The 288,358-nt window shown below is 45.1% G+C and overlaps 2 protein-coding genes across 2 annotated transcripts; one reads left to right on the top strand and one right to left on the bottom strand.

The window, feature by feature from the left end:
• Positions 1-60,972: 60,972 nt before the first annotated feature.
• Positions 60,973-63,937, bottom strand: LOC144790808 (uncharacterized; the record flags this gene model as incomplete). The annotated part of the gene is given in 2 exon segments (XM_078665488.1): positions 60,973-63,442; positions 63,444-63,937. Coding segments are annotated over 2 exon segments (2,904 nt in total), but the record flags the coding sequence as incomplete, so codon positions are not given.
• Positions 63,938-72,476: 8,539 nt separating this feature from the next.
• On the top strand, positions 72,477-248,544 carry A4GNT (alpha-1,4-N-acetylglucosaminyltransferase). Its single transcript, XM_078667803.1, has 2 exons — positions 72,477-72,887; positions 244,766-248,544. The coding sequence occupies exons 1-2, from the start codon at positions 72,477-72,479 to the stop codon at positions 245,339-245,341; spliced, it is 987 nt and encodes a 328-aa protein (XP_078523929.1). The 3' UTR covers positions 245,342-248,544.
• Positions 248,545-288,358: the final 39,814 nt, after the last annotated feature.

Genomic DNA, 288,358 nt, shown 5'->3' with positions numbered 1-288,358 from the left:
ATGCCAGGTCTAACATGTGTCCCACCAGGTGAAAGTGGGAAGAATTACCCACCCTCATTAGAGCTTACATCGCTAAGGCGGAAAAGCTTGGAAGGACCATCAGCATTGATGTGGTCATAGTTTGAAGATGACTTTTCACTGTAAAGACCATACCCTGAAGGGAGCTGGACAACCTGCACGGTTTTGGATTCACACCCTTCATCTGCATTAGGCATTTGATGGATCTGTGATCTGCCTTGATCCCGATGTGAGTCCCAAACAAGTTTTATCTCAACTTTTTCAGTGCCCAGACCGCTGCAAAGGGTTTCCCTTCAATGTGCTTCCACCTGTGTTCCCTGGGAACTAACCTTCAGCTAATGAAGGCTACGGGTTGGTCTGGACCCTCTTCATTTAGCTGTGAGAGTACAGCTCCTATGCCATGCTCTGAGACATCTGTTTGGACAATGAATAGTTAGAGAAGTCAGTGTTCATGAGTACTAGTGCTGTACACATGGCCTTCTTCAAGGTGTCAAAAGCATTTGCATCTCCCTCAATACAACCAAGACCCTGTTGACCAACCTCTGGAAGGTGGCAGGAGCACCTTTAATCCAAAAGGCATCACCCTGAACTGGAAGTGGCCTTCTAGGGTGGAGAATGCTGAACTCCACTTAGTCCCCTCGCGTAAGGCATTTTGACATTAGGTGAAATGTGCGTGCGAACATGGCAGCTCCTAACTGACCAATGAGCTAGTCAGTTCAGGGGATGGGGTGTGCATCAGTCTTCGTGACGGAGTTGTGCTATCAATAATCCACACAGAACCGGAGTTCTGGTGTGGCGCTCAGGCGGGTGACCTTGGGTACCAAACCATTGGACTGGACAAAGGGCTGTTGGAGTGCTCAATTATCCATAGGTCAAGTATCTTGAACTCCTCTTCCTTGATGTTGTCCCCCACCATGCCACACAGCTTGAAGGTCCTATTCTTAACATGCAAGCCCACTCCAGTATCAATGTCATGGGTATACAGATGGGTGAGTACAGGGGCCAGTGAGCCCCATAAAGTGGTGACAGTACCTCTGTTGTTCTAGTAACAGAGTAGAAGATAGGTTGACTCCCACTACTGACCCATCCTGCTCCTTGGAAGGTAAGAGGTTGGGGAGAGGTTCACTCTCCTCCTCTACTCCATCATCTGTCACCAGCAGCATGGTGACTTTGGACCTCTCATTTTGGTGCTTAAGGCCATTGTCATGCAGGACCCTTAAGGGTTTCCTGGGAGCCTTGAGGTCTATAAGGTAGGTCACCTCCCCCTTGTGCTCCTTTACCTCATAAGACATGGACCACTGGTCCTACAAAGTCCCGGTTTCCACTGGCAACATCCCCCACACTTTGTGACTAGGCTGAAACTCAACCTGAGTACCCTTCTGGTTATGCCAGACTTTCATAAACTACTGACTGGCTTCCAGGTTCTCTGTATTCTTCTCCCAGAAGTGTTTAATCTGAGTCTGGAGAGCTAACATGTAGCTGACTAAATCATAGGAGGCGGTTCATAGAATCTTGTCCCACCTCTCCTTAACATGGCTGAGAGGCCCTCTGACAGAGTGACCATACAGAAGCTTCGAAGGGACTGAACCCTCTCTCTTCTATAGTACCTATCTGTAAGCAAACAATAGGGATGGTAAGAGGACATCCTACTTCTGCCTCAATGGCATCGACTGGCCCATGACATGCCTTTGAGGATCTTATTGAATCTAGGCCTGGGAGGAAAATGTTAGTCTGTTCACGGAATTGGCAGAATTTGGTGACTCCGCATTACTCTTGTAACATGGAGTTCTGGTCAAATTCCGCCAATCGCCTTATGGTGGAATATTTTCTCCTGTGAGGCTCCAGAAATGTGATCTGATGAGCACGAGTATCATTTTGCATCCCCTAGCATGATATCCGTTCACTAGTGAGATTTACTAACGTGGGCGGTCACAAGCAGTTGTGAGCGGATATGGGCATGGTCAGAGGGCTGCTTCTCAAGTAGATTTTCTACTCGAGTGGCAGCAAAATCAGCTCGAATGGCCATGCGCTCTTGTGCTTCCTGTGGTGCCATATGCATTGATTTTGAAATGCGGAACGCGCTACCAGCACTAAAGTGAAGTGCGAGCAGCGCGGTGTGGATATTTTTGCCTGTTGATGCAACTCCACAGAATTTGGCAGAGTTTTTTTAAACTCTGCAGAATTCTGCTGAGTGAAATTCCACAAGTTCCACCCACCTCTAATTGAATCTCTCAACAAGCCCTTTGGTCTAGGGATGATACGGCGTGGGGACTTTGTAGGTCACTCTCCACTTGTCCCACATTGACTTCATATTTGTAGACATGAAGTTGGGGACCCTGTCAGATACTACCTCTTTGGGGAAATCCACTTGGATAAAGATACTCATATGTGCCCTGGCAACTCCAGGCGCAGTCACTGTCATCAGGGGTATGGCCTCTGGGTAGCAGATGGTATGGTCCACCAAGAAAACGACTTAAAACCCACCTGTTCCCTTAAACTCTAACCACCCCGACCTAATCAACTATTCGTTTTGCTTCTGTTATAACTACTTCCCCCCCCTTTTCCACCCCCAGCCCCCACTGGTGTAGGGTTCTTCAGCGCTGGGATACCTCAGGGTGACTACGCGCTCTATAAATTTTAATAATAATAATAATAATAATAAGACCAGGATGAACCTGTTGCCTAAGGAAGTCTTGGGGCCCAGGGGCCCAACAATCTCAATGCCCACCCTCTCAAAGGGGGTGCATTCAACATAAAGGTGTACCAGGAAACCCTTATGATTTGCTCCTGACTTCCCACTGGCCTGGCAGATACGGGATGATTTATAGAATGCATCTGAGGACACTCTCATCCAAGGTCAGTAAAAGTGGGTGACATCCTGACAAATGTCTTATCTTGCCCCGCATGTCCTGCCCGGGTCATATTATGGGCCAGACACAGTAGGAAGGACTGATAGCAGTGGGGGACTAAGAACACAAGGGTTGTGCCAGGCTTAGGAACTTTAGATTCACTATATAGGAGATCATTCTCCCAGTAAACCAGGTGATCACCAGAGGTGTCACCAGCTACCTGGGCCTGAGGCTGCCATAATAGCCCTCAAAAGTAGGGTCATCTTTCTGGGCTTTGCAGAACTCCTCCCTGGATGGCCCTGCTTCAGCTTGATAATCAAACCAGCTTAGGTGGGTCTCTAGAGCATGAACCTCCTTCTTTCTAGATTCCTGAGCATTTCCCTCAAGCTCATAGGGAATGTCTGACAAAATATCGAGATTCACAATATCGACGTACAAAAATATCGGAGCAAAAATATCGAAATCAAAAATATCGGGTTCCTATACTTAACTAGATATATACACAAATATCGATTTTTTAATATCGATATACAAAAACATTGTTTACTTTTATATCGACTACATTAACATCGGAAAACAAAAATATCGCTATCTACAAAAAATAATGACATTAACTATAATATCGACATCAAAAATATCGTGCACTTCAATATCGGATTATCAGCTATATCGACTTTTTATATGCATCTGTTTGCATAATTAATTAACGTTTTATATGTTTTCACATCTAAATAAACACACAATACTTAAATTAATACTATAGACACACTATTAATTTGTCAAAAATATCCTATTGGTATAATTATATCACCTACACATATAAAAATATTCTATACTACTTTGTATAATTTTATAATTTGTTTTTGTTTTTCACTTCTATTACAAAGTAATCACAACTGAAATTCAAATATACTAACTAACCAATCACAAACCTAATTTTTTTATGAACCAATAGCAAAGTAATTACTACTGACACTCCCCTATATAAACAATTAAAATCTAAGCACAAACTACTTGCCAAAAGTCACTGAAGGAGATTCATCTCTATCCGAATTGCTGCACAACAACTAGAAGAACCAGACTATCAACCTACTATCACATCTTCTAAGTAAGTAAATAAAATAGAAAGTGCATTATTTGCTAATACTACTTACTTACCTGCTAAATACCCAGTGCCCCTTTGCTATTCATACTACTTAACATGCTAAATAATTATATGAAACTATTTTTTTTAGATACAACGAGTACTGAATATTCTATTCAAAATAACTGTGAACAAACCCTAGGAATACAGATTCTAATAACTATGTAAGTAATTTCACATTGATTCATTATGTGCACATAAATCTAAACACACAGAAATAATGACTTTTTCCCCACATATTTCTTTTTTTCTGTAGATTCTACTACTGAAAACTGCACTACTAATGAACTAAGGACATCAGTACTATTTCTCCAATACATTTTACTACGTAAGTATTATGCAACTGAAATAAATGTGGAAAAACAATACAAACATTTAGAACTGTTCTAATTATGTTCTATTATATATTGTTTATTTACAGAGCAAACACAACGAATAGATATACAGACATAATACAGAACTCCACATTCTGAATAATACAGATAATAATCACAAAGTAAGCATATTAAAGAACATAATTACCAGATAATCTATTAAAAAACATACCAACATGGTGATTATTCTAATACATATGTTCCTTTTTTATTTAAGATAACACTACAAACTACTCTCCAGAAGCTGAAGAAACAACTATACTGGCAAAGACCAACCTAAAAAAATATGTAAGTATCTTCACAATGTGAATCATGAAGATACACTTTTGTAGTAGAAATGAGCTCTAACATTGCAAATGTACCGAAACATTAATTAATAATATACTACTTTCATGTTTTTCATAACAGCTACAACAACATCACAAACAATTATCCCCAACTAAAGAAGCAAGCAGCTCCTAATTTTGCTGTAAATTCAAAAACACGTAAGTATAAACATTCCTACTTATCACTAACATACATTATTTATCACATTTAATTTGACATTAACTATTATATATACATTTTATAGATATACAAAGTACAAAATGACCGAAGGAGCCGAATTTGTGACCAGCCAGAAAGGAAAACTATTACTATGCTACATGGGTTACACTTATACACAAGAAAAGCAATATGGCATGCAAGTTAATTGGAAATGTTGTAAATATTATTCTAACAAGTGCTATGGCAGAGCAACAACTAAAGAAGCTACAGTACTGTATACTAGGGAACACAATCATCCACCTAATGTTACTGAAATAGAAGTTAGAACAGCTTTGGAAAATATAAAAGAAGCTAGTACAGGTTCCCAAAAGCAAACAAATGTCATTTTAAAAGAAGCCATTCCTAAAATCCCCAAAACTGCCACAACTCAAATGCCAAATATCCTCTCCTTAAAAAGAACTGTAGCACGAACTAAAAAAGCTACTACTTCTACTACACCATCTCCCAGAACATATCAGGATATAAATTTAACTGCTAACCAAATAATAACTTTAAATAAACAACCATTTATAGTTTACGACAACGAAAACAATGACAAAAGGCTAATAATTTTTGGTACCAGTATGAATTTAGTTAAACTGCAGCAAAGCCAATATTGGATGATGGATGGAACATTTAACATCTGTCCCAAACCATTTTTCCAATTATACACAATACATGGCCTCTACCACAACTGCAACATACCTTTGCTATATGCACTATTACCAAACAAAAATAATTCCACATATATGGAGTTAATAAATATAATTAAACAAAAAACTAATGATTTTTCTCCTGAAAGTATCATTCTTGATTTTGAGCAAGCAATGCTCTCAACTATCATAAAAATCCACCCCCATACCTGCATTCAAGGCTGCTATTATCATTTAAACCAGTGTTTATGGAGACACCTTCAAAAACCTACCCTAAGTGTCGAATATGCTACAAACTCATCTTTTGCTTTCCAAATTAAAAAACTCATTGCACTTGCTTATGTACCTGAAACAGACGTAGCTGAACACTACAACATTCTTATAGACAGCCCCTTCTACAAACAAAATGAAGCTAAATTAAGTCCATTTCTGGACTACTTTGAAGACACCTGGGTAGGCAGACTCCACAGATCTGGCCACAGACGAAATCCCAAATTCCTCATACCCTGGTGGAACGTTTACAGAAGTACCCTTAACGGAGATTCAAAAACTAACAATGCAGTGGAAGGTTGGCACAATGCATTTGTACAATCAACTGGCAGAACCAAACCTACTCTAGAACATTTCATTAAATGCCTACAGAAAGAACAGAGCTACCAGGAATTTAGAATGGACCAATCTGTAACTGAACTTGTCCCTAAAACATCAAAGCAAAATAAACAAATGCACAAGTACCTGGAAGAACAAGTTAAACTTTACCCTAGTACAAAAGGCATAGAATACCTAAATATCATTGCCAAAACACTACTCTAATTAATTCCCAAAATGTTATAAAACACTAAAAGTATCACCTAAGTATGGAAAAATATGTAACGTGAGCTTCTAAAGTATTTAATGTATGCAATATATAGAGATATTATTATAATATATGCACACATTAAAACTAAATAACAAGTAAAAAACTATTCCATAATAAAAATAACATTACCCACCCACACAAAATAAGAAAGCAAGGACTTACCAATCATGTTGTCAATCCAATAACCTCCTTGTCCACCAAAGTAATCCAGGTAGTGCCAAATTAACCCAAAAAAAATGTAAAAATACAACTGTTCCAAAATTAAGACATCCACGTTATCCAGAGCCATCGAATAAGCATAAAAAACCCGAAAAATTTGAAAAATATAAAGAATCGCTCCAGCAAAACCGAAAAATGTAAAGAAGTGTTTGTAAAGCAGTGTTGAATTAAACAAACAAACACTTCCTTTAAAAAAAAAACGGAACTTCCGATGTAGCGTACACCTATGACAAAAACATAGAAAACAGACATTCCCACCCACATTAATTAGCTAGTAATTAGGTACAAACATATTAAAATAGATGATTTCACTTGTAGATATACCGTAAAAGACTCAAATTCACTCTATATATAATGCGTTAACTAACTAACACTACGTGTATATACCATAAGTAATTATCTGTTTTCGAAATCTAAAACATACCTCCCTCACATTCAACAACACAAAATATAAGGTCACTAATCTCAAAACATCATTAAAATACACATAAAACATATAAAATAAACCTTACCTGAAGCGACGTGAAGTGTCTCCCAACCGCGATCAGCCCTTCTTCCAAATAACCCAAAACGACCTAACCCGGTTACAAAATAAAGCACCCAAATGCAATAAAATAGTCCCAAGTATAAAATATAATATATATACTTCACTAAATATGCAAAAATGAACATTAAGTTTCTATTATTGTAAAGAAATATTTACTTTAATCCTACAATGATTTGATTAACAAATATGTAAATGAATGTAATAAATACATATTATGAAAAGAATAATATTTATATTAACAATGTCTAGAAATATAACTACATTGTCAAAAATTATAATAATAGAAAAATGTGTTAAAAATATGTGACTTACATAATAAATATTTTATGTATTGAAATAAAGTGTAAAAAATACTTTTGTTATTTCTACATTTCTTTATGAAATTACAATATGTAAAAGAGATAATAAATAATATTCATTTTTGTACAAAAAGTATGAAAATAATAATGCTTCTGTATAGTTGCTTATCATTGTGTTTATAAAATATGTTTATAAAACCAAATGTAATAAAAAGAATTTTGTAATGAAATAACATTTTATTTGTGAAACATAAATAAAAATAATGTTTCTACAATCATGTTGAACTATTTGTATCATTATCTTACTATAATGTAACAATCTTATCAGAAATTTTGCACTGTATATTAAATGTGAGTATATGTTGGTCTCTAATAATTTAATTATTACTATACCAAATCCAGCGTACATTAAATTAAAACTGACCCTGAACCCAAAAAATACCCCTTTACCCAAAAACCCCAAACTGACCCTGAACCCTAAAAATACCCCTTTACCCAAAAACTGAAAACTGACCCTGAACCCTAAAAATACCCCTTTACCCAAAAACCCAAAACTGACCCTGAACCCTAAAAATACCCCTTTACCCAAAAACTGAAAACTGACACTGAACCCTAAAAATACCCCTTTACCCAAAAACCCAAAACTGACCCTGAACCCTAAAAATACCCCTTTACCCAAAAACTGAAAACTGACCCTGAACCCTAAAAATACCCCTTTACCCAAAAACCCAAAACTGACCCTGAACCCTAAAAATACCCCTTAACCCAAAAACCCAAAACTGACCCTGAACCCAAAAAATACCCCTTTACCCAAAAACTGAAAACGGACCCTGACCCCTAAAAATACCCCTTTACCCAAAAACTAAAAACTGACCCTGAACCCAAAAAATACCCCTTTACCCAAAAACTGAAAACTGACCCTGAACCCTAAAAATACCCCTTTACCCAAAAACTGAAAACTGACCCTGAACCCAAGAAATACCCCTTTACCCAAAAACTGAAAACTGACCCTGAACCCTAAAAATACCCCTTTACCCAAAAACTGAAAACTGACCCTGAACCCAAGAAATACCCCTTTACCCAAAAACTGAAAACTGACCATGAACCCTAAAAATACCCCTTTACCCAAAAACTGAAAACTGACCCTGAACCCAAGAAATACCCCTTTACCCAAAAACTGAAAACTGACCCTGAACCCAAAAACTACACCTTTACCCAAAAACTGTAAACTAACCCTGAACCCAAGAAATACCCCTTTACCCAACAACTGAAAACTGACCATGAACCCTAAAAATACCCCTTTAACCAAGAACTGAAAACTGACCCTGAACTCTAACAATACTCCTTTACCCAAAAATAATTATTATTATGTAATTACAAATTAATTATTAATTAACAATAACAATAAAGTTAATATATTAGCACATTAGCTGTAAAGAAATAAATTTAATTATTAATATTATTTTTTCCAAATTAATTTACAATAAGTAAAAAATATATATTAAACTAAATGAAGCTAATTAATATAATTAACTAATTTATATTAATTACCAATTAATTATTATTTAAAAATATATACAAAATTATATTAATTAATTAACTAGTTAATATTAATTAATTACCAATTAATTATTATTATTTAATTACCAATCATTTATTATTTAAAATTATGTCCAAAATTATATTAATTAATTAACTAATTATTAATAATTAATTACCAATTATTAATTTTGTACTATTATGTAAGATATTATATTAATTAATTAACTAATTAATCTTCATTAATTGCCAATTAATTATTATATAAAATAATGTACTAAATTATATTAATTAATTAACTAATTAATATTAATTATTTACCAATTAATTATTAATAAAAAGTTTTTTACAAATATATATTAATTTATTAATTATTTTTAAATTACTTCCCACCCTTATCCCCTATAAACCCAACAACCCGCTCCTAAAACTATATATGTTTTTTAAAAATATTTTTATATTAAATATATTGTACTTTTTTAATATAGACCTTTTTATCAAATTTTTATTTACAATTATTATATTTTTTCCTACACTATTTATTTTTTCCATTACTACACGATATTTTGTATTGTCGATATTTTGTCATATGATATTATTTTTTTCGATATTTCTACTTACTTACCTATTACGATATTTTTGTATCCGATATATTTGCTTCCCAATATTTTTTACCTTCGATATTTTAACTTTGATATTTTGTCTTTCCGATATTTTATTTTCGATATTTTGTCTGTGTACCGCTCAGAGGAGCAGGTTTTCCATGCCCCTGCCATTCTTCTCATTGGCAGACACCTGGGCCATTTTTACAGGCTCTAGGTCCTCTTGACATCCCTCTTGTGTACATACACTTAGGAAACCTTAACATCTCCTGGTGGGTTGGAGCTCCACTTCCTTCAGGATTGTGCACTGCATGTAATATCTGATTAGGTGATCCACAGGTATGTCTTTACTCTCAGCCACCTTTAAGGAACATAAGACCCCCTCTCCCATTCAAAGGGAACCAACGCCAAAAGACAGTGACACGGTTATCTGCTACTGCACCCTGGTGGAATACTTAGGAATTACTTGCTCTTAGGACACCAGATGACTCCTAACAGTAGTCATACTGGCTCCTGTGCCCCTCAGAGCCTTCACCCGCTGCCCATTGATGGTGATCCACTTATTTATGTTTAGGCATATGGGCCTTTGGCATCATCTCCTTGTCAGCAAGGAACACTAGTGTAACCCTAGCATAGCTTCCTATGATAACTGGGGCTACCTCCTCCCCAAGAGCTAAGCTAGCCATCCCCCATGTCTGCCCATCAGTGGAGGGCTGCGGGCTATTAAGCCATTTGGCATCCCTCTTGATGTGCCCGTATTCGCAGCACTCATAGCATTTGGGGGAGAACTTCGCTGAGGATTTCTCTTCAGGAAAACCACTTTCCTTTCATCAGGTTGGGACTGCAAATCCTCCCTCTGAGAACTGTTTTGGGGGCCTTTGGAGAACTCTATGTTTTTACTTTTGTCTCCCCCCTCTTTCTTCTGATGGGGATCCTATCCACCCTTCTGGTGATCCACCCCTCTCCAGATACCTTCTTGGCCACTCTGGTACTGACCCAAAGGTCTGCCTCCTTGGTAGGCTCTCTGAGTGCAGTGAACTTGCTATTGTTCATATGGAGGTGCAACTCTGTAAAGCAAGTACTGAGAATGTGCATTCTCAAACTCAGATCATATAGCCAATTAAAATCACTCAAGTTACTGCCCCTCAAAAAACACTCAGTGCCTTACTGAGGTATTCAAGGAAATCCACCCAAGACTGGTTTGACAGTTTCTGGCTGTCCCTAATTCTTATGTTGTACTTCTTTGGGGTGAACCCAAATTTGGTGATAAGAATGGCTTTCATGGAAGCATACCTCATCTGTACAAACTAATGCCAGTATGGTATTTCTACCCACTGTAGCCATCTGCTTCCATATATGTGCCACCCAGTCCTCCGACTGGGATACTGTGCATCTTCAGGACTTCCTCATAGGCTGGAAATCATTTATCAATGTCTTTCGCCAAAACATAATTAGACACCAGGTCCTGGGGAATGTAGACCCTCCTTTCTTCACTGGGCACTGTGTGGCTACCATCATTTTTGCTGGACCCTGTGTGTTGCTTGTCTTTCAGCTTCAGCTCTTTCAGACACTACATGAGGCAGTAGTCGTTTATTTTCCTCCAAAGTCTTGTATGCAGCAGCCTCCTCTACAGCACTTTTGGCAGCCACCTCTTCCTTGGCAGCTTTCATTTTTAGCTTAGGTAGCTGCATTTGAAACTCCTTCTCAGCTCTACTGTACTCCATATCCTCATGGGTTAGGTTGTTTGAAGAGATGCTGCTGCCTGCTCTGGATCTGGCAGGGGACCTCACTCTTGTGGGCCCACCTCTCTCCTCTGGGCGATGGCCAAGGAATTTTCCTTTTCCTCCCCATTACTTCTTCGTCCTGCTCCTCCATATCCTCATTCTGTTATTGCTCCTGTGATGTAGTGAGAAGCTGGTGCACCTCCTCCCAGTCCCTAAGGACTTTCTGGAGCTCTTGCTTCTTGGCGCCCTTTGTTGGTGGAAGCTCTCTCTCCCTGCAGAATCCATTGAGCTCAGCCACAGTGTAGCTTTCCAAGTTGTTGAGCTCAAACTCCATGCTCGCAGCAGAGTTATAGGTGCACAAGGTTGGGTGGAATGAAAGTGAACTTGTAAAAAGCAGAAGAGGCCAGTGATGGAGATTTTTGAAGAATATTAATCATTACCAGGTTATTTATATGGGATTAAAGTGTTGCACAAAATCATTGAAAACCAATGGAAGAAAATGGGTTATTGGTTGAGGCGGTGGTAACCCGACTCAGGCAACAACCAAATTCCTTAAGAGGGTGAACCACAAAAGCCACTAAATTAACCTGTTCTTAACCCTATGGTAGATTGACACAAAAGCAGTTATGCTTAATTTGAGGCAACGAGTAAGGTATTTATGCAGTACACAAACAGTAATAAAGCGAAAACAAAACAATAGAAAAATCCCAAATCAAATAAAAAAATGGAATATATTTTAATAAATAAAATGAGACCAGCACAACAAAAAAACAATAAGTAGAAGCACAGATCTGCAATTTAAAAGCACAAAGCACCACTGAGGTCATCTGTTCGTGCTAGGCCGGGGAAGGTCAATAATTCAGGCAAATTGCGGTGTATCAGTCCAGCTGAAAAAGTTACCTTCTCAAAGTCTGGTGTGAAGAGTTCCGTTCGCCGTGGAGGAGGTTGCGAGGAGCGGGGAAAGTGGCGTGGAGGGTCTTCACTCTAGTGCGAAGTGCAGATCTCAAGTTATAGATCATTGCTGGTTTTGTTGTAGCACAAAGAGTTGGGTTCACAGGAGCTTTACATTGGCGGTCATCACAGGTGAGAGAGTCTCAACGCTAACAGGCCTGTTTGTCATCGCGAAGAGCCCAAAGCTTCAGGATTTTTTATTAGGGGGAGCCCTACTGATGCTAGCCAGCACCCAAAACCTCGGAGGCACCTCTTGGGAATCAGGAACTCACTCCACCAGAGGCAAGTAATGTTCAGGCAGGTCATGTGCAGGTCCAGTGCAATGGATCAGCTGGACAGCTGCAAGAAGGTCTCTGGAGCTTGTTGTGTAGCTCGGATATGAGGTCAGCCACTTAAGCTTTGGGGTCACTCAGGTTAGCCTGGAATGAAGTGAGCAGGTCTAGTCTTCCTTATCAGAGAGCAAGGCAGTCATCAAGCAGCACAGCAGTACTTTTGTAGCAGCAGAGTAGGTCAGTAGACTCAGGGAGTTCAGTAGACTCCTGGGCCTGTCCACAGGAGTCTACTGGTGAGTGACTCTGGAGCCCCAATATTTATACCTGATTTCGGCCTTTATGTGTGTGAGTACACCCTGTCCTACCTCAAAATCTGGTTCTGGAAAGTTCTTTCCTTCTTCTGTCAGGACTCCTAGATGTCTGGTGTAAGGGTTCATTGTGTGTGTCAGAGGCAAGCCCTTTGAAATGTAAGAGAGACTGGGTACAGCTCCTCCCTCAACCAGGCTGTCAAGATGACCCATACTATCACTAGTCCCAAATGTGTCACCGTATGAGAGAAATACACATACCCCAACTGCTGAGTCATTCACAGTCCTGTGACCCAGGAAACTGAAAAAAGGCACTATGTATCTACTAAGGTGTGCATTAAATAGGCATGCAGCGCTCAATTGACAGTCACCTGCAAGTCTTTGGTGCAAGGGTTTTACCCCACGGTGCTCTCAAAAAGAAGGGAGAAATGGCCCACTCCCCCCAAAAATACATCCTATGATTGACAATCAATGTTTCAACAGTAGCACATGTAAATATATCAGAACTTGGTATACAATACAGTGTGTAAAACAGAGAAAAGAACGTTTCTTGATGATATCAATTTATTTTTTGGGACTTCAACCTCTTCTTTAGGCAATCTTGTAAGCATTAGCTAATACGTGTTTCGTCTCCCCATGACTTTCTCAAGGCTAAAAAAATAAGAATAGCTAACATTGCATTTTTGTTTACAGAACTTAAACCAAAATGTAAACTTAAAATCTTCAGATAATCACCTCAACCCCTTGCTTGCTTCTGTCCGCCAACGGCCGTCACGCGCACTACCTTCGTAGTGCTGCGCATGTCCGTTGGCCGACGCGGCCACACCCACTCCACTACACCGCCGCACCGCTGCGGAATTGCCGCTGCGGTTAAACGGTTAATGTGAGCATTCACTTTCCAGTATAAAAACATTTAGATTCTGTTTTGTGGAAAGCCATGCATATAACACAATTTTCTGTATGTACAAATACAATATTGTTCTGTATTTTGATGACCATCAAACCTGTATTGAGCACCTCTTTGTACCTGAGAAATCAGGACTCAGGATGTCCGTGCTCACGGTAAAATACATTTGTGATTAGCTGTTCATTAATGTATTATGCAGGACGGAACTGGGGAGAGAATATTTTTGTTACTACATGAACCTTATACCTAGGCTTTCCTGTTTTTAGTTTCTATTTTTGGTAAATTCTGGTCGGGTGTTTTTCAATACATAAAAAAAACAGTGGTTATCAGTGGTTACACATTTTTGCACAATTAAAAACAATAGAAACTGTGTTTTTCCGGTGTTAACAGAATGATTTGCTTTTAATTATTGCTTGCTTTCTGCACTGATAGAGCATATTTATAGATAGAGTGTGTACAGGGTATATGAGGTCCAAATACATTTTTAAAAATCTATTTTTTTGTAGTATACCATACCATACAATACTTCTTTAGTGAATCTTTGGTCATGCATGCTTGCTCTTTCCTTCCTATGTGAACGTTTATCTGTGAAAAGGCCCTCATTGGCATTTGAGAAGTGCAATGGTAAAACAGCAAGTACACAATTTGCTAACTCTGGCCAATTACATAGCGTTCCATGCCAATACTGGTGTACCTGAAGAGTGTGATTCTTTAGGACATGTTCTGCAGCATATGCGTTGAATTGGGCACATATGCCCTAAGTTATTGAAGCAGTCAAAAATGAATCAGTACTTTTCAAAGTCTGGAGAAAAAAAAGAAGAGATTTAGAATTTAAGCAGAGTACCTTAGTGAAGCTGAACACTTGGTAGACGAAGGTATTTTCAGACTCTAGTATTTTGATTATGTACACTACATCTGTCATGTTTTCCTGTAAAAACCTAAGCATGCAGTAGACTGTACTTTTTTCACATCACTATCAATATGTGACAAAAGATCATCACATTTCTTGCTCATCACTAATTCTGTAAACGGTTGCCACATGGATAATATGACATTCACAGCCTCTAGGACTGAGAACCACCGGGTAAATGACACAGTTAGGACAACTCTTTCTTTGATGCCACAAAATGAGAAATATTTGCATTTTAGTTTCCGGGCATAACGAAACAGTGCACCAGAATGGACTACAAAGTCAATAGCATTCTTCATTTACTCTGAAGTTTGTATACATGCTTTTAACAGAGGGTCTAGAAAAGTGGCAAGGATCTCTTACAGGGAAGCACTTCAGCTCAGGTAATGACCTTGACTGGACTTGCAACTTTTACAAAGACCTAGCTGAATTACTGCAAATACATACAATATCACTCCAATCTTTATTGAACTTTGTAGAAACTTTTTTCAGCAGCATTCCAAGTGAGACTGTGTTCCATGTTTACCAACGTCTGGTGCCATGTTTTCACCACTATCTTAGATGCTTGGAGACAACATTCTTTTCACATATACCTTTCACTACACCTTGCATTGAATGGTTAAAGCCTGGTGGGGTTGGCAATTCAGCTACAATCAACACTGGCACTCTAGAAAAGGGGCTGATAAATCAAAGGATTCCACCCATTCTCTGTCTGTGGGTAAAAGTGATGGTACATATTGGGAAAGATTCTTATGAAGCCAGCCATTTTACCTACCAGTGAAATCAAATTTTGCCAAAATGTCAAATATGATTTTGATATTTCCTTATTCTCTACAGATTATACAATAACTAAATAAGACCTAAAACATGCTTCTAAACACTGCATCTTTAGACCAAAGACCACAAAACTAAAAAAGCAGAAGGAAGAAGAGACAATATTTTGGTGACTTCCCTAAACAACAAAACTCAAACAGAATAATGTTAGCCCAGTCTTTCTTGCTGCTGCCTTGTAGAACAAAGTTATATTGTATTGGCCCTTTCAGGGAGAAATAAAAATGACTCTTTTACTTATCTTTTCCTTCCTTTGAATGGCACTTAGTTTGTGATTGCGAAGGTGTTTCTTCAGTGTTTATATGTTTACACCGGTGGCTAGTTTCCTTTTGGTGGGGTTTTATTAGTTATTATAGGTTTAAACCTAAAACCAGATAGCCTACTTATATCCTACTTATAACTCAATGGGAACCTGTGATATGACAAGTTTTCTATGCACTTTTGTCCAGTATTACTGATAACTAGGCTGTCCGGATTTCGGTTTAAACCGAGTCTGCCCGAGAATACCCTACCGGATGAAAATCAGCTGACCCGGTTTAAACCGAGTGTCGCTGATTTTCATAGTTGTTGTTAGCTGTTGCACTGTAGTTGCACCATTTGGCCACTACATGGAGCCATATCCTTATAATGTGAATGTGAGCTTCACAGCGTGTGAACTGACAGGCCCTTCGGAGCTGGGTCAGGTGGAAAGGGGGAGACCCGTGACCTCGAGCAGAGCAGGGCAGGCGTCGGGCCATTGTTAACGCAGGACAAGTGGCAGAATAACTGCTGCACCCAGAGGAACAATGGAGTGGGGCACACACGAGCTGCACGCCGAGACCCCATCTCCCCTCGGAGCAAGGTTGAGGTGAACACCATGCAGCCAGCACACAACCCGCTGCGCTGCCTGTGTGGGACCACATACGGACTCAGTGGTGACGGGCGGCCTGAGTCCTTAAGCATGGGCCCCTCACAGTCCGCTTCTGTCCCCCAGAACCAGAGCCTGGTGTGCTGCAGCCCCGCTCCGCCCTCCGGGGCAATAATAAAAAAAAAAAAAGAATCTTACTTTGGCATTGCTTTGTGTCAGCGAAAGAAGCTGTTGAATTTCCTGACTGCACGTTTAAATAGCAGTTGCGCAACACATTTCCTGCCCCTCGGAAACCAACTTTCTTTTGGAAACTGGACAAATGTCATCTGTTTTGTCCGGGCTGAAACGGCAGAGAATCCACAAATACCCTTAGATCCCATCATGAATTGGACACGATGGAGTGAGTCACTTTGCATGACTGAATTTTTAGAGGTTTCTTTTGCCCCAGCTGGCATTATTGTTAGTAAATAGGGCCTGCAGTGTATTCTGGGAGGAGAGGGGCGAGCCTGTCAGCAGGCTGTAGTATCTTCACATCGGGACGGGTCAGTGTGCAACCTGGGGTGGTGGGGTGCCTGCTGAGAGGAGGAGGCAGGGCGTTTTAGGCTCTCTCTAATAGCGAAGCAGCCAAACAGCCTGCAGGGACGGATGCCGCAGAGGTACATTCTTGGTGAAAGGGTTGCCGCTGCGACCTGGTTGCTGCTCAGAATCCCTTCATTAGCATGTCTATTAAAACACACAGTTCCCCATTCCTGCTCCCAGCATGAGGCAAGGCAGCGGGGGGTGGGGGGGGGCTCTCCTCGTGCTCCATCAGTGAGGGGAATCTGCGGGCTGACCTCGAAGATGAGTTGTGGTGATCCGTTTCTGCGCCGGGGATCGGGTTCCCTGTGTAAGCAGAGGAGAGGGTGTTCCCCGATTCAAACCCTCATTGTGTTTGGAGCTCGCCTCTCTGTGCCTCTGAGTCTTTAGGAGAAAGTGGGTGTGTGGTGGTGGGAGGGGGAGGGGGCTCACTGCAGACATTGAGGGAAACGGGGAGGGTGGGGGTCATCTCCAAAAGTGCATCTCTTTGGACAGCAGAATTCGAAGGTGCGCGAGCGGCGTCAATCACAGCACTGCATGACAAGAAAAGTAAATGGATGCTGCAATTATTGAAGTACGTACCTAGCTTCAATTAGTTAGTATCAATTAACGTTCAGAGTCCAATGTGGGACTTTAAACCCTTCCTTTTCCCGACCAAGCCCTTCACCGGTATTCTCTACCACTTATCACAATAAATTGTCTCCTTTCTCATTCCCGTTGTATCATTTTGTTCTTCAGCCACCTCTCCCCAACCAACCTCTCTTTCTCTCTTGCTTTCATGGTTCTTGCTTTCTAACTCCATTCCTTCTCCCCGCGCTCCATTCTCTGCTTTCTTTCTGCAGTTTTCTCTGTTCTATCCCTGCTCTCACCATGGTTTCTCCTTTATTTTTTACCCGCCCGTATCGCTCCCTCGCCAGTTTTTCTCTTGCTATCCCTGAAGTCTTCTGTTTTTCTTAATGCTTATCTGAAGGTGTGAAGGGTGGCTGTCGCGAGTCTGTAGGACGCTTCAACCATCAACCTACACTGACCCTGGTGCACACTGCAGAGTGTAATAAGATGGTTTGTGTTTGCGTTGGGGGTAGTGGGGTTCCATGATTGCTTTCTCTCACCAGCAACAGCAGCCCGATCTGCATCCAGACATCCCCATACCAACGCTCCGGCGGCCCCTTCCCCACCCACCAGTTTCAAATGTCACCAGCCGCCCCTGAAGGCAGAGGGATGAGTCCCGGGGGTCCCCTTATCATTCACACTCAGGCAAATCCCCAAACCACCCAAAGGTGACATTGCAATGCAAAGTACCTGGCTAAACACTGGCTGGGCTCTCCCGCCCTTGCTAAACACCTCACTGTTTGCCCTATTATTAGACAAAACCTCTCAGAGGAGAATGCGCTTCTCTGAGATTTACTGTTTAGATTTACTGTTGGTTGTGCTTTTAAAACACGTAATCCCGCAGTAATTGCTTTTCTGAATCAAGAGGTAAATGGATTTGCACTAAGAAAGTGTGCCTCGGAACAGGCACATCTTTAAATTATTACTTTGCTCCCATTGAAATAATGGCCTGTACCCTCATCGCCTGGTTGACTTCTTAGTTAAGGGCTGTTACTTGATTCCGCACCTGTGTTTTTCTTTTTTCTGGGGTCATTTTACATTGAGGTGTCACTGAATGCCGTGTTTTAACTGAATTCAATGAATTTTAGTAATTTAAAACGCAAAAACAACACTATCAAGCTATTTCTTTCACTCAAAATCGGGATTATTTGAGATTATTGCCGAAGTCTCCCAAAAAAAGTGATCATCATAAAAGTACCACCGAATTCTTGATTTAAATGGACTGATCTAGCAAATACATTTAGTAATTGCTTTAAATAGTGTGTGTTCTTTGCCCCTTTTCAACTATGTATGTTGTAATATTAACACATCTTTCTTATATAAATATGCACACACATATAGACATATATTTATATATGTGGTATAGTCCCCATTAGAAGTTGCTTTTTTATTCTGAACAGTAATGTGTTTAGAATGTTACCACAGTGAAGATTAATTATGTTTTGTTAAAATCCATTTTGTTAATATAACCCTGCAACCTAGAAAGCAATAATTCTTCTTGCTTTCTTTTTTTAGAGTGTTATCAGTAGTTTGAATAATACATTTTCTCGCTGCAAGGGATTCACAGATGTGATTTTATAGCATGATCCCTCACTGCCTGTAAAGAAGCTTCTGCAGTTTGCAAACATATTCAAAAGGCAAGAGCAAAAATGGAAGTAAGAGTAAAAAGAAAGGACAAATAGTAAAAAGTAACAAAATTAAGGGAAAGGAAAGTAAGAAAAGGGTGAAAAGAAGGCTAAAAAATAAAAAGAATACTGAAATGCGAGATTTTGCCTGCGCTCTAGAATGTGAAGAAAGAGCTCGGCTCTTGGCACAGTCCACAGATATCATGTAAGTGGAGACACTAACCTTCCAACCTTTGCACCTAACCCTTGAAGAGCCTCTGAGGAGACGGAGCCCTGGGAGGGGTACACTGGCCTGTTGTTGGTATTTGTCACCCAAGAACATTCCTGCACGGGGCAGCAGTACACATTCATACCATGCCAAGAATATTTGCTAAAACATTTTTTTTAAGAAAAAGACCCCCAAGAATGTTTTCCCCTCAAAATATATCCAACAGCAACATCCTTTTTTTTGTTTTAATTAGATAAGATTAATCAACCGCATATGTTTTATGAAATTAGACCTTACTCACTTAAAATCTCTCGGATGTAGACTCTGGGCATGAGGACGAGTGCACTGATGTGGATGTCCACTGCGAATAATTAATTTAAGAATACCATGGGAAAGTGCTGAGGACCAATTCAGGAAATTTTACTTTACAATGCATGAGAAATGGCTAGCAATTATGCATAGAAATGTCCCTTCACCAACCATGGGGTTCACTGTGGTACTCTGCACAAGTATTAGATCCCTGCCGTAAAGGAACATTTTTTCCAGACTTTGCAAAGTACAGCTTCATTTTTGACCGCTTTAATACCTCTGAGGGCATGTGCACCCAGTTCAACGCATATGTTGCAGAACCTGTCCCAGAGAATGTCAACCTTGAGGGGCACCAGTAATGGCATGGAAAGCTACGTCAGTGGCCAGAGTTGGCAAATTGTGTAGTGGCTGTTTTGACGTTGCCAGTCTCAAGTGCCAATGTAGAGAGGGCGTTTTCACAAATAAAAGTGTACATAGGAAGAAAAGAGAGAGCGCGAATGACTAAAGAATCACTGAAGAAATATTGTATGGTGTACTACAATAAATTTGACTTGTAAAAATGTATTTGGACTTCATATACACGTACGTACACTGTCTATATGCCATGCATCAATGAAGAACGCCAGGAATAATAAAAGCAAAGCGTTCCATAAACACCGGAAAAACACTGTTTCAGTTGTTTTTTATGGCGCGAAAATTAGTAATCACTGAAAAACACTGTTTTTTTCAGGTATTGAAATCACTGGAAAACACTGACAAAACACCACCAGAATTTACCCAAAATAGAAACTGAAAACAGGAAAGCCTACTGATAACGCTCATTCTAGTGTGTTTCACCCATAACAAGTGTAAATGTACCTCTTAGATTTCTGACATCTTATCAAAGGTCCTATGGTGTATGTTCAATCAATCAATCATTCTCATTTGTAAAGCGCGCTACATACCCATGAGGGTCTCAAGGCACTGGGGGGGGGGGGGAGGGGGGCAGCTACTGATCGAAAAGCCAGGTCTTGAGAAGTCCTTTGAAGGCCAGCAGGTCCTGGGTCTGACGTAGGTCGGTAGGGAGAGTGTTCCAGGTCTTGGCGGCGAGGTAGGAGAAGGATCTGCCGCCGCCGGTGGTTTTCCGGACGCGTGGAACTGTGACGAGGGCGAGGTTGGCAGAGCGGAGGCTGCGGGTAGGGGTGTGGAAGCTGAGTCGGTTGTTGAGGTTTGATGGTCTGGCGTTGTGTAGGGCTTTGTGTGCGTGGATGAGGAGTTTGAAGGTGATCCTGTTGTTGACGGTGAGCCAATGCAGGCCTCTCAGGTGGGTTGTGATGTCTGCATCAGGGGACGTCGAGGATCAGTTGTGTCGAGGCGTTCTGGATGCGTTGCAGCCATCTCAGTGAGCTTGGTTGTTGTCCTGCTTAGAGGGCGTTCCCGTAGTCCAGTCTGCTGGTGACCAGGGCCTGGGTGACGGTTTTGCTCATGTCGGGGGGATCCATTTGAAGATCCTGCGGAGCATTCATAGGGTGTTGAAGCAGGAAGCGGAGACGGCGTTGACCTGCTTGGTCATTGAGAGGGCGGAGTCGAGGATGGCCCCCAGGTTAAGTGCGTGGTCGGTGGGTTCTGGGGCCGTTCCTAGTGATGTTGGCCACCAGGAGTCATCCCAGGCTGAGGGGGTGGGGTCGAGGATGAGGACCTCCGTCTTGTCTGAATTCAGCTTCAGCCTGCTCTCCTTCATCCATTCGGCGACAGCCTTCATTCCTCTGTGGAGGTTGTCTTTGGCGGTGTGAGGGTCTTCGGTGAGGGATATGATCAACTGGGTGTCGTCGGCGTAGGAGATGATGTTGAGGCTATGTTGTCGTGCGACGTGGGCGAATGGTGCCATGTAGATATTGAACAGCGTTGGGCTGAGTGATGATCCCTGTGGAACGCCGCAGATGATCTCGGTGGTCTTGGAGCGGAAGGGTGGGAGGCGGACACTCTGGGTTCTGCCGGAGAGGAAGGACGTGGTCCAGGCCAGGGCCTTCTCTTGGATTCCCGCGTCATGGAGGCTTGCTGTTAGGGTGCCGTGGCAGACCGTGTCGAAGGCTGCTGATAGGTCCAGAAGGATGAGGGCGGTTGTTTCTCCTTCGTCAATAAGGATCCTGATGGTGGCGGCGATGAGGGCGGTCTCGGTGCTGTGGTTGCTGCGGAATCCGGACTGGGATGGGTCCAGGATGTTGTTGTCTTCGCGGTAGCGGGTCAGCTGTCTGTTGACGATCTTCTCCGTGACTTTGGCCGGGAAGGGGAGCAGGGAGATGGGCCGGAAGTTCTTGTGGTAGTTGGGGTCTGCCTTGGGTTACTTCAGTAGGGCGTTGATCTTGGCGTGCTTCCAGCTCTTTGGGAAGGTTGCTGTCTCGAAGGAGATGTTGATTGTTTTCCGGAGATGGGGTGTGATGGCTGTGCTGGCTTTGTTGAAAACGTGGTGAGGGCATGGGTCAGATGGAGATCCGGAGTGGATGGAGTTCATGATCTTGATGGTGTCTTCGCCGCTGACGTTGGACCAGGCGATCAGGCAACTGGGGCGGGTGGTGATCGCGGGGGTGGTGATCTCGGTGGTGGATGTGGGGGTGGCGGTGTTGAAGCTGTCGTGGATGTCAGTGATCTTGTGGTGAAAAAAGGTGGCCAGTGAGTTGCACAGGTCTTGTGATGGTGGAATGTCATTGGTGTTGGAGCTGGGGTTGGAGAGTTATTTCACGATGTTGAAGAGCTCTTTGCTGTTGTGTGCGTTGCGTTCTAGGTGGTCTTTGAAGGCGGTCCTCTTGGTGGTCCTGATGAGTTGGTGGTGTCTGCGGGTGGCGTTCTTGTGGGCTGTGTAGCTGTCTGGTGTTCGGTCGTGGAGCCAGCTCTTCTCCAGCTTCCGACAGTTGCGCTTGGAGGTCCGGAGGTCTTTGGTGAACCATGCGGCTTTCTTGTTTGTATGATTGGTGGCGGAGGTCTTGAGAGGGGCGAGGGTGTCGGCGCAGTCGTTGATGCACTGTTTGAGGTTGATGGTGGCGGTTTTGGGGTCAGTGGGGTCGGTGGGTGTTCCCAAGTCAAGGGCGGTGGTCAGTTTGTCCTCGGTGACCTTGCCCCAGCAGCGGCGTGGCATCTGTTGGGTGCGGTGGTGTGTGGTGGGTTTCCTGAAGGAGAAGTGGACGCATCGGTGGTCTGTCCAGTGGGGTTCGGTGGTGTGGTTGAAGGAGACGTGGGGACTTGCGGAAAAGATGGGGTCCAGTGTGTGTCCAGCGGCGTGGGTGGGTGTCGTCACGAGCTGTTTGAGTCAGAGGTTGGCGAGGTTGTCGATCAGGGGGTTGGAGTTGGCGTCGTTGTTGTTCTCGAGGTGGAAGTTCAAGTCCCCGAGAAGGATGTAGTCCTTGGAGGCGAGGGCATGGGTGCTGATGAGGTCGGTGATGGAGTCGCTGAACTGTGGTCGGGGTCCGGGTGGTCTGTAGACGAGTGTTCCTCTGAGGGTGGTGTTGGGGTCGGTGTGGATCTGGAAGTGCATGTGCTCGGCGGTGGTGAGGGTGTCGTTGGTCGAGACTCTGAGGGTGTCCTTGTGGATGATGGCGATTCCCCCTCCCACTCCATTGGTGTGGTCCTTGTGGGTGATCTTGTAGCCTTCTGGGATGGCTATGGCGATGTCTGGTGCCGAGGTGGCGTTCAGCCAGGTCTCCGTCAGGAAGGCGACGTTGGGGTGGTTGAGTCTAGGAGTTCCCAGAGTTTGATGGCGTGCTTGCGAGCGGACCGGGTGTTGAGGAGGATGCAGCGGGGTGGCTGGGTTCTCTGGTTGATGGTTTGGCGGGCCGGATGCCGGTGAAGCTGCAGTTCCAGTAGGTGTAGGGTCCTTGGGTGCGCTTCGTGGTGGCCCGGTAGCAGGAGTGATCTTGTCCGGGGTTGAGTGCGTGGAGGGTGCTGGAGTCGTAGTGTGGTCTGGGTTTGTGGTGGCTTCGGGGTCCAGGGGTTCTGGCACTGGGTGCAGTCCAGGTGCGGACGGGCGCAGACGGGCTTGCCTCTGGTGCGCCTCCGGTGCGCCAGTGGCACGCCCGCTGCGCGCGTCCGCTGCCGAGACGCCATAAAAAGGGGAGGTGGGAGGGAGGAGCAGCTGGGAGGGGGAACGGAGCCAATGGGGGCGGGGCCGCAGGGACGCAGAGGCGGGAGCGGGCGGGAGGAGAAAAACAAGCCTAAGGCAAGACAGCAGGCGAACGGAAAGCAGAAAAACAGAGGCAATACGGTCACAAATGCAAGCGGTCACTGGGGCACAATACAGGTGGTCACAGAAGGATACTGGGGGCACAAAACAAGTGGCAGCAAAAAACAACAGCAAACCTAAGGCCCACTGGCCACCAGAGATAAGGCGCAGGTGGAAGCCTGCGGGTGGAGGCAGGCCTCGAACACCCACAGGACGAGTCAGCAGCGGGGGCAGAGGAACACAGGCGCAGTCAGATGGAGCTGCGTGGCGTGGGGAGCGACCTGCCTTAAGACAGGGTCAATGGTCGCTCTCACTGCCGCGGCCACCATAAGAAGGGGAGGTGGGAGGGAGGAGCAGCTGGGAGGGGGGAGGGAGGCAATGGGGGCGGGGCTGGCTCTCCAACGAATAGTAACGCTTACATTTCTTCTTGGACATAATGAGGGCGAAAACTGTATAATAGGGGTTGCAGTCACAACTGGAATTAAGGTAGGCATATTATGGATCATCATTCTTTCAACCTATTACTAAGAGCTATATGACTATTGGCTGAAACCCCATTATATACCATAAGACCTTCTATAAGATGGCAGAAATCCATGAGGTACGTATGCAATTGTTATGACTGAAACACACTAGAATGAGCTAAATGAGCTAAAAATCTAAACTTGTAAAGGAACTGACTATCCTTACGCAATGGAATTGAAAAGAATGCTTGAGAAGTCAATTACGAATGATCCTTTTACACCTCACCTGAAGAACCCAGATAATCAGCCTCCCACCATTCACCTCAGAACCCAAGGAGATCATCTGCTGCACCCCACAAGGATCGTCCCTCATTACCACCCTCTTCAACACATACCTGAACCCCCTGGCTAACACCGTCAGATTGCATGGATTCAATATCTCCTATGTCAACGACACCCAGCTCATCCTCTCGCCGTCTGAAGACCCCTCCGCCACCAGAAACAACTTCCACAGATATATAATGAATGTCGCAGACTGGATAAAGGACAACTGCCTTAAGCTTAACACAGACAACACAGAAGTCCTCATCTTTGGGAACAACACCTCATTATGGAATGATACTCGGTGGACCTGCTGAACTCGGCCCTTCCTCCACCCTGCCAGATCACGCCTGCAAAATCGGCACCATCTTGGACAGCACGATTTCTATACAGAAAAAGGTAAATGCAGTCTCTTACACCTGCTTTCACACTCTATGCCTGCTCAGTAAGATTTTCAGGTGTCTCCCAGTCAACACCTGAAGGACCGTCTCTCAGACCCTCATAACCAGCAGGATAAAGTATGGGAACACTCTCTATGTAGGATTCACTGCATGCCTCCTGACTACAGACAATAGAAAACTCAGCTGGAGTACACCTCCTCGACCTCCCCAGATGGACTCACATTACCCTCCACCTCAAGAAGCTACACTGCCTCCGATCCAGGAGAGATGCTAGTTCAAGACCCTGACCCAACCATACAAAGCCCTGCACAATGAAGGACCAACATACTTCACAAACGAATGACCTTCACTAACCAAGCAGACACCTGCAATCCACCTCCCTCTTCCTTGCAGACACCCCTGGATCCACCAAGCTAACAGTGGAGGATGCTCCTTTCTATATTCTGGTGGCCAAAGCCTGGAATGACCTTCCCCTGTGCCCTAGGAATGCTGCATCACTCCAGGAATTCAGGAAAGGACTCAAGACCGGGCTGTTTGACCAGGGCACCGCAAATCAGCTAGCAACTCCTGCTCCTTGAGACCCTCATGGGTGATTTACCATGCTGTATAAATCCTGTGATTGATTGATTGAATGATAGAGAACCATTCAGCATCACATAGAGTTTGGAAAAGTATCACAACAGGATTCTTTATCAAGAGACAACAAGGGATTATAATTTGGTTCACCTTTCTCAGGTGTTGAACTATCCTCCATCTCATGTTTGGTTTCTGCCAACTCATCACTGGTGAGTTGAAAAACTCCCTATCACTTCTTTTAAGATGCCCTGCTCTAGCCTGGATTTAATGACAGGTGTAATTTCTGCTACCGCTTCAGCTAAGAGGTTCTATTGAGGCAATCAGGAACTCTATGCCTCAGGCTGCAAAATGATTCTCACTGGTTCGATATTCTTAATCAACCTGATGTCTTTGCCTGTAAAATCCCAGACTTCCTCTTTCACCACACATCTCAAGTTGGGAGGTAAGTCACCTTTTTTTAGAACTGGGAACAACCAACTGCTGCTTCCTATGATTTTAATTTAAAGTCTACATCATCATTGGCTGTCTGAAGTTCCACACAGTCCAGTGGGCAATAGGTCGCACAGTTTAACTTGCAGAGTAAATCCCTGCCCAACAAATTGATGGTCCTCTTCGAGAAGCCCTATGTTTACACAGAGACCTTAGCTGAAACAAATTTTTGATGAGAAACGTAGTATGGAGAGTCACATGAATAAAACCGCAGGCACATCCTTTGCGCTTCTGAGAACTTTGCTGAAGATTCTGCCAGTGTTACCTTATTCCGCCAGAGCCTTGGTAGTTCGTAGTGTTATTCTTAGTCACCTGGACTACCGTGATGCTCTTTTCTTGGGTGCACCAGAGTATTTATTACATCTCCTGTCGAGGGTATAGGTTGCAGCAGCCAAACTTGCCTTGAACAGACCTAGGAGAGACTCTGCCTCCTTGGCTTTAAAGGACTGGCATTGGCTACAGTTAAATCAAAGAATTCAGTTTAAATGACTGCACTAGGACGCAGAAGCTGCGCTCACGCTATTTTCAGGCATTTAAAAATATTTTCCATTAACTTTGTACTTATGCAATTAGTTAGTGCTAGGCTGCTTTAAATTTGGTCCGAGCTTGAACAGGCGCCAAAGAAATGACAGGAATTCCAATGTGCATCATATACGGGAGTCTCTCATGTAGGGCATACCTCTATTCAGAAGTTGTATGAATAAGGCACGCATGGCTAAACCATGCTTGCCTCTACAACGCAGGCTGAATCACAAATGCGTCTAAACCAAGGGGATCAGCAAATCCTTCAAATCCTTAAACAACACTACTGTCAGTCTATCTGCTCCTGGGGCTTGAAGACTGCCATACTGCGCAGTGCTTCTCTGATTTCATCTGTTTCCAGAGGGGCCACCAAGTGTTCCCTATGTTTTCTCACTAGCAATGGCATTTTAATGTATGATAAATAATCATCTAGCGCGCTTTGATCAGTCGGTATCTGTGATGTATATAACATCTGGTAATAAGTTCGGAAATGATCGTCTATTGCTTCTGTAATGTGTCTAGTGACCCCTTCGTCGTTTGTCAGATCCATCAGTTTATATAAGTCTCTCGGAGGTCGCAGGATCCTTGCTAGTGTTGTAGCTCCTGGTCTCACCTGCTCACCATATCAGCGGGCAGTGCCATACTTGCCCATGTGCTTAGTTTCGTCATTTGCCATGTCTTGGAATTCAGCTAGAGATACGTCTGAGCCCTCATGCCGCAGTGCACCCAACTCTTGTGCTCTCCTGAGGGCGGCATTGCGATCTCTATAATTTACCACTCTTGCTATTATGGGCCGCAGGGGTACTCTCTGGACTGGCCGAGGCACCAAGAAGGGGTTTGCAAGCTCCACCAGGTCCCTCAGGCGTTAATACACAGATAGTCTGTTCAGGGATAAACAGACGTCTCACCTCTTGAAGTTGCAGTGTAAACTCTGGAAAAAGAGATATGTCTGAGCCCTTATGCCGCTGTGTACCCAACTCTCATGCTCTCCTGAGGGCCGCATTGCGATGGCTATAATTTAACACTCTTGCTATTATGGGCCGCGGGGGTGCGCCCGGGACCAGCCGAGGCACCAAGGAGCGATGTGCTGCCTCCACCAGGTTCCTCAGGCGTTAATACACCGATAGTCTGTTCAGGGGGAGAAGATGGTATGCAGTGAATCTGGATTTTGACGGATTTTTGGTGGCGAATGGCGGAGCTCCCTTAGCTCATGGCCATCTTAAAGCTAGGCAAGCTCCGCCCCCCATTTAGTGTGTTAGCAATTTCATAAAATAATAGAATCCCGGAACGTTCATTGATTTTATGATAAGAGGGAACTAGAACATTCTGCAGAGGCACCAGAGCATGGTATTGTTGATGCTAAAAAACTTTAACTGAATTGGATCAAGCTAGAGAAACTGATCACCCCCCATAGAGCAAAGAATGAGAAGAAGAGGCCAAAACTGATAATAAAGAAATTGAATGGTTACAAGAGGCTTCAGGTCCAAAGTTGTTTTGTGTTCACAAATCTTGCAATTCACAAAAACACAAGGTTTGTAACTATGAACACCCTTTACCAATTTATCAAAGCCCTTTAGCTTTCAGAAAAGTGTTCCTTACTCAAAAAAGGGCATTTGTGATCCATGATTACTCATAAAGAGAAGCAGGTTTGAAAGGGCTGTCCTACTCTGATTGAAGAGTTGCAATGAAATGCCTCAATACTTTGAAACCACAATTGTAGTTGCAAACCATTGATCCGCTGTTGTCCCATGCGTTGGGGGTAATTGATTTGCAAAGGCAAATCTGCCACTTTGGGAGTTGTGCGATAGGCCTCGGAGGCAGAAGGAAGTGGACAAGAGGACCGCTGCTTGCACTCCCTCATTTGTTCCTTTAAAGGGGAAAAGTATTTTTAAATCAGCGACACTCTGCAAAAGTAAAATTTGCAATGTAACGTAATGTTTTTTTTAATTAATAGTGTTCAAAGAATAATTTAGAAATAATTATGCTTCCCCACATCCAGACAATGCAAGAGGCGAACTAAGAGGCAAGTCAGTTGTTATGTGCACTCTTTGGGTGGCCCGGGTTGCTATTATTAATGAACAACATCATAGTTTATTAACTCTAACACACAAGATCTTATACAGCGCACATTCTGAAGTCATGTATTTTGAGGTCCTCTTATATGTTATAATGAAGAAAAAGAAGGGAAAGTGAAATAAAATAATTGCCTAGAATCACACAGTTTGGTCAAGTGGGGAAGCCGGGATTGATCCCAGGTTTTCTGGTTTCACTTTATGTAATTTACATCATGCTCTAGATGTATATGCTTCACTTTCCCTACATCCTCCTTGTACCCCTACCTTCCCCTGACCTCCACCCTGATGGATTTAGTGCAGCCCTCACTCATGCCACTGATCAAACTTTCTGGCCTCTGGAAAAATGTTTGTGAGTACCCATGATCTAACGCAACACCCGGATTTCAGGAGTAGTGCCTGTCTGGATGTTCTATGTGTTAGAAAAAGCAAATAGAAGGAACTATCTCATAACAGATTCAACGGGAATCAATTACATTTACACATTTTTTCTCAATGATGTATATTAAACAATATTGGAGTGTAGATGGAGTAGACATAGTGATGTGAAAAGTGTATGTTCAGATACTGTACTTAACACTATATCTACATCTATTCTGAATCAAAATAATCCGGAGCATCATGAATTGATACAGTCCACGGGGCTCTCAATAAGTTCAGGACTCAGTCTTAGTATTAAAATTGTTGATGATTTTTTGACCCAATCTATGGGCTCCATCAGGACAACACCTAACCCTCTGGCCACACCATGAATGAGCAGCTTACAGGTTCACAGTATCAAATGTGGAATACAAAATCCACTCAACACCGGAAAGAACATAGTCCATTGTTACTTATAGTCTAAGTTCAGCTATTTAATGCAAATTGTGCGGCGGCAGTAAGTCTATTCATCATCCAATGTCGAAAACAGAGCAAATGTCCACTTGATATTTTTTTTCAAAATGTATGTATATTTAAAAATACAATGGATTTTCTGGAAATATCAACATTTTGTCTTATCAAAAAAGTGCCACCACCAATATTCCAGGCTATGCACCTAATGAACAATCTTGGGAAGGAGCATCTACAGTCAAAGCACAACTGTTAATTTGTCAACTTTAGAGGCAATTTACAAATAAACCTGGAGCCTCAGAAGGAGAGTGCACACTAAGGTGCAACAGTGTGGACTGAAACCAACTTGGGCTCAAGTGGTACCAGGTGGTAGGATGCCTGCTTCTCAGCTACTGCTGAATTACGTCATGTTACGTTATGTCTTCAATGTTTGCTCCTTGCTTTTCGCTTGTGACGGTGCAAGTTCATGTTGGACTGCATAGCAGGAAGTCAGCAGTGTCACTATTTCCTTCTCCCCATTCAAGATGGAAGGTTAATATTCTCTCCTTATCAGGCCTTTCAAACCATGATGGAGGAGTCTGGAAAAGTTTGCAATGCATAATTTCTTGTGTACTCCATTATAAAAAGAGATGTTGAGTTAATATTCCATGCAACTCAAAGCATTTTGGAAAGTATTTTCGATTGTGTACATCACTTATAGTCTTAATTTTTGTTACAGTGAATTTTTGTTTGATAGTTTTACTTCTTTCAAAAATTCTGTGATTTTTTTCTAGGTTGCAGCTCCACTGAGTTTTCTGCTGAACATATTGCTTCTACTGACCATCTCTAAAACATTATGTTCAAATATTTATCCAGTTATTTTGATCATTCTGGAAACCTTTTATACCCAATGGCTTTTTCCTTCTGTTTGGGCTATTTTTCAGGAGCACCTCAATTGAAATAGGTGTCAACAGCATTGATGCTGATGAAAGGAGTTGCTTTTAATTCTGGCAATCTCGGCTACAGAATAAGGGGCTACCTCTTTGCCCAGACTATGAAAATTATTTGACTTGGGAGAACACATAGTTTTGGGGGTCTGTCTAGCATTAAACTCTATATGTGTACTTTGCAATAAACCTCAGTTCTGATGTAAGCAGCACACCTACCTTGTACCAGATGGTCATAAATAATATTGGAAATTACTTTTGCGCAGCATTGGAGGGATTTGAGTTTGTGCAATAAAAGGGACAGACATGTAGGTGAAAGTAATAGAAAACATGAAGAAAAAAACGAACAAACATTTAAAAAGGAAATAGGTCTTGTTAGAGGGGTAAATCCAATACATTTTGTTGCAAGTGGTTTCTGGCATTGAGAATGCCTTGATTTTGAGCTTTTTGGATCATCTGGTGTTGGACTTTTGACTGTGGGTGTGTTAGAAACAGGGTAGCGTGGTGCAGAGCGAGTAAGCCAAACCAGGAGCATTGTGTAAAGCATCTGAGCAGCACACACTCACAGGCGACACACCAGGCACACTACAAAAGAGACTACACACCAGGTTGTGTGAAAACAGCATATGTATTAACCTCATCCATGCTCGTGACGAGCTGAGCTCGTCATGAGCCATGGCGCTCCGGTGCTCATGACGAGCTCAGCTCGTCATGAGCCGTGGAACGCTCACACGCTCCCCTGCTGTGCTGAGCGTTCCACGGCAGGTAATGCACCTGTGTCGTCATGAGCACCGGAGCGCCGTAGCTCATGACGAGCTCAGCTGTGCGCGCCCCCCCTGCCCCCCAGCACAGCGGGGGATTAACCCCCACAGCGAAGGGGTTAAGCAAAACACATTAGACTATCATCCCATTTATGAACACGGTGCCCACTGACACCCAGCAATCATTTACGGGGGGGATTATTTACAAGGGAGGACCAGTCGGGCCGCTGCCAGAAGCAACACAAGTCCAAGAATAAATTAAAGTCCATAAGCAATAAAGGTATGACGGCCATTAGTTCGGGCAAAATCCTGAACTTAGAAACATCCCATTAGCATAAGAGCATTAGGCCTAACATGTGAGCATAACATCAGCTTAAGTAGATTAGGTATGAAATCGACAATGCACACCTCAGGAAAAAGCATTAGGCCTAAACATGTTAGCATTGGGCATAAACATGCAAGTGTAAAGGCATCATCAGTAGCATGAAGCATTAAGCAGGAACATATAAGATCAGGTATAACCTGAAACATCCTATTAGGCATCTAATTAGCATAGCCAATATTACCGGTGGGCATAACCCTAAAACATCATGGTAATAATGTAAGGCAACATCACATTAGGCGCCATTAGGGTCATCAGACACATGTTGCCTGACATTAGGCATTATCACATGCATAAATCCCATCATGAAGTACATTGGGCCTAATCATATTAGCATGGGGCATATTCACCTGCAATGTAAGCATTAGGGGAGAAGCATTGTGTAGGATCACAGCGTCCCCTGGGGCGTGAGACACATTGTGCAACCCATCAGCAAGCAGGCATAATCATAAGGGCATGTAGGCATCCTCGTGAGTAGGCAGAAAAAACATTAGCACAAGTGCACTTTACGCAAACACTACTTAGGTACAGTATCAGCAACGCAACCCTTTGGGAAAAAGACATTATGTATCTTCATTAGCCTAAATGCACTCCACTTAAAATCAGTAGGGCAAACATAGTGAACCCCAACAATGCGGATTAACCTGTGGCGCCACTGCGCCTGGGGAGTCCCCCTATCAGGGACTCTAATTGAAAAGTTGCCCAATCATTGCAACTGGCCACTGTCCCGCGGGGCAGCTGTGTAAAGCACAGTCCGTCCACTCCTGGGGACGTGTTAACCCCCAGAACAATGCAGCTGCCACTACCTGCGGTGCAGCTGGGTAGTCCACAATGGTCCCGGGCACCGACGGTACCTCTGGAGCCCCATACCGGGACTCTGGAATACAGAGATGCCCCCTCGGTGTAGTTAGTCGAACACGGGCCCTTAGAATGATAGAGGGGAGGCGGGCACCGGCAATGTGCCCCAAAACCATCAAGCTGGGACTGAACCCCACTCACTGGGCTCTCTGGCGTCCACCGGCGCTGGACACCGATAGGTCCCTTCCTGTTGGCAGGCGGATGGGGCAGCCGGATTGGAGCACGCACTGCTCCAGCTTTTTTTGTGGTTGCAGGGTTCCCTCACTACGTGGAGCCCTGTGCGCATCGCGCTGCCTCTTCCCGGGGCCTCAGGAGCTTCCTCTAACTCCACAGCAGGCCGCAGACACAGGGCTCTCCTCCTCTCCTGGGAACCCCGACCACCGCATCACCTCTCCTGGCTTCACTCGGGCCCCCTCCTGGGACTTTGATGCAGAGCCCGCGAGGCTCCAGACGGCATCCCCCAGGCAGGGAGAGGCAGAGATGGCCTCCCCGAGGCTCCGCCCCCAACCGGGCAAGTTGCCTGGCTTCCTTTCCTCGGCGCTCGACCCACAGCTGTGATTTCACTGCAGTTTTAAAGTGCGGGGTGGCCTCCCGCTTTTTTTGGCATAAAGACCGTGGGGTAGGCTCCAGCCAGCAAAAATAAGCATGGAAAGTGCTGCAAAAACACGGGGTGATAAAAATAAGCACAAATGCAGCACAAACGCGGTGTGGTCACCCGCTTAACTCAAATCAGTACCAGTGCGCATAAATGTGGGGGAGGCACCCGCCGTACACGATGCAGACATACGGGGTGGGCTCCTGCTCTTCAGGAAATAGCGCAGGGGGAATCCCCCAAGGCACGTCACAGCCTCAGTGCTGCAGGATCCACGCTCCTTCTTCACTGGCCACTGGAATACAGCGCTCACAAGGCGCTAGGTCCCAACAGGAGCTTCAGGGACACAAGGCAGCACTCCTCTTCTCTTTGGAAAGGGCCATATAGCACTTCTTTTCTCCTTAAAGTACAGGCCAGCAAATTATAGCGCTCCTCTCTTCTGGCACCTCAAATATAACGCTCATGAGGCGCTAGGGTGCAGGCAGGCGAGTATAGTCACTTAAAATATAGCGCTCACGGGACGCTAGGGGCCAGGAGACAGTTAATGCAGGGCAAGATCAGCAGGCAGTAGGGCAGATCACCAGACATGAAGCAGCAGTTCCTCGGAACAGACATCCTCCATTACAATGGCAATCCTGCTAGCGCAGCAGTCCCCACTCCAGCAGAGTCTCTCAATAGCCATGTCGACAGTAGAGGGGTACAGATGGACACAGGGGCCAGCACACAGGCCCTTGCGGCGGTAACTCCTAGCAGGGTGTCCCCTCTCAAGCAAAGTCCACGCACAGTCTGAGTACATGGAGGCACAGCTCCCCTATATATACCCCCTTCACCCCACCTATCAGAAAGGGCTAGAACCTTCTAGGAGGCTCCTGGAAGTTCCAGTCCCAACTGTCACTGTGGGGGAGGTGTAGGCTTCCTTCCAAAAGCTGGGGGTGCTGGGAGACTGACAAATAGACCGCCAACCCACCTCAGACGGGCAGGCACAAAACACACCAGACAGGGTGACATTTTAAAAGTGACATTTTTAAACAGCGTAAATAAACCTCTGCACATCATTGCGCAGCATTCCACCACATACATACAGCAAAAAGGCTAGGGGGAAAGGCGAAAAAGTTCAGGATGACCGTGCAAGCATGGCCAAGTCCAACAGGGTGACTCTCACTACATATGTTTCACCTACAGTAACCACATGGCAAATGGAATGTGTGTGTTTACTGACAGTGTATACCTTTGAAGATAAGGCTGCTGCGACGCAGCAAGGGAAACGGGCACTTGGCTGGTTACTTGTGCACATGTGTGAGGGCTGAGCGTGTGAGGCTACTGTTGTAGGCAACCAGTTAACTGCACACAGGTAGCCTGGCACAGAGGGGACTCTGCTGGATTAGATATTGACCTGACTAGGTCTTATATTGCGAGTGTACAATCATAGGGAAAGTCAGTGCAATTTACTATTTTGTCTGGAGTGACACTTTATTATACACTTAGGGGAAAACTGCCTTAGAGTACAGTTTCACTTCCCTTTGGCCTACAAAGTCCAGTAACATATCGAACTGGGGTGGAACATGTGCATGAAAACCATATATTTGAGTTTCAAGAGGATTTCTCTGGCTCACCTCAGGGTCAGACACACAGGCCTTTGTCACCCTGCTGTGCCAAGTTAATTACATTTCTCTCCAGCAGTAGGAACAAATGCTGCCCCACACAAAAGCAGTGATTAACAATGCTTCTCCTAGCTCCTGAAGAGGAAAGGTGGAGATAAAAAAATCTGTTTCTGTTAATTACTTGCCACACTGAATCAGGACTGGGGACAGCCCAGTCCCACTTTACAAAGGAGATAGCCCAGACAACTGGAGCCAACACAGGAGGGCCACCTCTTTGAACTTTTGGTGGGAAAGGCCCTGGCGGTAAGGGTCAGTGAGGGATGGAGCTGAGACCCCAGGAGCAGATGTGACCAGTGTCTCCTGGATGACGACATCTTGAACTGTCCCTGAATGCTGCACAGGAGGCTTGGGACAAGGGTGGAGAGGTAATGTGGCACCACAGGATTGGCCAGGAGTTCCTGGCTTCCACCCTCTTTTAAAGTGTCATGCACAAAGGGGACACACTTTCTTTGTTGGTGATTATGTGCCCAGGATAGGGACTCCCCAAGGGCCAGTGAGACTGGCCCCCTAATACCTCCTGAGGACCAGTTGGGGGAAAGACCTGGACTTCTGTGGCCCGAGACAAACACTAGGAGGAAGGCTGGCACAGTGGACCATGAGAACCAGCTCCCTTTAGATTACAGCACTAAAGAGGTGAGGAAGCCTGCTAAAACTGCTCCTGGTGGCTACAACTTGCCAATAGGAGTAAAAGGATCCGAAGATAGTTCAAATCTGCTCAATGGGGCACAAGTTATGGCATTTTGAAGACTGGCAACCTTAGGCCCTTTCTTTCTGCCGCTGGGTCACTAATTATCACTGGAGTGGGCCAGGGCCTGAGGGTCAGGACGCGACTGATTATTTGATTGCTTTGGATGGTGTGCATGGGGCCCCCTCCCCAGACTTTATATTCGCTCAGGCCACAATGTCATTGACTGTATATACTGAAAAGGGAGCCAGGACCCCATCCCCCTCCCCAAAGCAAGAAAGGAGGGGGTGCCCTCCTCCAGTGGCAGTGGCCTTGTCCTGCTTCCCATGCCTGTGTCTGGGGAAAGGAGTGGCCACCACAGAATGCTGCACCTTGCCTGCATGGAGTGGCCAGGGAAAGCAAGACAGCTGACTCCCGTGCTGGTCATGCACTGACCCGGCTGGGCCGCACTGTGGTGGGCCCCCCACATGTCCCCAACCCGAGGAGCATTTGTGTGGCCAAGTGGGACCTGCACCCCCTAAAAAACATAACAACAAAAATGAAAAGAAAGGGGAAAAAAGCTTTGTGGCTCTTCCCGGCACAGGGGGGGAGAGCTGCTGATAAAATATTCACTGCTCCTCGCAGGAGAGCCCTATAATGCCCTGCAGAGCTGGCTAATTTGCACGTTTTTCTTTTCTTGTTTCCCCGGTAGGATGGAAGCACCAATAACAAACCTATGAAGTGTTGTGGGGGTGGGGGTGTAGGAGTCATAGCAGCCCCCGGAAGTAATGTTTGCTAACTAACTTTGTGTATGCGGGGTCAAGAAATCCATGACCCTATGGGATTTTTATTTCTTTTTTCAAACCACCTTCATTGTAGAAGTTTCTTTCAGTGCAGTACCCCCGGGGGTTTATTTTATAGTTGCATTTTATGTGATCAGAAAGCAATGGTCCCTTGGGGATGTTTTTAGGATTGTGTCTATATAGCCTGAAAGTATACAAAAAGCACACAGCCTACTGTTTGTTCATTTTAAAATGCTTTATTGACATAATAATGTTGACAGTGATTACTGATCAAGGTGAAAATGCTATATTAATATTAATAACGTGGTTATTATTGATGATTGCATTTACAAGCAAAATGATGGTGATTTTAACATGTGATTTGTTGATCGTTAATCTTTGAGCAACCCAATAGTTACCTCATATGTTTTTAAGACCCTTTAAGGGGTCAAATGTGATGATGCAATGCCATCTACATTATTTCCCATTAGCCTAATGTATATATTTGTAAGTTAATGTGTAGCCTTGAGGAGTGTGTGTAATAAATTTACGTATTATTTTTCTAAAGAAAAAGTATGGGCTGGACGATCATTTATTGAGTTTTATTATTGTATGCCAGTGAATAGTGATTACTAGCCTACACCACCTCCCCTGAGAAGGCCTTCAATCAATCAATCATAGCATTTGTAAAGCGCACTTCTTACCCGTGAGGTTCTCAGGGCGCAGGGGGAATGCTGCTACTGCTCAAAGAGCCAGGTCTTGAGGAGTTTTCAGAAGGTCAACAGGTCTTGGGTCTGCCGTAGGTAGATGGGGAGGGTGTTCCAGGTCTTGGCGGCGAGGTGGGAGAATGATCTGCCGCCAGAGGTCACTCTTTGGATGTGGGGGACTGTGGCAAGGGTTGTTGAAGCTTAGTCGTCTGTTTTTTTTTTGTTTAAATCTTTTTATTGGGATGTTACAGGTCAAGGCCCCGGAGATGGTTTGTACATCAATCATGCATCCATTATGTCACACATTGAGGGGTTACATAAGATTCACAATTGAGATCATCTGCAACTTGTAGATGTCCCCCTGCCCAGCGAAATCACACTCAATTGTCCGCGGAACTGCAGGCTCGGGATCCAATTGTATCGCTGTATGGCATTTTACGGCTCCTCTCTGGAGCTGCGTGCTGGCGGGGTTAGGTGTGGGTGTCGTTCCCGTGTGTGTTTGTGTGACCCTTTATCAAAGTGGCAGTTACTGTAAGTGAAGTGTGCATCGGTGTCCAACTACCGACTGAAAACTAGGCATGAAACTGCGGGGGAAACTTTTCCTAGATCCATGGGCGGTGGGGAAACGCGTGGCGGGCTGGCTAGGGCCGATGGGCATGGCGGGTAGAGGGTGCTAGGGCCTGTGATACAGGGGGCTGGGATCACGAGGGCTCTCGGGACCGAAGGGGGTTTTCAACCGTGGGTGGTAGGCTGTGGCTCTAGGAGGGAGTAATGCTCACCCCGTCTCGTCTGGAAGGCGTGGAGCGCAGGCATCGGGCAATTGACTAGGAGGGTTGTGGTGGTGTGGGGAAGCGTGGGCATGAGGTGGGGCGGTCCCTGGCGCGTCGTCCTGGGTTGTCTCTTGTCTAAACTGTATGAGCAGCTGTGCCAGTTCCAGGGAAATGGGATGCTTGCGCGTTCCTTTCACTTCCTCTTCTCGTAAGATGTCCTCTTCTGCTGCCCCCCACTTGCCTACCGCTCCTACCCAGGCTGCTTCCGGGGGGCCCGATTGGGCTCTCCAGTGCATAGCAATAGCACGCTTCGCCAGGAGCAGGGCGAGGGATGCAAATCGCAATTGTAATTTTTCGGACTTTTTCTTTCTGTATGTCCCTAGTGCGCAGACTTCCCAGGAGTCAATGTGCGGCAAGCTGATCAGTGCACGGAGTGTTTGGTGCACTGTGGCCCAGTATCGTTGCAGGGAGGGGCAGTCCCAAAACATGTGCCGGAAGTTCGCCTCCGGCAATGCACAACGTGGGCAGTTAAATTGTGTGTCCGGGTAGTACCGGTGTAGCTTGTCCGGTGTGAGGTAGGCTCTGTGGAGGACGTTAAATTGTATGTTTTTGAATTGTGCGTTGCTGGATACCTTCTTTGTGTATTCCAGAGCGCGTGTCCATTCCGTGTCATGGAACACCCTACCGACGTCGTCTTAACAGGATTGGCGCAAATGATCTAGAAGAGCATTAGTTAATTCCCTAATGGCCTGATAGTGCCACATAAGTAGGTGCATGCCAGCCCCCATGCGGAGTATCGTGTGGATCACCGGGTGTGTGGGCGGTTCTCTATTTCGTAGATTCCAGAACGGGCTGAGTCGTCTGTTGAGGTACGCTGGCCCGTGTTGGGGAGTGCCTTGTGTCCGTGGGTGAGGAGCTTGAAGGTTATTCTCTTGTTGACAGGGAGCCAGTGCACATCTCTCAGGTGGGGTGTGATGTGGCTGCGGCGAGGGATGTCGAGGATCAGGCATGCAGAGGCGTTCTAAATGCATTGAAGTTGTTTCAGGAGTTTGGCCGGGGCTCCCGCGTAGAGGGGCTTTCCATAGTCCAACCAGCTGCTGACGAGGGCCTGGGTGACCATTCTTCTCGTTTCGGTGGGGATCCATTTGTATATCTTGAGGAGCATGCAGAGGGTGTTGAAGCAGGAGGAGGAGATGGCGTTGAACTGCTTTGTCATGGAGACGGTGGAGTCGAGGATGATCCCAAGGTTGCGTGAATGGTCGGTGGGTGTTGGAGCTATTCCCAGTGCAGTCGGCCACCAGGAGTCGTCCCAGGCCGAGGGGGTGGATCAGAGGATGAGAACTTCCATCTGGTCTGAGTTCAGCTTCAGTCTGCTGTACTTCATCCACTCGGCGACGGCTTTCATTCCTTCGTGGAGGTTGCTTTTGGCTGTGTGGGGGTTCTTGATGAGAGAGAGGTTCAGCTGGGTGTCATCGGCATAAGAGATGATGTTGGGGTCATGCAGTAGGGCAACGTGGATGAGCGGTGCCATGTAGATGTTAAATAGCGTTGGGCTGAGGGATGAGCCTTGGGGTACGCGGCAGATGTTCTTGGTGGCTTCGGAGCAGAAGGGGGTGAAGCGGACACTCTGTGTTCTGCCGGAGAGGAAGGAGGTGGTCCAGTCCAGGGCCTTCTCTTGGATCCCGGCGTCATGGAGGCTTGTGCGTAGTGTGTGGTGGCAGACTGTGTCGAAGGCGGCTGACAGGTCCAGGAGGATGAGGGCCTCGGTTTCTCCATTGTCCAGCAGGGCCCTGATGTCATCGGTGGCGGCGATGAGGGCAGTTTTGGTGCTGTGGTTGCTGCGGAACCCGGACTGGGACGCATCCAGAATGCTGTTCTCCTCGAGGTAGCTAGTCAGTTGTTTGTTGGCGGTCTTCTCGATGACCTTCGCTGGGAACGGGGGCAGGGAGATGGCCGGAAGTTCTTGAGGTCTGCCTTGGGTTTCTTGAGTAAGGCGTTGATCTCGGCGTGCTTCCAGCTCTTCGGGAAGGTTGCTGTCTCAAAGGAAATGTTGATGGCTTTCCGATGATGTGGTGCGATGGTGGTGCTGGCTTTGTTGAAGATGTGGTGTGGGCATGGGTCTGACGGGGATCCTAATTGGATGGGGTTCATGATTTTGATGGTTTTGTCGTCATTTATGTTGGTCCAGGAGAGCAGGTGGTCGGTGCGGATGGAGGTCGTTGGGACAGAGGTCTCAGTGGTTGTCGGGCGCTCATGGCGTTGAAGCTGTTGTGGATGTCAGCGATCTTGCGATGGAAGAAGGTGGCAAGCGAGTCGCACAGGTCTTGCAAAGGTGGGATGCCGTCGGTGTTGGAGCTGGGGTTGGAGAGTTCCTTCACGATGTTGAAGAGCTCTTTGCTGTTGTGTGCGTTGTTGTCTAGGCAGTCTTTGAAGGAGGCCCTTTTGGCGGATCTGATGAGGTGATGGTGTCTGCGGGTGGCGTCTCTTGTGGGCTGCGTAGCTGTCCACTGATCATTCATGGTGCCAGATCTTCTCTAGCTTTCCGCAGGTTTTGGACTGCTCTGCTTTGCTACCCTGAGAGAGTCAAGCACTACAATGGGATGCTAGGTTCCCAGTAAGGAGAAATTGTGGACCTATTACTTATGCTGGCCATACAACTAATAACCAAATTTCCTAAATAATGAAGCAACATCTTGGGCTACAACAATATGGCAGGTGAGAAATATAGACTGAACAGACTGCATTAGTAGAACTAATATGTAATCTCAAATGTTAGTGTTATGAAAAGGAGTTAGACGAGGAAGTGTGTGTTGCAAGTGTCAAACTTAAAAGAGAGACACTGAAAAATATGGTGCAATAGATACTTTAGATAAACGTCTAGGAGATTAATTGTATCTATGTTGCCTGAAAAAAAATCACAGAGTTACAGACAATGGCAAGCTGAATGCATAAAGTCTGACTAGGAAGAATAACACAATAACATAGGAGAAAAAGTTGAAAGGTACCAGGAGCTGGATGAAATTGTGCATGAGCCTTTACAATCTTTGGAATAATTACAACTTCGGTTTTTTTACCACCGAAAGGTATAGTGTATTGTACATCCAAATTGTATATATAATCATATTTGGATAGTTATATTGGTTGTTAGTTTCTTCATTTTTTTCCTTTTCACTGTTTGTATGCCAGATATCCAGTGGTGTTGCAAGGGTAGGAATGGCCCTATATGTCCCTGCCCTCTGCTTCGGTGGTAAAAGACAGTTATAATTGGGATGAGGTGGACTGCATCCCACTTATGCAGATCCACTGCATATACTACAATCTTACAGGTACACCCTTGGACAGTCTCATGAACCTGTCGTCTAAACAGGAGTGCCTGGTGTAGCAGCAGGCGTAGATAAGAGTAGACCAGAGGGATCCTTCTGCTAATGATGTAAATCAGGAGTGAACCAGAGTTCAATGTGAGGCTCATGCCATAGCATTAATCCCCTCCCTTCTTTTATTTTCTCAACTGTCCCATCATTCTCTACTTCTCTCTGTTTTTTCTGTTCTGTCTTCTTTGTTTTCTTTTTCGCTCCTTTTTTCTCTCTATTCTTTTCATTCCCATTTTCTCCCTCAAATAAACACATAAGTAAACAGCTAAAGAGAGACCGCTCAGAGGGACGTTCTCATTGGACGGGAGTAAAGAAAATACACAGAAGATGTAAGACCAGAATGAGATATCCCAACCTGAAATACCCAGCTCTCCTAACCTAATTCCCCATTCTAGGGAGTACAGAAGGGGTTTTAAGTTTACCATGTCAAGAATGAATAGTTCACACTATAATAAATGGCTGTGCTGCTGAAGCACGTAACTTGCCCCTAAAAGATAAACATTTGTTCATGCTCTACAGACAAATGACCCCCTAGCACATGAGGTGCCTTGATTACTCAAGCAGGGTTACTCTTACTGTCCCTCATGATCTCAAATATGAATGCTGTCATGATTTGGAGGTCAAATGACTGATGGTTTCAACATGCATGGCTGTTAGTAGTTAGCGGGCATCTGATGGTGAATATTTATTTTTGAAAAATCATTTTTATTAGCATTTGATTTTAAAATACAGTACACATTTATAAGCTATCACAGTAATGGTGGATACTTATAATTGTACATTGTAAATACATAACCAGACACTGACCGTTTTGTGTATGTTACAATATCAGAATGGCCGAGATGTCTGGTTCACACCGTCTATGATCTGTGTTCGACAGGATAGAATTAGACATAGATGCAGGTGTTCTGCGGATATTTTAATATAAAGTCACTCGATCACTATGGAAATTTGGTAAAATAATATTGGCGATCTGAACATTCTTTCCTTCAAATGATTCATCCAGCCCATGTTCCTATGTGGCAAAATGTGATACAATGCCCTTTCATTGATTTATTTTAGGAGAAACCTAAACATTAGTTATATTGTCATGCTCACCACTATACTTTGTAGAAGAAAATATGTGTTACTGATAGCATGGGCATATTAAAGTGCATTATACATGGGCCATGACTCTACAATACTGAAAATCCACATATAAAAAAACAACATTTTTATATGTTTAGAAGTACCACCTTGATGTTACTCTTGAGCTTCCAGCTGATTGTGGATAGTCAGCCATGGTGCTATAAGGACCCTTCCTGTACAGTGGTAAGGATTCTCCTGTGCAGTGGGGGGAGCACGGGGTACTGAGGCATAACAGTGGCCCATGCAGTCCACGTTGCTGTAGTGGGCCCCCTCAGCAACAGTAATCTGGCCGGGAGCTCATGATTAAATCTGGAGCAGGGCCCCTCCAATTACCTTGCAAGAGGGCCCCCTGTAGTTTTGCTACACCACTAATGGGGTACCACAAATGGGTCTGGGAAGTTACCCCACCACATCCTTTGCCTTGATCATGTCCAGTGCTGGAGGTTTACTTCAAGTGCTTGTGGCACTCCCTGACTCTATGTATGTGAACACTCATGGCACTGCAGCACCTGGTGGTCTTATCAAATTTGCATTAGCGCTGCATTGCTCAGCAGGTATTTGATCCCCCCCCAGAACTGGGGACATTTTTTAGAACCCCCTCGCTAAATCCTTCTGGGAGATGTGGAGAGTCATCTCTTCTTCCTCCTTAAGTAATTTGAAGGTATCCTGATCTAAAGTAGCAGCAGGAAGGAGGAGGATTAAGTTGTGGTTTTAAGAGTGGTCAGGAATGTACTACTTCCTCCAAGTAACTTCCTGTTTGTCGAGGTTGGTGAAAACTCCCCCTCTGCCACCTTGTTGTATGCCTTCGCTATGTAGTTCTCGGCCTACATAGCAGGATCAGAGAATTGGGTGGGAGGGGGCAAGCCAACACCGAGACCCATTTTTGTGTGTGAAAAAGGACGCTTTATTGAAGAAAGGTGCATATAACAAAGTCCAAACTAGGCCAATGCCTTACGAACTAAAACCTCACTGTACATAAAATAACTGATCCTCCATTTCCCCCACCCCCACCCCTACGATCCCCACATAAAATCACCCACCCTGCCGATAACATACCATTACATAACATTCCATAACAATCCCAATCCACAATATTGCAGTTCCAAACTCCTGCCATCTACTAAAAACCTACCACCCTATCTGTCCTTCTGCAAATGTAACTACCTAACCTCTATTCTAAACTTATCCTACCTGCCTAAGCTTTCCCTGGCCATGCCCACAAAACTTCCAACATTTAACAAAAAACTTCTGCCAATGTGGCCAACTTTTTAACAACCCTCCTGCACCTGCTTCAAGCGACAGCATATACAAAATCACCAGAACCCTAAGCACCCTTCCCCAACAAAAACGCTCAAACCCTAAAGCATCCTCTCCGAAACACACCTACTAAAACCCCTAAGTAAAGGGTGGGCGGGAGGAAAAAACCTAAATCCTACTACACTCCCAGCCACCAGGTCACCAAAACCTAAAATGGTGGCTGGGAGAGGGAGAACCATCCCCTAATAGCCATTGGACTATCAAATGAGTTGGGCTATGTTTGGGCTATTCCCCACGTAGCCCAAACAACTTTATAAAAATGGCCGCTGTAGGCCCGCACCTCCCCCTCCCAAACTACCCGGGGGCAGACCTCCAGGGGCTCGGCTGCCCCCCAAACCCCTTGGGAGGGAGAGGGGCAAGCCAACACCGAGACCCATTTTTGTGTGTGAAAAAGGCCGCTTTATTGAAGACAGGTGCATATCACAAAGTCTAAACTAAGCTAATGCCTTCCAAACTAAAACCTCACTGTACATAAAATACCTGATCCTCCATTTCCCCCAACCCTACGATCCCCACATAAAATCCCCCACCCTGCCAATAACATAACATTACATAACATTCTATACCAATCCCATTCCACAATATTGCAGTTCCAAACTCCTGCCAACTAATAAAAACCTACCACCCAATCTGTCCTTCTGCAACTGTCACTACCTAACCTCTATTCTAAACTCATCCTATCTGCCTAACTTTCCCTGGCCCTGCCCACAAAACTTTCAACATTTAACTAAAATCTTCTGCCAATCTGGCCAACTTTTTAACAACCCCGCCACCCAGGAAAAAGCGGGAGCATAGGCGGTGACGCCGCTCTGAGGTTCCGTGACGATTTTTACTCGTGTTTATAACACTGTCGTAAATACACAATTTTAGTATCAGTGAACCGCAAATGATCCATTTAGTATATCCTGGTGTTTTCGCTATGCTACGAGCAAGAGCACTCCTGTTACCAACACATTTGTGAATTACCCATGGCATCCATCTTAGATCACGGAAGCCATTTTGTATTCCTTGCCCTCACATAGTCAATGGACACGCAATGACCTCCTTTTCATTTAAGGACACGTAGGCTTAAACCGGCAATTCACCTTGCTAGTGACACGTGCACCTTAGGCCAGCAACGCTGTAGCAGCATGACTCGGCAAGAACTGCCTCCCCAGCCTGAGGCCAGTCCTGCTATACTGGTTCTTGTGTTCGTTGGCCTGATCATGATTAGGCGGCCGAAGCTGGTAACCGTGCCCATTTACGACCCACAAACATTTCTTATCCTGTCTTTCTATCTTCTACACCTGGCTCTGCTCCTTTCCTTCTGGGCCTTTATTAGGGGGAGGTAACGAAATTTACGATGAGGCGGTCCGGGTCTTGAATAAAGAATTGACATGGGATTATGATGGACTAGTGGGAACCCCTCGTTTGTAATGTTTTGACATCAGATACTGTTGACGATTCCTGTGCAACGCCAAATATTTACTGTATAAAACACGAATGTTTAGAACTGTGGTAACATGTAAAGAATTTGCCTGAAGCCCAATATTTAGTATATAAGGATCAATCCTCTTTGTACAAATCGAACAGGCTCCTAGATACTGCCCATGTGTAGTTTCTGTGACTTCTGTGTCCCTGCAGTAATAAACCTTTGGTCTTTGACGCCACCATCGAGAAGCCCGTGTTTCTGTTTGTTTGTGTACCAAGACAGGTTGAACTCCGGGGTCTTCGGGTGTTGTCCCTGACACCTCTGGACGGAACAAAAAAGTCCAGAACTCCATTTGGCGCCCAACGTGGGGCGACGTCATTCGGTACCGGTCCAAAAGCCTGAAGAATTCGAGGAGCTTCGTGTGAAGATTTCAGAGGGAGGCGCCCCACTTCATCGATCCCGGCATATCGCAAAAGTGGCCCCGACGTCCTCTTCCACGAGGGTTCCCGTTCAGACGGCTGCAGTGCTCCGTTGCCTTGACCGTCGCCCTGTCTTGGACCCGAGGTACAGTCCTCAGTACGGCGAAACGTGACGGGTTTCTCCTTGGTGACGTCTTCAGTGCCTCAGTTAAGTATTCAGTGGTTGCTAGTTAAATATTTTGTGAGGATTGCTCCCGTTTGGATAATCCTTTTAGTTCTCAGTTCAGTTCAGTTCTGTAAGATTATCACTGGTTATTCTGGTTACGATAATCATTCTGTTCAGTTCAGGTATCGATACATTTGTCAGTTCTGGTAGGCCTAAGTTCGTGGTTCGAGTGCGCATCTTTTCTGTTTGTGTCTTGTTTGTCTTGTGTTCCGGATTATAAAATGGTAAGTCAGAAAAATTGTATGTTGTCTTGTTTTAGTTGCAACAGTGATTCCCGGTTGGAGGACTCGTGTTTGGTTCCTCCGATTGGAACTCCCCTTTATGATCTATATTGCAAATTTGGTGTGGGCCCTATCTCTTATAATGAGGTATGGATCCGCTACACAGAGAAAGACGGTGTCCTTAGTTGGCCACTACATGGTAGTTTCGAACCTGAAGTTCTCGATAATCTAGAAAGAAGGTTGTTTAAGAAGAAAGCCCGGCCGGCAATGTTTGATTCTTTCCGTTATTGGCGAAAAGAATCTAAACAGAGAGAAATTAAAAAGCTGAAGAAAGAACAGAAAGAGCAAGAGTTGACTTTAGAACAGTCTGCTAGGCAGCTGCAACTCAACGAGTCTGAGAAAGCGATGGAGGTGGCCGATAGAGAGCGTAATTTAGCGATAGACAAATGCTATCCTGCTTTGCCATCGAGTACGGCTAAGATAGTAGAGGACCCTGAAAAGGATCCCCTGTTGTCTTACTTGTTACGATCACCCCCACCGTATGCACAGGGTGCTACGGCTCCGCCTATACCGAATGTTCAATTACCGGTTGCTGGACAACCTGGTGTCCCTGTTCCCGCTCCCCTGAATCAAGTTCCTGTACCTCCTGTGGTCAATATTAATGTTCCTTTGACAACCCCTCTTCCAGGGTTGCCGACCTCTTTACCTATGGCTGTATCGCTCACACCTGCTAGTTCACAAGCTATCTTGCCTGCTACTCCTACTGTTCCTAATCTATCTGTTCCAACTGCTACTCTATTTTCTGCCTCTGCTAATATTATGACTCCGCTTTCTGTTCGTCGAAGAATCACTGATTCTGTCTCTAATATTCTATCTCCCTTCTATAAAACTCTGATTAAGACTCCTACCTCTGACTCTGTGCAGAGACGTAGTCAGCTTCCCAGTACTGAAGAAAGAGGAATACTAGATTCCACTGCTCTTAGATGGGTTTCGAAAGTTGGAAGATATAATGTACAAAATGTATTAGATACATTTATGCAATGGAACGAACCGACACAACGATATGTATTCGATGAAATGTGTTTCCTTCTACGTGAGGAATTGGAAGAGGATGACCCTGAATCAAATTTAGGAGAATTAATTAATGTTCAGAAAGAGTTTGCTACAGGTATGATAGTTGGACAAAATATAAAAGAAGCGATGGAACTGGTTCTAAGTTATAGATCCGACTCATCCCTTCTTTCACCGAGAGAGTTAGAGAAACGTAGTACGAAACGAAATCGTCAATATCCAATGAGAGAGGTTCCACCAATTTGGCGTGAAGCTGTGCAAGCTAATGCACCGCTTGGTATTGCAGCCGCTCCGGCCCAATTCCAGAGAGTATGGATACATATTCCATGGAAGCGAGCTGAAGTATTAGCAGTAAAACAGGCTTTGCCAGATCCGCGTAAAAATCCTGCAGGATACTACAAAGAGTTGGCTCAAACAGTTGACGCTTGTGTATTGAATCTTGCTGACATAGATCTGCTATTTGGTAACGTAGTACCGCAACCAATTTGGGCCAAAATTCGTAAAGAGAATCATCCAGTTGCCCTAGGTGGTGATTGGGCAGCTATAATTGCAGCAGATGGTCAACAAATAGGTGGTTCCAAACCTGAACCTTTAATTGCTAATTTGCCTGGTAGAATAATAGATTTAATGAAAACCTTAATGCCTGCATTACGCGTTAACTGGGACAAATTATCCGCGTGCAAACAAAAGAAAGACGAAAGCGTCTCCGACTTTTTCACAAGATTCGAGGAGACTTTCGTGGATCATAGTGGTCAGGATATGAGCACAGAAGGGGGCCAGAGATTATTTGTCGATAAATTTGTGCACAATCTGTTGCCAGAACTTAGTAGTAAATTAAAGAATTCTGAAAGTGCGTGGGCTGTCTCTACGACTGCGCAAATACTTGCGACTGCTCAATACTACGAAAATAGGGATAAAGAAGAGAAGGAAAAATCAGATAAAAAGACGAAAGATTTAAAAACTAAAGTACTTTTACAACAAGCTTATCCGCCTCGCACGAATCAAACTAATATGCAGCAAGGGTCATATCAAAGAACGGATTATAATTTTCAAAGGCCACAATATCAATGGAATCAATGTGCTTATTGCAAAAAGGAAGGTCATTACAAAAGTGAGTGTCCAGTTCGGGCGCAAAATAATGATGCGGCCGCTCAGAGAGGTCGTGGTAGTTCTATGCAAAACTCTAGAGGTCGAGGACGAGGTGCTATGCCTCCACAGACAAGTGATCGCCCCTCTAATTATTTCGACCAGCGAAATGGACAATCTGCCCAACAGAATAGGTCTCCACAGTATCATGTTGAAGACTATTATGAAGCTAGTGAGGAAGGTCAGCAAAGTGAATACTAGGACAGCCATGGACAAAGAGAGGGAGTAGTATCAGTACCAGTAGATCAGAGTGGGCCTTATGTCGCAGTAGCAACATCAGGTATAGTCGAACCGTTTCTGTTGGATACTGGTGCAGCAAAAAGTTCTATCATACATGCAAAACTCCCTGGCGCACCTTTGTCTGGCTCAACAAACGTTTCAGTAGGTTTTTCGGGCGCCCCTGTTCACAACCCTGTTTCTGGTCCTTTGTCTATTTCTGTTGGACCCCGTCAATTGAAAGCACCCCTGATTTTGACGACAGGTTGTAACGAAAATCTGCTTGGTTTAGACTTGTTAAAACGCCTGTACGCGACATTGTACTGTTCTCCAGCAGGTGTACAGCTTACGTTGGGTAAAAGAATCATCTCCCCGATGTACTTGTCGATGGATGCGCTCCCACCAGAGCTGCGTTCACTCCCTGATACTCTTTGGGCGACTGGTCCTAATGATGTAGGTCTCTTGGAAATTCCACCCTATGTAGTAACTTTGAAAGCAAATGTCAAACTTCCACGAATTCCACAATACAGAATCTCTAGTGAAGGTGAGCGTGCGCTCCTACTGATAGTACAAGACCTGATCAAGAAAGGTGTTGTAGAAGAGACTAGAGGTAATGTCTGTAATAGTCCTGTACTGCCTATTTTGAAACGAACTGACCCTACAAAGCCTCCAGTATATAGGTTCGTAATTGATCTTAGAGAGGTTAATAAAATTGTGATCCCACAGTTTCCTGTGGTTCCAGACATTACTGCATTGTTAACGTTGATTCCTGCTACAGCAGCATGGTTTTCGGTTGTCGACTTGAAAAATGCCTTTTTCAGCATTCCGATAGCCGAGGAAAGCAGAGATATCTTCGGTTTCTCTCTAGGAGGACGAAGTTTTAGATTTAAACGCGCTCCACAAGGTTATTGTGAAAGCCCATCCATTTACAGTCAAGCATTAAAAAGCCAGTTAGATTCCTTCGTACTTCCTAGTGGTTCTGCTTTAGTACAGTATGTCGATGATCTTCTAGTGGCTGCCGATGACAAGGAAACTTGCAAAACAGCTACGATTTCTTTATTGCATCACTTGTCAGATTTGAATCATAAGGTGTCACCTTCAAAAATGCAATACTGCTGCCAAGAAGTGACCTACCTAGGTCATCTCTTGTCAAAGGAGGGAAGGAAGTTGACCCCAGAGAGAATAAAAGCAATTACACAGATGAATGTTCCTAGCACGCAGAGAGAAGTGCGTGCCTTTTTGGGTATTACCTCCTATTGTAGGCAATGGATCCCAAATTTTTCTCTTTTAGCAAAACCATTAGTAGCCTTGACTAAGAAAGGTGTTCCAAGTCCGGTACCATGGTCTGTTGAATGTCAGCAGAGTTTCTCTGAGTTACGAAATGCACTATGTTCAGCACCTGTATTGGGTACACCCGACTACAGTAAGCCATTCACGCTCTATGTCCACGAGAGAGAAGGTTGTGCATTGAGTGTTTTGACGCAGAAATTTGGTGATAAACAACGCCCTTGTGCGTATTTTTCATCAACATTAGATCCAGTAGCTAGAGCATTGCCTAGTTGCTTGAGAGCTACAGCCGCAGCTGCAGCTTCCATTCGACAATCTGCTGGTTTAGTAATGAACAACATGCTAGTAGTCATGGTTCCTCATGCTGTGGATACACTCATGAACCGAACCAAGACGCAACACCTTACCAGTGCTAGATTATCAGGCTATGAACTGACACTATTAGCTAGTCATATTCAGATCAAAAGATGCAATGTATTGAATCCAGCAACATTGTTGCCGACTAGCCAAGAGTCGAGTGATTCCGAACCACACGACTGTTGTTTCAGAACTGAGGAAGAAACAAAAGGACGAATCGATCTAAAAAATACTCCGTTGTCAGATCCAGATGGCACGTTGTATGTTGATGGGTCTTGCTTCAAATTGGAGAATGGTGATGTGACTGCTGCTTATGCAGTAACGACTTTGAGTACGATTGTGGAGACTGCAAGAGTGAGTCAGAATTCTGCCCAGGCTGCAGAATTGATCGCGCTAACAAGAGCGTGCGTTTTAGCTAAGGGAAAGAGAGTGAATGTGTTCACAGATAGTCAGTACGCGTTCGGCGTGGCCCATAGTTTTGGCCGTTTGTGGAAAGAAAGAGGTTTCATTACGTCCCATGGGACTAAGATTCAACATGGTCAGCTAGTTGATGACTTGTTGGAATCCCTAACCTTACCGACTGAAGTTGCGATTGTGAAATGCAGTGCTCATAAAGCAATCACGGATGATGTTGGTCGTGGGAATGCTTTTGCTGATGAGACTGCAAAACAGACAGCTAGAAATATGATGAGTAGGATGTATGTTGCAACGTCTACAAGATGGATTTCTGAGTCTGGAATGTGTGAAGACACAGTGGAAAGCGTGAAAGAAATTCAGAAAGAGGCGACTGAGGAGGAAAAACGTGCATGGAGAGAGAGCACGGGTAAATTGGACTCGAGTGGGTGTTGGATTGACTTGTCGGAACAGCAGCGTTGGATGTTGCCTGATGCGTATGTGCTTGCAGTAGTGACGATGGCACATGGAACAGCGCACATCAGTTCAAAAGGGATTTGTAAGATGTTGGCTCCGGTCTGGAAGAATGACGGGATTAGTAGGTGTGCAGAGAGAGTGGTGAGGAATTGTATGGTATGCTTGATGCATAATCCTGGCAAGGGAATCCCCACACCTGCAGGCCACTTCGCTCCTCCTTCCTGCCCCTTTGAAGTGATCCAGCTAGACTTCATTCACATGGACCGTTGTAATAACCTGAAATACGTCCTAGTGGTAGTTTGTGCTTTTTCCAGATGGATCGAAGCATACCCACTAAAGGACAATACTGCCTTATCCACTGCCAAAATTCTTCTCAAAGAATACTTCCCCCGATACGGAATGCCACGGATTGTATGGTCAGATAACGGAAGTGAGTTCGTAGGGAAAGTTATGCAGAGTGTGTGTGCCGGCCTAGGGATTAGGCAAAAATTTCATAGTGCGAATCATCCCCAGTCCGCGGGTTTAGTCGAGGGTTACAATGGCACCCTTAAACTGAAACTCGCTAAGATACAAGCATCCACGGGTTTGTCCTGGCCAGACGCATTGCCTTTGGCTTTGCTATCAACAAGAGCAACTGTACATTCTAGAGTAGGGCTTAGTCCCTACGAAATAGTTTTCGGTCGTCCTGCAAATGTTTGGGGGGTACCTAGACCGAAAGAATTTAAGCAGCTGGAATACCCAATGTTAATTGATTACCTTTTCGACTTGACTGCTAAATTGAGTCTTATTCACCAACAGGTTTTCGACGCATTGCCAAAGCCATCGGAGAGTCCAGGCCATCAGCTGAAACCGGGTGATCAGGTGGTCATCCGAAATTTTGCAAGAACGAAAAACCTTCAGCCCAGATTTATTGGCCCTTTCCAGGTCCTGCTAGCAACGAGAACTGCTATTCGTGTGGCCGGAAGAAGGAATTGGATCCATACGACTCATGCTAAACGTGTGCCTCTGCCACTTCCTTACGACAACTGGGTAAAGAAAGGAATCGGTGCCTCTGAAACGGAACAAGTCCCCAGGTTCATACCTTTCAGCGATGCAGAACTAATCACGGATTCACCAAATTCTGACTCTCCTCCTGAAACGGCTCTTTTGAACCCTGAACATTTGTCATCTGCACCAAAAGAACATTTGTCATCTGCGAACGTGAACATTGCCACGTCAGCTGAAAATACATTGTTTCCAGATCAGACAGCTCCTGCAAGACTGAGATACAACTTACGTTCTCGCAATATGGACAAATAAAGCAGGAAACTGCCTATTTTCAGATTTGAATTTGCTATACATTACCTCCAGCCAGGAAGTTTGCTAATACTGTGTAATCGTTTCTTTTTGTTTTAAAATTGCCTTGCCGTCTGGGTAGCCGTAGGGTCGTGGCTGTGTGCCTAGTTGAATCTGCAGGGGTCTGACACAAGGTCGATCTTTCTGTTAGTTCTGGGAACTCCCAGGGCTGATAGAGGCATTTTCATCTACGTACACATCATCAGTGGTCGCGAACGGTCGTAGAAGATGGAGCTTCCTGAGCTACAACGAGAAAATGTAATTTATGTTCGCAGAAATAGACTGTACAGAATACTACACAGCAAATGCTTTCTAATGCAATGTGCGGTTACATTTTTAATTGTTTTGATGACGCTGGTGGGTGGAATCGTCTTTGGCGTACATTTGATTTTTGTGCCAATAGCTACAGTACCTCCCCTTGATCCTACTACTTCTACGGTTTCTTCTATGCATTCTTTTCACTCATTTCCTGAACACGAACAAGCTCGACGCTCAGAATTTATTAATAATACATTTGTACAGCTCTTGCATCAACACCAACTGATAGTTAATACTACAAACTGCTGGGTGTGTGGCTTGATACCTCACACTATGGATAAAGGCATTCCCTATCTAGTCTTGCCTTTCAGCTATAATGGATCATTTCAGGCTTTTCAGACCATTTTTTCATATGCCCTTGAGACCTATCCTCCGCGTCCACCACGGTCCACTAAATACAACTCAGCCAACAAAGCTCTAGTCCAGGGAATTATTGATATGATTAAAGACGTCAATAATACCCCATCTTATCCTAGAGATGAATTACTGGTGTATCTGAGTTGGAACTCTACAGAGTATCGCCTTAGTTTGGGAGAAAGCAAGCGTAAAAGCTCCACTTCAGTTTGGGTCGTGCCTCACCGAGGTCAGGTCTGTTTGCAAGGAAATGGGAGAAATCCGAGAGCTCAGCTAGGGAAGAGTGAGTGCGTTGAGACTTACGTATTTCCGTCTGACTCCTCCCCTGCCTTTCTGACTGCTAGGGGTACCTACTTCATTTGTCAGGACAGAGCATATACATGGCTGCCTGCTGACTTTTCAGGTTCATGTTATATTGCTCGATTGTTACCTCCGACATACACTGCTTCTTCAGATTATCACAAAACCAGAGTAGCAAGAGGTGTCTTCAGCAAGGAAGATACCGCTGGTCAAGAAGCTGGAGATTTCTTCAAGGGTTTCCTTCCGTTTTGGGGGCCTATGGCCAATAGTAGAAACATTCGTCAACTAACACGGGTAGTTGAATCTACTATTACAGAAACTGCTGGTGCCCTTAGTAACTTAACAGCTGAGCTTCAGGCGGATCGTCTCATGACGTTGCAGAACCGTATGGTTCTAGATGTAATACTTGCAGATCGAGGTGGGGTATGCAGAATGATCCAATCGAGCTGCTGTGTCTTTATTCCAAATAATGCTCCAACAGTCTATGAAGCGATCTCTAAGCTACATAAGATTTCCGACTCTATACACGTAGATAAGGGAAACTGGTCCTTCATGGAGTGGTTTTGGACTCTGGTATCAGCGTGGGGATGGAAGGTTCTGATGGTTATTGGTGTCATCCTAGTATTTCTGTTCTCGTGCTGTCTTATTATCCAGTGTGGTCCCGCTCTGTGTAGTCTCTGCGCTGCAACCTGTTTCAGGAAACCACCTGCATTAGGAGAAAAGGCACGAGGCAGGATGATGATACAACGACATGTCGCTGACCTAATGAGCATAGAAATGGACTCTGACTCTGATATAGACTAATAATTGCCTATGTAAGGGCAAAAGGAGGGTCTGAGGTTCCGTGACGATTTTTACTCGTGTTTATAACACTGTCGTAAATACACAATTTTAGTATCAGTGAACCGCAAATGATCCATTTAGTATATCCTGGTGTTTTCGCTATGCTACGAGCAAGAGCACTCCTGTTACCAACACATTTGTGAATTACCCATGGCATCCATCTTAGATCACGGAAGCCATTTTGTATTCCTTGCCCTCACATAGTCAATGGACACGCAATGACCTCCTTTTCATTTAAGGACACGTAGGCTTTAACCGGCAATTCACCTTGCTAGTGACACGTGCACCTTAGGCCAGCAACGCTGTAGCAGCATGACTCGGCAAGAACTGCCTCCCCAGCCTGAGGCCAGTCCTGCTATACTGGTTCTTGTGTTCGTTGGCCTGATCATGATTAGGCGGCCGAAGCTGGTAACCGTGCCCATTTACGACCCACAAACATTTCTTATCCTGTCTTTCTATCTTCTACACCTGGCTCTGCTCCTTTCCTTCTGGGCCTTTATTAGGGGGAGGTAACGAAATTTACGATGAGGCGGTCCGGGTCTTGAATAAAGAATTGACATGGGATTATGATGGACTAGTGGGAACCCCTCGTTTGTAATGTTTTGACATCAGATACTGTTGACGATTCCTGTGCAACGCCAAATATTTACTGTATAAAACACGAATGTTTAGAACTGTGGTAACATGTAAAGAATTTGCCTGAAGCCCAATATTTAGTATATAAGGATCAATCCTCTTTGTACAAATCGAACAGGCTCCTAGATACTGCCCATGTGTAGTTTCTGTGACTTCTGTGTCCCTGCAGTAATAAACCTTTGGTCTTTGACGCCACCATCGAGAAGCCCGTGTTTCTGTTTGTTTGTGTACCAAGACAGGTTGAACTCCGGGGTCTTCGGGTGTTGTCCCTGACACCTCTGGACGGAACAAAAAAGTCCAGAACTCCAGCCTCCCCTTTTTCCTGCACTACCGCCCTAGTAGGAATGCTCTCCTGCTGACTCTAGGCATTCAATCTCCTATCCCGCACTACATTAATACTCTTAATACACTACCTTAATACTCTTAATGCACCACTCTTAATACACTACCTTAATCTACAGCAGATACAAGTCCATACCCCAATCAGACCAATGTACTTCCTTACCACTGAAAATTCCTCTGTTTCCAACTTGATCTCATTATGTGCAAACCTGGAAAAAACCCAACTCTCTGCAATACACCTCAACTCTGTATTCAGTTTTCTCCTGGCCCTGCCCTCCCCCCAAGAATGAGAACCCCTCTTCACCCTATGCGGGATAAGCTCTGTTCAAATGATAGAGCCGGACCACTGCTGCTTCAACAGGGCCAGGTCTCACTTCCCTCTTCATGTAAGGACAAAAACGCTTCTCTCTAACCATATAATTTTCCTCCAGGTGAATCAGAAAAATTTCGGGGCACCTACCAGCCACCAACATACCACTCCTTAAGCGTCAAAGTTCTTTCCACAGCATGCCCCCTCCCTTTCCACAAAACCTTGAATAAATCTTTATTAACATCCAACTTTTCTCAAAAATACTTGGCCTGCGCCTGGACCTGGGCCCACTTCATGAAAGAATGTCCCACTATCCATATGGTCATCTCCCTGGTGAGGGGGCCCCCGAACCGAACCTGAAATAGAAAACTGCATGAACAGAAGAAAACAAATAACCTTTTACAATCCTTCCTGGAGCACCGCGAACACATCCCTGGTAACAGTCCAAAGCCCATTACTTCAACACCCCATACTTGTCCCCCCACTCCCTGTTCCCGGCATCCAGACGCTGCCCCAATTCTAAAGCCATGAGTCCCAAAGCCCTTGCTGTCCGAAAGATAAATCCCTCAGCAGCTTCAATACCTGCTCATCCCTAGCGGACTGTCGGTTGACCATTTCCTCCACTGCCCGACTGGCAATCCTGAAAAATACTCTTGTGGACCAGTTGTGCCCCCCCACCACCCGTCAAACATGGTGATATAAAAGCCTGTCCTGTCAGTGCCCTACCCAGTCGTCTGCAAAAAGTCCTCCCTATTCCTACCCCCGCAAGCAAAGTTAAGGTGTCCCAATGACACCTGCATCTCATGAACAGTGCCTTTGTCTCTGGCCATCCTTGTCTCGAGCAGCCCCAGCACCTGCTGTTGTTTAACCATCCGCCACCGAGCCTCTCTCAAGTGGGCATCCAGCTCCATGCCCCAAAAAAGAAAAGAGACGTACTGGTCCCCATCATTGTATCCCGCGTCAAGGCGTTCCAAGTTCCCTCATGATCTTTTTGAAGCTGTCCAGTGCTGCCTGGCACTCCGTGGAGTCTGAGGTGCCGTCAAGGAAAAAAGTCATCCAGATAGTGCTTGCCAACTGGGGACCCATTGAGGAACGTACTGAAACCTTTGAATGCGCCAAACAGAGCAGCCCATTGGTAATGCTTTGCCCACATACTATTCCATTGAAATGGATGCACAAGAAGTCCCAAACCTCCGGGTGGACTAGCAGCACTCAGAAAGCTGACGATGTGACATTATGCTCTTTCCGCTGTTGCGCCCATGGTCACTTACCAGTGACATGGCCACGTCAACCGACTTATGCTCATTCCGCTGTTGCGCCCATGGTATAGTGGTGTGGCTCACTGGTTAGAGGCGGCAGACCGGGAGCAGAGGACGGCTCGGGACCAGGGTTCAATCCCCGATGCGGCAGGGTCTTGGACCAGGGTCAACGGACTCGATAATTCTCGCCTCTGTGCCTACTCTAACTAGGGATCACACTCGGCAACTCTGGGCATTAGCTTGCCTCATCTCCACAACGGCCCCCCACATACGCCGGGGATGCCTGGTTTCACCTTGGAGATACCCAGTAGGGACCATCTCACAGGGAAAGCCAGGACGGGTTCCCCAGCGGTCTACAGCGCAGAGATACTCCTTTGGGTGTCGATTCTAGCGCTTTAGAAACCCAAATCAATCAATTAATCATGGTCACTTACCAGTGACATGACCACGTCAACTGATTAATAAGACACAGTATCCTCCGTGTCCTCCATAAAATCATGAACCGCATTTCCGTCCGGCCATAAAATGCTGAATTAACCTGAATTCTCCTTGTTCTGTCGCATGAACCGCCAACTATAGAGGCCACCAAATTATCCCACGGCCCCCTGCAAGTGGGCCCGAAATGCGAGCTTCACACACTTCTTTATCCCATTTGCCTTGCACCACTTCCGGGTGCTCCCTTGCTGATTGTACATTCTCCTTCCCTCACCTACCCATGGGGCCCTTGTAACCTAAACAAAAATCATCTGTAAACCCGCCCCATTGCGTATTCGCAGCCTTCTTGTTGCTCTAACCTAGCAAGGCTGCCACTAATCTGTCCCCCTAACTGGTGTACACGCCCTTTGGCCAAGCCCCTCTAGCCTCAACCCCCATGAAAGGCTGCTGCTGCTGTCCCCCCCTTGGTGCCCCTGCTGGCCCCCGACTGCAGACCCCTCAAAGCAAATAACTAAAGCGTGGCTGCCTCTGCATTTTGAGCAGTCGTGCCTGAATCTACAAAATTCCCTGGAACATGCTCCCTTATGAAAATCCCTGCAAGCCCCTCCAGAGCCCATCTGCCCCTGGCCTGTACCACCCACCCCTCCCCAGCTGGGATGCCCCTGAAAGGGGAGATAAACGAGCGGTAGCCCGCTGGCTGTAAAAATCTTCTTCCCTGCCCTGGAGGACCCCACCGTGTGCTGCCACAGATCCGTATCTAACTATCCCCATTTAGCATCTGTGTCCCATGCCATACAAGCCCAAAACTCCTCGTCATATTGGGCCCAAGCGTATCCCTCCCCATGATTTGTGCCTTCCTAATGACATTCATATACTTAAAGAGGGCCACACACCGCTCTGGGTATTTTTCGCAATACACACTGGCATATATGAAAAAAGCTGCCGTCCAGTTTTCAACAGTGAGGGACACCCTGGGCCGCTTTGCCAACTCATATTCCTCCTCCTTTGACCCTTCCTTTGCGTGCACCTCCCTGTGCAGTAACTTGAGCATTTCCACATACTCCCCTTTCCATATGCGCTCCTTCATGGCCAACATCGAATGGCTTCGTGGCTTCGTGACCCCATATATGGCAACTTCTTGATTTTCAATTCCTTGCTCTCTAGTTTCACGTCCGACTCTACCGTCCCTGATGCCCCTGCGACGCCCTCCACTTTTGACTTAGCATCGTCCCCCACACTTACCCGCATCTTGCCTGTGTCGACCGTGCCCACACCCACATCCGACACATAACTGACACATATCTACCTCTGCTTAACCTCCCTCCCTCCTCCCCACTCCTTCCCCCCTTTATTCCCAACTGACACCATCACAGGTTTCACCCTTCCGTCCCTTGTTTCACTTTGGTCCAAGGAGGGTGCCCGTCTTACTGCAGTCCGCCTTGCCACAGGAACCGTTGCGTCCTCTAAGCCAGCTGTCCAAGCTGCGGGCTACGTCAGGCATCGGGACCTCTGCAATGTACGAGAAAAGACGTTATTCGCCCCCCACACCGCTTTCCTTGCTATTCTCTCAATTCACCCTCCTCCAGACTATCCTCCTCATTGCCCAAATCAAAGGACTCCAACTGCCCCCAACTCTTGTCTAGCAGAGACGCCGACTGCACCCTCCTTTGACCCACAATAGTATCACCATATGTGTTCCTGCGTGCACGATGTCCTGTGTCCTGTTAAGGGCCATCGGGTGTTGGGGCCAACAAGACCATCCTGGGCCAACTTGCGCAGGCAGTGATGGGCTCCCATGCTGCTATTGGGCATGCAGCGCAGGGCTCCACCCTCCCTTCATCTCGGCGCCTATGAGCCGTGCCCAGCTCTGCCAAGTCTGGCTCCCGCTGCTGTTCCACCGCAAGCAACAAAAAGGTATGGTCCGGTGTGCTGGGCCTAATCTCCCTATCCGCCCCTTCCAACTTCCTCTCCCTACCTACTCCCAAAGAAACAGCTGCCCAAAGGCACCCTACTCTGCTAAGATCAATGGCGAGACCCCAACCCTGTCCCCTTTCTCGTCGTTGCTCCATTCCAGTCTCCCCAGCCTCCCCAACTTGCCCAGCCACCCAGCTGAAGCCCAAACCCCCACCAGATCCCCCCACACATGACCCTTCGCCTGCCTGCTCCCCCTGCCTAGCCCCCAGACCTAGGAAGCCACTATGCACCATGTAGGCATCAATCTGCTCCCTGCTTGATAAGCCCCGTACATCCTCATGCCATGAGGTAAAGATGTCCAGGCCCACCCAGTGCCGACCCCCCCTCCAACCTCAGCTCCTCCGAGATACAATCCTTCTCCACCTCCAGAAACCAGTCTCCCTCGCCCCTCAGCTGCACCAGCGAAATCCCTGCCTCTCCCCAATCCACCCCTTCCTCCTGTGCAGCCTGCTTCAACTCGACCAGAGCCAGCCTCGTGCTCAGCTGCCAAACCTCCCCATCCCCCCTGCATGCGGCCCCAAGAGGCTCCCCTGCTCTCCTCCACTCGGCAGGCTCTAATACAGAGGGGTAGCCCTGCCGGTTGGCCCCCACATCTGCTTCCCCCCCTCCCCGAGTGCCACAACTGGCCTTTACCCTGTGCCCCATTGTCACCCTCCCTTCTCTGTGCAAAGCTGCCCCGGTTCACAGCCTGGGAACTACGTGGCCCGCTCCTCCGGCAGCCCCCGCCCCCATTTCCTCCCGCCGGAGCCTCCAAGGAGACTAGAGGCTCCGGCGCATCCGTCACAAGCGGGCCGCTCTCCTGGTGTATGAGCAGCCCCAAACCTTCTCTGCACCCACCGGGGAGGCGCGCAACTTGCTCCGCTGGTGAGCCCCACCCACAGACTCTTCTACCTCAGCCTCAACACACACTAGAGACTGCAGCTCCTTGACAACACCCCGGACTGCATGCACACCATTTATGCGGCATGGGTCACTCACCTGTCCACGCTTCACCCTCTTGGGGAATGAGCAGGCCGCGACGGCAGCTGCCACCCCAGTGGACGCGCACCTCGCTGGGCGCACGGTTTCCGGCCCAAGCAGCTCAAGCCGTCCGGCCTCATGGAGCAGCTGTACCACCTCAACAACTCTGTGATCGTCCCTCGCCATCATGTTCAACGTACGCCTGATAATAATAATCCTAACCACTCTGACTAAATCCCATTCGAAAAGCTAACTCCTCACAAAAAAAGGCTAAATACTACTAAAAAGCTAAATTCTATTACACTCCCAGCCACCAGGTCACCAACGCCTAAAATGGTGGCTTGGAGAGGTAGTACCAGCCCTCTATAGCCATTGGGCTATCAAATGAGTTGGGTTACGTTAGGGCTATTCCCCATGTAGCCCAAACAACTTTACAAAAATGGCCGCTGTCGGCCCGCCCCTCCACCTCCCAAACTGTCTGGGTCAGACCTCCCGGGCTCGGCTGCCCCCCAAGCCCCCTTCCTGAAATTAGACATCTGATTAGTTAAAGAGAGAGAGAGTGAAGGTAACACTCTGTCCAAGGTTAGGAATGGCACCCTAGTAGTATGAAGACAATATTTAGCATTCCTTTAATCATTTAAAATGTTAACAAGCATTAGCAAAGCACTCCCTCCTTTCTTCCCTTCCCGATCTGTTTTTTGATTGAAAGCTGATCAGCGGCAGGTGAGCATTTGTCCCTGTGTTGCTTTCCTCCGGCAAGTTAGGGTGTAATAATTGCCCTTGGACGTGAAGCAGCAGCGGAGCGTTCAGTAAGGGTGCTGTCACTTTCCCTGCTCCAATTGGTTGTGTCGTCTGCACCCTTGGCTGCTTTGTTCTGCACCGGCGTTGGTCGATTGATTCTTTGGCTGTTGAAATGAGACTTTAGATAACTTGCCCAATTTTCCTCTAATATGAAGGAATGAGGCCCCCGTGGTGCGGGTGTATTATTACCATTATTATAACACACTTTACAGGTACAAAAAGAAGAGGAGGAGAATCCAGATGATTGAAGATCTGCCCACCAGGCCTCAAATTCAAGGCCCAAGTTTTCCTTTGCAGTAAAGAAAGGGTTTGATGGCTTGAGCTCAGATATAAATAAGAGGATAAAATGTCTGTTCAGCAAGATGTATCAAATTCATCTTTTTCCCCCTTGAGCAAATTAATGAATAGTTCCATCGTGCAAAAGCGCCACTGTCCTTGGTGTGGACAACTCAGATCTTCGCTGATTTAATGGGACTAAAGTGCATGGCCTCCTCCAGCTCCAGCTTCGTGGCCAATGGGTTTTTGCAACTGGTTTCCGAATGAAGCGTGGCATCAGCACAAGGAGCAGCAGGTTTGGATGTATAGAAGCAACACTCATCATCCAAACACACCTCCTGGAAAGACACCATGATGTGCTGGAACATCTGCTTCAGAGAAGGTCGAGGGACGTCAGGCCGGACCCAAGGGGCTCCTAAGGCAACAGCACTGCCGGCAGGAACCTTTGAAAGATGGATTGGGAGGTTAGAGCAGATGGAGCCCTGTGAGGAGAAGGTTGGGGTGGTGCTCGTCTGCAGAACATTGCCAGATCCAACCAATCCTGGCACAGAGACACTAGGCCAACAGAACTGATGTTCAGGACTTGAGGAGTAAGGGGGAGATTGATGTTCCACACCGGAAGCCCCTGGGAGAGAGCTGTTTTCCGTAGGTTCTGTACACGAGGCACCAAGTAAGGGACAGTGTTCAGTATTCATGGTGGCAGGAACAGACAGAGAAAGATGTACAGTATTCAGGGTGCCCGGGTGGGGCTCATCGATGGAGGAGCTAGGGAAGGGTTGTTGTTCAGTATTTAAGGTGCCAGGATTGCATAGAAATGGCTGATAGTCAGCGTTAGTGTTGCCAGGAATGTAAGACAGTGGGTGGTTTTGAAATATGATACCAGAGTGAGATGAATGAGTGGCAATGCTTTGAAAACCAGTGTGCACAGAGGGGACGAGGCCAGCTCGGGAAGTGTGCAAAAATGGCAGGTCACTGTGAGGAGGATGGGGTTCAGAGAGATTAAAATCACAGTCACTAGCGTGAGGTGGTTGTGGCTCAACACTAGAGGATCCAGGACCCTTTTGGCCTTTTTGGAGACCCTGCCAGTGAGCTATGGAGGAAGGGGGCTGAGGAATTTCCACATAGGAGCGCTGGTTGCATATTGTCCCATCCCAATGATGTAAGTCCTTTGAAGCAGCCATGGGTACTGGTGAGTTTGGTATCCCAGTTCGATCTATGGGAATTGGTAGATCTGGAAATAACCGCGATGCATAGGCTTCAATTTCCTGCTGCAGCTGTTTTGAGAGATTTTCAATGTGCTGCAAATGAGCCATGTCTTTGAGGAGGAGTGCCTTTGCTTTTTCAGAATCCCCGTCAAGATCCTGGCAAGTATTGTAGGTTTCAGACTCCAAAGACAGATGGACAGCGACTTTTTCTATTGGAACAGCCGCTTCATCTTCAGGAGTCTCATGGGAGTGTTGGGAGGCAGACTGGGGAGACACACCATCAGACCACTTCACACGACTGGAGGACTCCTGGATGGTGGGTCCCTGGTTGCTTGCTGCTGCGGGCTCCGGGTTCTGTAGCTTACTAGCTGCTTCCAAGACCAGAGCTTGAGGTGTTTTTGGAAAGATCAGATGGCATTTCTTCTGAAGAGATCTGAAATGCGAGGAGTAAGGGTTCTTGTCTGGGACCCTCCCAGCAGATGTCAATGGTGAGAGCCTGACAACGTCTAGGAGAGCAGAGGAGCCGTGCTGCTTGGCCTGATGAGGAGTTCGCTTCACATCAATATCAACACATCCAAGGTTAGGTACATAAGACATTCGGCTGAAATCGGCCCTTGGTGCAAAACTGGCACGCGGAGGGCAAATAGACACTCCACTGGCCCTACTACTTCCAACTGAATAGAGGGAGTTTGCACCCTTCCCTCTCACAGGTACCCGCTGGACCATGCTAAACTTGCCACCTTTGCTAAAGGTGTTGCTGTTCAGCCCTGTGTTGGAGAGAATGCTGGCCAAAGCCGATGGGTCGCTGACAAAATATGCTGCACTGTTGCCAACATCTGCTCTCGATATCTGGCTTGTGTCGGTTGCCTGCAGAAGCTGGCCATCTACGATGGAAGTAATCGAGAGGGGCACAGTAGCAGGCTTCCGACATGAAGATCCATCAGCTGCACTCAGTGGTCCAGTCGGAGTTGGCTTTGCAGATGTTGCCGTGCTCCGGTTGGTTGGCTGAGCACCATTGTTAGTCTGGTTACCAGACGGACTTCCCTCTGTGGCCTGCAATGTAGCATCCGTTCTGTGCAATTGTGTTTTCGCTGCAATGGGCTCCAGTTCCTGAGGCACAACAGAAAGGGAGGAGAGTCCTCGTCCCGGCCCTCTTCTCTCAGCACCTTGCTCTGCAAGAATGGAGGGACGTGGCATGGGACCAAAAGCCAAGTTGGGTCGCTGAGTCAGTGCGCCATACGCAGACATTCGCCCAGATGGGTCTTTGGTTACTGCATGCAATGCACAGAGACTGCTTCCTTGTAGTGGTACCCTCAGAGGCAGGCTGTGTTTTGCACCAGCGGCATGGGCACCAGTCACTCCGACATTGTTCAGGATTGGGGTCAGCCCTGAAGTCCTGTCCAACAGGCCCGTTCTCAGGCTTCCTTGGTGAAGTGTTCTTTGCATTGTTCTGCTCAAAACTAATTTCTTTCAGTGGTCCCCCAGAATTGAGATTCTGTGGGCCTGCAATGGAAGGTGGCTCAGCTGGCAGGACCTCCAGACAACCATCCCAGGGATTGCTGGTCACTAGTTCAGCTGAGGGCAAGACTTGGAATCGTTCTCCCTTTTGTGTCACGCTGAAAGGACAGGGGCGTGTGCAAGACTTCTTACTTACAGCTTTGCTCTTGTGAAACTTGGCCTTCCAGGACTCATGCAATTTCTTGAAGTCAGGAACAGGCCTGCTTTTCGTCGGCACAGGAATTTTACTCCTGGTGAAGTGGGGAACACAGGCCAGGGTGGGATTATTCTCTTTGCCCAAGCAGATCGAACCTGCTACTGCTCTTCCTGCCGGCTGGGCTGCTGGAACGTGATGTGGCATTCTCGGTCCTCCAACCACCCAAGCGAATTCTCACCAAGGTATCTCTAGTCCCTTTGGGTCCCGGTCCACCAATTCGTAAAATAGCAGACTCCCATAATTGGCTAAGACTTCGGGTGAAACGTAATCTTGAAGTGACTTCCTCAACCAATCATTCTCCTAGATTGGGTGTATTATCATGTTTACTGTTTTCCAGAAGCGATCACTGGCATTATGGCTTGATGTTGTGCAGAAGTTTTACCCAGAGGTCCTGTTCGTTGTTGTTATCGATGTTCCATTTCAGCCTCTTTAGTTTGGTTCTCTGTTTCCGCAGGTAAAATATGAGCAATGTATTGCCAGGTTCATGGCGTAAAGATCTTATCAAGCTGTTAATTGATCGTTTAAGTGCTTTTAATTGTACTCTTTGATTCCTGGTTAACTTATTCTGTTGTATCTGTACCAGAGAGCTCCTTTTTTTATGTCTGTTGCCTTTAAAATACTGAGGTTAATTGTAAAGCATTCCCAGGTATGTATCTGGTTCTTGCCAGGTGGTTGAGTGGTTAGAAGGTTGATTGGTGTATCTGTCAGGGACTTTATGGTTTCTATCGAGAACTTGATCCTCTTGTAATTGGATGTGTAACTTGAGCCTAGTTGTAGAGCAGGGAGAATGCTATTCGCAACCGTTGCCGCTAAAGTAGCCTCTTGTGGACGATGATCACTATCCCCTATGTCGCCCATTTTGAAGCCTGTTACATATCGAAACAGCGGGAGGCTGACAAATGTATAATCTAAAAGCGAACTTGTTAGATCAGTGTGGTAGCTTGCCGCTGGGGGAGTGTCATTGACTGTTCTTCCATTAAGGGCCCTGAGGTTTAGGTGTTCTAGAACTTCCAGGAAGTGTCGGTTTACCCTGTTGGGCCGCCCATGCATAGAGGATCCCTGTGATTGTAAATTGTAATATGACGATTGAAGATAGATTTCCTTTGACTCGGATGTTCTCATTAGATATAAATTCATGTCCCCTGATAGAATGAGATTTGAGGCTTCTGTGCAGCATACATAAGAAGTTATTAGTTCTGTTATTTTTGCTGAATCAGTTACTGTTCGTTTTGGATGAATGTATACTTTGAACAAGGTTACTTCATTGTTTGCCTCTGCCCGAGGGAGAGTGAGTTTAACTGCTAGTGCTACATCCGTATCTGGCCCAGTTGCCCCCGCTGTTGGTATGGATGTTGTTGAAATGTAGGTCGCCAGCCCCCCTGAGTCGTGGCCCATTTTGCTTCCCTTGGTGGCAGGGCGAGCGAAGCAGCGGAATCCATGAATGTGTAATGGATCCGTGAGCCATGTTTCCTGTAGCATAATGATGTCAAAGTTGTTGAGATATTGAAGGAAATCTGAGTCATGGATCTTTGAAGCCAAGCCATTTACATTCCACGCGCAAAGGCGTATCGCTGATTCTTTCTGCGTTTCTTTGCCCTGATCTGGGTAGTTGTTTTGTCATTGGGTCGCTGTCGCAAGGGTTATTGTTCTTAAGCATTGGTCGGCGAGCCCGGAGTTGCGTCCACTTGATGATTCTGCCCCTCTTAATAAGAGCCCCTCTTAATACAGAGGTAGAGGGCTGTGAGCATTTTTGTGATCCTGGCCTTGGGCTCATGTTTAGTAGCGGTGCTGGATAAGCTGGAGGATGATAGGGGCTGATTTGAATGCCCCAGTCTTTGAAGGTGGTATAATGGTTTAAAACTCTTTGCGCTATAGCCTCTGATTTCCATAATGCCCTTGTTGTTTCTGGTTTAGCTGGATTATCTGCGTGGAGGAACTCAATTGCGAGTAAATCTGTAGTGTTCAGGTCTGCCAAGGTGGGAATGGCCCGGAGCAGTTTTAGAATGTTCCCTCGGTTCAGCAGATCATGGAGACCTGTGTAGGGTACTCTGGTTTGAGCAATATGTAACTCTGGGACAATGTCTGATTATTTGGTGAATAGGCTGTGCTATCCCTTCACCCTGGTCGATTGGCAGCAATATTTTGTTGGGATAGCCGGTAAGACACTTTCTGGTCTTGTTGCACAGCTACACACAAGTCGTTGGGACCTTTTTCTGAAGTTGGTATTCCCAGTTGATTCCGATCTTGCCGGAGGAGAGAGGGCTGAGATGGTTGGTCGGGGGCTGTCCTCGCTAGGTTCCCCTCAGGCAAGAATGCCACTAACTGCGTTGTACAGGTCTTTCTCTTTACTGTTTCCTTGTTTCCGGCTGTTGAAGTTGGTATTCCCAGTTGAATCTGATCTTGCCTAAGCAGAAAGTGCTGAGACGGTTGGTCGGGGGCTATCCACGCTTGGTTCCCCTCCGCGTGAGAATGCCACTAACTGGGATGTGCAGATCTTTCTCTTTACCGTTTCAACATTTCCGGATGGGAAGCCAATGATTTTTAGCCCGGTTGCCTGCCCGGTGTGCTCATGGGGAGAGTACTTTTCTTGAGCCGTGATTTCAAGTTGCCTAGCTAATCCTGCATGGCTATTTAGCTCAAAGCTGGTGTTATGTAGAAGGGGGACGGAGCCACTTGCGTTCGTTGTTTTTTTGCTTGCTGACCCTGAGACTGTCTCAGCTTGCTTAGAAGGCTGTTCCTTTGTTTCTATTGGCTGGTCACCCAGATTGAGGGGTGCTGCTGTCTGAAGGTGATTACCTGAATGGGCCGTTTTTTCTTGCCTGCCATCCTCTTTCCGAGCCATAATTAGATTCGAACTCTGTTTGCTGAAAATTGGATAAGTCAGTGCTTGATTGAGTGGCAGTAGTTTCTGATTACGCCCTTTTCTTTTCAGCTGGCGGCGTTGTTTTGCATTCGTTTTTGCCACTACCGTAGTAGCCGTTGCTATCTTTGGAGAGTCGCCACTGCTATTCGTGATGCTCGCACTTCGAAGTGTGTTAGTTGCATTAATTTTGCAGAGCTGTATAGTGTGCACACTGAAAAGAGGCTAACTTTATCAATAATAGTTATAAATATGCACAATCTGTTCTGCTGTGAAATGTCAGCAGTCGGAAAAATAAAGGCCACTCTAAAAGGAAGTTACAACTGCATTAGCAGAGGGCAGGAACTGGCCATGCTCACATCACCATAAACGGAGTCCTACTATCATGTCAGGCTCAAAACACAAATGCTACACTAAATTAACAATAAAGCAAAAACAGGGCACTGAAGGGAACTGCCTTGTGTGTAGATGTGCTCCTTGTGAAAAAAATTAAATGCAGTCATTCAAAGTGAAGTCAGTCAGTGACTGAATCAGGCTGACCAATTGGCACATGCCTTGTTCTGTAATGAGCAGTAACAGAATGTAAATCACACAATAACAGACCAATTGATGAAGAGAGCTGCTGTAAGCCCATCCAAATATATTATAGATATAATTTTTGAAAAACCAAAAGGTCTTGCCTAACACCAGACCTAAATATGTAATAGTAACATTTGTAAATGAAGATGTGTGTGTGTGTACTGAAATGAGATTACAGTTGGGAACAAATGGCAATTGTCGAGGAATGATTGTTTGTCATGAACACTAAATGAGTGGCGCCTTTTCGGATGCATATAACATTTACTATTCCAGATTTGGTTGTAACATCATGGTTGTGCAATAGTAGCGTCTCAGTGTGGTATATGTGGATGGTGTAATAATCCATCATTCATCGTTGACTGAAAACTGTCGAGCAGTTGGGGGGAAATGTGGGGATACTAGCTGGCCACGCACCCATAAACACTGACCTCTGTTCTGTGACCTTTCAGGAAACCTGGATGGGGCCATAGTTGATGATGAATAAGGTATACAAGATTGCCTTGTCACAAGGCAATGTTTTGCAACAGACATTAGGCTACAAGAATCTTGTACAGTCCTTCTGGGGAGTACTGGAGAAACTCCCTTATGATCAGTGGTGTCTTTTTTGGAAATTGTGTTCTGTGTGTTGGGGTGGCAGAAATGCTATGTGGGTGTAATCAATGGCACCTCATATATGAGCTAAGTAGACAATGGCAATCATCTTGCCTCCTATTGCCTTTTCATAAGTGACTGTGTCATAGCAATATACTGGTGTACTAACCTGGTAATGCATCTCAGTACCTGACACAAACAGCTTGATTGTTTTCCATGTAAGATAACCACAGTATCCCCAGTGACCCTGTGAAATGTTCGAGTGGACAGGAACTGAATTGCATCCCTTATTTTCACATATACAGGGATGGCTTGTGATCTGGGTGAAGGTGAATTGAGCTTTTGCTCTCATTCTAAAACAATGTCAAAGACCACATATCTGGAGAGATGTAACAAGTAGCAACTACTGCTTCCCTGGACAATCCAAAGATGTTAACACTCTTCCTGCATATCCTCTCTCTCTTCCTCCAGTAGCTGTCCATTAGAGAAGGGACACGCAACAAAAACATTCACCAACACGATGAAAACATTACCTTGGCTGTAGCCTGCTTTCGCATGTGTTCAATGCAGAATCACTCAGCGGTAAGGCCTCGGCACTATGGAGCACAAGTTAATTATTCGAAACACTTTGTAAACTTTCAACTTGAGAACAGGCGCTACAACCCTGGTGGTCCACCACCCTCGGGCCACTTTGCAATGAAATAAACAATTACACTCAAGAAGAACCCCAACAATCTCTGAAAACAAATTTTGCCAATATTTGGAATCTTTTCAATAACCAATCCATAGGCAGAAAATTGTTATTCCAAAATAAATGTTCGTCTTCTTTAATTTAACAAAATCACAGTTCTTTTCAACAAGTTCTTGTTCAACAAGTCCCTTTCTTCTTTTACTTTAAAGGTCACAGTTCATTTCCACATATATTTTAGACCAGCACATTCACAAATTAAAATCAGCTGATGTGTTTCGTCCTATGCGGACATCATCAGGGCTGAAATAAATAATAAGAACTCCCTCCCCATCCACCTACGACTGACCCAGGACCATCTCTCCTTCAGGAAACAACTCAAGACCTGGCTATTCGAGCAGTAGCGGACCCCTCCCCTCCTAGCGCCTTGAGACCCTAGCGGGTGAGTAGCGCGCTTTACAAATGTGCCTGATTGATTGATTGATTGATTAAGACAAAATATATCAACCAATTGCCGTCTTCTTGCCAGATTGACAAAGTTTAAAGAAAACCGATCCACAACAATTTATTCATTGAACATTTAAGATCCCCCTTTAAAGGTTCAATATTTCTTGTAAATTCCCACATTCTCATTCTACCTGCCTATATCCATTCTAGAAAGAGATAAACCAACCCTTTATCATGAAGACAGAGGACAAAAGCATAAACATGTTTTATCCCTTTTAATATCCGTGTTCACATACCTCCAGTATTTGATATCTAATACTGTGTTCTTAATCCACTGTAACATTACTTTCAGTATTCCTATGATGCCAATAGGTTCATTTTAAGTTTGGTGTACAGACATCTGTAGACCTAAAACAATAAAATATCAATCATATAATTGCCCAAGTTGTCTGACCAATGTAGCCTACTGATCAACATTTTAAACAAAATGAAGCTCACCTTCATTTTTATGTTCTCTACTTTCGAAATTAAAAATTGTACAGCCGAATACCTCGTGATAATAATCTCTATGTGACATGATTCTGCAAGAAATATTAATGAAGGGAGGTGTGTCAATAAAGATTATTTTCCCCTTCCTTATAATCCTTGTATGGTGCACCTATCTTAATGAAGTCTCTTTACACAGAGTTTATCATCATAACCTCTAAAAATATGTTAATTTTCAGAGACAAATCTGTCATATTATTGGTGAAGTGAACCAGTTCCTCTCACCTATTCTTTGCTCCTTTGTAATAGGCTCAAGATTAGTTATTTGAAATTAGTTACCCTTATTTCCTCATTTGCAATATATTAGTAACAACATTTGCAAAAGTCCCATTTGTAAACAAAGGACCACATTTTTCTGTTGGGGAAATCCGGCAGGTAAAATCTCATTGGAAAGGACTGAGCTACATACCAGATCAGAGCCAAAGGCAAGGAGCGGGCAGAACGTGAACCGCTCCCTCCTGTCAGACAATCTTCTCCTCTTCCCTCTCTCTATATTCCCCTCCCTCTCATCATGCCTTACACTGGTCCCGGGGCACATTAAACACTTGTTCAGAAGAGGTAGTAAATGTGTGAATTAAACCCCACATAATGTGAGAACCATGTGGATTTATTTTCGAAAAATTGGATATGCACAGTTATTGTCTCCTCAATGTTGTTTAACTTGTAATTGTATGTATCCTTTATTGGAGACATATCTAAGCTACCCTGAGCTCCACTCCTTCCGTGAAGGGTTAACCCCTTGGGCGCGGCCGCGATTCTGCACCTGTGCGGCACTTTTAAACAGTGGGCGGGTTCATGACGGCCCCCAGCCGTCATCAGCACATGCCCACCGTGATGCATGACGGCCGGGGGCCGTCATCAGCATGGAAGGGGTTAAAGGAAGTCTTAGACTTCCCTGGGTCAGAAAGCATACCCTGAATAAAGTATGTAAGAGAGACACTGGGTATGATGGGATGTGGGATCCGCAGGTAGCTGCCTCAGCTAACAATTTTTAAAGAGAAACTAGAGGCAGTGTAAAATGTCCCACTTGCAGGCTCATCCTACATTTGAAACACTGTCTGATTCTATTCTTTTGATGAAGGACGAATTTAAGATGAAACAGTTTCTTGATGAGATTGAAGCACAGCAGCACGGACGTTCTATCTTCAATTTCATTTCAGTACACTAAGGCTTGCCTCCTTTACCGCCAAATGTGTCAATACTCACAAGACAGCCAGGTTGGCATGCCCTTCCTGTGGGAATAACAATCAGACGAGCATGTTTTGTTCTGTCCAGCCTACTGGAAAATAAGGAGAAAATTGTTAGCCCATGTTTGTCAGAATCTAGGAGTCAGGAAATTTGCAAAGACCTTTTGTATTTTAACCCCTTCCATGCGGTTCTGTCACGGCCCGGCCGCCGCGCCTGTGCGGCACTGATTTTGCGCCTGCGCGGCGCGTTTTATTGAGCGGGCGGGGCCGTGACGGAACTGCTTCGTCACAAGCACAGCGCGCCCGAGGCTCGTGACTGAGCGCTTCCGTCACGAGCATGGGAGCGCCACGCGGCCCCCTAGCGCTGCGGCGGAATTGCCGCCGCAGCAAAGGGGTTAAAATCAGATTCAGCCAAAGCCTGGTTTTTGCTGTATCAAAATATTTTTTAATTGTGTGGAGGATTAAGCAAAATATGAGCCAACATCCAATGCCCTGACATTCACAAGGCTCTGTGCCCTCCCGGATTGTACAGCACTTTAAATACTAGAGGAGGCCAGAGTGCACTGAACACACAGTTATCACTCAAGATGTAAAATAATTTTGGCCTGTTTTAAGACTTCCTTTATAACTCTATGCAGCTAACTGAAGACACCTTCACTCCCAATAATTTTATGAAATTGTGTACTTTAACTGTGTTTTATGACAAACTGCCAGAAAAATGATTAGGCATTTTAATCTGTCTATCTCAAGTGTTATATGCTGGCCTAAGGCTAAAATAATTTGTTACCTGCCCTGTATCCGCGAATGGCACAATGGACTTTTCTATTCCACATCACAGGACGTTTTGCTTAGGTTTGACAGGGTTGCCACAGCAGGTACATGCCAAACACCAAAGGTCGAATACTTGTAAAAAAAATGTATTCGCTTGATAGTTCCGATTTTATTTCAAACAGCATCGATTGCATCTATTTACGTTTTTATATTTGTATCTGTACTTTTGTGCTTCAACGAACCGAAATAAACTTATTGCCCTGCCCTCACCTCGTATGTTACTGGCTGGATGTTACCACATGGTTCCTTTAATTACAGATGTAGAGTTTGCACCCTGACATAATGCTCAACTTGTTATCAGGGCCAGAAATCATCCCTGTGAATTCATTTTTTTACTATCAGTCCCATAATATGCGAAGTGTTATTCATCCTACTTCCCATAGAAATGGTTGTGTTGCTTCGCCCTCAAGAATTTATTTAAAAAAATGGGTCTGTAGATTCGTTTTACAGCACATTCTTTCAAATATGTTAGGTAATCATGTGATTTAAATGAGGTTCTGAAGAGGTCCTCATGAAATATTCCAGTCCTTCAAATTCTGGCACAGTTCTGGGGCATTACTTCTTTGCAAACTTGAAATAGGTAGGTGCCTACGATTTATTTTCTGCTGCTCCCTAAGTGTCCCTGAGTACCTCCAGTCTTGAACACAACTGTGTCCCCTCAGCTTATGTGTGATTTTTGCCTGTGACCCAAATGTTCAGTCCAGTCCTTAAAATAGTTCGCGAGAGGCCAAAGAAATGTCCAAAGCCAGAGAAGTTTATGGCAGTGATCTCAAAATATCCAGGAAGTGAACAACAATTCATTAGTAGGCTTGTGACTCATGAATTTTATTACTGTTTTATCCCAGATTCCGAAGTAAGATGTGACTACCTGCAGCAAGGATCCCTTGAAGAACTTATCTTCTGGCCAAGACAAACAGTTGACTTCAGCAATCATTGAAGCTATTATCTGAAAAGGGACAAGCACCAGCAATGCTGAAGGCTGCAGGCCTCCTCCTCTCCATCATGTCTATCGTTGTCTGCGGGGTTCTCTACGGACTTAGCCTGAATATGGGCTGCTTGCTGTGCTTGCCTGTGTTCTCCAACAAGCCTCAAAAGCTCGAAAACATCCTGAAACCAGGCACTGGAATCATCTTCTTGGAGACGAGTGATCGCCTGGAACCTAGGCCCCTGGTTTCTTGTGCAGTGGAATCGGCTGCGAGGATTTACCCCGAGAGACCAGTGGTATTTCTGATGAAGGGGCTGGTGAACCACACGGTCGAGGAGACAAACAGAACACTGGAAGCTTTCACTCTGTTGTCCGCTATTCACAATGTCTTTATTTTCCCACTCGACATGGAAACATTATTTGAAGACACCCCTCTGCTTCCGTGGTTTATTAAGGTACGATGAAGCTTCTTGTGAGCTATAGCGTGAGATAAGGTGCATGGGAAAATATTGATGGGGAATGTGACTGAGCAAAAGTGATGGGTCTTGAACTGTGATTATACCTCATTACAGACCCCAAAGACAGCAATATACACTCAGAGGTTCTCCTATCAGTTTGCCAGTGAGCCTTTCCTGGACCACCTTGAAATTCCACATCAAAAGAGTCATATTATTCGAATCTCCTTAATACCCACATATTTGGGCATTATAGTAGGATACGTCTATTTCTCAGGCCGTATCTGTGTGTGGTTCGTGTGATGTGTTCTGTGCAATATTTGTGTTATTTATTGAGACTTACGTATCAGTAGTAGGCCTGTAGCTGATTTTCGCTCAACATTAATTGTGTTAACTTTCAGTTAAAGCTAAAGGCATACCTACGATGTTCGTTAAACCCCCCCCCCCACTAATATGTGATTATAACAGTGAGCGAGGAAGCTCATTGCTGTCGCAAAATGCCCTACCCTTAATGCGTGCTTGGTAGGTAGCAGTGGGTGTTGCAACGTCATATTCATTCTTTTACACAAACGGTGAGTCATGGCTTTCCAGAGCGTGCGCTGAAGCCACCCAACTGTACCGATTTATTTTCCCTTCTGCGTTTACTACTTGCTTCCCTTAATGGCTCTTTGGACATTCCAGGGTCAGAAAAAAAACACACGTCGTATTATCCTCCGCTTTGGTTGACACTAGAATCATCTTTCCTTCATCCTTATGAATTCAATTAAGTTCTTTCCTTCTCATCTGACGTCACCTCCCTTCGATCTCCCATCATTTCTCATACGCGTTCTCTTCTTCAACCATATTTGATATCCACTTACCCTTCCGCATCTTCTACTTCTTCTCAACCTATTTGGCATAATAAACTTATTAAAATTCATAATCGTTCAATGTATTGGAAATCCTGGCATTCCCGTGGTTTAAAATGGGTTTCTCAACTCGTCTCTGACTCTTCCCCTCTCCCTTTCCACTTACTCCAAACCCAATTTTCGTTACCTTCCGCTTCTCGCAAACAATACCTATCTCTTCTTCCCTCCCTTACCCAATATCTTTCCTCTCTCCCTGCCACCAACGCTATTCCTATGCTTCACCTATCCATCTCAAATGCTCTTGACCAATCCCCATCTGCATCTTTTCTTTATAAATCCCTTCAAACATCTGTTGAACGCACTAAATCCAAAGTTGAGTTGGCATGGGAGGATGATTTGTCTCAAAATTGGCCCACCATTCTTTGGGATAAAGTTTGGTCTAAAATTCAGAGTACATCTAGAGCTGCCAATACTACCCAAACCTTATTTTTTATCTATAATCGTACATTATACACTCCTGTAATTTTGTCTTCTTTCTCCAGACACTTCTCCCACTTGTTGGTCCTGTCCCTGCCCTTTGGCAGATTTGAAACACATGCTCTTTGAATGCCCTCCTATTCTCCATTTCTGGCATTTAGTTTGGTCTCAAATACAAAAACTTTTTAAACTCACTTTCCCCTTTTCTGTCCTTCATGTTTTCCTAGGCTCCCTTTCCCCTGACCTTTCTGGACCCCACCATAAACACAAACTACTTGATCTCCTGATAGCCATTGCTTTCCATCACATTACCTCACATTGGAAACAGGCTAAGGATGTTTCTTTCTCTGCATGGTGGAATGCAGTTTGTTTTAATCACCGCCTAGACACCAATTTTGTCTCCCCTATTTCCCTAGCAATTAAACGCGACCTTCTATGGCTTCCCCTCACCGAATATTTATCTAGAATTGCCAGACCATCTCCCCTTTCTCCACCACGTACTGTTGAAGTTCAAAAACCACCGTGAACTGTTTTTTATCTTAGTATATGTAACTTTATTAATGCATCCTAATTTCTTTTCTTTTTTATCACTTCTATGATGTATGCTTCTCATGTTTTTTCCCCCAACCCTCAATATTTCTGCAATTTTAAATTCCATTGTTTTTGTTTCACATTTTTTCTTTGATCACTATTATTCTGATGTAAGAGAGTTTTATTGTTTTTATAACTTCTGATTGTTTCTTCATGAACTGTCTTTTCTTCTTTATGCCTTAATAAACTTCAAACTCAAAAAAAAAGAAAAAAACACACGTCGCACACTGTCTCAAAATAATGACTTCCAGAATTTGACTCCTGGGGACAGATTTATAAGTCCTTTGTGACACTTTTGCGCCGCCGTTGCATCACTTTTTGTAACGCAGTGGTGGTGCCAGCAATGTGCCAGGCTGAGGCTAATTTACAACGTGACGCATCTAGGGAGATGCGTCACGTTGTAAAGCCCTGCATCACATTATACCTGCATTAGGTGTAATGTATGCAGGGTATGTATGCAGGGTGGGCGTTCCCACGCAGGAAAGCCTTGTAGAAGTGACGCAGTGAAATCTACAAGATTTCACTGCGCCACTTCTAGGATGCCACTGCGTCAAAATCTTACGCCTGCTTGGAGCAGGCTTAAGGAGTGACGTAGGGTAAGATGTACGACCTAGAATCGCATGCGCAAACAGGTTTGCGACCCGTTTGCGCATGCAATTTCAGTCTTGGCCATGTACAATTCCTAAATAGCGAGTCGCAATTCATGTGCGACTTGCTATTTCGAAATTGTGAGTCGCAGTTTGGAAAGGGGCGTTCCCTTCCTAATTACGTCCGCAAATCAATGTACGAATGTTTTGTGACTGCAATTGCGGTTGCAGAACACTAGCAAACTACCACCCTCTTTGTAGTCGCAATTTGGAAGGGGACCCCTGGGGACCCCTTCCACTTTGTGACTGTGTCCCAAAATATTTTTAAGGGCAGGCAGCGGTCCCAGGGACCACTGCCTGCTCTTAAAAAATGAAACAAAAAAGTTTCATTTCTTTTTTAAGATGCATCCCGTTTTCCTTTAAGGAAAACAGGCTGCATTTAAAAGAAAAAAAGCTGCTTTATTAAAAAGCAGTCTCAGACATGGTGGTCTGCTGAGCCCAGCAGGCCACCATCCCTGGGAGGGCTGGCATTCCCAATGGGCTCGCAAATTGAGAGATGCTCATTAATGTTAATGAGCATCGCAATTTGCGACCCCATTGGGGATCGCAAACAGTGGTCAAAACACTGTTGTACATGGAAAATAGCTCCTCGCAAAAGATTCGCAATTTGCGAGGCACTATTTTGCGCGTCGTACATCTGGCCTGTAATGTATTAGGTATAGGCCTCCCATGCATTGCTGGAGTTGCGTTGTGTTCTCGACATTACTCCAGCAATGCGCTACTTTTGCACCAACAGATGCATTTCTGACGCATCTGTTTCTCCTTGAGCCATGGTGCACCGTATTGTAAATACAATGCATCCATGGTGGCATATGACGCATCCATGGTGGCGCAAGGTTTTTTTTGCCCGGCACAAGGAAACTAACACATCTCTGCTCTAATGCAGATATGCATCAGTTTCTTGTACATCTGCCCCTTGAAGTATTTCTAAACGGGAGTCGTACTATTCTTTCCAAAGTCTTCCTGATTCTCTTACAGTAGTCCTCCGCCCAAATCGATACTCTCACAAATTCCATTAGCAGCTCTGACTTTCCTCTCGAGATTGAACAGCATATAATCGGAGGGCTGTTCCTGCTCCTCCAAACTGTTGACTTCTATTTTATTTTTTTGTGGGGGAGCCATTACTTCTTTAACTCTAGGAAACTTCTTAGACTTCCCGAGTGCAATGGTTTGCTATCAAAAAGAGTTAACTGAAGCTAGACCTAGAGGTCAGGAGTAGTTACACATTTTTGCACTAGGCTATCTTTTGTTCTTTGTTTTAGTACATCAGCAAGTGATAGTAGTTACATTTTGTCGCCAGTAAACGGCATAATAAGGAATCTTACTAATGGCGGAGCAGATATTTTTTCTTGCGCTCTTGCTTTTAAACATGAACGAGTAGAATTGCGGGCCATATTATCAAGAAAGGGCCATACATCATCAACGCTTTTATCGGCAGGAAACTGCCGCTAAAGTGGCAATAATGGGCTTGATAATATGCCCTTGCGAATTCCCATAGATGCCCAGGTTCTGGCGTTAACCTGGGCTTATATGGGAATTCACAAGGGCATATTATCAAGCCCATTATCGCCGCTTTAGCGGCAGTTTCTTGCCGACAAAAGCAGCGATAATGTATCGCCCTTTCATGATAATATGGCCCTAGGTTTTCCAAAGGTTCCCTCATATTTAAAACAGGCTTTAACATGATCAAACTTAGGGGCATATTATCAAGCATGGCGTTAACATTATCGCCGCTTTAGCTGCAGAAAACTGCAGCTAAAACGGCAATAATGGGCTTAATAATACGCCGTGGAGAATGCCCATAGAAGCCCATGTTAAAGCCAGAACATAGAATTCAATGGGAATTCACAAGGGCATATTATCAAGTCCATTATCACCACTTTAGCGACAGTTTTCTGCCGCTAATGGGCGATAATGTTAACGCTGTTTCTTGATAATATGCCCCGTAGCTTCTTAAGTGCTGCGTAAAATATCTCAGTTAAAGAATATGGGGCCTGATGTACCAGGTCATTTTCTGTCGAAAGAAATTCACAGCGTCACAGGGCGTGCTACTCCAAAATGGATCTTGGGGGCATATTAGCACGAACCTCGTTAAAATTATCGTCGTTTTAGCGGCAGGAAACTGCCACTAAAACTGCGATAATGGGCTTGTTAATATGCGTTATAGAATTCCAATAGAAGCCCAGGTTAGATGTCCTGCACATCTAATCTGGGCTTCTATTGGAATTCTATAACACATATTAGCAAGCCCATTATCGCCGTTTTAGCTGCAGTTTCCTGACGCTAAAACAGCGATAATTTTAACGAGGTTCTTGCCAATATGCCCCTTGGTTTTTAGTTTGCTAATATTGCAAGTCGGCATAGCATTTCTGACTCGAAAAACGAGCTTACCGACCCACATTGAATAACAACTAGGAAGGGAGTGAAAAGGTATCCCCCTCTTATTTGCGATTCAGCATTGTATGTACTAACAGTTGCAAACCACTGAATATTTACTTACACCCCAAAGAAGGGGGCAACTGGACCGCAAATGTGAAGCCGCTCATTTCGGACATCTTCCCCTTCGCTGGATGACCTTGGGGAGAGCAAGAAGTGGTCCAGGGGCCCACCGAGTGCTGCCTTCGATGTGTTCTAAAATGGAAAAATTATTTTGTTGTTGTTTTTTTTTTTTAGATCAGCACCGGTTCCTGTAAGGAACAAGGGCAGCTCTAAAAACATGCTTGGGAATGAAAATGCATGAATGGTGGTCTGCAGTTCCTTTCAGGCCTCCATCACAGCGGTTTCAATCACAGGTGGTCGCAAATAGCGACTTGACTAGATAATATTTACTAATCAGGTCATTCTACGACTTCCTGTAACATAACATTTTGTGATGCACCTGATGGCATACTGGCTACAATGCAAAATTAAAGACAGGTCATAAAAAGTATAGTTGGCAATTTGTGACCACTTTCTGTGATCTGTCTTTTGGTTCATCAGACCCATAGCACCAAACATGCACAGTCTGCTTGTATAAATGATCTCCTTTCAGGACTGGACTGACCCTATAGGACACTGAGAACTTCCCCTCAGTATACTGAGGATGCTGTTGATGCTTTTATTGGAGGATACGGTACAAAAGGGGGTGGTGATGAACGGAGCATCTGAATCAATCAAACACTCACACCCAGTCAAAAGATCTGGGGTTAATCCATCACCGTTCTTTAGCCCATTCTGCCACCCCAGTTCAGACATGGCTATATGCAAATCAGTCTGACCCTGTGCCTCGTGGGAACAGTCCAGCCCGAACTGCCAAGCCATGTCTTCCCTGGACCGGAAACAAACTTCCGAGGACCGGTTTCTGGCATTCCAGCCGTCTTCAGCCCGGCTTGCTTGAATCCAGTGGCAAAGTGAGCAAGGGACTCACATCTGAGCATACCCTGTCACACTTATGGCGGCCAAAAGCGGTGCAAAAGGGTGTGGTGATGAACGGAGCATCTGAATCAGTCAAACACTCACACCCAGTCAAAAGATCTGGGTTTAATCCATCACCGTTCTTTAGCCCACTCTGCCACCCCAGTTCAGACATGGCTATATGCAAATCAGTCTGACCCTGTGCCTCATGGGAACAGTCCAGCCCGAACTGCCAAGCCATGTCTTCCCTGGACCGGAAACAAGCTTCCGAGGACCGGTTTCTGGCATTCCAGCCGTCTTCAGCCGGCGTGCTTGAATCCAGTGGCAAAGTGAGCAAGGGACTCACGTCTGAGCATACCCTGCCACACTTATGGCGGCCAAAAGCGGTACAAAAGGGGGTGGTGATGAACGGAGCATCTGAATCAATCAAACACTCACACCCAGTCAAAAGATCTGGGTTTAATCCATCACTGTTCTTTAGTCCACTCTGCCACCCCAGTTCAGACATGGCTATATGCAAATCAGTCTGACCCTGTGCCTCATGGGAACAGTCCAGCCCGAACTGCCAAGCCATGTCTTCCCTGGACCGGAAACAAGCTTCCGAGGACCGGTTTCTGGCATTCCAGCCGTCTTCAGCCCGGCTTGCTTGAATCCAGTGGCAAAGTGAGCAAGGGACTCACGTCTGAGCATACCCTGCCACACTTATGGCGGCCAAAAGCGGTACAAAAGGGGGTGGTGATGAACGGAGCATCTGAATCAATCAAACACTCTCACCCAGTCAAAAGATCTGGGTTTAATCCATCACCGTTCTTTAGCCCACTCTGCCACCCCAGTTCAGACATGGCTATATGCAAATCAGTCTGACCCTGTGCCTCATGGGAACAGTCCAGCCCGAACTGCCAAGCCATGTCTTCCCTGGACCGGAAACAAGCTTCCGAGGACCGGTTTCTGGCATTCCAGCCGTCTTCAGCCCGGCTTGCTTGAATCCAGTGGCAAAGTGAGCAAGGGACTCACGTCTGAGCATACCCTGCCACACTTATGGCGGCCAAAAGCGGTACAAAAGGGGGTGGTGATGAACGGAGCATCTGAATCAATCAAACACTCACACCCAGTCAAAAGATCTGGGTTTAATCCATCACTGTTCTTTAGTCCTCTCTGCCACCCCAGTTCAGACATGGCTATATGCAAATCAGTCTGACCCTGTGCCTCATGGGAACAGTCCAGCCCGAACTGCCGAGCCATGTCTTCCCTGGACCGGAAACAAGCTTCCGAGGACCGGTTTCTGGCATTCCAGCCGTCTTCAGCCCGGCTTGCTTGAATCCAGTGGCAAAGTGAGCAAGGGACTCACGTCTGAGCATACCCTGCCACACTTATGGCGGCCAAAAGCAGTACAAAAGGGGGTGGTGATGAACGGAGCATCTGAATCAATCAAACACTCTCACCCAGTCAAAAGATCTGGGTTTAATCCATCACCGTTCTTTAGCCCACTCTGCCACCCCAGTTCAGACATGGCTATATGCAAATCAGTCTGACCCTGTGCCTCATGGGAACAGTCCAGCCCGAACTGCCAAGCCATGTCTTCCCTGGACCGGAAACAAGCTTCCGAGGACCGATTTCTGGCATTCCAGCCGTCTTCAGCCCGGCTTGCTTGAATCCAGTGGCAAAGTGAGCAAGGGACTCACGTCTGAGCATACCCTGCCACACTTATGGCGGCCAAAAGCGGTACAAAAGGGGGTGGTGATGAACGGAGCATCTGAATCAATCAAACACTCACACCCAGTCAAAAGATCTGGGTTTAATCCATCACCGTTCTTTAGCCCACTCTGCCACCCCAGTTCAGACATGGCTATATGCAAATCAGTCTGACCCTGTGCCTCATGGGAACAGTCCAGCCCGAACTGCCAAGCTATGTCTTCCCTGGACCGGAAACAAGCTTCCGAGGACCGGTTTCTGGCATTCCAGCCGTTTTCAGCCCGGATTGCTTGAATCCAGTGGCAAAGTGAGAAAGGGACTCACGTCTGAGCATACCCTGCCACACTTATGGCGGCCATTCTGTCCATCAACTGTGTTTTTTGCAATTTTCACCCCGAGTGGGCTGGGTATGCTCAGACGTGAGTCCCAGGCTCTCCACATCACTGGAGTCAAGCTATCCAGGCTGATGAAGGCTGATAGCCAGAAACCGGTCCTTGGATGCTTGATTCCGGTCTGGGAAAGACATGGCTTGGTAGTTCGGACTGGACTGTTCCCATGAGGCACAGGGTCAGAGCTGATTTGCATATAGCCAGTGTCTAACCCAGGGTGGTGTGGAGTGCAAAAAAACAATGGATTTAGGCCCAGATCCTTGTACTGGGGTGAATGTATGACATTGTTCTACATTCTGTCCATCAACTGTGTTTGTTGCAATTTTCACCCCGAGTGGGCTGGGTATGCTCAGACGTGGGTCCCAGGCTCTCCACACCACTGGAGTCAAGCTATCCAGGCTGATGAAGGCTGATAGCCAGAAACCGGTCCTTGGATGCTTGATTCCGGTCTGGGAAAGACATGGCTTGGTAGTTCGGACTGGACTGTTCCCATGAGGCACAGGGTCAGAGCTGATTTGCATATAGCCAGTGTCTAACCCAGGGTGGTGTGGAGTGCAAAAAAACGATGGATTTAGGCCCAGATCCTTGTACTGGGGTGAATGTATGACATTGTTCTACATTCTGTCCATCAACTGTGTTTTTTGCAATTTTCACCCCGAGTGGGCTGGGTATGCTCAGACGTGAGTCCCAGGGTCTCCACACCACTGGAGTCAAGCTATCCAGGCTGATGAAGACTGATAGCCAGAAACCGGTCCTTGGATGCTTGATTCCGGTTTGGGAAAGACATGGCTTGGTAGTTCGGACTGGACTGTTCCCATGAGGCACAGGGTCAGAGCTGATTTGCATATAGCCAGTGTATAACCCAGGGTGGTGTGGAGTGCAAAAAAACGATGGATTTAGGCCCAGATCCTTGTACTGGGGTGAATGTATGACATTGTTCTACATTCTGTCCATCAACAGTGTTTTTTGCAATTTTCACCACGAGTGGGCTGGGTATGCTCAGACGTGAGTCCCAGGCTCTCCACACCACTGGAGTCAAGCTATCCAGGCTGATGAAGGCTGATAGCCAGAAACCGGTCCTTGGATGCTTGATTCCGGTCTGGGAAAGACATGGCTTGATGAACGGAGCATCTGAATCAATCAAACACTCACACCCAGTCAAAAGATCTGGGTTTAATCCATCACTGTTCTTTAGTCCTCTCTGCCACCCCAGTTCAGACATGGCTATATGCAAATCAGTCTGACCCTGTGCCTCATGGGAACAGTCCAGCCCGAACTGCCAAGCCATGTCTTCCCTGGACCGGAAACAAGCTTCCGAGGACCGGTTTCTGGCATTCCAGCCGTCTTCAGCCCGGCTTGCTTGAATCCAGTGGCAAAGTGAGCAAGGGACTCACGTCTGAGCATACCCTGCCACACTTATGGCGGCCAAAAGCAGTACAAAAGGGGGTGGTGATGAACGGAGCATCTGAATCAATCAAACACTCTCACCCAGTCAAAAGATCTGGGTTTAATCCATCACCGTTCTTTAGCCCACTCTGCCACCCCAGTTCAGACATGGCTATATGCAAATCAGTCTGACCCTGTGCCTCATGGGAACAGTCCAGCCCGAACTGCCAAGCCATGTCTTCCCTGGACCGGAAACAAGCTTCCGAGGACCGATTTCTGGCATTCCAGCCGTCTTCAGCCCGGCTTGCTTGAATCCAGTGGCAAAGTGAGCAAGGGACTCACGTCTGAGCATACCCTGCCACACTTATGGCGGCCAAAAGCGGTACAAAAGGGGGTGGTGATGAACGGAGCATCTGAATCAATCAAACACTCACACCCAGTCAAAAGATCTGGGTTTAATCCATCACCGTTCTTTAGCCCACTCTGCCACCCCAGTTCAGACATGGCTATATGCAAATCAGTCTGACCCTGTGCCTCATGGGAACAGTCCAGCCCGAACTGCCAAGCTATGTCTTCCCTGGACCGGAAACAAGCTTCCGAGGACCGGTTTCTGGCATTCCAGCCGTTTTCAGCCCAGCTTGCTTGAATCCAGTGGCAAAGTGAGAAAGGGACTCACGTCTGAGCATACCCTGCCACACTTATGGCGGCCATTCTGTCCATCAACTGTGTTTTTTGCAATTTTCACCCCGAGTGGGCTGGGTATGCTCAGACTTGAGTCCCAGGCTCTCCACATCACTGGAGTCAAGCTATCCAGGCTGATGAAGGCTGATAGCCAGAATCCGGTCCTTGGATGCTTGATTCCGGTCTGGGAAAGACATGGCTTGGTAGTTCGGACTGGACTGTTCCCATGAGGCACAGGGTCAGAGCTGATTTGCATATAGCCAGTGTCTAACCCAGGGTGGTGTGGAGTGCAAAAAAACAATGGATTTAGGCCCAGATCCTTGTACTGGGGTGAATGTATGACATTGTTCTACATTCTGTCCATCAACTGTGTTTGTTGCAATTTTCACCCCGAGTGGGCTGGGTATGCTCAGACGTGGGTCCCAGGCTCTCCACACCACTGGAGTCAAGCTATCCAGGCTGATGAAGACTGATAGCCAGAAACCGGTCCTTGGATGCTTGATTCCGGTCTGGGAAAGACATGGCTTGGTAGTTCGGACTGGACTGTTCCCATGAGGCACAGGGTCAGAGCTGATTTGCATATAGCCAGTGTCTAACCCAGGGTGGTGTGGAGTGCAAAAAAACGATGGATTTAGGCCCAGATCCTTGTACTGGGGTGAATGTATGACATTGTTCTACATTCTGTCCATCAACTGTGTTTTTTGCAATTTCACCCCGAGTGGGCTGGGTATGCTCAGACGTGAGTCCCAGGGTCTCCACACCACTGGAGTCAAGCTATCCAGGCTGATGAAGACTGATAGCCAGAAACCGGTCCTTGGATGCTTGATTCCGGTTTGGGAAAGACATGGCTTGGTAATTCGGACTGGACTGTTCCCATGAGGCACAGGGTCAGAGCTGATTTGCATATAGCCAGTGTATAACCCAGGGTGGTGTGGAGTGCAAAAAAATGATGGATTTAGGCCCAGATCCTTGTACTGGGGTGAATGTATGACATTGTTCTACATTCTGTCCATCAACAGTGTTTTTTGCAATTTTCACCCCGAGTGGGCTGGGTATGCTCAGACGTGAGTCCCAGGCTCTCCACACCACTGGAGTCAAGCTATCCAGGATGATGAAGGCTGATAGCCAGAAACCGGTCCTTGGATGCTTGATTCCGGTCTGGGAAAGTCATGGCTTGTTAGTTCGGACTGGACTGTTCCCATGAGGCACAGGGTCAGAGCTGATTTGCATATAGCCAGTGTCTAACCCAGGGTGGTGTGGAGTGCAAAAAAACGATGGATTTAGGCCCAGATCCTTGTACTGGGGTGAATGTATGACATTGTTCTACATTCTGTCCATCAATTGTGTTTTTTGCAATTTTCACCCCGAGTGGGCTGGGTATGCTCAGACGTGAGTCCCAGGCTCTCCACACCACTGGAGTCAAGCTATCCAGGCTGATGAAGGCTGATAGCCAGAAACCGGTCCTTGGATGCTTGATTCCGGTCTGGGAAAGACATGGCTTGGTAGTTCGGACTGGACTGTTCCCATGAGGCACAGGGTCAGAGCTGATTTGCATATAGCCAGTGTCTAACCCAGGGTGGTGTGGAGTGCAATAAAACGATGGATTTAGGCCCAGATCCTTGTACTGGGGTGAATGTATGACATTGTTTTACATTCTGTCCATCAACTGTGTTTTTTGCAATTTTCACCCCGAGTGGGCTGGGTATGCTCAGACGTGAGTCCCAGGCTCTCCACACCACTCGAGTCAAGCTATCCAGGCTGATGAAGGCTGATAGCCAGAAACCGGTCCTTGGATGCTTGATTCCGGTCTGGGAAAGACATGGCTTGGTAGTTCGGACTGGACTGTTCCCATGAGGCACAGGGTCAGAGCTGATTTGCATATAGCCAGTGTCTAACCCAGGGTGGTGTGGAGTGCAAAAAACGATGGCTTTAGGCCCAGATCCTTGTACTGGGGTGAATGTATGACATTGTTCTACATTCTGTCCATCAACTGTGTTTTTTGCAATTTTCACCCGGAGTGGGCTGGGTATGCTCAGACGTGAGTCCCAGGCTCTCCACACCACTGGAGTCAAGCTATCCAGGCCGATGAAGGCTGATAGCCAGAAACCGGTCCTTGGATGCTTGGTTCCGGTCTGGGAAAGACATGGCTTGGTAGTTCGGACTGGACTGTTCCCATGAGGCACAGGGTCAGAGTTGATTTACATATAGCCAGTGTCTAACCCAGGGTGGTGTGGAGTGCAAAAAAACGATGGATTTAGGCCCAGATCCTTGTACTGGGGTGAATGTATGACATTGTTCTACATTCTGTCCATCAACTGTGTTTTTTGCAATTTGCACCCCGAGTGGGCTGGGTATGCTCAGACGTGAGTCCCAGGCTCTCCACACCACTGGAGTCAGGCTATCCAGGCTGATGAAGGCTGATAGCCAGACACCGGTCCTTGGATGCTTGATTCCGGTCTGGGAAAGACATGGCTTGGTAGTTCGGACTGGACTGTTCCCATGAGGCACAGGGTCAGAGCTGATCTGCATATAGCCAGTGTCTAACCCAGGGTGGTGTGGAGTGCAAAAAAACGATGGATTCAGGCCCAGATCCTTGTACTGGGGTGAATGTATGACATTGTTCTACATTCTGTCCATCAACTGTACTTTTTGCAATTTTCACCCGGAGTGGGCTGGGTATGCTCAGACGTGAGTCCCAGGCGCTCCACACCACTGGAGTCAAGCTATCCAGGCTGATGAAGGCTGATAGCCAGAAACCGGTCCTTGGATGCTTGATTCTGGTCTGGGAAAGACATGGCTTGGTAGTTCGGACTGGACTGTTACCATGAGGCACAGGGTCAGAGCTGATTTGCATATAGCCAGTGTCTAACCCAGGGTGGTGTGGAGTGCAAAAAAACGATGGATTTAGGCCCAGATCCTTGAACTGGGGTGAATGTATGACATTGTTCTACATTCTGTCCATCCACTGTGTTTTTTGCAATTTTCACCCGAGTGGGCTGGGTATGCTCAGACGTGAGTCCCAGGCTCTCCACACCACTGGAGTCAAGCTATCCAGGCTGATGAAGGCTGATAGCCAGAAACCGGTCCTTGGATGATTGATTCCGGTCTGGGAAAGACATGGCTTGGTAGTTCGGACTGGACTGTTCCCATGAGGCACAGGGTCAGAGCTGATTTGCATATAGCCAGTGTCCAACCCAGGGTGGTGTGGAGTGCAAACAAGCGATGGATTTAGGCCCAGATCGTTGTACTGGGGTGAATGTATGACATTGTTCTACATTCTGTCCATCAACTGTGTTTTTTGCAATATTCACCCCGTGTGGGCTGGGTATGCTCAGACGTGAATCCCTGGCTCTTCACACCACTGGAGTCAAGCTATTCAGGCTGATGAAGGCTGATAGCCAGAAACCGGTCCTTGGATGCTTGATTCCGGTCTGGGAATGACATGGCTTGGTAGTTCGGACTGGACTGTTCCCATGAGGCACAGGGTCAGAGCTGATTTGCATATAGCCAGTGTCTAACCCAGGGTGGTGTGGAGTGCAACAAAACGATGGATTGAGGCCCAGATCCTTGTACTAGGGTGAATGTATGACATTGTTCTACATTCTGTCCATCAACTGTGTTTTTTGCAATTTTCACCCCGAGTGGGCTGGGTATGCTCAGACGTGAGTCCCAGGCTCTCCACACCACTGGAGTCAAGCTATCCAGGCTGATGAAGGCTGATAGCCAGAAACCGGTCCTTGGATACTTGATTCCGGTCTGGGAAAGACATGGCTTGGTAGTTCGGACTGGACTGTTCCCATGAGGCACAGGGTCAGAGCTGATTTGCATATAGCCAGTGTCTAACCCAGGGTGGTGTGGAGTGCAAAAAAACGATGGATTTAGGCCCAGATCCTTGTACTGGGGTGAATGTATGACATTGTTCTACATTCTGTCCATCAACTGTGTTTTTTGCAATTTTCACCCCGAGTGGGCTGGGTATGCTCAGACGTGAGTCCCAGGCTCTCCACACCACTGGAGTCAAGCTATCCAGGCCGATGAAGGCTGATAGCCAGAAACCGGTCCTTGGATGCTTGATTCCGGTCTGGGAAAGACATGGCTTGGTAGTTCGGACTGGACTGTTCCCATGAGGCACAGGGTCAGAGCTGATTTGCATATAGCCAGTGTCTAACCCAGGGTGGTGTGGAGTCCAAAAAAGCGATGGATTTAGGCCCAGATCCTTGTACTGGGGTGAATGTATGACATTGTTCTACATTCTGTCCATCAACTGTGTTTTTTGCAATTTTCACCCCGAGTGGGCTGGGTATGCTCAGACGTGAGTCCCAGGCTCTCCACACCACTCGAGTCAAGCTATCCAGGCTGATGAAGGCTGATAGCCAGAAACCGGTCCTTGGATGCTTGATTCCGGTCTGGGAAAGACATGGCTTGGTAGTTCGGACTGGACTGTTCCCATGAGGCACAGGGTCAGTGCTGATTTGCATATAGCCAGTGTCTAACCCAGGGTGGTGTGGAGTGCAAAAAAACGATGGATTTAGGCCCAGATCCTTGTACTGGGGTGAATGTATGACATTGTTCTACATTCTGTCCATCAACTGTGTTTTTTGCAATTTTCACCCCGAGTGGGCTGGGTATGCTCAGACGTGAGTCCCAGGGTCTCCACACCACTGGAGTCAAGCTATCCAGGCTGATGAAGACTGATAGCCAGAAACCGGTCCTTGGATGCTTGATTCCGGTTTGGGAAAGACATGGCTTGGTAGTTCGGACTGGACTGTTCCCATGAGGCACAGGGTCAGAGCTGATTTGCATATAGCCAGTGTATAACCCAGGGTGGTGTGGAGTGCAAAAAAACGATGGATTTAGGCCCAGATCCTTGTACTGGGGTGAATGTATGACATTGTTCTACATTCTGTCCATCAACAGTGTTTTTTGCAATTTTCACCCCGAGTGGGCTGGGTATGCTCAGACGTGAGTCCCAGGCTCTCCACACCACTGGAGTCAAGCTATCCAGGCTGATGAAGGCTGATAGCCAGAAACCGGTCCTTGGATGCTTGATTCCGGTCTGGGAAAGACATGGCTTGATGAACGGAGCATCTGAATCAATCAAACACTCACACCCAGTCAAAAGATCTGGGTTTAATCCATCACTGTTCTTTAGTCCTCTCTGCCACCCCAGTTCAGACATGGCTATATGCAAATCAGTCTGACCCTGTGCCTCATGGGAACAGTCCAGCCCGAACTGCCAAGCCATGTCTTCCCTGGACCGGAAACAAGCTTCCGAGGACCGGTTTCTGGCATTCCAGCCGTCTTCAGCCCGGCTTGCTTGAATCCAGTGGCAAAGTGAGCAAGGGACTCACGTCTGAGCATACCCTGCCACACTTATGGCGGCCAAAAGCAGTACAAAAGGGGGTGGTGATGAACGGAGCATCTGAATCAATCAAACACTCTCACCCAGTCAAAAGATCTGGGTTTAATCCATCACCGTTCTTTAGCCCACTCTGCCACCCCAGTTCAGACATGGCTATATGCAAATCAGTCTGACCCTGTGCCTCATGGGAACAGTCCAGCCCGAACTGCCAAGCCATGTCCTCCCTGGACCGGAAACAAGCTTCCGAGGACCGATTTCTGGCATTCCAGCCGTCTTCAGCCCGGCTTGCTTGAATCCAGTGGCAAAGTGAGCAAGGGACTCACGTCTGAGCATACCCTGCCACACTTATGGCGGCCAAAAGCGGTACAAAAGGGGGTGGTGATGAACGGAGCATCTGAATCAATCAAACACTCACACCCAGTCAAAAGATCTGGGTTTAATCCATCACCGTTCTTTAGCCCACTCTGCCACTCCAGTTCAGACATGGCTATATGCAAATCAGTCTGACCCTGTGCCTCATGGGAACAGTCCAGCCCGAACTGCCAAGCTATGTTTTCCCTGGACCGGAAACAAGCTTCCGAGGACCGGTTTCTGGCATTCCAGCCGTTTTCAGCCCGGCTTGCTTGAATCCAGTGGCAAAGTGAGAAAGGGACTCACGTCTGAGCATACCCTGCCACACTTATGGCGGCCATTCTGTCCATCAACTGTGTTTTTTGCAATTTTCACCCCGAGTGGGCTGGGTATGCTCAGACGTGAGTCCCAGGCTCTCCACATCACTGGAGTCAAGCTATCCAGGCTGATGAAGGCTGATAGCCAGAAACCGGTCCTTGGATGCTTGATTCCGGTCTGGGAAAGACATGGCTTGGTAGTTCGGACTGGACTGTTCCCATGAGGCACAGGGTCAGAGCTGATTTGCATATAGTCAGTGTCTAACCCAGGGTGGTGTGGAGTGCAAAAAAACAATGGATTTAGGCCCAGATCCTTGTACTGGGGTGAATGTATGACATTGTTCTACATTCTGTCCATCAACTGTGTTTGTTGCAATTTTCACCCCGAGTGGGCTGGGTATGCTCAGACGTGGGTCCCAGGCTCTCCACACCACTGGAGTCAAGCTATCCAGGCTGATGAAGGCTGATAGCCAGAAACCGGTCCTTGGATGCTTGATTCCGGTCTGGGAAAGACATGGCTTGGTAGTTCGGACTGGACTGTTCCCATGAGGCACAGGGTCAGAGCTGATTTGCATATAGCCAGTGTCTAACCCAGGGTGGTGTGGAGTGCAAAAAAACGATGGATTTAGGCCCAGATCCTTGTACTGGGGTGAATGTATGACATTGTTCTACATTCTGTCCATCAACTGTGTTTTTTGCAATTTTCACCCCGAGTGGGCTGGGTATGCTCAGACGTGAGTCCCAGGGTCTCCACACCACTGGAGTCAAGCTATCCAGGCTGATGAAGACTGATAGCCAGAAACCGGTCCTTGGATGCTTGATTCCGGTTTGGGAAAGACATGGCTTGGTAGTTCGGACTGGACTGTTCCCATGAGGCACAGGGTCAGAGCTGATTTGCATATAGCCAGTGTATAACCCAGGGTGGTGTGGAGTGCAAAAAAATGATGGATTTAGGCCCAGATCCTTGTACTGGGGTGAATGTATGACATTGTTCTACATTCTGTCCATCAACAGTGTTTTTTGCAATTTTCACCCCGAGTGGGCTGGGTATGCTCAGACGTGAGTCCCAGGCTCTCCACACCACTGGAGTCAAGCTATCCAGGATGATGAAGGCTGATAGCCAGAAACCGGTCCTTGGATGCTTGATTCCGGTCTGGGAAAGACATGGCTTGGTAGTTCGGACTGGACTGTTCCCATGAGGCACAGGGTCAGAGCTGATTTGCATATAGCCAGTGTCTAACCCAGGGTGGGTTGGAGTGCAAAAAACGATGGCTTTAGGCCCAGATCCTTGTACTGGGGTGAATGTATGACATTGTTCTACATTCTGTCCATCAACTGTGTTTTTTTTCAATTTTCACCCGGAGTGGGCTGGGTATGCTCAGACGTGAGTCCCAGGCTCTCCACACCACTGGAGTCAAGCTATCCAGGCCGATGAAGGCTGATAGCCAGAAACCGGTCCTTGGATGCTTGATTCCGGTCTGGGAAAGACATGGCTTGGTAGTTCGGACTGGACTGTTCCCATGAGGCACAGGGTCAGAGCTGATCTGCATATAGCCAGTGTCTAACCCAGGGTGGTGTGGAGTGCAAAAAAACGATGGATTCAGGCCCAGATCCTTGTACTGGGGTGAATGTATGACATTGTTCTACATTCTGTCCATCAACTGTACTTTTTGCAATTTTCACCCGGAGTGGGCTGGGTATGCTCAGACGTGAGTCCCAGGCGCTCCACACCACTGGAGTCAAGCTATCCAGGCTGATGAAGGCTGATAGCCAGAAACCGGTCCTTGGATGCTTGATTCTGGTCTGGGAAAGACATGGCTTGGTAGTTCGGACTGGACTGTTACCATGAGGCACAGGGTCAGAGCTGATTTGCATATAGCCAGTGTCTAACCCAGGGTGGTGTGGAGTGCAAAAAAACGATGGATTTAGGCCCAGATCCTTGAACTGGGGTGAATGTATGACATTGTTCTACATTCTGTCCATCAACTGTGTTTTTTGCAATTTTCACCCCGAGTGGGCTGGGTATGCTCAGACGTGAGTCCCAGGGTCTCCACACCACTGGAGTCAAGCTATCCAGGCTGATGAAGACTGATAGCCAGAAACCGGTCCTTGGATGCTTGATTCCGGTTTGGGAAAGACATGGCTTGGTAGTTCGGACTGGACTGTTCCCATGAGGCACAGGGTCAGAGCTGATTTGCATATAGCCAGTGTATAACCCAGGGTGGTGTGGAGTGCAAAAAAATGATGGATTTAGGCCCAGATCCTTGTACTGGGGTGAATGTATGACATTGTTCTACATTCTGTCCATCAACAGTGTTTTTTGCAATTTTCACCCCGAGTGGGCTGGGTATGCTCAGACGTGAGTCCCAGGCTCTCCACACCACTGGAGTCAAGCTATCCAGGATGATGAAGGCTGATAGCCAGAAACCGGTCCTTGGATGCTTGATTCCGGTCTGGGAAAGTCATGGCTTGTTAGTTCGGACTGGACTGTTCCCATGAGGCACAGGGTCAGAGCTGATTTGCATATAGCCAGTGTCTAACCCAGGGTGGTGTGGAGTGCAAAAAAACGATGGATTTAGGCCCAGATCCTTGTACTGGGGTGAATGTATGACATTGTTCTACATTCTGTCCATCAACTGTGTTTTTTGCAATTTTCACCCCGAGTGGGCTGGGTATGCTCAGACGTGAGTCCCAGGCTCTCCACACCACTGGAGTCAAGCTATCCAGGCTGATGAAGGCTGATAGCCAGAAACCGGTCCTTGGATGCTTGATTCCGGTCTGGGAAAGACATGGCTTGGTAGTTCGGACTGGACTGTTCCCATGAGGCACAGGGTCAGAGCTGATTTGCATATAGCCAGTGTCTAACCCAGGGTGGTGTGGAGTGCAATAAAACGATGGATTTAGGCCCAGATCCTTGTACTGGGGTGAATGTATGCCATTGTTTTACATTCTGTCCATCAACTGTGTTTTTTGCAATTTTCACCCCGAGTGGGCTGGGTATGCTCAGACGTGAGTCCCAGGCTCTCCACACCACTCGAGTCAAGCTATCCAGGCTGATGAAGGCTGATAGCCAGAAACCGGTCCTTGGATGCTTGATTCCGGTCTGGGAAAGACATGGCTTGGTAGTTCGGACTGGACTGTTCCCATGAGGCACAGGGTCAGAGCTGATTTGCATATAGCCAGTGTCTAACCCAGGGTGGGTTGGAGTGCAAAAAACGATGGCTTTAGGCCCAGATCCTTGTACTGGGGTGAATGTATGACATTGTTCTACATTCTGTCCATCAACTGTGTTTTTTTTCAATTTTCACCCGGAGTGGGCTGGGTATGCTCAGACGTGAGTCCCAGGCTCTCCACACCACTGGAGTCAAGCTATCCAGGCCGATGAAGGCTGATAGCCAGAAACCGGTCCTTGGATGCTTGGTTCCGGTCTGGGAAAGACATGGCTTGGTAGTTCGGACTGGACTGTTCCCATGAGGCACAGGGTCAGAGCTGATTTACATATAGCCAGTGTCTAACCCAGGGTGGTGTGGAGTGCAAAAAAACGATGGATTTAGGCCCAGATCCTTGTACTGGGGTGAATGTATGACATTGTTCTACATTCTGTCCATCAACTGTGTTTTTTGCAATTTGCACCCCGAGTGGGCTGGGTATGCTCAGACGTGAGTCCCAGGCTCTCCACACCACTGGAGTCAGGCTATCCAGGCTGATGAAGGCTGATAGCCAGACACCGGTCCTTGGATGCTTGATTCCGGTCTGGGAAAGACATGGCTTGGTAGTTCGGACTGGACTGTTCCCATGAGGCACAGGGTCAGAGCTGATCTGCATATAGCCAGTGTCTAACCCAGGGTGGTGTGGAGTGCAAAAAAACGATGGATTCAGGCCCAGATCCTTGTACTGGGGTGAATGTATGACATTGTTCTACATTCTGTCCATCAACTGTACTTTTTGCAATTTTCACCCGGAGTGGGCTGGGTATGCTCAGACGTGAGTCCCAGGCGCTCCACACCACTGGAGTCAAGCTATCCAGGCTGATGAAGGCTGATAGCCAGAAACCGGTCCTTGGATGCTTGATTCTGGTCTGGGAAAGACATGGCTTGGTAGTTCGGACTGGACTGTTACCATGAGGCACAGGGTCAGAGCTGATTTGCATATAGCCAGTGTCTAACCCAGGGTGGTGTGGAGTGCAAAAAAACGATGGATTTAGGCCCAGATCCTTGAACTGGGGTGAATGTATGACATTGTTCTACATTCTGTCCATCAACTGTGTTTTTTGCAATTTTCACCCCGAGTGGGCTGGGTATGCTCAGACGTGAGTCCCAGGCTCTCCACACCACTGGAGTCAAGCTATCCAGGCTGATGAAGGCTGATAGCCAGAAACCGGTCCTTGGATGCTTGATTCCGGTCTGGGAAAGACATGGCTTGGTAGTTCGGACTGGACTGTTCCCATGAGGCACAGGGTCAGAGCTGATTTGCATATAGCCAGTGTCCAACCCAGGGTGGTGTGGAGTGCAAACAAGCGATGGATTTAGGCCCAGATCGTTGTACTGGGGTGAATGTATGACATTGTTCTACATTCTGTCCATCAACTGTGTTTTTTGCAATATTCACCCCGTGTGGGCTGGGTATGCTCAGACGTGAATCCCTGGCTCTTCACACCACTGGAGTCAAGCTATTCAGGCTGATGAAGGCTGATAGCCAGAAACCGGTCCTTGGATGCTTGATTCCGGTCTGGGAATGACATGGCTTGGTAGTTCGGACTGGACTGTTCCCATGAGGCACAGGGTCAGAGCTGATTTGCATATAGCCAGTGTCTAACCCAGGGTGGTGTGGAGTGCAACAAAACGATGGATTTAGGCCCAGATCCTTGTACTAGGGTGAATGTATGACATTGTTCTACATTCTGTCCATCAACTGTGTTTTTTGCAATTTTCACCCCGAGTGGGCTGGGTATGCTCAGACGTGAGTCCCAGGCTCTCCACACCACTGGAGTCAAGCTATCCAGGCTGATGAAGGCTGATAGCCAGAAACCGGTCCTTGGATACTTGATTCCGGTCTGGGAAAGACATGGCTTGGTAGTTCGGACTGGACTGTTCCCATGAGGCACAGGGTCAGAGCTGATTTGCATATAGCCAGTGTCTAACCCAGGGTGGTGTGGAGTGCAAAAAAACGATGGATTTAGGCCCAGATCCTTGTACTGGGGTGAATGTATGACATTGTTCTACATTCTGTCCATCAACTGTGTTTTTTGCAATTTTCACCCCGAGTGGGCTGGGTATGCTCAGACGTGAGTCCCAGGCTCTCCACACCACTGGAGTCAAGCTATCCAGGCCGATGAAGGCTGATAGCCAGAAACCGGTCCTTGGATGCTTGATTCCGGTCTGGGAAAGACATGGCTTGGTAGTTCGGACTGGACTGTTCCCATGAGGCACAGGGTCAGAGCTGATTTGCATATAGCCAGTGTCTAACCCAGGGTGGTGTGGAGTCCAAAAAAGCGATGGATTTAGGCCCAGATCCTTGTACTGGGGTGAATGTATGACATTGTTCTACATTCTGTCCATCAACTGTGTTTTTTGCAATTTTCACCCCGAGTGGGCTGGGTATGCTCAGACGTGAGTCCCAGGCTCTCCACACCACTCGAGTCAAGCTATCCAGGCTGATGAAGGCTGATAGCCAGAAACCGGTCCTTGGATGCTTGATTCCGGTCTGGGAAAGACATGGCTTGGTAGTTCGGACTGGACTGTTCCCATGAGGCACAGGGTCAGAGCTGATTTGCATATAGCCAGTGTCTAACCCAGGGTGGTGTGGAGTGCAAAAAACGATGGCTTTAGGCCCAGATCCTTGTACTGGGGTGAATGTATGACATTGTTCTACATTCTGTCCATCAACTGTGTTTTTTGCAATTTTCACCCGGAGTGGGCTGGGTATGCTCAGACGTGAGTCCCAGGCTCTCCACACCACTGGAGTCAAGCTATCCAGGCCGATGAAGGCTGATAGCCAGAAACCGGTCCTTGGATGCTTGGTTCCGGTCTGGGAAAGACATGGCTTGGTAGTTCGGACTGGACTGTTCCCATGAGGCACAGGGTCAGAGCTGATTTACATATAGCCAGTGTCTAACCCAGGGTGGTGTGGAGTGCAAAAAAACGATGGATTTAGGCCCAGATCCTTGTACTGGGGTGAATGTATGACATTGTTCTACATTCTGTCCATCAACTGTGTTTTTTGCAATTTGCACCCCGAGTGGGCTGGGTATGCTCAGACGTGAGTCCCAGGCTCTCCACACCACTGGAGTCAGGCTATCCAGGCTGATGAAGGCTGATAGCCAGACACCGGTCCTTGGATGCTTGATTCCGGCCTGGGAAAGACATGGCTTGGTAGTTCGGACTGGACTGTTCCCATGAGGCACAGGGTCAGAGCTGATCTGCATATAGCCAGTGTCTAACCCAGGGTGGTGTGGAGTGCAAAAAAACGATGGATTCAGGCCCAGATCCTTGTACTGGGGTGAATGTATGACATTGTTCTACATTCTGTCCATCAACTGTACTTTTTGCAATTTTCACCCGGAGTGGGCTGGGTATGCTCAGACGTGAGTCCCACGCCCTCCACACCACTGGAGTCAAGCTATCCAGGCTGATAAAGGCTGATAGCCAGAAACCGGTCCTTGGATGCTTGATTCTGGTCTGGGAAAGACATGGCTTGGTAGTTCGGACTGGACTGTTACCATGAGGCACAGGGTCAGAGCTGATTTGCATATAGCCAGTGTCTAACCCAGGGTGGTGTGGAGTGCAAAAAAACGATGGATTTAGGCCCAGATCCTTGAACTGGGGTGAATGTATGACATTGTTCTACATTCTGTCCATCAACTGTGTTTTTTGCAATTTTCACCCCGAGTGGGCTGGGTATGCTCAGACGTGAGTCCCAGGCTCTCCACACCACTGGAGTCAAGCTATCCAGGCTGATGAAGGCTGATAGCCAGAAACCGGTCCTTGGATGCTTGATTCCGGTCTGGGAAAGACATGGCTTGGTAGTTCGGACTGGACTGTTCCCATGAGGCACAGGGTCAGAGCTGATTTGCATATAGCCAGTGTCCAACCCAGGGTGGTGTGGAGTGCAAACAAGCGATGGATTTAGGCCCAGATCGTTGTACTGGGGTGAATGTATGACATTGTTCTACATTCTGTCCATCAACTGTGTTTTTTGCAATATTCACCCCGTGTGGGCTGGGTATGCTCAGACGTGAATCCCTGGCTCTTCACACCACTGGAGTCAAGCTATTCAGGCTGATGAAGGCTGATAGCCAGAAACCGGTCCTTGGATGCTTGATTCCGGTCTGGGAATGACATGGCTTGGTAGTTCGGACTGGACTGTTCCCATGAGGCACAGGGTCAGAGCTGATTTGCATATAGCCAGTGTCTAACCCAGGGTGGTGTGGAGTGCAACAAAACGATGGATTTAGGCCCAGATCCTTGTACTAGGGTGAATGTATGACATTGTTCTACATTCTGTCCATCAACTGTGTTTTTTGCAATTTTCACCCCGAGTGGGCTGGGTATGCTCAGACGTGAGTCCCAGGCTCTCCACACCACTGGAGTCAAGCTATCCAGGCTGATGAAGGCTGATAGCCAGAAACCAGTCCTTGGATACTTGATTCCGGTCTGGGAAAGACATGGCTTGGTAGTTCGGACTGGACTGTTCCCATGAGGCACAGGGTCAGAGCTGATTTGCATATAGCCAGTGTCTAACCCAGGGTGGTGTGGAGTGCAAAAAAACGATGGATTTAGGCCCAGATCCTTGTACTGGGGTGAATGTATGACATTGTTCTACATTCTGTCCATCAACTGTGTTTTTTGCAATTTTCACCCCGAGTGGGCTGGGTATGCTCAGACGTGAGTCCCAGGCTCTCCACACCACTGGAGTCAAGCTATCCAGGCCGATGAAGGCTGATAGCCAGAAACCGGTCCTTGGATGCTTGATTCCGGTCTGGGAAAGACATGGCTTGGTAGTTCGGACTAGACTGTTCCCATGAGGCACAGGGTCAGAGCTGATTTGCATATAGCCAGTGTCTAACCCAGGGTGGTGTGGAGTCCAAAAAAGCGATGGATTTAGGCCCAGATCCTTGTACTGGGGTGAATGTATGACATTGTTCTACATTCTGTCCATCAACTGTGTTTTTTGCAATTTTCACCCCGAGTGGGCTGGGTATGCTCAGACGTGAGTCCCAGGCTCTCCACACCACTGGAGTCAGGCTATCCAGGCTGATGAAGGCTGATAGCCAGACACCGGTCCTTGGATGCTTGATTCCGGTCTGGGAAAGACATGGCTTGGTAGTTCGGACTGGACTGTTCCTATGAGGCACAGGGTCAGAGCTGATTTGCATATAGCCAGTGTCTAACCCAGGGTGGTGTGGAGTGCAAAAAAACGATGGATTTAGGCCCAGATCCTTGTACTGGGGTGAATGTATGACATTGTTCTACATTCTGTCCATCAACTGTGTTTTTTGCAATTTTCACCCTGAGTGGGCTGGGTATGCTCAGACGTGAGTCCCAGGCTCTCCACACCACTGGAGTCAAGCTATCCAGGCTGATGAAGGCTGATAGCCAGAAACCGGTCCTTGGATGCTTGATTCCGGTCTGAGAAAGACATGGCTTGGTAGTTCGGACTGGACTGTTCCCATGAGGCACAGGGTCAGAGCTGATTTGCATATAGCCAGTGTCTAACCCAGGGTGGTGTGGAGTGCAAAAAAACGATGGATTTAGGCCCAGATCCTTGTACTGGGGGTGAATGTATGACATTGTTCTACATTCTGTCCATCAACTGTGTTTTTTGCAATTTTCACCCCGAGTGGGCTGTGTATGCTCAGACGTGAGTCCCAGGCTCTCCACACCACTGGAGTCAAGCTATCCAGGCTGATGAAGACTGATAGCCAGAAACCGGTACTTGGATGCTTGATTCCGGTCTGGGAAAGACATGGCTTGGTAGTTCGGACTGGACTGTTCCATGAGGCACAGTGTCAGAGCTGACTGCATATAGCCAGTGTCTAACCCAGGGTGGTGTGGAGTGCAAAAAAACGATGGATTTAGGCCCAGATCCTTGTACCGGGGTGAATGTATGACATTGTTTTACATTCTGTCCATCAACTGTGTTTTTTTGCAATTTTGACCTGAGTGGGCTGGGTATGCTCAGACGTGAGTCCCAGGCTCTCCACACCACTGGAGTCAAGCTATCCAGGCTGATGTAGGCTGATAGCCAGAAACCGGTCCGTGGATGCTTGATTCCGGTCTGGGAAAGACATGGCTTGGTAGTTCGGACTGGACTGTTCCCATGAGGCACAGGGTCAGAGCTGATTTGCATATAGCCAGTGTCTAACCAAGGGTGGTGTGGAGTGCAAAAAAACGATGGATTTAGGCCCAGATCCTTGTACTGGGGTGAATGTATGACATTGTTCTACATTCTGTCCATCAACTGTGTTTTTTGCAATTTTTAGTGGAGGATAGACATAGGGACCATCAGCTATCATTCTTGGCAAGCAGAGCTGAGGAAACACACTTCATTTTCTTGTAGACCCAAATATAGTTTGCGACTCAAAATCTACGTAGTCTCTCGGAGATAGTCGGGATCACTAATTTCTTTGTGCTTTAAGGGTGTTGATATAACCACCGTTTCTAAAGCCCTGTTTAGACCACCATTATGTCAATTTCAAATTGGCCAAAATATAGTTCGAATGTTTGCGGGACATGGGATATAAGTGACTAACGCCTTGGCTGGTGTACCAGAGATAAGCAAACACAACATGATGATGGATGTAGTGCACACACTTTTCAATCACTCCCCCACAGTCTAGAAATCTGGGTTGAATCCATCATTCATTTGCTTACGATGTCACCACAGTTTGGACCCAACCATAGGCAAATAAGTCTTGACCCTTATCATCATGGGAACAGTCCAGCACAAACTGCAAGGCCAGGTCCTCCCTGGAAGAGACTCATTCATCAAAGGAGCCAAAGAGGGAAGATTGCGACAAGGCGAGGCCGCCCCCCACTCATAACACTGTCAACACCAGTGGCCTTTCCTCTAGTTCTGTGGATTAAATATCCCTAGATGAATATTTTCATTACTTTCGCTGGGCAACAGGGCTCAATTATTCCCTTGGAGCCTGCTGCACTGCTCGTAGTCGCATTTACTGTGCTGTTACGTAGGTTTAAAATCTATGTGTGTGTGTCTATGTAAATACCCCAGTAGGTTCCAACAGTTTACTCCACCCTCCAACTGTGAAAAAAGGGGGAGGGGGGGTCGACAGGGCCTCACGGGAGCAACACCCGGGGGGGGAATATTACAGACTGGTACTCGCCTGTGTCCCCGCTTCTCATCATCAGCGCCTGTCAACCCAAACAGAAAAGGAAATACAAATAGTGTGCAACAAAAACCAAATGTGTAATAACGTTTTAGATGACCCTTGTAAACTTAAAAAGAGCTGCGCTGAACTGGCATTTATATCTTTATTCTTTGCTGTTCGCTCACTCTAATAAAACAAACAACCAACATGTTTCATCACCACTCTTACTTAGCTGGTGATTTCTTCAGGGTCTTGTTCGGGTCAGCAGGTATTTAGCACCTTTTAGAATTCTCCATATATTGTACCTGCATGGGGTAGAGACAACAGAACACAAACACACACACAATATATTGACTGTGTCACACTGTCTGTACTGAATGGACGTAAAAACTTAGGACACTCAGGAGCCATTGATATCGCTCCCGTGTCTTGATGACTATCTTAATACTTTACCAGGTGGCCCCTCTTTTCTGGCCTACCGGCCCCCGTAGAAGATTTTATGTTATGGGGAGTCCCCTCGCTTATTTAGCGGGTCCCTTATACCGCCTGAAGGTCAGTATCTGTAGGAAGGAAAACGTAACAGTCATGTGTATACAGCTCGCGTTTTCCAACATTCTGTTTTGTTCAAATCAGTCTGTGCAGCTAGTCTAGTTTCTGCTTAATTCTACATTCTTTTCTCCGTTTTGTTGATCGGTAACGGGGAAATTGTGGCCCCCACTCTACTCGCTTGCTTCTGTAGTGACTGCCCCCAATGCGCATTAGGTCCAGAATTATAAACTAAAAACGCGGGGATCGTGTATACCGTCTGTTAAGCACCCGGTCTACAGTGTCAGTAGGAGGCCGTTAAAGTGACCTCATTCTACCCGCATTCTCTCCTTACCGGTGTTATCTTGTAGTGTGGCTTCCGCTCACCCTCCGTGTATTTGGGCGTGGTCGGTGAATAGATTTGTAATCCCGGGTCTGGTCACGTGTTGGCTCCGCTGCGTGGCCTGCGTGCAAGACGTATCACATTTCACTGTGATTGTGGCCGCCATCTTAGGCTAGTGATGTATGTGTATTTTGTATGTAAGCAACTCATTGCTTTCTGTTTGTTTATGGGTTATCAGCCCTCATTACACATTCTACCACTGATATTCTTAGGCTTACATCGAATGCCTACTAGTGAGCTCTTTCTGTTTTTTACTGGAGCAACTTTGTCACATCATGTTTTTCCGGGCTTTCCTCCAGACAGGAGGCTATCGCATTTATTCATTTGTGTGACCTCATTTATTCCTAGTGGCCCTCAGTTAATCATGACCTCAATTTTTCGTGGCCTGCAATGTCAATCAAATGGCCAGTGGAGTGACCCTCTATGATTGTGACATGGGGTTCCATTCAATCACTTCATTATGGCCCCGCTGGTCTGTGCCCTCTTCATAGATCCAGCGCGCCTCTTTCCTGAGTAGTCTGATACCCATGTTATGCTGGTCCCCCTTGACACTTTCTATTACCACCCAGCGTAAATCTCTGGGTTGATGTTTCATGTCAGAAAAGTGTTGCACCAGCTTGGTTGTCAGTTTAGCTGTCTTTAGAGTGCTAAGATGTTCTTGTATTCTAGTTTTTACTTTTCTTGTGGTGAGGCCAATATAGTGGAGGTCACATGGGCATGTCAGTCTATAAATTACATTGTCCGTATTGCAGTTACTGAATTTGTTTAGATACCAGATCTTTCCATTGGTCCTGGTTATCACACCCGTTTTCTTTGTCAGGGCGCATACATTGCAACTCCCACACGGGTAGTGGCCAGATGGGACTGTGGATTCAGAAGGTGTAGGTTGTGCACGTGAGTGGACCAGCCGGTCCCTCAAACTCGAGGAACGCTTAAACGCAAAGCGTGGCTGTGGCATTCGCATCGAGCTAGTGCTGAGTAGATGCCAGTGTTTACGAATTATTTGGCGAATTTGGGTAGAGTGGGGACCAAAGGTGGTGACTACTGGAATGCAGTTGTTATGTTTTTTTGGTCTCCGATCCAAGAGGGCTTCTCTGGGAGTATTGAGGGCCCGCTCCTTAGCTTGCTTAACAATTTTCTGCGGGTAGGCCCTGGCAACCAGTTTGCCCGTCAAGTCCTCCGTCTGCTGTAAGAATGTTTGTACTGTGGAGCAATTCCTGCGGTATCTCATAAATTGCCCAACAGGCAAATTGTCCCTCAATGCCCGCGGATGGAATGATTCATAATGCAATAATGAATTTTTATCCGTGGGCTTCTGATGAACTGTAGTGAGGAGACCATTGTCTTTTGCCTCTATGTCTAGGTCTAAATATGTGGCCTTATACCGGTCCACGGTCCATGTAAATTTGAGGCAACGGTCCAAGTTATTAAGCCACGACAGAAATTGATCTAACCTTTCGGCAGACCCTCTCCAAATACATAGAATGTCATCTATGTATCTCTTCCAGAGGACAATGTTCCCCTGGAAGAGATTGGATTCATGGTGGATATGATAGGTTTCAAAATGCCCCACGTATATACAGGCCAGGCTCGGGGCAAATGTAGCCCCCATCGAGGTCCCAGATGTCTGTAAATACAGTTGTTCTTTGTAGGCAAAAAAGTTTCTTGTCAATGCTATTTCGATGCATTGCAACACAAACGTCCTAGTTGTGTCATAGAACCACTCACATTCCTCCAGGGATCGCGCTGCTGCCACCAACGTTGCCTCCTGGGGTATATTTGTATATAGAGATTCTATGTCGATGGTTACTAGGAATTGCTCTGCTGGGTCATATGTTACTGTCTGTAACTGTCTGAGAATATCAGTTGTGTCCTGCACAAACGAAGGCTGCGTAACCACGCATTCCCTTAGAAAGAAATCGGAAAATTGTGACAAAGGCTCCAGTATGGAATTAATGCCCGAGACTATTGGACGGCCAGGTGGAGGCCGTTGTGCCTTATGAATTTTGGGCATGATGTAAAACGCCGGTATCCTCGGAGTGGGGTTTATAAGAAATTCAGCCTCCTTGTTGGTAAGCCACTTCTTTTCCCGTGCTTCCACAACCATTGTTTGTATCATGATTTTCAGTTCTTCTGTTGGATCTCTTGCCAGAGGTTGGTAGTGTTCCCTCACGCTCAGAAGTCTATGTATCTCATTTTCATAGTCGAGGGTGTTCATCACCACCACCGCCCCGCCTTTATCGGCTGGTTTGATGGTGATGGATCTGTTATCTTGCAGGGCTTTCACCGCTAACCAGTCAGCTTTAGACATGTTGCTATGTTTGGGAGTCTGTTGTTTTTGTTCTAACTGCTGGATGTCTTGTAGGACTTTCTGTTCAAAGACTCCCACCTCCGGACCCACTTGGTGGTTCAGGGGTGTAAAGGTGGAGGGACGTCATAGGTCCGTGCAGTACATCGTCTCTGCAGGAGGTTTATCTTTTCCCTCAAAAAATTTGCACAATTTGATTTTTCTAAAAACCCTGTAGAGTTCTCCTCTCAGTTGGAAGCTGTCATGTCTCGGGGTGGGGACATATCCCAAGCCTTTATTCAATATTGCACTCTCAGAGGGTGTAAGCTGGTGATCCGAAAGGTTCACCACTATGTTGTTATGTGTGCTTATATTGGCATCCTGCCCCTGCTGCGTGTAATTCTGGGGGAGTAGGCTTGCTAGTTGGTGTTTGTAAATTGCCGGGCCCGACCCCTGCCTCTGCCCCTTGAGTTGGCCCCTCTCTGGTCTGCTTGCTGTTGACCTAAAAAAATCCTGAATAGTGCTCCCAGATCCTGATCAGTACTAGTCTGGGCATTGAACCGTACTCGCGGATTGCCCTGAGGGGGTTGTGCATTCTGTTCCTCGTCCTCACTGCTGGTGTTATCAAACACCCAGTTGTTTGGAGTGCGCCTAGATGGTATCCGCCCACCCCTGCCTCGCTGTGGTTGTTGGTTGGTATTGCCGCCTTGCTGGTAATATTGATCCTCAGTGTAAGGAAATGCCCATTCATGGCTAAATCTGTCTAGATTGCGTCTTAGGCCTTTGATTTTCTGATTGACCATATATGCTTGATATTCACCTAGATCGAGTTGGATTTTAGACAGTTGTTCCTTAGTGTCAAGTATGGTGGAATCATTTTTTATACTATTTTCAAGTTCTAGTATTTCTGTAAGAAGTTCTTCGCTGAGACGCTTAGCAGTGTTGATAATCAATATCAACCAGTCCCGGGTGCATTTATTAGCTATATAGCTCCAGTCGACCCGGAACTGTTTGTCTTCCAAGAATATCTTTGGTTCTAGTCTTACTAGAAGGCTAGCAGGCGCAGCCCCAGCCCTAAGGTACTCAGTCATGAGTGCCCCGTGAAGGGCAATCCTGATCTGGCGTTTCCGTAATGTCGAGAGTTTCTCCCACTCATCACGTGCCGTATTAGAGTTCCCTAGTGGTGTATCTGGTAGTAGGGATGGGCCTGCTAGGATATTTGCTATATGGTCATCAGTAAATGCCAAGCAGAAATTAGCCATGGTGAGTGACTAAAATGACGTCCTCAGTGATACAAAACAGTGAGGTGACACAAACAAATTGATGTGTATTAAAAAACCAGTGCCAAAATCCTTTGTCTTTGCACACTGTGATCCACTAGGATGCTAAACTTTTTGAAGTCACTGGCTCTCACGGCTAAGCTGCCGTTCTCAACACTCATTCATCAAAGGAGCCAAAGAGGGAAGATTGCGACAAGGAGAGGCCGCCCCCCACTCTTAACACTGTCAACACCAGTGGCCTTTCCTCTAGTTCTGTGGATTAAATATCCCTAGACGAATATTTTCATTACTTTCGCTGGGCAACAGGGGTCAATTATTCCCTTGGAGCCTGCTGCACTGCTCGTAGTCGCATTTACTGTGCTGTTACGCGGGTTTAAAAATCTATGTGTGTGTGTCTATGTAAATACCCCAGTAGGTTCCAACAGTTTACTCCACCCTCCAACTGTGAAAAAAGGGGGAGGGGGGGTCGACAGGGCCTCACGGGAGCAACACCCGGGGGGGAATATTACAGACTGGTACTCGCCTGTGTCCCCGCTTCTCATCATCAGCGCCTGTCAACCCAAACAGAAAAGGGAATACAAATAGTGTGCAACAAAAACCAAATGTGTAATAACGTTTTGGATGACCCTTGTAAACTTAAAAAGAGCTGCGCTGAACTGGAAGAGAAACAAAAATTGTGGGGATCAGTTTCAGGATATCTGCCAGGTTGACTTAAATGCGGTGGCACAGTGAGCAAGGGACTCACGACTGGGCATACCCTTGGCCACTTAGGGCGAACATATAAAAAACAACAGGATGATGGACGAGTGCCGACACCTTCAACCACTCACCCCCAGTCAAGAGATCTGGGTTGAATCCATTGTTCTTTTGCTCACTATGCAGAGCCAGATTGGACCCAGCCATATGCGAATCAGTGACCCTGCTCTTCCTGGCAACAGTCCAGCAAACTGTCAGGCTAGGTCCTCCCTGGACCAGAAACAAGCCTTCTGGGGCTGGTTTCGTGGTATCCAGTGGCACAACAAACAAGGGACGTGGGTTCCATGCTCACTGTGCTACTGGATTCAAGCTAGCCTAGCTGATGCGGGGTGATATCCCGCAACCGGTCACATGATGCTTGTTTCCGGTCCAGCGGGGTCCTGGCTTGGCAGTAAGGTCTGGACTGTTCCCATTGTTCTTTTGCCCACTATGTCACTCCAGCTTGGACCCAGCCTTTAGCATTCCATCCATCATCTGTTATTTTTGCTTTTGTCACCCTAAGGGGGGAGGGTATGCCCTGATGTGTCCAATGCTCACTGTGCCACTGGATTCAAGCTAGCCTGACTGTTGAGGGGTAATATGCCAACACTGTACCCAGGTTGGTTGCTTCCATTCCAGGGAGAACCTGCCTTGGCACTTCAACCTGAACTGTTCTCAAGATAGGTTTGCATAAAGTTGGCTCCAAATTGTGGTGGAGTGGTGAGCCAGAAAACAATGGATTTAACACAGACCTGTAACTGGGGGTGAATGTTTGCATTATTCAGCATTTCGTCCATCATCTGTTCTTTTTGCTTTTGTCACTCTAAGTAGGAATGGTATGCCCAGGCGTGGGTCCCGTGCTTACTATGCTAATGCATTCAAGCTAGCCCTGCTGATGCGGGGAGATATCCCGAAACTGGTCCAAGGGTGCTTGTTTCTGGTCCAAGGAGGGCCTTGCTTGGCAGTTCAGGCTGGACTGTTTACATAAGTGGCAGGGTCAAGACTGATTTGCATATGGCTGCATCCACACTTAGGTGGAGTGGTGAGCAAGAAAAACAATGGATCAAACCCAGATCTGTGGCTGGTGGTGCATTTATGCATTGTTCAGCATTCTGTCCGTCATCTTTTCTTTTTACTTGTGCTAGAGATAAGTCTCAAGAGATTTATACAATCAGTGTGTATGCTCTTGAACAGACCTAGATAGCAACACTGATAGGCCATGAATTATTTATTTTCTTTCTATTTTATAGTGTAAAGAGTCTTAATGTAGACAAGAGAAGTATAAAAGTAATTAAGGCATAATATAGCTTCAACTCAAGGAATAAAAGGGAGCTGCTCCTATACACAACATAAAGTGGTGACTACATCTCTGTCCCAGTTTTCTCTAGAAGACGCGTCTCAAAATATTTTCTAGTCCTCAGGGCTGTCCTGCCTTTGCACATAGATGAATAAGCTTTTGAAAACCTGTATTCTAGGGTTGCCATCTCAGAAGTGTAAGTGAGACTTTATGAAATGTTTCATCTTTACTTATATTTAATTCACTGCTGTTTTGCACATGTACAATCTTAAAAAGATTACCTAAATAACAATTGCAAAACTATTGTCCCATTCAGTGTAGATTTTCTACTATTAAATCCAGTGGGGCAATATTTTTTAAAGCAATATTTAGAACTCACAGCCTCATTTACAAGGCAACATTGCCGCTGGACCATCACTTTTAGTGACGATCCAGTGGCACTTACTGCGGGGCCATATCTACAAGGCCAAAGAAAGCCACCCCGCATGGCTTTCCATGGCCTTGTAGATATGGACTGAGGCAACACAGCACAAGTTGCTGTCTTACCTCACTCTCTTTTTTTTATTTTATTTTTTATTTTTTTATCAGCAGCACTGGAAGCATATATGAATAAACGAAAAACAAGCAGATCGAGAGAAGAAACAAATAAAGAAATCTGATCATAAACAGAATTGACATTGAATCATTAATAAATTCTAATCAAATCCAATCAAGTTAAATGCAAGTATCGTTACAGGCATACAGCATAAATCAAAGTTTATATACTGAACATACATCAGATAGTGAATACCTTTCAACTAATAAAAGACCCCCAGATCTTATCGAATTTAGCTAAGGACTTAATGCCCCTGAGCCTGGCCAGAGCGAGTTCCATACCATGAATCTCGTTAAGCAGTGACCACCATTCCATGATGTGTGGGGGACTGGGAGGAATCCAAGCATGAGCAATTATGAGTTTAGCGCACGATAACATGATTGTAATTAAAACCCTTTGTGGAGTATTCATAATGTTAACATCTAGCAAAACTAACGCTGGATCTAAAGCAAATGTACACCCTAACTTAAGTTTCATAATGTTCTCGAAAGACGTCCAAAATTCTGATATCATAGGGCAGGTAAACAGCATATGTACCAGGTCTGCCGCTACTAGGGCACACTTGGGGCATTTAGATCGATCACTGTATATACTGTTCGAAGCCCATTCGGATATTCTCTCAGGGGTGTGGTAGAGCATACAGGTTGTTTTTAATTGCTGCAGTCTTAAACTTGAAGAAAGAACTGCTTTGTTAATTTTACGTAAAGATGTAATAATAACCGCCAGAGTAATAGTACTCCCCAGCATCCTACTCCATTTCTCCACTAAAGTACTACAATCAGTATCTCTATATGTGTTAAAACATTTATAACAGCAACTTATTAATGACTTATTTTTCTGCGAGTAAAGGCTGTCCCATATATTAGAATCAGAAACACTCTGAAGTTTCATTTTTCGAACCAAAAAATCATATATTTGCATATACTTGAATCTCATAGAGTCTAAAACATTATAAAGTGTTTTAAGAGTTTCAAAACTCAGGAGCCCTTGTGCGCCATACAAATCCCCAAGTGTTTTTATTCCATGCGCCGACCAAATATTGGTTGATCCATCACTGAATATTCCCGGCAAGCCGGGATTTCCCCATAAAATCAGTTTAGGATGGAAAAAGGTCACATTACAGAAAGCCTGTATGTTACGCCAGATTTTAACCAGGTCTCTGGCTGTCTTAAATCGCACCCTTTTGAAATAGTTAGGGTCATTAATTCTCCACAAAAACAGGTTAGCATCCATATTAAACATAAACATAAGTAAGGTCGGTTATCTACACCATCCGAGTTAATTAAATGTCGCAGGGTCCTACAAACGTTGCCCAAAAATATAACTTAAAGTCCAGGAAGTTCAACCCTCCTGCGTCTAGAGCCCCTTTTAGGAGAGTCATAGATCTACGGGCTTTACGATACCCCCAAATAAAGCTGCTGAAGATTCCGTCTAGATTTCTAAAAAAAGAATTACCCAATGCCAAAGGAATAGAACGGAATAAATAAAGAAATTTAGGTAATATAATCATTCGGATCAAATTAATTCTGCCTATAATATTTAGAGGGAGTTTGTGCCATTTTGTTAGAAGAGTTATAGTAGTTTTAACTAAACCATCACAATTTATTTTAATTATGTCCCTAGTTTTAGCAGAGATCTTGACCCCTAAATATGTTGCCGTCTGGCATAATCCAATAGTTGCCCTCCCTGGTTTGTGGTTTGCAATTATTTGGGTTTTCTTTATATTCAGTTTGTATCCAGAGACGTCCCCAAATCTGCTAGCTTCTTCCGTAATGCCCTGGATTGCTTTTGCGATATCGGTAGAATAAATGGCGATATCGTCGGTATAAGCTGTAAGTTTTAGTAAATGCGGGCCATACTTAAAGGGGATGATATCGGATTGTAATTGTAATGCATCAAGAAATGGTTCTATTGATAAGGCAAACAAAAGAGGTGACAGGGGACACCCCTGGCGGGTTCCCCGAATAATAGAAAAAGAAGCTGATGACAAGCCTGCAAAGTTAATTTTGGCCATAGGATTATCGTATAATGATTGAGTCCACTTCAAAAATTTACCCCTGAAGCCAAAGCCAGCCATCACTAGCCACAGGTACTCCCACCCCACTCGGTCAAAAGCCTTCTCTGCGTCAAGCATGATCATACCGAGTGGAGTGGGTTTCTTTTCCGCTATAGCAAAGGCTGTTACAGCCATATTAATATGTGCTGTGGTGTCCCTACCCATAACAAACCCATGTTGGTGTGGGCTGACTATTTTAGGTATATAAGGTGCTAAACGGGTGGCCAACACCTTTGCAAATACTTTTGCATCCGCATTGACTAGCGAGATGGAGCGATAAGAACCGCATTCATCTGGTGGTTTCCGCTTTCTTTTTTTTTAAAAAGACCAATTTTACCCTATTCCAAGAATTCGGGGCTTTCCCACTATCCCCAATATAGTTAATGACTTTATGGAGGAGATGTATGAGCTCCTCGGCACATAACTTAAATATCTCTAAAGGAATCGTATCTTCGCCAGACGCTTTCCCAGATGGCAGAGAAGAAATCGCGTGTCCAATCTCAAGTTGACTAATATGAATGGAGAGTTGTTCCAACTCGAGGGAGTCGGGTTTTTCGAGAAAGTGATCCAGATAGTTCTGAATGGATGCCACTGTTGGATACGTTTCTGGAGTGTATAATTTTTTATAGAATGATACGAAATGTTCTAATATTTGCACTGGTTGGTCAAGTATAGCATCATTAGGACCCCTCAAGTTTTTAATCAGAGTATTAGCTCTCTTGTCAGGTATTTTGTAGGCTAATAACTTCCAGACTTTATCTCCGCTTTCATATTGTGTCACCTGAAATTTGTGCAGTTTTATGCTGCTTTTTTCCCAGAGAGTAATTTTAATGGCCGACTTCAGCTGCCCTAGACGTAGTTCCAATTCCGTTGGGTTAGCAGCATGGCGGCGGAGAGCCTCCACCAATAGTAACTCGACTGACAGTATGTCATTAACTAGGGCTTTATCTTTTTTACGGCGCTCAGAATTTTGGTGGAAAAGAAATTGCTAGGTGAACCCCCGGATACTTGCCTTGCAAGAATCCCATACCATAAGGCATGTCATAGAATTAAGGTTAAGCTCGATAAAGTCAACAATGTGCGACTTAAGTTGTGAAATAAATAAGGTGTTAGTAAATAAGTGCCTAGGAAAGGAGAAGATTCGAGGTGTTATATGATTCTGTTCGGTGTCAAAAGATAGTAATATTGGATTATGATCAGAATTAATTCTAGGGCAAAGTTCAATAATGCTAGTATTCACTACTCTGTCAGATGGCCAAGCCATATCGATACGAGAACAGAGCCTGTGAGGAGCCGAATAATATGTATAGCCGGGCGTTGTAGGGAAAGCACTGCGCCAAACATCTTTAATGTTGTGTATACGCCCTAACTCTAGGATAGCAGCCCGGGCTCTCCGCATTCGTTGAAAAGCGTTACCCCTCATAGTGTCAATCTGGTAGTCCATTATGCAATTAAAATCTCCCATAATGATTAATTCTCCTGCCCACTGTAGCAATTCCATATTCAATTGGTCAAAAATAAAAGCATCATCAAAATTTGATCCGTAAACTACACAGAATACAAATTTACTTTTTTCAATCAATAATTGAGCAATGGCCCACCTCCCATTCTTGTCGCAAGTGGTTTTACTAATTTCTATCTTGGAGCATTTATCTTTAAGGATAGCGACCCCCCTTATTGATACATTAAATGTAGAACAGATTATCACCTCATAACCCAGATGGCCAAAAATTTTAAATCTTACCTCACTCTCAATCAATCAATCAATCTGGGGTTTATGTAGCGTGGCTACTCACCCGTAAAAGTCTCAAAGCACGGGGGCTGCTGGTCTGTCTGAGCGCAGTGATTCAGTTGAAGAGCCAGGTCTTGAGATCCTTCTTGAATTGGGTCAGTGAAGGGGATTGCCTGAGGTGAAGAAGCAGGGTGTTCCAGATCTTGGTGGCAAGGTGGGAGAAGGATCTTCCTCCGGTTTTGGTCTTGGGGATCCGTGGGACGGTGGCCAGGGCCAATTGGGCAGAGCGAAGGTGTCTGGTGGGTACGTGGAATGAGAGGTAGTGTTTGAGATATGCTGATCCTGCATTGTGGAAAGCTTTGTAGGTATGTTTGAGGAGCTTGAAGGTGATTCTTTTGTTGACTTGAAGCCAGTGGAGTTCTCAAAGGTTTTCAGTGATGTAGATGTGGCGGGAGATGTTGAGGACCAGCCTGGCTGCTGCGTTTTAAACGTACTGTAGTTTACTGAGGAGTTTCTGGGTGACACCGGCGTGGAGAGCGTTGCCGTAGTCGAGTCTGCTGGTGATGAGTGTGGGGGTGACAGTCTTTGTGTATTCTGTGGGGATCCACCTGCATGTCTTTCAAAGCAGGCAGAACGTTTGGAAGCAGTTGAGGATACAGCGTTGATCTGGTGGTTCATTGTGAGATAGGAGCCCAGTATAATGCTGAGGTTATGTGCATGGCCTGTGGGGCTGGGGGTGGGGGTTGCATTGCGTCTGGCCAACAAGAGTCACTCCAGCCTGAGGGGATGGGTCCCAGGATGAGTACTTTGGTCTTGTCTGAGTTGAGCTTGGGGCAGCTATCTTTCATCCAGGAGGCAACAGCCATCATCCTGCTATGGAAGTTGATTTTGGTGGGGTGGGTCCCAGGATGAGTACTTTGGTCTTTTCTGAGTTGAGCTTGAGGCAGCTCTCTTTCATCCAGGAGGCAACAGCCATCATCCTGCTATGGAAGTTGATTCTGGCGTCTGTGGGTTCGTTGGTGAGGTAGCGGATCAGCTGGGTGTCTTCGGCGTAGGAGATGATATTACATTTGTGGTTCTTGATGATGGCAGCAAGGGAGCCATGTTGACTTTGAAGAGAGTAGGGCGCAGGGAGGTGCCCTGGGGCATTCCACAGCTGATCTCTGTAGGATCTGAGAGGTAGTAAGGAGTGGATCCAGCCAAGGCCTGTTGCGGATGTTGGCATCGTGGAGTCTCATGATTTGGGTGCAGTGGGAGATGATATTGAAGACGGTGAGAGGCCCAGTAGGACGGAAGCTGGATTGGCAAATGCCCAGGACGTGGTTCCCTTCGATGAACTTGGAGAGTTGGGAGTTGATGGCCTTCTTGATGACCTTGGCTGGGGAGGTAAGCAGGGAGATGAGTCTGAAGTTCTTAAGATCTGCCGGGTTGGTGGTTGGCTTCTGTAGCAGGAGATTGATCTTGATGTGTTTCCAGTTTTCGGGGAAGGTGGCAGTTTCAATGGAGCAGTTGATGGTGCAGCAAAGCTCAGTAGTGATGGAGGTGGATGCTCTATGGAAGAAGTGATACGGGCAAGGATTCAAGGGGGTTCGGGAGTGGATGCTCTTCATGGTCTTGAATGTGTCATCCATGGTGAGCGGAGTGCTGTTGAGCAGGATCTGTTGGGGTGAGGCGTGGTTGTATGCAGTGGTGTTGGGTGCGATGGGAGAGTCTTGGGTGTCAAAGCTGTTGTAGATCTGTTTGATCTTGTGGTGGAAGAAGGTGGCAAATTTGTTGCAGAGATCTTGGGAGGATGGGAGGTCTGTGGTGTCGCTGTGGGGCCTGGCAAATTACTTTATGATGGCAAAGAGTGCTTTGCTGTTGTGTGCGTTGGCATTGATTCTGTAATGGAGGGCTGTTTCCTTTGTGGTTTTGAGGAGGAATTGCTGTGCGTTGACGGCGGTTTTGAAGGTTGCGTGGGTCTCCATTTTTGTGTTGTTGTTGTTCCTCCATCTTTTTTCGAGTCATCTATAGGTGTATCAGGACTCATGTAGGGCGGTAGTGAACCAGCTGGCTTTACTGGAGTGTTGCTTGCCAGGTTCTCCAGAAGGGATGCGGTGTTCTGGTCACTGGGGTTGCCCAGGTGAAAGTTGAGGTCGCCGAGTAGGATTTAATCTGTAGATGCTAGAGCCTGGGGTGTAACGAGGTTGACGATGGTGCCGGTGAAGAGTGGGTGGAGGCTGGGAGGCCTGTAGACGAGTGGGCTGAGGATGGTGGTGTTGGGGTTGGGCTGGATCTGGAAGTGGAGGTATTCCATGATTGTCGTTGGGGCACCCATGTGAGTGGTTAGGTTGATGGTGTTCTTGTGGTTGATGGGGATGCCTCTTTCTGGTCGGTCGGCACGGTCCTTACGGATGATTTTGTAGCCATCGGGGATCGTGGTGGAGATGTCTGGGCCAGAACTGGGGTTAGTCCAGGTTTCCATGAGGAAGGTGATGTCGGGAGAGGTGGTGTCAAGGAGGTCCCAAAGTTCTGTGACGTGTTTGTGGAGAGAGCTTGTGCTGAGGAGGATGCAGCTGTGCCGTTTGGGTGCGCTGTCGGTTGGTGAGATAAGATGGCGTGTGGAGGTGAGCGAGGGTGTAGCTGGACTATCAGGAGTAGAAGGGTCCCTTGGTATGCTTCAGTGACACGAGGTGGCAGGCAGCGTGGTGTCCTGTGTTGGGGGCAATAAAGGGTTCTGTCTTTGTATTGGTGGGAGGTCTAAGAACCAGGGTCCGTGGTGCTGGATGCAGTCCAGGTGGGAACTGGCACAGACAGGCATTCCTTTGGCACACCAGTGGCCCAGCCGCACAGGGGCCACCATTAAGTAGTGTGGGGGGGCTGGATAGCTGGGAGCTGAGAAACGTGGGGAGCGGGAAAGAGTCACTGGAGGGGGTGGGGCCATGGCAGATCACAGTGGCAGGGGCAAGGGCGGCAAAGAAAAGAGCGAATGAAAAGAAAAAGCACAAAAAGTTACAGAAAAATAGCAAAAAGCAAAAAAAGGCAAAAATCAGAAAAAAGAGAGACCGAATGGCCGTTCAGCAGCAGAGTAGGGCCCCTCTATCACCAGATCATTAGAGATGAGGAGCAGGCAGAAGCATGCGGGTGGAGGAGGTCCTCAAACTCCTGACCAGATGGTCAGCAACAGCATTGGGGGGCAGCACCTACCAGACAGAGCTGTGCAGGGAAGGGAGCAGTCCACTAATAAGGTCACTCTGCGATAGGGAGGCATGCCAAGGGCGTTACTGTAGGTGTTCCGACATAACACCCATAGCATTTGACACATTCCCGGGTTTAAGAGATTTCATCAACCTGGTAATGTGTCAAAAGCCTTTGCCTCCCCAGGGGTGGTCTAGGAGAGGCGCAAAGAGAAGCAATAACATTATTTCTCCTCAATTTTCCCTTTTTCTATGGGGCCGATTTGGATGCCGGCTATTCGGACGGACATCTGTTGTTTGAATTGTGACTGCCGTATTATGAATATGGCAGTCGGAATTCAAATCAGTCAGTCAGTCGGTTCCGGCATATAATCCCATAATGACTCAGTTTCCACCGCTGGGATACAATGTTAGTTTTTGACAGGCTTTTCATGTCGGGCTCACCGATATGAAAAGCCTGTCCGAAACTGACTTAGGGGTACCCTAGCAGGGCCTCCCATGCCTTAGCGGCTTCTGGTTGAAGGCCTGGGGGGGGCCCTGTTAATCCCTGCACCAAGTGGGGCTTGCCACGCAGTGCAGGGATTAACAAACATTCCAATTTCCTCATGGGAGCTTGTGCTACGGCCAGTTTACGGCAGCAGCAACCGGCTCCCATAGAGAAATGAGTGTGTGTGATCGCATTCTAATCATGCGGTCCCGATTCCACAACGGTGTCGACATGATAATGAGGGCCTATGTGTGCTGCATTCTGCAGCACACATGAAAAGAGGAAATTGCTTCCATTGATTGTTTTTGTGCAGGAAGGTGTCCCTTCCTGCACAGAAACAATCACCCCTGAAACACAGACGTCCTTCCACCATGGCGTAAGTGTGCCTGCATTTGTGCATGGCAGCCATTTGTGCGCAAGCGCATTGGGAAAGGACAGGAATGCTCCATATCTGATTGATACTGTGTATTCATGCCATTTTCTTTTGATGTAGAGGAGTGCAGAAGAAAGGCTTTAGGCCCTGCCCTACGTAAAAAGATTGTGAATAAGGCCCTTAAAATGTTTGTTGGGCAATATAAGTCCATGATATTGTGGTAGCAAACAATTATGGATTAGAAGTGCTAAATGTTCCAGCCACCTAGACACCGAAAAAAAAATCCACAGAGAAGTTATAGATAATACTGGGCTCACAGGATATGTAATATTAATGTCCTGCAAACACACAACATAGATAGCACCTAAAATACAGAAGGATAACAAGTAGCTAACCAGCTGCAAAGTAGGTATAGACCACTAAATAGGGTGTTTTTTATTTACAAAATATTGCTAATGGTATGTTTCTTAGAATAGCATACCACAACAGATATTTAATGATTCCTGATTGTGATGAAAGATAGTGAATCACTGTGTCGATGTAAAATCATTTGCAAATAGGATATTAATTAAAACACTGCATTTTATATGTTCAAAATACCATTAACTGGAAGCTTGTGTGGAACAAATTAACCTGTGCTCATCCCTCTGGTAGCTTGGCATAATCAGTCAGGTTTAACTTAGCGGTAATGTGTAAAGAAATTGTGCAGCACTTCAAACAGTAATATAGTGAAAACACCACACAAAATGGATCCCACACCAGCTGAGAACAATGGAACATTCTTTAATAAATAAAATAGGACCAAAACAACATGAATCCAAAAACTAGAACAGGAGTTATGCAGTTTTAAAGATTTTAGTAAAAATAGTACACAAAAGCACAAAGTACCAACTCTGGATATTTGGACGTGCCGGACCATGACAAAGTCACAAGTTCACGCTCATCACGATGGCCCGTGGGCCAGCTACACGGACCCGCATAGGTCCAGTGAACCAAGTACCTTAAATTTATTGGTTTGCAGAGCTTTGCCAGGCTCCTCTTTGTAGATGGGTAACACAGCCAAAGCTATGCGTCAGTTCCGAGATGCGGCGAGTCTGTGTGTGCGAGGTACTGCATCATCATTGAGAATCTCATCAAAGAGGGCTTGAGATATGAAGTCCGGAGTCGCAGGTGTGTCATGCAGTCGAGGCGATGCGCCGTTACAGAGGAGCAGCGATGCAGTGTCTCGCATTGTTGTGGAAGCTGTTGTGATGAGGGATGTGAGGGCCTGCACCAAGGATGCGTCACACCGCGGCAGTTCTGAGGACCTGTGATGCAATGTGGGTCTTTGCGATGGGTCATATCAATGCAGCGGCGCAATGCGTCGGTTATGATCGGGTTTGAGCTGGGCAGCAGAGGAGATGCATCTGGTTCGCTGTACCACAGAGACTGGCAGAGTACCTTAAGCCTCCTTCCAAGGGTCCTGGCCTGGGTTGGCACCACTTGACAGGGTAGACGAACTGAGGGCAGAGCCCCACTACAAGGTTGTTGGAAGCCTGCTGTTGGTACACCTAAGCTCCCTATTGTGTGTGGTCATCTAGGAAGAATGGTAACTAGACATAATATCGAAGTAAAAATATAGAATGGACAAAATATCAAATGGACACAATATAGTGGTTTAAAATATCGAATTGAAGATAAGTAATATAATATTGATTGTCAAAATATAGAAGTAAAAATAATCTAAATATATAATATAGGCATTAAAATATATCGAATTTTTAATAATATCGAATTTTTTAAAGTGTTTTGTATGTTGGTATATATGTGAAAAGTGTATATTATTTTTGTAATGTATGTTTAATTTATTTTAAGTAATGAATTTTATGTTATTTAATTTTAGCGAAATTTAATTCTGTAGCGGGTTGTGGGTGTATAAGGGAATAGGGTGGGAAGTAATTTAATTATATTAAATTAAATATTCATTTTTAGCAATAATTAATTATTTTTAATTTAATTTTGCTTTTTAGTTCTGTAACGGATTGTGGGTTTATAGGGGAATAGGGTGGGAAGTAATTTATTTGTAAATAATTAAATATTTTTATTTATTTATTGGTATTCATTTTGAATATATTGCTAATAAATTTTTAATTGGTAATACATTTTTAATAATTGGTAATTAATTTTTATTAATTGATAATTATGTTAATTGTATTAATTTATTCCCGTAGCGGGTTGTGGGTTCATAGGGGAATAGGGTGGGAAGTAATTTAATTATATCAAATTAAATATCAATTTTTAGCAATTATTAATTATTTTTAATTTAATTTTGCTTTTTAGTTCTGTAGCGGGTTGTGGGTTTATAGGGGAATAGGGTGGGTAGTAATTTAATTGTAATTAAATATTTGTATTTATTTATTGGTATTCATTTTGAATTTATTGTTAATTAATTTTTTATTGGTAATTAATTTTTAATAATTGGTAATTAATTTGTAATAATTGATTAATTGATAATTATGTTAATTGTATTACTTTATTCCCCGTAGCGGGTTGTGGGTTTATAGGGGAATAGGGTGGGAAGTAATTTAATTGTAATTAAGTAAATACATTTATTTTAAATTATTGGTATTGATTTTTAATTTATTGTTAATTAATTTTTAATTGGTAATTCATTTGTATTAATTGGTAATTAATTTATATTAATTCATTATTTGATAATTATGATAATTGTATCAATTTATTTTCTGTAGTGGGTTGCGGGTTTATAGGTGAATAGGGTGGGAAGTAATGTAATTGTAATTAATTATATATTAAAAATACTTGTGTATTGATAATTAATTTACTGTTAATTATTAATTGGTATTTATTTTATTAGTAAAGAATTTTGTTATTGAAAATTAATTCATTGTTAATTAATCATGAATAGGTAATTAATTGGTAATAACTAATATGTATTTGTATTTCTAATTAATTAATTATTACATAATATTAAATTGGTAATTAATTTTAATTAATGTTTTATTGGTATTGATATTTAATTTATTTGTATTAATATATTAAATCGTTACTTTCCCTACTGTTATTCACTGTAGTGGGAATAGTAATTTTTACCCTTATGCTATCCAACGCTTTCCCTACTGTTGCACTTTATGGAGTGGGAATAGTAATTTTTTCCCCTACGCTATCCAACGCTTTCCCTACTGTTGCACTCTCTGGAGTGGGAATAGTCATTTTTACCCTTGAGCTATCCAATGCTTTTCCTACTGTTGCACTCTCTGGAGTGGGAATAGTAATTTTTACCCTCCCGCTATCCAACGCTTTCCCTAGTGTTGCCCTCTCTGGAGTGGGAATAGTAATTTTTACCCTCTCGCTATCCAACGCTTTCCCTAGTGTTGCCCTCTCTGGAGTGGGAATAGTAATTTTTACCCTCTCGCTATCCAACGCTTTCCCTACTGTTGCACTCTCTGGATTGGGAATAGTAGTTTTTACCCTCCCGCTATTTAACGCTTTCCCTACTGTTGCACGCTCTGGAGTGGGAACAGTCATTTTTAACCTTGCGCTATCCAATGCTTTTCCTACTGTTGCACTCTCTGGAGTGGGAATAGTAATTTTTACCCTCCCGCTATCCAACACTTTCCCTACTGTTGCACTCTCTGGAGTGGGAATAGTAATTTTTACCCTCCAGCTCTCCAACGCTTTCCCTACTGTTGCACTCTCTGGAGTGGGAATAGTAATTTTTACCCTCCCGCTATCCAACGCTTTCACTACTGTTGCACGCTCTGGAGCGGGAATAGTAATTTTTACCCCTACGCTATCGAACGCTTTCCCTACTGTTGCACTCTCCGGAGTGGGAATAGTAATTTTTACCCCTACGCTATCCAACGCTTTCCCTACTGTTGCATTCTCTGGAGTGGGAATAGTCATTTTTACCATTGCGCTATCCAATGTTTTTCCTACTGTTGCACTCTCTGGAGTGGGAATAGTAATTTTTAGCCTCCCGCTATCCAACGCTTTCCCTAGTGTTGCAGTCTCTGGAGTGGGAATAGTAATTTTTACCCTCTTGCTATCCAACGCTTTCCCTACTGTTGCACTCTCTGGAGTGGGAGTAGTATTTTTTACCCCTACACTATCCAACGCTTTCCCTACTGTTGCACTCTCTGGAGTGGGAATAGTAATTTTTACACTCCCGCTATTGAACGCTTTCCCTACTGTTGCACTCTCTGGAATGGGAATAATCATTTTTTCCCTTGTGCTATCCAATGCTTTTCCTACTGTTGCACTCTCTGGAGTGGGAATAGTAATTTTTACCCTTCCGCTATCCAAGGCTTTCCCTACTGTTGCACTCTCTGGAGTGAGAATAGTAATTTTTACCCTCCCGCTATCCAATGCTTTCCCTAGTGTTGCACTCTCTGGAGTGGGAGTAGTATTTTTTACCCCTACACTATCCAACGCTTTCCCTACTTTTGCACTCTCTGGAGTGGGAATAGTCATTTTTACCCTTGCGCTATCCAATGCTTTTCCTACTGTTGCACTCTCTTGAGTGGGAATAGTAATTTTTACCCTCCCGCTATCCAACACTTTCCCTACTGTTGCACTCTCTGGAGTGGGAATAGTAATTTTTACCCTCCCGCTATCCAACGCTTTCCCTATTGCACTCTCTGGAGTGGGAATTGTAATTTTTACCCTCCCGCTATCCAACGCTTTCACTACTGTTGCACTCTCTGGAGTGGGAATAGTAATTTTTACCCCTACGTTATCCAACACTTTCCCTACTGTTGCACGCTCTGGAGTGGGAATAGTAATTTTTACCCCTACGCTATCCAACGCTTTCCCTACTGTTGCACTCTCTGGAGTGGTAATAGTAATTTTTACCCCTACGCTATCCAACGCTTTCCCTACTGTTGCATTCTCTGGAGTGGGAATAGTCATTTTTACCCTCGCGCTATCCAATGCTTTTCCTACTGTTGCACTCTCTGGAGTGGGAATAGAAATTTTTACCCTCCCGCTATCCAACGCTTTCCCTAGTGTCAGTCAAGAAATCTTTATTCGATTTAGTTAAAAATCATACAAAGAGATAAAAACATTATTATACAGATAAAAATCTGTTGTACAATTTCATACTAATCAAATACATGTGAGAAAGTTCTTTTGTTTGGGCAATGTAGAAAATGTTTTCAGTATTTAAAAATTTATAAATTTCCCTAGTGTTGCACTCTCTGGAGTGGGAATAGTATTTTTTACCCTCTCGCTATCCAACGCTTTCCCTACTGTTGCACTCTCTGGAGTGGGAGTAGTATTTTTTACCCCTACACTATCTTGGAGATACCTGGTTGTTAAGTGATTGTTAGTTAAATTGAACCTTAGCACCAGATTTGAGTATTTAATAAATTATAAAACAACTTTGTTAAATTGCAGGTGACAATACTTTTGTGTTAAGACCATGGATCATGACTCGATACTTTCATCCTCGAACCCTGAGACAAAGGAGGTACAATGCTGCTCAAAGACAAATAAGCAGCAGTACTGAGTAGACATTTGTTTTATTTAAAGTCAGAGTCCGATGTCTGCCCACAAGTGGGGGTACCCTAGTGTAAGTTTCAGCAATGTGCTACAAAGTAATAGCCGCCTATGCTATGCTGCGTAATCCAGTCATACAGACAAGAGTCCCAAGTGACCACGAAATGTATCTCCCCGGCTTTCCACCTCCAGGACCTGAAGCTGCAAGAACAGCAGAGGAATGCACATACAGGGATAATGTCATAAACAACTGCTTTTAAGGTCCATATCACATACATATTTATAAATAATTACCAAACAAACTGTATTGAGTACTAAACAAATGTTTTCTGTTTATTCACAGATTAATTTGAAGATGAGGAACATATACACTTTGAACATGTCACTCTGGAATAATGATCATTTTTAAATTTAAACAAAAAAAGAAACAGTATTTTCTTTCATTTTTTGTATCATTGTATGTTTTACTATTTTCGCCTTTGATGTTCAGTAGTTGGTTTTCCTAGTGAACGCTTTCAGACCCTTCCTTTTTTTTTGCTTAAATTTGTTTATTGGGTTTTAGGTTGCATTACATAAACAATATGACGATAATCAAAAAGGTAGAAGAGCATTGCAAAAAGGGATCATAAAAAAGTACAGTTTTGGAAATAGTCGCTTTGCGGTCCTTCTCAGTTCGGGGTCTGTCGTCCGTCGATCGCCAGTATCAGTGCGCTCAGTAGCGCGTACCACATGGCCTCTCGCCAGAGTGTGTGTACCCCCCCGTTCATGTACTTCTGTCATTCGGTATCAGTGAGGGGGTGAACTCGTGATATGACGGTCACTATGGGGGTGGTGTTGGAGGCGTCGATTGTGTGGGTTTGATCCGTGATGACATGTGGTATCGTGGCGTCGTTATCTGTGGGTCTGGCCAGTGAGCCATTTGCAAGGGTACCACCCTGTCTATGCTGAGCTTCCTAATCTACCCAGGAACTGAGGGGTGAACTGAATAACATGGCATGAGGGAGAAAATTCGGGAAAGGCGGGAGGGAGGGGTCTGGGTCTCCTTATCGGAGCACAGTGGCAGTGCTTCTTGGTCGCCTGGCGTAAGCATGTGGCGGATGTGGTTGGTATGTGTTCAGGTGTTGGGGGGCCGCGGGGTGTGGCCGCTCATGATGTATGTGTAGTATGTGTGGCATATTCATGGAGGTGTGGGGGTAGGTGTGGCCGGTCGTGCTTGGGATTGTGAGGCGGTGGGTGACTCTTGAGGGCGTGTCACCTGTGTGAATTTATATAGTAGCTGAGTCCACTCCATGGATATGGGATGCTTGCGATGTCCACGTACCTCCTCCTCCCGGAGTATCTCCTCCTCTGCCTTGCCCCATTTATTGACCGCGCCAATCCATGCTGCCTCTGGTGGTCCCGTGGGGGCTCTCCAGTGCATGGCGATTCCCCGTTTCGCCAGGACGATGGCTAGTGATAAGAATCGGTGTTGCGTTTTCTAGGCTTTCCGTCTACGGAAAATTCCGAGTGCGCACGCCTCCCATGTGTTCATGGTTGCAATGGCCGTGACCTCCTCTAGGGTTCGATGGACTGTGTCCCAGAAACGGCGGAGGGTGAAGCAATCCCAGAACATATGTCTGAAATCCGCTCCCGGGGTTCGACAGCGAGGACATTCGAAGTGGGTGTCTGGAAAGAACCGCTGGAGGCGGCCCGGTGTGAGATAGGCTCTATGTAGGATGTTGAATTGTATATTGCGGAACCTAGCGTTTCTGGAGACTTTTTTCGGAAATTCCAGGGCTGAGCTCCATTCCCCATCGTGGACCACCCTGCCGAAGTCCGTCTCCCACTTCTGGCGTAGAGATTGAAGAGACGGGAGGAGTAGAGCCATGTTACCAGGTGTAGAGCCATGTTACCAGGTGTCTCCCTACACCCATGTGCATGATCGTGTGAATCACCGGATGTGTCGTTGGTTCACCGGTATCTGGGTTCCAGTGTGTGCGGCTGCTGTCCAGTAATTGCCTATGTAGCAAGAACTGTCCGGGGGGGAGGTCATATTGGTCCATCATCTGCGCAAACGTTTTTAACTGTCCGTCTTCGAAAAAGGATTCGATCTCCATGACTGACAACTCTGTCCAGACTCGAAGTGTGCCCGGGGAGTAATATGAATCTTTGCGAGGGAAGCCCACCAGCGGCAGCAGGGGCGAATATGGTGGCTGCGTTTTGGACATGCGGTGGATGCGCATCATGCAGGCACGGGCGATGGACACCTGCACGGGCCGAGTCCGTAAGGGTTTAGTGCCCGGCAGTAGAAGTCGGACGATCGTGGCCTGCGACATGGGACCATTAACTGTAATGGCTTCCCCCGTGTGACGTCCCGCCGTCCAGAAGGATAGCCACTGGAGTTGGGCTGCTAGGAAGTATGCTTCGAAGGCCGGCGCACCCAGTCCCCCCTCCGTGGTAGGCAGGTAGGGCGTGGATAACGCCACTCGACGACGGCCCCCTCCCCATATCAGTTCTGTCAGGAGAGTGTTTAGTTCTCCGAAGTACGACCGTGGTGGGATCACTGGGAGGTTTACGAAGTTATACAACAGTCGGGGGACCATAACCATTTTTGCTAGGGCCACTCGGCCTATTGGCGCCAATGGGAGTGTCTTCCAGAAGCTAACCGCTGATCGTAGGCCAGCTAGAGTTTTGCGGTGATTTCCTGCATACATGTCCTCCGGGGTGTGATACAACTGGACTCCCAGGTAACGGGGGGCCTCAGTATTCCATGCTAGTGATTGGACGCCCACTCGGGCTTCGAAGGGGGCCACATGGGGGCTCAGTGGGTATATGGAGGATTTCCCCCAGTTGACCCTGAGGCCCGACACATCCGCGAACTCCTCCAACGTTTTCCAGATGCATGTCAGGTCACTCGTGGCGTCCCTAACATAGATTAAGAGGTCATCTGCGTACAGAGATACACAGTGCCACGTGTGCGCCAGAGGAATGCCCCAGCCCTCGCCCTCTCGTCGCAGGCGTATCGCCAGGGGTTCAACCGCCAGGGCGAACAAGAGGGGTGACAACGGGCATCCCTGTCTAGTCCCTCTGTCCACGGTGAATTCAGGGGAAATGTAGGTACCTATCCGGACCCTGGACTTGAGTTGCGAGTACAGGAGCCTGGTGTAAGCGGTCAGCCGTGGGCCAAAATCGTTTCTCGCGAGGACCTCAAACAGATACGGCCACAGGAGGGTATCGAACGCCTTCTCAAGGTCTAAGATGAGGCTAGCTGCGTTCGGGAACTGTTCACGTGTTATGTCTTGGACGTGGAATAGCCTACGGAGGTTGTGAGAAGTGTTGCGGTTTGGCACAAACCCGTTTTGGTCGGGATGGACCAGTTGGGGTACGACCTGGGCATATCTCATCGCTAACATTTTACCAAGGATTTTGCAGTCTGAGTTGAGTAGTGCGATCGGTCTGTAAGACGACGGGAGCCGGGGGTCCCTGTGTGGTTTCGGGAACGAGACTATTAGCGATTCTCTAAGGGAACGTGGGAGGACTCCCACCTTGAGCGCGTCTTCGAACATGGCTGTCAAGCGTGGGGCGAGGTGGACTGAGAATGTGTCGTAATATTCGAGGGGGAAGCCGTCCATGCCTGGGGCCCTGTTCCTGGCAAGCGCTCCTATCGCTGCTTTAATCTCGGTTTGTGTTATTTCCGGTGCTGGTATGATCCGGGGAATGGGTAACGGCAGGAAGAAGTCGGTCATCGCAAGGGGATCCCCCTGGCATGGAGTCTGATATATGTGCGAGTAATATGTGTGGAAAACTTACATGATCGCGATCTGGGAGGTCTGGAGTCGACCGGACCGGTCTGTAATTTCCGTGATAGGTTTCAGGTCGGGATCCTGTCTGGCTAACCAGGCTAAGAGTGTGCCTCCCCTGTTGCCCTCCCGGTGAACCCTGTTGGAGTATTTTCTGAAGTTATATTTACGCAGGTCCCTCAGTGTTTCAGCGTATTTTGTCTTGGCTTCTGCTACTCGCAGTTGGGTCACCTCGCCGCGGTCATTCGCCTGTAACAGGGTCGCCAGCGCGCGCTCTGCAGTATGTAATGCGCGTTCTAGGACCATTCGTACCCCTAGCACTTGCTGTATACAGTGGCCCCTTGCTGTCACTTTGTGTGCATCCCACTCTATGAGGCCGGAGGATGCTGATCCCGTGTTGAGCCGGAAGTGTTCCTGCAAGTGTTCCCCGTGGTCATGTGTGAATACCTGGTCTGTTAGGCACTCCCGAGGGAGCTTCCATGTCGGCACTGGAGGGTGGGGCGGTTTCCACCTGAGGGTCAGGATATGAGCGTCGTGATCTGAAAGTACTCTGCCAAGGTAGTCTGTGTGTCGAGCTTTGGCATGTATGGCAGGTGAGCATAGGAACCTATCAAGTCGCACACGAAGGTCGTGCGGAATGGAGTGGAATGAGTACAGTTTTGTTGTGGGGTTTAGTGCTCTCCACGTGTCAGTCAGTGTCCAGTGTTGAACCCATGTATTGAAGAACTCCGTCTGTTTGTGAAGTGGTGAGCGTGGCGGTGGGGGGCGGGATCGGTCGAGGGTCGTGTCTAAAACACAGTTGTAATCCCCTCCCAGCAGCCAAGGGGTGTGTGTGTGGTGTGCCAGCGTGTTCTTGAGGCGAGACCAAAAGACGTCCTGCTCCACGTTGGGAGCATAGATACTACCTATCAGGATAGACTGTCCATCCAGCTGTCCTTCCAGTAACACATAGCGTCCCTCCCTATCCACCACCCTGGCCTGTTCACGAAAGGGGACTCCCGGTCTGACCCAAATCAGTGTGCCCCTGGCAAATGCAGAGTACCCCGTGGCACAGACTATGCCCCTCCACTTTTTCTGTAATCTACTAGCTTCCGTCGTCGTCAAGTGTGTCTCTTGTAAGAGAGCTATGTGGGCCTGCTGTCTCTTTAGATAAGCGTAAACCGCATAACGCTTGCTTGCTGTGTGCAACCCTCTGACGTTAAGTGTGATAAAGGTAACATCCGAATTAGGGGATTTCGTCATGTGAGACTGTCAGTTGTGTTGGTCGGTCTTCCCACCACCAATCGTCCGTGACCCGAGCCTCCTTCGCCCGTATAACCTCCCTCCAGACATGCTTCCATAGCGACCTAATGTCCTCTCCCATGTGGGTATCAGGGTAAAATGGGAAGGGGTGTAACATGAAAACAACATTCGGGAAACAGTCCCAACCGAAGGGGCCTATTGCGAGGCACAATAAGTCCAAACTGTACATCTCGTACTGTCTCTAGTTCGTTTGGTGTAAGGGGGTGGTGTGACGGTGGTGCCGTGGGCCCAGGTCTAGGCCACCCGCCGCACCGCGTCTCTACATGTGCACATGTTGGCACCAGTACCTTAAGTGTGGCTTCCCGACGTCCCTCGCCGGCGATCATGTTCTGGCATTCTGGTCTTACCACCGTCTGTGTCAGCAGACTTCAGATGAGCGTGTCCGCCGTCTGCGGAGTCACCAGTGGCGGAGAAGCTGAGCCGTCCCTGGAGGTGCGGGCATCGCTCTGGCCTTCGTCCTCGGATGAGAAGATGTGAGGGCCTCGATCCTCCTCACGTTCGGCGTCTGGTTGCTGGATCTCCGCTGCCACCTGTATGGCCCTCCGTCGGTCCGCTATAATTTGTTCCAAGTCCGGGACGCGTTTGGTGCTGGGCGTCGGCAGTCGATTCATCTGTTTGAGAGTGACTTTCTTGGATCGTAAACGCCGCCGTTTGTTAGATGCGGAACTCAACGGTGTATCCTCAAGGTCTGACCGGGGCTGATTACGGTGATCTAACCAGTGTTTCGCCTCCGCGGGGTCCGTGAAGAAATGTGTTGAGTCCTCATGGATAATTTTGAGGCGGGCTGGGAAAAGGAGGGCATATTGTATCTTGTGTTGACGTAGGGTTTGCTTCACCGCCTGGAATGTGGCGCGTTGGCGCTGCACTGCTTGGGAATAGTCCGGGAACACCATCACATTTTTGTCTTCCACTCTGAGGACTTTCGCTTGCCGGGCCGCTCGTAGGATCGTGTCCCTGTCTTGATAGTGTAGAAGCTTTAGCAGGAATGGTCTGGGTGGGGAGCCAGCCTGAAGTCGTCCGGTCGGAACCCTGTGCGCTCTCTCTACAGAAAAGAATGGCGTGAGGTCTTGGGCCCGGGTGAACGTTTTTATCCATGTCTCAATGTAGTGAATTGGGTCTCCCCCTCCACTCCTTCCGGCAAGTTGATCAGGCGTATGTTACTCCGGCGGGAGCGCCCTTCCAAATCGTCTGCTTTGCGTTCCAGGAAGTTGACCTTCTCCTGCAATTGTTTGATGGCTTTTTGGTTGAGCTGGACCTGAGGTTTCAGTTCGTGCAACGTGTGACTCTCCTGTTTCACCTTGTCCGCCAATTTTTTATGGTCATCACGTAACAGGGTAATGTCCGAGGCCAATTCCCCGAATTTGGTTTCCATGGACACCCGGGAGTGTTCGATGGCCGCTAGAACTTTGTCAAGCTTTGTGGACATGTCTGACTCTTGCAGCGGCCCTCCGGCCTTCGAGCCGCGTGAGGGGCCCGGGGAGGGTGATCGTCTTTGGGCCGACGCCGGTGTTGTGGTCACCGTCCTCTGTGATCGACCCATGGGTGGCTTGGATGACCTGTCGGTCCGACGCGGTCTGCCAGAGATGTCGGTCGGTCGAAGCTCCCAAGGCTCTCCTCGTGTAGTCCTGTCCGACCGGGTAGGTCGGTCGTCGTCGGGTTGCGGGGATACTGTGGCACCCACTCGCTGGGGGTCAGGGAGGCTCTCGGTGCGTTCTCACTTCGCCTCGCACTCCCTTCCTTTCTGTCGCGTTGTCGGGTTGGCCGGGGGCCGGGGGGGCCTCTGGTGTGGTCCTTCACCGTCGTTCGCCTCTTCCCACCGCTCCGTTGCTCAGGGGGGTGGTTGCGTCAGGTCAGTAGCACCCAGCAGGTCACATCAGGTCGCCGCAGGGCCCGGTCCAGGCAATGGAGTGTGGGGCTCACCGACCGTGGAGCGCATGGGCCGTCGCTCCTAGGCGCCTGCCGCAGCCGCGGCCTGCCAGAGACGTGGCGATGTCGGCCGGGCTAGGCCCCAAAGGTTCTCACCGTCTAGTCCTTCCTGGCCGGGTGGGCCGGTCATCGCCGGGCTGTGGGGAGTCTGTGGCGTCCACTCGCTGGTGGTCAGGGAGGCTCCCCACCTTTCTGCCGCGTTGCCGGGGTGACCGGGGGCTGGGGAGGTCTCCGGTATGTTTTCTCACTGTCACCCACCTCTGTTCGCCGCTCCTCTTCTCAGGGGGGTGGTGGCATCGAGTTAGTAGCCATCTGCAGGTCGTCGTGGAACCCAGTCCAGTCCAGGCAGTGGAGCGTGAGGTTCATCGACTGGGGGGCGCAGGGGCTGTCGCGTTTAGGCACCTGTTGCAGCCGTGGGGTCCTTCGGTGTCAGTGCGTCGGTGTAGGTTTGGGATGCTGGTTGCAGGGGCCCCGGTAGGCCGCGGGGGCTTCACTGCTCGGCTCCCTCGCAGGACTGCTCGGGCGGCACCATTTTGGATCGGGGAATCCGCGGGGACATCTGCTCGTCACCGCACCGGTTGCCAACTCCCGATCCAGGGGGCCGCGTAGGCACCCGCACCCACTCACTCTATCAAGTCTTCAGGGGCCGCACTTATGCGAACCCTGGTCGCTCAGGAGCGGCGGATGTGCGTGTCTCACAGGTCCGCTGGGGGTCCTTGGTGGGCCGGGGAATCGCGTCCTTGTCGAGGGACCTCTTCCGATGGTACCGCTGTGCCTGGGCAGCAGCGCCCTCCGGGCGTACAGGATGCCCTCTGGGGTGTGCGAAGTGTGTTGGATCCCGTTAACGGGAGGTCCGCATCAATTGCTCGGGACCTCCGATGTTAACTCCCGGGCGCCGCCATTTTAGGTTAGATCCGGCGGCGATCGGCTCCGGTCCGCGCGGGCACTCCGCGGCCCCTCCGCCGCATTCCGAGGCTCCCAGGGTGGTCTCGGGGGCCTTTCACGCCGGCGGGGGGTGTCGCATGTGTGTGGTGGCAGTTATCATCTACGGTTTGGCGGGCAGCCGACCGGAGCTCTAGGGAAGCCTGTCCGCCATCTTGGCCGGCTTAGCCACGCCCCTTCAGACCCTTCCTTGCCCTTCTTCACTCTGGCTTCTAGTGCTCCTTGATTAATTTGGCTCACCAGTGGAAGTACTTTTCACACACAAGCCTTCCTCAGTTTCGTTCAGCTGCCATTGCTGCCTTAACTCCTGAATTATCACTTTACATTTTCTCTAATGTCTTTCTTATTTGGGCTAGTCTCCATGCTACATCACTATTGTGGTGTATCAGCTCCACCTGCATGTTGGCAATTCTCTGACACATTGATGAGGTGGTGGTAGCCAGCTTTTCAACAGAACACCTACATTTTTGGAGGGGTTTGTGCATGTGTCTCTGATGACACCTGTGTGATGCAGATTCTTGAACCATTTGTGGGCTATATATTTTATAGCCATAGCTAACTCTTCAGTGCCTGTTTTTATTGCTTCATTACCTTTAATAAAAGGTCTATCTAACGTTGCTACCTGTGTACTCAATTCAGAAGTAGAATTGTGATGGAGTAGCAAGCTATCCAGGACTTTTTTCATTCTGGGCCTCAGAGTAGACCTTGAAGTCCTTATTGTCCTTTCTCAAATACGAAGAGATAGCATTGGCTGTTATTGAGTTACTGCAGAAGAAGCAAACGTTGTAGTTGGTTCTCCTAATTTAATTTTGCTAGTTTGACTTCTTGGCGCACTTTCAGTCTCTGAAGGAATGGTAATCACAGATTCAGCAATTTCACTTTCTGTGGGACTGGATGTTTCACCAATCTCTTATGTTTCTGAGGGAGTTATATGAATCGGTTTAGCTACTGTAGGTTACAATACAGTGAAAGTATTCAGTTAATATAAATGATCAGCATGTTTTAGAAATTACCTACACTAAATAAATGTCAACATTATTGCTTAATTTCATGTTTGAGTTTTATCATATATTTTTCAGTATCAAGATATTTTATATAGGACATCATTGTAGAAATATAAAGATAAAAGTGTTGTAGGTAATTCTTGGTTTTATGCATACAGCCTACATTACCAAAAATGCATTGTTTTGATCACTATGGGAACTTAAAATGTAATAATGTCTCAATGTACATTGTAAAACCCTAACCTAGAGCATCAGATACAGCGGGTGGATGTTTATATTTGACACACCAGACAGTGGCATAACACAGGTCCCTAGAGCCCCCATGGGGTGGGGTGGCCCCCTCAGCACAATACCCTTGCTTGAGACCTCTTGACTGAGTCCAGAGGGGGGGGGCTCCCTGCACTTTGCAGGGGGGCTCCTCAAGTTTTGTGGCACCACTGACTCCAAAAAGGCTTCAGGCTGAAATTTCATAGCAATTAATTCTGAAATAGGAGTGAGTGGCTCCTTTGCTCTTGACCCTCCACTTGCCGCTGTAGCCTCCTTTTTTCTGGTTACTTCTTCTTTTTGGTGCAGGAACACAGGTCGTACCAGCACCTCATGATCTCTTCCACCGGCCGGTGTGTGACTCCCATTCGATGAATGCAGTGCTGCATACTCGTTCAAATTTGTTTTTTAGTTGTCTCTGGAGCAGACATGGGTGTTTTTCAAAAGAGTTTGCTATGTTCTCCACTAGTCTTTCCAGCTGTATGTCACTCAATTTGTGCTTTCTTTTTCTGCCCTACTCCTCCTGTGGTTCCTGGCAGGACATGGTGCTCTCAGATAGTCCTCTGTAGGGACTGTTTCTGCTCTACACCTTAAAGTAAATCTAATTCCTGTACTAGGTGACGTCATCGCTCGCTGCTGGTGTGATAGTCGCAATTTGCAACTCATACAGATTCACAATTTTTGATTCAGTATTTAAAAATTATGAATACTTATTAATCACTCACTGCGTAAAGGAAAGGGACGTGATTCATATTTAGCTATTTTTATTTGTGAATTAGTATTTGTCGACACTTAGGAGAGGCAAACATTATTTTTGTCTATCACACCCCTAGAGCAGATGTATGATTCCTTTTTGTATTTGAAAAGGACTCAAATTGAAAGAATCATGCTGTTCAGGACCGCTAAAAGACTTTTTGTCATGTATGAAACAACATTGCAATTTGGTGACATGTTACCAGTTTGCTGTTTGGGTTTGGAACCGAATACCGATTTGTAATTGAAAGGGTGTGTTTAGGGCATCCCTTACAAGTACCAAATCATCATGATATGTCGTAATGTTTTGCAGCACAGATCTGGTTGCAAAACATAAATATTTTATCAACTCCAAACATGTACTGGTAACTCACAAGGGCTTTTAAAGGGACACCTTCTGCTTTGTGAATATTGACAAACACATTTGTAAGAGTAGGCATTAGGACCACTGCCTACCTTAAATATTTTCACTTAAACTTTATTTTAATGCATTCAACTTTCCATTAAGAAAACCATTGCATTAAAAAAAAGACTTTATTTAAAAATAATCACAGACATGGTGGCCTGCTGACCTCAGCAGGACCCTACCCCTGTGTTGGCTGCAATTCATAGTGGGCTTCAAGTTGCGAATCACCTAGTCTATGTTCATGAGGTGGGTTGCATTGCAACCAAGTATGAATCAGGTTTTTGCGAACCGACCCATTTATACATAAGTCGGTTCACAAAAACCAAATGGATTCAGTAAAAGTCAGTGTGTAGTTTGAGACCCCTTTACTGAATCCATTCTTTACATATGTGGTCCTTAGTTCCTAATTTTGGATTTCTAAAATATAAGGTCATTAAGCAGCAAAAAAGATGTACATATTGGTGTAAACATGGGAACGGAATTTCTCTATTTAAATCCTATCTTTACCATAACTGTTCACTTCCACATCTACTCCACACTTTTACCCCAGGACTGCTGCCTTCCAGCCCTTTACACTTTGGACTAGATTTACTAAGCCTTTGTGCTGCCCTTGTGTCACACAAGGTGACGCAGGGCAACACAAAGACTTATTTGGGATTTTCCAAGGCATGCAAGACCTTTCCCTACGTTTCTTAGTGGTAGGCGTTCCATGACTGGAGCAAGGATTTTCCTGTGTACACATCCATGGATTTCACGCAATTCCAAATTTACTTAGGGTTGTAAAGATGGAATTGTGTGAATCGGTACGCCCACCACAGAGAGATGTAACAAGGAGAAATAGTTCTTCCCATTACTTCCTCTTTCTAGGCCTGATGCATTCTCCATCACACTTAGAAAGAAGAGAATTCTAATTTGTATTGTTTTTGTGCAGGAAGGTATCTATTACTTCCCAAAAACAATCCTGCCTATAAAGCAGGCCCCAGTGCAACATGGCACAAGTGTGTTTGTGTTGGTAGTAGGCAGCCACAAAGGTGCCAGCACTGGGGTAGAGCTGAGGCATGACATATCTTTGTAAATATTGAGCTCCTCAGCTCCCTCCCCTTCAAATAATGCAGCACAGCAACTTGGCTTGCTGCAATGCATTGTGTAGATTCTTAGTAAATCTGCCCCTTTGTTTGCAATGTCTACTGTCTCATGTTGGACTGGCCTTTTTGGCAGTATGGCAATCAGGCACTGTCAGGTGGACCACTGTGAAAGGCTGAGTGTGTGGACCGGTTTTGTGGTCCCTCTTTATGGCCCATGAGCAAAAAATGGACTATACACACAGGACCTTTCAAGCCCCCAAATGGCAGCAGGAAATCCATTATTCTACGTACTTTTCATGATGCGTTTAACCGCATGCGTGCGGGCGGAATTCCGCTCGTACGCTGAGATTTTGTAAAGCGCATGTTACGTGACGAGCTGGGCTTGTCATGAGCGTGCGAGGAGGCTACCTCATGACGAGCCCAGCTCGTCATCAGCGTCGAAGGGGTTAAAACATCCCATCCCCTCTTGCTACCAGAATTCATCTGGAGAATTGAAAAAGGCTTGTTCTGTGAGCCCCACACATGGAAATGAAAACCTGCACTTGTTGGCTGGAGGAACACTAACACACATTTCCAGGCACTGTATGATTTATCAAAAGGTTACATTCCCCTTACATCATGCACAGTGACGCAAGGGCTACGGAATCCATAAGTCAGATTTACCAAGCCATTAAAGTCGACACCTTGTTTGGCTCTATGTGGCTTGATAAATCTGGAGTAACACAATGCAGCGCAAGCGGTTGCCTTGTAATACTCTGCACCAGAAAGGCATTACACGGGTGAAGAGTGGGAGTTCCCACTCATCAGCCCATGCATTTTGGCACTTTCCCATGCTTATCAGGACAAGTAAACCTAGAACCGAGTCAAAATTGTGCACCTTCTCAATAGAGGCACAATCAGGAGAGTTATCTTTTTTTCTCCTTGTATTTAACTTTGGGTGCTGCATTCAATTAATATATCTTTATTTGGTTATATTTAAAACCAAAAAAGAATACATAAAATCATAAATACGATACTTAAAAGCAATACATTCTACAAGGAAAATACTAAAAAGATTTACAGAACCATTAATCTTCTGTGAATAATAATGGCTCTTAATAAAGCATACAAAACGTAAAAGAGTAAGGGGCATATTATCATGGGCCTTACCTCCGCTTTTTTGGCTTTAAAAGCCAAAAAAGCGGAGATAATGTTTTCGCCCTATCAACAAGGCAGTGCTAACATGCATTAGAGCATGTTAGCAGCCGTGTTACCGACGCCTCGCTTTGTATCTCTAATGAGATGCAAAGTGGGCGTTTCTTGCCAAAATAACACAGAAAATTTTGCTAACAGCACTTCTCCGTATTACCAAACCGGCCCAGGACACCCATAGCGACAAAAAAAACTGGACTAAGCGCGGTTATCGCTGTTACGTAATATCTGCAAAATGTCAGACTTAGCTTTATTTATAAAGGGAGGTGGATTCTTAGGCTAAGTCCACATCTCCCTATTACCAAGGATTCCCTTATCGTCGCATTTGTATAGTTGGATTTCCTGCAATGTCCCCTTATTTTATCGCTATCGCTGGATTTGTTAACACTGTGGAGAAAAATTTTGATGATAAAGTGTTATCTCAGCGTGTCGGAGGGATGGGCGGAAATGGAAATTAGGAGGCCGGATTGAGGGTTGAATTGTGAATTTATTTAGAGCACAGTACAGAGAATAGGATGAATATGATGTCAGGAGTAAATAATTTGGTCCAGTGGTCATGAGGATGTTCTATTCGCCTTGTCCCGATGTTCCTTCTTCCTTCCTGGTCCTGGTAGCGCAACCGGTGTCCCGGAAGACTCAGGCTCAAAGAGAAAGGAAAGAGCGGTCAGTGGATGCAGGTCTAATGGGTTTTCACCGTCACCACACCCGAAGTGAATGTAAATAGATTTAGAACGTGAGGGACTATGGAGAGATAGTATATAGGCTTTTCTTAATGTTGAAATAAGTTGGGGCTTTTGGGGAAAGTGATGGTTACAGGATTCCTCTCCAATAGCGCCGTTTAAACAAAAAAAACAGTAGCAAAATTGAGGGCTGTGTTCCTGAGGGCAAAGGATTCAGGGAGCGTTGCTCAAAGATCCGGACGTGCAGGGTACAACACAACACTGTGCCCGAATACCAGACTCACCCGCTATTCCCACTCTCCCCTCCCTTCCTCTCGCGTACACTCACGGCGTCTGCCGTAACTCTCCTGAGTTACGGCGGCCTTTCAGCAACCTTTGGGGGGCGTCCACCAGTCCTCGGACCAGCACTGCGCGTCTTACCCGTCGTAGTCTCCTTCCTTTGTCGTCCTTTGGAGCTTCTTCTCGTCCCGTGAATCCAACTCCGCAGCGTCTTCCGGGTTCGCGCTCTCCGTTTTCCTCGATGTCCACTCCCATAAAGGAGTTAGTCCCGCCTCTTCCGACGAGAGGTCCCTCTCCGACTGGATCCTGCTGCCTTTCGTCACCTCAGCTTCCTGTAGGGAGGAGGGAGGGCTTGTGGTTAACTCTGTGAGTCCCGTATTTTCATGCGAAAGAATCATGTTCGTCCGTGGTGGGTTCTCGACCTCCGCTGGCTCCGGTTCACACAGCGTTTTAATCCGGCGATAAAAAAATAGCGCTAATCGCGCTCAGCGATATTTATCGCTGTGTGTTGATAATATGCCCGCTGATTCGTCTGGAACTGTCGTGTATTTCTATAGGTTCTGAATCGATCCCCCTATTCCTGACCCTATTCTGGTTAAACTAACTATCAAGTTAACTAATAGTCAGCCCATGAGGCAAGAAATCCCCCATGATGCAGATACCGTTATCTGACGCAGTCACACTACGGCACAGGAACGTGTTATCTGATTAGGTCATAACGCTTGAGATCTAATTAGACAAGCGACATTCCTCCAGCCCCTGATAAGGCATACGACGTTCTCATAACAAATCAAACCTATGACAACCTGGATAATCCGTGCGGCCATTGTTTTGATTTCACAGAGAACTTTTGCAAAAGAATGTGCTAACGAGCAAGTCGTATGACATCTTTATTGACGTACCTATGTCCATCCTTACGTCAATCTCGGCACCTTTAAGGTATAAATATTGCCGACCTTGCCCTATGCAAACACACGCGTGGTGACAAGACGGAGCAGCCATACTTGCCAAAGCCGAGAGCAGAAGCAGACCCCGCTGGCAGCAGCCCCGCCTTCCTGACGCGCTGAGAGACGCGCTGCTATCTCAAGCCGAGAGACCCAGCACCGGCGCTTCTGGGCAGCCCTCGCAGGCAGTCTGGAATATCGAGAGCAGAGAAAGAGATACCATTCCTCATCCATCCTAAATTCCAGGTACAGAACTGAATAACCCCTCACAGAGAATTCTTTAGTTATTCACTTGGCAAAAACAAACTTAACTTAAACTGTAACTTTCTATTCCCGCCCACGCATTAGACTTAGGTCAGGTACACGGGGTAGGCGTATTTAGAAACACCAGTTGAGTACGTTTAGTCAAATGTATATGTGTATGTAAATATATTTTAATCATTTTAAACATCATATGGCTCAGAAACCATATCAATGTTTTTACAGTATTATTTTATACTATTGCTTCTAATGTATGCACTTTACTTAACTATAAGTATTGCAATAACATCGATCCATTTCTCTTGTACGAGAAAAGAGACTGATCAATAAATAACATCTTTTATTGAACACGCCCGTCTCTTCCTTTTCTCTACATTCTGATGAGACTAAGAATGCACGTACTGACTGAGTAAAATAATTGCCTTGTGCTCACACGACTCTTGAGATTGACTCTTGATTAGGGGAGAGCAAAGTTGTCATGTTCTATGGTTGTCAGAAACTAAATCCCTTCTTGTCTAATCAGGGAAGTTAATCCTTCCTTGAACATTCGAGAAAGTTTCTAGCGAACTCTGAGCTTAGCTGGCAAACCCAAAAATTAAGTCTAGTATCGACAGTAGTAGACCTAGTTAACGTCTGGTCTAGGCCTTTACTGCTGTAGGTACTATTCCAATGCGCAGAGCTTATTGGGAAAATAGGAGCTACACTACATGGCGCCCAACGCGTTTGGAAAGGGCGATAAAACTAACGTAAGACATTTAGAGTAACTCAGTCGTGCTCTCTCACTCAGACCCCTTTTCCCAAATACTCCAAAGACGTCTGGAGAGGGTGAAAGGTTATATCCTCCAAAACCTCGCAGGAGGGAACTCCGATGTATGGTTCTTGGTCAAGTCAACGTTGAAGGATAAAACAGTTCCGAAATATTGTGCATCTAATCTCTGTTTCCATAAAGAAACCTGATCTGCAAATAGACATAATATCATCCTGTCTGTAAAATGGGAGACAGTGATGAAGAAAGAGAGGCAGTTAGATTAGCAACTGAACTCGCAGATGCTGATGCTACCATGCAAGCAGCAGACGCGGATATAATACTCATTCCGGTCATTAAAAGGAGATCTATAACCTTAAAACTTATAGAAAATGGACTGACACCTAGAGGTGGCACAGTCATATTCGTAATCGAGGCACACGAATATCGGCAGACAGAGGTATACTATTCATGGATACATTTTCCAGCAGCAAATGCTGTAACAAAGTACTTCCACTATTACAAAGTAGAGGAACCTCCTGAAACGTACACTCCTTTCGAGGAGGTGGAAGTACCACTCAAATTCCAAGAGCATTTGCTCTTATTTGATGGCGCCCTAATACACAATAATCACATTACAAGGCTCGGTCCTTTAGGAAGACCAGGAGCAACGTGGCCGGTCTTAGCCGGATACACACCACATCCAGACATCGAAAGAATGCCTGCAGCAGAGCTATTAATACAGCTAAAACAACTACTAAAAATTCATAGACAATTAGTTCAGTATGTAATGCGGACTTCAACAATTCAGCCAGCGATTAAACTTCCACAGCTGACCCCTCACCAGGGGAACACAAATAAAATTACACCACAGAACATCCAATCCTGCCTAGGTAAAGTTCCAGCTAAACGGGAACAAATACCATTCTGGTTGGCACAGAAAATCACCCAAATAGAGGCGGTGTTTCCTGACACCACCCCATTGGAAAAACACAGGATTCTGACTATGTGTCTCCCAATGGGAATCGCACCACACATTGAGGACTGTGACACTTGGGGTACAGTCTTTGCTTCCATCTACACAAAAACGCACGGTGTCCCATCCATTTCGGTAATACCAGATGTGCTAAAACAAATTCAAGATGAATACGGTCCAGAACCTGCTTTAACTCTTGGTATGAAATTACTAAAAGACTTCAAACAGGTTTCGGCTATATTACTAGCCACATAAAAGGTGAAGCAGCAAACGTGGCGATCCGCCAGAGGTTAAAAGAGACAGATATAGCAGACCAACCAGCTGAAATAGCCAGAATCATAGAAAAATCCTATGAAGAACTAGGCAGAGATAGTCTAGGTGGAATACCAGTAAAACCGCAACTGACTACAAGTCCAGAAAAAATATTTTTTAATAATAATAATTCACCAAAAAAGAACTGGGATGGAAACAAACAATCCAATCCTAAAGAAAAGAAATTCCAGTCCAGAGGAAGGTCTCCTAGGCGAAGAGAGAAATCTCCAAACCAAAGACAGAGGTCACCGCAGAGTGACCCCTCTGGGAATAGATATAACCTTAGAAATAGGGATAATATTAAAAAACCTGATAGATATCAAGACATTGATACACGTCCCTCTCAATCTTTTCAGAATTCCTCGCAGAAATCGGAAAGAAGAGGACGATCAGAAGAGCACGCCAAGTCCAAAGACAAGGAACCTGCTCAACTAAAAAAGAAATTACAATTTCCAAAAAAGAAGGTAGCCAGTATCAAGGTAGTTAACAATGCCGAGAATACTGAGGACACAACTGAAAAACGGAGAGTGGGCTCAGACAATGCTAGACAGCGCAGCAGAGGTGAGCATAGCTCGCAAAGTCCTTATGAATCATCTGGAGACAGTGGACACGAATGAATACCTTCAAGTGGAAACTGCAGACACCAGAGTTAGCAAGCCCCACAAGATATACGAGATAACATTACGTATAGAGGGAGATAAGACTAGGAAAATAAGGGGACTATTTTGGGATAATCTCTCCGAGGGCTATGATATCCTTCTAGCTGAAAAAGACTGGCCACCAGAGTTTGTCAGGGAGTGCCCTCATGGCGAAGAAGTAATTATGCCTGCCTTCTCGAATCAAATACCGATTCATAAAAAATACACACTTGCTAGAAAGTGGGCAGTGGCCTTAGCACCTGCTTTATATAAAAATCATGTAGGATGGGATGAGGATTCTCCTCCTCACAAAATCCAGTTAAAATCACAACCAACTGCACAAAGGCAGTACCCAATTAAGCAAGAAGCTAAAAAACAAGTAAATGAAATACTAGATCAGCTAGAATACCAGGGGGTGATTGAAACTTGCACCTCACAAATGAACAACCCTTTGTTTCCGGTCTCCAAACCAGACAATTCATATCGTCTAGTTTTGGATTACCGACACCTTAACACATGTTGCAAAACCTTTGCAGTGCAAAACTCACACAGTGCTGCACTAATGAATAACATAGTGCGCAAAAAATACAAAACAACCTTGGACATCTCCAATGGATTCTTTTGTCAAAACATAGCACCAGAGAGCAGATCTTTAACTGCATTCTCAGTAAATGGCACTCAAAAACAATTCTGTCGCTTAGCCCAGGGGTACAAGAACAGCCCAGGGGTATTCTCAGCGAGAGTAACAGAATTACTACAACTATATGATGATGAAGCATTATCTTATGTCGATGACATTTACTTAACAGATGATGATTTGGAGACTCACTTGAAAAGGGTGAACACCATAATACTTGGGTTCGCTGCAGAGGGATACAAATTCAACTTCAAAAAGTCCAGAATTGCCCATCTGACGGTCCTATTCTTAGGATATGAGTTATCAAGTGAAGGCAAAAGCCTGGCAGACAATTTCCTAGAGAAATGTGCCGTAATCCAAGCTCCTAAAACACTAAAAAACATACAGTCAATTCTAGGCTTCCTAAATTTCGGAAGAACATACATTGCAAATTACGCAGAAAGGGTCAAACCCCTTTATGATCTAATTAAACCAGACTTTAAAAGATCCAGTTGGACTCAAACACACACAGAAATTTTGAGATCCTTACAAACAGACATGCTAATTAAAACAAAATTAGAAACCCGTGATAATACACGCAACCTTGTGATCCGAGTCATCCCAGGGAGATGCGGATTCACATACCTAACCTCTAATGAGGGAGATAAGGTACCAATTGCATTCAAATCACACATGTACACAGAAGCTGAACAGAAATTCAGTAATACAGAAAAAATCATTCGTGCAGTTCAAACCGCAATAGCTAGAGAAAAAGACATAGCTGACGGTAGACATATCACAGTCAGAACAGCAGAATCAGCCTTTGAGGCACTAACAACACCGTGTAATTTACCAACAACAACATTGAATCCGGAATGGATACAATGGGTGAATTCAATCACAACGGACAAAGTATACTACTACTTTGATCCAGAACTAGAAGAATTGAAAAATCTAAAATATGAAAAGACGTATCCTCTGCCAATCGACATTCTGCCTCTACGACATTACGCCTGTGTAATCTATACAGACGGACATGCTCAACCCTCCGTTTGGGGAGAACATGCATACAACCCCACATGTGAGATTACAAAAGAAGTGTGGCGCGGAGGTAAACTAAAACCTCTATTAACAAAATCACACTCAGTAGAAACTAATTCAGAACTACAAACTGAAATAATAGCTTTGAAAATGGCGCTAGATAATGCGGATCGCGAATTCCCGACACTTATAGTGTCAGATACATATTACTGCGTCAAAGCATATAACAAGGATTTGCAGACATGGATTCAGAACGGTTACAAAGATGACACAGATGCACCAATAAAGCAGAGACTACTCTGGGAACAAGTAGCTCTTTTGAAAAAAGAACTACCAAAGACTCACGTGACACACTCACTGAGTCATCAGCGTGATGGCGTTCACGTTGTGGGGAATTCATTGGCTGAAGCAGCCGCAGCGGCAGCCACTAAATCGGCTCCCGTAGATCGAAAAAAGCGTACATTAAAATACATTGACGGTGAAACATTGCTGGCAGTGAAAACGTCATCAAACGGCGACTGCTCAGCACTACCGATCAACTATCCACTCAATTATACATACATAATCGATGCAAACTCCGTCCCTTTTGCTCGAATCCCTGGAGTGGGGGATAGAGTGATTCCAAACATGGACAGGAGAAACTTGTTAATCGCAGACGCACACATGGGCGAGGGTCACAGACACCTTAAATTAAAAGATTCTCTGGAAGAATTACAATCACGGTACTGGTGGCCAGGCATGAGCCTGCACTACACCATGTTTGTAAAAAACTGCCCAAACTGCAACAGAGATCGCAGAGGGGAGAGAAGCAGTTTAATACCTCGTCGAATCAAGGCAGATAATATTACCAGCAAAAAGAATGGCTTGCGATTAACATATACAGGCTAGTTTCCACTTATAATGTAGATCCACAGCACTCGGCTGACGTCCGTACTATTATACAAGATTTGCGAGTCTAAATGGCATATACGCTAAGAGCATGCTACGTTCGACCATTTCTTTCACTCAGGCAAACCAGCCTGGGGGGGAAACATGGCCAAATGAGCACAGCCCAGCGGGAATCTTCTCACTTCCTTCCTGAGGGTATGGGATGGTGTAAAGAAAAAACCAAGGCAGAAAGCAATCTATAATAGAAAGGATATTAGGTTCGGGAGCTGGGTGGGTCAAACATCTAATAAGTGTCCAACGTAGTCTAAATAACTTGCCAAGAAATTCTCTGAAGGGATTCAGTCCGTACGAATTATTATTCGGAACTAGGATGTTGATCTCTGACCTTGATAGTCAGACTTCAGTGGTAATAGAAAAAACCTTTGATGTCAAAGACCGTTTGGCTATTTTGCAGGACTTAAACAAAACAAGAAAAGACCTGAGCAACATACAGTTGAAACAACAGCCAACAACCACTGAAGAATCACCACCTGTCCCAGCAAGACCTGTCTGGATTCCAAAAGTCGGGGATCTAGTCAGGGAGAAGATCGCGGTAAAGAAGGAATTTGGGCCTTCTTACAGAAAAGCAGTTCCTGTCTTGTCTGTCAACGGGACAAGATCAGTTGTACTACCGCCACTTGCTGGAAAAAAGGAGAACCGAGTTGTATCCATCGACCTGGTAAAACCACAACATGTGGCCGATAACAAACAGTAGGCCAAGTGGACTCCCAATAAGTAGCAGAACACCAAGGTTTGCTACCAGTACAGAGGTCCTATCAAAGAGGCTCATCACATTCGAAACGCCTACAGAAGAACAACAAGGACTATGCAACAATGCAATAGAACTAAGACCTCTGAAAACCCAAATAAAAACATTTAGCAGAGACACACCAATCTATACTGAAGTACCAAGTGACAATGCAAAAAACAAAAATCCTGAACCAATTGGAACAATTGACAGAACTGCATCTGGTTACTTCATCAACTTCGATGATTCCTCTGAAGGCTTCAGTGAACCAAAGACACAGCCATCATCAAAATCCTTTAAAGACAAAGCTAAGGAACTTTTGAAACAACTGAAAGAAACATATCTGGTTTCTCCATGGATTGAATTTTGGGTGGGTTTTGGTGCATTTATCCTCATACTTTGGCTCATCATGGTATTTACTTTGGGACGCTTCATTGAGGGAAAATATGCTAAAATGGACACAGCAAGTCAGAACATCAACTTGGTCCTCAAACCACACACATCTTCACACGTCGAGAAAAGAGAACTTTCTCCAGAACTTTCTTCAGCCAACTTCACAGCCAATCCGATACCTGGTGGGATAGCCTGGGACAACACTGACTATGAAATTTATGGTCCGGTCGAGATCCTGAAATATCCACACCAAATCAAGATCTCCTTGAGTGACTTTGCAAAACCAAACTCATTTGCTGATGATTGGGACTTTGAAAGTATTAACAATATGATGTCTGACTTAGTAATGTCTGCTAAATTTACAAAACATGATTATTTGCAAGGTTCTACAAATTATGATAGTATGTATTGCTATAACCATTATGGTAACCATTTCTTGCATAAATCTGCACAACCTAGAAATGTTTTAAATTATAATCAATGGGAACATTGTGCTACACCTCCAAAAGGGAGCTCTAGAACCGTTTATGACAAATATTCATATTTTTCAGGTTTTAACATAACTAATGCTGAAACATTTTATTACAAATTGTCAAACAAGACAGGGATGAAAACCATGATAACCAACACAAAATTGATATATTCAGATTCATTCTTTGAAAAAATGAATACTTTTGGATTTGATTATTGGGACAAAAATGTTGATTTGAAAAGTGTTTGGGGTACAAAAGAATGGCAAGTACAGGGTTTAGAAGCTTTGTTTAGAGCCTGCATGATCCCAGAACAAATGATATTTTTAAATGACACTGTTCAACAAACCACCTGTCTTGGCTTAGCCAAAATCAAAGATTTAAATAACCCGTCTATTCCAAAGCCAACAATGTTTAGCAATAGCTCTGATACAGATGAAGAGATAGACGTAAACCATATACTTAACCAAAACAGAACACATCCTGATTGGAAACAATGGTTGATCTGGCCCACAGATACAAATAACTGTCAAGATAGATTCCTGAATAAAACACAGGGTTTCAAAATGACCAGGCCAGACCCTAGATATCCCCAAAGACATCACCCAGGGATAATAACAACCTACAGTGTGGGCAAATTATGCCTTCAATGGCTACAGACTTCCACACTGCCTGAAATTAAGCAACACCTAACTTTACTTACTGATGGTGCTGACTTGCGTGATTTCATACTGGGACCACGCAAACAGCGTCAAAAGCGTTTCATAGCAGCCTCTGTATATGCAGCATACAATGAGGCCTGGAAGGTTACTCAAATTGAGACAGCAGAAAGAATACGGGAAATTGACCGTATCAATTTGGAAAAATCACTTTCTGTAGTGGACAATGGGTTAATGACTCTGTCCTCCAGAATTTTTTCATTGGACAGCATTGTGTCTTCAGCAATCGATATATTATCGCAAGACTTACTGTTATTACAACATGGACAGTCACAATTGCGTTCCATTGTACAGCTTGGCTGGACGTTACAAAATCTGCGTTCAGGCTATGTGCCTTGGCGTTTAATCAACACAACGTCACTATTCCAAATCTTTAACCTTACTGATAGACAAATCGGTATGGCGCAAAAGGGTGCTGATTATACAATCTTGAGCATTGAAAAACTAGAAAGATTACCAATGACAATGTCAGAACGACCTGTCAGTGAATGGATAATACACGGAATCATAAATATTCCAATCTCAACCTTCAGGTTTCAATACTGCCAAAAATATATACAGGCTGGCATGTACGAGAAATTGGGAAAGGGGTACCTTAAAACAACTTGGAACCTGCCCTATTCACATGCATGTGTCAGTAATAAAGGACAGAAAGTGTTTCTTAGTGGCAACAATTGTGCTATGTCACTAAGCGGCACGCTTCTGTGTAACGGAATTAGTTTGCATGGAGCCTGTGAAGGGAATTCATACAACCTTTCATGTCACCAGCAAGGCGCACCTGTAACAGAAATAGAACCATTCTTTCAAAGACTCTATAATGGGAGTTACATTCTTATTGTAGACCGCAGATGTTGCAGTCTTATGCCCGGGACTCCTTATCTAGTAACTACCACAGCGAAGGTCAAGTGCTGTGGACGTTCTTTGTTCCCCAGCTCCTTTCCAGACAGGGAGGCAAGGGCATGGCCCAGTTTGAAAATTACTTCTATTCGAATAGACACTTTAAGCAGAATGAAAACAGTGCTTCTTCAGACGCCTACAAGGCTCACGTCATCAAAAGAAACGTATGATCTACAAGTCGCAAGGACGACTGCAGAGATACATACATTATTATCAACTAATTCCCCCGTACATTTCGCGGAAATCCTGAGCGAAATCTTAAATATTTCTGATACCACTGGGGTCTCAAAGGTATTTAAGACAGTATTTTCAATGGCATTAACACCATTCATCCTGGATGAAATCGCAGTAACTGCACACCTCGAATGTCCGCACATATCGGATTCCACTGGTCCACTAAACATCCTGCCTCTAGCTGAGTTATCCCTTATTTCAAAACAGGAATTGCTCAAAATCACAGGCCGAGTCAAATCAGGCTCCTTGGTAGACCCTTGCCCGCCTGACATATTCAAGATGGCAATGCCAGGAATAGAGGAAGAGGTCCTGCACCTATTGAACACCTCTCTTCGTTCAGGACAGATCCCTTCAGCTTTTAAAGAGGCTCGCTTGATCCCCTTACTGAAAAAACCTGGAGCGGATACAAAATGTCTGAAGAATTTTCGGCCTATCTCCCAGCTGCCTTTTTTGGCAAAGGTAATTGAGCAGCATGTGCTAGCTCTACTGTCAGGCCATTTAGAGAGCAACAACCTGCTGGAGACCAACCAGGCAGGGTTCCGTGCGAATCACAGCACGGAACTAGTTATGCTATCCATTTTGGACGAGCTTAGGATGCGAGCTGATGTAAAAACACCGAGCGCCTTGGTACTATTGGATCTCTCCGCGGCGTTTGACACCGTGTGCCATAAACAGCTTCTGTCGCGGCTGAGATCCTTCGGTGTCGTGGGCACTGCACATGCATGGCTCACATCATTCCTGCAAGGGAGGACACAACGAGTACAGCTGGGGGATTTACTTTCTACCCCTGCTCCGATCACCTGCGGGGTCCCCCAGGGATCTGCCTTGTCCCCACTACTTTTTAATATCTACTTGCAGCCACTAATTGCTCTCCTGAATAGGATGGACTGCCTAGTATACAACTATGCCGATGACACCCAGATAATCATCCGGCTGGATGATAGTCCAGGAGCATCCACCAGGCTACAAGACATATTGAAAGCCACTGTCAATTGGATGTCGGAGAACTCCTTAAAAGTTAACCCGGTTAAGACGGAAGTACTACCCATTTCCATCTCGGGTAACCCCTGGAGTGATAAATTCTGGCCTAGAGAGCTGGGTGTCCCCCCAAAGCCGGCAGTTGCAGTTAAAAGCCTAGGCCTATATGTGGATAAGAAATTATCCATGGAAAAACAAGTTACCACCGTAGTAGGCACCAGTATAGGCTTGCTAAGACAACTTAGAAAGATCGCTGCCCTACTCTCCTTTTCCACCCTGAGGCACGTAGTCTCAGCCACTATTCTGGCTAGGCTGGACTACGGGAACTCCCTTTATCTGGGTTTGCCACAGCGGCTGCTGGACAAACTACAGGGAGTCATGAACGACGCAGCTAGGCTGATATTTAAAAAACCTAGAAATGCCCATGCCTCTCCCCTGATGCAGGAGTTACACTGGCTGCCAGTTCGCCAGCGAATCACTTTCAAAGGAATGTGTATTGCTCACAAGGCTTTGTATGGAAAAGCCCCAAAATACCTGAAATCCCGACTATCCCCCTACATACCGGGTAGGACTTTGCGTTCGTCGGATGCTACTCTTCTGTCCCAGCCCCGCTTCAAATTGACCACGGTGGGGGGCCGTGCCTTCTCCAACACGATTCCAGCTTTATGGAACAAATTGGATCCAGAGCTCAGGAAGGAGAGCAATCTACTTTCCTTCAGAAAGAAACTTAAAACCGTACTATTTAAACAAGCCTGGAGCAGGTCTTAGGTGCATAGCTGGTTTCCAAGTGAATTTAACATCTATCATGTAAATCTGGTCAGACCGCGCTTAGAGACCCCTGTGGTTATAACGCGCCATACAAATTAAAATAAATAAATTCAAAGCCATACTGGGTATTTTTCCAGATTTCGTCCATTCGATTTTTGGCGGACTTCCCCTGATCCTGGGACTAATTGCAGGAATCCTATTCCTAGTCCTTATTTTTCGTTATGGCAACCCATGTCACAGATCAAACTCTCGCGACAATGGAAGATACGATCCTAGCCATTGGATACCGGGACCGGATATCAAAAATCCTGGGACTTTCCCGGCTTAGAGACCTAAACATGACTTGGTTTCTATCATTTCGACCAATGTGGCAAAGGTGTGTTTTACCTGTACTAAGGTGTCTGCTATGCGGAGAAGAATGCGTGTTAGACACCTGTCTGACGCTACAATCGGATGCGCCAGTGGATGCAGATACACTGTTGGTTCCTACCAAGGTTCACGCTTTGTGCTGCCCTCAAAGGCTGCCAATCCTGATGACGGCATTCCTGGAATCTTCACCACTACGATTGAAGAGTAGTGAAGTTCAAGATGAAAGCAACATCGAACAGGTACGACCTTCTGTCAGCAATGCAAATCAGAATGTCAATGGAGACAATCATGCGCATGAATGCATGGTTACCCCTATTTCCGACTTAGTGGAACTTTCCCATGAAGCTGTTGACAGTTTTTTCGAAAGCCTGAATGATATGATGTTCTCTCCAGAACAGAAATAGAGACTTTTGAGTAAACTCGCACACGGCGTTCCCTGAATTCGGCCTTCAACTTTAAAAATAAAGTCACATGAACAATTACAATCCAGTTCACGGACAGCAATTTTATCAGCATGCCCCTTAAAATATTTTTCTACATATTTTTTCCCGGGACACTGTTCTTCTGCTTAAAGTACGAAACTATTCCTAGAGAACTAAGATTTCTATTTTTAGATACTTTATATAGACTTTAGCTGCCCGCTGGTAGGTTCACAAATATTTTATTATGTGATGAAATGGTCTCGGACTTCCTTTCTGTATAGCCATATTAAGAGCCATTTCATGTGTATTTCTCATATACCAAAAAGCAATAATGCATAACAATGCGTGTTTACTTTTGCATTTAATTCATAGCTTAAGTGCATACAATATATATGACTGCAATTTTTCAGTATATTTGAAAATTTCGAAATGCATTTATGTATTTTGGGGTGGTAAGGTATACACTATACTCTATAGTATGTTGTACTATGTTATACTATGCATAGATTAGTAGATATGACCATAGTTAGCGTGGAGTGGGTGTCGTGTATTTCTATAGGTTCTGAATCGATCCCCCTATTCCTGACCCTATTCTGGTTAAACTAACTATCAAGTTAACTAACAGTCAGCCCATGAGGCAAGAAATCCCCCATGATGCAGATACCGTTATCTGACGCAGTCACACTACGGCACAGGAACGTGTTATCTGATTAGGTCATAACGCTTGAGATCTAATTAGACAAGCGACATTCCTCCAGCCCCTGATAAGGCATACGACGTTCTCATAACAAATCAAACCTATGACAACCTGGATAATCCGTGCGGCCATTGTTTTGATTTCACAGAGAACTTTTGCAAAAGAATGTGCTAACGAGCAAGTCGTATGACATCTTTATTGACGTACCTATGTCCATCCTTACGTCAATCTCGGCACCTTTAAGGTATAAATATTGCCGACCTTGCCCTATGCAAACACAAGCGTGGTGACAAGACGGAGCAGCCATACTTGCCGAAGCCGAGAGCAGAAGCAGACCCCGCTGGCAGCAGCCCCGCCTTCCTGACGCGCTGAGAGACGCGCTGCTATCTCAAGCCGAGAGACCCAGCACCGGCGCTTCTGGGCAGCCCTCGCAGGCAGTCTGGAATATCGAGAGCAGAGAAAGAGATACCATTCCTCATCCATCCTAAATTCCAGGTACAGAACTGAATAACCCCTCACAGAGAATTCTTTAGTTATTCACTTGGCAAAAACAAACTTAACTTAAACTGTAACTTTCTATTCCCGCCCACGCATTAGACTTAGGTCAGGTACACGGGGTAGGCGTATTTAGAAACACCAGTTGAGTACGTTTAGTCAAATGTATATGTGTATGTAAATATATTTTAATCATTTTAAACATCATATGGCTCAGAAACCATATCAATGTTTTTACAGTATTATTTTATACTATTGCTTCTAATGTATGCACTTTACTTAACTATAAGTATTGCAATAACATCGATCCATTTCTCTTGTACGAGAAAAGAGACTGATCAATAAATAACATCTTTTATTGAACACGCCCGTCTCTTCCTTTTCTCTACATTCTGATGAGACTAAGAATGCACGTACTGACTGAGTAAAATAATTGCCTTGTGCTCACACGACTCTTGAGATTGACTCTTGATTAGGGGAGAGCAAAGTTGTCATGTTCTATGGTTGTCAGAAACTAAATCCCTTCTTGTCTAATCAGGGAAGTTAATCCTTCCTTGAACATTCGAGAAAGTTTCTAGCGAACTCTGAGCTTAGCTGGCAAACCCAAAAATTAAGTCTAGTATCGACAGTAGTAGACCTAGTTAACGTCTGGTCTAGGCCTTTACTGCTGTAGGTACTATTCCAATGCGCAGAGCCTATTGGGAAAATAGGAGCTACACTACAGAACAAAATGTACAAAACATGAAAAAATGCATTGTGTCCTGGGGAGACCTACGGTTGCAGCTGCATGGATCTAGGGATTTATAATCGTAAAATCCTCTATGGCAAGCCACAGACAGATGCAGTAGATTAAGCCTAAATATACCAAGCGCAGATCTGCCCCTATTGTTCTTCACCAGACCTAAGTAGGTCTTCTATCCTGAGTGATGATTAGCATTACATACTTTTGAACATTGGGTTTCAGCAATTCAGCCTCCTCTCTTAGTGTATTTCTTTCAAGGAAGTGCTCCCTCACCCATTTATAATCCAATCCACTCTATGAATAACATTCAGGATTTGAAAATAGCTCGACCCCTTCCAACTTGAAAAGTGAGTTCCTTTTGTCCTTGAGCCAGGGAATCTTTAAAGCATGATCAATTGACAAACTGTTGCGATGTCAGTAGCGCAAATCCATATAAAGCCACTAACCTCAGAAGTCTGCCCGCGGGGACAATGGAGTGGAGAGGAGCCCCCCTTCTCCCCTGGGCGCAACCCCCCAACAGAGTGTACCAACACTACTATGCGAGGAAGCACTCTGGGGAAAAGGGAAGAGGATAAAATAAAAAACACTGCTGTCTAGATAGGAGCTTCTGGAATCTACGTCTGGTCTAGAATTCAATACAGCTGCAGAAGACACCCCTCATATGAAAGCTGTATATTGAAGAACAACAAGAAACCATGTATTAGACAGAGGAATTGAGGAGGAACATTCATACCTCATCTATTTTACTCCCCATGAAATAATCACTTACACACCAGCATAGCAGTGACCTCAGGGTATTGGACCTCTATTCATGCAAATGTTCACACACTCTTTTTTGTGCAAGGAATGAGACCTCAATTCATGCAGGCTATACAACAGAACAAAATACAAGATAAGGCAATGGGCAAACATTCAAAGTCTTGTTCCCGATGGGTTGCAATACTGCCAAGGAAATCTCTCTTACCACATCGTGATCTCAATCGCTGTTATCTTCACAGCGTGTCCCTGAATACGTGCAATGACCCAGTAGCGCAATTGGAAGTTAAGCGCTAAATCATCAAAGAGCGAGTGGGCCCTCCGCTGCTGTTACATTCACGGCATGAGTTTTTTTTCCAAATGACAAGAGTTAATCCGGCAGAAAACCAAAATAGAATAACAGAGGAGTCGCAGGAATAAAGGGAGCGCTCTGGCGCTGCCTTCCCCTGCAATACACATAAATACCTGGGGGAATCCTGACTGCAGTTAACAGCTCAAGTCCATGGCTGTTAAAAATAGATGCCAGGACTCGAGCAGGATCGCAATGCTGGGGATGTCGAGAAAACAGGGGAACTCCAGCAGGCAATACCAACCGCTATGCAGAAACATGCTGAAATTGCTGGATAGATTGTCAAGCCTCGACCCTAGGAAGGGGAGGGGGTTTATAGAATCTGACCGAACGGCAATGTCGGATCCGGTTATCTGTCAAGCGTCCCAAGGGCTTCTGGGAGTTGTAGTCTCCTGTGTGCCACTTACCCTCTGCTGGCACCTTACACCCCTCAGACACTGCCTCTGCTGGTGCCCTACACCCCTCAGACACTGCCTCACACATACAGAGAAAGGGGGATAGAGGGGTTCCTGCGCCGTGATCGCAACACAAACAGTCCCTAAATATTAAGCAGGTCAGGCTACGATACTTGACCCCCAGTTCCCTATACACATAAAAAGTCAACGTACTTTGTAGGACACATAATAGATGCCTAAGGAATTTATTTTCTTTGATCTGGAATTCATTTGGTGCCGCATATCCCCAGATGTCACTCCAATAAAATGCCTTTTAAATGCACTTGGCCTGACCAATCTTCACTAAAGCCTTGAGTGGTCGTCTCCTTAGTCTTGTTGCAAACCTAAATATGGCCCCAATAGTCCTCCTAGGTTCCTCTTTCTTTGCAGTAATTAGAAATTTCCAGCCCATATTGGAATCAAATAACACACCCAAATAGGGGAAAGCCCTAACCTTTGCCAAGACGTGATTACTCATACTAAGGGGCCGAGTCCGATCTCGGTCAGAAAGCACTCTGACCGAGCCGGATCCAGGGTGTTTTCCGACCGATCCGGACTCCTTCAGTCCGACCGAGCGAGTAAGATGCGGCCGTATGCTCTCAGACTCGGTTTGGTCGGACTCCCCTAGAAGTCAATGGGAGCCGGTCATACGACGCATACATGGGCTCCCATTGACTGATGGGTACGTCGTGGACAAGTGCGCCACCTACAGTGGGTACGCATCAGTGCCATCCTCACCGTACATGCCTGTGTTGGGGAGACACATGGGTCTCCCCTGTGTCCGAGTCGTAAGGCTGCGGGTAACAGGGGGTCCGACACGGACCCCCAAAGTCCAACTCCGGGAGCGATTGCGAGCCGGACGCCCCGACTCAATCCGGCTTTCCGAATCGAGCATCGTACTAGCTCGGTCGTGAAACGTCTCTATTGCGCGGCACTCTTTGCTTGTGACTGAGTTGTACGGAGTGGTTTGGACCCGGAAACGATTTGGATGGAGATTGTGTGCTTGTTCGCATCGTACTTCGACGTCCAGACCCGTTTAGGACTCGGACGGAAATTCAGCCTCCGAATCGGATCCGCTAATGTCGAACCCGATTTGGTGCCCTACCGTCCGACTGAGATCGGAATCGGCCCCTAAATGTTTTAGAGCTTGTGGCATGAGGACCCATCACCATGATAAAAGATTCGGTGAAACATACAGATCCAACTCTCTCATAAACATATGAAATTATTACAAAATGTTTTGCAGACCTTTGGTTTTCCTAACTGTCAATACCACTTCATCTGCATACAAAAGTAGTTGAAGGGGATGAGAACCAATGTGGGGCAGTCTACATTGGCAGATATTAGTGCCTGTTCCAAGTTCTTTATATAGAGGTAAAATAAAAAAGGAGCAAGAATGTACCCTTGACAGACCACTCTCTTCGTTTTAAAACTATTGGTACATGCAGAATCTTTCGAGTATCTCACTGATACAGTCGTATTGGCATGGAGATCCTGTAAAGAATATACTATATTTGGGTCCACCCCATCTCCAAGAGAATACTCCATCATAAGTCGTGATTTACACGGTGAAAGGCGGAAATAAGGTCCAAGAAGGTGAGGTGGACAGACTCCAAGCTGGCAACTTTATATTTATTGATGACCATACAAAGATTCATGCATTGATGGCAGATTTACCCTGCCTAAAACCATATTGTTAATCTGAAACGATATTGTTCTTTTCATCACAACATGTACGTTTATTCAGTATCACCTGCCCCAGGACCTTTACAACTGAACCGCTAAGTGAAATGGGCCTGTACACTGAGGGCTGTCTTTATCCCCCTTTTTAAAGATGGGCACTGTAACTGCAGTAGACCAGGAGGAAGAAGGACTATCTCTAACCACCACATTCAAGATTAGTGCCAGCTAAGGACCACAAAATTCCACATCGCTGACAAACAAATCCGGGGGGATTCCGTTAGGGCCTGGGGCCTTTTGTCTAGTAAGACCCATGATAACCTGTGTAGTTTGCTTCAGGGAGAATTTGAGGTTTGACCTCTCCCGGTTGGGATTCCTGTCTCAAGGGTAGCAGAGGGAAATTAATAATTATATATACCCTCAAAATGCGTAGCCCATTGACGGGCCGTGATGTGATGACATAAAGTAGGGGCGATCTCTTGTGCAAAGCAGGGGTGGTTAATGATACGCCAAAAGGCAGAAAAAGTATTCCCAGTGTTTGCTTGTACAAGACCACCCTAGGATATTTCCCTCACTGCCCCTTTTCTCCTGTTGATTTCCTCCTTGTATACGCACAAACAAATCGCTAGTCACTCGCCAACTTTAGGTAGTGGTTTTGGGGCACATTTTAAGTCACGGAAAGCCTTAGAGCAACTGAGTCAAATCATTTAGGGGCAGATGAAGAGGGTTCAGTAATTGAAGAATGTTTGGTTATCTTTTTAGAAATGCATCCACAAGGATTCAGGAGTGCAAAATCTGGGACGTTATGTTCACAGCAGGTTAGAATTTCCTGGGCATAGCTATGGAACAAGGTAAATTTAAAATGCCTGTGTTCTACCATGGTCCATCTACCCAGACAATCACAGCTTCTAACCTGTCAATGTGGCAAAAACGCACCTAAAGTTGGGGATAACTTCATACCACTTAGAATCAAACAACTTATCCAGAGTAAAGACAATATTAAAATCATTTAACAGGGTGTTTAGATCTGACCCCTCTTTAGAGTGTTCCATACATAACTCCAACGATAGCATACACCTGTGGCAATTACTCAGATCCTCAAAGGGGCTTTCACATAGGTGGATATTGTATGTATGTATGTATAAAATGTATAAAGCGCAGGATTCACCCCCGGAGGGGTATCTCCCCCCGCTATCATTGCTGGAAAGTCAGATGACCACAGTAAAGTCATCAGCAGTGATAAGATTTGTCTGTCCCACCTGATTCTCAGACAATATATGAATATATGACCCCAATGTGTGCATGTTAGAAGAAACCTGTGGCCATGATTTCACATTATAAAAAATCATCAAATACGTAGCAAAAGAACGTGAAAGGGTTATTTTTAAGCCTTGTGAGATATGTTCCCCTGGGTACATTTCCTTGGTCCACCCACCAATCTCCAACAAAAGAAAAAATATCAATCCACTCTTTACCCTGCATCACACTTAGAAAGAAGAAAACAACTCTAAGGATGATTTTTCTGCAGAAAGGTGTCCTTTCCTGCACAAAAGCAATCCTGCCTTCAATGCAGGTACCCTTACACAATGGCGCAAGGGTGCCTGCGTTAGGGCTAGGGAGCACATAGTGGGCCAACGCAGTGAGAGAGCAGGAATGCACCATATATAAGTAAATATGGTGCAGTTGTGCTGTCTTCATTTGATGCATCATGTTGCCTGAGTCAAATCTTGATAAATCTGTCCTATGTCGTTTGTTCATTATTTGCTCAATAATGCAAAACTGTCCAAAGTCTGAAAAATACTATGCGAATTTTAAAAGTAAGTTATTGTGTTTTATCAACCTCTGGCATACTGTAGACAAAAGTAGCTGGTCAATTACGCAACAATAAAGTTATATTAATTAATTTAAACAATTAGGAAACATTACTATAGAAAGCCATTGTGACTAGTGCTTAATCTGAGCTGGTGATTGCTAGTAGGGCCTACCAGCTCTTAAATTTGGGGACCAGAACATATTTGTCCGCATCAGATATTTACTGAGCACACGAAAAGGAAAAACACACAGCTCGGAAAGACAGAGGAAGAGGATTGCAGCAAAACTATCACATAATGAGAAATCAGGAGTTAAATTAATCTGCCAATGTGAGATAAAAGAGTAAACAGTGTCTAGAAGTGGATTAAAGAGGCCTGAGGTGAATTCAAAACTAAACGTCCTTGGTATTCAGCACACTGATGCTTAATTGCCCCAGGTGTAGGCTTCTGAACAGAGTTTCAGGCACCAGCACTCTTTCTTTTACAAATTAAGCACAGATCATGACTAACTCTACACAGCACACCATGTAAAAGTGGTTGTTCCCTCACAGGGAAAAATATGTGTCACTTCACACACCCCTTAGTTCGTTCTGGGACAGGATAGAGATTTTCAGTGTTAATTTGTAAAAGAATATGTGTAGAGGCCAATGTGCTCAGAAGACGGGGGTGAGTGCTGTCGTGCGTCAGGGGTGCTGAATAGCAATGCTGCTTACACTGGATTCCACTTCATGGCTCTTTCATCCATCTCCCTTCTCTTGTACCTCACTTTTTCAGTTTTTTTTCTTTACTGTAGTCTTTCTTTATTACAGTTTTTCCATCTATCTTCTTTCTCCCTTTTGTGCTTTTCTCTCTCTTGCTCTAGGTCAAAAATCTGATGAAGAAACATAAGTGCAAGTTCCCAAAAAATTAGTGCGGGTTGGCCCTACCTGGAGAAATCAGTTCAAATTAAGCACTTTATGCAATGTGCATATATGATTTATATCAGAGTAGGTTTAATAGTTTACTCTTTCCTATCATTGATTTTAGTGACTCTATGTGCACCACAGAATGATATGCAATTGTTCTCTTGCTTTATCTGTCACCAGTCCTGTTGACATTTCCTCGGTTTATATTTAGTGAAGTCACATTATTATTTGTACTTCTGATTAAACTTACTAATGGTCCAGTGCTTTTATTATTGAAAGTGTGCCTATACCTTAATCACCGTGAACGCCTTGTACCACATCATGATTCATCAGCCTGTGTGGTGTCGTTCTACCCTTTTTACTTTATCCACGACACGGTTTGCTTGTTTAGTTGTGTTTACAGAGGTTTACATTTGGAGTGACATTAAGGTGTGGGAGTGAAACTTTAAAATGGTGTAGCCCGTCAGTCAAGTATGTCTGTTGAAGACTAATGACAGGTACGGGGTAGAAACTTGCATATAAATACGTGTAATTAAATAAAATGCACATCCGGCATTTAGCACTATACTTCAGTGAAAAATGTGTCCTTGCTTTTTATATGGACACAAGGAGGTAATTTATGCTAAACAAATAGTGGCAAACTACAAGTTTAATGAAGTCCAGAACTGTAATCTTGCCACAAATGTGGCGCATTTATATAACCTGATATAATGGCATACGTTGGGAAAATTGATGTAACCAGCATAATATGAATTTCATGAAAGTATGCAGTGTAGTTGAATTTCGCTTGGGCCTAGGTGGGAGATTTTGGTTTCATGACTCAGCTTGCTGCAAAACTCTATTGAGAGCTATGCTCCAGCTCAGAAAACCACCATGCTTGTGACTGCTTTTTAAGAAAGCAATTATTTTTTAAATGCACCCCATTTATATACAAGGAAAACTGGATGTGTTTGAAAAGGATCACTGGCATAATATTGATGCATACAATCTCAAAACACAAAAATATCAGAAAATAAATATTGTTAACAAAAATATCCCTTTCCTACCCTTAACTAATAAAACCACAAATATCAAGAACACAAATATCATTGTTAAACATATCCATTTTAAATTACATCAAAAACACAAATATCAAAAACAAAAATATCGTCTCCTTGAAATAAACATATATGTCAAAAATATCTATTCACACAATATTGACTACAATATTATTACCAAAATAATTACATTATCATTAATAAATAGAAAAAAACGTTGTACTTAAAACAATTATTTAAAACGAACGTAGCACATTTTATAGACATGTTTAAAGTAAAAATAAATACATTACATCACTGAAAAATTTACAATTCACCCCAATAAACTGTATAAATACATTCACAACAATATTATTATTATTATAAATTATTATTATTATTATTATTATAAATTTTATAAAGCGCTTGGTTACACCTGCTGGTGTGTCCCTGCGCTAGAAGCTGCTGTTTGTTTCCTTAGTCGTGGGACTCTGGTTGCGGCTCGAAGCCCTATATGAGGCCTTAAGTGTTGGGAAACAGGATTGTTTTCAGTTCTTTGCGGAAAGTCAGCTCAGATGTTTCCAGTCGCATCTTCTCTGGCAGCTTGTTCCACAGCTTAGCGGTCGAGACTCTAAAGGATTTTCCACCCATTCTTACTCTTTTTACCTTTGGGACCTGCTTCAGTCCCGTGCTCCATGATCTCAATTGGCGTGTGGGTTCATACCGCTTAAGATAGTTGAGCAAGTACCTAGGGCCTTTCCCGTTTAGACACGGGAAAATCCTATGCACAGGGCCTTAAACCTCACCCGTTCCCTAATAGGGAGCCAGTGAAGTGTTTTTAGAGCCTTTTGTGAAGATGCCATTCTGGGCAGTTGAAGGATCAGGCGGGCCGTCGCATTTTGTATGCGCTGCAGTCTAGTGACGCACTTTTCGTTGGCTCCTAGATATAGTACGTTTCCGTAGTCCAGCCTGGATGTTATCAGTACATGGACTAGGTTAGGTGCACCGGCGTAGGCATAAGGTCCAATGTTTTTCTAAGGACCCGTAGTATGCCAAAGCACGTGCCTGCCACTTGTTTGGTCTGGTGGTCAAAGGATAGATTTTTGTCCAGCCAGACTCCTATGTTTTTCACTAGATTGCTGGGTGTGGGTAGTTCACCCAGCTCGTCTGGCCACCACGCTGAGGTCCATACTGATGGGGTTTTGCCTATGATCAGTACCTCTGTTTTATTTCTGTTAAGACGGAGACAGTTGTCCGTCATCCATTTGGCCAGTTCTCGCATGCAGCTCTTAAAATTAGCAGCGCATTGTTCTTCTGGTTGCGTGAGCGACACGATCAATTGCGTGTCGTCTGCGTATGACACTGTCTCAACCCCGAATTTGTCTGTGATCGCTCCAATCGGGGCCACATACAAATTAAATAAGGTGGGGCTGAGACTGGAGCCTTGTGGAACTCCCTGCTTGAGTATCATTTCATTCGACCTCAACTGTCCTGGTGGAACCTGGAAACTGCGGCCTGTAAGGAATGATTCCAGCCACTCCCATACTTTGCCTCTTACTCCTCCCTTTCTGAGACACTGCAGCAGTGTGTGATGCGCCACAGTGTCGAAAGCGGCACTGAGGTCCAACATAATGAGTGCCGCTGTCTGACCTTCATCTACGTAGCTCCGTAGAGTTTCCGTTAAGGCCAGTAGGGCCGACTCCGTGGAGTGTAAAGCACGGAATCCCGACTGAGAGGGGTGAAGCAGACCATTGGTCTCTGCGAATGCAGACAGTTGTTGATTTACTGCTTTCTCCGCAATTTTAGCAAAGTAGGGGAGAAGGGAAATAGGTCGCAAGATGTCCAGTTTTGCAAGACTGATGTTGGGCTTTTTCCTCAAAGGGAGGACTATTGCTTTCTTCCAGGCAGCAGGTACTTGTCCTGATGCAAATGAGAGAGTGAGTAAATGAGTGATGTATGGTTCCAGAGTGGTTAGGCTACCATGGAGTTTTTTTGGTGGGGCTGGGTCATTAGGTGATCCTGATTTAATGCTGCCTGCTATATGGCATATTGATTCCCGTGAGGGCACTAAAAATGCCGAGAGGCAGTTGTTGTTTTGTATAGTAGGGGGCGTTTCCGTTCTCCCACCCCCTACTCTAGCTGACTCCGGAAACGCCGTATAGATTTTATCCACTTTGCTAGCAAAAAACTCTGCTATTTGATTGCAAGCTCTGACTGATCCGTCTATCGGGGCTGTCAGAGGGGTAAGGTCAGATAGTTCCCTGTATACTAGGAGCATTTCCTTCATGGAATTGTTTGCGTTCTTAATTCTGGTGCAGGAATAGGTTCTCTTCGTTTTGTGGATGGTGGCATGATATTCTTTTAAGCCTTTCTTATATTCGGCTCTGTCTGTCTCAGAATATGACCTACGCCATTTCCTCTCTAGATTTTTGCATGAGGCTTTTAGTTCTCGCAGTTCAGTATCGAACCAGGGGGCAGATTTAGATTTCCTTACTGGCGCATTCCGAGTCCATGGGGCTGTGTGATCTAGCGCTTTTTGGATTCGTAGGTCTAATATTTCGCAGGCAGAATCAATTTCCTCAACCTCAATCGGGCCTTCCGATTTTATTATTTTATTAAATTCCTCTGGGCAAAATTTGGCCCATTTCCTGCATTTATTAGTAGTGGTTTTCCCATTCTGAAGTCCGTTTTCCGGGACCGTTACCCGAAATGGGACTAAAAAATGGTCAGACCAGATGACAGGCGTTGGGGGTGCTACGGTCAGAGTATTCAAGTTGGCGTAGATAGGGTCCAAGAGATGGCCCTGGCAATGAGTGGGCATATCTCATTTTAGCAGCATCTGTATGCCTTCTAATTCCTGTCTGAGTTCCTGCGCTACGTTGTTTAGGGGGTCCTCAAAATGATAGTTTAAGTCCCCTAAGAGGAGGAGTCTCTCATGAGTGAGAGCAGAGAATGTGAGAGTGTCCATCAGTTGAGTGGGAAAGCTGGCTACAGGTCCCGGTGGACGATATATTAAAAATCCCTGGAAACTGTATCCATGGGGCACTGCTAGGGAAAAGAAACCTGTCTCGCTTTTTCCAATGCACCTCTCTTCTAGAGTGCAAGTCAGCTCATGCTTATGTATAATCGCGATCCCCCCTTTCCCCTTCCTCCTGTCAACTCTCTTGATATCATATCCTGGTGGAAGCGCGGCCAGTACATCTGGTGCAGACGCAGAGTGTAGCCACGTCTCCGTAAGGAATAGTGCGTCTACCTGATGATCCGTCAGATGCTCGCATAATTCTAGCTTGTGTTTCCCTAGAGACCGGCAGTTGAGCAGGGCAAGATTCAATATTCTACCCTTGTGTCTCGATCCTAGTTGTCTGTTGAGAATGAAAGGGCAATGAGCACATGTTTTGTCTCCATGATTAATGTTTATACTATGCCGGCATATATTGTCAGTGGGAGGACACAGGTTTCTAAGTTCCAGGGAGCTATAGTATTTCCGGAACATAAGACCCCCAGGGGTTCCTGCCCCTGGCCCCGGTCGGTCACGGACGGGCACAGACGGGCTTGCCTTTGGCGCGCCCGCTGCGCCCGTCCGCTGCGCCTACGGCGGAGGTCAGGCATTTGTAACGGATGTAGACAAGGGAGGGAGGGACCACCCCCAAGATGGCGTGTGTTCCTTCAATGCTGGCCCGTGTCAGCCCGTGAATCGGCTGTGGGGGACCAGCAGAGGTCTGTGGGCAGTGGGAGTCACTCGTGCACAGGTAAAATTAATTTCCAATATTTTTAAATGCTTTCAGTCCTAGATCGACCTTCAGCCAGACACACACTTTTAAAAAAACAAACGTGCTCTGCACCTCCCGGCTTTTCGCCTCAAGAGGACAGAGTCTACTGCATTAAGCGCTATGGGGGTTTAGTGGTGGTTTAAGTACTCACCAGGGGGAGGGAGGGGCCAGGCAGCTGGAACGCTCCCCTTCCACCACCCCCAAGATGGCGTGTGTTCCTTCAATGCCGGCCCGTGTCAGCAAACAAGAAGGCTCACTCAGGAATGGGTCAGCAAATTTAAAGTAGTTTATTGAGGCCTTTTCCTTGTTGGCGGCAGCAGCAGTAGTTCGCAGGAGAGCACAGGAGCACCTTTGGACCGCATAGAGCCACACGCGATACCGGGAGGCACCAGGAGGCATAGCGTAACCCCCCCCTGCATTCTCCGCATCAGGAGGCGCCAACGCGTACCGCTCATGCCAGGCGGCGCTTCTTAGGCGCGGGAGCCTTTCCTTGTTGGCGGCAGCAGCAGTAGTTTGCAGGAGAGCACAGGAGCACCTTCGGACCGCATAGAGCCACAAGCGATACCGGGAGGCATAGCGGAACCACATCTCCCAGCATTCTCTGCTCCAGGAGGCGCCAACTTGTACCGCTCGTGCCAGGTGGTGCTTCATAGGCGGCGGACGGCTCCCTCAGTGCCAAGGGCGGGCCCGTCTGCGCCCGTCCAAACTGGGCCCACTATTTTGGCTTGTCTTCAACTTCCTGCCATACACTCCCCAGAGGAGCATCACTGAGTAACTTTGATCATTCCTGCACTTCACGTGCCCGCAAGTAGCAGCTCCATTGTATAAGGAGAAGGTAGGAAGGCGCTTGTCTAGCCCTTTATTTGTTTTTGACTATTACATTACATACCTGTTGGGTTACTTATTGACGCTTGTCCCTCTAGCCTAGTGTTAGGGAGTACCGCTGCTGGTACAGTTTGCCAGTTTTGTTTGATTGTCATCTCATTTCATCTCCCACTCGATATCCCGCCTGAGTAATATCATCGCCTGGCACCAGCCAGCACCAGCCAGCATCGAACCTGTCATGGTTAGACGCAAAGCGACATTAACCCCAGGAGGCGCTATCATCCCAGTAGCCACCATGGACTTGGTTCTCCAACGGGCCGCAGCTGTATTGGATAAGGAGATCGAGTTAGTTAATCAACGTCTTTCTAGGTAACCGGTTGCTTATACGACTGTCTTGCACACAGACATACCTGAGTTACAGACTAGCATGGACAATGCCCCCCCAAATACCACAGATATCATACAAATGTGTGATTGTTGTGGGGTCACCTCCTTTCTCACAGCTCAACAGTTAAAATCAATAATCAGGGGGGTATTAACTATAAACTAAACCAGTTAGGGGGGTACCTATCCCCTGTATGCCCACTTCCCGACCCGTTGACTCCACACAGGGGAATTCCCCATTGATCACGTTGGGAGTCAAGGGATGACTACAAGCACAAAACAGAAATCACAAACTATGGGGGGGGGGGCTCCGCAAAAAAAAAAAACTAAAACCTACCATGCCGCCTAAAACTCAACCACCAGCTATATCCATACTGCCTAACCTTGATATGATGGGTGCTCTGGAATCCCTCAGGGTAACGATGGAGGTTATGTTGGTCTCTTAGGTGGCACCGTTATTTCAACGACTAACGGCGATTGAAAAGAGTTTATTGGACCTGATGCGTTCCTCGATAACAGCACAGAATGCAGGCATAGCCGCTCAACCTGTGCATCTTTCTGCACCAGATCCTTCTATCCTGGTAAGTTTCCGATAGCAGTCAAACACAGAGGCAGGGCAGACAAGACATTGAAAGTCATGCACCACAGACACAGAGAGGATCTCTTCACCCAAGTAGCAGCTCGTCACTGCAGCCACAGCCCCAGCTCCTGACAGGGATTAATCTAACAGGGGCATGGCCCACGAGGGGAGGGGAAGTCCGTCCTTTAGAACTTCCAGTAATACATCTGCCCGCGGAATCCACCTCTTACGTTGTGGTATTGGGGAATGTGCCAACTCTTCCAAGGGGCAGGAAGGAGGACTTCTCCCAGTTAAAGAATAAAGTTTTATACTGGCGATCACACAAACACATTTGGGATCAAGGGTTGAAAGAAATCTTATTATGGTGCGAAGAGTGAAGTGGATTGGTAGCTCTCATATATCTCTATTGGGGGATTGTGTTATTGCAAATTTTGACAGTCCACATCTGGCAGAAAGAATTTCATCCTCAAGGTTACACCCTGGCTCTAGTTGTGATTACACACAGAACAGGCACAGTGCGGAGTTCGGGAAACATGGTGGCCCGGAGCGGAACCGTCTCGGACGTGTTCCCCTCTGAAGCGCATCTCTGCCGTTTCGGCTTTTGACCCTTGATGAGGCTCTGCAAATTTTTATTTTCATCTTGAATTCTATGCTAATAAAACAACAGTGAAAATCCTCCCTGCATTTTTGCTTGATCGAGGGCAGTGAAGGCATCCTCTTTCCTCTTTATAAAGGGTAATTTCGCTACAAACATTATATTTATGACTAATGTGCCTAAGTCCCAAAGGAGGCCTGATTGCGCTAGGGAAGGGGCAGACTCCCTGACGAACAAGGCCATCCATTGGTTACGGCATGTCAGAGGGTGCCGATCGGTTATTAGGGACAACATAGCCAAAGTAAGGAGAATGAGCCACCCTGGGGTTACTCACGATGTCATAGAGCTAACTTTGTCCTCCGATACCCTAGCCGAGAATTTGTTTCAGCTAGAATTCAGATCAAGTCCCCCTGTTCACTCAGGCATACAGTTGAGAAAGATGCCTCCCCTTCCATTCTCGCTTATTCCGGCTATGTCTGCAAAGGGAAATAGGCAGGAGTACAACAGGTCCAGACTCAATTCCATTGATTGACTACCCAACAAGGGGAAGGGCAAAATGTCCATAAGAGCACCAGGGGTATGGAGATAGCGACCACCAAACAAACTGTAGTAGGGAAGAGGGGATTGAATACTTGGGTCTGCCAGGATCTTGCCCAGAGATGGCAGAGGTACCCAGTGTTATCATCGAGAAGGGACCTGGTGATTCTATTCCAGGGGTAGTCAGAGGTCTGGATTCCCCAAGTGTAAATGGCCCAAGTGAGCAGGATCAAGCTCCTCCGCCAATGTTGTGTGAAGCCAGCAGGGCTGGAGGTAGTATAGTATCCTGGAATATAGCCGGATTGGGCTCTAGAATGCTTTCACCAGAATGGGTCTCCATTATATATGGATTCGATGTTTGCATCTTCCAAGAGACCTGGGCCTGTGAGTCCCTGCACCTTTTGGGTTTCCTGAGTTTTTCTGTGCTAGCACTTAAGGGCCCCAAGGGCCGGCCGAAAAGGGGGCTAACTATCTGGGCCCGACGAGTACTCTTTGATAGAGTAGTAGAGCTCCCAACGGGTAATAATGATATTCAGCTGATTAGGCTAAACATGGCTCTAGTGCACTGTTTTCCAAACTGTGGTCCGCGGACCCCCAGGGTCCGAGACACATTCCCAGGGGGTCCTTAGGAAACAGTTGTAAAAGCGCAGAAAAGTTTCCTGTATAATTAGCAGGTTTCCAGCAACAATAAAAGTGTCAAAATAATACCAGTGATTAATCTACCTGCTGGAGCGTGAGTGGAGTTTTGTTCAGTGGCAGCTTTAACTTAACTAATGTAGCACAGAGGGTTAATGTGCCTACTGCAAAGAACGTGTAACATGCATTTTAAAAAGCAGTATTTTAAGTGCATAGGTTCGTGGTTACTGCTCTTGTCACAGAGATTCTTTCTTAACTGTGCACTTCATAAGCGACAATCGTAATGTAGCAGAGGGACCTATAAACTGTCATCAAAGAGCTGCTTGCAAACTGCATGGTACCAGTTAGTAACTTATGTTTTTTTCCCAGTTATTCATTATCCTGATGCTGCTAGAAAGTTTTATTTGGGTGGAAATACATTTTTAATGTTTAAGTCAGTGCTAGCCACTGTGTTCTGTTCTGAATCCTGAGTTTGTGCTTTTCCAGACCAAGCACTCTTTAAACATTTTATATACACACTGATTTAAATGTATGATTCAATGTCTCTATATGTGTGTGATGTAAAGTGCTCTCACATCCTACAATGGTATGAGAGATGCTATAAAATAAAATGAAATACATGTAACAGAGGGGCTATTACTTCAATATAAAATACTAATGGCTAGATGTACGATCCGTTTTTATATGCGTGAACGGGTTTGCGAACCCGTTTGTGCATGCAAAAACCTATTGGGCCATGTACATTGCCTATTTTGCGAGTCGCAATTTGTTTGCTACTCGCTAAATATGTTTTGCAACTTGCTATTTGGAAGGGGCATTCCCTTCCAAATAGCGAGTCTCAAAACCATGTACAAATGTTTTGCGGTCAAAAAACACTCGCAATTACCATCTACTTCCAAGTAGATGGTAATGCATTCGCAAATGGGAAGAAAATGAAACGAAAACGCTTCATTTTTTTTTTTAATGCATTGTAAACGGGCTGCATTTTTTTCTTAAACTGCTTTATTGAAAAGCAGCCCCAGACATTGTGGCCTGCAGAGCCCAGCAGGCCACTATACCTGGGAGGGATGGCATTCTCAATGGGTTCGCAAATTGCGAGAGGCTCATTATTATTAATGAACCTTGCAATTTGCGACCCCATTGGGAATCCCAAACAGTGTTAAACACACTGTTGTACATTTCATTTAGCGACTCGCAATTTGCCACTCGCACTGTGTTGCCAATTGCGAGGCGCTAAATGAAATGTTCGTACATCTGGCCCCAAAATCCTTAGGGGCAGATTTATGAAGGCCTTGCGCCGCCGGCGCGTCATTTTTAACATGGGAGAAAGTGACGCACCGGCGGCGCAAGGCCTTCATAAATCTGCCCCTTAGTGCTTTTAGTATTTGTCTTATGTGCACACGTTTCTATTTTTTTCGAATTACTGTTTTAATATTTGAAATTTAACTCATACAAATTGCTTGGGGGTCCCTGGCTTCCAGTGGTGACTCAATGGGGGTCCTCGGGAGTCAAAAGTTTGGGAACCACTGCTCTAGGGGACACCTGAGACATTTACAACTTGTATGCAAGAGTTTCAGGTGGAGGGAAATCCCAGGTTTTGGCAGCCCTAGACCATCTGATTGGTGCCCAACCAAGCAAGAACAATATACTAATCGCAGGGGACCTGAATATGACCTTCGAGCCTCTCTCAGTAGATGACTGGCAGTCCGGCGATGACCTGGACTCTGAGTGGAGAATCCCTAAACTGAATTTAAAGCCTGTAAGCAAATGGACAGCAAGCATAATTCAGATTAATGCACTATGTAGTGAAAAGGGGCTTAGAGCATTAAATGGAAGAACGGCGAGTGACAGCCATGGTGCTAATACTTTCGACAATGGCCGCTCGGAAAGTAGGATAGATTATGCTATCTGTAATTTGGCAATCTGGCATCTGATGAGTGACATAAAGGCGGTCAGTAGGCAGGAGAGTGATCATGCATCACTCACCTCCTATGGGAGGGGGCAACGAGGGACAAAAAAACGTTGAGGAGGCTCTAGTTGAGATCATCCCAGCGAATGACATGAGGAGGGTTAAGTGGCCTCAAATTGTGATGAAGAGTGAGGTGCTAGAGAGCATTGGTGATGATTTAGACAAAACTATTTCTGGTATGGAAACCATATTGAGGATGGGATCTGAGAGTGGAAATGACCTGAAAGAAATGACCAATTTGCACGAAAAATTATTTGAAACGGTAAGGGGGCATTTCTACAAGGTAGTTCCTTACCACACAGGTAAGAACAACCACCCTAAGTGAACGGGGTGGTATAACGAGGCTTGCAGGATGGCAAGAACTTCTCTAGGAACGGCAATTAAGAATAGAGACTTAACTGCAGTCAGGGAAGCAAGACAGAAATATAAGGTTAGCATACATACGGCCAAGAAGCAATGGGATGAACAGCATTGGCAAGACCTTAAAGCTGCTAGTACTGCTAAGGATTCTAGATTATTCTGGAGTATCGTCAAATGGGGGAACGGAGGTCTCCCAGAACCACCATCAAACCATGTCTCCCAGAGCAGTTGGTTGGAATATTTTGGGCCCCAATATGCATGCCGCCCTGAGGACATGACTAGAGATTGTGTGGACACTGTTATATATCTAGCCCCTCCTTTTAATAACGCAGATGTAGCAGTAGCTCTGGATTCAGTCTCATGGGGGAAGGTGGATGTTTTCCTTCACGATAAAACTCGTTGGGGCAGGTACATAATGGAGCTGGCCAATGCTGTGGCGGTAGGAGCACCGGTACCAAAGTCTTGGCAAGGGGCTGTAATAGTCCCGGTGTACAAGAAAGGGGACAAAACTCTCACCGGGAACTATAGGCCCATTAGCCTAATAGACACGGTACAAAAAGTGATAGGAAAAATGACCCTAGCGAAAATCATGGTCTGGGTTGAAGAAAACAATATTTTGTCTTCTTTCCAAGCTGGCTTTCGTAAGCTAACTAGCACCGTAGACCAGATATTCCGGTTTACCTTACTACATTGGAAGACAGTACAGCTAGGGAAAGGCAGCCTCTATGCTGCTTTCATTCACCTGCGTGCAGCTTTCGACTTAGTCCCACGGACCCAGTTGTGGAAAGTGCTAGCAGAGATGGGTATGCCGCTGGAAATCCTCTCACTAGCAATGAGACTGCATGAGTCAAACTATGCCAAAATACAGTGGGGGAGGCACGGGCAAGTTACTGTCAGAAGCAGTACCTGAAATATCCAGATCTCCGTGGGAGCGAGCGGCTTCCTTCAACGATGCTAATTTCCGAATTCCCAAACACCCCTGCACCCGGATTGCTCCAAGCCCAGGAATGGAAGGGAAAGGGGAAGTGGATAACAAACAACAAAGAGAGTCTTCCACACTGGTGTCTTCGTAACTACCTCTGGAAGGAGTGGCTGGGAAACACCTGCAACAGGGAGCAGAACATTACTAACGTTCTAATACATAATGGGCGACACACTCTCATACTCTCGACTCTCCTCAATCATACCTGGTTATCGTGTGGAGTTAGCTTCTCTCTTACTGAGTCCAAATAAGTCATATGAGGGTTGGAACTCTTGTTGCTTGTGTAGAGTAGTAGATAGAATGATACGAAGAGTAGAGGTGGTAGACAACAGTATTACCATATGCATATAATATATACTCTCATTTACTGGTTGAATCTCAGGAACAGATTGAAACACAAAAGTCTTGTCACAAACTGGATCGAGATAGTTCGGAATACAATTCACTGGACGTTCAAGCAGGTTACTGGACCACAGGCACTGGGCAGAGATAGTACTAGCAAGTCTGGAGAATGAAATGTTCTTACCGCAATTCTGAGGAATGCGGGAGGTACTTGCCCACCGGAACGAAACCCCGAAGAGGAGCGCTTGTCAGAACGAGTCCGCACAGCCAGACTCAGGCCGCGGAGAGGAGGGGGCTCTCAGCCCGGAATGCAGGAATACACTGGAACGGAACGTGAACACGCTCCTAGGGTTCCGGAACAGAGTCTCTATGAACGCTGACTGGGAATTGAGGGAAACTGTGAAAAAACGCGGTGAATTGACAGGAGCCAAAACTCAGGGCGTCTAACTGCTGGAAAGGGACAGTTGAAGTGCGCCACATAGAACGTGCGGAATTAGGAAATGGCGGACTGCTGAAAAAGGCTGGAACGCTAACCGCATCGAAATGGTGGCACAAGCCGGAGGCGTGCTACACCTCCGACCGACAGTGGTCATGAGCTAATTTCTGCAGGGAACCCCAAAGTGGAAACAGCCTCCAACCAGGAAATCTCCCCCTTGCTGCTGGGACTGACAGAGGTCTCTTAATGGGGGTCGGCATAGTCCTGACAGTACCCCCCACCAAAGCCCCCTCCCTGGGTTTTTGGGGGTGAACCTTGTGGAATTCGCTGACCAATCTTGGGGCATGAACATTACTGCTGGGTTCCCACGACCTTTCCTCGGGACCATAACCCTTCCAGTCCACGAGGTAAAAGATCTTCCCTTTCTTGAGTTTGGAGTCTAGGATTCTCTTAACTTCGAATTCTTCTGAACTCTGAACTTGAACTGGAGCTGGTGGTTGGACACACCTGAAGTTCGGTGGGTTTGTTTTAATCAATGACACGTGAAACGTTGGATGGATCTTCAATGACTTGGGAAGAGCCACCCGCACACTCACCGGATTAATCATTCGCACCACAGGGTAGGGACCTACAAATCTAGGTTGGAATTTTCGATTTCCTCTCAACCGCATGTGTCTAGTGGAAATCCACACCTTATCTCCAGATTCATACACGGGACTCTCCTTTCTCTTCTTGTCTGCCTGTACTTTGTAAGCATCCTTGGCCTTCTGGAGATTGGAAGAGGCTACCTGATAGGATTTCTGTAACTCTTGTATCACCTCTCCCGCTGCTGGGACCTCCACGTCTACCCGACCCACTAGCATATTGGGATGCCGACCTGAGTTCAGGTAAAAGGGGGACAATCCAGTAGACGAATGGACTGCATTGTTGTACGCGAACTCTGCCGTACTCAACAATGAGGGCCATTCTCCCTCCTGATCCATCAAATACAATCGGAGATATTGTTCCAAGTCCTGATTCACTCGCTCGGTCTGTCCATCCGTTTCTGGGTGGAAACTGGTGGACAAACGAGAGTCCACTCCTAGACCCTTGAGGAAAGCCTTCCAAAATCGAGAGACAAACTGAGGCCCTCGATCGGAAATAACCACCTTAGGAACCCCATGCAATTTTACAATGTGCTCCACAAACAGAGTAGCTAACTGAGAGGCTGTGGGGAGGGACCTCAAGGGAACAAAGTGGCTCATCTTGGTAAACATATCCACCACCACCCAAATGACTGAATACCCTTGGCTAGAAGGCAGGTCTACTATGAAGTCCATGGAGACTGAATGCCAGGGAGACGGGGATATAGGCAACGGCATCAAAAGGCCCTGTGGGGACTGCCTCATACTCTTGCCCTTAACACAAGGCTCACAAGTGGCAATGTACTGCCTCACCTGAGCGTCCATGCCAGGCCAACTGAAGATTCTCTTGATTAAGTCCAAGGTCTTCTTAGCTCCTCGATGGCCTGCTAGCGGGTGGTCGTGAAAATGCCGAATGACTTCAGTTTGCAATTTCTCACTGGGAACAAACATCTTTTCTTGCCAAATGGGTTTTTGATTCCTCACACTGCGATCGGGACCGCCTGACTCCCAATCAGAATAGTCGGTCTTGGCAAACTCTTCCTTAATTCGGGTCTCCAAATCGTCTTCAACAGCTATGGCCACTATCTTTTCCTCAGGAATGATAAATCCTTCCGTCTTGGTTTTGATTTCCTCACCCATACTCAGACGTGAAAGGGCATCCGCCTTTCCATTGGAGGATCCGGGCTTGTATGTGAGGACAAAATCGTAATCTGCAAAGAAGAGCGATCGGTGAAGACAGTGACTACATGTTTCGCTCCCAACAAATAGTGCCTCCAGACCTTGAATGCCTCTTTGACGGCCAAAAGCTCCTTATCAGCGATGGAGTAGTTTATCTCCGCCGGCGTAAGCTTGCGAGAATGGTATGCCACTGGATGAAGCTGACCAGTGTTCTTCTGGCGCTGTGACAGGATTCCTCCAATGGCCAAATTGGATGCGTCGGCCTCAATGAAAAAGGGCTCACTCAAATTAGGGTGTTGCAGTACTGGGGCTGTCACGAAGGCTTCTTTTAATTGCTGAAACGCCTCCTCTGATTCTCGTTCCCAGGCGAATCGTATATTTTTCTTTAACAGCCTAGTAATTGGGCTCACCTTCTCTGAGAAATTCAAAATGAAGCGTCTATAAAAATTGGCGAATCCCAGGAAACTTTGGATCTCCTTTACAGATCTGGGCGCCGGCCAAGATTTGATCGCCTGCAACTTAGAGTCATCCATGGATACTCCTTCCGGAGACAAAACAAAGCCCAAAAACTCCACTCGGGAAGAGTGAAAGACACATTTCTCCAGTTTGACGAACAGGTGGTTCTCCAGCAGGCGTTTCAAGATGGCTCGCACATGATGAACATGTTCCTCTAAACTGTTGGAATAAATAAGGATGTCATCAATGTAGACCACTGCGAAACGGTCCAGACACTCCCGAAGCACGTCGTTTACAAAATGCTGGAACGCAGCGGGGGCGTTACAGAGCCCAAAGGGCATCACTTGGTATTCATACAAACCAAACCTGGTTCGAAAGGCAGTTTTCCACCCCTCTCCTTCGGCCATGCGCACCAAATGATAGGCCCCCCGTAAATCCAATTTTGTGTACACCCTGGCATCCTTGACCTGATCCAGGAGTTCCGAAATGAGGGGCAGAGGATAACGGTTCTTCTTGGTGGCCAGGTTCAATGCCCGATAATCAATGCAAGTTCTCAAAGTCCCATCCTTCTTCGGAATGAAGAAGAGGGGGGAGGAAACTGGAGACTGAGAGGGGCGGATGAACCCATTGGCAAGATTTTGTTCAATATAGTCCTTCAAATGGAGATTCTCTGGTTCCGACAGTGCATAGATTCTACTGCATGGTAAAGACACTCCAGGTTCCAATTCGATCCGACAGTCATATTCTCGGTGAGGTGGCAATTTCTTAGCTTCCTTCTCATTAAACACCTCTTTAAGGTCCTGATATTCCTCGGGAATCTCTGGGGCCTCCAAAGCACACACCATTTGAACCTGATTGGCCAGGTTTTGTGACATCGTGGAACTTGGGCTCTCTGGAATCAACTGGAAACAATGCTCAGAACAAAATTCGGAATTCATCTTCACAGAACGCTGTGACCAATCGATCTGCGGGTTGTGCTCGGTGAGCCAGGGCAACCCCAGTATGAGTTGGAACTGAGGGGCATCTATGAGATTAAATCGAATGAAGCTTCGGTGCTCACCGGGTCCCACCACTGTCATCAATTCAGTATCATAAGCAATTGGTCCCAACGACAACTGGGTGCCATCCACTGCTCGCACCGGTTCCGGTCTGGGCTTCTTCTCGAACTGTATTCCCATAGTCTTGGCAAACTGGATGTCGCAGAAGTTCCCGGTTGCCCCCGAATCAACCATCACCGAAACTTCCTCCTTCTGAGTTTTCCCAAACTCTATCCTACACTGTAAATTCAGATGCGGGGCTGCGGATTGCAGGGTATTAGCTAAAAGTTGTGGCTTGGGAGTTGGCTCGTCACTCGCTCCCACCAGTGCAACTCCGTCTACTGGTGGAGCCGATCTTTTACCCACGAGCTTGCCTTTGATCTCTTCGGACATTCCTTGACAAAATGGCCCGATTGCCCACAATACATACACAATCGCCCTTGTCGTCTCTTTTCCCGTTCCTCCTGCGTAAGAGGGCCTCGAATAGTTCCCACCTGCATCGGCTCTTCCTGATTTTGGCCTTCAGAGTTTTTTACGACCTCCGGTCGAGACCGATCAAATCGAGGCGGAAGAGTGCGGACATCCTTTCGACGTTCACTTCGCCTTTCTGCAAGCCTCTGATCAATCTGCAATACTAGATCTATGAGTTCTGACACATCTGTGGGTCGTTTAGGAATCTGCGCCAAACCGTCCTTCAACTCATCCTTGAGGCCTCGGTAGAAAATGGTCGCCCGCTTAGCCTCGGGCCAACTCGTTTCGACGATCAATTTATTGAATTGTGCCAAATAAGCCACCAAATCTCGATTCCCTTGCTTCAATTCTAATAGTTCATTGTCGGTGGTTTGTGAGACATTTCTTCGGTCGAAAAATGCGCAAAAACTCAGCTTTGAATTCTTCAAATTGATACAACACTGGATCGTTGCTTGCCACCAAAGGCAAAGACCACGCTGCAGCATCTCCGCTCAGGTAGGACAGCACAAAAGCCACTTTAGACTGGTCCTCTTTAAACAGAATGGGCTTACAAAGGAAATGCAAGGAACACTGGGTCAGGAAGATTTGGGCCTTGTGGGGATCTCCCTGAAATCTCTCAGGCGGGGCCAGCGGGATGGTAGGAGACATTGCGTGCACCACCTGTGTGGTAAACTCCGTAGAGGAGGATGAGGAGGGAGCGGAACCGAAGGCAGATGATTTTATACTACCGAAATTGGGGCGTGGGCTCTCTGCTAGTTCATCTAATCTCTGACGTAAATAACTAGCCTCCTGGTTAGATTTCCTAACTTCCTCCCTCGTCTCACTCAACTGTTTCTGTAGTCCCTCTAACACTGAAGCCAAAGCTTTGACATCCAATCCCTCAGCCATCTCGCCCAGACGGAAGATAATAGCAGGCACTTCAATCTGTCAGAAGCAGTACCTGAAATATCCAGATCTCCGTGGGAGCGAGCGGCTTCCTTCAACGATGCTAATTTCCGAATTCCCAAACACCCCTGCACCCGGATTGCTCCAAGCCCAGGAATGGAAGGGAAAGGGGAAGTGGATAACAAACAACAAAGAGAGTCTTCCACACTGGTGTCTTCGTAACTACCTCTGGAAGGAGTGGCTGGGAAACACCTTCAACAGGGAGCAGAACATTACTAACGTTCTAATACATAATGGGCGACACACTCTCATACTCTCGACTCTCCTCAATCATACCTGGTTATCGTGTGGAGTTAGCTTCTCTCTTACTGAGTCCAAATAAGTCATATGAGGGTTGGAACTCTTGTTGCTTGTGTAGAGTAGTAGATAGAATGATACGAAGAGTAGAGGTGGTAGACAACAGTATTACCATATGCATATAATATATACTCTCATTTACTGGTTGAATCTCAGGAACAGATTGAAACACAAAAGTCTTGTCACAAACTGGATCGAGATAGTTCGGAATACAATTCACTGGACGTTCAAGCAGGTTACTGGACCACAGGCACTGGGCAGAGATAGTACTAGCAAGTCTGGAGAATGAAATGTTCTTACCGCAATTCTGAGGAATGCGGGAGGTACTTGCCCACCGGAACGAAACCCCGAAGAGGAGCGCTTGTCAGAACGAGTCCGCACAGCCAGACTCAGGCCGCGGAGAGGAGGGGGCTCTCAGCCCGGAATGCAGGAATACACTGGAACGGAACGTGAACACGCTCCTAGGGTTCCGGAACAGAGTCTCTATGAACGCTGACTGGGAATTGAGGGAAACTGTGAAAAAACGCGGTGAATTGACAGGAGCCAAAACTCAGGGCGTCTAACTGCTGGAAAGGGACAGTTGAAGTGCGCCACATAGAACGTGCGGAATTAGGAAATGGCGGACTGCTGAAAAAGGCTGGAACGCTAACCGCATCGAAATGGTGGCACAAGCCGGAGGCGTGCTACACCTCCGACCGACAGTGGTCATGAGCTAATTTCTGCAGGGAACCCCAAAGTGGAAACAGCCTCCAACCAGGAAATCTCCCCCTTGCTGCTGGGACTGACAGAGGTCTCTTAATGGGGGTCGGCATAGTCCTGACAGTTACTGCTGAGTTCCCGGTAAAGCAGGGAGTGCGCCAAGGCTGTGCCATGGCCCCCACGCTCTTCTCGTTGTATATCAATGGTGTAGTGGAGCGTATGTTGTCTGGATCCGTAGATGCTCCCATCTTGGACGGTGTGAAAAAGCCAATTTTATTATTTGCCGACGACACGCTCATTATATCCAAAACCCCTAGTGGACTCCAGCATGCCCTGAAGATTTTTGAGGGCTTTTGTGTGGATCATGGGCTCGAAGTCAATGTAACCAAGACAAAGCTGATGGTATTCAACCCACAGGCCAGCTTCAAAGGGAATTTTTACATGAATGGACAGAAGGTGGAGATGGTACCGGACTTCGTCTACCTGGGTATCCATATAGCAAAGGGCGTAAAATGGGGGAAGCATATTGAAATGGCGCCCCTCAAACTCCATCAAAATGCAGGTGCTATAAGTGTTGAACATAGTAAATCTTTGACCAACCCAATACTGCCTGCACTTCAAGTGTATGAGGCAAAAGCCCTTAGCTCGGCACTTTATGGTGCTGAACTTTGGGGTTATGACAACTTAGCCTCACTAACACTCGCGGAAAATAAATTTCTGCGAAATCTTACTGCCCTCGCTAAAATTACGCCCATGAAGCCACTGCGCTATGAACTAGCCAGGAAAGCCCTATCAGACATGGCTAGATTACGACCCATTTTATATTGGCGTCGTATTTGGGTTATTCCTGATCTTGTTAACTATGCGCTGTTTTTTTTGGAAATAATTAAAATTGACAAATTCCATAAGATAGGCTGGCTAAAGGAATTGTGCAGACTACTAGAGAAAATGGGCATGAAGAGGTTGTGGGAGAACCCAGAGCTAGCCCAGTTCCCATCCAAAGACATCATAAAAGCAAAGTATTGGGACTTGGTAGCCTGCCGGAACTGGAACGATGCGGATCCCTCCTCCCTGGAAGGTCGCTTTTTGGAGGCAAAAGTCTCCCCGACACTAGAGCCCTATTGGGACATTATAGCTAAGCCTGAGGATAGGAAACTTTATTTCCAGCTCAGAGTGGGGTCGCTCCCAATCAGATTCTTAACAGGGAGATGGGCTGAAGCTAATTCTAATGTTTGTCCGGCTTGTAACAATGAAATTGAGACCATTGCCCATTTCTTCTTTGTCTGCGGGGCCTACTCAACCCCCCGACGTGTCTGGCTAAGAGCGATGTGCAAATTGCTTGGCACGAGGGAGAGTAAGGTGGCTCTAAGAATAATTTGCACTAGCACTGAACCGGTCAATTCTGTGGCAGTTGCTAAATTTTTTGGGGTGGTCATGGTCCATCAGAAAGAAATTCCTATTGTGAATGTAGGACTGTTGAGAATAATCTATGCTTCCTAGTTTTTATTCCCCCAGACAATTGGACTGACCCGATTATATTATACGGGCATTCACTGGCTTTTATATTTATATGAATTTTCTGATTGGTTTTATTGTCCCTTTTTAATACTATTGAAGTCAAGACGCTTTTATTCTTTTATTATCTCGTGCAAATATTGTCTCTTCTTTTGTATTATGAAAAAAGCAGATACGCACTGGAGGTTGTAAATACATTCTTTTTTATTGTGGATCAAAACGTTTTTTTAAAATGTACTATGCTTTTATGAGTTTTTATCTCGAATAAAGCAAATTTGACTGACTGACTGGCATCCTCTTTCCCGGACCATTTCTGCTGGAGGCTCGGGCGGTGAGGGCGGCTCTCGGGAGACGTGCGGCTTTCGCGTCTCTCTGGAGCATGGGCAGAGAGCTGGCGGCGTCCTACAGGCGTGCTTTCCTTGGAGTGAGGGGCTAATATTGGGCATCTGCTGTGTCCCGAGCTGAGTCCCCTGCCATGTGGCAGAGTTGGGACGCGAGAGACATGAATAGTGTTCAGTGCTACGCTGCCAGGGTTTTCCCCGCCTCGAGCTCTGGGTGCCGCGCATGAGTGGAGGAGGCGTACTCCTAGCCTCCGGCTCCGGGCTTCCTACAGAGTTAGTACTGGCGAATACAAGGGAGAGGAAGAGGCGGAGAAGTGTAATCGTCTGGAGTCAACTGCCTGCAAGAGAGGCCATACGGTAGGAGGGGATCGTTGTTTTTTTGGGCCTTCCCTCAGGACTGCGCCTGGTTCAAGATTGTATTCAGTTGAACTCTTAAAACCTTTAAAAAGCTCAGGTTCAGGCTCAGGCTCGGGATTGGGCTCAGAGACTTTGGCAGGTGGAACTGGGCCCCCTTGGTCTACCAGGTCGGCTGAGTGTGCTGGGGGTGTTTTTGGCGGTGTTTTTGATAGCTCAGCCTGTGCCCCTGTTGTTCAACTGCATATAAGGGAATTAAAGGAGATATTGGGGACTGTTCAACGGGGGGCACAAAGCTGCATGGAAAACAACAATAGCAGGTCTCAGCACAGCCCCCCATTTTGCCGCAGTCGCAGCCACAGCGTACCCTCAAAGCAACTGTATGCAGATATACTCTTCGGAATTGGGTGGCCAATTTCGAGGAAGAAGAGGCTGATAATATCCTACGCATTTCACCTCGCCCAGGCAGCGCAAAGGCAAGGGTGTAATTGAGGCTACACCTACAGGTGGCAAAGGGAAGGGAAGGGCTAAAAAAATCTCAACCTCGAAAGTAAGAGTTACTCCCTCACTGAAGTCCTGTTATAAAGTTATATCCGCTTCTTCCGATAAGGGCCTACACAATAAAACCACCATGTCGGCTCAGAATGTACAGATTCCCCAGGCGCAAACCTTGGGGGGTCAAGAGAATAGTCAACCCCTCCCTCTCCCGGAAATCTCCTTAGTAATGCCTGGGCCTTCTCGGGTGATACCTCAGAAGATCAATCAGTGCTTATCCATCCTGCCATCAGAATATCTAATAAGTATGAGGTTTTGGAAGACCAGTTTATTTTTAGGAATGCTCTTGATCCCCCACGAGACACACCTCTGGCTGATTACACTGTGGTTCTTACCCCTTCACTCCCTCTGCCTCCATCAGGTACTTCGCCCCTGGTGACTACATCAGAGCCATTGCAAAAAGATGGGCCCCCTGTGATGGGGGTTGGATCCTTGACTGATATACTTATGGCTTTGAGGGAGGACATTGGGAAAATATTCACCAACTCTGAAACTAATCAACCTGCTATCCAGTCTTCATGTGAAATCCTTGCACAAAAAGTGGAAGAAGTATCTCGTAAACCGATGTCTTGGAACTTGAAATTCCAAAAATCAAGGAAGCTTTGCAAAGCTCTTCAGCTGAAGTGGAGAAGTTAGCCTAACAGAACAGGGAGTTGGAGGACAATATTGAACGTCTTGAAAATCACGCCCGGAAAAATAACGTAAGAATACTGAACGTTCCTGAAGACTTGGAGGGGGGGGGATTTAAATAAATGTTGTGATCTTTCTCTTAAAGGACACAATCCTCCAGGATGCACAAGAAATCGATCTGGCGCTCGATACTCAGAGAGTCCATCAGGATCCGTATAAAAAAAACCCTACCAAAGCTAAACCAAGAAAGATTTTAGTAAACTTCCTAACATACTCGCTAAAAGAAAAAATCCTCTCCTCTGCTTTGAAAGTCGGCCAGATAAAATGTAGCTCTTTTTCTAGCCCATTTTTATTCTCCATAAGGTCTGATATATCCCACATTACTGCCACAAAGCAGTGGGAGATGGGTAAAAGAATGACGGTTTTGACATCACTAGGAGCTAAGGCCCAAATTAGGTTTCCGGCATTTCTGCGGGTCATGTGGAATAACCACATGTACAGCATGAGGCAGATTGCAGAAGTGGATACTCTAATCAATAAACTCAGAGGCGAGAGTGAGGTATAGTTTAGGGAGGTGTGTCCTGGGGGCACCACTTAACGCCTAATGTAGCGCTTTCTTACTTTTGTAAAATGTAGATTATTTAATATGATTCTTTTGCAGGCTTCTTCAGAGAGGGGGAGTAGGACTGTTGTATTAATGTTTTTGATCGCTTCAGGGGGAACCCCGTTCATAGGGCTATGCCCAGAGAACCAGGGGGGGTTCCCAAGGCTGAAATGGGGATACACCGGGGTGGGTGGGTTATGGGGTTGCTGCGGGAAGTACAGCACGGGTGTGGGAGCAGTGGGAAAAAATCATAAAAAATATCCTAAATCTCGGACTTGTTTTAGAAATCATATCTTCTATATATTATGGAATGTTGATCCCCGGAATCGATTGCTTTCATAGAAAATATGAGAAACCTAATTAAATTTATATCCTGGAATGTTAATGGACTCAGGTATTCACGTAGGCAAAGATTAGTTTTTAAATATCTTGAACAATCGGCTGTACAGATTGTCCTTCTTCAGGAGACTCACCAGAGTCACCCTGAATGTAAAAATGTCTTCGCTAGACATCGATGGATAGAGATCTTTTGCTCTTCAGAACAGGTTGCCCACAATAGAGGGGTGGCAATTCTAATTAGGCTTGGGGTAAATGGTATCATTAAATCTGTGGATCATTCGAGGTGATGGATTATAGCCCAGATTGAAATAGGCGGGAGAGAATTAACTATTGTTTCATTTTACGGTCCAAATGTCAATGACCCATCATACATTTTTTTGTCGTAAGATGTTTATTGCACATTTTGCAGAAGTAGTATACAATTTTGCGCCTACAACCTTATTAGGCCGGCCACATAGTGGTGCAATTCATGTAATACAGTGATATTTGTACACAGCCCATCAGCCGACATCGTTAGGACCGGCGGCGTTTCATGTTAAAGCAGTTATATCAGGAAATGAAACTGTACACGTTCCAGAGCATGTCCATGGTCTTACATTTTATATTTTTAAATTGTACCATAAACCTGTAACAAAAAACAACATATAATTCCGTAACTTCAAGCACTGTGTCACAACATTCTTCCTTTCCTATGGTAAATATGTATTACTCATCAGTATGTGTTCCGTCGCGTATCATGTCTGGTCACTCTATACGGTTCATTCCGGTGTGTGCATTAGTAAGTAGTCACGCAAATACATCCAATAGTCCCTGGGGCGAGATCTAATCGGTAGCTCCTCCTCATATGTGGCCAGTGTGTCACAACAGTACGTCAAATCTTCCAGCCAGCTTTTCATCTTCGGCCCTACCTTACTATTCCAATGGAGTGAGACCCTCCTCTTTGCCATCAAAAGCGCTACCACACAGAACCTACGCCGTGTCGCTCGCAGGTGTGGTACAATGCCTAACAAGCAGATTTTGGCTTCACACTCTAGTGATATCCCCAACATGTTGCTTAAGGCCCGTGTCACTTGTTCCCAGTATTTAGCCACAGAACCACAGTGCCATGCTAAATGCATGAAGTCCGCGTTTTCTTGCTTACACCATACACATTTGGAGTCGTCCCTTAACCCATATTTATGAAGCCTGTGAGGTGTGTAGTTCATTTGGTGTATGTATTTGTAATGGATAATCCTCAGGTTCCCATTTGCAGGTAACATGCCAGTGAGTAGGCTTGTGGTTTCCCAGTCCTTATCTGACAACGTATCTCCCAAGTCATCACTCCATTTACCTCTCATCTTTTCTGTGTTTCCCCCAATGTCGGTTTGTATGCTCGTGTAGAGTTTGGACACTAGATGGGAGGCAGTAGGTGCGGTGAGAAGTAGTTGCAAGGGAGACAGGGTCTTGGGTTCCTCCGGAAATGTGGGAAAGTGTTCTTTAATCGCTCTCTGTAATCTATAGTAGTTAAAGTTAAATAATAGTGTTGGGTTGCTAATGTAATCTAATTTTTCTAGTGTTTGATAGATTCCTTCTTTATACAAATCCCCCATCTTATCTATGCCTACATTTCTTAGTAAATCCATCCCAATCCGTTCTTGTGTAACTGATAGCGCCGGATGATGTGCTAGGGGGAGAGCAGGTGCATAAAGCGGGAGGCGTTTAGCCGCCTTTCCCATTCGTCTCCATGCATCCGTTGTGGTGTTCACCTGGTTTATGTCACTTTCATGTAATCTGCCACGTTTGTGTGTCAGTATGCTAGTCAATGGAACCGAGTCTGCATCACCCGCCTCCACCGCCACATGGGTCAGAAAAGGAATCTCGTGATACCAGTAGTGTGCAAATTGCGCTTGCGCGCATAAGTAATACAGATAGAGATCTGGTACTTTGAAACCCCCTTTAGCGTATGGCAGTGTCATCGTTTGCAAGTCCAATCTCGCTTGTTTCCCCGCCCAAATTAGATTTAGTACCAGTTTTTTGATATGTCGGAACACCTCTGCAGGAGGCTTAATTGGGATATTATTAAACAAGTATAGGAACTTGGGGAGTATTACCATTTTCACAATTGCAATTCTGTCTGCTAGCGACAGCGGTAGCTTATTCCACCTTTTAATCTTGTCGTCTAATGTTGAGATCGCCCTCCCATAATTGGTCCGAATTACAAGTTCCGGGTCCCTGTGAAACCACACTCCTAAGTATTTGGTCGGTTCTTCCTGCCATTCCAGTGGATAACCCATGGCCGTTGGGTGTGTGCCGTCTGTTAATGTCAGTATGAGGGATTTATTCCAGTTGATCTGGAGTCCTGAATGTTGGCCGAATTTGATATATTCGCGCAGTAGTGGGTTTAGGTGCTGTTCTGGATTTTTTACGTAAAGTACCATATCATCCGCGTACAGCGAGATATGAATCGGGCGTGTCGGTAGTTGTATGGCCGAGAAGTGGTGGTGTTGTCGAATTTTGCATGCTAGAGGTTCTAGCACCAGAGCGAAAAGCATTGGGGAGAGTGGGCACCCCTGCCTAGTTCCACGACATATTGCGATTGGTTCTGAGATGTGCTTGTTCACTCTCATGCGAGCTGACAAATTTGCGTAAAGCATCGTGATCCATCCTATGAAGATCGGAGGAAACCCCATACGTACTAGCACTGCATTTAAGAAGGGCCAATCTATTGTGTTGAATGCTTTGGCCGCATCCAATAGGACAGCCACAGCTTTTACTTCAGGGGCCAGGTAGTGAGCTAGCGCAAATAAGGTGCGCGTGTTATGTGTCGTCGACCTTTCCGGTATGAAGCCAGATTGGTCGGGCCTCATCAGTAGCGGCATGAGTGGTTTAAGTCTGTCAGCAAGGAGGCTGGCTATAGTTTTGGTATCCACATTTATGAGGGATAGCGGGCAGTACGAGTCGCAGTATTCCTCTTCTTTACCCGGATTTAGTAATGCAATCAATAAGGCCTCCCTCATGGATGTCGGAAGTGTCTGTGCCTCATGTGCCTCTCCATATAGTTTCACTAAGTGTGGGGCTAACAGGTCCGCGAACGTTTTGTAAAACTCTATCGTGAAGCCGTCAGGCCCCGGTGCTTTGCCATTTGGCAGACGTTTGATAGTGTCCACTACATCTTCTACTGTGATAGGGCGAGCCAGGTATTCTCTATGGCCTTCAGACAGCCATGCCAGTTCTACATCCGCCATGTAAGACAGTAATTCCTCTTGTGATAGCGAGGGGCGAGCCTCATACAGTTTGCCATAGGTGTCCATAAATTCACCCATTATCCCTTGTATGTCATGTGTCATGTGTCCTGCACGGGTTCTAATAGCAGTGATGTGTTGAGGTGCCCTTCCAGCACATATCTTCTCAGCTAGGGCCCTGCCTGGTCGACCCGCCTCACCATATCTCCTAGCCGTCGTACGTTTGTAGATATATTGAAGCTCATCTGCAGCAAATTGTCGGTGCTCTGTTAGAAGAACTTGTATTTCCCCCTGTACTGTCGTATCCCCTGTTTGTGTATATCTTTGTTCTAGTGCGTGTATGGCGCTCTCGCGCGTTTTTAATTGTTGTCTGATGTCTCTTAATATGCCCGTGGTCGTGCTAATGCATACCCCTCGCAATGTGGCCTTAAAAGCTTCCCACAATAGGCACGGATCTTCAGTTGTGGGGCTATTTAGGTCGAAATAGTCTATTATTGCTTTCTGTATGGTGCCTGCATATACTGGGTCGCGTAGGGCTACCGCATTGAATCTCCATGTAAATGGCGGAGGCGCATATCGCGGTATATCAATCTCTAATATCACCGGGTTGTGGTTAGATAGCGTCCGTGGGAGATGTTTTATGCTTGTTACCCATGACACTACCTCCTGTGTGGCCAGCCAATAGTCTAGTCTAGACCAGCTTCTGTGTGCTGTGTTTATGTGCGTTGCCACCGTCTCCCCAGGGTGCTGAATCCTCCATATGTCCACCATCTTTAAATCTGCAAGAGCCTCCTGAAGTGTCGCCCTCGCCTTTACGTGTGGTTCCAGTGTGTTCGGGGACCTATCAAGGCCCTCCCTCAGCACTATATTGAAGTCTCCTCTCCACAGTATGTTGTCAGCCTGAGTATCCGCTATTTTGCCCCATATTGTCTCAAAGAAACCTGGGTCGTCTACGTTCGGACCATAGGTGTTCACCAGTGCCAGCGTATGTTGTCTTACTGTGCCCACCACAATCACGCTTCTACCTTCAGCGTCTTTATGTGTGTTCGTGATCTTAAAGTGCACCCCCTTTTTTATCAAAATGCTAACCCCTCGAGAGTATGATGAATAATTGGAGTTGGTGACTGATTCTGCCCATCTAGCTCCCATTGTAGAAGTGTCAGCGGCCGCTATGTGCGTTTCCTGTAGGAAAGCTACATCAACATGTAGCCTGTCAAAGTATGCGAACATCTGCCAAATTTTTTTCGGATTGCCTAAGCCTCTGACATTCCACGTGATACATTTCAGCGTGGTGGAGTGTGTCTTCTTAGCAAATGTAGGGTGCAATACTTCGTGGTAGAGTCCTCCACCCTGTATTGTAGGGCCCCCTCGTGGTCCGTCCCGCATTCGAGTGTACATTTTTTAACCATGAGTTTATCATCCATTACAGTGCATTTTGGATTCAAAGAGGTTGCAATGTTTCTCAGACACAGTGAATTAAATGTAACATTTCCCAGTTCACCCTCCACCCTCCTCCCACTTTTGCACCCCAACTTTGCCAAAGCCATCCCCTTGTGTCAACAAAACTAGTAGTAGAACTGAGATTGGGGCGCACCCGCCTGGGGGTGTCGCCAGGTGCACACGTCTCCATCCACATAGTGGATGTGGACGGGTGCATATGTCATTACTGTAATCCGTTGTATCTTTATCACCTCTCTGTCCCCGCAACAGTCTGTTAAGCAACTCGTAACCTATAACTGCAATTGCACAGTGCTCCATTTCGGCAGAGGAGTCTCTGAGGTCAGTTGTGGCACAAGTGTACATTACTTTCTGTCCTTGCCCCTTTAACTTCGCAATGTGTCTCACCTGTTCAGTCGCGTGGGCTAGGCCCAGTGTTCGCTAGCTTTCACGCATGACGCTGCCACATTTTGCCGCTGGGACGGTGCTAGTCTCACAAGCTCCAGCAGCGAGTATTCTCACACATCTCATACCTTGCATGTAGTGTCTGCTGATTCTTTGCGCAACCCCCGTGTTTGCGCGCTGTACTTCGATATTGCCTGTTCAAGTGGCTACCTTTGTTCTGGAGCGCCAGATGCTCCCAACCGTTGAACGTGTCTGTAAGATACCAGGCACCACGACGTTGGCTTAGGAATGTACATTGCATTTCCATTACTTAGTGCGTCGCTATCAACGCGTAGTCTTTTTTATTACCACGGGATCGCCCTTTCCAGCATCTCAGTCATTGTCACTTGTCCGACCCTCTCGGTCTTGTGTCTTGCGATGCTTTTCCATTTTCCTGACATATTCCTGTGCTGCCTGTACCGAGGTTAGAATCACGGGCTTGCCCGCGTTCGTGACTTTGAGCTTCGCAGGATATAACATTGCATATTCAACTCCTAGGTCTCGCAGTTTCTTTTTGACTGGTGCGAATTCCTTGCGTGCCATCTGTACTGCCACCATGTGATCAGGGTAGAATTCCAGGGTATTGCCTTGATATGCAATTGTACCCTTTTCTCTGGCCAGCCTGAAGACGGTATCCCTGTCTCTATAGTTGAGCAGGCGGGCTATTATCATGCGTGGAGTGGCACCCGGTTTTGGTGTAGGCGCCAGGGAGCGGTGTGCCCGCTCGACGAGTAACACGGCTGATAGCTTTTCAGCTCCAAATATGTCCGGCAGCAATCTCTCGATGTAGCTTTCCATTCTGTCCGTGTTTGTTGATTCTGGCAGTCCCGATATGCGGACGTTGTTCCGTCTCGATCTCGCTTCCTGGTCTTCCACCCTTGCTTTCAGGACTTCCAACGTTTTTTCCATGCCTCCACACGTGTTCGCTGTTGTTCTAGACTCGTCCTCCACTCTGGAGATCCTTTGTTCCGCCTCCACAATCCGCTCATCATGTTTTTCTATCTTCGCTGCCATATAATCCACACGTTGCAATACATTATCTAGTTTGTTATTCATTTCCTGTAGACTTTGCTGGATCGCTCTCAGTACTGCTTCCATGCCTGAACTTTCCGTTGCGTCTTGTTCCCCCTCTGCATCCGACGCAGTGGCGTTGTTTTTGGTTTGCTTGCGCGTCTCAAACGGCAATTTAGTTTGTTGCTTGTCCGGTTCCCCATGGTATCAGCGTTCTGTGTGGGGCTGTGTCGCGCCTTCCCCGGGCTTACCATGGATGTGTCTTTTACTGTAGGCAGGTTTCGTTGTTGGGGTGTTTTCGCCGTCCTCAGCAATGTTGAGCTATGCATCTGCCGCCTCGTTCATCAGCATGCCCCCGTGTGTTGCGTGGCACTCTGGCTCTGAGACTGGAATGGGCACGTTGAGACCTCTCTGTAGTTTCCCTGCGTTGTCCTGTTATGGCTCACGGTATGATCTTCGCGCCATTATGAGCTCGGCGCCAACTCACTGCACGCCTATTCCTGTGCACCTCTCTGCTATCGTCCAGAGTCTATCGGTCTTGCTGCCCCCTATATCTCTTGGAGCGTCAGCGCAGTGTAATGATCGTGAGTGCTGTCCGCTTGGTTTTCTATCGTCTCTGTTGTGTCCAGTTTGGGGGCTACACAATCTCTCGCGCCAGTTGGAAAATACTGTTGGGCGCCATATTGTGTACAGTGTCTTACTGTCAGTGCATCCGGGCAGTGCTGTGGGAAAACGAACAAGGGTGTTGCACTCGCCTGTGTTGGTACTTTCCCGTTGGTCCTTGCAGCCTCTTCATTCACCAGTATGCCGATATTCGCCGAGCCTTCCTGTGGTCCCGCAGTGGCTCTCAACCGTCTTCTAGCGTTTGCGTTTCACTGTTGCCGCCATCTTGACTTTCGTGGAACGCAACCCCGCATTCCACTGTTCCGATCTTCTTTGTGGCGTTTTAAAACATGTCGCTGTGGTAGCATGCGGTCGCAGTAAGGTCGTGATGCAGTTGAGTTAGTGTGTACCTCTCATCATCTTGTGGTTGCAATCTTACGCTCCGCGGAGCCGAACGTCGGGAGCGGCCATCTTAGCTCTCGGTGTGCCTTTGTGCCGTTTTTACTTCGGTGTGCAAGTCCCGATCCTCCTTCAGAAGCCGCTTCACTTTGTCTGCATAGGCAGCATGTTCCGATTTCTATCGGTGCCTTTGTCGATGATCTGGCGGCAGTTTAAGAGGCTCAAATTTCCTGTTTACGCACCCCTCCGGCAGAGCTGACTATTCAGCCAACCATCCCGCAGTGCGCCCTCTAGCGCCCCCCAATGACCTATCATACATGCATAATATACAGGTAAAGTTAATGGGAAGGACTACCCCATTAATTATAAGAGGAGATTTGAATGTCCTTCTTAACCCCGCACAGGATAGGTCTAACCTCAGCCACTACATCGGAACCCCACGTATCCCTCGTGCCTTGATCAATATGATGCAGGATCTTGGGCTCACAGACGTCTGGAGGGCTAAGAAGGGAGGTAATGCAGGCTTTACTTTTTTTAGTAAAAAACACAGTCATTCGTCAAGAATGGACTATATTCTAGCTGATAGACCCGGGTTTGAAAGACTCGGGGACATTACTATTTTACCAAGCATTCTCTCCAACCATGCTCCCCTCGCCTTCTCCTATTCGAGTCCCAGACATAGTTCCAGGCCAAGATGGACATTGAAGAGGGTATGTCTCTCTGATCCTGATTTAATTAGTACAATTAAAGCATCCACTACAGACTTTTTTGTAAATAACATCGGCTCAACTTTCCTAGATGTTGTTTGGGATGCTTTTAAAACAAACCTTTGGGGGCAGCTACATAGTTTGATCTGTTCAAAAAATAGGGAAGAGTCCCTGGAGCTTCAGAAGTTGTAGAAGGAGATAGGGAATATGGAGAAGATGAGGCTTAACACCCCACAGACATCTATGGATGAATTGCCCCGTATTAATGCTGATCTTGAGTGCCTCCATCAGGGTTATAGAGGGAAACTCGAATCAAAAATAAAAGCACAGTGGTCAGCCCATAATATGCAGCATTTTGAGTAAAAAGCGGGAGCCCTCCTGGCCTGGAAAGTCCGGGCTGATCGTTTTGAGAATAATATTAACAAATTAATCGTAGACGAGAATGGAGGAACTTCATGTAAACATGAGGACATGTAGAACTGTCTTCTTTCCTTATTCTCAGATCTTTATAGGGAAGAGGCTTCCCCCGGCCTGGAGAGCATTAGGGATAGGCTGAGACTAAAAAAGTTATCAGGTCTCACAGCGAGTAGCCAAGCCGCCCTGGACTCTCGTCTCACGGAGAGCGAGGTTTCGGCTCACATTAACAGATTAATAAAGCTGCTAGGGCATATCCTTACCAGGCGAAGTCTATAAAACTTTACAGGTAGAGCTGATTCCAAGACTATGCGAGCTATTTAACTTTGTATATAGCACGGAGGGGAGAGTACCAAAATCCTGGAAGGAAGCCATTTTAGTCCTTATTTTAAAGCCAGGAAAAGATCCATGCAGGGCTGACTCTTAGAGGCCAATCTCCCTGCTCAACGCGGACTATAAGGTCTTCATGTCCATTCTAGCAGGGAGATTGGTCAAGATAGTCCCACAGTTGGAAAATACAGACCAAAAGGGATTCATCCCGGGCAGGTACATACAGGAACAGACTCTCCAGGTGATTGGTAGTATTGATCTTGCTGTTGCACGGTCAACTCCCCTCGCAGTGGCAGCCTTTGACGCAGCAAAGGCTTTCGATCGTGTGTGTTGGGCCTTCCTCTGGGAGGTCCTGAGAGTAATGGGTTTTGGCCCAGTTCTCATACAGACACTAATCAACTGCTATCAGGGTGCCTCGGCAGTGATTTTGCTTAATGGTATTGTGATGTAGAGTTTTAATATTTAAAGGGGAACAAGGCAGGGTTGTCCCATCTCGCCCTTACTTTTCGATATTTATATTGAACCCCTTGCCCAGGCAATAAGACTCGACGAATCAATTGTCCCGTTCAGTGTCCATTCTTACAGCAGCAAGCTTGCCCTCTATGCGGGCAACCTGCTCTGTACACTGATAACCCTGCCGAGGTAATCCCAAGAGTGGAGGCCCTTCTTGAGGATTTCGGCCTATATTCAGGCTACCTTGAAAACTCCTCCAAAACGGATGTGATGATGTGGAATGTCGGCAATTGGACTGGTAAGATAAGCAGCAAATTTAGATATCTGGGTATCACGATCATGAATAAATTAGATGATATTCCGAAAGTTAACCTCAAGAGGATATCTAGGGAGACTGATGGCATGTTTTTAAGATGGGCTAATCTACCTCGTACAATTTATGGCAGGGTAAACCTGGTTAAAATGGTTGTCTTGCCAAAATAAACTTACCTTTTCAGTACATTCCCCTAGAGTTTCTGCAAAAAGAAATAGAGAAAAAACAAAGTAAAATAGGAACTTTTATTTGGTCTAACAAAATGGCTCGGCTCTCATGGAAAAAATTAAAACGTAAACTCCAGAAAGGGGGCCTGGCACTTCCGGATATACTCTGGTACTCATATGCTTTCCAGTTTAAAAACATTCGGGCTCTACTTTCTATGGCTGGGGGATCCAACTGGGGGAAGATTTTAACCGAGATGGTGGCTTTTGAAGGTGGCGGAGAGGGTTTTTTGTATAAGTGTGGTGCACCCAGATTTTCTAAGAAGGTCCGTTTGAAGGTCTTGACAGCTTCATTGAATTGTGGTACAGGCTTAGGAAAATATGGGGGATAGGCTATTACTCCATTTTGCCCCAATCTGGGATTCACCTGGGCTTCCTGACTGTTTAAGGGATAGCCTAGCACTCCCCATTAAGAAAGCTGGTCTTAGGTTTTGTTCTGACCTCGTATCCACCGATGGGATGCACCCCTGGGAGGTTTTAAGGTTAAAAGTTGGGGATTCCCTTTCAAGATTTAAATATCTGCAACTAACCTCCTGATACACTGCAGAGAAATCGCAAAATGGGGGAAATTGGGAAATCGAGCTCCAATGCCAGAATACTCACCCTATAAAAAAGGAGGTCAGTTTCTGGTACAGGAAGATGTTGGAAGTGAGCGAAATAGCGGGCCCTTTACAGCACTCAGTCTGGAACACATCAGTCCTGGAGACTGTGGCTCCAGAATTGTTTGTTAGTGTAACATTAGCCTATTGGGCTCCTTTATAAGGCATCATCGTACAATTGAACATCAAAACCTTACGATCACATGGGGTTTTAATGTACACCTTTGTGGAGATCCTATGACTGGGTGATTTAGGTTGCCCTCAGGTCAGGGGGCCGCACTTTAAGCACACCGCTCATGGGGACGCCCTGAATATACTCCTTCATGAATTCGACTTGATATCTCTCCTGTCACTGGGTGACCCCTTGTAGCAAGGCAACTGTTCCCTCCTTTAAAGGAAGAGGGTGTGGTACAATTTTGAAATCATCATTTTTGGGTTTTCACATAAAAGAAAGTGCCTACAGTGACCATAACCCATTGTGTGTTGAACTACAAAATCCAATGATGTTTTCAATCAATTGATCAATAAACTTTATTCGGATATGAAGTATCCATAAAAGCACAAAACAATATGATGTTTTGTAAAAGGGGTATTATGGAAAAGGGGTCATTAAGAACGACAGATGGTAAACGAAGGCTTACATGGACACAGATCGCTCCAGATGTTTTTATAAATTGGTCATAGATCAATGTGCCAGCGAACTGGCCATATGTACCTCACCACACACTTCACCAAGGGAGATCATCAGTGCCTTTAACACCATTTCTTCCAGAGTCAGAGATCTCTTAAGTGCCCGGCGCACAGAATAGTCTCCCCTACCCCTAGGTGGCCTGATTCCTCATGTTCAAAGGCAGCAAGATCTTTGCGGGAAGCACTTGACAGGAGTCCTAGAAATCAGACCCTAGTCAGGGCTTGCCGTATGGATTATAAGTTGAAACTGGCCAAACACAAGTCTACTCTGAAGGAGGAAGCCTGGAGGGAGTTGATCGAGGTGTTTACCCTTAAGAATAGCTCGAGATTTTTGAGCATCATTAATAGTCCGTTCCTTGAGAGTGTTGAAGGAAGTGCCGTATGTGCACACATTACGGAGGACGATTGGGTGTCTCATTTTAAAGTAATGTCTGAGAGCCCCCCTGAGCTGATTTGAGAGTCCAAAGTAGCCTCTACTACATTAACCTTTGGGCTGGGGGGGATAGAGGAGGGCTTTGCAGGGCCGACAAGTAATAAAGCGCCGGTCCCTGACGGTATTCCTTCGGATCTTTTTATATCTGACCCCTCTTTTTGGGTCCTGGTACTCACTGCCTTAATTAATGTGGTAGCCAGGACCGGTTGCCCTGAGTCTTGGGCCACCTAGACCATAGTGCCAGTTTTTAAAAAGGGGGATCGCAGCAACACACACTGTTACAAACCAATATCACTGTTGGACTCGGTGGTTAAGGTGGTGAGTCGTGTGCTCCCAGATAGATTGCCCGGATGGGCAGAGGAACACGCCATCTTATCAAATGTTCAATACGGGTTCCACCCAGGCCGGTCCACCGTGGCCCAGTGTCTTAACCTCACCTTGATCCTTAGCAGGTACATGGTTGCACGCCCTGGTATCATCTACCTAGCTTTCATGGACCTATCTTCCGCATTTGATCGCGAAAACAGGTCCAAACTGTGGCAGTCCATGAAATATATAGGGGTAGATGGTAACATTATTTACTTTCTAGAGGCTCCCCATCGTGCAACCAAGGCTAACGTCAGGTTTTCGCAAGATTTGCGGCTGTCCCGTGACTTTGAAATTAAAAGAGGCATTTGTCAGGGTTGCATTATGGCCCCCTTCCTGTTTAATTTATATATTAATGATCTGGACAAAGTTCTTCTGTCTACAGGGGTGGATTACCCATACGTAGGCAGACGTGGCCTCCCTGTATTACTTTACGTGGACGACGCAGTCCTTATCTCGAGGACTGCAAGGGGGCTACAAACACTACTAGATGCTTTTTCCACCTTAATGGTGGATCGGGATCTATCCATCAATAATTCTAAATCCTACGTCATGCAAGGGGTGACCCACCTGAAAAAACTATTTCAATTCAGTGTTGGCCTGTCAAAGGTGCCGCAAACTGACGTCTGTTCTTATCTGGGAGTCGAACTGGATACGTGTGGAAAATGGGGCCCACTTAAACAAAGAAAGAAGGGGAATCTAATGCGGGTGAACGCGGCTATTTTTAACTTTGCATCCAAGTTAGGAAGGAGACCTATTGCAGCCTTGTTGAAGGCATACAAGGCAAAGAATGTTGCTACTGCCTCCTATGGGAGCAAAATTTGGGGGCATATCCCCTTAGATGACATTCAGGTAGTTGAGAACTATTTCCTGAAACGTTTATTGGGTGTTCCTCGTGGCACACCGAATATGGTGGTACACAAGGAACTTGGGGTGCCTTTTTTAAATGATACATTAGCCCTCCGCCCCTTAACGTTTTTGGTTAAAAACCTGGCTGAATGAGGACCTAACGCTGAGTCACATGATCTTAAAGGAGTGTATGACCTTCAACCGTCCGCTTAGCATCCCATGGCTCAAATATATTAAGGATAGCTTTGAAATGTTGAGTCGAGGTGAAATATACACTAACCCTGTCTTAATAACTAAAAAGGACGTGGGGACAATAAAGGAGTCCTTCGGCAATCTCAGGAGATTGGAATGGGAAGAGCTGGAACTATGTAAACCCAGTGAATATAAATTTATAATGATAAAGACTACATTATTAATTGAGCCTTATCTTCTGGGACCTTTTAGCACGTATGAAGGGTTTTTATTGTCAAAGTTCTGATTGGACCTTTTTCACCTCCTGCTCGCCGTATCTAGGGGGAGTAGTAGAGGGGAGGTGTTAGCATCCTGTGGCTGTGACAGAGAGTCTCAACAGGATCTGCTACACTTTGTCATATTTTGTAATTTTTATGTGGTCCCTCTGAAGTTTTTTATTGAGCCGATTTTTAAAATAATGGATTTTAAACAGACTCGTCCTGCTCTCCTGTTTTTACAATTATAGAAGGAGGAGTGTATTCCTTTTGTTCTTGGGTACTTGAAATCCGTGGTAAAATCCAGGGCCTGTCGTCATTGAATATTAACGGTTGTTAGGGGTCGAGGTTGTTTTTAAATGTAGTCATAGTTACGGGACGGTGCAATGATGTCGCTAGATAAATAATTTACTGCTTATGTATAATGATATATGAATTTTGTAGTTTTATCCAATTTAGTGATCTCTTATGGAATGTTGTGGAATGTGTTTCATTTGTGACAGGTAAAAATATGTGATTTTATGTTTTAATATGTGAAGATAACTTTAATGGTTTTATATTCATGAAACCGAATAAAGTTGAATTGAATTGAATTGAGGCAACTGATGATGCGTTCGCCCCCCGCAGGCCTTGCTCACATGATCAAGGTCCTCAGGGCTGAAAAGTGTCATCAGTTGCATCAATAAACCACTTGAAATTGACTGACCCGTTACTGTGTGAACATTGTTAAAATTAAACTATAAACAACCTTAACCAATAAACCAATAAAATCACACAACCTAATAAATTGACATTATAAAATTCACACTCATTTTATTAACAAAACACTTTAAAAATGACACACGCTCCAAGGTGAAGAAACTCTGCTGGATTCTCTGAGCAGACCCTTAAAGAAGAAATACATACATCTTGACAACTACCTAACCAAGTAGGGTAAAACTTTTATTTCAACTAATATTTACTTGTAAATAAACATAAAGATGTAAAATAGCAGTTAATTAGCAAAGCACTCTCCAACTTCTATTTCTTTCCATGTAGTCCCTTAAAGAAAATATTACACCTCTGAAAAGTTATAAGCTGCCAGACAAAAACACCTTTCACAAGCCAACTTAAAGATATACTAAGTAAGTATTTATACATTATTTAAAAATATAAACTGTGAAAAGTTGGCCTGGTATATGATGTCCACTAATTAAAGTAGACACCTTTCACCAGTCCAAACAACCCTTATGGTGATTTAAGAGGTCAAAGATAACTTTAGAAAGCTATCCAAGTGGTAACTGTGGAGAGCAGCATTGAGGCTTAGTCTTGAAGGAATGTTAAGCAGCCTGTTTTACCAGAATGTAACCTTATTGTATTGGTTAAATGAAAGGAGAAACGTGCGTCCTCTGGGAATTCTAGACTCTAATCACAATCTTGTGTCTTCATGCACAACTACCATTCAACCAAACAATTATTCTTCCACATTCACTTTGAGGGATCACTGTCACAAATCATGAATCTCAGTGTTGGCATAGAAACTAACAAAAATAGTATCAATATAATTAATTTTTTTTAAATCCCTCTAAAAGAGTTAAAAACATTTCATCAAGGCACAAAGAATGCCTAACACAGGAATACACAAATAATGCTTCAAAAAACAGTCAGAGAGAAACAACAAGACACCGATTTTTGTCATCTAATGCCACAACCACTTTCAGAGGCTATACACAGACCCCCAATCTATCAAAACTCAATAGTATTTGGTGTTTATTTGAGAGCGTTGGGTTTGTGGTAGGCTGGCATCGACGCGTTTCGAAGGTATAATATTGTTAGGACCTTCTTTTTCAAGACTACAATTTGGTTATGCTCTTGGTCATAAGCACATCTAAAAAAATATATATGAGAAAGATAAATCAATATACATTCTAGGCACACATGAAAATAATAACATTTCCTAAGGTACCAAGAACACTTAAATTCAATTAAACCTCACACAGTTTTATTCAAATTTCATAACAAAACTAATATTGAAATTTAGATAAAAACAACATATCGTCTATTATTCCTACTTTAAAAAAAGTATTCACATAGACTTTGTAGTTTGTGATGCCAACACCTCAATCCATTAACTGTCCTACCACAAACATTCACCCCTCTATTAATCATTCAAACCTCCATCTACTGCCATCACTCATAACATGCAATTCTTACCTATTGGTCTCAATTTCCTTTAATTTGAGCGTGGGTTGACCACTGAGTCGTTGGTTCAACTCTTTCTTTAGGCCAGTGGATCTATCACCTATCCTAGACTACACAAAGACCAACAACAAGATATTGTAAAATTAGACAATACCTTGTATTTTATGAAGCAAAATTGTGTAAATGCAATTGCCTACCTACTAAAGATTGCTCCATTAGTTCAAACCTATGTGATATCTGATGGCGGTATATCTTCCTGCCGATTCGTAGAACTTGTATGTTCAATGGTTTATACCCTACAGAATAAAGCATTTATTTAGAGTCTATCTGGAGATTACACTTTAAATTAATACTTTAAAAGCTGAGTATTACTAACCCAAGGTTTGCTGGTTCAGTCTAACTTTTCTCCAATCTCCCTTTTGTTTGCATGATGTTCACCTTTCCAAGGTAGTATAATTGAATCTGCAATATTTAGAGAAAAAGGGGGATAAATTGACACTCTTTAATTTCAGCTCCATTTGTGTTTATTGCTTCTAATATTGATGGGTGCTTGAAATGGCCTCATTTATGTATATTTCATCTAATATTAATAAATGCAAACATCCTGTTAAAGCGGGCCCTACCCACAAATTGAAAAGGTTAAAATAATGTGCTTTGGTGCACTCTCCCCCCTGGCTCTTCATTTCCTTCTCGGGCCCTGAGCGTTAAAATTAAAATATAACTATTGTACCTCAATGCACCCTCCCGCATTGCTCCTATTTTCATATCCCTCACTAAAATCTCGCCGGCCTAACATTACCCATGTTGCCGTTTTGGAAGGCACTCACCTTGTGTAGGGAGTCGGTATTTTCAAAAAGGATCCTCCATATTGTGGCGTCTCATGAAAAACACCACTACCGTAGAGCCGCTCGCGTATCGGGTGGTTGGCGGATTGCGTGAATAAACATGTGACCAACGTCCTTACGTTCCCGTTTCGCGATATCCTTTTCTCTGTTGTTTAACTTTTTTCTTTTTAGATAGAGAACTCTCTTTATTTAAAAAAACTTTATTGAATATCCCAATCTTGTCATTACTCCGGCTTTGACTTAACTATTTTTTATCGCCTTGCATGATGTCAGGTACCGCGGCTTAAACTCGCGCATATATCACTACAAACCATACAGAGAAGGAATCAATCACTTTCCAATTGTCATCATTACTAATATTTGATAACTCGAAACCACAAAAATATATTCAAAGCCCTACCAAAGTCGCTCGCCCGTAACAATTATTTGTAAAGGGCTACAAGTACCATATACTCTGCAATTTATATGTCTGGCTCCCTAATAGTATAAACTGATATGTTCACTCCTGAATACTCACTGGAAGGCACATTCCTTAAGGGAGTTTTCTCTATGACACACCATTTAGCCCTAGACAATTACTATTAATATTATTAAATGAAAGGAGAAACACACTGTAGTTATAAAAATATGTATTTATTATTAAAATACACCCTAAATACCTCACAGTGTCTGCTACACGCAGATAAACACAAAGCACACAATACCGTAGCACAGAAACAAACATAAGTAGCACTAATACACAGTGGGCTCCAGGGGAGACTAAACCATACACTAAAATAGTGGTATAAGAACCACGACTCGAGTCAAGACAGTGTCTAGAGGTTGTAGAATCGCTGGGACCCGAAGGAACCACCCAAGGCGAGTAAGGAGGGTCGCCACGGAGGACGGGTGCAGTGTGAGAAAAGTGTCCGGTGGAACCCACAGGTGGATTCTTGAAGGAAGAAACATGAAAGCAGAGGGGAGAGAGTCTAGGTCACTCAGTAGTGACTAGGGGCTCGGCAGACGAATGCCCACCAATGTCGGGTGCTTCAGGTGTGAAGTTGGGGACCTTGACTCTGCAGCCATGGGGAGCAGGAGACATCGAGAACGACCAGGAGCCAGATACGAGCTGTTCCACAAAGGATGTCGAGTGTTTAGGGGTCGTGTCCGGTGGGAGCACCAACAAGCCTTGGCAGCGGCAACCCACGAAGAAGGTCGAGGAAGGTCATTGTCTAGCACCGGAAGGACCAGAAGACTCGCCACAGCAAGGGGAGTCAGAGAAGGCCTGGCGCAACCAGGGGAGCCCAAAAAGGGCAGTGTTGTCCCTCAAATAGACTCAGAGGAGTTGTGAGGGGACTTCTAGCAGTTTCACAAAGCAACAGCTTGCAGGGCACAGAGTGCAATGAGGCCAAAGTCCTTTGTACAAAATGTGCGCAGAGGTTGGGGCTATCGATAGCCCAATGCACTTAGTTGGAGAATGCCAACAAGCAAATGCAATTGCAAAAGTACATGGTGCACAGGGGTTCAGGTTACTCAAGCAAGGGATACTGGCCTCAGACTTGGTGAGAGGGCAACTCAACCTTAAGGAACATAGGAACCCACCTCCTGTGTTGCTGGTGCCTTCAGAGTCTGCAGGAGCTCAGGATCAGCAGACTAAACAGTTGCATTACAGTGCCTGCGACTGCAGGGGAGTGACTCCTTGACCCCAAGGGAGATACTTCAGTTGTCCTTGATGCTCCACAGGTCCTGCACAGAGCCTTTATGATGCATGGGCACAGACAATGCTTTGGACAGAGAGGGAAACGAAGTCAGGCCAGTCGAAGTCCAGCAAAGTCCAGAGTATCCAGACCGTCGAAGTTCAGTGGTTTCTGGTTCAGAATCTTGTCCATGTCGAATCTAGGGTTCTACAGCCAGGTAAGCCCTTTTGTACCCACGGGAGAGGGTTGGACAGATTTAGGGTGCCCTCCCAGGGGAGGGCCAGGACAGTGAGGAGGATACTCCCATGTCCTTTGTCCAGTTTCGCACCAGAGCAGGAGCCAATGGTTCCCAGGAGTGGTTTGAACTGAACTATGCACAGGGACATCAAATGTGCCCCAGGTGCAGACTTTCAGGCACTCTCAGAGTGCACCCACACAGCCCCAATACACTAAACCCTGTCTGGGAGGTGGTCACACCTCCCTGTGACAGGATGCCTATTGTCCTGCCTAACCCTGCTCAAGCTTGGCTCAGCAGCAGGAGGGTAGAAATCCGTCTCTGGTCAGCCGCAACCATTTTATGCTGCCCTTGTCGAGAGGGCTAGTACCGGGAAGACCAGTGACCCACAAAGCTGGTTTCAGAAGGGTGGAATCATACCTCCCACACCGGTTACCAGTGTGGAGATATGATTCCAAGGTGTTTGACACCAAATACGATATGTTTTGTTGCAGCCGTTTTTGAGAAAGCATTTTACGCGAGTATATAATGCACCTCTACCTATATGTCTGGCTGCGTCACCGACAACCCAGGAGAATGGTCTTCGAAGGCTGCAGAGGGGCTCTGCTCATGCAGAGGGACCCTCTCATGTAAAACCTAGTGCCTGCCTTCAGGATGTTCAAGGCCTTCTAGAGGGGTGAGTGATACGTTTTAAGTGTAGTGAACTATAGATATAGTTAACCTATATCTAAAGTAGGTGGTGCGTGCACCATCTTACACAAGCTGCAATGGCAGGCCTGTAGTTCCATTTTGCATGGCCTCTCATGGGTGACATAATACATGCAAGGGTAGACAAGGGTTCCCAAGTATCCAATTTGGAGTGTACCTAAGTACCTAACACAACTAATTAATGAGAAAGCAAATAGACTGGGATCCTGATTAGCAGGTCCCCAGTCAGACTAGTCAAAAACCAGCAAAACACCAGGCAAAAAGTGGGGGTGACCTCACCTTCAGATCCTACCTTCATACATAAACTCACCCCAAAAGCAAGTAACAATAAACGCTACAACCTCAACATCTACAACCTACCAACAATGAAACATCTAAAATGAAGCTGAGTTTTTTTTATTCAACAGAAAAGAAAGCACCTGCTCCACCTTAGAAAACCTCCTGACGGAAAAGCTGCAAAACAGAGTGAAACTACTGAAAATAATAGACATGTAAGTATATAAAATAGAGGTAGTTGTATACTTTTATATGTAAACCAAAAGCATATCAATTTAAAAACTTTATTTATTTATACTATTACACTACTTTCAGATGCAATGATACAGAGAGTCAAGTACATAAGAGCATTTACTAAATCACATGGGTTACACCTACAACCATGAAAATACATCTACAGAAAATGTGAATCGGAAATGCACCAAATAATATTCTAATGCATGCTATGGGAGGGCCACTACACAAGATGATGTTGTAATTCATGTAAGAGAACACATCCACCCCCCAAATGTGACAGAAATAGAAGTAAGGGAGGTAATGGAGGTTATAAGAGAGCCAAGCACTGTCTCCCATGAACCCACATCCAAAGTCCTAAAAGATTTACTGCGTAAAGTCCCCAAAGACATCACAGGCCAACTATCACCTATACCAACTTTAAAAACATAATTGCAGAAACTAGAAAAGCAACCAGGGACACTCCTCCTCCCCCTCCTCCTGGAAGATACCAAGACGTAGAAATACTTGAACATTTATGATAAATAAATCTTAATATTCTCTCTAGCAAATAACTTACTAAAACTAAGCCATTGTCAAACCTGGATGATTCAATCAATCAATCAATCAGGGTCTCAAGGCCCTGCGGGGGTCTGCAGATCTGTTTAGCCCAAAGAGCCAAGTCTTGAGGGTCTTCCTGAAGGTGTTCAGGGAGGAGGCGCGTCTGATGTCTGCTGGTAGCTTGTTCCAGGTCTTGGCTGCAATGTGAGAGAAGGATCTCCCGCCAGTTGTCACTCTGTGAATGCGCGGGGTTTCGACCAGTGCAAGGTTGGAAGATCAGCGGTTTCTTTTGGGTACATGGAAGTTGATTCTGTTGTTGAGGTATTGGGTTCGTTGTTGTGTAGGCATTTGTAGGCGTCAGTGGGGATTTTGAAAGTGACACTTTTCTCGACAGGGAGCCAATGGAGACTTTGTAGGTGTTGGCTGATGTGTTAGTTTCGGTGGATGCGGAGGACGAGTCTGGCAGCGGTGTTCTATATTGTCTGGAGTTTGCGGAGTAGGGACTTGTTATTGCAGGTATAGAGTGCGTTTCCATAGTCCAGTCTGCTGGTGATGAGTGCATTGGTGACCGTATTCCTTGACTCAGGGGGATCCACTTGAAGGTCTTGCGGAGGATGCGGAGGGTGTTAAAGCAGCTGGAGGTGACACTGTTGTCCTGTCAGTTCATGGTGAGTGATGAGTCGATTATGATGCCAAGGTTCTTCACTTGGTCTGAGGGGGTAGGTGGGCTTCCAAGGGTGGTCGGCCACCAGGTGCTGTCCCATGCAGAAGGGGTGGTATCGAGGACGAGGACTTTTGTCTTCTCGGCATAAGCTTCAGGCAGCTGTTGGTCATCCAAACTGCAACATCTTGCATTCCTTTCTGGAAGTTGAGTTTGGCAGTGGTGGGGTCTTTGGTGAGGGAGAGGAAGAGCTGGGTGTCGTCGGCGTAGGATACGATGTTGAGGCTGGGTTGTCGGACGATGACTGCGAGGGGGGCCATGTAGATGTTGAAGAGGGTGGGGCTCAGTGATGAACCCTGTGGGACTCCGCAGGTGATTTTCGTGGGGTCGGAGAGGAAGGGTGGGAGACTGATCCTTTGACTTCTTCCGGTGAGGAATGATCGTATCCAGTCCAGGGCTGTTCCTTGTATGCCTGCATTGTGTAGTTTGGTGACTAGTGTGCGGTGGGAGATGGTGTCAAAGGCCACTGTTAGGTCGAGTAGGATGAGGGCTGCGGAGTGACCTTGATCCAGGAGGGTGCAGATGTTGTCTGTGGCGGCGAGAAGGGCGGTCTCTGAGCTGTGGTTGCTTCGGAATCCGGATTGGGATGGGTCGAGGATGACTTTCTCTTCAATGAATCATGTCAGTTTCCTGTTGACTGTTTTTATCTGCAACTTTGGCTGTGAAGGGGAGGAGCGAGATTGGCCGATAGTTCTTGAGGTTGGTACAGTCAGCTGTGGCATTCTTGGGCAGGGGTCTGACTTCTGCGCGCTTCCAGTCATCTGGGAAGGTGCCTGTTTTGAAGGTGGTGTTGATGGTGCATTGTAGTTCGGGTGTGATGGTGGCCGCTGCTCTGTGGTAGATGTGACGGGGGCAGAAGTCGGTGGGGGCCCCAGAGTGGATGCCTCTAATGGTCAAGGCGGTGTCTTCGGCCATGATTAGTGTCCAGTTGGAGATGGTGGGCTGGCAGGTGTTTCTGGGGGGTGGGGGGGGGCATCTGTGGTGCCTGGTGGATGGTCGATGAAGTTGTCGTTGAGGTTTTTGATTTTGAGGTGGAAATAGGTTCCAAGCCTGTCGCAGAGGTCTTGGGATGGGGTGATGTCTGTGGCTTCAATGCGTGGGTTGGTGAATTCTTGAATGACACTGAAAAGTTCCTTTGAGTTGGTGGAGTTGGCCAGGATTTTGTTGTTGATGAAGTTCCTCTTGGTGGCTCTGATCTGGTTGTGTCCGTCATGGCGTCCTTGTAGGTGGTGTGGTTTTCGGTTGTCTTGGTGTTTCTCTAGTTCTTCTCCAGGTGTCTGCAGGTTCGTCTGCCTTCTTGGAGAGTGGCGGTAAACCAGGCAGCTTTCCTGGGGGGTTGTCTGCCGGGGTTGCATAGCGGGCGAGCTTGTCTGCGCAGTTGTGTGGCTGAATTGGACGCTGTTTCCTGCCATGAAGATGGAGTCAAAAGTTAGTCCCGCTCTGTGGGTCGGTGTGTTGATGAGTTGTTTAAGTCCGATGCTGGTGAGGTTGTCACGAAGGATAGTGGAGTTGGGGTTGCTGGGGTAGTTGAGGTGGAAGTTCAGGTCTCCAATGAGTATGTAGTTTGTTGAGGCAATGGTGTGGGGTGCGATAAAGTCAGTGCTGGTGGTGGGGAAGGGTTTTCGGGGCCGGGGGGTCTGTAGACAAGGGTTCCTCGGAGTGTGGCATTGGGGGTGGTCTGGATGTGGACATGCAGATGTTCAGCAGAGGGGAAGGTTTCGCTGGAGGTGGTGAGGCGGAGGGTGCTCTTTTGGGCGATGGCGAGGCCCCCTCCTGTGTGGTTGGGGTGGTCTTTTCCTCTGGATCTTGTATCCATCTGGGATGGTGGTGCTGATGGTGGGGGCGGAGGATGTGTTGGTCCAGGTCGACGGCGATGTTGGACGAGAGAGAGTCAAGTAGGTTCCAGATGTCCGTAGCGTGTTTGTGTATGGAGCGTACGTTGAGGAGGATGCTTTTTAGGGTGTTGCCGGTGCTGGCATTGGTGGTGTTGGTGACCGGGGTGGTGGTGAGGGTCTGGTGACAGTGGAGGCAAGAGAACTGGCTGTGGCTCGTGTTCGGCAAGGCCTGGTGGCATTCTCGAAGTCTTCCAGGGTTGAGTGCGAGGAGGGTGGTGGTGTCATGGCGATGGGTATTGTGAGGACCAGGGTTCCTGGTGCTGGCCCCCGATGGGCGTAGATGGTCTTGCCTTTGGCGTGCCGGCGGCGCGCGTCGGCTACGTGACTGCTCAGCAGCCGCCATTAAGTAGGGGAGGTGGGAGGGAGGAGAGGCTAGGAGGCAGGAGTGGGGGAATTCCGGGGGGGAATTTTAAGGAGGAGGGCCTCAGGGGCAGCAGCAGCAAAAGACGAAAGGAAGAGGCAGGCACGAGAAAATAAAAACAGTGGTGGAATTAGAGCAAGACACAGATGGACACAATATCAGTGGCACAGCAGGGTGAAATTAAGAAACACATGGCTGGGAAAGGTTACGGTTGTTGCATGCAGTCTGGTCCCAGTTGGAACAGGCAGCAGGCACAGGAGCAGGCAGCAGCCTTGAATCTCCCAAGGAGGAGGTCGGGGTCTGGAGACAAGACACGGCACAGCGGAGCTGCGGTGAGAGAGTGGACCTAGGCCAAGGGTCTAGGTCCTTCAAAATATGTTCTAAACCATTCACTTAGATATACGGTGAATACCACAACATGAATATCCTGTTTATATATGCTCTACTTTAAAATAAACAAAGCAACATTTACTACAGCCTCTTGAAGCCTATTAAACATAAACCAAATAAACTTAAACTTTAAACAGGCCATGATACAAACCATGTTAAAAATGTAACTTCCACAGCCATGCAAGGCTGCTACTCTCATTTCAATAAAAGCATAATGAGACACCTCCAACAATCTGCACTTAGGGCCTGATTATGAGTGTGGCAGTCCACAGACTGCTAGATTCGTGAGAGCGTAGAGGTGGCAGTCTTCTGAATGCCCTATTATAACTAGTGCGGTCGGACCGCCATTGCACCACCATAACCACCAGGTATCCCTGGTGGTGGTGCAGCAGTCTTAAGGCCGCAATATGCTTGATGGGACCCCTGCAATCCCTCCAAGCATATTATGAGATTCCTCTCCACCGCGGTTTTAGTGGTGGTTTCTCCTCTATGAAAACCATGGCAGAGAGGAGACAAAGGAGGGCCTACAGGGCCCCCTGTTGCCTCTGGGCCATGGGGTGCATGCAGAGGGCCACATGTTGTGCCACCCAGTGTGCATGCACCCCAGTACCTGCATGGCCAGGACTGCACCAGTCCAAGCCATGCAGGTACTGCCTTTGACATTCCCATTGCGGTGCCTATTTCATAGGCATCGCCGTGGGAATGCCAAAGAACTGCCCGTCTGTGACTGAAAAAGACATAATCTGGTGGCGGTGTGCACGTGGGTATTGGTGGGGGCGCAGCAGGGCGGTCCCACTCTGCCAAACTCATAATAGGGCACTGGCAGTTGCGGCAGTGCCATGGCGGTCCGACCGCCCTAGATTTAATAGGGCAGTCAGAAGACTGCCACAGCTGCGCTGCCGCTAGGGTGGCAGTCCATTGACCGCCAGCCTCGTAATCAGGCCCTAAGAGTAGAATATGCTACAAACAGCCAATTTTTCTTTATCTTTATAATAAACAGAATTATAGCACTTACCTATGTCCCTGTCACAGAGATAGCTAACTACTACAATTTAATTATTGAAAACTATTTTTACCAACAAAATTAAGTCAAACAAAGCCCCCTAATAGATTATTTCCAAGACAATTGCAGGGTTTGCAGACAGCATTGTTGGGGAGCAGATGCCAACCAACATTCCAAATACCATAGTGGAATGTCTATGACAGCAGCTTAGCGCAGGAAGCCAAACACAAACAGCGCAGTCTAAGGATGGCAAAATGCCTCCAATGCATGCTAGGCAGAATGCAACCTATACTTATATTTATAGAAGCATTACGAAAAGAGCATTACCAACAAATACGAAGCGAGCATCCTGTAACCCAAATTTCACCTAAACCTATCCAGCAACCCAAAAGAACGTACAACATGCTACAATGTAAAGTTAAAATCTTCATAAACAAAAAAGGAATAGATTTCTAAGAAATAATAGCCAAAACCATGTTATAAAATAAATATTAACCTACAGAAAAGCGGAAAAGCTGTTAATATGGTGGCGGTGTCTGGTAGACACCGTCATTCATATTAAGATTCATGCGGGGTTTTTGTTGCCGCCATGGAAAGGCATGCGGTTGTCAACATTGTGGGCCCGTTGCGGGCCCCCAGGGATTCTGGGGGTGGGAATGCACATGAGGGGTACCTATGGTACCCCCCTGCATTTGACAGTACAATGTGGCAGGCTCCGTGCGGTGCCTGTCACGCTGTACATTCAAATGCACAACTTGCATTTCTGGCATTGTGGCGGGTGGTGCTGCCCGCCACAATGTTAGAAAGGCTGGATGCGCCCGCCAGTGTGGCGGGCGCATCCTAATGGTATGTGCGGGACCGTCACATGCATTGCAGGCAGTCGCATTTCTTGGGGGTATGGCATGCTAATGACCCCCTAAATATTCAAAAACCATAAAACCCATATACAACACTATGGCCCTCATTAAGATGGCGGTCGGATGAATGTTTGACTGCCATCGCAGCGGGATGGAGACTGGCCGACAAGTAGTCAGCGGTTCCACCCTCCATATTATGAGGAGACCACCGTGTAGGTGGTAGGAAGCATGTTTTTTACTATTGTGGCTTGTGCTATGGGTGGTAAAAGGGCCGCAGAACAAGCCGCAGTAGTAAAAGGCATGTTTTTAAACATTCATGTACTGAGTTCCAGGCACCATGTGGTGCCTGGCATACAGTGCATGGATGTTTGGGGAGCACCACATGTGTCCCCCTGGCCACATAGCAGAGGCCCAACGGGGACGGGGGACTGCTAGGGGCCCCCAAAGTCCCTTTACGACTGCCTTTCCATGGAAGTGGGACCGCAATGAAAAGACTGCGGGAAATGGAGATCATAATCCCTACAGCAGTGCCTGCGCAGGCACCACCTTCCTTGTAGGGATTGCTGTCTAACCACTGCCCAGCCCAACTCCTTGTGCCAGTAGGAGGCAGCAGTCTTTCCCCCAGCCAACTGCGCTCCGACTGCCGATGTATTAGTTCAGGGGTTGGGCCATTGCCCTTGATGCCGCGCGAACCTCTATCAATGGCTTGTCAGTGGTGGTCTGCCCGACATCCTTATGAGGCCCAATGACTAACCTCCGAGCCTGTCCCCTACACCCTCATCCCTCAAACCCCTTTAGAAAACCTTAAGAAAAGACTTACCTGTCCCAACGGGCAGCAGGACCTTACCAAGACCTGAATCCCCAAAAAAACCGAAAAATAACACAAATAGACTACGAAACATAAGCACTAAAAAAAAGTCCACCAAATGAAACAAAAAAAAATATCTCCCCAAAGAAATGAAAGAGAAACAATATAAAAATGCAGAATAAATATATTAAAAATAGCAAAAAATAGTAAGTATGTAAAACATGTCACAAAAATGTTGTTACAAAATGTTAACAAATTGTAAAGTAAAAATTAAACAATAGTATAAAAGTATACAATTATATAGGATATACCAAAAAGTGTGAAAATTATGTTGAAAATAGATATATATAAACAATTTAATTAATGATTAAAAAATGTAATACAATGAAAAAAAGTTGAAAATGTACAACATACAATACGATTGAAATATGGCTTAGATTCTTCATGCTATAATAAAAATGTATTAAAAATGTTTCATTTCTTTATTTATTATCGTGACTTCTTAAATTGAACGCTTGAACGCTGGAAATCAGCCTGCACTTTCCTAATTGGGCATTTAACTCCCAATCAACCCTGAGCCCTCCTCTTCCCACACCTGCAGGCACGTTAATGCTGGGAGGGAACCCCAAGACAGCTACCTCCTTTTTGTAGCCCCAGCCTCTCTGTGCCCTAAGCAGCCCAGTGAGCAAACAAGAGAAAAGGTTGTAAGAACATAGACTTGTACTCCGTATCCTTGACACTCAAAAAGTGGCTGCTTAAATTGAACTCTTTGTTTCTACCCTTGATTATTGAGTTTCTCTCCTAGTTTCCCTGCACTTTGCTTAGGCCAGCAGCGGCAACCCAACCGCCTCCCCTTTTCTTTATTTAAATTTAAATTAAAAAAAAAACTATAACCTCAGAGGCTAACCAGAGTGTGTTTGAGAGCCTGCTTAATTTGCTTTATGGTTTAAGCTGTGTTTGGATAGTGTATGTAGCACTCGTTTTTGGCTAGGAAAAGTAAGCGAAAAGCAGTATTTTCAGTGGTTTCAGGTTTGATTTGGGCCTTACCTGCTGGCTAAAACAGGGCCTGAAAAGTGTGGATTGAGCATGTCAGTATCCAAGGAGATTCTGACTTCAGTAGCAACTCTCCTTGTTTCCTGGCCATCACCCTATGCTTGAGGTCACACGCACCTTATATAAGTTTGCTATTAGACAGACCCGCTAGGATGTCGCGATTTGCCCCCCAAAAAATAGCAAAATCGGCAGTTTTTTGAAACGCCCGTGATTTTTACAACACAGCCCGCAAAATTCCTCTCAATTCCCAACTTTTGTGAAACGAGGACCTCTTGTGACCTCTTTGGCTGCTTACTTGGAAAAAATGGAGACGTATCTTTATTTGAGTGATATTCATATGCATCAGTATATTTAAAAATTGTTATGAAGAAAAATAGTGTATATCCTAGCAATCTGCTCTCCATGTTCCTACTATTTCCATACAAATGCACAAATGTCTTATTTTTGTCTGCATCAACCTTTGTTTTGTTATGTTTCTTTTTTGGGAATAAGTGTATTGCTTTTAGTATTTTGGCATCCCCCCCCCAAAAAAAACTAACCAAATAATAAAGTAACAAGGCCTGGCTGGATACCGCACCAGCAAGAAGGATACTTCTTAATGCACAGTGCTGGGAGTGCCAACCTCTCCGCCGCCAGCAGTGCCATCCCCTGGGCCCGCCCCAAGAATCATCAGAACCCTGCTAGCCTGTCCAGAGGATTAAAATACAATTATAATAAAATCAGTGTAAAAACCTTTTTATTATCATTTTATTTGCTGGTGGTGGCAGGGAGGTGGCGCTCCTCAGCTCTAATGGAGCGGCCACCGCTCCTCGTTTTCCTCCTGATATCTATGTTGTACCTTAGCCCACAAAGACTGAATTACTTGGCCTGACCATATGATAACGAAAACGTTTATAACAAATACCTCCTGCACCACAGGATATTTGCACCACACGTAGAGGTAACATTTATTGGAGCAGGGGCAAAAAGAAAAATATGAGACCAAAAGGAAGACAAGAAAATAAAAGCTGTGGACAGCCGCAGCATCGGTTGGGGCTTCAATAGCTGGTCCTAGACTGCTTTGGATGAAGCCATGGAAACTAGACTCCACTCAGAGAGGTCTACATACAAAATTATATTTTAGAGGATCAAAGCTATTTGGTAATGTACTTGATGACGTGCAAAAAGGAGCGGAAGGGTAAACAATTCTTAAACCTTTTAAGCTGGGGTCTAGAAAGTAATCCTTTATGTTCAAGCGTCCTCTCCAAAATCTTCACAACAAGATTCCCTTTTGAGGCCAGGCTATGTTTGCTCAAGTCGACCTATGACGACTGGAACAGGTAAGCAGGAGGTGACCTCCCTATGCAGTCTGTCTCACTTAATTGGATCAGTCACTATGATCCTGCGCCCTAGGGAGCCTGAGGTAGAGGTGTCCTGCCTCACAGATGTAGGAGGCAGCGGTGCCCCTGCACGAGTGCATACATGGGTGCTAGAACATCCCAGGGAGCTCCCTCCTATGAGGTTTAAACTGGAGCTGTGCTTCTATAGAGCTACGGACACTTTACACATGTCTAATTCAAAGCAGAATACTCTGCTAAAACAGTTTCCATTGATTTCAGGCTGAAAACGAATGATTAAGAGTAACATAAAGTGCCGCAAAATTGCAGCTAAATTTCCATATTTGTGCCTCTAAATTTCCATATTTGTGCCGCTAAATTTGCTAATCCATGCCTCAATATCCTGGGGGGTCTGATTAGACGTTACATCTGTGCTCTGATTGGCTGCTGTATTGGGAGTAGATTTAGTGTTCTGATTGGCTGATAGGTCTAGGGTTAAGATTGGTCCCTGGGTTTGTGATTAAAACCCCTTTACCTAAGAAATAGACTTTTTATTTATAAGAATGCTTTAAATTTTACTTGTGGCTCGGATAATGCAAAAATTATAAGTTCTGTCATTCATTTCGTACAACTCTCTATTAGGAAGAGAAAAGAATATGCACATTTGGATGTATTGTTATACGAAAGACAAGAATAATAATTGTAATTATACATTTGTTCATATATGTTTTCATATACTTTTAGGATTTTTAAGCACTAGCACTTTATTGTATATTTGGCGGCAATTTGTACTTTCGCTTTGTGATATATTTATGTATTAATATTTAATACTGATTTAAAAACCTTGTGGAAAGCAAAATGTGTAAATCTGATTTTAACTTTGTATGGTTTATGATGCAATATGTGTATGTTCTTTTTTTTATTGATGTACTAGTATGCTTTTATGGTGTTTGTTTTATTTACACCAAATAAAGCCTTTTTGAATTGAACTGATTATATTGGACGTAGGGCTTAGGGTTAGTGTTCTGATTGGCTGATAGGTCTAGAGTTTTTTATTGGTTTATGAGGCTAGGGTTTCTATTGGACCTCGGGCTTAGGGTTTTGTTTCAGATTGGCTGCTAGGACTAGGGCTGTAATTGACTGCAAGGGTCTAGTCTCCTATTGGTCCTAGGGCTTAGGGCTAGTGTTGTGATAGGTTAGAACTTGGTTCCCATTGGCTGAAGGGATCACCTGACCCAGCGCTCATGGCGTCTCTGCAAGGGCATCTGGGATAAGGACGGAGGGCACAAGGGGAGTTGCCTGTTTGGGACAGGTCTGGCTAAGGGCCAGAAATGATTCCCATTTTTCCATTCAATAGCCCCCCAACTTAACCCCCACAACCATATTAACACACTAATGTACTATACTTACTATAAACAAGCCCTACACACATTTCAATGTCTCAATACCCACAACAAAACCCCAGAAACCATACCTATACTCCTTTCCACCCCAACTACCACACATTTACACCTGCACTCACTCACAAACAACTCTATCCTAAACCACTAACCAATCCACTCATCACCAGCACAACCCAAATCCCTACTGTATGTAATTATGTCCCATCCAGTCACACACTCCCCGCTACTAATTACTCCTAACAGACCCCTTTTTGTCACCAACAAACATATACTCAGCCTTCCATCTTTTCTTTGACCAACACCCTCTTCTTCTTTTTAACAAAAAAAGCACAAGTACACAACTCTTACCGTCCACTGCACCACACGTACAAACTCTTTTAGCAATCAAATCTAGCACAAACACTCTTAACTCTTGGTCATCCCCTCTAACACACCACATACACATTTTTGCAAAACACATCACCATCCCCTTTACCTTACAGGTTCCAGTCGCCAACAAGACTTTATAAATAAATACTTCTCAAAAAACGAACATATCACCTCATCTCACTACTCCACAAAAACAAAACATAACGCACACACCACAACAAAATCTCACACACACACTGCCTTATAATACTTACTGTCACAAACTAGAAACGTACACTCACTCCCACCCTCCTGACTACACAAATAATACACATCTTAAACCAACTCTACTGCTGAGCTTTCTCTCTTTCCCCACACCTAACACATATACAGCAACACAACAACTCTCTTTTAACTACCTCTCATCCACTGGACAAATTAGAACCTTACAACATGACCTACATGCTGAACCACCACTCATAACTCATACGCCTTCCACCCTAAACAGATCCAAAAAAATAAGCAACATGCTTCTCTTCGCCACTTTGCACATCACTGCACAACAAGGCTACTCTACAAAAACCATGCAGCTCACCAACTCACTCTCAACCACCATCTCCACCACCTACACCTGCAGACCCATCAAAATAACTTCTTAGCATGCTGGATGAGAAATACGAAACAGCACAGCTACACTATTGCTAGCCTCATACACCTAATTCCAGCACTAAGGACACATCTGCTACAAGTCCACAAAACACGGGTTGCTCTTGTACAAAACAAAGTCGCACCCTCACTAAAACACATCCTCTAAACTGCCTACTAATAAATGGCTGATCACTCTAAAAAAACAAGCATCAAATAAATGAATTATGGTTGGGAGATGACATAGCTCCTGTGTTGAATGAAGCCATTCTTCTGGACTATCAAACTATCGCACAAAATCGAATAGGCAAAAGAGGAGCTGGCTTAGCTGTAATATTCAAGAAAACATTTAGGGGTCTGTTATGAAGGCGGGCGGACATCGCCCCGGGGAATGGGATGGCCCGCTAAGGGTGCGCCGGACCAGCATATACAATTAGGATGCGCCCACCACACTGGCGGGGGCATCCCGCATTTTTTAAATTGCATCACGTGGTGCTGTCAGCAGAACCCGCCGCAATTCAAAAAAGGCATTTGTGCATTTGCATGCACAACCTGGCAGGCACTGTGCGTGTTTGCCACTTCGTCCATGCAAATGCAGAGGGGTACCATAGGTACCCCCCATGTGCCCCCCCCACTGCCCCAACATCATGGGGGCCTGCAACGGGCCCCCATCTCAGGAATCCGCATGCCTTCCCGCTGTCATCCTAATATGGCTGGCGGTGTCTAGCAGACACCGCCACCATATGCAACCCCTTTCTGCCCAGTTGACTGGTCGACTGGGCGGAAAAGCGGTGGACAGTCTTCCCATCCGCTGCGGTCCCCCGCCATCATAATATGGTGGGGGAAATGGGAGGCGGACGGGGGATGATGTTGGGCGGATCGCCACCACTATGCAGGCGGTGGCGATCCGCCCGACATCATAATAGACCCCTAAATATCACTAAAGCTGACAACGTCTCCATACAAGTTTGTGAGGCCCTCTTCACCAAATGTAGACCTTCACCATCTTCCCCCTGTAACTTCCTACTCCTTTACAGACCTCCACCGAGCGAAGCAACTTTCCCGGACACACTTCTAGACACAGTTTTAAACCTTATACCACTACAGAGGAACCTATGCATTGTTGATGACCTAAACATTTTGTTTGACAAAGTCAATATGCTCTATCCAAAAACAATCATCACTGGCTTAAATTCAGTGAACCTACATCAGACCGTCCACAAACCCACAGATATCGCTGGACACATCCTAGATGTAATTTTTGCAAATCCAGAAATAGCTACCTTTCAAACAATTACTCAAGTCACATGGTCAGACCATCATTTGTTTGCTTTCCAACATAAAACAACACAACACACCTAAACCATCTTTCATGCATCCACCCATCAACCGTGAATCAAACTCAATTTTTAAACACTTAGCAATACAACTAACATCCAGTACAGATCTAGACATATTAAATTCCATTCAAAAACTATATGACAGGCTGATGTTATTTTAAAAGTCAACGCTGGATCCCTGTGCTCGTGATTTCTCCCTGAGCTAACCTCTGCTGAAACCTCTCGCGGAACCCGCTTCGCGGGTCCCGCTTCGTGGGGGGTATTGCTTGCTTTCTACGGACTCTGCCCGTGTTGTATCCAGGACTTGGTTTGTGGACTGTGGGTGTAAGTGCAGCTAACAGGGCTGCGAGCGTGCAGCGGGTCGGGACTACGAGTCCCAGGAGTGCCCGCCAGCCCGGATTGCCAGCACCTGGGCCGCTCTCCCTGCCTGCTCCTCCCCGCCCTCCGTGCTCATAAGCGCCTGCTACCAGTAACTATTTGGGACGCTCTGCTGTTATTTTATAAGTCAACGCTGGATCCCTGTGCTCGTGATTTCTCCCTGAGCTAACCTCTGCTGAAACCTCTCGCGGAACCCGCTTCGCGGGTTCCGCTTCGTGGGGGGTATTGCTTGCTTTCTATGGACTCTGCCCGTGTTGTATCCAGGACTTGGTTTGTGGACTGTGGGTGTAAGTGCAGCCAACAGGGCTGCGAGCGTGCAGCGGGTCGGGACTACGAGTCCCAGGAGTGCCCACCAGCCCGGATTGCCAGCACCTGGGCCGCTCTCCCTGCCTGCTCCTCCCCACCCTCCTTAACACCTACATAGTATTCCGCCAGTCCCGTGGCGCGGGAGCGCTCGGGAGCGACCAGGAGAAGCCCAGGACAAGGGGCGGGGCCGTCTGTGGCCGTCCGTGGTCGGTCGTGGTCGGGTTGCGCCTCCCCCTCTGGACCTTGGACTTAGGTTTTAATTTCCCTTCACTTTATTTGTCATTAGGTACAGCGGTCTGCCGATATACTTATTCTGTTGTTTTAATCCACCCTGCTATAAATGCTGTGTTATTTTTTACCTGTATAGCCTGATCCGTCCTAGGTATGCCTCTTTGCTCGGGTAAGGATCGCTCTGTTACCCTACAGACCTCTAAGGGGGTGGTTTCTGGTCCCTTGGATGCTTTTATTACCAAGGCCACGGGAATTTTGGAAAAAGAGATAGCCTTTGTAGAGAAAAGGCTATCACTAGACCTTGTTAGTGGTAAACGTTCATCTCTGGGGCCTATTGCTTCTGCAACCAGCCAGCTACCCCCTCCATTACCCTTTCCAAATCCCAACATGGTTCCTGTTTTAGTGGAGGTTCACTGTGAAGCTGAAGGCCCCTCCTTGTCGCTCTGTAGCATTGACTCTGTCAACGTCGATACTTCAGGGAGTAGGGTGGAGGGTAGTGTGCTGTCAAACAGTCCTTCATTGATAGTCTCGTCCACCGAAGGGGCTTCCCCGATTAGTAATCTTCCTGGTAAAAGGAAGCGAAATAAGGGACGGCAGAGAGGGGGTGTGTCTAAAATACCAAAAACGGTTTGCCAATCTTTGCTCGCTAATAATCACAATATAACGAGTGGCCCCCAGTCCCCTCTATTTTCTAGTGCTCATGCCACCTCTCCTATTGCTCCATCAGGGGTCCCAAATCTTTGCCCAATAAGCATTAGTAGTAGTGACATTGACATACTTGCAAAAATGGAAGTCCTATTTAAGACACTCTTGTTGCCGGTGTTAGAAAGAACCAGATTGATGAATTTAAAATTAGAAGGTCTTGAGAACTTGGTAACTGCTAATTCCTGCTTACTAAAAAAATTGGGGAACGATCATGCAGTACCGTTGGTTCCTGCCATCTCTGGTAATACTAAGCCGCAGGGAAAAAATCCAATTCCTGCTCAAGCTCCCCCACCTGTCAGGCAGTCCCATACTATTTTCAATGGGTCGGGACTTAATACTGCCCCCAATTCACTTTCGTCCACCGTAGCCCATGCTTCAATACATAAGAAGGCTAGCTCTAAATCCAGTGGCCATCCTCAACCTAGTACCTCTAAACAAGCAACTAATATGCAGGCCCTGTCCTCTAAGAAGGGCGATCCTAAACCTCCCTCTCAGCCACAGGGAACCCCGGTGTTGCTGCTGGGCGTGTAATGGCTAATACTACTCAACTCTCTAAGAAAACCATTAAAAGGGGACCCCCGCCAGCGTACCTACCAATCGATGCTACGCCTTATACCATTGTCCTTACAGGTGTCGCGCCCCTAAGGGAGGGTCATTCTGAATCCCATGGCGATCTTATGAATAAGGTCGCTTTCTGGTTAAATAAAAATCGCCCCCTCCCACCCTCCTCTTCAACCAAGATTCTGACCGTTCGTAGAGTTGATTGGGTGGGTTATTGTACGAAGGATTTAGAAGGCAACTGCATTCTTATACACTTTCGGGACCCTTGGGTGGTAGATCATATTCGTAGGGAGGCCAGGTTTGGGAGGTTGGGAGATGTGCAATCCCTGGGTCTGAATTACTTTTATCCCAAAAGACCTGGTGCACCTCGCCCTAATTGTTTCCCGACGCATAGATCTGGAAGGAGGAACATGATAGAGAGGATACCCCATTTCCCTTTCTATCCCTGTCTGTCAAACCGGTTCGAATCATTGTCCGGCCTAGAAGGTATTGACTGACTGGAATTAGATAAAGGGCTAGAAAATACTTGTATAGAAGCTAAAGGTACCAACTTGGTGGCATACAACCCAGAACAGTGTTTTATTGAGGGTCTTATAGGGAAAGAAAGTGATATTGTAAGCTCAATAGCTTCTAACCAGACATCTAGCTCCCTTCCTGGAATGGTTGTAATAACAGAGGAGGATTTGTGTGTATTAGAGTCTAACACATCTGCTAGTCAGGTAGGGCCGCTCCAGGTCGTTTCCTGGAATATTGCGGGATTAAAGGGTCGAATTGATTCTGAAGAATGGGCAGGTTTTATCGACACCTTTGACATTGTCATCCTTCAGGAGAGCTGGGCCCCTGACCCCATATATCGGGCAGGGTATCTTAATTTTTTCAAGCCAGCGATCCAGGGCCCTAAGGGCAGAGCTTCAGGAGGCTTAGTGGTTTGGGTGAGGCAGTCCACTGGGTACAGACCGACAGAAATTTCCGTAGCTAATCCTGATCTACTAGGAATTAAGCTTAGAAGGGCCAATGAACAGGATATTATAGTGATAAACATCTATGCCCATGGACGTCCAGGTGGTCGTAGGCCGGTCATCATGGACGATCTAGATCAGCTTCTCGAGGCAATAGGTAATGACAAATGTATCCTCGTAGCCGGGGATCTAAAGTGTTCGTTTGAACCCCTGTTTAGTGTGGGTAAGGATCTGGGGACAGCAGAAGACGTTGTTTGGAATATCCCACCTTTATCTATAAACAAGGGAGTAAAGGCTACTGAAGCGGCACTCCTCTGGCTAGGGCTGTGTTTGGAGTGGGGTCTGCGAGCAGTAAATGGGCGCACAACCTCTGACAAGGCAGGGCATCCAACCTTCAACAATGGGGTCAGCATGAGCCGTATAGAGAGCGATCACAACCCCCTCTCGCTAGGTTTGAAGCTTCAAGGTGATTGTGGCGGGCCTCCCAAAAACCCCTGTCTAATGTCCGAGGCCATTTTGACAAATGACAGAAGAAGGGTTAGATGGGCCAGGGTAGTCGAAGATCCTTCCCTAATAAATGACATAGAGAAGGAAGTCTCTGCAACATTGATTGCTATGAAAGCTCTCCCATCTCTCCCGGGGGTCATCCCTCAGATTAGTGATCTGCATGACCAATGCTTTTCGAAACTTAAAACCCTTCTAACGCAACCATCAAATCCAAGGAAAGGAAAGGCACCAGGCTCGCAAAACAAATGGTATAACAAGAGTTGTAGGGCAGCACATAGCAGTCTGATCAGGGCGATAAAAACTCGAGTCACTGGTGACATTAAAATGGCACAGCAAAGATATAAAAAAGTCCATTGGGCCGCGAAGAAAGAGTGGGATGAACACCACTGGACCGAGCTTCTCTCGGCGTGTCAATCTTCCAACCAAAATAAGTTTTGGGAAATTGTAAAGTGGGGTATGAACACAGACTCACGAATACCAGTTAATCATGTTTCTCCTGATGACTGGGTGGCCTTTTTCTCATCTCAGTTCAGGGCTTTAAATATTGATTATCAATATACAGAGCAGATGAAGGGAGTATATACGCCTTCTAATTCTAGTCTCACGCTCGTTTTTACCACATCCGATACAGAGCAGGCCCTTAGTACAGTACAATCAGGGAAAGCTCCAGGGATGGATGGAATACCGGCAGACCTTTTTAAAATCAACACACACATTTGGGTTCCCTACATCACCATGCTTGTTAATGCCATCGCTAAAGGGGCAAGGATCCCGGATTCTTGGAAAGGGGCGGAAATGTTACCAATTTTTAAAAAAGGGGACCGATCGTCCCCGGGAAATTACCGCCCGATAAGTTTAATCGACTCAATCCAAAAAATAGCTGCTAGGATGGTCCTTGCTAGAATCCAGGGGTGGATGGAACAGGATAACATTCTCTCCCCAATGCAAGCCGGATTTAGATCAGGCACCAGTACAATAGATCAGGTTTTCAGACTAACCATGTTGTATTGGAAGGTTGTTCTGTTGGGAGGAGGAGCAATCTATGCCGTTTTTGTGGATCTCAAGTCGGCTTTCGACCTTGTGCCAAGGGAGAAAATGTGGGCTGCTTTTAGATCTGTGGGCCTGCCGCTAGAACTCCTAGACATGGTGGTTAGGCTACACGAGGATAACTTTGCCAGGGTGAGATGGGGAAAACAAGGGCAGGTGACGGATAGCTTTCCAGTAACACGCGGCGTCCGTCAGGGGTGTGTGCTGGCCCCTACTCTTTTCCTTTTGTTTATCAACCAGGTGGTTAAGTTTTTTTCTGACACCCCGACTGATGCCCCATCTTTGGGCGGGGTAAAGTACCCGATGTTGATTTTTGCGGACAATACCTTGCTTCTCTCAAAAACCCGGAGGGGGCTACAGTCAGCACTCAACAGGTTTGATGAGTTTTGCAAGGTAAACGATCTCCAAATTAATGTTGGCAAGACCAAATTTATGGTCTTTAGTAAAAACCGCCCCATTAAAAGCTCGGTTAGTCTAAATGGTGCCTGCATTGAACAAGTGGAGATAATGACGAATTTGGGCGTGACATTAGACTATCGCCTTTGCTGGAAACCTCAGGTTGAGGCATTATATCTTAAATTTTTACGCCTCACGGGTTGTTTAATCCAGGAGCATAAGAAGTCTTTCACCAAACGTATTGCTCCAGTACTTAAGATCTACGAAGCAAAAATAAATGCAGCCACTCTGTATGGTGCCGACCTTTGGGGATTTAAAGATCTAACCTCTTTAGTCAAAGCCCAAAATAAATGTTTGCGGAATCTGGCAGGCCTCCCACAATCTACTCCCATTAAACCTTTGTTGTTAGACTTGGGCTGTAAGCCCATTAAGGAGTTGGCTCGGTATCGTTTGGTGGCGCTGTGGCGACGGCTCTGGACCTCTCCTGAGCTTAGCCTGTTCGCCAATGAACTAGCCGAGGTAAAATCATTATGGGGTGCTTCAAACATTGCATGGCTAAAGGAAGTAAAACAGGTGCTGGAAGAGATGGGCTTAAACCAGCTTTGGGCCTCCCCGAGGACTTCCACGTTCCCGTCTAAACAGGACTTTAAAGATCTGTACTGGGCTTCTGTCAAGTATACAGCTGTTGTTCAGTCTGATGCCACTAGCCTAACAGGTCTTTTCTTGGCCCATAAAGTGACTCCTTCCCTAGAGAGTTACTGGGATGTGATCACTAAGACTCTCGACCGGAAATTATACCACCAGTTCCGAGTTGGATCATTACCCATTAACTCTTTTACAAAAAAGTGGTCTGCGAACTCAAATGATACTTGCCCTTTCTGCTTAGACCATCCGGAGAGTGTGGGCCATTTTCTATTTGACTGTCCTGCATATCATGCCCCAAGATTGAAATGGATCAGGCCTATTTGCTGTAGGCTAGAAATTAAAGGGAGCACGGAAGCCATGAAGATTTTTCGTACTAACACTTCTGAGCTGGTAGTGGTTGCCGTTGCAAAATTCCTTGGGTGGGCATGGGTTATTCGAACTAGGAACCCAAATGTATATTAATTTGGAAAAAATGTTTTATGTGGTATCATATTTATAAAGTCTTTATTATACTGTTTAATACATTTTTAAATGATGATTGTGATGATGATTGTTTTTATCAAATCTTCTTTCTATCTCGTCTTTGATATATTGTCTTTTATGATTGATAATCGAAATAAAGACTTATGAAACTGACAGGCTGCAGGAAGCTTTTGATAGCCTTATACCATTAAGAACAGTACAATAAAACAAAAGAAAACAGGCACTTTGGAGAACTATAGAGTTAAAAGAGATAAAACAGCAAATTAGAAAGCTGCAACGCACGTGGTCTAAAACACACACCAATCAAGACAAACTTCACCTACAGAAACTTCACAGATTACAAAAGCCAGCAATCAAAAAAGCTAAGAAAAAAAATACTATCCAGACATCATTCAAAATGCTAAATGTGCAAAGAAAGAATTCTATAAAATTGCCAAGAATGAGCTCATCCCATTACTCAAGAATTCACAGGCAAACTGGCAAATCATTACACGAACAAAGCGGACATGTTGGACTCTTATTTAAAACCAAGGAAAACCAGCAGCACCAACCCTTTTCCAAAAAACCCTCCAAGAGTATGCTAACCCAGCCTCTACATTCCTTCCAATAAATATCACACAATTACTTTATGAACCTGGTCAAAGCAAGCAGGCCTGCCGACAGCCCTTCTGACCCATGTCCACCACAAACCTTTAAGAAAAATCTTCTCACTATCTCTGCTGCCACACCAGTAAGAAGAATCATCAAAGATTCTTTAACTACGGGAATATTGCCAGAAGATCTAAAAAAGTCATACATGTGCCCATTACTGAATAAAACAAACCTGGACCAACTTAACCCCGACAACTACAGACCAAATACAAATGGACCTTTCCTGGGCAAACTGCTAGGAAGAGAAGTATTCGCCCAGCTGTCACAAATCATTAAAGATAATTCCATACTTTCAGACTTCCAAACAGGATTCTGTCCTGGAAGAGACCCATAATCTGCCCTTATTGCCATCCAGGATGACCTTAAGAGAATAGTTGACCAGAACTGTGTTGCTTCACCACTTCTCTTGGATCTCTCAACTGCTTTTGACACGGTTGACCATGGCACTCTAATACTGAGGGGCCGATTCCGATCTCGGTCGAAGGGCACCGAATCGGGTTCGGCATTAGCGGATCCGATTCAGAGGCTGAATTTCCATCCAAGTCGTACACGGATCCGGACGTCAAAGTAGGATGCGAACAAGCGCGAAATCTCCGTACGAATCGTTCCCTGGTCCGAAACGCTCCATACGACTCGGGCAAACCGTGGCGTGCAATGGAGACATTTCATGACCGAGCTAGTACGATGCTCGATTCGGACAGCTGAATCGAGTTGGAGCGGCCGGCTCACAATAGCTCCCAGAGTTGGACTTCGGGGGTCCGCGTCAGACCCTCCGTCACCTGCAGCCTTACTATTTGGACAGAGAGGGAGACCCGTGGGTCTCCCCAACACAGGCATGTAAGGTGCGGATGGCACTGACGTGTACCCATTACAGGGGGCGCCCTTGCACGAGATGTATCCATTCAGTCAATTGGAGCCCATGTACGTGTCGTACGACCGGCTCCCATTGACTTCTATGGGAGTCCGACCAAACCGAGTCCGACAGCATACGGCCGCATCGTACTCGCTCGGTCGGACTGCAGGAGTCCGGATCGGTCGGAGAACACCCAGGATGTGGCTCAGTCGGATATGCATTTACCACTGACAATAAGACCACTAGCACAATATAGAGTTCAGTACAGGTCTTAGTTAATTATTCCCAAGCTCAACCTTTGGTAGCTTGGCAGAAAACAGGCAGGCTTAATTTCACAGACAGGTAGGTAAAGCATTTAAAAACAGCAATTCAGTAAATAATTAAAACACAACACACAATAAAAATCCAACACCAATTTATAAGAATAGGAAATATTTGTACCTTTAAAATGACACCAAAGCTAAAAAGAATCGAATGTAGGGAACTGGAGATATCAATTTTTAAATATTTTGCACTATATAGCACATAGAAACCTATAGCGCCTATTAGGACATCTAGTCGCGCTAGACCGGGACAAAGTCAAAGTTTCAGGCTGACCGTGATGAAGCCTTGTGCGGCTACCCCTTGCGGTAGGTCTCAGTCAAAGTTTTGACCCTCGAACTTAGAAACTTTTCTGAAGCTTTTCTTCCCGGGTCCCTCGAAGCTCTCAGCCAGTCCGGATTCAGTGAGGGCTCGCTAGTTTGCCTTGTGACGAGCTCCCGGTCAAACCTATGGAAGTGCGACCTCTAAAGCTTTCCAGCAGGATGAACCAGGGATCCAGGCCGGCTTGAAGGTAGGCTGCTTGGCTCTAGCTGTTGGTCCCAGTCACCTTTTTAAAAGTTCAGAGTTAGAAACTTTTATGAAGCTTTTTCTTCAGGGGTCCCTCACTGTTCTTCACCTGACTGGATTTGGTGAGGGTTCACTGGCTTGGGTTCCAGATTACTCCCTGTCAAACTCTGAAAGTTGAACGAATATGGAAGGCAGGCCAACCTCGCGGTTGAGGGTCGCCGGCTTGGCTGGCCAGGTTGAGTCGGTCCACTTATGGAGCTTTTTACCGAAGTTGCTCCAAACTTCTGGAACTTGTTCCTAAAGTTCTTTTGAGGGTCCCAAAGTGTTCAAAACTTACTCCAAGGTTCTGGAAGCCCCAAGACAGTCCTTGAAAGTTTGGGATTTCAATTCCCACAATCCACTTAGACAAAACCCTTACAAACCCTCTGATAGTACTCCAGGCTGAGGATTCTTGCTATTGATGTTCCAGGTGATCTCTGTTAACCTGTAGCTTGCAGGGAGCCCACTCATTAGTTCTTTTGATGCAAGGTAGGTCCACAGGGCAGTAGTCCCAGATTGTGCAGCAGGTATTCAGTCAGAGTGCAGGGCCTGGTTGGGGCAAATCAAACTTCCAGCATGGACCCTTCTTCTTCATTGAGTTTCAAGCATCAGATCAGAGAGGCTCTGCCCTTCTCAGATACTTATTCCAAGTTCCCTAGGTCAAAGAAAATGGTACTCCTGTTCAATGAGGTGTAGGGCAACACCCCAGGGTATGACCACATCCTACAAAGTGTGGCACTATTTTTTTTCCAGAGAGCACCATTTCTCCAACATTTATCATGGCTGATTTTCCAGCAGAGAGACAAGAGCTGGCTAAGCCTTCCTTTAGGATTGTCTATCCTCATACTGTCCCTCCCCCTTATATCTCCTATTTCTTAGTTCTGCCATCTAGCTGTGTGCAGAGGGTAGAGGTGTAATGAAACTGGATTCTCCAGCCTGTTTCCTCCTTCCTTTGGAGAACATTATTTACTATCCCTCCCCTTGGCATTCCTATACCCAGCAATCTTCTCTTCCCAGAAGGGCTCCCCTACCCCAGGGGTCATTTATCACCTCTTCAAAACAGCCTGGCTAATTCACTGAACTCTGAGTGATCAGGACAGGCCACTAAAACACTGAATTTTGGCTTACATACAAGAAAGCCTTATCACTTCTTGTCTAAACATTTTAGGATACATTCAACAATACCATATTGTTGTATTTATCAATACCATTTAAGGAAGTCTTTGAATATTATTGTTATCACCTCCTTGATTTTAGTTATTATTTAACTATGTGGCTGGGGATTTCCATTGGGAAAAATTACTTGGGCCATTTTTCCAACACCAGGGCTTATAAAAACATCTTTTATAAGGACCCTGCCTATATCTACAGGGGTGCGCCGTCTAAATATCGAGTTTTAAATATCAATCTACAGTAATATCGAGTTGTAGATATCGTAGGGACAGAATATCAAAATCAAGAATATCGATGAACAGAATATCGACCTGAAGGTAAGAAATATAATTTTTGTTAATATCGAAGTTAGTAATATCGATAGCAGAAATTTCAATGTTACTAATATCGATATTTATATTAGTGTTATGTATTTTATTATGTATTTTATATGTTTGTGTTTATATTTTTTATTAAGTATTGTACTCGTTTTTAAATATATGTATGCAATTTTTAGAAGTTAGTAATGTTTTGTGAAGTAATTTATGCGTTTTAGTACCGTAGTGGGTTGTGGGTTTATAGGGGAATAGGGTGGGAAGTAAGTTATTTATAGTAAATTAATTTAAAAAATGTAGGAATTAGTAATTATTTTAAAGTCCAAGACTTTCCCTACTGTCGCACTCTCTGGAGTTGGAATAGTAATTTCTATCCCTACGCTATCCAACACTTTCCCTACTGTCGCACTCCCTGGAGTGGGAAGAGTCATTTTTACCCTTACGCTATCCAACACTTTCCCTACTTTTGCACTATCTGGAGTGGGAATAGTAATTTTTACCGCTACGCTATCCAATATTTACTGTTTTAGTTAATGTAGTGTATAATTTATTTTAATTTCTTTTTTTATTTGTTATATATATTTGTATTTATTATATTTTTGTATGTGTATGTATGAAGTTATAATTTATAAAATGTTTTTTAACAATTTATAAGTTATTACAATAATTATTTATACATATCCCTAAGTAAGTATATATATTATATTATATATGTATATGTTTAATTTATTTTTACATTATGGGCTGATTCCAATCTTGGTTGGAAAGCACTCCGACCGAGCCGGATCCGGGGTGTTTTCTGACCGATCTGGACTCCTGCAGTGCGACTGAGCAAGTACGATGCGGCAGTATGCTGTTGGACTCGGTTCGGTCGGACTCCCATAGAAGTCAATGAGAGCCGATCGCACGATGCGTACATGGTCTCCCATTGACTGAATGGGTACGTTGCAGACAAGTGCACCCCCTACAGTGGGTACGCATTGGTGCCATCCGCACCGTACATGCCTGTGTTGGGGAGACCCATGGGTCTCCCCGTGTGTTCGAGTCGTAAGGCTGCGGGTAAAAGGGGGTCCGATGCCGACCCCCAAATCCCAACTCTGGGAGCTATTGCGAGCTGGAAGCTCCAACTCAATCCGGCTGTCCGAATCAAGCATCGTACTGGCTCGGTCAGAATTCACCTCCATTGCGCGCCACGGTTAGCGTACGACCGAGACGTACGGAACGGTTCGGACCCGGAAACGATTTGGACGGAGATTTCACGCTTGTTCGCATCGTACTTCGATGTCCGGACCCGTGTACGAACCGGATGGAAATTCAGCCTCCGAATCCGATCCGCTAATGCCGAACCCGATTCGGTGCCATTCCGACCGAGATTGGAATCAGTCCTAACTGTATTAGTTATAAATTTTAAACATTTTAAAATATTTTCAACTATCTTTCTTTTAATTATATGTATTATTTACTTTATTTTACATTCTTTTTTAAACATTAAAAAAACAACATATTTAACAGCAATATTTCTGACAAAAATATTTTTTTTCTGGTAATTTTGCACTTACCATAATGTAGATAGGACCTTGATATTGTGGACATCGATATTTTGCCTCCGATATTTTTTACGTCAATATTTCTATAGGCGATATTCTGTCAGTGATTTTTCTACAGGACCCCACACCCCTGTGATACCTAGGGGAGACCGTAGGGGTTCTGAATATGTACAAATATTGCAGATCCTCATTCCACAGAGCTCCTAGCACAAAAGTCGATTTTGGGAAGCACTTTACCACAATGTTGGCAGGGCATCTAAAACTCATTTTATAAGGGTTCTCCTTTAAAATACCTATCCCCAACCCCTTGGACACCTAGTGGAGACCATGGGCATACCTAATATGCTGAAACATTGTAGTGTATCAGTTTTTATGTGCCCCAAACACCAAAGTAGAGTTTGGGCACAATTTGCATTTTAAAAGCAGTCCTGCAACACAGAGCTGCTTTTAAACTGACCCCAGGCTTCAGCAGTGCACACATTCAAGTGCAGAAAGGGTTGCTTGCCTCTAAACTGCCATGCCATTTTATATACCAGTGACTTAAAGGTAGTTTCAATCCCCCTGCCCTATTATGTACTAGGGCCTTGTAGGGGAGGTCATGCCAATCACAAGGGTAACCTAACCTATAGTGTACCCTAGTGAATGTAGGGGTTTTCACTGTATTCTAAGTGTCTCTTTCAGCATAGCACCGGCCCTGGGCCGGGTTAGGCAGAGCTCAGGGCCAATCAGAGTCAGTTATCACTAGTACCAGTCAGCAAACAAGTTGGGGCGGCCCAGGGCACAGGATGACTTTGCAACGCAAAGACTTTACGAAGCCAGCATAGAGGGGACTGCTCTTGACTGGATCACATCCTACCTTCAAAACATAACAATTGTCATTCACACCCCAACTTTTTCATCCAAACTGTACTTCATAAAAACTGGTGTTCCTCGAGGTTCTATCATTTCACCTATGCTTTTCAACATTTACATGAAGTAATTACCGACACTGATCAATTAATTTATTCACATGCTGTAACTATGCAGATGACACACAAATACTGCTTAAACTGGAAACCCCCAAAAATATTGGAAGCTCAAACATTTTCTGTTGCCTCATAGTCCTTGATCAGTGGATGACATGGAGCCATCTCAAATTGAATGCTTCCAAAAGAGAACTACTCACATGTGGCAATTGGAAACATTATGACCCATTGGCCGCCTGGCCTGACAATCCGGTAACACAGCCTAAAGTATTTTAGGAAGTAAAAAACCTCAGAATTACCATGGACTCCAATCTGTCAATGAATGCCCAAGTGGACAAAGTCGCAAGATCAAGCTTTTTTGCTAAAAAAAACTCTGTGACTCATGTTCCCCCACCTAAGATTTCCATACAAGGTCCAGGATACTATTTCTCCTGTTCTGTTTAAACTTGAATATGCCAATAGCCTTTACCATGGATCCTCTGTAAAAACTATGAAAAGACTTCAACAGATTCAGAACTCTGCTGCCAGACTTCTCTTATATATAAAGCCACATGCACATATCTCCCCTGCCTTGAAAGCTCAAAATTGGTTACCGGTTGCCAGAAGATTCACATTTAAGCTGCTCTGTATCACCCACAAGGAGATACATGGAACAGGGCCCCTCTTCATTAGGAATAAAATCACCAAATACATTCAACAAAGGAACCTCCACTCTAGTCTGGCAGCTCGCCTCAAAATCGCATCATACAAGAAAAAAACATAGGTGGCACATTCTTCTCTTTTTAAGCAGCCAAACTATGGAACTCTTTACTCCTAAACATAAAATCCACACATAACTACTTCATATTCAGAAGACTACTTAAGAGTTGGCACTTCCCCACATAACCACCATACTCAAACATAAATATACAGCATATTCCTGTGTATATAAGCATTTATTTGGACTGTATATGTGAACCTACTTATGTGCATTCCTTTGTATAAACGTGTATAATAATTATGTTTATAAAGGTATAGATATTTGTTAGTTTTGCTTAACAAATGTTCATATTACTTATGGTTATATTATTCCAAATTTAACATGTATTTAGGTCACTGCATGAATAAGTACATTTTTATCGCAACTATTTATCTACAATTGCTTCACTATTGAATTAAAAAAATATTATAAATTATAAACACAAACAAATTAGCTTAAAGTACAGCGACATTTGAAAGTCTGAGTTTATTAAAAACAACTTAAATCTATATATATTACCTTCCTTATAAACATGTACCCTCCAAGCACTTATGTATATTTTTTTCGTACTTTACTTCTGATTCGGCATCTCCAATACACTGCAATATATCCTATCTTTTACCTCTCTAAATATATCCTCTACCTCAGTTTTCTTCTTCCTCTCAAACCTCATTCTACTACTTTCTCCAATGCAGTACCCTATTTCTCACACTATACCTCTCTCAATATATCCTCTACCTTCATTATCTGACTCATCACAAACCCCATTCTGTTATTATGATCCCCAAAATAACCCTTTCTGGAATGAATCCTGTGCACACGCTGAAATATCAATGGTCCTAAAGTCAGGACGCAAAAATGGCAAGAAATGGAAAGTTTCGTCAAAGGTTCAAAAGATTGCACGCAAAAGTTCATGTGGGTGAAGATGTCTTTTATAAATCAATTGTTGGTAAGTACAGAAAATAATAGCCAGCCGACACGTGTTTCATCACACCGTGAAGGAGATGTGACTCATCAGGGCTGTATGGTAAAGGTGTAAGCAGGGTCATGGTCGGCGACGTTGGCTCCATTACCCGGACCTCGTCTCGTGTACGTACGGACCTGGTACGTTGTCCTTCATTGATCTCCCTAGGTCACCTCGATAAGTCCGTGGACGTACCCATCCACCACTTTCGCTCACCCCCATGAGGAACGGGGTACCTAGGCTCTACCACTCGATCCTTACCACGTGGCCGACTACTGATTGGCAGTCGCCACCACGACCCTGCCTACCGCACGGATAGCGCCGTCAAGAGATCATACCGCTTAGAGCGCCACTTCTTCCTGTCTCTTTCAACTCAAACCCAGTCTCTTTCAAAAAAACATTTCTGGAATCTTTGCTCCTCGACCTCTCCTTGCACCATCCCAAACTTCTTTTACTATACAAATCTCCCAAACAAGCCTTTTTAACTCTTCCCTCTGACTCTTCCCCCTCCACCTCCCCTTTACTCATCCCAAACCTCCTCCTACTCTATAATCTCCCAAAAAAACTTTCTAGATCCTTACCTCTTCTTTATCTCCACTATCGTTTTTAATTCAACCAACAGACTCACATGTCCACTGCTCAAATTAATTTCATATTTCCCCTATACTAATTCTCGACTAATTCTGTTTGGATTCTGGAGAACGTGCTACCTGCCGAAAAGAGCTTTGACACCACATCAAGGGTAGCAAGTGATAAATACATGCCACCCCTTCCCTCTTCTATCCCTCCACCTTTCTTTTTCAATCTAAATAGCAAACTCACATATCCACAGCTCACATTTATTTCATATCTTCCTATACTAATTCACCACTAATCAATTTATGTGCTACTTGCCGAAAAGTGCTTCAACGCCTCGTCAGGGGTAGTATGCGCTATATAAATAAAATCAGAATACATAAATGTTTATTTTTGAGTTGAAATATATACACTTAATAATGTAAGAATATACATTGAACACACTTTGAAAAAAATTAAATTAAAAAAATGTTATGTCTTTATTCAATAAGAACATGTAATTTATATTATGTATTACAAACATATAACTATGTTTTGTTATATTTCTAAACATCAATAATAGTACCTAAATAACACAAACTACTTCTACTACATAAATTTTACAGTGAAATAATCGCACTCCTCCGTAAACCATTGACAAGCTAGTGTTGGTCAGTAAAGGGATAACATTCACTATTTCCACTCCAATCTATACCAGTTTGGGGAAGGTGCTGGAGGTAAAGGGGTGACATTTACTATTCCCACTCCAATCTATACCAACTTGGGGAAGGTGTTGGACACTAAAGGGGTGACATTTAGTATTATCATTCAAATCTATACCAAGTTAGGGAAGGTGTTAATGCCCTCACCAGCACTTGGAGTAACACCCCAGTGCTATCTCGGTTCTGCTCTCTTTGCACCACTAGTGTAGAATCTCCAGCATATGTCCTGTTTGCCTGTCCAGCCTATTTACACCCGAGAGATAAGTGGCTTGCACCAATATTCAGGCAGATGGGAACATGTGGTCATAGCGGAAGCATTGCGTATACTCAGATCAGACCCTAGACTAGTGGTAGCTTGTGCAGTGGCAAGGAGTTTGGGCCTTATGTGGGGCATCATGAGGAAGCTGTTGCAAGCAGATAGAGGTTGAGGGGTAAGAGGAGTAGCTTACCTCTTCTGCTTTGTAATAACTAGATGTCTCAGCTTTTTTGCATTTTATCACGGACACTGTAAGATCTGCGTTGGCTGCATATCATTTACTGGTTGGCATCACAGCGGACCTCATTTGAAGATGTTGGCTCTTTGGAGGCTATTGTTGTTACTGCCTTGGGTGCACTGGTTAGAGGACTGCTCCGTATATGCATCATATTCTAGGTCCCAGCCCTATATGGTCCAATGATGTGTTTTACATTTTTAACAATTTATCATTTTTATGATTGAATTGAATTCCACATTTCTATCCAGAAATTTGATGCCTATGATTTGTTTTTTTCTTCTAATAGTTTTAAAGTTTTATCAATCAATAACTTTGTATGTATGAGTTAAACGCACCTTACAATTAGGGGAATTTGCTATCCGTTGTTTGTTTGACTCATATTTTAACATTTTAAGCAAGAGTTATAGTGCGCATCACACTTTTTTGGTCGAATGACCAAAAGAAGTTTGGATGCTTTTGCTAGAAGGTGTTGGACACTAAAAGGGTGACATTTACTGTTCCCACTCCAACCCATACCAATTAGGGGAAGGCTTTGGACACTAAAAGGGAGACATTTAATATTCCCACTCCAATTTATACAAATTGACACTGAAGGACTTACATGTACTATTCCCTCTCCAGCCGAATACCAATTTGGGGAAGTGCTGGACACTAAAGGGTGACATTTACTATTCTCACTCAAACTTATATGAATTTGGTAAAGGTGTCGAGCACTAAAGCGGTGACATTTATTATTCCCACTCCAATCTATACCAATTTGGGGAAGGTGTTGGGCAATAAAAGGGTGACATTTACTATTCCCACTTCAATTTAAACCAATTTGTGGAAAGTGTTGGACACTAAAGGGGTGACATTTACTATTCACGCTCTAATCTATACCAATTTGAAGAAGGTGTTGCACTGTAAAGGGATGACAATTACAATTTCCTCTGCATTCTAAAACATTCTATGTAAGGTGCTACAGAATAAAAATGTGAAATAAACCATCATTACTCCATACTGACACTTCATTTTTCATCTATAAAATAAACTAAAATGTACTTAAAAATGACATTAACCAAAACTGCAAACCTATATATTAAAAAGTAAATCTTAGCATATCAAATAATATTATCACTACTAACCCCTTCCATGCTGGGCCGATTCTGCTCCCGTGCTGCAGATTTCAGCGCGGGTGCGGTCATGACGGCCCCCAGCCGTCATCAGCACACGAGCACTGTAGTGCATGACGGCTGGGGGCCATCATCAGCATGCAAGGGGTTAATAGTTAATATATTAATTTACATACCATTCCTAAAATTTGAACCTTAAAATAAAAAATGAAATATTAATCCAAAATTAAAAATAATAAAAATTAAATTATACAAAACCAGATTTTAAAATTAAATTAAAAAGATTAAAACATGTAATTCATTTTTCGCACAAAAATACTACAAATGTAATTTTTTATTTAAAAAATGCTCATTAATTTACTTTTTGTATGTTTTAATTACATTTCTTTAATGTAAATATTTATTTAAATTTATACAATGAATTCATATTTTTACATGTAGTATAATTAATATTTGTTAACTAATTATCCATTATTATTGGTACAAATTAATAATGTAACGTAACAAAATACAATCAAAACTTGCAATACTAATTTGCATATCATTAAAATAATGTACATTTAATCAACATTAAAATATCCAAATTTTAAAATTCTCCTACTCTTATCCCCTGAAACCAAATATACTGCTGCTAGAAAACAATTATAAATCCATTATTTGTATGCAATAATGCTACAAAAACAAAATTCAACAAATTAACAGTTAATAAATTATGTAACTAAAAATACAAATAAACCGAATTCCTAAACATATTAAATCAAGCAAACTATAATACATTGACACTTACAAACGATATTACATATAATTATATTTTCTAAATCAATATTTTTTAAACAATATGAAAAACCACACTTAAAGCTCTATTTTAGTCTTTGAGATTTCTGTTGATGATTGTTTGACATCCCAGTATTCTTGACACAATATTTCTCTATCACAATATTTTTTATTTAATATTTTGTCCAAACACCATTTGAAAAAAATGAAAATGAAAAGTTTTTACATTTTCATTTACTAGTAAGCTGTCATCCTGTGGATCACTGCCAACTTTAAAAAATGTTTTGTAAACATTCACAAAGCTGGAAGGGGTCGTTTGGGGACCCCTTATTTTCTGCAAATCGGTTACTGCCTTATTTTGAGTTGGTAGTTATTATTAAAATTCTGCAACCAGATTTCGGTCGCAAAACATTAATACACATCAGAAGGAATCAGTATTTGGAAGGGATGCCTTTAATATGCCGATTCTAAAAACAATTCCTAATGGTTACCTAAACCCATTTAAAAATTTGGAAAACCTTACCCAAATCATTACATTGTTTAGTCCATTTAAAAAGGGTTTTAGTGTTCTCAAACCCACTGATTTACCAAATCACAGTGTTTGCAAATGCTAAAGCCATTTGAACATGAGACCCACTGATTTCTAAATACTAATTTCTTAAAATTCTAAATCTAGGAGTCACTAATTCTCACCATTTTACTTCAATTCAGTGTTTTCAACTATTAAAAAGCTTTTAGTTATGTGTTAATCCCTTCTAAGATCCAGAAAAACGTTCTGACTCATTAAATGATATTGCAAATGGATACTGATTTGGTGCCTGGAAAGGTCTTGTTGTGGGCATCCCTTCCAAATACCGAATTGGTATCTAATGTATCAATGTTTTGCACCCAAAATCTGGTTGAAAAAAAACTGACACCTCCAAGTAGGTGGCATTGCATTCACAAAAGGGATAGGGTCCCCTTGGAACCCCTTCCACTTTTGGGATGTAAAAAAGAAGTTTGTTTTATGAGTAAGCAGTGGTGCAAGGGACCACTGCCAACTCCTAAAGTACCAATAAAAACATAGGGCCTGATTCACAAAAGTAATCTTAGGCAAGATTCTAACTTTACGACTTTCGGTATTCACAAAAGGCATTTAGGAGTGGTAAAGTTAGGATTCCTAACTGTACTACTCCTAAAGTGAGACAAAATCCTAACTTTATGACTTTCGGTATTCACAAAGGACATTTAGGAGTGGTAAAGTTAGAAATCCTAACTTTACTACTCCTAAATGCCTTTTGTGAAAACCGAAAGTCCTACATTTTGGATTTTTTCTCAGTTTAGGAGTTGTAAAGTTAGGAATCCTAACTTTACCACTCCTAAATGCCTTTTGTGAATACCAAAAATCGTAAAGTTTGGATTTTGTCTCAGATTACTTTTGTGAATTGGGCCCATAAACTTTTTTTTTAAACAAAGTCCCTTTACGGAAAATGGGCTGCATTTTTAAAAAAAAGGTTAACTTTATTGAAATGCAATCACAGACGGCTGGCCACATCAGGCCACTATCACTGTGATGTCCTCCAATCATAGTGAGTTGTAATTTGAGACCTGCATCTTGAATATTTATGTAGTAGGTCAGACTGCAACCCACTATGATTTTTATTTTAAGAACTGACCTATTAGTACATAGGTTGGTTCTTAACAATCTTTACTGGAAGTAAAATACTGATCACAATTTGTGACCACATATTCATACATCTGGCCAAACCTTTCTTAACCGCATGCGTGCAGGGGGAATTCCGCCCGTACGCTGGGTTTTTAAAAAGCGCACTTTACGTGACGAGCTGGGCTCATCATGAGCGTGCGAGGAGGCTATGCCATGACGAGCCCAGCTCGTCATGAGCGTCGAAGGGGTTAAAAATGGTATTATTCATTGCTTCTGCAGAAATTGAGCACATACATTTCAAAGAGAGGCACAGCCTTTCTTTAACTAAAACACTACACTTTACTACTCATGCTAGCACAGCGCTGCACAAAAATAGATATAGTTTTCGGATTTATTTAGGTCCTATTCAACTGTACACAACCCTTCAGTTGTCACCCTCAACGTCCTTTATGACATATGGAAGATAGGAACATAAGCTGGGATGCATTGGAAATCCAGGTTCAAAAGGTCTCAAGCAACAGATGGCACATAATGCAAAGGTGCTCTGTAAATAGGCAGTTTTGAAAAAATGCAGAGTGTTAACTTGAAGACAGAAACAGTGAAACAAAACTCATAGATTAAGCCCCTGTGGTCTTGCCCTTCTGCAGGGTCACTTAAAGCCGGGGATGCATTCATCTGACCTCCTGCACACAATTAAGCACCAGTGTTAATGTGGATGAGCGAACCACTGCAATGGGTCATATACGCAGCTTAGCTTGCCATCTGCCTGCCTGTCTGCCAAGAATCACACCAAGCTCCCACTGACACTCACACTAATCTCAGACAGATACAACAAATGAACCACTGCCACCAACAACTATGGGGATATGCACATACACACCATGCACAAAAGGCACAGCAGACACTCCTAGAACACATATAAACAGACCCTCCAGGATTTCGCGATTTCATGGTTTGCTGCGAAATCGGTACTTTTGTAAAAATGCCGCAATTTATATAAAATGCCGCGAAATCGGCACTTTTGTAAAAATGCCACGATTTTTACAAAGGTGCCCGCGAAATCGGCACTGCTTGGACCGCGGCTGCCTTTAGGGTACAATCAGTGCCACAGCGCCTGCTGGCAACTCGGGAGGGCACAGCTAGAGCAAGGATTCTGACTGCCTCCCTCAGGCTGTTCAGTGTGCACCGTGAAGTGGAATGTGAACGCAGCTCAAAGCTTGTTCTTTGATTGCGCTTATAATGTCACCGTGCACATATTGGGCACAGGGCCTCCGGTCAGCGGGTGCCAAAGGGGAGGCAGGAAGGCCTTTTGCCCGCGGCTTGGATGTTTACCTGCCCCGGACCTGGCCACCCCGCCCACTCCTTTCATTGTTAAGCCCCACAGGAGCCAGGCATGGCTATTTAAGCTTAAGGTGACTTCAGCAGCGTGGGGGGTGGCAAGAGGAGGGCCCCTTCAGCAGAGAGCAAAACTGGTTATGGTTACATCAGCACACAGAAAGGTAAGAAGGGCGAGGAAGGATGAAGATAGCGGAGTCCGGATGGTTGATGACCGAGGAAGAAAGCACAGTATTAGAGTGTTTTGGAGTGTTTAAGTGAGAAGAAGAGAACACCGTTTTCAACGTAAATGTGTCATTCACCAGTGGGCTTTACTTTATCCCTCCCCATATTTGAACCCACCACACGTCCAAGTGGATATCAGTTTTAGCAGGCGACTTATGTGGGGCAGTTAAAGAGCTTGCTAAGACGGGATGCAAATCGAGTTTTACTCTACATACGCATCACGATTGGTGCCAAAGTTATAAAAGCTATACAATTCCTCCTTGGAGGAAGGATTGCAGCCACCATGCACCAGAGAGGCAAGGGTGACCTCCCTGCTGAAACCCAGAAAAACAGCCACAGGTCTACTCTCATACAGACTGCGATTACTATTAAACACCAAATGCAAGATATTAAGTAGGATCATAGCGCGCAGACTACTTCCCCTGCTCCCACGGCTGTTACATGAGGACAAATGTGGTTTTGTACCTCGGCGCAATACCTTTCAAAACATTTGCCGTTTATTCTGCCTAATGAATACGGTTCGGGGACAATATCGATTTGCTGGTTCATTGTCAGCAGCATTAGCTCAGTACGGAATACCCCAAACCGATATGCACTGGGTTAACCTCTTCATGTTGTTAAATAACAAAAAAAACCCGAAGATATCTGTGTTTGTTGTAGGAAAAATGTCCAAATAAAATGCCGCAAAATTGCAGCTAAATTTCCTTATTTGTGCCGAAAAATTTCCATATTTGTGCCACTAAATTTGCTATTCCATGCCGCTATATCCTGGGGGGTCTGTATAAACACATCATATCACATACCACATACCACATACCAACCCCATATATCCACAAACCTTTACCATACATAAAGGCAAAAACATCAAAAATTGAGATGATACAGACACTACACACATAAAACATAATCCCACCCACAAGAGATGTATGTTAAATAAGTTAAAGTGCATTTGTGTAGCTTTTTCTTGAAAGGTTTACATGTTCGTGAAGTGCTTTCTGAAGCTTTGTGTCCTTTACAATTCTGTGATTCTCATTTACTAATCTAAGTAGTCTGTTGATATTGTAACTTTGAGTTGTGTTCCATGTTGTGTGAACTAAGTTTTATTTTGTGTTGCTTAGAGCAGAACAAAGTTAGATTAATGTGGAAATGGTAGGTTAGACCAATGTACTTTTAATGATGAGTTACACAGAGTAATGTTCAACCAGATCCTGTCATGGCCTTGTGTATTACTTTATGTGAACTCATGCGTGTGTTTAAGGGTATATTCCATTAGTTTTGAGTGGCTGGAGTGTACGATTGACCTTTGCTCAGCTTCGTTTTGTTGTTATATTTCAAGCCACTGAGCCTATCATGTGGGTTTTGTGTGATACTATGTGGGTGTATATTGTTTCAGTTTAATGTAATTCCATTTGGATGATTGCTAAATGAGTTGGGGTTCAGGTGTAGACGTGTTGGTATACCATAAATTAATGTATAGTTAGTCAAGTATATGGCCTGGCAGCATGTTGAGTGTGAAAGAAAGCTATGTGTTGTGCCGATAATGTGCATTTGGTGTGGGATGTAGGATGAGTATAATTTGATCTGTAAGTGCTGTTTCCCCGGCAAACACTTAGCTAATTAGATGGCTGCTCATTATTGTCAACATGATAGCGTCACAAGTTGGGTCTGATGGTAACTGTTGTGAAATTTGTGTATCTAACTAGATTTGAATGCACCAGTATGATAGAAAATGTTTAGCCAATTAAATGGCTTGAAGACATGTTGTGCTTGTAATGTCTGATACAAAATTCAGGAGGCTGGCCCAGAACGGGTGATAAACGGATCCCTGAGGGAAAATAGAAAAGATGGGAGGGAAGCATGCTATAAACCAGGCTAAAGAGGCCAGAGAGATCACCAGGGAGATTGATCACCACAAGGACGCTCCAGAGGAAGATAGCCAGATCACTACACTAGCAATGTGTGCCAGATCTTTCCCCAACCCCAACTGCTTTATCCATCATCATAAGGAACAAGAGTTAGGCAAAATTTAACGCCCCTACTTCTTGCCCACCGGATATACCCCTCAATGAATTATCCTCTCCGAAATGCACCCACCCTGTATCCACAACCAGAGACCAGAATATCAATTCTAGCAAGTTCAATGCCAGACTGATGTTCCCAGTTACTCTGCACTCTAGCTCATTTCCCCCAGCCTCATAATCTTACACTTTCAATTCTCACCCCTGACCAGCCTCCCAGGTCTGGATGAGTTGTGCAAACCCTGTCCATGGAATATACAGTGCCACAAAACCGGCCCTAAGGATTCCTGCTGCTCCTAGGAACCATTTCATGTGTGACTGATAAAGTGCCAGGAAGATACAGGTGGCATATCTATGAAAAAGTCACCACTCTGGTTGGTGAGCCTAAATTTCCAGAGCAAAAGAGAAGCAAGGGCTAAATATGTTTTACTCCCCCATCAGACCAATCTCACATAATTTGCCACAAAAGTTGTGACACACAGACATTCTGTGACAAAATTGACAAATCCACTTGCACAGGTCCAAATAGCATAATCTAACACAGTAGCCCCAACACCCTCCGACCTCAAGACCACAGCTAGCTGTATTTCCAGAGATATTGCCTGCAGATGAATGAATGGCTTGCATTCAAACGAAAAGCAGCTGTTAATGAAGGAGATTGCATAAATCGCACTGGGTTGGCCCATTTCACAGGACACATTCCATGCAGGCAGACCTACCAAACTTGCGCAAATCTCAAGGTCCTTAAGAATATTTGCACTAGTTGGCTGCAGTCATTTGAGGTCATTGCATGGACTGAGCATTGGGAGCATAGTTAGTGAGGTTTGGGCTTGTGAACCTCTAATTTCCTAACTAAAAATGTAGTGGATGGCAGGATGGAAGACTGAGATGGCCAAGGTTCTGAATGGACTCTTTCCATGAGGAGTAGGGCCAGTAATTTGTATTAGGTTGGTCAGCTCTTTCTAGAGTGCACAGTGGGTGAACAACAATGGGCTGGAATACTACCCTGATTAATTGAAACTGGTGCATCCCATCACTTTTCGGGTGATTGATGTTAAGTCGTACGCCTGGAAACTTGAGAATGGCATCACATTCCGAGCTTACTGCTAATGTTTGTGAAGTTCAAAAAGTTGTGAATTAGTACATTAAAGCCTCTTAGTAAAATAAAAATAATGAGAAAAACCAACACAGACATAGCAGATCTGACTCAGGATACCCAAACCCAACTACCAAACCAATAATGCATTTGAAGGGTATCATATCCCAAAACCCGTCCCTCTGAAGCTCTGCCTCTTCCCATCCCACCTGAGCCTGTTATTTCTCCATGGGAACTCATGACTGCTGTCATCTACAACATAATGGACTGAAGTCCCAGCACTGGGATCACTTATTTCAAATGTATTTTCACTGCATGCACTCTGCTTTATTGGTAGAGTTGCAAATCAGTGCATCTGGGCAGGGCTCCCTGTTTCTAGTTTTCGCCTTTTACAAATAATTTTATCAAGGGATTGACAGCCCTCTGTTGTAAGCCTGAGTTGCAAATAGAGGAGGGCGTGCAGGCAAATAAATTGGGCGATCAGAGTCAAAGCCAAGCCCTAGGTCTGGCTCGTGTCAAAGAGTTTGTGCACAAGTCGAGCCACGAAAACGTTTGGAATATATATAGTGAAGCAAGCATTATGTAAAAATATGATACACTCTTTTTTAATAAAAAAAATGATTTCCTTAACTCCTTTTATGCTCATGATGAAATGGTTCTGTCATGAGCACAAGTTCTAGTGTGCTTATGACTGAACCATTTCGCCATGAGCACATGCTCAAGAAATCCCTCTGCTGCAGACAGCAGAGGGATTTCCCTTTTTTTTTTGCCTGGGGAGGTGGGAAGAGCTTCCCCAACCTCCCCAGGCCGATTTTTGTATTTCATTGAAATGACGATCGCGCGCATGGCAGGCCATCGTCATTACAATGAAATCAAAACTGAAACTTAGTTTCAGTTTCTCAGTTTCGGTGCTTGTGGGGCTATCTCAGCCTCTGAGCACCGAAAAAGATGGGAGAGGTATCGTTGGAAAGGGGAGAATCTCCCCTTTCCAATGGTACCCTTTCCTAGTGGATCCCTGCTTGGTTATCAACCCAGGAGGGTGAGCCCCAAGCAGGGATCCACCCACTAGTACCAGGGATGGAGGAGAGGGCCCTTGGGCAAGGGCCTTTGTGCCCCCATTTTTTTTTGGGCACAACAGTCTTTCTGCCACCCCTGGGGGCAGATGGGGTCAGTAGCTCCTAATCTTCCCCCCGGGGGCAGAAAGCCCACTGGACACCAGGGATTTTTTTTGACAATGGGGTGGGGGCTGCCCCAAAAGGACTTGGCAATGCCCCCACCCCCAATATAAATGTCAGTCTTTCTGCCACCCCTGGGGGGCAGATGGGGGCAGTAGCCCCCAATCTGCCCCAGGGGAGCAGGATGCCCACAAAAACAGGGATTTTTTTTATTGACGTTGGGGTGGGGGCTGCCCAAAAAGGGCATGGCAATACCCCATCCCCCCACAGAAATGTCAGTTTTTCTGCCGCCAGGGGAACAGATGGGGGCAGTAGCCCTCAATCTGCTCCCCGGGGGGGGGGGCAGATAGCCCACTAAAAAACAGTTTTTTTTATTTATGTTGGGGGTGGGGGCTTCCCAAAAATGGCATGACAATCCCCCACCCCCCTCCAGAGAAATGTCAGTATTTCTGCCCCCCTAGGGGGCAGACAGGGGCAGCAGGACCCAATCTGCCCCTGGGGGGCAGAAAGCCCACTAGACACCAGGGATTTTTTATTGATGTTGGGGCTGCCCAAAAAGGGCATGACAATCCCCCACCCCCCTCTAGAGAAATGTCAGTAGCCCCCAATCTGCCCCCCGGGGGCAGAAAGCCCACTCGTATCAAGGGATTTTCTTTTTTTAATAATGGTGGGGTGGGGGCTGCCCAGAATGGGTATGATAATGCCCCCACCCCAAAAAAAATTACCGCAGTCTTTCTGCTCCTCCCTGGAGGCATATCGGGGCAATAGCCCCTGTTCTGCCCCCCGTGGGGCAGAAAGCCCACTAGACCTAAGGGTTTTTTTTTAATCCAGGGAGAGGTCAGCCAGGAATGGGCATGCCCATGCTCACATCTCCCCCCAAAAATGCCACAATCTTTCTGTCTCCCTGAGGGGCAGATGGGGGCAGTGGCCCCTGATCTGCCCCCAGGGGGCAGAAAGCCCAATAGGCGCCATCGATTACGCTGTCTTTTTTTATGCGCGGGGGTGAAGGCTGCCCAGAATGAGCATACTAATGCCCCCCCACCAAAAAAATAGCCACAGTCATTCTGCACATCTTGTGGGCATATTGGGGTAACCCTCCCCCGATTTCCCCCCAGGGTGGCAGAAAGCCCACTAGGCACAGACTTCTTTGTAGCAATGTGCCTACCTGTGGATTTTGGGCCCTACCACAGCCGGCACATAGGGAAACCTAGCAAACCTGTACATTTTTAAAAACTGGACACCAAGGGGAATCCAGGATGCATTGACTTGTGTGCCCCACACCAGAATCTGTTACCCAGAGTCCCTTGCAAACCTCAAACTTAGTTAAAAAAACCTTTTTCCTCACATTTCTGTGATGGAAAGTTCATGGATCTGCGTGGATCCACAAAATTTAACCCACCCCGCATTACCCAAAGTCTTTTGAGAAAAATGGTACCTAACTTGTGTGGGTGGGCCTTGTGCTCAAGACAGGAAACGGCCTAAAATGCAACGGTGGACACCCCACATTTTCATTGTGAAAAATGTCCCTTTTTTTGAAAAGTGTCTAGCTGTCGATTTTGAACCCTAGCTCTGATGGCAGCTAGGGAAACCTAGCAAAACTACACATTTTTGAAATCTAGACACCAAGAGGAATCCAGGATGGGACGACTTGTCTGGCTCTCGCCAGGTTCTATTACCCAGAATCCCTTGCAAACCTCAAAATTTGTCCAAAAAATACATTTGGTCACATTTCTCTGGTGGAAAGTTCAGGAATCTGCGTGGATCCACATAATTACACCCAACCTGCATTCCCCAAAGTCTTCCAAGAAAAATGGTACCTCACATGTGTGGGTAGGCCTAGTGCCCACGACAGGAAATGGCCCAAAGCACCACGTGGACACTCCACATTTTACAATGAAAACTGGCACTATTTTGCAAAGTGCATAGCTGTAGATTTTGAACCCTAGCTCTGCTGGCACCTATGTAAACCTAGAAAATCTATACATATTTGAAAACTAGATACCCAGGGGAATTAAGGATGGTGTGACTTGTCTGGCTGTAACCAGGTTCTGTTACCCAGAATCCCTTGCAAACCTCAAAATGTGTAAAAAAAACACATTTCCTCACATTTCTGTAGGAGAAAGTGCTGGAATCTCTGTGGATCCACAAAATTCCACCCACCCCGCATCCCACAAAGTCTCCCGAGAAAAATGGTACCTCACTTGTGAGGTTGGGTCAAGTACCCGCGACAAGCAGGGGCACAAAACCTATTGAGGCGACATCAAAATTACTTATCACAAAACAACCTGGTTTTGCAAGGGGGGGGCCATCTTGGGAAACCAAACAAACCCACACATTTCTCAAAACTAGACACCCTTGGGAGTCCAGCAAGGTATGGCTTACGTGGGTACCCCAACATTTCCCTACCGAGAATCCCCTGCAAACCTCAAATTTAGATGAAAAAAATCACTTTTTTCTCAAATTTCGGTGTGGGAAGTTTTAGAATCTGCGTGGATCCGCAAATTTCCTTCTACACAGCATTCCCCCAGGTTTCCCAATAAAAATGGTATCTCACTCGCTTGGGTGGGTCAAGTACCCGTGACAGGCAAGGGCCCAAAACCTATTGAGGCGACATTGAGATTACCTATCTCAAAACAACCTTGTTTTCCAAGGGAATCTCATGAGTTTTTAGCCCCAGGCTCGGCGGCCACCTACGGAAAACTACCAAACCCAAACATTTCTGAAAACTAGCAATGTATGGCTTGCATGGGTCCCCCAACATTTTCCTACACAGAATCCCCTGCAAACTTCAAATATTGTTGAAAAATCAATTATTTCTCACATTTCTGTATGGGAAAGTTGTAGGTTCACTGGGATGACACAAATTTCCTACCACCCAGCGTTCCTTCAGATCTCCTGACAAAAATGGTACCTCACTTGTGTGGGTAGGCATAGTGCCTGCAACAGGAATTGGCCGAAATTGTACTGGGGAGACTTCAAAATCAACTGTAACAAAACTACCTGGTTTTGGGCTCAGCGGCCATCTTGAAAAACTACCAAACCCACACATTTCTAAAAACTAGACACCCAGGGGAGTCCAGCGAGGTATGGCTTGCGTGGGTCCCCCAAAGTTCCCCTACCCAGAGTGCCTTGCAAACTTCAAATGTATCTGGAAAAATCACTTCTTTCTCAAATTTCTGCGTGGGAAAGTTCTGGAATCTACGTGGATCCACAAATTTCCTACCACCCAGCATCTCTCCAGGTCTCCTGATAAAAATGATACCTCAGTTGCGTGCGTTGCTGTTAGTCCTCGGCGAAATGCGAAGTCAACCACAGGAGGCACGCTAACCCCTTTACGAGGATCGGAACCTCGCTTATCCGGCAAGGCTTCCTCACCATCAACACCAGACCCTCTCGAACAAGTCGATAAGAATATCTTTCCCAGCTCTACTCCACCGAACCTGAGCACTATCCGCTTGAATTCCGCTCTGGCCCCAATACTGTCTCTATATCCAGAGCCTCGAGTCCAGCTGCAATTATTCGTGATATACTTGTTGAAGTCCAACACTACCACACATGGGTATCCCAAATAGCCCCTGATATTATTTTCCTACCCGGACCGCTTGTCTATTTCAGCAATTTTTATCTGCACAAACTGCATTCTCCACTAGGTAACCCTCAGTCTCCTTTTTGGTGCCGTCATCGACCCTGACTGGTCACCGATTATTGATCGATTCTCCACAACCTTTATCGTAATATAAATATCCATCACATACCTTGAGATATATGATATGAGATGGTATCTTCCTAATGAAGGCACCCCAGTGTCGAAACGCGTTGAAGGAATCCACCTTTTTCTATATCAATTAGGATACTATATCTACTGTTGATCATTTTGTCTTGATTCTATGTGTAGAGAATTTTTAATTCCTTTTTATAAAAAAAGAATATGTACTAGTAATTATTTTTATCTGATTTTTATCAAATTTATTAAACTGAATATTTTTGCAATTTAAAGTGTCTTTTTTCTGTCCTTGTTTACTTACATTGCCACCTTCCTCTTTGTTGCCTGGGCTATTTACTTGTCATAAAAATGGGTCAAGTACTCGTAACAGGCAAGGGCCCAAAAAGTATTGAGGAGACATCAAAATGACCTATCACAAAACATCCTGGTTTTGCAAGGGGGGTCACCTGGGTTTTTGGTCCTGGACTCGGTGGCCATCTTGGAAAACTACCAAAGCCACACTTTCTGAAAACTAGACACCTGGGAAAGTCCAGTGAGATATGGCTTGTGTGGATCCTCCAACGTTTTCCTACTAAGAATGCCCTGCAAATCTCAAATTTTGCTGAAAAATCACTTTTTTGTCAACATTTTTTTGTGGGAAAGTTCAGGAATCCACGTGGATCCACAAATTTCCTACCACCTAGTGTTCCCCCAGGTCTCCCTAAAAAAATGATACCACACTCGTGTGGTAGGGTCAAGTACCCACAACAGGCAAGGGCCCAAAAGTATTGAGGAGACATCAAAATGGCCTATCACAAGACAACATGGTTTTGCGAGATGGGTCACCTGGGTTTTAGGCCCCGGGCTCAGCGGCCATCTTGGAAAACTACCAAACCCATATATTTCTGAGAACTAGACACTCAGGGGAGTCCAGCAAGGTATGGCTTGCATGGATCCCCCAACGTTTTCCTACCCAGAATGCCTTGCAAACCTCAAATTTAGCAGAAAAAACTAATTTTCCAAATATTTTTGGGTGGAATTCCGGTGCCAGCACAAATTTCCTACCCCACAGCATTCCCCCCAGTCTCCTGAGTAAAATGATACCTCACTCGCGTGGGTGGGTGAAGTACCCGCGACAGGCAATGGCCCAAAACGCATTGAGGAGACATCAAAATGACCTATCACAAAACAACCTGCTTTTGTAAGAGGGGTCACCTAGGTTTTTGGCCCTGGGCTCGGCGGCCATCTTGGAAAACTACCAAACCCACATATTTCTAAAAACTAGACAACCAGGGGAGTCCAGCGAAGTATGGCTTGCGTCGGTCTCCCAAAGTTTCCCTACCCAGAATGCCTTGCAAACCTCAAATTTAGCTAGAAAAATCACTTTTTGCTCAAATTTCTGTGTGGGAAAGTTCTGGAATCTACGTGGATCCACAAATTTCCTACCACCCAGCGTTTCCCTCAGTCTCCTGAGTAAAATAATACCTCACTTGTGTGGGTGGGGCAAGGGCCTGTGACTGGGAAGAGCACAAAACATAGGGAATAAGGGAATAACGCCGAGAATTCTAAGCGCTACATTTTTTTAAAAATACGTTTTTAGCCAATTCTGCATTTGACACCCACACAAGTGAGGTATAATTTTACTCGGGACACTAAGAAAAAGGCTGTGGGGTAGAACATTTGTCCCGCCATTGTGATTCCTTACAAAAATATGTGGAAAAAGTGTTTTTTTCAGCTAAATTTGAGATTTGCAGGGGATTCTGGGTAGGGAAACGTTGGGGGATTCTGGGTAACAGAACCTGGTGCGAACCAGTCAAGTCACCCCATCCTGGATTACCCTGTGTGTCTAGTTTTCAAAAATGTATAGGTTTGCTAGGTTTCCCTGGGTGCCGGCAGAACTAGGGTTCAAAAACTACAGCTAGGCACTTTGCAAAAAAAGGGTCATTTTTCACTGTGAAAATGTGACGTGTCATGTTGTGTTTTGGGCCGTTTCCTGTCGCGGGCACCAGGCCTACCCACACAAGTGAGGTACAATTTTTCTCAAAAGACTGTGGGTCACGCGGGATGGGTAGAATTTCGTGGATCCACGCAGATTCCAGAACTTTCCACCACAGAAATGTGATGAAAATGTGTTTTGTTTGACCAATTTTTAGGTTTGCAAGGGATTCTGGGTAACAGAACCTGGTGCGAGCCAGTCAAGTCACCCAATACTGGATTCCCCTGGGTGTCTAGTTTTCAAAAATGTGTATGTATTCTAGGTTTCCCTAGGTGCCGGCAGAGCTAGGGTTAAAAAACTACAGCTAGGCACTTTACAAAGAAAGGATCATTTTTCACTGTGAAAATGTGGTGTGTCCACATTGCGTTTTGGGCCATTTCCTGTCATGGGCACTAGGCCTACCCACACAAGTGAGGTACCATTTTTCTCAGAAGCCTTTGGGGAACGAAGGGTGGGTAGAAATTTGTGGATCCGCGCCGATTCCAGAACTTTTCACCACAGAAATGTGAGGCTAATGTGTTTTTTTTACAATTGTTTAGGTTTGCAAGGGATTCTGGGTAAAGAAACCTGGTAGACAGTCCCGTCACCCCATCCTGGATTTCCCTAGGTATCTAGTTTTCAAAAATGTATAGGTTTGCTAGGTTTCCCTAGGTGCCAGCAGAGCTAGGGTTAAAAAACTACAGCTATGCACTTTACAAAAAACGGTAATTTTTCATGGTGAAAATGTGGTGTGTCCATGTTGCGTTTTGAGCCGTTTCCTGTTGTGGACACTAAGTCTACCCACACAAGTGAGGTACCATTTTTATCAGGAGACTTAGGGTAACACAGAATTGTAGAGCAACTGTAATTACCTATTGACTTTTGATGCATTTCTGCCTTCCAAATGAAAGACAATGTGTAGAAAATAGGTGATTTTGAAAAATGACCTATAATTCTCATGCTAGTTAGATAATCCCAATTTCGGAAATGTGCAAATATCTACGGTTTCTAAATTTATATTTTGTTCCCATGTCAGAAATACGTAGGTGCCTTTCATACTGTTTTTTCCATGTACACATTTTCCCAGAATAATTGCTATATACCCGCTACATAATAAAAAACCATTGCAAGTTGCTGCTCAGTTATTGGCTCTGGGTTTGTCGGGTTCGTGGTGAACCTACAAGTCCTATATATCCACACAACCAGAGATGTCCAGCGGATGTAACGGTATATTGCTTTCAAACAGCTGTCATAATTAGAAGAAGTTACAGGTGAAAACGTTGACACACATGGCTGTTTTTTTTCAACTAATTTTCAATTTTCCCTATATTCAATACTTAGTTTCTATAAAGAAACTTTGAAGGATCTACACAAATGACCCCTTTATGATTTTAGAATTTTGTCTACTTTTCTAAATTGTATAGCTTTCCAGAATTTATTATTGCTTTCATACCCATTTCTACTGTTAACTGGAAAGAGGTTGAAAGCACAAAAAAATTGCAAAAATAGATTATGTCCCAGAAAAATGGCAAAACTGTGTAAAATATTTAGGTTTTCTGAAAAAAGTCTGATTGTCCCTGAAATCTGGTGATTTCAGCACCACCATACCCCTTTCTTGCTACCATTCACAGGGAAAAACCAGATGCTTACATATGTAGCCCTTTTTTCCCATTTTTCCCCCAAAAAAAAAAATCTACCTGTATTTTGGCTAATTTCTGGGTCCCCTGCAGGGAAATCCACAAATCCTGGGTACCTTTAGAATTCCCATGATGTTGGAAAAAAAGGACGCAAATTTGGTGTGGATACCTTATGTGGTAAAAAAGTTACAGGAGCCTAAGCGTGAATTACCCGAAATAGCCAAAAAAAGGCTTAGCACAGGAGGGGGGGGGGGGGAGGCCTAGCAACTAAAGGGTTAACATGCGGAAGCGCTTCACCTGAGTAACTTGGATTATATCATGTAATAGAAAGACATTAAAGGTTTTTACAAATGTCTTTGGCTCTGCCCCTAATGATAATGCCATTGGTGAACTAAGAGGTAGGTCAGTAGTCATGTAAAATATCTAAACACGACCTAGATTCTAATTATAGATGGAGCAACACTTAAGAAGTGCTTGAACAACATACATGCTGAACTCAAGGAATTTTCAAAGAATGCTTATATGTGATCATAAAGAAAAAGAAGGTTTTATGAAATAAAATACGTGGATAGGATCACACAATGGGGTCAAGCAGATTATCTGGTTTTGCATTCTGAAATTCAGCCATTCGTAAGGTGTCTCTGTCTCTCTTTCCCATTTACATCAAAGTCACTGTTTTGCCTTTTATTCTTGGCACATAGTGAGGAAAACCAACACATAAATAGCAGACCTGTCTCACGGCCCACACACCAAACTCCAACTCCCAAGCCAATAGCTGGGCCCCTGCTGAGCATTATTTTGCACAATCTGACTCCCTGAACCAAACGGAGAAACCAGTGATGACGTGGGTGATGTGTGGAAACCCCCAAATATCTCACATGAACAGCATCTGTAGTAAATTGGTGAAACAAGTAGAGGATAGAATGCAATCTAACTAATGGGAGAAAGCAGTGCAATAATCTCTGAGGGAAGAGCCACTCTAAGTACAGATGAGGAGAAAATGCTTGCGGAGAGTGGAATAATATGATACCTCCAGGGTCAACAGGGTCAACAAAAGATAGATTTGGGTTTAGATGGTTTAAAGGAAGGGTAGAAAGAAACAGGAGGTTTAAAATAGCAACACGAGGAGTTGTAAGAAAGAGTTACCTATCTCCTGGCCATTAGTTGTGTCTCTAACAGTGGGCAAACATGAAACACAAGGCAAAAACATCCGACACTCTGGGGCATATTATCAACAACTAGCGATATTTATCGCTAAATAGGCTTAGCAATTTTTTTTTATCGCCGAGCATCGCCGGATTTTGTCAGAGATAACGTGCTGTTAGCAACGTTTATCTGTGAAGCAATAACATTTCCGGCGATAGCAGCTAAATGCGTGAATATCGCTGTAAATCCAGCGATATTCATGCTTTATGGCTAACAGGGACTTAGCCTGAATATCCACCTCCCATTGGATATACAGGCTAAGAACTGGTCTGAGCAGGCGTTAGGTTTTGGAGATATTCGCGCTTAGCGCAAATATTTCCATTGCTACGCCTGCGTTGATAATAGGCAATAGCGATGTTAGCGACTGCTTTCAGTCGCTAACAGGTTGGGTACGCCCACTTTGCATGCAATTAGCGATAAGTATCGCTGACATGCAAAGCAGGCCCCAAACCGCTTGCTATCGCCTACAAGCTGTCGCTAACTTCTGTTAGCGACAGCTTGCTAATAGGGCGATAGAATTATCGCCGCTTACGGCCGCTAAAGTGGCGATAATCTCTTATTGCCCTCCTTGATAATATGCTCCTCTGTTTCCTTTCTTGTCCACGTACTGCTTATGCAGTTGTAATCAGTCACTTGGGCTTATGATAATAGAAGTAATTTAGGGCCTTGTCTTTCACCACCATGATGTACATTAAATAACATTTAATTTGGGGGTAAAGGTTTCTTTGTCATTATCTTTAAAAGGCAAAGTAAACCACATTGGAGAAGGCTTGAGGTAGGCTTCCTACACCACATGCAGCGAAGGGAAGACAAGTGCATGTGAAAAAAGCACTTGCAAATCCAATTAGCCTGTTTGGCTTTTTGACTATCTGCTGCACCACAAGTAATTACTTGGGGCTAGATGTAGGTAATTCTGATTTACCTACTCTTAAATACCGAATTTTACCGAATCGGTATTTAAGAGTAGGTAAATAGGAAGGAGGCAGATGTAGGTAATTTTAAATTCAGAATTACTGAATCTGTAACATTCGGTATTTATCGATTCTGTAAATACAGATTCGGTATTTCCCATTGATTCCTATGGGCTTTGACGGCCATAGGAATCAATGGGAAATACCGATTCTGTATTTACAGAATCGGTAAATACCGAATCCTGCAAGGGTGCAGGGGGTGTCACTTTGACACCCTCTAGAACCCTAAGTACAGGCTTGTGTGACATGTGGCACACATACATTGCCTAAGGGCATGTCTGTGTGCATGCACACCTGAATTCGGTATTTTACCACACAATAGAACTAAGGGCCTGTGGCACTGTAAACTGTGCCACCTACATTTGGAATTACTGAATCGGTATATTTACCAATTCGGTAATTTACCGAATCGGTAATTTTACCGAATCGGTAAATATACCTACATCTGGCCCTTGATGTCCCTCTTGAGTCAGGTCCAACTAATTTAGGTCTTCACAAAGCTTTAGTAACTCAAGTTGTTACTAGATGTCTCTCACGAGTCAGATGATGTTGTTTCACGTGTCCTTCACAAAGCTGAGATGATGTGGCTTCAATTTAAAAATTTAAGATAAACATTTTTGCTAATAAGTTGTAATTGTTTCCTATAGGAAATTCGACTACTAAAATGGGATTGATACATATTGAAGTTTTTTGCAATTGCAAATTCCGATTCGGTGTTTTTGCAACTGTTAAAATGTTAGCATATATGAACTTATGTTCTTTGAACTCTGCCGCTGGGTATATGATTGGTCAAAGTAAATTAAATGTAATTAGTTTTTGAAAGACTGGCATTTGAGTAATCAGTATTATTACTGACTACATGTTGTAGATGTAATGTTAAGCATTGTAGCCCTTCTAATGTGTTGACCTTCCCAGACTTTTGGTATGAGTGGAAAAGGTAGTGAAAATTCATATAATTAATCAGGGTTGATATATCAACAATGCACATCAGGAATGGAGGTTGGCAAGTGTGATGTGTGTGTCCATTTATGGGTAGCCCTGAAGTTTGTCCAATGGTTCATTGACTATTTCATTGTCTGCTAAGCGACCTCGTCGTGTTTCTGTAGAAAATGCAATAGAACATCTTAATTTCTTACTTACCTTTCTTTCCATCTACATGTAGGATGTTGCATGAAGAATTGATAATGTGGGCCCATCTTTACTGTCACAAACTTTATATGTGATATATTGGTCTGTTTCACATTCAGGTGTCCTATGTTATGTACTGTTTCCGTGGATGCAAATACTACACAGTCTCCAAATGTATACTGGACGGTGAATTTCGTATTTCTCATGAAGGTGTTTGTTGTTGCGTGTGAGGTTGGATGTTTCATGGTACTCCTCTATGAACACCCTTAATTAATACCTTGGATGTGCCGCCGATTCTGCGGAAGTGCGGCACTTCCGCAAAACGGTCGGAGCCGCGTCGACCATTGGCCGACGGCAGCACCAGCGAAGTAGCGTTGCCGTCGGCCAATGGCCGATGGCAGCATGGAAGGGGTTAAACCTGTGGCCATTTATTTATATTTCACCAAGGAAATGTTTATTTTTTCTCAATTTCCAACATATTCACAGAAAATGTAATTTTATTATTACAGGCAATATTTCAAAGTATTTCTGAATATATCAGAAACTGTTTTCCATACAATGGATTTAATCCAAGCACAGTAGATTATTTGTCAATGTTAATGTTTATTAATAGTTTTAGAAAAATAGCTGTGCTATTAGATTAAAAAACAATTTATCCTAATATGTGTAATGAGATCCTTTTTAAAACCTCAAGTCTGACATATGTTTCTTCATTATGCAGGTTAACTACACAGGAGAAAAGCACTGGCTCCACATCAGTTCTGATGCCAGCAGACTTGCAATCATCTGGAAGTTTGGTGGGATTTATATGGACACCGATATCATCTCCATTAGACGTATCCCAATGGAGAATTTTCTGGCTGCACAGCATCAGAATTTTTCCAGTAATGGAATCTTCAGTTTTTCTCCCCAACATGGCTTTGCATGGGATTGCATGAACAATTTTGTCAAAAAATACAATGGAAACCTCTGGGGGAACCAGGGCCCATTTTTATTTACTAGAATTTTGAAAAATTGGTGCAGTTTCCCACTGTTCAATGGCAAGGAGGATGGGTTGTGTCAGAACATTTCAATCCTGAATCCTCAACGGTTTTACCCCATTGGGTACCCTTCCTGGAGATTGTATTATAAAGTCTGGAAGACCAACCCTACCTTTAATGAATCTTACGCCTTGCACCTATGGAATTACATGAACTCAGAGGGAAGATCTGTGGTTGCAGGGAGCAATACACTAGTTGAGCACCTTTACAAAACCTACTGCCCAAAGACCTATGAGGTTCTGATCCAAAACACGTGAATGTAATTGATGAAGATTTACAGAAGCATGGACTGGGTCAATTGGCTGTAATTTAATCAAGTCAGGTTGATCAACGTTATTTTACTTTTTTAGTATGATTTATCCTTTTCCTTTCCACTCAGGAATGATCCATGGGAGATTCATGGAAGAAGCAAAGCATCTGGGATTAAATCAAATTAATTAGTTATTAGTTGTAGGTCATTTCCAATATTATACGAGTAGAGCATGAGTGTTATGAGTCATTTTGCCAATCACAGTTAATACAAAGCAGAAAGGAAGACTGACCCCCCATTAGATGTTACAACATACGCCTAAGGTGGTATTCACTCTGTCCGGGTGAGGGTCAGCTGGTAAAAGCGCATGGATCACTTTGATTAAAGCTACGTGAACCTAGCTTTCTAAAGGACACTCAGAGTAGATAACAGAATGGTGATTGTCTATAAATGCAAAAAAAGGGGAAAAAACATGTATTCCCTATCCCACCAGATGCCCAACTTTGAAACGAGTGAAGGCATTACTTACACTAAGACACATTTCCGCTGGGGATGAAGAGTTAGAATTTCAGTAAAGGTCCTGGTATACTTGGCTTCTAGTACCAATGACTAACAACGGATGGGAACCATACCATATATATGTAAACTTTTAGAAAGCACAAAACAATTTTGTAAATCTATTTTTTATGATACTGGCTATTTTGACTGGTTTTGGTTGTATCCATCAGATACTATGTGATTGATATAAATGTTACTTTTAATTTGGTTTGGTGTAAATAAATACACATTTTTCCTATACATGTGTGATCCCATGTCATGTAACTGCTGCACTTACTCGAGATGAGGAATTATGTTCCAAGTGGAGTCAAACTAAGGTTCGTGTTGGCTATAATATTTACTCTTGGCACATCTCAACACCTAAAATATACCCAGTGTGCTCAACAAAGTGTATGGTCAGCAGATATTGACTCATCAGTGTCAACCAAACAGGATGACATGGGACCTAAAAGGAGGATTGATGTTGCTTGAGACCTTCTCCTCCTGACTTAAAACCCCCTGGTGCTCTTTTTCAGCCACCACTTTTCTTTTCACCAACCAACAGAGCTACATACTTCCCACAGGTTAGGCCAAATGCTGCCATGCATGCTGATCTATTTATTTCCGCTCAACAGCATACAACCTCACCTTGGTCTCATTTGCTGTCTGCACAAGAGGTGGATGGAAACTAAGCCAACCCCAAACTCTAACACAATAATGGTGAAGCACTTTCCAAAATTCCAGACAGGCATCACTTAGGTGAAGAAGTGAGAACATTAGAACAGCCCAAACTCAAAGCCAACAACCCCAGGGTGTCCTTTTGCCTAATTGAGGAAGACTTTATAAGTATATATGCAGATCTAGTGCTTGCAATCTTGTTCTTCCCCTTATTATCCTATTTGGGCTTATGCACACTGGGATTCTATGCTGTGAAAAAGGGTGCAAAGTAATTGAACCTGTGAGGACTAAAGACTAAATGGTCAACTTATAAAACATATCTGAAGTGAGAAGTGAGTGAGCCATGCATAAAATGAAGCAGCAGCAGCAGATGAAGGTCCATCTATAATACTTTGGGCTTGAAGGGGCAGATTATTCGGTACCTAAATATTTTTGTATGGTTGTCATACAGGATCCTCCACTGGTCAAATGGAACTTTGGTTGTCGCCTGAAAACCTTTGAAAGGAGCTAGCATCAGCAATACATTTCAATTACAGTGAAACCAATCTGGCTCCAAAACAACAACAGAGGATGGTCTCCAAACCATGAAGGTTTATTAGCACATTTTAGTCAGGTTATGTTGGACTTGGCCCTTTTTGCAGGGTCATCCCTGAACTTTTTGCCTTCATCCTTTATTTTGTCTGACCTGTTTTTGTTGGTTGTATGACTCTGGACACTTTACCATTGCTGATCAGGGCTAAAGTGCATATGCTCTCCCTAATGTAAATTGATGTATGGATTAGTGACTCCATGATTGGCTCGTTTAGTTTACTTGTCAGACCCTAGTACAGTGCACTGCGTGTGCCCAGGGTTTGTAAATCCAATGCTGCTGGTGAGCTTGCAGCACTGATTGTGGCACCCATCGGAGCAGCTTGTAAAGTGTGTCTCAGGCTTGCCATTGCAGAGCCTGTGTGTAGTCTGGTACGGCTATGTTGACTGGGCAAGTGCACCTACTTGCCAGTACCTAAACCTCCCCCTTTATACATATTAGTCACCCCTAAGGTAGGCCCAAGGGCAGGGTGCATTGTAGGTAAAAGGTAGGACATGCCCTGATGTGTGTGGCCTGTCCTGATAGTGAATGACAGCTGTTATCGTTTTACACTATTGCAAGGCTACCTGTTCCCCATAGTCAAAATGGGAAGCTTGATTATAACACCTTATAATCCTAACTGACTCAGGGAACTAGGTAGAAATTCGAGTTTAGAATGCCTGAACTCAGACTGATAAAATACATATTTTAGTGAAGTTGGTTTTAACATTCTCTGTTTGAAAATACCACTTTTAGAAAGTAGGTATGTTCTTGCCTAACTGTCCAAGCCTGCCTCTGCTAGGTTGTGTATTCCTTCTCTGGAGTTTGAGTGACAGAGGCTGGGGGATTCCAGGAGACAGGGTGAGTCAGCACAGGGCTGAATAGACCAATCTGCATGTAGAGTGGTGGGAGGGGAGCACCTGGGACCTGAATAGGGCTGTGCCTGACTTCCACAATGCTGGCTCCACCACCTGTGGTGTGTCTGATGTCCCTAGCCCACACTGTCAAAGGAAAGAAGGAGTCATGTCAACAAAGTGCTCCAGGACTGACCAGAACTGGTTTGGACTAAGTACAGACACTCTCTGCCTTCAGAGAACAAAGAGAATAGTAGTATAAAAATTGGGGCCCAGAACTTTAGATCACTTCTGGGAATCAAGACGAACCTTTGCTGAGGAGAAGAACTGGGAAACTGAAGGAGGAGACTACCCCTATGCTGCCTGTCTTTGGGGTTGGCCTGCAGAGGTTGCTCCATTGCCAAAGAAAGGAGAAAAAAGAAGGAGTGTGCTTTCATTATCTTGAGGAAGATCTCCAAGGGTTTGAACTTGAGCTTGCCTCCTGCCCAAAGTCTCAGGGATACAAGACTTCACCCCTTCTGCTTGCCTGCATCTAGAACTCCGGTTTTAGCTGCTGCAGAAGGAAATTGCAACACCGACGCTGGCGAGCGACGCCGTCTTCTGCACAAAGCCGTGAGCGCTACTCCGACTTGCAGCGGAGACCCGCCGCCGGCCGCCGTGTCACATCGACGCCAGCGAGTGACATCATAACCTGTCTGAAGCCCTGAGCGCCACTCCGACTTGTGCCGTGGCTTCGACGCCTGCTGCTGGGCTGCATCGACTCCGAAGCCAACATCGACATCTCGGAGCTGATCCTCGAGGTGGGTGACCAAGAATCCACCAACAGCACGACATCGTAAGGAACCGTGGTTTCGGCGCAATTGTGACGTCACCTCCCCGACACAGTAAGGAACCATTGTCTCACCTCCCCTGCGCTGCAGTAAGGAACCGAGTCTACACCTCCCCTGGGGTCGTAAGGAACCAACGCCACTCAGTGCCAACAAAGTCGCACCTCCCCGATGCCATGAGCTGTCTTTGTTTTTCATTGCTTTTCCAAGGTACTGTTCTTTGGGGTCTGTTTGACTATGGGCCCGATGCCGCGCCCCTCGCGGTTGACGCCGTACTTTATGATTTCTCCTGTCATGACGTCGTGATAACTCACGTTGGAGTTATCTGTTGCTAGAGATTGATTTTAAGTGAACAACCTATTTTTAAGTATATCTTGGGTACAGTATTGTGGATTTTTGTCGTTTGGTCTTGTGTTAAGTCTATATAAAAATACTTGTTTTTATAATACAACCTGTGTGGTGTCCATCTGTAGTGTTGTCACTGTATTACTGTATGTGTTCACAAATGCTTTACACACTGCCTCTGAGATAAGCCTGCCTGCTCGTGCCAAGCTACCAAGGGGGTGAGTTGGGATTATTTTAGGAGTGTAGCCCCTTACCCTGACTAGACGCAAGGGTCCCTATTTGGTTAAAGGTACCCACCTCTGTCAACTAGAGACCCCCAAATCTAACAGGTTACAAACAACTATCATTTAGTCAAATTAATGGAGTACATATCCATATAATTGTGCAGTATTAATTTGCATATTTTTCTTTACGAATAGTTATAAAAAAGATGCAAAATATAACAAGATGCAAAGCACAGAAAATAAAATAGATAGGTTCCATAAAGGAACCACCCTAATCTAAATAAAGCTTTGAAAGTAACAAGTGGAATTTCAAAGAGGAAGGTGTCAACATCAGATGAACCACATTAAGGTCCTTGAGGAAGAAACTGGCATTCAAGCAAGAAGCTCAACACCCTGGGCAGGAGGAATCTGCATAGTTGAGAAAGGTGTCCTCTTGCTGAAGTCAGGACATGATCTGCTACACTATTCTTGGAAACACTCAATTAATACACATTAGAAGGTTCTGAAAGCTCCATCACACCAACTCCCACTGGGTGGCACAATCGGAAGATAGGGATCTCTGGGTGCAGGTAGATTCTCCAAGTTCCTAGCATTGAATAAATACTATGCAGCTGTGCGGTCTTAACGTTAGCATTAGTTCGATCTGCATGGTACATGAGGCTCTTTCCCATATCTACACGCTACATGTGCATGGTCAAAATGTAATCAGGCAACGTAAATCTCACAGTCTCTACAATAAGGGGTGGCTATACTTACTATTGAGCATTCTTCTATACGGCACCTGCAGAGGAAAGAGCAACATGAAACTTGCACAGCATTTATAAAGAAATAATCCAAGTGACTGACGCCTAGATACAGGTTATGTCACCCACAAGAGGTAAAGATGGCAACCAACTAATACAGTCAGAATGAGAGAATACAATTATTACAATACAGTTATCTAAATGGGCCTCTCAATATTTGTAAATGCAGCCACCTACTGTTGATTGAATAATACAATGCATACAGATTGCCATTGTTACAGCATAATATGTAAATATGATGCATAAGTGCATGGAACGCAAAATTATGCTGCACCGGGCTACTGCATAATAAATTATGCAGTTCCAAGGAGAATCTGCCCCACAATGCAACGTGGTGAAATGTTCGAACATTGAGCTTTATAATTCCTGCTTTTACCTTTTCATGAATGGACTATCTCAATTCAGCCTGACTCTCCCACAAATGGGATAGCGCATGCCCTGCTTTTTCCTGTCCTTCCTATACACAAAAGTTGAGGCTGGATTACAAACATCCGCCATCAGCTTATATTATAGTAGAAATGCATCTCCATAAGGTGATCCACATATAAATTAGGCCTGGGCGGAAAATTCCGTTCCGCTCGCGGAATTTGGGTAATTTCGCATTGCTCTGAGAACGCGAAATTGCCCAAAATTCGACGTTTCGCGACTTCGTGAACTTTTTTGCTTGTTCGCGTTCTCAAAATGCGTGTTCGCAAGATATTTCCCCCCGAGCACGCAAACAGTGATCGCGAACAGTAAAAAAGCATTGCCAAGAAGCAATTCCGCGTATTCGCAGAATTTCTGCGTGTTCGATGAGTTTTTTTACCATTTTGCGGAGATTTGCGTAACGCGATTAAGCTAATTCCACCCATCCCTACTATAAATGTACTCTTATACAACTATGTACAGGGCCGTAAAGCAGGCCTCTGCAGCTCCACGGTGCAGTGTATGGTCCAACCCTTCAGGTGCATCCCACAGTTCTTCAGTTGGGCTATTCAGCCCAAGGCCAAGCATTATCTGCATCTATATTTAGGGTGTCCAGAGTCATGCCCTTTTTTCTATCCATCACCGCCAAATAAAACCTGATGGTGATGGGTTGACAACTTTTGTAAAGCTTGGTAGACTACCATCAAAATCAAGGGCGGCTGTCCACCAGACTATTTGTACCTTTTCAGGAACTATCATGGCAGTTGCTCTTATAAATGTACAGAGATCACTGCTGGGCGAGCATTGATTTATGCATTTGGTGGACTCAGTCCCTCAGGGTTGCAGACATAATGTCCTTTTCGACCCTGACAGACTGCACTCCATCCTCCAAACTCTAGATCACCCTCTTAGTCTCTGAAATGGAAGTCAAAATTCTTCTGCAGGTCTAAGGATAACGTGGGAGAAGGATCTCCGAAATTGGACACTTCATCTTCAAGCCCTCGTGAAGCTATTGGTGTTGGTACAATAAGATATTAACAGAACTAAGGTGGATTTTATAGCCGGTGAATTCACTTTGATGTTGGGATTAATTTGGCTGCTTGGCCTGTCATGGTTTTATCTTAAGACTAAGGGCTAGATATACAAAGCATTGGTTGCAAAATACTGGTCACAAGTTACAGCTAGTTTTTGCGCTACTAGTGAGGCGTTTTGCTACACTGACTCGTAGCGGGTTGCAATTTCGACCTACCTCATTAATATTAATGAGGTTGGTTGCAAATTATTACTTACTAGGATTCACTGCCATCACAGGGATGTGTTTGATTTTAAATAAAGCAATCTTTTTTTTCAAATGCAGCCGGTTGTCCTTAAGGGAAATAGGACTGCATTTAAAAATATGTTTTTTTGTTTGTTTAGGAGGGGGCAGTGGTCCCGTGGACCACTGCCTCCTACAAACTGCTACAAACTATTTGTTTCCATTCACAGAAGGGAAGGTTTTGCACTGGGTTACTGCCTCCTTTGAAGTGTCTGTAAAATATAATGTTTAGCAAAAAAATATAATGTTTAGCAACGGGATTTTGGTTGCAAAACAATTATATATAGCATACCAATGTGGTATTTCAAAGGGACGTCCACAACAATCCAAATACCAAATACCTTCCAAATACCAAATCTGTACCCATTTCTAAACACATTTAGCAATTCCAAAACAGTTTTCTGAATAGCTAAATGAGTTCAGTACATTGGAAAAAGCATTTTAGCATTCGTAAAGCCTCTGATTTACCAATTCAGTTTGTGAATGCTAAAACTCTTTGTATATCTGGTTTTGTTCACTTTTTCATTTTTCAAAAACCTCATGTGGGGCAAGGCTGGAAACCAGTCTCTTGGACTTCAGTTTCTGTCCTATGTGCCAGGTCAAAATCAGGGATCAAGAGTCTTCTTTCTTTCAGCATGCCCTTCTTTTTCAGCGATAGTGTTCCAGATTCCGAAAGGTTCTGAGGAGGTGATGGGGAGGTGCCAGTCGTATCCTGTACACTAGCCTGTGATTGGAGGATTGTGTCTTGACAGTCTTGTCTACTTTCTTGCCCTTTGCCCATCAGCTTTTGGAGAAGCTCCCCTTCACTTCACTGTAAAAGATTCTCAGGAGCCCTACAGTCAAGATGGCTGAACCCTTATACCCCGATGGAAAGCTCCATGCAGGTCCCTAGTCGCTGCTTTATATAGATTAGCTCACCTTTCCTCCTTCTAGGGTCCAGACTGGTTCTCAAGGAATGAGTGAGAGCAGATCACGTGAGCTTCATTTTGGATCAGCAAGTCAAAAGAAGGGATGTTAAGGCTGTCCTTTGTTCTGACAACTATCAAGTACCCCTTCCAAATGGATAATCCATGGGTAGCCAAGTGGCCATTTGATGATCAACTCCAGCCAGGAATGTGAACTGGCCTCTAGATGTGTAATAAGTGGTCATTCGTGTTTTAAGCTAATTCCAGCAGTATCATCCTACTGTACATTTTTTATAACACTATCTTCCACTAAATTTATCAAAACTTTTTTTTGAAAACTAAGTGGAAAATAACTTTGAATTATATTTCTTGCTTTTTAAAAATTGTAAATATTTTAATCATACCTAGGTCTGTGTAAGGAAAATCTAGTCTAACTGTGAGGATATCTGTTGCAAATGTGCTCCACCCATTTAGTCCACCAGGATTGTTTTCACCTTTGTTCACCTGGGTTTTGTACTTTAGTGTGGATGATTTTCATTACTTGTGTCTTACTCTGTGTAATTACAGGATAATCGGACGGAACGTTGGAGGAAAAAGTACAGCAGCATTAGTTCGGCAGTGCAGGAGTGAACTACACACACTGTACCTTCAGAAAATTGAGCAGAGGCCGTAGGTACTCCACAAAACAAAAAAAACTAAAATATCCCATGGAAGGCTGTGCTGTCAAATTGAAGGGAAGTAAGCCGCTACTATAATAGTCATTACCCTGGCCCAAGAGCGTCCCAAGAGCGTCCCATAATGTCCCGTGTGGGCCAATTAACATATCTTTCTTCCTTGTTGTGGCCCCAAGAAGTGACAGGGCACTACAAGTGGGTTTATGAAGTGATGTGGGTGGCTGCAGGGAGTGGTGCAGCCCCTAGAACAGTTGTAACAACTTGCCCTGTGTCTCAATAGCCTTGGGAGCGGTTTTGCTTTGGATTTAAAGCACTCACAGAGCTGAGCTTTTTCTATTGTGCTCTAGAATACCAGGATCTCGAGTGGTTGGGGCTATGGCTACATGTTGTGACCAACTTAGATAAAAAAAGTCTCATAAGCTCATGTTTATCTTTGAAGCAAAATTCTTCATTTATTATGTTTTATTGACAGTATCATTGATGAGTACTGCAATGTTAATAATGAATGTATTTGAATATGGTTATTGATTCTACAGGTTTTATTGATAAATCTTATTATGTGGTTACTGTTTTATTGAGGTGAAGGTTCATTAATGAAGCCAATAGGCTTGCCTTACATATTGATGAGGTAAGCCCTTGACAAAGCCAAAAGTCTGGCCTTATATATTATTGTGGTGATTCCTTCACAAAGCCAATAGGCCTGCCTTATTATTGATGTGGTGACCCCTTGACAAAGCCAATAGGCTTACATTGTGGAAAATGACACCCTGTTGTACTGTGATGATGCATCAAGCATAGGTGGGGGTCCTGCACCACTTGCCCTGAGTAGGAGGACTACTCTTCTTTGCGAACACGAGAGAGTCAAGTGCTACAATGCAGTACTTGGTTTCTAGCAGGAAAACAACTGTGGACCGATTACTTGTGAAGCACTCACATCCAACACAATTAATAACCCAATTACTTGCAGTACCTAATTCAAATATGCAGTTGAACACTTTTTCATATATCAGGCACCCTGCACTGTGGATTACAAGGTATGCTTCAGGGGTGCCTTATTAGTTTATAAAAATGCTTCCATAAATGTTAAAGTCGCTTTTCCTGGTCATAATGTATTGTAGATTCTTTAAACTACAACCCAGAGTTGCTTGCGGCAGCTACACATTTTTTTAAATATTGTTATTGGGTGAAAAAAGAGGAAGAAAGAACGTATTCTTAATAATTATAAACATATGAATATTATTAATACAATATGTGTGTGTAGATATAACTGCATAATTGAGTTAGGAGTTCACTATGTTCACGAGTGAAATATTGCCATGCTTTAAGAAATTGCTTCATTGGAATCTTGTTTTTTCAAACACAGTTTCCAAATGTTTTACTTAATGCATCCTGGTGCACCAATTCTGGAAACCTGATGCCTGCTTAAATTTCCAATGCAGCATAATTAATGATCTAGCTATAAGAACTGCGATATAAATACATTTCATATTTGTAAGGTCCAGCTCCATTACTTGCACTGCAGAGCCGAGAAGGTGTAATTAAAGGGTCTATTACAATGTGAAAGTTGATTTTATTGCTTAAAGAATTACAAATGTATTTCTAGAAAACATCTAGGCCCCGATGTAGGTAAAATAGATTTACCGATTTTTAATTACCGAATCATACCGATTCGGTAATTAAAAATCGGTAAATCTAAGGGGTGGAGATGTAGGAACATCCAGATGTTCCTTTTACCGAATCGGTAAATATCTGTATTTACCGATTCGGTAAATACCGACCGGTAATGCCCCATTCATTCCTATGGGCTTTGAAGCCCATAGGAATGAATGGTGCATTACCGGTCGGTATTTACCGAATCGGTAAATACCGATTTTGACAAGGGTGCAGGGGGTGTCACTTTGACACCCTCTAGCACCCCCAAAAAAGATCGGGGCCATGTGGCAGGCATACCTGCCCTAAGGGCAGGTCTGCCTGTCATATGGCACAGGTGTGCAAGCAAACATGTGCATGCACACCTGAATCGGTATTTTACCATCAAATATATTTGATGGTAAAATACCGAATCGGTAAGGGTTGTGGGACTCAGAAGAGTCCCACCTACATAGCAAAAATACCGAATAGGTATGAATACCGATTCGGTATTTTACAGATTCGGTAAATTTACTGATCGGTAAATTTACCGAATCTGTAAAATTCTGGGCCCTACATACCAAATCTTATTTACCGGTCGGTAACGGCCGAAAATACCGATTTTCGGCCGTTACCGACCGACCTACATCTGGCCCTTAGTTTAGGGCAGCTCCAGCTCACATAGTTCCAGTCTTCCATACTTTGAAACTGTCAGTGTGGCATCCAGGCGCGGCTGGTACAGGTGAGAGCAATGGGGTGGAGTAGTGGCGGGGCGGGGTGGAGAAGAAGTCGACATACGCAGAGATAGGGATAGGGAAAATAAATAAAACCACTTACCTTGTGGTAAGTGGTAAAAATTGCAATTCCCTATTTTGCAATTGCCTTTAGGAATGATGCATCCCAAAAGGCTTTTTCCCGCCCGTAAACGGGAATACACTTGATACATCTGGCCCTTAGCCTATTAGGTGATAGTTTGCTGAACAAAATCTGTATATAAACCAGGACCCAGATTTAGTAGCATTTGTGCTGTTGTGAAGTAATGCAAAATCATACAAAGAGGCTCAAAGCAACACATTGGCATTATGTCTCCAGCCCAAAAGGCATTTTGAGCTGATCGGCTGCCCTTTTTTGCACTGCTTTGCGTCAAGGGGGCATTACTGGGATATTACAGTGCAAAACCTCACAGTTATTGATGCAAAGTCCATTATACTAAGATAGCTTGACTAGACTTTGAGTTAAAAACTAACAGCTCCTTGAACTAGGCGCTAACAAAGATGAATGTTTTCATTTATCAATCCATGCATGGCATGTTTGCTGACATTCATAGCCCACATGCAATACATGGGCTCTTTGTACTGGAAGGTTATGTTTCCAGCGCACATCCTATGCTAGACAGCACACATTGACATCTGCTGTAAGGCAACCTTTAAGCACAATAGCATAGGGGATGAAAGCAGCAGCAGGCCACCTTGTGTAACGCAGCACAGCAAATTTGGTTGCTTTGTGCATTGTGTTAAAAATGAGTAAATCTGACCTCATGCATTTGTTTCACAATTATTCATTCGCATACTGGAAAGGCCAAATAATTGCAGGCAAATTATATTAGACCCGCCCCCCAAATTATTCCAACTGGTGATTAGTCAAAGGGACAGCGAAGGGAAAAGAGCTTGCAAGCCATGAGTTGAGCCAGGAGAATCTAACGTGGCTACCAGACATGGACAGTGCTGAATTCACACAGAGTGCTCATGTCTGGAGGCCATGTGCAGAATGGTCATAAAAAAGATAAATCCTGGCACTAGCAGACTCAGACCGCATAATGGTGGTGACAGCAATGGAAGAGGCAGGAGCCAGAGGCAGCCACCAGAGGCTCAATGCGTATGGAGGTGAAGGCGGCGGAGGAGGCTGGAACAATGATATGGAGAGTGTGGAATGGTAAACAACCTTTACAACGCAACTTTTACCACGCAGTGTCTTTACAACGCAACTTTTACAACGCAAACTATTACAACGAATTGCGCTGGGGGGCGCTCTAGGATAGGGAATAGGTTTATGTACTATCCAACACCTTCCCTACTATCCACGGGGACTGGAATTGGAATAGTAAATTAAACAATTCACTATCCAGCGCCTAAAAGCACTATGCGTTGTAATGTCATTCATCCGTGTGGAATGCATAGTAGCAGTCTTCCCAATCTGCACTATTTTCATACCCTCTCATAACAAGCATTGGCAATGTCAATAGGCCAGGATTATGAATGAAAGTACCTCTTGTGTCACTGATGGGTTTAGACACGCAGTAAGTCATCATAAGTGTACTCTATCACTCATCTTTCCACTCATGCATCGATTCACCCATTCATCCTACTTGTCTCACCCTCTGACACAGTAATTCGACAACATATGCATCATAAATTAAAAGAAAACAACAAAAAAAAGAAAAGCCTGCTGATGTCTAACACAGCAGACATGTGCTTGCAATAACACAAATTAACAGAGTGCCAGTTCGTCTTGCAGAGGTATTGTAAATAGTATATCATTGTTTTAATGATGCAGCATGGCCAACTCATTTAGAACCAATGTGTTGGCCATCTTGAAGTGGTAAAACAATGATACCGTATGAACAACAGAAGTGCTTAATGGTCTCCAGGTTTAGTGGAAGTGGCCACATGAGATGCGGTGCACTGCAGATGAAATCAGCAGCAAGGAAGTGACCCATTAGCACTGTCTAGTGAGCTGCAGCATTGTCTTAGGAAATATTAAAATAAAAAGAAGAGAAGCAAAGAAGGGAAAGTAGATCCATTAAAGAAGAAAACTGAAATACAAAGTATTGGTCAACAGCCAGCACGCTGAAACATATCGATTTTCAGATGGTTGTAAATTTGATCCGAAAAAGCTGTTATTCACAGGGCTAGAGAGCAATGGCTAATGTGGACTGAACCGCTACCCCATGGAGTACTCTATCATGGATGGAAGCAGAGTGTAAATGACACCCATACAGACCAGTGTCAGAACAGAGCTGACCTGGTGCACCCTATGTACCATGTGGATATATATTTATATATTCACCTTTCAAAGTCACTGATTGTCCCGCCACTTAAGATAGCGAGCTCACAGAGAGGTGGCGAACCTCTTCAATAACGCCAAAAATCATCTCTCCTCATACGTCTTTTCACAGAGACAGAGACGAACAACAGCTCAGTTCCTTTGAACGTGATGCTTTTTTTATTGACATCGAAAAGCGCCCGATGCGTTTTGTAGCTAACTGCTCCTTGCTCACGGGTCAATTGCGATTGCTTTTCTATTACATAAATACAAGTGCTCACTTCTACAAAATATAAGTATGACTACATGGCCTTCTATAGATACGTAAATTCACATGGCCGCAATCTTAAAGCGTTCATATTCACGTTACCAACAAGTCATTATAATTTCAAAAAATGCATTTTCAAGCTAGCTATATTTGTACTTGTACCTTCAAATAAAGTATCACTTGCTTGAGTACAATTTAATTAAATTTAAATGATTACCTTCATCATCATTACGTTCCTATCTTCCTCTCTTTATGCAAATTATACACACAAAGAAATCTACACCTTAAGGGGTCCATTAGGATGGCGGGCGGATTGCCGCCGCCAGGCTGGCGGTAGCCACCGCCAGCAATCCGCCCGCCATCCTTCCCTGTATTCCTTCACGCCATATTAGAATGGTGGGGGGACCACGGCGGAGCAAAACACCGCCCGCCACTTTTCCGCCCCGGTCGCATTGCGGCCGCGGCGGAAAATGATTAATATGGTGGTGGTGTCAAGCAGACACCGCCAGCCATATTTATTTATTTTTATTTATTTATGGTCTTGTATCGCGCCTGAATCAGCCCCGAAGGGGTATCTCTGCGCGTAGCTTCTGCATGAGTAGGTAATTTTGTAGTGAGGGGGAAAACAGAGAGAGGCCAAATTATTCTTATGCGAACAGGTGAGTCTTTAGTTTTTTCCTGAAGGAAAGGAGGTTGGTGATTAGCCTCAGTTGGGGTGGAAGAGAGTTCCACAGCAGGGGGCCTTTAAGGGAGGGTGCTCGCCCTCCCTGCCTAGCTCTGGTGACTTTGGGTACCTGCAGCAGCATAGTGTTGCTGGAACGCAGAGCGCGTCCAGGGGAGTAGGGTAGAAAAATCTCTTTTAGGTATTTGGGACCCGACCCATATATGCACTTGTGCATGATACAGCAGATTTTAAAATGTATTCGCTGTTGCACCGGTAGCCAATGAAGGTGGGAAAGAAGAGGGCGAGAAGGAGTGCGGGGAGGGGCATTCAGGATGAGTCTTGCCGCAGTATTCTGCACCACCTGCAGTTTGCGTAGTTGTTCTTGGTTGGCGGAGATGAGTAGACTATTACAATAGTCCACTCGTCCAAGAACTAGTGCCTGTACCAGTGTTTTCCTATGGGTGTTAGGTAGGAAAGGGAAGATACGCCGTAGAAGACCTATTGTACGGAAACATGTCCCCATGACCTGACTGACATGATCTTTCATAATCAGTGCTTGGTCCAGGCGCACTCCCAGATTTTTAATGGTTAGTTTGGGCGCTGGGACAGGTCCTAGCTCGAGTGGCCACCAATCTGGCGACCAGAGCCTGGTGGCCCCTCCGAACAACATGACTTCCGTCTTGGACACATTGCATTGGAGGAAGTTCTGGGCCATCCAACCCGCCACCGCTCTCATTCCGTCTTGGAAAGATTTCATGACTGCAGGTGTAATGGTCTGGAAGGGGAACAGCAGCTGAGTGTCGTCAGCGTAAGAGATTGGAGAGAACCCGTATGATCTTATAATCTCTGCCAAAGGAGCCACGTATACGTTAAATAACGTGGGGCTCAAGCACGAGCCCTGTGGCACACCCTTGGTAAGCTTCCTGCAGACAGATTTATGGGAGCCTAATTTGACCCCTTGCTGTCTGTCTGCAAGAAAGCTTTCAAGCCACGCAAGTGCGGTCCCTTTTACTCCCACTGCCTTCAGACGGTCGAGGAGAATTTTGTGCGACACCGTGTCGAAGGCAGCGGACAAATCCAATAGCACCAGAATCACTGAGCTCCCCCTGTCAAGTGACATTCTGATGTTATCTGTCACTGAGAGGAGGGCTGATTCGGTGCTATGGTTGGGCCTAAAACCAGATTGCGAGTGGTCTAGGCCGCCCGCTGCCTCGATGTAGCTGGACAGGTGTGTATTGACATGCTTCTCGGCCATCTTGCTGTAGTAAGGCAGAAGGGAGATGGGACGGAGGTTGGAGAGCTCTGTCCACGGGAGCGCCGCATTCTTGCGGATGGGGTTCACTACTGCATTTTTCCACTCAGCTGGTACTTTTCCTTCTTTGAGAGACTGATTGATTACATCCTGAATGTGGGGGGCTAGCAGGGTGCGGAGGGAGGTTAGGGTTTTAACAGGAATAAGGTCATTCGGTGATCCAGATTTTACTTGGGTCATTATTGTGTAAAGCTCTTCAGTGTTGACAGGAGGGAATGTAGTTAATATGAGGTTGGTATTTTTGTTAGGGGAGGAGACATTCAGGATATCGCTATTTGGTTGGGATACAAGAATTTTTTCATAGATGGCTTCTATTTTGTTTTCGAAGTATGATGAAACTTCTTCACATAGACTTTGTGAGAAGTCATCTGGACTTATACAAGCCATGGGTTTTGTAAAAGTATCAAGGATCCTATACAATTCTTTAGGAGAATTACCGGCTTCTGTGAGTTGTTGAGCGATATTGTTTTTACGGGCAGCTTTGATATGTTTGTAATAGTTGTTTTGCGATATTATGATGGGCTGAGGGTGATGCCTTTCCGTGGCGGCGATGCCGCCACGGAAAGGCATGCGGTCTTCACTCTGGGGGCCCCCTGCGGACCCCCAGAGTGAAGGAGGGGGGGGTATTGCACATGGGTGCATACCTGTGGTACCCCCCTTTATTTGCATTAACAAAGAAATGCATTTCTAGCATTGTGGCGGGCGGTGCTGAAAGCACCGCCCGCCACAATGCTAGAAATGCAGGATGTGCCCGCCACTGTGGCGGGCACATCCTAATGCTGGCGTCGGGACCCCCGCCCTTAATGTGGGCGGTCCCGTTTACCGATAGGGTTGTGGGCGGGCAAAGCCCGCCCACCATCCTAATGGACCCTAAAGTGTTCAACTTTCCACAATTCTGCCCCAGTGGGCAACTTCTGTTATTCTTTGTTCAGAAAATTTCTTAATAACATTAGACTTTTAATATTTTCAATTATGCTCAAATGGGCTATCCAAAATTCATATACTGTATTTAAAGCATAATTGACCACTTTGTCCAATATGATCAAAAATGGGGAGGCACCCAACTAGCCAGAATCGACCAAGATTTAGACAAGCTCTTATGCATTCCTCTTCTCCATCGAACAATATCCATGTTACCGACAGAAATAAAAAACAGTGCTTGATCAGTTATGATTAGGGCTTGCGGTTTTAGGGTATTTATATTTTTGTCATTTCGGTCTGTATTTATCCATATTTATTTTTTGCTAATTTTACCTGTATTAATCCACATTTATTTTAGGTTTTGTGAAACAATTAAGCTGAAATGTGTATTTTTCTGTATTTATTTAACCAGATAATGTGCACTCATGCCTCAATGCCTGATAGGTTTCAATGATATATACACAGTCAGATGGCAAAATATGTACTTGTAAGAAAATATGTACATATTATTACCAAGGCTGTGAAAATCTACTGCTGTTTAAGGCTCTATTTTAAAATCTCTATTTTTTCTATCCCCTTGCTTGTCAGTCCGCACAGCAATTGGCCTGGTAATCATGATACATTTTTTCAAAAGTCCCCTCAGCCACTCGGTGTACATGGATTACAAGGATGGGCATTTCTCAGGAAGGCCCAGAAAAAATCCAGTGGACCTGCTTTCCATGTGCCATCTTGCAAAGGTCTAGTTAGCCCTCTCCTGCTTGCCTGGGATAGGAAGCTCCGCCCAGGCCCCAATTCAGTGCCCCAGCAGGCCTGGGTGTGGAAGCCTCCAGTACTGGGCTTTGTACCATGGCCCACCGTGTCCCTTGGAGCCCGGGGCAGTGACACGCAAGCGCAGGGAGGCCACTCCTGCTTGCCTGGTTTATGAAGCTCTGACCGGGCCCCGGGTCAGAGCTCTGGCTGGCCGGGGTGGAAGACCCAAGCTCTGGGGGGTCTTCTCTGGCCTCACCATCACAAAGTGCTCAGGATGGTGTCCCACAGGGCCAGGGAGGTCCACCCTGCTTGTTTGTGTTCAAAAGCTCTGACGGGCCCTGCAGGGCTCTGAGTTGTAACGCCCCAATGCTGGGCTCTGTTACCTTACCATCAGGGATTTGGAATGCTCCCAAAGAGGAGTTGAAGGCCTTCGGAGGCGTCCCCTGCTTGTCTGGTTTTAGAAGCTGTGACCGGGTCCTGAACAGAGCCCCAATGGACCCAGGACCAGGAAACCCAGGCCCTGGGCTCCTCTCTCTAGCCCATCATGTCGCAAAGTGCCTATGACGGGGTCTGGCAGGCCCGGGGAGATCTTCCCTGCTTGCCCAGGTTCAGAAACACTGACCAGGTCTTGGATGAGAACCCCTGCAGGCTCAGGGTTGGAAGCCCCCTGCCCTGAGCTCCCTTCTCCAGCCTGCTGTGTTGCTAAGTACAGGGGGTGAGATGCAGGAGGGCAAGGGAAGTCTCCCCTGCTTGTCTGGGTTCCTAAGCTCTGACCGGACTCAAGGTCAGAGCCCTGGAAGACATTGGGGTGGAATACCCTATCCCTAGGCTCCATTTCCTTGCCGGCCATGTCTCAAAGTGCAACAGACAGGGGCCTGCAGGCCCTGGAAGTTGTCCCCTGTTTGTCCATGTTCAGAAGCTCTGATCAGGCCCCTGGTTGCCTTCTATGGTCTACCATGTCGTAAAGTGCCTGGGATGGCGTCCCACATGCGCAGCGAGGCCTCCCCTGCCTGCCCGGGATAAGAAGCTCTAACTGGGCCTCATGTAAGAGCTCCAGTGGGCCCTGGGTTGGAAGCCCTGCGCTCTCTTCTCCAGCCTGCCATGTTGTAAACTGCACAAAATGGGGGCTCGCAGACCCTGGTAGTCATTACCCGCTTGTCTTAAGAAGCTCTGACTCGTTTCTGGGGTGGGAGCCCCAGGCTCTGGGCTACTTTCTCAGGCACACCGTATCACAAAGTGCTTGTGACGGCATCCCACAGGCCCGCTGGAGTCTGCCCCTGCTTGCCCGGGTTGAGAAGCAATGATCAGGCTCTGGGTCAGTGCTACAGCAGGCCCAGGGATGGAAGCACCCATCCCATGGCTCTCTTCTCCAGCCCACTGTGTTACAAAGCGCACAAGATGAGCCACTTAGGCCTTGGAAGGTCTTCCCTGCATGTCAGTGTTCAGAACCTCTGACCGGGCCCCATGTCATAGCCCTGTTGGACCCTGGGTTGGAAGCCACCACCTTGGGCTCCCTTCTCCAGTTTGCTGGATCACAAAGTGCACAGAACAGGGTCTCAGAGGACCAGGGAGGACGCCCATGCTTGTCTGGGTTCAGAAACTCTGACCAGGCCCCAGGTCAGAGCTCATGAAACCCGCCACAGCCCCTCTACTGATCACCAGATCAGGCTCCAAGATCCTGGGTCTAAGAGTCCATATCCCCTCCAATGGTGAATGGAATCATTTTTCCGAAGTTATGGTGTACCCAGATGGCTGTCCCTTTAGTCTGTGCATCTAGTCGCCCTGAACATCTGGACATGTACAATGAGTTCCTATAGCATGTCCAGATGGCTGGGCTTCCCTGGAAGTCCTGATGAGGGCTCATTTGAGTTTTCAAGCCAAGACAGGGTCCCATGAGTTTGAGTATGTTTTCTCCAATGGCCCCCTCTGTCATTCCACATTCACTGATTACATGTAAGGGGGGAAATCTTCGTCTGGATTAGTACGGTGAGTGTCCCTGGATCACCTTTGTTTTCCAGTCATTCTCACCATAGGGGGCCCCCAGATTCATGAGACTGGAGCTGCCTTCCAGCCTTGTCTGATGGGCCTTTCCTCCAAGTCTTGCTTCGCTGAGAGCTGGCAGGAATGCAAAAGGACAAAGCACTGCAAGGTGGCCTCCTCGAGGGGGATAGGACCCTAAAGAAGGTGAACTGTACTGGGGCAGGGCGAAACCAAAGGAAACTCTGGTGGAAGTCCATAGCGGTCCTGACTCCTGCTCTGTACATCATTCATTAGACCTGGGTATACCGGTGAAAGACTAAACAAACAATCTAGTAGCTGGTTCCCTTAAAGTTTCCCTCAGGATAGCTGGCACTCGGAAACCCCAGTTTATCAGGTACAGTGAATGTTTAGAGGTCTTGGGGCCAAAACGATCTCAACCGATTCTCAAACTTCAAATGGGTATCAAGCCGGCTTGTTGATATGGAGCATCGCATTGAATGTGAGTGCCTAGTGGGCTACTTTTCATAAGCAGAACTGGCACTGCGGGATGAACCGAATGCCAGGTTAAGATGCCCAATGCCAACATTCATCAGACCCCTAAAAACGTGTTGGTTTATATAGATAGCAGGATGGTGGCCATGGAAGTTGTAATCCATTAATCAACCTGCCGAATCAACTAGCCCTGAAAATGGATGTCACTTCAGCCCAGGGCCCATACCTGGCCATCGCTGGCACTGAGAGCCATGAGGGCTAAGCCACGATGAGTAGGAGAACCCCTGCAGTGTACTTGGATGCCTGGGACAAGGACCCAGATGGGGTTGCCAAAGATGTAGATCTTGGTGGCAGTGGCAGAATTTCAAAAAAGAACTTTGAGGGCCAAATTAGAGAATGGTTCCATGTGAACAGCAGTTGAACCATTGCCTTCGGTCAATACAAATGGAGTTGGGTTAAGATCCCCAAACCTGGAGCGTTGGAGACGGGCACCTTTGCGGTGTCCTGTGTGGTATCAGTAAAGATTCTAGAAAAGCTGGTGGGAGCCCCGGGGAGAGTTCCCCATTCTTTGTAAAGAGCAGGGCATACTAGAATGAGTTCACCCTGAGAGAGGGACACGAGCCTTAGAAAACATTGCTGTTCAGGCAGAGTTCGATCTGGGGGAGATGTATTTTTATTGTGAGGGTTCTGATTGGTAGACTCAAAAGATGTCATAAACTTATTGCTGAACTTGTACGAGTCACCCTAATATTGTAGTAATTTTCATATAATTGAATTGGCAGAGTGTAGTCTGCAGTACTTGAAGTCATTTAATTAAGGTAGGTAACAGGCCAGTATTTTCAATGCCACTTATCCATGTTTTCCAAAAGAAGATTGGTTGAGATACAAAGATTTATTTGGAGGGAGAGGAAAGGTCTGGTTTACATTGTAAATTCAGTATTAAGCCTCCTACAGACTTAAAACGTTCAGAATATGAGCTAGAGTGTAGACAGAAAGTAGTAGCTAGCAACTGTAAAGAAGCAAACTAAATGCTGGTTGACAGTACTGGGAGTATACCCATAAATACAGTGAAGCAGTCAAAAGGATTGCAAGAAAGTTTTACTGAATGAAATATGGGTGTGTGTTCATTGATGGAGGTTCTGACAAAGAGATCTATAGGGATCAATGGAGCTAAAGAAAATAGAGAGTGGAGTGGCAGTGTAAAAGAATAGATAATGGAAGGAGAATAGAGTCACGATTGTCTCAAATGCCAAAGATCATGGTAACAAAAATAGCATTCAAAAAGACTACCCGTCTGCCTGATTAAGATTTTGTGGGAAGTGTGGTGGCATGAGGAGTAAGTGCAGATGTCAATAGAGAAAAGAGATGCGGGTAATTGTAAGATGATGATTTTCTAGAGTTTGGAAATGAGGTTAGTATATCGACAGCCTCTATGGTAGTATTAAGGTTTACTTGGATCCTGGACTTTGTCCACATTTAAAGATATATACAGGTGTATTTTTAATGTGAGGGCTCTGATTGGTAGACTCAAAAGATGTCTTAAACTTACTGCTGAAGGCCTCAGAGAAGGTAGTGTTGTAGATGATCTTCCTATGAGAAATCGAAGTAATCATAACAGGGGTTGTGTGGGATGCCAATAATTCTGTGTATCAAGGAGAGATCAGAGTGAGGGATTGAGGCTGTGTGGGAAGCTAAGGGACATATATGCTACAAGATCTAGTGGTTTAAAATGAAATGCTCTCAGATGTAAGTATGAAAAATTATGTTATTAGAATTTTAAACATGGATTTATCAACCCTGGATTTTCTTATACATTATTTATAGTACTGGTCATACAGCCATTTAAGATTAGTCCTCAAAAGAACAATCCCTCAAACACCTACTGTCCATCACATGGGCCCTTGACAATTGATGAATAGTTAGTGTGGCTCTGGAAATATCACAACACAAACTTTCTTTGCTTGATGTCAGTATTTCCATTGTCCATTCCTAAGAGGGTCACTAGGCACTCACTATTTTTACCTGAGACTGTTGGAACTTAAGTGGCTGTCAATGAGTGAGCCTAGTCTTGCTATGCTCAAAGTCTTTGGACAATCCTTCTAAAATCTCTGATGACTTACTTAATGCAGTTGCATATTTTGATGTTTCCTCGGACTAAACTGGCAACTTTGCTCAGTGGGTGGTTAGTCCTGAACCAGTGGCATCTCTAGTAGTGATTTTCCTAGGAGGGGGGCACAAAAAGCTCCATGGATAAACTGGGTGGGACTACTTCCTACAATGAACAATCATGCATGAAGATTGTGCACATACATGACATATCTGTAATATATTTAATATTATGTATATAATATATATATATTACCTACTGGCGATAGCCAGTAGGTATATATAGTTAGAACCTAGTTTCCATAGGAAATCCACAACATTCTATTTGGAATAACTTTGGCGTCGATTGGAGAATTTGCGTGTAATTTTCCAAAATTTTGGCCCGGTACGCTCCGCTCCTTCCCTGAAAGTCTTGGGGGGATTTGTCAAGCGGGGCTGAGAAAAAAGGGGGGTCCCAAAACGTGTTTTCCCCATGCAATTTTCCATAGGACATTTAGACAAGACTACAGCCCGAACTGCTGAACCGAATTACACCAAACTTGGCAAAATGGTAGGGCCTGGTACGGAGTACGCCCTTTTGGTAAAATGGTGTAAATCCCTCCAGTAGTATGGGTGGATGAGTGTGAGTATGGGTATGTTAGTGAGTGAATGACTGTCTCAATAGTATCTTTATGAGTAACTACATATGTTTTAAACTAGTATATGTGAGTATTGATGTACATAAGTGAGTATATGTCAGAGCGAGAGATTCTGAGACTTCCTGTATAAATAAGTATGAGTTTCTATAAGTGGTTGTTTAAGAGAGTACGTATGTGTACGAATCTGTAGAAGTTAGTGTAGTGGTGGGTGTATAGCTGTATATGCAAGGAAATGGATATTTGATAGTTTATTTGCATGTGTGAGTATGTGTGTGAGTAACTCTATAGATGAGTGTCGGTGTATAACAGGATGTATAGGTGTATGAGTACATATGATAAGTGAGTACATGTATGAATGACTATATAGAATTGTTGGTGAATGAGTGGATGTGTATGTAGATTTTTGAATTACTAAACAGGTTATTCTGACTGGAATTGGTGTCTCAATTTTTTGAAAATTTTAGTTTCTATTTTCGATCCTGTGTATCAAAGGTTATATTACAGTGAAAGGAGGTCTGCCACAAGGATGATGTCATCAGTGATGTCATCAGGGATGTCATTCGAGATGTCATCAGTGATGTCATGAGTGATGTCACTGACCATGTCATGAGTGATGTAATATGTGACGTCATCAGCAGTGCATTGCGGGCGCACAAGTTATGGTTAGCTGAGCTAACTATAACGGAGGAATTTCAAAGGTTTTGTATGAGAGAAATGTTTAGCTAACTATAACGTGTGAAACCTATGGTTTTTCAATGAATTTCTAAGCTTTTTTAAATGCTAATTCCTAACTATAACGTGTGTGAAACCTATGGTTTTTTCAATGAATTTGCAAGGTTTTTTAAATGCTAATTCCTAACTATAACGTGTGTGAAACCTATGTTTTTTTTGTGAATTTCAAAGGTTTTGTAAATGATAATTTATAAATGTATTAATTATTATGTCTTTCTTTTTATACTAATTTCTTATATTTTTAATATAAATATTTATTTTATTTTTTAGATTATATTTCATATTCTTCTTATAAAATAATAACAAAACTAAATTGCAAAGGAAGTTTTGGATTAATAATTGCTTGACGTCGGTTGCAAGTATAACACAGCTCCACCAATGCTCTTGGGGCCCTATGCTCACAATGCTGTATCAATCCTTACGCCTGCTTCAAGCATGTGCAAGGTTTTGACGCAGCATAAGCTCAAAAGTGACTGAATGAAATGTTATACATTTCACTCAGTCACTTTTAGGAGGCGTTGCTGCACCCCCTTCTGCACAAGAAAGCCTCTTCTGGCGCAGCGCTTTACAAAGTAATAAACCTTCCAGATGCGTAACATTGTTAGTAGCACACACCATGGCACATCTTTTGCACCACCGCTGTGTCACAAAAGTGACGCAACGGCTGTGTAAAAGAGGCACAAGGGGATTGTAAATCCGGCCCTAACACAAACAAATTCATCCAGGCAGTTTCACCAGCAGCGCAAATTGAAGCAAACATATTTATGTGCATATGTTACATGCAAGTGCTTCGGACATACTACAGTATACTATAGATAAATACCTTATAGATTTATGCTGTAGCACTTCCTTATAGTTCTGCACTTTCACATTCTCCATACACTAGTAAGATATTCATTCATTCATTTATGAACTACACAATCATTCTGACAAACTTTTACACACTAACATAGAAATATAGTTCTTTCTTTGACCAGTGAAGGTAGTTCTAAAAAGAACAGTTTTTTTTGTGTTTTTAGTTTTGTAGTTTTTTTTGTGTTTTCTCAACAAATTCCAAGCGGAACAAAAGAATGAAAAAAACAACAACTAATGTAGAGAACAGCAATGATCCTGCATCCTGTGTTTCATCAGGTCTCTAGACTGTTCCCCATAACACAAAAGTTTATCGCAATAAATGCGTAGAATTTTAACTTTAGCAAAGTCAGAATCAATATGTGGGTGTGGACTGCTTGCTGAAAATGCTGTTGCCGCAGTTGATGTGCTTGGTGTAGCAGCAGGTGGATTCTCGTGCAACCTTCGTCTTGCAGCTCGAGCAAAGTTCTTGGGTGCAAGTTCTTCACGTGTCGCACCATATTTGCTGTGCCAAAGGAGTATTTTTTAGATGGATCACCCCTTGAAAGAGTTGTTTGGCAAATTTTACAGGTTACTTTTGGAGCATTAACCTTTTTTTGTCCTTCTGGAAAAGTAAAAAACTTGCAAATTAGAGCTTCTTTCCTCTTCTTTGGACGTTCTTCAGGAATGAAATCTCCCTCTGAAGAACTGCTGGAAGACGACTCCATTGCTCTTATTATTGTGATCTTCCTTCTATTTGAGAAGATTCTCAGAAGAAATGCATCTTCTTAGAAACTCAAAGTCGAATAATTATAATGGGACGGAACTTTCAACAGTCACAATAGGAAAAGTTATGAACCAATCAAATCTCTACTTTTAAAGTCACATGCCTTTGCGTACGCTTATGATGCGCTTACGCAGCTATTTCGATACCAGAACGCATGATGTTCTACCGCGATTTGTGTAATTGTTTTAAAAAGTAATATATGAATATTACAAGTATTAAAAAAATTCATAGTTATCCCAAATTTCTGCCCTTAGTATGTACATTAAATACATAAATAAATGTTTTAAACCAAGTAGAAACATTGCCCCCTTTCGCGTACATGACGTCACACGGAAACTTTAATGCGACGCGTAACGTCAAAGCATATTCGTACCGCATGGGCGGGTACATGCTGAGTATGATGAGCAGTACAAACTATGGTGCGATCACCCTCTCAGTGACAGATCAGAGCTCAGGGCACGCTAAGGAGAATGATTAGAAGTGTTCACTCATTGCAGATCCGATTCTGGGCCTGTCTCTGCGCACATTATAACACCGCCCCATCTCTCTCTGTTGTTAATTGTTAGTGCACACACTCATACTTGCACATGCGCGGTGCACGCCCACCCACACTACCCACATGCCACCACCTAGCATGCTTGCTATCACTAAGCCTGGAAACCAATACATTACCCAATGGGATGTCCCCCAGGGCCGTCATTCTTGCAGACCTGGAAAACGCTACCAATGACGGCCCTGGGCTTGGTTTGGTGAGCCCCCGCTGTTCCCATTTAATGCGGGCACTGAAGTGAGCATGTTCTCTTTTGCCTGCCAGTGCTGCGGTGACAGACAGACTGTTGAAAACACCCCAGACTCAGCGAAAGCGCAGCCTTTGAAGACACGACAAAAGACGACAGAAGCAAAGGTAAGAGAAGACGCCACATCAGCCTCCACTGTAAATTGTATATGCATAATGCTATTTTTTTCTCCTTCATATGGCTTTCCTACCCCTCAATGGTTTTAAATTGTGCTTACATAATTGAAATATTTCTTTATAAGTCACAAGGTCCTATACACCTCTAATTTTAAAAATAGTGCGTGCATAAATTCCTGTGTCGTATTTCTGTACTACGCCACATGCTTAGGCCTCTATTATTATTAATTGTGCGTCCAAGATAGTATTTTTTTTCTGCGTCACAAGGCCGTCCCAGGCCTGTAATAAGTTATTGATCTTCCTTTGTTTGCTGAAGCTGCAACAGTCTAACTACGGAATATTAAGAACCCACATTAAAATTCACTTTGATAGTAGTTACGTAACTCAGTTTACGATGACTATTCAAAATATCCTTTTGTTTCCTTCACCAAACATCATTCAGAAGCAACCACGGCCTATCGAGCAACAGCAATAGAATTGTCTCCAACGTATTAAATATACTTTGACGTATAGAAGCAGAGTTCAAGTCGAGTGGTGAACTCCGGTGGCCGCACTGTTTATACAAGGTAAGCACAGCAGCCTAGATCTACAAAGCCTTTATAGCAATGCATTAGAAATAAGTCGGCATAACGGGCGTCAGTAACGCAGTAGGCACTTCCATATAGACACCACTTGAACGCGGCACTATAACAACTGAAATGTACCAGGTATACTGCACTCGTAAAACTGTAGTGTTAGCTTTATTGTGAAACGGGAGAAGGCCATATTATCAAGCCTTGACGACAAAATGATCGCCACTTTATCGGCAGCAAAGTAACGCTAAAGTGGCGATAATGGGTTTGATATTATGCTCTATGCAATTCCAATCGAAGCTCATGTTAGATGTGAAGGACATCTAACATGAGCTTCGATTGGAATTCCATAGAGAATATTATCATACCCATTGTCGCCACTTTAGCGACACTTTCCTGCCGATCAAGTGGCGATAATTTTGTTGCCTAGGCTTGATATAATGGCCCAGAGTGTAGTGTACAGCAGCTCCTCTGTAAAATCTATAATTACCTCCGGGCAGTAACAACAGATAGGTTACAACAGTCTGACAAACCGATCCACAACCTTATTACGCCACTTTTGAGTCACTTTTAACATGGGTAAAGTGATGCAAGGAGCTAGTAAATTTACGTCTGACATTTCAAGAAAAAATCTCAACTCCAGACTCTGCGACACAGTTTTAATGTTGTTTTCTCTCTCTTTCTCTATCTCTCACTCTCTGTGACATCATTTCTCTTTCTCTCTTAAACTTATAGACACTGCTGTCTGCTTGGACGTGTAGAAGATTTGTTCAAACCAAGTTGTGAACTCCACTTCCTTATGTGTTTGGCCGCAAGGTTTATACAACGGTAAGCACAGAGGCCTAGATCTACAAATCCTTCATAGCAATGCATTAGAAATAAGTCAGCATAACGGGCGTCAGTAACGCAGTAGGCACTTCCATATAGACACCATTTGAATGCGGCACTATAACAAGTGAAATGTACCAGGTACACTGCACTCACAAAACTGTAGTGTAACCTTTATTTGTGAAAAGAGAGAGGGCCATATTATCAAGCCTTGGCAACAAAATTATCGCCACTTTATCGGCAGCAAAGTGCCGCTAAAGTGGCGATAATGGGTTTGATAATATGCTCTATGGAATTCCAATCGAAGCTCATGTTAGATGTGAAGGATGTCTAACATGAGCTTCGATTGGAATTCCATATAGCATATTATCAAACCCATTATCGCCACTTAAGCAACACTTTCCTTCCGATAAAGTGGCGATAATTTTGTCGCCCAGGCTTGATATTATGGCCCAGAGTGTGCAGTGTACAGCAGCTTCTCTGTAAAATCTATAATTACCTCCGAGCAGTGACAACAGATAGGTTACAACAGTCTGACAAACAGATGCACAACCTTATTACGCCACTTTTGAGTCACTTTTAACATGGGTAAAGTGATGCAAGGGGCTAGTAAATCTACGTCTAACTTAAAAAAAAATCTCAACTCCAGACTCTGCGACACAGTTTTAATGTTGTTTTCTCTCTCTTTCTCTCTCTCACTCTCTGTGACATCATTTCTCTTTCTCTCTTAAACTTAGACACTGCTGTCTGCTTGGACGTGTATAAGAATTGTTGAAAACAAGTTGTGACACCAACTGCCTGACATGTTTAGTAAGCATAGAGGCCTAGATCTACAAAGCCTTCATAGCAAGGCATTCGAAATAAGTAGGTATAACGGGCATCAGTAACGCAATAGGCACTTCCATATAGACACCACTTGAACGCGGCACTATAATAGAACTGGAATGTACAAGTCACACTGCACATGTAAAACCATAGAGTTACCAAAACTTGTAGGGGCATATTATCAAGAACGGCGATAAAATGATCGCAGTTTCAGAGGCAGGAAACTGCAGCTAAAGCGGCGATAATCAGCTTGATAATATGCCCTTGTGAATTCCCATAGTAGCCCAGGTTAACACCAGAACCTGGGCTGTTATGGGAATTAACAAGAGCATATTATCAAGCCCATTATCGCCGCTTTAGCTGCAGTTTCCTACCGCTAAAACGGAGATATTGTTATAGCTGTTCTTGATAATATGCCCCGTAATGCTTCAGCTCATTTACTCACATCTACATAATTCTAAACTCTAATTTTCTTTTTTCTTTTGCAGATTACCAATCGGACACCTTTTGGAATCCATTTCACAATTTGTTTATAACATTGTTTGTTAAAGTAATTTTTCTAGTTCTAATATAGTTATAATTGAGTTTCGTTTATATTTATTGTTTAATAAAAGTTAATAAAAAAAACTACATGTTATATACAATGCAAGGGTTGAGGCAAAGAGAATGCACCTACTTACAACTGTGGCTTGTAAATGAGAATGATGGTGCTTGTGATTCCAAGGAACATACTTCTTTTATTTTGTGGGGGAGGGGTATGACAGTCCACAATAAAAATAATGTTGAAATACTATAGTAAGATATTCAAGACTAGGATTGAAAACCACTGAGTTCTAACTAACAGATATAATAAAAACAACGGTGAAAAACTACAAAAATGGCGGTGGACGGAGTACGTATTCAACGTTTGGCGCCTCGGCACTACCTTTCAAATAAATATAGAAAAAATATGATTATTAATACTGTACAAAAATACAGCAGCGGATGACACACACGAACCGGGAAAAGAAAGCGACAGATTTACTACCTGAAATAAAGAAAGGTTTGCTTGTTGAACTTGAAGAAAAAGAAAACGCGGGCTTCGAAACGACGCTGCGCATGCGTAGAGAGTACAACTGCTACACAAAAAAAAGGAAAGCTTTACATACTATCATAAAAATGAAGGAGCATATTATCAACAAAAGGTGATACATTATTGCCGCTTTTATCGACAGGAAACTGCCGATATAGCAGCAATAATGTGCTTGATAATAGGCCCTTGTAACTTCCCATAGCAGCCCAGGTTCTGGTGTTAACCTGGGCTGCTATGGTTAGTCACAAGGGCATATTATCAAGCCCTTTATCGCTGCTTTATTGGCAGTTTCCTGCCGATAAAAGCGACGATAATGTATTGCCTTTTGTTGATAATATGGCCCATTGCTCTTTTTTGACCAGTAAACTTAGGTGCATATTATCAAGGACCGGTGTTAAAATTATTGCAGTTTTATTGGCAGGAAACTGACGATAAAACGGCGATAATGAGCTTGATAATGCGGCCTTGTTATTGCCCATAGAAGCTCATGTTAACACCAGAACATATATTTCTATGGGAATTAACAAGGACGTTTTATCAAGCCCACCCTCCCAACATTAATAAAAAACCATAGGCCCTTGTAAATTCCCATAGCAGCCCAGGTTCTGATGTTAACCTGGGCTGCTATGGTTATTCACAAGGGCATATTATCAAGCCCATTATCGCCGCTTTATCGGCAGTTTAAAAGCAACGATAATGAATCGCCTTTTGTTGATAATATGGCCCATTGCTCTTTTTTTGAAAAGTAAACTTAGGTGCATTTTATCAAGGACCGGTGTTAAAATTATCGCCATTTTATGGCAGGAAACTGCCGATTAAAACGGCAATAATGAGCTTGTTAATACGGCCTTGTTATTTCCCATAGAAGCCCATGTTAACACCAGAACATAGGCTTCTATGGGAATTAACAAGGACATATTATAAAGCCCGTCCTCCCAACAATAATAAAAACTCCAGACAATGCAGGTACCAGGAGCTGGAAGGTCATTTTACAAATCACTGCCCCAGAAAGGTGGCGTTCCCCGCGACGTGTACGGGGAGAGAGAGAGAGAGAGTTCAAAACATATATATTTTTTAAAAAGACCCGAGGGGTGCCGCTCACCGAGACTGTGGGGAGTAGGACCGTAACCCCCCCGCATACTAAAAAATAAAACCAGAGGATTGCCGCTCCCAGTGCTTGCGGCACCTTACAAGCCCCCATTATGCAAAAAAATTGCCCCCGTAATTTGCCCCCCGGACCCTAATGAATAAAACGGACTACTAGTTTTTTTCCACCTTTTCCACCGCGTACAAGTACTGCACGAGTACCCCGCCATTTTTTATTTAAAAAATAAATAAAAATTGTACCTAAAGTTCCATGTACCACCCCCTGACCAAGACTATAGGGTCAGAATGTTTCTACCCTGCCCCCTTTCCTTATTTCTCAACTTTGTTTTATTGTTTTCTTGTGACTCTGCTCTCCCGACAAACAAGATGGCTGCCAACACTTCCTGGTTTGGAGTATTGACAGCCAATCAGCATGCAGCTCTTGCTCGTAATGGTACGTATTTCCATACGCGTACGCCACGATTTTCCTTTAAAAAAAAAGAAAAATAGAGCCTAAACATCTATGTACGACCCCCTGAGCAAGCCTAGAGGGTCAGAATAATTCTAGCCTACCCCCGTCCCTTATTTCTCAACTTTATTTTACTGTTTTCTTGTGACTCAGTTCTAGCGAGGCACAAGATGGCCGCCAACACTTCCTGGTTTCGAGTGTTGACAGACAGTTCACAGCCAATCAGCATGCAACCAGCGCTCGTAATTGAACAGATTTCCGTACGCGTGCTGAACTCCGTCTTTAGATATCGCTATGATTTTACTTGCAATTTTCTCAGAAACTACTGAACGGATTTGCACCATTTAACAAAATGCACAATCTGCGAACAGAACTCTACCTCTCTGCCAAATTTCGTGTAATTCCGTTCAGCCGTTCGGGCTGTAGCCCTGGCTAAAGGTCCCTACGGAAAATTGCATGGGGAAAACACGTTTTTGGGCCCCCCTTTTTTCTCGGCCCCCATTTGACGAATCACCCCCACACTTTCAGGGGAGGAGCGGAACCGAGCAGGCCATTTTCTTGAAGAAATTCACGAAGATTCGTCCACCTGCGCCAAAGTTATTCCAAATAGAATGTTGTGGATTTCCTATGGAAACTAGGTCCTAACTATAACTACCTACTGGCGACCACCAGTAGGTAATATATATATATTACCTACCTACTAATATATATATCGCCAGTATGTAGTTTTAGTTAGGGCCTAGTTTCTATAGGAAAAATGTTTTTCGAATAGCCAATATCTTTAGCGTCGTTTGACGAATCTTCATGACATTTTCAAAACGAATGGCCCGCTGCGGTCAGCTCCTGTCTTGAAAGTTTTGGAGCGATTCGTCAAACGGGGGCTGAGAAAAAAAGGGTTCCCAAAACGCGGTTTCTCCATGTTCATTTCCATAGGAACTTTTGTCATGGCTACAGCCGGAACTGCTGAACGGAATTACACCATATTTGGCAGAGAGGTAGCTCTTGGTGGAAGTCCGTTCAGTTCTTCCTGAGAAATGTACAAATCAAAAATAGTACGCGGTGGATCCACAAAACCTCCCGATCAAAAGCTTCATTTTGATTGGCTGCCAACACTCCAAACCAAGACATGTTGGCAGCCATCTTGTGACATGGTAAAAATGAGTCATAAGAAAAAAGGGAATAAAACAATTAAAAAAAGAAAAGAAAAGTGGGCAGGGTAGAAATGCCCTGACCCCCTGGGTCTGGCAAGGGGGTCCCACGGGGCCTCAAAAGGCATTACAAAAAAAAGAAACAGCAGGATTCACGTGGGGTTCGCGAATCCTGAAGAGAAAATTTGTAAAAAACAAAGCGCAGGCTTCTGCACCTCATTTTAATGATCCCCCAGATGGGCCAGGTCCCAGGGACAATATGCTAAATATATGCGGGCCTCACGGGACCTCACAGTCCTAGGGACCAGCACCTCCCTGGTGTGTATTTAATTATGTGCGTGGTGGCATGCGGCCCCATGCTGCCCCGGGGACTGCCACCTTCCCGCGGTATTCAGATATTTGGGGTGCCCCACGGCCCCCCAAGCCCCGGGGACCACCACCTCCCTGGGGCTTTGCTTAATTATTTGTTGGGGGGCCTCACAGACCCCCCAAACCCCAGAGACCGCAACCTTCCAGGGGCTACATACATGTTGGGAGGGGGGCAGTACTGCCCCCCTCCTGTGGAGCCCTCTATGCCCCTGGGAACCGCCACACCCAGGGCTGGCTCCAGCAATGCCCTGGGGAGCCCACCCCAGACATTGCAGTTTGCAATGACAGGGTGGGAGCATTGCTCCCGCCCTGTCATTGCAAACTTCTGCTTTGCTTTGTGGAATCGAGAGCAGGAAGTCTGCTCTCGTGTCCACAAAGCAAAGGAGTATGGCTTTTTGGCAAAGGGAGCTGCATGTTAGCAGCTTCCTTTGCCCAAAAGCAATGCTGGCTCTCGCAGGAGGCGGGGACCCGGCTGGGACCGCGGGGGTATGGGGTCCCCCCGCTGTCACCGCGGGGCATTGGGGTTCACCCGTGATCACCAACGTAAGGCCATGTCCCTGGGGATGAGGTCCCTGGGTCCAATAGTGGCCCAGGGAAGGTGGACCACGTGGCCCCCTCCCTGTTTTAAATATTTATTTAAAAAAAATAAGGCCAGGCCCCAGAGGGATGGGCTCCCAGGGGGCACACAGCCCCCTCCAAAAGTAATAATAAAAAAAGCATGCAGGCCTCAGAGATGGGGTCCATGAGGCCAAAAGAGGCCCCTGTCAAAATAAAAAAAATTGAGGAACAGTCCAGTGGGTTGGGGTCCACAGGGCTGTGTGGGGCTTACTGGAGGTAACAGGAGGGCTAGTTGGCCCCCAGGGACCCTCAGGAGGCAAGGAGACTTCACCCCCCAACCATGAGCATGCCAGGAGGTGAGTTTGCAGAGTGGGCGTGGCCTGTGTCCACGCCTCAGCAATACCACTGTGTGGGGCTTACTGGGCGTTACAGGTAGGCTAGTTGGCAACTAATCATCCCCAGCAGAAAAGAGGACTTTAATCCCCATTGAAGACCGCACCTGGGAACATGTTTGCAGACTGGTGGGCAAAGGGGGCGTGGCCTCCAAAGACCACTTAGCAATCCCACTGTGTGGGACTTACTGGAGGTAATAGGAGGGGTAGTTGGCCCCCAAGGTTGTCCTGGGGGGGGGAAACTACCCCTCCTGACACCTCCAGTAAGTCCCACACAGTGGGATTGCTAAGGGGTCTTCGGAGGCCATGCCCCCCTTTCTCCACCACTCTGCTAACACGCCGTCTGGCACACTACGGGTTGGGGGATGAAGTCCTCTTTTCTCCTGATGGTCTAAGGGGGCCAAGAAACCCTTCTGGTACCTCCTGTAAGTCCTATGCAGCAGAATTACTGAGCGGTGGTCGGAGGCCCAGCTCCCTTTCTCCACCTCTCTGCAAAGGCGACTACTAGTTAAAGAAGCATCTGCAATATAATAGGTTTTGCATTTGAAAGAGTTGGAGCTATTGGTGTTGTAAATGTAAAAGTGTTTTATTAATGTTTCTTGGAGTAGAATGGATGTAGGTTGTGTGTGGTGGAACTATGCGGTATGTTGTGCAGTGAAAATATGTGGATAGAAAGTATGTGGTATTTAGTGTATAGGAATTATGTAGAGTAGGATTATGTGTTATGGAGAGTAATTGTGTAGTATGATAGTCTGTGTTGTGGAGTGGTAACCTCAGGTTTAGTCTTCCTCATTTCCATGGAAGCTCAACTATAAATTCAATGAGACAAAAAAGAAGGAACCATTGAGGAGCTCTTCCGGACCTAGTCAGAGGTATGAGCAGGGCCAGTAGAATTATGCAACTGTTTGGCAGCTCCGACTATTGCATAATTTTAAATGTTCTGCATTTGCACAAAATACATTATCAGCTGCATAATCTGCAGATTTGTTTCTAGTTCAAACAGCTCAAATGTTAGCAAAAATGCAGCGACAAGTGTTCCAGCATGGTAAATGCCTAGCATGGTCACCTGTTACTTATTGCTAAAAGTGAGTATTAAATTGGTACTAATGTTGTGCAAACCACTCTTGCTTCTTTCTGCGTCACTCTTGTCTCTTTCTGCATTTCTGTTGCTTCTTTCTGCACCTTTCTTTCTTTTTCTGCACTTCTTTTACCCCTTTTTTCTCATCTCCTCCACTTTCTGCACCTCTCTTGTCTCTTTCTGCACCTCTGTTGCCTCTTTCTGCACCTCACTTGCTTCTTTCTGTACCCCTCTTGCCTCTTTCTGCACCCTTCTACCTCCCCTCATTTTGCACCTCTTTTGCCTCTTTCTGTACCCCTGTTCGCTCGTTCTGCACCTCTCCTGCCTGTTTCTGCACCTCTCTTGCCTCTTTCTGCACTTCTCTTGCCTCTTTCTGCACCTCTGTTGCTTCTTTCTGCACTTCTCTTGCTTCTTTCTGTACCTCTGTTGCTTCTTTCTGCACACTTGTTGCCTCTTTCTGCATCCTTCTTCCCTCTTTGTGCAACTCTTTAGCCTCTTTCTACACCTCTGTTGCCTCTTTCTGTACCTTACGTGTATCTTTCTGTACCCCTCTTGCCTCTTTCTGCACCCTTCTACCTCCCCTCATTCTGCACCTCTTTTGCCTCTTTCTATACCCCTGTTGCTTCTTTCTGCCCTTCTCTTGCTTCTTTATGCACCTCTGTTGCTTCTTTCTGCACACCTCTTGCCTCTTTCTGCATCCTTCTTCCCACTTTCTGCACCTCTCTTGCCTTTTTATGCACCTCTGTTGCCTCTTTCTGCACCTCACTTGCTTCTTTCTGTACCAATCTTGCCTCTTTCTGCACCCTTCTACCTCCCCTCATTCTGCACCTCTTTTGCCTCTTTCTGTATCTGTACCCCTGTTCCCTTGTTCTGCACCTCTCCTGCCTGTTTCTGCACCTCTCTTGCCTCTTTCTGCACTTCTCTTGCCTCTTTCTGCACCTCTGTTGCTTCTTTCTGCACTTCTCTTGCTTCTTTCTGCACCACTGTTGCTTCTTTCTGCACACCTCTTGCCTCTTTTTGCATTCTTCTTCCCTCTTTGTGCAACTCTCTTGCCTCTTTCTACACCTCTCTTCCCTCTTGCTGTACCCCTCTTGCCTCTTTCTGTACCTCTGTTCCTTCTTTCTGTACTTCCCTTGTCTCTTTCTCTACCCCTCTTGCCTCTTTCTGCACTTCTGTTGCTTTTTTGCACTGCTCTTGCTTCTTTCTGTACCTGTCTTGCCTCATTCTGCACCTTTGCTGCCTCTCTGCAGTTCTACTGCCTCTTTCTACACCGCCGTCCCTCTTTTGGTACCTCTTTTGCTTCTTTATGCACTTCTCTTGCCTCTTTCTGCACCCATCTTGCCTCTTTCTGCACACCTCTTGCCTCTTTTTGCATTCTTCTTCCCTCTTTGTGCAACTCTCTTGCCTCTTTCTTCACCTCTCTTCCCTCTTGCTGTATCCCTCTTGCCTCTTTCTGTACCTCTGTTCCTTCTTTCTGCACTTCTCTTGCTCTTTCTGCACTCCTCTTGCCTCTTTCTGCACCTATCTTAGTTCTTTCTGCACTGCTATTGCTTCTTGCTGCACCTTTCTTTCTTTTTCTGCACTTCCTTTACCCCTTTTTTGCTCATCTCCTCCATTTTCTGAACCTCTCTTGTGTCTTTCTGCACCTCTGTTGCCTGTTTCTGTACCTCACTTGTTACTTTCTGTACCCCTCTTGCCTCTTTCTGCACCCTTCTTCCTTCCTGCACCTCTTTTGCCTCTTTCTGTATCCCTGTTTCCTCGTTTTACACCTCTCCTGCCTGTTCCTGCACCTCTCTTGCCTCTTTCTGCACTTCTCTTGCCTCTTTCTGCACCTCTGTTGCTTCTTTATGCACGTCTCTTGCATCTTTCCGCACCTCTGTTGCTTATTTCTGCACCCCTCTTGCCTCTTTCTGCATCCTTCTTCCTTCTTTGTGCAACTCTCTTAGCTATTTCTTCAACTCTCTTCCAACTTTCGTTACCCCTCTTGCCTCTTTCTGTACCTCTGTTCCTTCTTTCTGTGTCGCAGGGTTTCTGTTCTCACACAGAACTGTGCACAGAGGAGTGGAACCTCGGCGAATTAGGGTGACCCAAAACTCACCTTAGTACCCAACTCACCCCTTACCGAGCTAGCTACAGTGTCTCATTGGACATATCAAACTCCCAATGCTTAGACAAACCAGAACATGAACTTACAGTACCTCAGGGTACGTGGAACTCATGAACACTCTTTCGTTATATTATCATTTCAAACCAGAACATGGAGTAAAGAAGACACATGTGCATTTGAAATATTTATTTACTAATGCCGTCTTCTCAGGCGCAGTATCTTAGATAATACAAGTATACTTATTATCAGTAGCAAAATTACCAGCATAGTTACTAAGACATAAAAAGCGAATGGTGACAGCATGTTAACATACTGTAAAGAATAAGAGTTAACAACACTTATATTTCACCCACTCTAACACATATATTATATTATTAGCTAAGAAGGTCTCTTTGGGTTGGTTTAGGGCGGGCCCATACCTTAGTGTCCTAGCATGAAAGAATCACATCAGCATACACCAGCTCTCTCTGCATGTGCACCGCATCAAGTGTGTTCTATGTGCCTCATGCAAAGCAATATATCAATCCCGCCTGAAGCCAGAGTTGGCAAAGGCTGCACTTGTGTTATGACTATGAAGGCGTGGAGATCAGACCTCATAACAATTCCATATCGTGTTGTTCCTGAAACTTCAGCACTCTTCGTGCAGACATAGTTTATTAAGCAAAGCTGATATCAGAGCAATAACATATTATTCTCACATAAACCACGGCAAACTACTAGGTTGAAAGCTAAGTCAACAATTAAGTGTCGTGTGCAGAAGTTGCAAGAATGAAAAATGGCGTTTAAACCTCAAATGTACCTATGCTAACTTAACACGATATAAGGATACTCAGGAGCTACATGACACCCCCCCTTGATCCGAGAACGGACTAAATATGATAACAGAAGTGCCATCACATGAGAGCAGAACCCAACAGTAAACGAGCATGATCCCAAACTAAACATTAAAAATAAATGCTAAAAAATAGCCCAAAAATATAACGTGGCTCAAGCCAATAGGCAAGGAAATAATAAAAAATGTGACAAATAAGTCAATAAAATCAATGAAATGCTATTGATCAGCACGTCAATCCGAGACAGTGTCTATGACAAAACTGTATATGCAAAGTAAGTAGCCACAGCCTCCAATAGGAAATAACTGTCCTCATCCGAAAACAGATCAGCCATCCAATTCAAAAGTTGAAAAGAACATACGTGTTCTCCCATCACCGGATCCTCTATAACCATCAGAGGACAGCTCGGTGGGTTTTCAAGAAAACTTAGTTCCAAGAAATTCCGTGCAGCCGACAATATATCCCATGGACCAATTAGTCCATGTGCCACTGCTAAGGCCATAATCCTCTCGTCAGAACAAACCAACTCGTGAGCAATGATAGGACTCATCAGCTGATTAAAATCGACGTCAGGAGAAACCGGTCCGCAGAGACACAAATCAATGGCCCAATGGAAATCACAGGTCAGGCAGTGAAATACAGGCTGGACACAGGTGAAATAGGAGAATCGAAAAGATAATCCATATGCCGTGCTCAATGTCGCCAACGGCAGTGTGCCATAATATTCAAGCATGCGGTTACGAAACTGCGTCAGTAGCTGTTGCGCTGGGTCTTGCACAGGAAGGACATCCATATTTAAAAAGACAGAAAACCACTAGAGCGCCAGCTGCTAATGCAAGTAAAAATGGGAACCCTCCAAACAAGGATGAAAAAATAGAATGGAAGAAAGCAGGGATGACTCCAAAAATCTTTTCAAAGGAAGTCACGAGACCACTGCTAACAACTTTAAAAAAATGTGCTAGGCCTTTTGTGGAGGATGCGTTAAAGATAGTTCGCACCATCGCTCCGAAATGCAAAGGCAAATCAGTATTCAAAAGAGCCTGAACTTCCGTACGGGTGTTTGCAATGTGAAGCACGAAAGTTTCACGGGCCGAGCTCAAGGCCACCTCTTTCTGGGACAAAAGAGCCCTTATTCTTGCCATGCCGCTGAATTCTGCTCCCAAGGTTGGTATCTGTGGCCAGATGGAATACTCCCTATGTTCACGTGTGGGAGGATAAAGCACATTTCTGCAGCAAATAACCCGCTCACTTACTGTTACGATGAAAGCTATACCTTTAATTAACCCACAACAGTCCTCATTATTGAGCATTAAATAACTACCATTCTCTAATAATTTAAACGTGGGGATGATAGCAGGAACAGGCGTGCCTTGCAAAACGCAAGCCGTATTTGGTCGGTCCCTGTTGCATGAACCGTGTAACTGTATGTGTCTACACATCAAAGAATGATCTGGCGTCTCAGTACACTCCTCCCCAGTCAGATAAACTTCCTGGTCATCCTTAAAACATCTGTATATGTATGGAAGCAACCAGACTTCATGGAGGAAACCGCTACCTAAAGGCTCATAACGACCTATGGGTACATATTTCACACAATTTGAAAATTTATATAAAGCAAAAGGCAGCGTTATCAAACCGTGGATAAGCCACGTTGCAGCAGTGGCTTCTGCCACGGAAAAAGGTAAAGATTCCAACCTTTCAATATGTAACATAGAAAAGGAAGCATCACGCATTGAAAGCAAGCGTTGTTTGTCAGTCAAATTAAACGGTGCAAATAAAGAAGACACGTTCATGTACCCCCAGGGAACTTTACCCATTTTTAGAGTCTGAAGGGTCCATGCAAACTGCATGATTGATCGTAATTGATTCTGACCATGGTATAATACTGACACTTCATCATGCACAATATCGACAACTGACGACACAATATTATCCAATGTGTAAATTCTAGAGGAAAGCACATTAATGCTATTGTCAACAACTGCAAGCACTTTCTCAAGATTCGCTTGATCAATAGCCCTAAGGCGTGTAGCAGCCTCTATTTGTGAAAGTTTCCAAATTTCATTGTAAACCCCATATAACCACCTTTTCGACCTGCCACTAGCCGGGCCTTTAATGAAATCATTCAAGTCCACGTCTGCATTTAGTTTAGATAGGTGATTCTTAACCGCAGGTAAAGTTGAATGTTTCAGCCAAGTTTGACACAATTTGCCTACAGAATAAGAGGTGACAGTATGACCCAAGTTAAACCGGGGATCAGATCTAACAGTTGTGAAACCGACAGTTAAATTCAAAAATCTATGTTGGCAAGAATCAGCACTACGGTGCCAAAGCAGCCAACCCTTAGGATTCATACTGGAAATGTTAAAGGAGGAATTAAGAAGTAGAGTCTGTAATTCTCTAATGGACAACTGAGTAAAATTACTCCAACCATCATATTCCTCCAACTCCGGGAAAGAAGGAGCATTTAACTTTTTAGAAGTAGCCAATCCAAAGCATGTGGTCTGGGAAATCGTTTCATTTAGAAACAACATATGATTCGGGATGAGACATGCATGGTGCAAAGCCTCAGTGCCTTGTACCTGCCAGGCCCTTGAACCCCAAACTGATTTAAGGTCTATTGTATCCTTCCATAACTCATAGCCTCCAGTAACTAATTGATCAAGGAAGGCCTTCGAATACAACAATTTAGTATCGGTAAGTCTAACCTTGGACATTGGCATTTTTTGAAACTTAAAATAAAAGGACTCGGGATTGGACTGATTAAAGTCAGTGAAGTAAGTATACTTTTTCAGAAATGTTTCAGAACTCCCCTGATGAGGTGCTGGGCAATGTTCCCACTGAGTAAAGTTAACAGTATCCCTTCTGGATGATGTTTTGTGTAAGAAGTGATTGCCATAATGTTGGTAACAGAATAATTCACCATAATTAGCAGATTCTAAATATAAATCCTCAGCATCAAATGCCGCATAGTACTGCAAATCAGAAAATAAACTTTCTACAGCATTGACATCCCAGTCATCAGAACGAATGTTTTGTTTCACCACATCCCCCATATTCACTCTAAGTACATTAGGAACATTAACGACTTCCGTTGGGCCATTAATCTGAAACCGAACTGCATCCCACACGATTCCATCAAGGACAGGCCATGCTGTGATGTTAACCAAAGTCAAGTCTCTTTTAAATCTGTGTGTAGAATGGGACGAGGAAAGCGGGGCCAAAGTTCCATTCAGATGAGTAATGCAAGTTCTCTCCTCGACATAGTGTCCATTCATGATTCAAAAAAAATAAAACACAAAACCAATTGACATAAAAAGGTAAACTGAAAAAAGGACCAGCCAAATGTATGTCCAAGGGGGTATCAAAAAATGTTTTTTAAACAGGCTAGCATAAACTGCAAAACGAGAAGGTTTCTTTGAGGCAAGGGACACAGAGTCAAAAGAAAATCTGGATTCCGTGGCTAAACGTGCTTGCAGGTCAGGTATGGACAAATCAGTGGGGTAGGTATAGTCTATCTCATCAATGTTAGTTCCGGGTAAATTATTTAATAAAGGACTGGAAAGAGCAGGTAATTCGATGGCCGCTTCAGGTTCAATATTAGAAGCAGTGGGCTTAACTGAATTTCTCACAATGGAAGGACAGGAAACAGCCGGTGTCATGCTAAGAAGAATCGGCCACTCTGTGTATCTTGACATTGTCAATTGAAATAAACCTGTTTTCCTTACGACCAGGAAGTGGTGGTAAAATGACTGTTCTTGTGCCCTTCACTCCAAGGACAGGAACCGGAGCTCGATAGAAAGGACCAAATTCTTTCTTGTTATCGATCTTCTCTCGAACCAGTTCTCCAACTTGGGGTAGCCAGCCGACTACCGGGATCTGCAACGCATCATCCGATGTGGAGGGCAAATGTTCCTTTGCAAGACTGTCTCTGGTCTTTTGTAGATTCTGTAAAACATTGCAATGTTCATCTGCGTCAAAGGAAGTGGCGCGAACCACACAGTCTAGACCGTCAAGGTCAGGGACGTACATCTTGATGCCAAAGAGCATTTCGTATGGGGTCCGCCCACCCAGAGACCTTCTAGGGAGATTATTAAGAGCACGCTGCACGCCATAGAGGTGAGCCAGCCAGTTTCTGCCAGTGCCTATAACTCGGGCTGTCAAAGATTGCTTTAAATCACGGTTCATTCGCTCAACTACACTGTTACCCTCAGGTCTGTAGGGAGACGAAAACTTGACTTGGACCCCCAACGAAGTCATGGCATCCTTATACGCCTTAGAGGCGAAAGCCGGACCCTGATCCGAATGGAAGGTACCACAGGCAAAAATCCCTATAAAGACACGCAAATCTCTAATGACAGTCCGTGAATCAGCGCTGCGATGTGGCCATACCCACACAAAGCGTGTGCATGAGTCAACTGCTACTAAGATGTACTTATACGCAGTATCAGATGAAAAAGGACCGCAGTGATCTAAATAAACACAACCTAGCGGTTTATTAGAAATGTACAACTGAGTCTGTGGCGGACGCGTAGCAGTCGAAGGTTTAATCTGCTGGCATATGTCACAAAGAAGGACATAATCACGCGTCTGTTTGTATAGTCCCCGCCACCAGAAACGTTGTTGTAATTGAGTTACAGTGGCCGAGACGCCCGCATGCGCAGACGCCACACCTTCATGTGCCGCTGTAATCAAGTCTGCTCTGCGATCCGAATTGGGAATCAGCCGTTCCCCAACGTCAGGAATTGTCACAAAAGGAACCTTTCCGGGACTTAAGTGGTATTTGTACTTCGAAGGGAATCCCGCAGGATGTTTACTTCCCTTCCCAGAGGCAGCAACTGCCGCCAAGATGTCGCTATCAATCTTGGTTTTGGATCTAGTAACCGCTGCAACTAAGTATGTAGATACTGCTGATTTCGCCGCTTCATCAGCAAGCGAATTGCCAACAGCGTGAACTCCCACGCGCTGATGACCGAGAGTATGAATCACATAAACGAGTGGCAACATAGCCTTAAGCTCTGCCACTCGAACCCAGATCATTTTATGTTTTATTGTGCTACCCTTGGAATCATGAAAATCATTTTGAATCCAAAAGAACAAGTTTTCATTGTAAGACTGGACACAGTAGTAAGAATCACTCACAACGTGTGTAGTAACACTTGGATCTGCGTACTCCAATGCTAGTAAAAGAGCACGAAGCTCTGCCAATTGTGCGGTGCAGTCTCCCAGGGGCAAGGTGTGCACTTCACTGGAAATGAACTCATCGTTCAACATAGCACCGACCACAATGGCGCATGCGGAAACGTAGGCATGTTTAGAGCCATGCGCAACCTGCGCCGAAGCGTCAGTGTAAATGATGCAATGGAAGTCCTCCAAAGGCCGCATAGACAGAGGAGCAGGATGAACGAATTCATACTGCAAGAACTCCTGCGACCGTAATGAGGCGTCAAAAATAAACGTGACATCAGTGGACGTCAAGGACGCAGCCCATTGAATCCACCGAGGGTGCAAAGCTTTTGAATTTGGTACACTGGCTTTCGTGACTGCCTCCAAATGAGGACAGGGTGTTACCACCAGCATGCGTTTCCCCTGTGACAGTGCTCGTTCCTTAAGAATCGCCATCTGTACAGCAGTTAAAACCTTTTCCACAGTGGGAAACCGCAATTCCGCCGAAGTGTACAAGTGTGACTTGTAAGCAATAGGTACTGTGTCTCCTTCATTAAAAGTGAGGTACGTGAAACCCACTGTCCCAGGAATTATTCTTATTACCAGGTTGGTGTGGTTATCACGAGTCAGTAAATATTTCGAAGCGAGCAGATCAGCCCGCAAGGATTGCAAAATGGATGAATGCTCAGGCAGCCAGCATGATTTTGAGAAAGTAGGTTGTATTAATGCATACAACGGCTTGATACGATGGGCATATTCCGGAATGTATGTCCTTCCGAAATTCAAAAAGCCCAGTAAAGATTGTAATTTTTTCAGTGTTGTAGGAGCGCGCAATTGTGCGCACTTCTCTAAGAAGTGAGGAGCCAAACCTCTACCTTCATTGTTGAGCTCATAGCCCAAAAACAACAGTGTGTTCAGCAATGTGCGATTTTGCAAAGTTAAATTTGTAACCCATGTCAGCGAATTTACAAATAACAGAATTTACACGACACAGATGCTCCCAAATATCGTCGTCTGTGAGATATATGTCATCCACATACGAAAAAGCATCAGGGTCGAGTGTCTCCAGAATAGAGACAATGCGAGCGGTAAATATACCAGGACTATTCTTATAGCCCATTGGAAGACGCCGGAATTGTTTTTGGACTCCAGCGCTCGTAAAACTGGTCCATTGGGAGCTAAAGCTGTCCAATCTGTGGGCATAAAAACCGTTGGATATGTCAAGCGTTGTCTTGAAACGCTTACGCACGAGACTATCTACAAGGGCAGAGCCGTGAGTATTCTGTACTGCACAGTTACGGCAATGCGAGTTTAAATGCCA

Source organism: Lissotriton helveticus, chromosome 11 (genome assembly GCF_964261635.1).
Source record: "Lissotriton helveticus chromosome 11, aLisHel1.1, whole genome shotgun sequence".
Lineage (NCBI taxonomy): Eukaryota > Metazoa > Chordata > Amphibia > Caudata > Salamandridae > Lissotriton > Lissotriton helveticus.
The sequence above is the reverse complement of the archived record's forward strand: the minus strand, read 5'-3'. Positions and strand labels throughout refer to the sequence as shown.

Excerpts from the sequence above, each read along its gene's own strand:
- A4GNT (XM_078667803.1), top strand. The coding sequence starts at position 72,477 with ATGCTGAAGGCTGCAGGCCTCCTCCTCTCCATCATGTCTATCGTTGTC. Across the intron at positions 72,888-244,765 it reads TGCTTCCGTGGTTTATTAAG|GTTAACTACACAGGAGAAAA; the intron begins GTACGATGAAGC and ends TTCATTATGCAG.